Source organism: Apodemus sylvaticus, chromosome 2, assembly GCF_947179515.1.
Source record: "Apodemus sylvaticus chromosome 2, mApoSyl1.1, whole genome shotgun sequence".
In the NCBI taxonomy this organism is placed as follows: domain Eukaryota; kingdom Metazoa; phylum Chordata; class Mammalia; order Rodentia; family Muridae; genus Apodemus; species Apodemus sylvaticus.
In genome coordinates this window covers 60,501,668-60,790,025 of record NC_067473.1, presented here as the reverse complement: position 1 = coordinate 60,790,025, position 288,358 = coordinate 60,501,668, and the positions used below count along the sequence as shown (strand labels likewise).

The following is a 288,358-nucleotide window of genomic DNA, read 5'->3' as shown; positions in this document are numbered from 1 at the left end:
GGATTGTGTTGAATCTGTATATTGCTTTTGGCAAGATGGCTATTTTAACTATATTAATCCTGCCAATCCAAGAGCATGGAATATTTTTCTGTTTTCTGAGGTCTTCTTTGATTTCCTTCTTCAGAGACCTGAAGTTCTTGTACAGATCTTTCACTTGTTTGGTTACAGTCATACCAAGATACTTTATATTGTTTGTGGCTATTGTGAAGGGTGTCATTTCCCTAACTTCCTTCTCAGCCTGCTTATCCTTTGAGTATAGGAAGGCAACTGATTTGCTTTAGTTGATTTTATAACCAGCCACTTTGCTGAAGTTTTTTATCAGCTGTAGGAGTTCTCTGGTGGAGTTTTTTGGGTCACTTAAATATACAATCATATCATCTGCAAATAGTGTTAATTTGACTTCTTCCTTTCCAATTTGTAACCCTTTGACTTCCTGATGTTGTCTAATTGCTCTAGTTAGAACTTCAAGTAATATATGGAAAAGATATGGAGAGAGAGGGCAGTCTAATCTAGTCCCTGATTTGAGTGAGATTGCTTCAAGTTTCTCTCCATTTAGTTTGATGTTGGCTACCGGTTTCCTTTAACTATGTTTAGGTATGGACCTTGAATTCTTGTTCTTTGCAAGACTTTTAGCATGAAAGGATGCTGAATTTTGTCAAATGCTTTTTCAGCATCCAATGAAATGACCATGTGTTTGTTTTCTTTGAGTTTGTTTATGTAGTGGATTGCATTGATGGATTTCCGTATTTTGAACCATCCCTGCATCCCTGGGATGAAGCCTCCTTGATCATGGTGGATGATCATTTTGATGTGTTCTTGGATTCGGTTGGCAAGAATTTTATTTAGTATTTTTCCATTGATATTCCTAAGGGAACTTGGCCTGAAGTTCTCTTTCTTTGGTGGATCTTTCTGTGGTTTTGTTATCAGCGTAATTGTGGCTTCGTAGATCAAGTTGGATAGTGCTCCTTCTGTTTCTATTTTGTGGAATAGTTTGAAGAGTATTGGTGTTACATCTTTTTTGAAGTCTGATGGAATTCTGCACTGAAACCATCTGATCCCGTGCTTCTTTTTGGTTGGGAGACTTTCTATGACCTCTTTTATTTCTTTTGGTGTTATGGGCCTGTTTAGATGATCTATTTGATCCTGATTTAATTTTGGTGTTTGATATCTGTCTAGGAAACTGTCCATGTCCTCTAGATTCTACACCTGTGCTGAGTATAGGCTTTTGTAGTAGGATCTGATGATTTTTTTGAATTTCCTCAGTTTCTGTTGTTATATTTCCCTTTTCATTTCTAATTTTGTTAATCTGGATACCGTCTCTATGCCCTTTGGTTAGTCTGGCTAAGGGTTTATCTATCTTGTTGATTTTCTCAAAGAACCAGTTCCTGGTTTTGTTGATTCTTTGTATGGTTCTCTTTGTTTCTACTTGATTGATTTCAGCCCTGAGTTTGACGATTTCCTGCCTTCTACTCCTCCTGGGTGAATTCGCTTCTTTTTGTTCCAGGGCTTTCAGGTGTGTCATTAAGCTGCTAGTGTATGCTCTCTCCATTTTCTTTTTGGAGGCACTCAGGGCTATGAGTTTTCCTCCTAGCACTGCTTTCATTGTGTCCCATAGATTTGGGTATGTTTTGTCTTCATTTTCATTATGGTCTTAAAAGTCTTTGATTTCTTTCTTTCTTTCTTCCTTGACCAAGGTATCATTGAGTAGAGTATTGCTCAGTTTCCATGTGTATGTGGACTTTCTGTTGTTTTTGTTGCTATTGAAGACCACTTTTACTCCATAATGATCTGATAGGAGGCATGGAATTATTTCAATCTTCTTATATTTCTTTAGGTCTGTCTTGTTTTCCTGTAATTCTTTAAGAGATTTTTGTGTTTCCTCTTTCATGACCTCAACCTGTTGACCAATGTTCTCCTGTATTTCTTTAAGTGATTTTTGCGTTTCCTTCTTTTGGGCTTCTGAATTCTCCTGAATATCTTTTAATAATTTTTGTGCTTCCCTTGTTAAGGCTTCTAACTTTTGATCCATTTTCTCCTGAATTTCTTTAAGAGATTTATTTTTTCTTTCATGTGATCCTGTAACAGCATCATGACTAGTGATTTTAAATCCATATCTTGTTTTTCTGGAGTGTTCGTGTATCCAGAACATCCTACTAATGGAGAATTGGGTTCAGATGCTGCCATATGGTCTTGATTTCTGTTAGAAACGCTCCTGCATTTGCCTTTTGCCATCTAGTTCTCACTGGTATTAGTTTGTCTTGTTGTCAATGCTGGACTCAGCAGTGCAAGCTTCCTCTTCGCAGCTGGTCTCTGGGTGCCCAGCTGACCTCCTGCACTGCCTGGAGACTGTGTGCAGTGGCCCAGGCTGCTCCTGATCCAGAAGCATAGGCCTGAAGGCTCCTGTCAGAGGCCTCAGGGATGGATCCTCTTCTCTGCAGGGCCTGACTCACCTGAGCATGCTGCTTGCTCCCAGCCAGCCTCTGGGTGTACTGCTGGCCTCTTGCACTTCCTGGAGATGGGGTGCCGTGGCTCAGGGTGCTCCCGATCCTAAGCCCCTAAGCGGAGGCTTGAAGGCTCTTGCCAGAGGCCTCAGGGCTAGATCCTCTCTACTCAGCTCTTTCACTTCCTTGTTTGTGTTTTCCTCTAATTCTTTAAGAGATTTTTGTGTTTCCTCTTTCATGTCCTCAGCTTGTTGACCAAAGTTCTCATGTATTTCTTTAAGTGATTTTTTTTTTGCATTTCCTCCTTATTGGCTTCTATCTTTTGACCCGTATTCTCCTGACTTTCTTTCAGTAGTTTTTGTGTTCCTCTTGTAAGAGCTTCTAACTCTTTATCTATTTTCTCCTGAATTTCTTTAAGAGATTTATTTATGTCCTTCATGTGTTCCTGTAACAGCATCATGACCAGTGATTTAAATCCAAATCTTGTTTTTCTGGTGTGTTGGGGTATCCAGGACATGCTGTTCATGGAGAATTGGGTTCAGATGCTGCCATATTGCCTTGATTTCTGTTAGTAACATTGCTACGTTTGTCTTTTGCCATCTAGATCTCACTGGTGTTAGTTGGTCTTGTTGTCAATGCTGGACTCACCAGTGCAAGTTGCCTCTTCATAGCTGGTCTCTGGGTGGCCAGCTGGCCTTCTGCACTACTTGGAGATGGGGTGCTGTGGCCGGGGCTGTTCCTGATCCAGAGGCAGAGATTGGAAGGCTCCCAAAAGAGGCCTCTGAACTGGATCCTCTGGCTTTGTAGGGTCGGACTGACCAGTGCAAGCTGCCTCCTCCTAGCCGGCCTCCGGGTGCATGCTCACTAATTTCTGTTCTCCACTGACCACTACTTCTAATTCTTCCACTTCTCAACCAGTATGAAAAGAAGCATTATTGAACTGTATACTCTAGGATTTTCTTGTGCTACAAGGAACAGGGAGCAGTTCAGTTAGAGCAGGTCAGCTGCAGTCCACAGGACTGCCAAATACTGAACATAGGCAACTTCCAATTAAGGAATCAGCTTCCATGTAGACGTCTGCTGGGAGAAGCAGGTATCATTCATTCGTTTGTGTAAGCATGTGAGACACTGAGAGGAGCAGAGACCAGTGCATCCTGGAAACACTAAATTCATATGCTTCAGTTCCCATCTTCTACTATAATTTGAGGCAGCAAGAAGTGTCTTGCTTCCCTGTTATTTATCTTATTGCACCTCTTAAATTCACTATTCTACCTGTGGGTGTCATACTGTAAATCCCTGTAATTAAGTGAGTTAATTCACACTCTTACACTGTGATATTAATACATTGAAAGGATTTTATGTATGTTAACTTTCCTCTGAGTATGTGTAAGCCAAATTTATAGCACTATAATCAAAATTGTGCAGAGTTCCATACATATTTATTTGTTTACATGTTTATTGATTTATTTGTTGGTTTCCTATAGGTTGTGACAAGTTTTAAAGTGTCTTATATATTTGCATCCTATTTCTTGTGTTTGTCTCTATGTGTGTCTGTATCTGTAGATGTGTATCTGCATCTTTTCTAAAATTTTTATGGCCAGTATTTTACTTGTATTTCCTTTATTTATCAGTAATTTATATTAGTATTAATTATTTTCACACTTGTTTATTCTCTTAATATCCTATTATTACTAAAAGAGAAATTAGAGACCATGTGAACAATATAGTTAGAAGACTTTTGGATTGATCCAGTACTTACTTTTGTATTTAGTAACTTCTATATTTATTTAACTTCTCTGATGACCTCTTTCACTTCTAGGCACCCTATACATTTGAAAATTTTTTCTTTTTTTTTCCCAAGAAAATATAATTTCCTTCAAGGAAGGGGTGCAGCACTGTGCAAGAAGGCATTAATTGTAAGGATTCTGACTCAAAGATTTGCAGGAGTACATTACACTATCTTGGCTCTGGTCTCTGCATCTGAGGGTCATGGTGATCATGGCAATGGGGTGGAAAAGTCTAATGAGTAGAGGAAGATAACCAGGAGTAGCTCAAAGTCACAAGGGAAAGGTATGACTTACAGCAAACTGGATGGCATGATGTCATTTCATCCCTCAATGACACACTACTCGCAGCAACTCCTGCACCGTTGACCAGGTTCAAGGTTGTGCCTCTTCCAGTCCTTAGTGTGTTTTCTATAGAGCTGGGGTACAGGTACTGAGTGGAGCTAGGAGAACAGTGGCAGCATTGGCGAGCTTGGGTAGCCCCTGTGGCACTTTGGCTCAGGACAGGAAGTGAAGGGATTTTGGAAAGCATGATTGCTACATAGTATTTTGAAGAGTACAAAACTACCATTGGTTTGAAAAGACAAAATCAGAATAAACTCCAGCCAATGGATTTTTGAAATAAAGCAAAGTATTTATTCAGAGAAGTAAAATCAGAATATAATACACAGGATATCTAAATTTAGCTCTGAGCCATTTTTTATGCCCACTGGTGATGAATGTTTGTCGACACTATAGAAAGGATTAAATTTTTGTTGAAAAACAAGTCTTTTTAATTTTCCAGAAATAAAATTTTAGAATATTAAAAACTTTGAAAAACAAACTACTCCAATTGAATGGAATAGACAAGAGAAGAAAAATAGGAGAGAAATAAAAGTATTGTATTGAGCTTCCAAACTAGTGTTGTATTGAGTTAAAATACCCAAACAACAGAATTTTGAAGAGGAGAAGAGAATCCAGAGAAAGAAATCACTGTATTATGGAGAAAAGATTGTGCACACTGGTGTTTAAGACTTTCCCGCCTTCACTGAGATGGGCTTTGGAGTCGAGAAGACTCAGAGAGGACACAAAGGCTGACAGTGTTCTCAGTTGAGGACAAGGATGTTCGCTAGCATAAGTCCCTCTCAACAAAACAGTGTCTGCACTGTGACTTCTGGAGTGGCACTCACTATAGATGTGCAGCTTGTAATAGACACTGGGTGGCATCCAGTAGACACAGAACAGTGGAGGGCTATACCTCTCATCCTTTCCTCTGAATCTTAGCATTGAACCTGAGCCCTTTGGGAGCTCCAGCATTTCTTGGACATATTTGGGATGTATGTATTTCAAAGAAAGGACTCGTTTTTTTACCCCAGCTTCCTTAGAGTGTGTTCTTCTGTCTTTCAGGTTAATTTCTAATTTGTATCCTTCTGCTGCTTCTTTGGAACTCTCTGCTGAGGCACAGTGAATCAAGTGAACCCCCACCCAAACCTCATTCTCAGACCATTCCTACTGAAGCAAATGACTCCTTCATTCATCACTGGGAATCACACTTCAGAATTTAGTATGGAGAACCCACACCTGGATTCTGCTTTGTTTGAGAATTTTGCCAAGCATCTCAGAGTACCTTTTGTTTACTGTTTAGTACAGATTATATATTAAACTTGGAATCCTTTTATGTAGCCTCCTGAGTATTGGGGAGACCAGCCTTCATAGAAGATATTTTAGAAACTTGGGGCTCTCTTGTATTGGGCTATTTCTTTAGAATTGTGGGACTCTCCTGAATATACAGTGCACACACACCGCTCTCTGGCCAGTTAAGAGCAAGTTGACTCCATTTTTTTCTTTTTAGCCTAGTTAAACGTGATGATAGAATTTGATTTATTTCTATATTGTTCCCAATGGTGTTTTTCTCTAATCATGTTCCAAGCTGAAGTTCAGCTTTTTATAAACTTGTTTTTTTCTTTGGGATTTACAAGTCATGAATTGTTTCCATTGTTTTATGGCATATTCAGAGAACTGGCTGACCATAAATTCTTTCATAATACGTTTTGGGAACTATCTGACTATAAACCCACAACACAGACTTTCCTCATGAGCATAGAAATAACTGCAAAACTCCTCCCTTTGTAATCACCTGCCTGTTTGCTTTTAGTTTTAACTTTTTAAAAAACTGCTTATAGGAGACTTCAAGTAAAATACCCTTTTTAACCTTATAAAATCTCAGCGTTAACTCCTAGTTTTGACAGCATAACATGAACTATTCAGTTAGCAACCTGCTAGTGACCTAGAAATTTTACCTATGATGAGCTGAAAATATGCCTCACTCTGAACAGTGAAATAAATTTCTCTTCCCTTAATTACCAGAAAAATGGGGCATATTCCTGATTTTTCTATGTATGAAAGAATGAAGTCTCATCTGACTTGGACCAATTTAGGGCTGCATATTCAATAAGACAAAGCTGTGTCCAAAGTATAACTTTTAGAGAAAATACCCTATTTACCATCTTATGTCTATGTACAGTTGAGCATAAATGTGATTTATGTTAAGACATACCTGGGGTAAGTGTTAGCATTCTATCTAAACTCCACCCCACAGTTACCTGGCAACAGCCAGGTATGTTTTTCCCCACAATTACCTGGCAACAGCCAGGTAGGCCTGACTCACTATTAAAGGGTCTCCTTGTCCCCTCCTCTCTCTTGCCTCTCGCTCTCTTGCCTCTTTCTCTTGCTCCCCCTCTCTCCCCATTCCCTTTCCTCCTCTCTCCACATGGTCGTGGCAGGCCTCAACTTCTCTATTCTCTCCCTCTCTCTGCCTTTCTTTGCCTCTACTTCCCTCTCAACTCCCATCTCCATGCCCTGAATAAACTCTATTCTATACCATCTTGTGGCTGGTCCCTTAAGGGGAAGGGATGCCTCGGCATGGGCCCGCTGAGACATCCCCTTCCCCCATACCTCATTACACCCCTATAGAACCTATTTAATCTCTTTATCTTTTTATAATCACATCAGTATCCATAGTGAAAAAAGATTTACTTAATCCAAATAGTGAACCATGGAAACACCTCTAGTTAACCAAACACAAGTCCCAGACAATGATTGGATTCTTTTGGGAAGATTGGTCTCCTAGACAAGGGAGTGCATTGGAAGGGTTTTAGAGAAAATGAGGAATAAATGCAAGGACATTTGATTAGTTTTCCATGAAATTAAGTTTGTCCAATTTCAAGATTCTGAATTCATCTTTCCTAAATGAGCAGTCATGTTTTTATTTAATGAAGTGGTAAGAAGCAGGGGCTGTTTTCTTGAAATGATCTCATTTGGTCATATGAAATCCCTATGCTATAAGAAAAAATAAGCTGGCATTATCAGTCAACAAATACTGAGTTGAAAACCTTTATGAAAATTGATTCAGCAGTCACATCAACAAACACATCTCGTCCAGCACATGACATGGGAAATTTAACTGGACTTCCTTCTAAAAGTGTTTGAGTTCTCTTTAAGCAAAAGCCAACATCTGAAACACAAGTGAATAAAAACATACCTGTAAAATCACCAGGATTTGATGGCGATTTCCTTTCTCTGTGTTTTATTACAAAAACAAAATTCTTGAAATGTCTATCTTAATTGCTAGGTTGTGCTGCATTGCATCTGTTGCACACGTGGAAGATGAGAGCCATGCAGCCATTCAGAGACTAAGTTTTTACGCTGCTTCTGGGGGAACTTATTTTACACTCAGTTCCCCACAGTCATAAAACAAGAACATGGCATTACCTGCATGTTTTTTTGGGGGGGGGGGATAGTGGTATTTGCTAGATTCCAAAGTCATCGTTATTTTTAATTTTACAGAAACCATATTTCTCTCATGGCTGGATACATAATTTTAGCAGCTTGTCTATAAGCATTTCACAAATATCTCAAAAACACTTAAGCAAATTCACAGTATATGCCAATATACCAACTGGATTACCAGCTAGAGAAAGTTAGGGATAGTTTTACAATGCTCAATGCTGCAGAACAGGGAGAGAAGGAACAAAGGGTAATTTTCATTTATAAATAGATAAAACACTCATATAAATAATTAGACGATATCACAATGGCTAGACTATTTTCTTCATATTCAGATATTTTGCCCAGAACCCTTTTTAACCTGCAGGAATTTCTTCTCAAGAATTCTGGTTTTCCAGCAAAGCTTTGCCAAGCCCACAGTTTCTGTTCACAAGCGTTATAAATACTTTTAATGTCAAGCTCTAATCCTGAGCAAGATGACAATTTTACATCTCTAATCATGAGTCAGATGGAGGCATTTCACACGCCTGTGAGGCAGCAGTGGGTGTCCAAGCTGTTTAGACCACTGATCCTTCAGCGTTTATCTTCTTATGGAAATTTTGAAAAGCATAAAAATGCCACAAAAGCTGACCTTTGTGTCTTGTGCTGTGATCCTTCACCTCGGATCTGACAATCATTCACTGGAAAGATGACGCTATGAATTGCCAGAGGCTTCAAAAAGATTCAAAATATGATGAGTCTCTAAACCCTTTTCCTGGTTTCATGATGAGAAAGACAAGAGGGCATGCTTCCAGGAGAATTTTCACGGTACCCCTAAAGTGTCAGCGCTTTAATTAGGACAATATTTCAAGTGCCACTGGATAAGATGACTAAATAAAGCTGGAGGATAAGCTGGTGGAGGTGAGAAAGTCCTTGAAGGCACTTTGAGCTCTGTGGAGAATCCAGAGACATCTATTACACGTTGTAGGAGAGAACAACAATTCACTATGATTTACACTTCCAGACCTCAGTGTAATCCAATGCTGTCTTGCTTTTCTCACAAGTGGAAATTTGTTTTGTGTCCAGTGTTCATGTTGGTGGTGCAGTTTTTTATGCACAGTGGGATCTTTTTCTCTTGATCACCTTTAATTCTGTATCTTACCTTGAATTTACATCTAGTCCAAAGACGAGGAGGACATACATTGTTCCTCTGGAATATTTTCTCCATTTTATTCTCCCTGCTCCTTCAGCAGACTAAGTCTCCCATGATCTATGGAACTCAGCTTAAATCATCTCCATAAAGTCTGTTCCTGCTCTAGGGGTGTGTGTGTGTGTGTGTGTGTTTCTCTTTTGTATCCTACCTTTTGTCCCACCACTCTACTGATAAGGTTCTACAAGGAAGCTATAAGGATCTTCTTTGATATTACTTAAAGCTTGGGCTCAAGTGTCAAAATCCTTTCTTTTTAGCTTAGAAGCCCATTCTCTGACTTTTAGGTGGTTATTAAGATCACTGTATTCATCTTTTTCATCTAATGGATGAAAAGGAATCTAAAGAAGTGAAAAGGAATGCTTTGTGGGTTTACCTGTATGACTATCTCATAAAGTGGTGCATTGCTGAGCAAATGGGGTGAATGATTTTTTTTTCTGTTGTGAGCATTGTTATTTTTCTTGAAGACAGAGATGTTTTCTGTTTGGCCTGTTGCAGAGCCAGTGAAAATATTTAGCAAGCAACCATTTTTTTCCATTATTAATCAGCAGCAATGAAGATCATTTTATTAACTTTTGAGGGAGTCATTTTAAATTAAAAGGAAAACAGAAGCCCAAAAGCAAAGCCCTTCCCTCTACTTTTAGTAAACATGGTAATAAAATGGATATCTTCACAGAAGGAAGATGCCCCAGTTAAATAAATACATCTTGAGTTAAACTCAACTCAAGGAAGGTCTTCAAAGATTTTGTTAAAAAAAAAAAAAGAACTGCATTGGCAGACGTCTGAGATATTTATTTGATTGTAATTGCTAGTGCTTTCTAATGGATCACAAATAGTCACAATAGAATATATAGATAATTTGCTTAACAGTTTGCATTTTTTTTCTATTTAAGTTCTGTTGTGTAAATCAGTGGTGTCTCATTACAGTGAGAGCCTGGTTGTCAGTAGTAGAAAAGCTTATTGTAGATGCTGCTTCTAAGCCAATATTGCTTCTCCTTGTTTAGATGTGGACATAGAGACATATATGTTTGGGAAGATGGTTGCTCCCCAACAAAAGAAATACAAAAGGTAAATCAGATTTTTCTTAGGTTTGTCTATATCATTATTGTTATTATTATTATTATTATTAATGATTATGACTATATTAAGCCTCCTTTTTATCCACCTAGCTTCTAATGGCATGGTAGTGATAATATTTATTGTCACTTGTATTTACAAAATGCTTAGCAATTTGCAAAGTGCTTCACTGGTAGCCAACAGCCAATTCATTTATCCTGTCACATTTCAGTATGTCCAAGTCCAGCTAACAAGATTTCCTGATGATCCTTTCAGATTTATTTAGACTATATCTCTCCAATATGACCTGTCCAGGCTCTAAAGTAAGTTATTGAGAAAGCTATCCAATTCAACATGACAGGGACTATTCTGTTTTCAGATATCCACAGAAAAAGAGCTGCTACTATCATCATCTAAGGTCTAACTATGTCTCTTGAGCAGTTTAATCAAACAAACAGCATATATGATTGGACTGATTTGCTATCTTTTCATGAATCAACTGAAATAATGATTATATATAATTTTATTAAAATCTCACAGGAAAAATCACATTGCTCACATTAGTTGTACTCCTATATTTAGATTTCACTAGAAACCACTTCAAGTTGTTTTTAAGAAATAAGGCAAGGTATATATTATTTATTTTCAGACATAATATATTGTCTTTGATTCTTATATAAAGACCATGAAGAAGTTTCACTACTGTCCAAAATTTAACCACTCATATTTCTATTTTCCTGCAAGTGGTTAGGCACTTTATGAAAAGCTTGAGGCTAACAGATAACTGTGTTTGGGATTCTGTGTTCTGTAGCTCTGGCTCCTGCTCTGTATAATAGATCCCAAATGCAGGCTTATGCAAGCAGGCATCCTGGAACCTCTGCCAGGATGTCTCTCCAGCACTGATTAATTTCTGTGCCTAAGAGCCATGTGTTCATTGTGGATGATAAGCTTGTTGCACAAACACAAGTTCGCCACACTGAGTAAGTCTGGCATTAGTTCTGTACAAATCCTAGTGATGGGGAAATTTGCCAAAAGGAAGGAAAACTTCTTTCCAATTTAGGCAGAATCAAATGTTTGCAGGAATCTGTAGAATTTTACATGCTATAAAGAGAAAACATATGTTTATAAAGCTGCTTGCAAATGTATTTAACTCAATAAAGAAACCCAGATTTGAGTCTTTGGGAGTGGCATAGACATGTCCAGAATAGAAGGTACATACTAACATACAGGTAACCACCGAACTGCTAAAAAGCAACGTGTATTAACATACTATTCTATTAATCCTGTCCAAAATCCTCACATGCAGAGAAATAATGGTTCTGTTATGTGATGTATCTACATGGGATTTCTCCTGTGTTTGTAATTATGGAAGCCTGAGAATTTCAAGATTAATGTCTTTTCACTAGAAAAAAAAAAGACAAGGATAATAAGAAAAAAACAAAGCAAAATCTCAAGTCTCAGGAGAAGTCCAGGAACATTCCATCAATATGGGATTGCATAGAGAATGGCTCTACCTTTATTCTTCTTCCTGTTTGGCTTTCTGTTCTTCTTCCTCTTCTTCTTGTTGTTGTTTTTGTTGTTTCTCCTCTGCTTTCTTCTTCTCCTTCTTCTCCTCCTCTCCTCCCCTCCTCTCTTCCCCCTTCCCTTCCCCTTCTTTCTTTCCCCTTCTCTCTTCTCCTCCACTTCTTCCCTCCCCTTCCTTCCATTCTCTTCTCTTCTTTCCCCTTCTTCTCTTTTTTTTTCTTAGTTTTTGCTATGGAACAAAGCTCACTTTTATTTTTTCTCCCCAAAGTGTTATATCCAGGCTTTTGGATGCAGGTGAAGTGAAGCCATCAATCTTTGGCCCAATTAGAAACATAGTGTTTGCCTCTGGAAAGGAATCTGGGATCCATTCCTGGGTTCTCCCACCTGGTGTAGAAATTTTCTTGGCTGCATCTCTAACAGATGGCCATGGAGCCTCTGCTGGGAAACCCAGTCTGGGAAACTTCGCACATACCCACTACCACCGCCACTACTGTGAGTGAGGAGGCATGCTTTACCCTACATACACTGCTACGAAGCTCTTTTTTTGTGTCCTTGCTCTTTGGAGCATCAAAGGACAGATATTTCTTTTTCCACTACATAGTCCTGAAAGCAAGCAGAAGAGACTTCCCAAGAGCCCTACTGTGATCTAGAGTCAGACTCATGTGCTGTCTACTTCCTATGCAGCATGTTTTCCAGGAGCTTCTGCTGCCTAGTCATTGTCCTCTCAGAAACAAGTTGTTCCTGATGTGCCTAGAATGCAGTTTACAGATGGCAGTTGGTTAGTTCGGGCAATAGGGAAACAATCCTTTCCTGTACTGAATGAGTTTAAGCAACATTTCTGTTAGCCTGACCTGAGACTGAACTGCAGTCCACCAGTTCCAGGAGAATTATTTGTGAGAATCATATGCACAGAACACTGTCAACTATCTAAAAAATTTAATTTGACAATTTTTATTCCATTATACTTAATTATTGCCTAATACTTAATGGGAGAATCACATGGTAAAATTGATAGCAATGATAAACAGAAGTGTATGTAATGAGACATGATTCATACCTTTGGTCTTAGCTCTTAGCAGACATAAGTAGAATGTTGCTGCTTTGAAAGAAGCCTGGCCTACACAGGGGATTTTCAGCTAACCAAGACTCTGCATCTATAGAGATAGCAAGGTTCTGCATCTCTAGGATGATGGTAATATGATTGTAGTGGGTGATCTTGAAGTATTTACGTGTACTTTATTGAGTACTTTTGCATCTGTGCTCATCATTGGGATTGACCTATCATTTTATTTTTTGTTGAAGTGTTTTTTTCTAGTTTAGATATTAGTGTAATGTTGGCTGCATAAAAGCAATTTGAAAGCATTTCTCTCTCTCTCTCTCTCTCTCTCTCTCTCTCTCTCTCTCTCTCTCTCTCTCTCTCTCTCTCTCTGTGTGTGTGTGCATGGTGTGCAGACAGCATTTTCTTCATTGCTCTTCACCAATTCTTGTGTGTGAGTGTGACATGACCATTCTGAGATTTTGGAATTCATCATTTCAGCTTGCTTAGCTCTCCACTGAGCTCCAGATACCACTTCTGTCTTAGTTGGGCTTTCTATGGCTGTAGAGATGCACCATGACTATAGAAACTCTTATAAAGGAAAACATTTCACTGGGACTGGCTCACAGTTTCAGCGGTGTAGTCCATTTTTGTCATGGCAGGAAGCATGGCAGCATGCAATAAAACCTGATGCTGGAGAGGTAACACCAGGCCTGGCTTTCTCAAGGCACACCCCCAGCATCACACTTTGTTCAACAAAGACATAGCTACTCCAACTAAGATATACCTCTAATAATACTATTCCACTCTCTGAGTCTATGGGGGGCATTTTCATTCAGACTACCACACCATCTATTGCTGTCCCCAAGCACTAGGGTCACAAACTCATGCCACTTTGCTGAGCTTGTACACCAGTGTTAAGGGATCTGGACTGAATTCATCAAGCTTTTCAAGTACATGACTGACTAACCCATCTCAAAACATAACAACTCAAAACATTTTCCTTTGGATTTATAATGTAAAATTAAATCATTGACCAATGTGACAGAACTCTCTGGCACTCAGGGATGAGTATGAAAGGAACTAATCTCTGGCATCAAGTGGGGGAGTATTTTCCACTCTCATTAGAGGCATATTGTGGAATTTTTTAAAATGTGTTTCATATTGTCACTTCTAGGCAGATTCACCAGAACCACAGAGAAGTCTCACTGTTCTTTAGAAAATAAAATACCCTTGAATAATTTCTATGTATGAAGGAGAGGCCACACCTACACTCCAAAGCCCTTTTTCTGCACTTACAGTTTTGCACTGTCTTGGCCCAAGTTCTGCATCTTTGATGGGCACATGGAGATAGATTATCTATGTTTTATCTCTCAGGAAACAATCACATACTGCTGTCTTGTCAAGACGCTGACTTTTCCCTCTGAGATTTCTGATCCATGACGAAGGTGGTAAATTTCCATTAGAATGAATGATTATCTTCAGCCAAGATAATCACTGAAAATTTGAAATAAATTTACTCTTTGAGTAAAGATTAGCTTGAAGCAATTCAGAAATTGCTCTGACATTTTGGTAGAACAGCTCTTCTTGTCAAGTATATCATGTGTTCTCTTCTATTATGGACCCATTTTATATCTTTTGTGTTTAACTTAGAGTATTAGTAAGGTATCATCCTAAAATCAACAAACATAACTAATTTTATCTGTAGTCTAAAATAAATAAGTATAAAGAAGTAATAACTTTGTATTTGAGCCTTTTACTACCTTTCTTTTAAAAGAAGTTCAGAGTCTTGTTTACATACAACCTAAATATTTTATTTTAAGAATATTTTATTGACAATTTTATACGTATATATTTTCTATTAAATCTACTCCCATCACCTTGCCTCCAATGCTCTGTTTCTTACAGCTTTTGCCTTACAACTTCATGTGCTCTTTCACTTTTTTTGAGCATACTGAATACCCTTAGTACTGTCTGTATGCACATGAGTGTAAGGCCATATAATGAAACATGGGAAGCCTTTCAGGGGGAAGAAACTTACTCTGTTTCTTCAGCAGCCATCAACTGGCTATTCTCAGCTAAGTGGAGGGACTTTGTGAGGCACTCCCCTATCTACGTTTTAGTACTGGCTCAGTATAGTGCATGCTGTCACAGCTTCTGTGCTTCCATATGTGTGAAGGCCCTGACATGTCCAGAAAACTGTCTTGCTTGCTTCAGATGCCCACTATTTCTAGATCTGAGAACCTTTACATCTTTTTTCTTTTGTTGATGATCCCCAAACATTGTGAGGAATGGATGTGGATGTGGCCTAAACTTCCCATTTAGAACTGGGCACGCCAAAGTCTTTTATTGTCTGTGTGTTGACCAGCTGTGAGACTATATTAATCATGATCTAGAATAACAAGAAGCTTCTCTGTTGGGGATTGAGAGATTCACTGATCTGAGAGTATAAGGAATAGTTTATGCTTGGCATAAATGAACTGATATACTCTGCAGTATTTAGTATTTCTTCATGTTTGGATTATAACATGAAATATACTCTATCTACTCTATAACTAGCCTTCACCAAGCAATCCTTTAAGAAGTAAAATAACTACTTTAAGTTAAACATTTTCTCAATTTAAGTTTTATCTTTTATTATCACTATTTTTGTACATTAGGAAGTTCTGCCCCTAATTATAATAATATGATTGCACAGGTAGTTATTGTGTTGAAATTCACAAGAGAGATGGCATATTACATGAACATATTTGCATATATACAAATACATAAATATTAAATAATATTTATGAGTATATCAACTCATTTATACCAATTATTCATTTCACTGATTAAATGAGACAAATTCTATTGAAGCCATTTCTGCATTTCATAATATAGGAAATTTATCATCTATTTCTTGGCATATTTAGCATCTCTCTAAGCAACTGTACATTTTCTTCTTTAACTATGAGGTATACATTGTAAGCCAGTCCATCCCAAAGTTCAAAAACTGAGTTTTCTAATAAACTGAGAGAGAAAAAAAAATAAAATTTCCAAAAAGTCTCAAGTTCAAATGAATTATTGGCAAGTCAGTAATTCTTTTCTTCTTCTTTATCAGAAAGGTAAAATTGAATGAAATGTTTTCAGTCAACTACCATTATCACCAGTGTTGACATGAGGAAGCTGTCACACTGTGGAGGTTTGAGAAAGGCTCTTACAGGTTTTATACTTGAAGGCTTGGTTCTCTATTGAGTGAAACTGTTTGGGAATTATTAGGAGGCATGGATTTGTTGCAGGAGGTGTGTCACTGGGCTTGGGAGTTAGGTTTCAAAAGCCCACGCCATCACCATCTCTAGTTAGCACTTTCTCAGCTTTATTGATGTAGTCTCAAAAAGTAAGCTCTCAGCTACTGCTCCAGTGCCATGCCTCTCTGGCACCGTACTCCTCACCATGATAGCCATAGACTCATCCTCTATAAGCAAGCTCCTGGGAAACTATTTCTTTTGTGAGTTAAATTGGTCATGATGTCTTCTCACAAGCTTGACAGTAACTAAGACACATGTCAAGCTTGTATGAGGTTATTTTAGAAGTTCTTTTTTTACTATGAAATCTCAGAGTTGAGGTCATCCATGCCTCGTACATTCCTGAGTGTTCATGGAGGAAACTTGGGTATCCAAATTTCAGTAAATTTAACTATCTTAAGCTTTCTATAAACCCTGGCTTCATACTTCCAAACAAATTTCTGACTCTATAGCCTTAGGAGAGAAGGAAAAGAATGGTGGGCTTCCCTGGAGCCACCATATATTCCTCTTGGATATTTCTGTCCATTCAAATCTTCGTTAGATTCTGCACCTGTGACTTGACATTCAATAATGGGAACTCGGGAGTCTTGTAGTACTTACTTCTTCATCTTCCAGGTATCATCTGGAAAGAAACCAAACACTGGATTAAAACAAAAAATTGATTATGTGAAATTTGGATTTATTGAGTCAGACAATGAAATCTGCAGGGTTTAGAGGGTTTGAGCATTCTCAATACATTTCTCTTTTCTTTTTAAAACTCCAAAGGCAACACAGAAGAGTGATTATTTTCTTATCTGTAGAAACAAAGGTTTTTCTAATTGTTTTAGGTTTTGAATACAAATCTGAAAATAATGTCCACAATATTCGTAATGATTATCATTCTTTCATGAGAACAAGAAAAATCCCACCAAAATGCTTTAAAATTTTTTGGTATTTTTATTATCATTTTGTGGATAGGAAATGTAAGAGGCATGGATTTGTTGCAGGAGGTGTGTCACTGGGCTTGGGAGTAGGAAATAGAAATGAAATGTAGTTTGAAGGAGAGAAAGTAATTACAATATGAAGTGGAATTTGGGCAAAAAAACAGCTGAAAGCAAAAATAATTCTAATATCATCATTAGATACATTGGAAACAGATCACAAATAGAATTTTATGTGAAAATACATTTTTTGCAGAGTGTTTTGTGTACATATATGAAGTGGCACTCCAATTTGTTTTTTTGAGACAGAATACTTTCCTTTACAAGTAATGAAAAAGACTAGGTCAGTGTTATGATAGACAGGTTGAAAATAGGACTCACATTTGTACAGTGTTTCTTGTACCAGATAGAAACAAGAAGATTCGTCTCCCTTTTGGAAAACACCCCATGGTTGATCTGTCAGTTTCTGACGATTTTTTTTGTTTGTTTTTGTTTTTTTTAATTTCATTATTTTTTATTCGATATATTTTTTATTTACATTTCAAATGATTTCCCCTTTTCTAGCCCCCAACTCCCCGAAAGTCCCATAAGCCCCCTTTTCTCCCCCTGTCCTCCCACCCACCCCTTCCCACTTCCCCGTTCTGGTTTTGCCCTATACTTCTTCACTGAGTCTTTCTAGAACAAGGGGCCACTCCTCCTTTCTTCTTGTACCTCATTTGATGTATGGATTATGTTTGGGGTATTCCAGTTTTCTAGGTTAATAACCACTTATTAGTGAGTGCATACCATGAGTCACCTTTTGAGTCTGGGTTACCTCACTTAGTATGATGTTCTCTAGCTCCATCCATTTGCCTAAGAATTTCATGAATTCATTGTTTCTAATGACTCAATAGTACTCCATTGTGTAGATATACCACATTTTTTGTATCCACTCTGCTGTTGAGGGATACCTGGGTTCTTTCCAGCATCTGGCAATTATAAATAGGGCTGCTATGAACATAGTAGAGCATGTATCCTTATTACATGGTGGGGAATCCTCTGGGTATATGCCCAGGAGTGGTATAGCAGGATCTTCTGGAAGTGAGGTGCCCAGTTTTCGGAGGAACTGCCAGACTGATTTCCAGAGTGGTTGTACCAATTTGCAACCCCACCAGCAGTGGAAGAGTGTTGACAAATGGGACCTCATAAAATTACAAAGTTTCTGTACGGCAAAGGACACCATCAAAAGGACAAATCGGCAACCAACAAATTGGGAAAAGATCTTCACCAATACTACATCAGATAGAGGGCTAATATCCAATATATATAAAGAACTTAAGAAGTTAGACTCCAGAAAACCAAACAACCCTATTAAAAAATGGGGTACAGAGTTAAACAGGGAATTCTCACCTGAAGAACTTCGGATGGCGGAGAAGCATCTTAAAAAATGCTCAACTTCATTAGTCATTAGGGAAATGCAAATCAAAACAACCCTGAGATTTCACCTTACACCAGTCAGAATGACTAAGATTAAAAATTCAGGAGACAGCAGGTGTTGGAGAGGATGTGGAGAAAGTTTCTGAGGATTTTAACTAAACTGGCGAGGGGTGAGGTTGAGAGCACTGGTTCTTGAGACAGGCCTGGGTAATGCCATCTTCTTCTGTCTATAACCTGAAGATGATTTTTTTCTGAAGTCAATATTAGACAGAAGATAAAATTACAAGGCACTTTACATTTTCCTCCACACACAAAGAAAAACTCTTGTACTCCCCAAACTAAGACAGGAAAACATTTAGGTTGTGGGTTTGTGGAAACAGAATTCAGTAATATCTTAATGACCTGGGTGACAGCAGGAGTCACATGCACTCTGGCTTTTCTTGGCTTGTTCTGAAGTCTGGCTCCCAGCCCAGAAGAAAGAGCATCTCCGTGATGTGCCACCTCCTATCTTGCCTCAAACACACACAGTTTGTCATAAGCCTGGCATCATAACATGGATGTTGGGGGAAACAGAACAGCCTGAGGTCAAGCGAAATACAAAAATGCCAGGCACTATTTCAGGATCACTACACTAGGACTTGGCAGAAAGTCAGTGGGTGAAAACAAGCTGCAAAAGTAGAAAAAGATATTGGTTACAATGATTTTATATCTCCTCAAAAGTGTCATGTTTGATTGTGGGGAAAATGCTTTATAGCAGTCAACTTCAGATGCTAAAACAAAAAGCACAGGATGGGTACCTTGATTAATCAATGCTGATTTTTTTCACAATCCAGGTTCGTGTACCAGTTCAGATCCCAGTGAGGTCTTGTCAATGGCTGTTTTCTTCCTGTGTGCTTATGTCCCTGAATGTCCTTTGACAGGATGGGAGAAAGGTCAGTAGAGAGTAGAGTACAGAGAAGAGAATTGGAGAGGAAGCGTGGGGGGTGGGGAGAAAAAGGAAAGAAGAGAGAATGAATATCTTCCTTTTCATATAAGACCACTAGTTCTGTCACTGTTACACAGTCCTTAGGTCGCACATGTCATACATGCCACACACACACACACACACACACACACACACACACACAGAGAGAGAGAGAGAGAGAGAGAGAGAGAGAGAGAGAGAGAGAGAGAGAGAGAATTACTAAATCCTTAAATTTCACTTTACCATAATCATTTAAAGATTCTACCTCCAAACAAGTGACCTTAAAGGTTAGGGTTTAATTAAATGAACTGTGGAGAATCAAAATTAATCCCATAGAAGAGATAAAGATTGTATAATATTTAAAATAATAAAAATGTGTTCTTGCTAGAGAAGAGGAATGAGGAAATGGATTAAATTACATAAGATACAAGACATTCTAGGAAATGGTTAAGTCCAGATTGATTAAAATAAACAAACCAGCCCAATAAAATGCTTTTCTGGGACCAACCAATAAGCCTAACACACACACACACACACACACACACACACACACACACACACACACACACAACACACACACAAACACACTCACACATACACACTCACACACACACATACAGAGAGAGAGGGGGGAGGAGGAGAGAGAGAGAGAGAGAGAGAGAGAGAGAGAGAGAGAGAGAGAGAGAGAGAGAGAGAGAGAGAGAGAGAAGAAGGGAGAGGGAGGGAGGGGGAGATTACTGAGTCCTTAAAACTCACTTTGAACTTTCCTGACATAATAATTTATATCTCAGAGCCATGCATTTTTTAATTTTTTGAAGCCAAGCCTTTTTTTAATTGGCAGAACATACAGTACCTAATGGTTGAGGTTGTGATTTTCATTTTTCTGTGGGTTATTTCTTTTAACACCTTAATTGGAATGAAATCACATACATTTGCTGATGAAAAATCATGAATACCAAGTTTAGCAAATTTTAATTTAAACCATAGTGTTTCTGTGACATCAGCGGATTGCCCTGCTGTTTTCTTCTGCATTCTGATCTCACTAGAGTTAGCTATCTGCTTATTGCTCCGCCGCCAGAGCTGAGCTGTGGAGCCTTTTATTTATTATTCTTTCTTGACATATATCAATACATGACTTATAAATCTTTTCTGATACTGATACACTTCTGTCTGCTTGCTTCATTTTGAGTCAGTTTTAGAAACATATTTTGTCAATATATAATGCTTGCTTGTTTAGTTTTCATTTTGTTTTTGTTGTTGTTTTTCACATGTCTCACTAGTAACTCTGTAGACTAGGCTAGCCTCAAAACCAAAGATCCACCTGTCTCTGCCTCCCAGGTACTGGGATTAAAGGTGTGTAACACTATGCCTAGCTTTGTTTAGTTTTTACATTATTTCCCCATAAGTTTTTATACTATTAAAATTTCTTTGATTGTCACACCCGATCATGAATTTATTGATCTCTGTCTGCTTCTGTCTGTCTCTGTCTCTCTTCCTCCCCCCTACTTCTGATTATCTGTCTTTTTATTTCACTGTTCTGGGCTTAGACAGTGTCCAGGATCTGCATATCTGCAGAGCCTGGCTGAGGCCGGAGTCACCTGTTCTCTATCCTTGCTCTTATCTATAAAGAAGCTGCAGAGATCAACACACAAGCATCTGAACTGAGTGGAAAAAGGCATGGACTTCAGGCATAGACCCAAAGGTACAAACAGATGTAGTCTGCCCAGATAGCCCATCATTATTCACTGTTATATTTACTTTGCTTTAAGAACACACAAGTACACAGAGTTTCTTCTTCAAGGAAACAATAAATGAGTCCATAATACCTTTGCATGTGGTAGCTGGCTTTTCTCAGCAGTAAACTCCTCAGTTCCCAATTATTTATTTTTATTCAATTTTTGATAGGTGACACTCTTACTCCTCTCTTTCCTGTCTCCCATAGACAAATGTGAAAAATGAATTTCTCTGAGCATCTTTCTGAAGTGTGCTATAGGAATCACAAGTATGTAACATAGAGAAATCTTTCTTATCCTATAAATCCTGTAAATGACTGATTTCTTGTGATTCCTAGTACTACAGGATTAGCTCTGAGCACAGTGGTCTTCTGGTACTACTCTTCTATTTATAGTCCAGGCTCTACAGGGAGCAAAAAAACAAAGGTTTCAAACTATTGACTATTGGCAAAAAGGGACATGAGGCCATCACAGACACAGGAGTTGTAGGTTTAGCTGTACAGGAACATATTATACATAACTTTTTGGCAATACTTATGTAAATCTGAAGGATACGAGTACTCTTCTTAGAAAATATCATTTACCAAAATTGATCTTGATAGGAATAGAGAGCTTAAGTTGTTCAGTTTCCTACAAATGATTGGAAAGGAGACAATGATTATGATGCCTTGTGAAATAGAGTTCCTATCAGGACTCTCTTCCAGAAAATAGACATCATTTGCCCAGTATGAGGGGCCAAACTCAGTGATATCTGCATCAAGGAACTCAGGAGTGAGTGGCCTGTGACTCCAGGAATCTGGGGTCCCTCTGTATGTATTAGCCACAAAGGTATTTGTAATGGGAAAAGATTAAAATGTGTTACCAGCCCACCAGACCTCTGTTCCAAGTCTCAGCGGGTCTCTCTCTCCTGCCCAGCACCCACGCCTTCCAAGTGTCCAGCAAAGCATGACTCTTAAGTTTGAGTAGTTAACCACATATATTTATATGAATAAAACTCCCAATTACATAGTGCCAATTTACAATGATAAAGTTTTATCCTAATATTTCTAACCTCTCACACCAGAAACACATCTGACACTATCTGGATCTGTACTACCTAGATCTGCCACATAAGCAGACCTTTGTTTGTTATTGTTTTGACTCAAGTTTCAATTTTTGTAGTCCTTGCAGGCATAAATCTTGTAACGTGCACCAGGCTAGACTTGAACTTACAGAGATCCACCTATCTCTGCCTTAAGTACTAGAAGGAAATGCAACATTGCATGTCTGTTTATATATTTTTGTTTTTTAAGAGAAAATCTAATGTTATTAACTTAAACTGTTTTGATAAATATTAAAAGGTATAGTTTAAGATGGTTTTGTGGGTGCTTGATAGATGAGTTGATAATCTGAGTGATTGATCCCCAGAGCCAATGTGAAAACAGGTGTGGTGGCAGTGTGTGGCAGGCATGGTAGGGGGGACTGCAGTAGGAAGCTGAGAACTCACATTCTCTTCTTTTGTCCTTTTTTTTCTTACTGGATATTTTCTTCATTTACATTTCCAATGTTATCCCCTTTCCCAGGTCTTCCCTCCCCTGGAAATCCCCATCCCATCCCCTCTACCCTGTTTCTATGAGAGTGTTACCCCAACCTTCCACTCGCTTTCCCTCCCCACCCTCACATTTTCCTACACTGGGGCATCAAGTCTTCACAGGACAAAGGACCATTGATGTTGAACAAAGCTATCCTCTGTAGATATGCAGCTGGAAGCATGGGTCCCTCCACGTGTACTTTTTGATTTAGTCCCTGGGAACCCTTGGGGTGGGGTCTGGTTGGTTGATACTGTTGTTCTTCCTATGGGGTTGCAAACTCCTTCGGCTCCTTCAGTTCTTTCTCTAATCCTTCCATTGGGGACCCTGTGCTCAGTCCAATAGTTGTCTATGAGTATCTGCCTCTGCATTTGTCAGTCTCTGGCAGTGTCTCTTAGGAGACAGCCATATCAGACTCCTGTCAGCAAGCACTTCTTGGCATCTACAAAAGTTTCTGGTTTTGGTGACTGTATATGAGATGGATCCCCAGATAGCGTGGTCTCTGGATGACCTATCTATCAGTCTCTGTTCCACATTTTGTCTCCTTATTTGCTCCTTATCTGTCTCCTTATTTGAGTATTTTGTTTACCCTTCAAAGAAGGACCAAACCACACACACTTTGGTCTTCCTTCATCTTGAACTTTATGTGGTCTGTGAGTTGTATCTTGGATATTCTGAGCTTCTGGGCTAATATCCACTGGGCTAATATCCACTGGGCTAATATCCAGTATCAGTGAGTGCATACTAAGTGTGTTCTTTTGTGAATGGGTTACCTCACTCATGATGATACTTTCTGGTTTCATCCATTTGCCCAAGAATTTCATGAATTCATTTTTTTAAATAGCTGAGTAGTACTCCATTGTGTAAATGTACTACATTTTCTGTATCCATTCCTCCATTGAAGGATCTGGGTTCTTTTCTGCTTCTGACTATTATAAATAAGGTTGCTATGAACATAGTGGAGCATGTGTCCTTGTTTTATGTTGGAGTATCTTTTGGGTATATGCCCAGGAGTTGTATAGCTGGGTCTTCAGGTAATACCATGTCAAATTTTCTGAGAAATCTCCAGACTGATTTCCAGAGTGGTTGTACCAGCTTGAAATCCCTCTAATAGTGGAGGTGTGCTCCTCTTTTTCCACATCCTTACCAGCATCTGCTGTCACCTGAGGTTTTGATCTTAGTCATTCTGACTGCTGTGAGGTGGAATCTCAGGGTTGTTTTGATTTTCATTTCCCTGATGAATAAGAATGTTGAACATTTCTTTAGGTGTTTCTTAGCCATTTGAGTTTGTTCAATTGAGAATTCTCTGTTTAGCTCTGTTGCACATTTTTAATAGTTATTTGGTTATATATTGGATATTAGCCCTCTGTCAGATGTAGGATTGGTAAAGATCCCTTCCTTATCTGTTGATTTTCTTTTTGTCCTATTGACAGTGTGTTTTGTTAAATCAGGATCAGATAAACCATCTAAACAACCCCATAACTCCTAAAGAAATAACAGCAGTTATGAAAAGTCTCCCAACCAAAATATAGCCCAGGACCAGATAAGTTTAGTGCAGAATTCTATCAGACCTTCGAAGAAGACCTAATACCAATATTCTTCAAACTATTCTATAAAATAGAAACAGAAAGAAAAACACCAAATTTGTTTTATGAAACAATTATGCTCATCCTAAACCACACAAAGACCCAACGAGAACTTCAGACCAATTTTCCTTATGAATATCAATGCAAAAGTACTCAATAAAATTCTCACAAACTGAATCTAAGAACCCATCAAAATGATCATTCGCCATGATCAAGTAGGCTTCACCCCAGGGATGCAGGGATGGTTCAATATATAGAAATCCAACAACTTAATCCACTATATAAACAAACTAAAAAAAAAAAAACCCACACATGATCATCTCATTAGATATTAAAAAACCTTTTATATAATACAACACCTCTTCATATTAAAAGTCTTGGAAATATCAGGAATTCAAGGCCCATACATAAACACAGTAAAAGCAATATACAGCAAATCAGTAGCCAACATCAAACTAAATGGAGAGAAATTTGAAACAATCCAACCAAAATCAGTGACTAGACAAGGCTGCTCTCTCTCTCCCTACAGAGTATAGTACTCAAAGTCCTAGCCATAACAATTAGACAACTAAAGGAGGTCAAATGCATACAAATTGGAAAGGAAGAAGTCAAAATATCACTATTTGCAGATGATATGATATTAAACTTAAGTGACCCCAAAAATTCCACCAGTGAACTTTTAAACTTGATAAACAACTTCAGCAAAGTGGCTGGATATAAAATTAACTCAAACAAATCGGTAGCCTCCCTCTACTCAAAGGGTAACTCGCATTCTTAACTCTAAGCAAGAAGCAGGGAGAGCAAACGTAAAGCCTGTGAAGCTGTTTAGTCTCAAAGCTGGTCCCCAGTACCATATTTTTCCCAGCAAGGCTACATTACTTAACCCTCCTCCAACAGCGCCACCTACTGGGAACAAAGTGTTTAAATTTCTGAATTCAATTCAAATTACCACACTAATTGTAATGAGGACAAAATATACAAAACGGGTCTTCTTGTGTTTAGTCAAAGAAGACACAAATACAAAATGCAGACAATTAAATATGATAGTATTACAGAGTAAGAGTGAAGCCTCAGTAAAAAAAATCGTTCATGGGACAATCAAGGTATCAGAAGCAAAATTAACATAATTATTGTTATTAAACATGAGAAATTAATTATTTTGAATCAATATAAATAAAATAATAAAATAAAATAATAAAAATAATACACATAAATAAAATAAAATGGAAATTATTTTTCTTTACAGTGAAAACCACATTTTTAGGTGATAAATGTGTGTGATATTATTTAGGATGAAATTTTGGGATTCTGAATTTGAAAAAGTGTGTCCACTAAGTGCAGTAACCAGTGCATCAAGTGGCTATTCTTCTTTTTATCCATGCTCTCTTAAGGTAAACACTTTTCAAAAATCAAAGATCAAGAAAGGCTGTCTTTCAGTTAGCATATCAAATGATACCCAAAAAGAGGGAAAGAGAGGGCCCTGGTTCTGAAAAGAGCTGATCCCGCATTATAGGGGAACACCAGGACAGGGAAATGGGAGGGGGTGATTGGGAAAAGGGAGGAGGGAAGAGGGCCTATGAGACCAACGGGGAGGGAGGAACCTGAAATGGGGAAAGCTTTCAGAATGTAAGCAAAAAATATGGAAAATAAAAAAAAAAGAAAGGCTGTCTTTTTCTTTACCATATATTTTTTCTAAATCATCTTTTCTTTCACATCTCTCATTTTTTTAGGTAATTTCTTCAGAAGATTGTTTTCACTCACCTGTAAGGCTTGACTAAATGCTGATCCCAGGCTTTGGATATAATGGGATTTATTTTCTCTGGCTTGGAAGCAGTATGATCTACCTGGCCTTTTTGTGAACAACATTATGAATACTGTTGCATTTTCCTTATTGTTCAGCTTTCTAGAGAATCATATTTTAAATCTGCTCCCTGAAAGGCTTATTCCTGTATTCATGATCTTCATAGAAAAGAGACATTAGAAGCCTCAAAAGTATATTTCTCAAACCCACTCCAATTCTTCAACAAGGTTGCTGTTCCCAGGGTTCCCTGTAATAGAGACTGTCTCAATTACTCTCTTCAAGATAAAAACCTTAGAAAAGGAAGAGTCCAAGAAAGAGAACTTCAGACCAATTTCCCTTATGAACATCGATGTAAAAATACTCAATAAAATTCTTGCCAACCGAATCCAAGAACACATCAAAACGATCATCCACCATGATCAAGTAGGCTTTATCCCGGGAATGCAGGGTTGGTTCAATATACGGAAATCCATCAATACAATCCACTACATAAACAAACTCAAAGAACAAAACCACATGGTCATTTCATTGGATGCTGAAAAAGCATTTGACAAAATTCAGCATCCTTTCATGCTTAAAGTCTTGGAGAGAACAGGAATTCAAGGCCCATACCTAAACATAGTAAAAGCAATATACAGCAAACCGGTAGCCAGCATCAAACTAAATGGAGAGAAACTTGAAGCAATCCCACTGAAATCAGGAACCAGACAAGGCTGCCCCCTTTCTCCTTATCTTTTCAATATTGTACTTGAGGTACTAGCTCGGGCAATTCGACAACATAAGGAGGTCAAAGGGATACAAATTGGAAAGGAAAAAGTCAAACTATCATTATTTGCAGACGACATGATAGTCTACCTAAGTGACCCAAAAAAACTCCACTAGAGAGCTCCTACAGCTGATAAACAACTTCAGCAAAGTGGCAGGTAATAAAATCAACTCAAGCAAATCAGTGGCCTTCCTATACTCAAAGGATAACCAGGCTGAGAAAGAAATTAGGGAAATGACCCCCTTCACAATAGCCACAAACAGTATAAAGTATCTTGGGGTGACTCTTACCAAACATGTGAAAGATCTTTATGACAAGAACTTCAAGACTCTGAAGAAGGAAATGGAAGAAGACCTCAAAAAATGGGAAAACCTCCCATGCTCATGGATCGGTAGAATCAATATAGTTAAAATGGCCATTTGCCAAAAGCAATCTACAGATTCAATGCAATACCCATCAAAATCCCAACTCAATTCTTCACAGAGTTAGAAAGAGCAATTATCAAATTCATCTGGAACAACAAAAAACCCAGGATAGCTAAAACTATTCTCAGCAACAAAAGAAAATCTGGGGGAATCAGTATCCCTGACCTCAAGCAATACTACAGAGCAATAGTGTTAAAAACTGCATGGTATTGGTACAGTGACAGACAGGAGGATCAATGGAACAGGATTGAAGATCCAGAAATGAACCCACACACCTATGGCCACTTGATCCTCGACAAAGAGGCTGAAAACATCCAATGGAAAAAAGATAGCCTTTTCAACAAATGGTGCTGGTTCAACTGGAGGTCAGCATGCAGAAGAATGCGAATTGATCCATTCTTGTCTCCTTGTACTAAGCTCAAATCCAAATGGATCAAGGACCTCCACATAAAGCCAGACACTCTGAAGCTAATAGAAAAGAAACTGGGGAAGACCCTTGAGGACATCGGTACAGGGAGAAAGTTTCTGAACAGAACACCAATAGCAAGAATTGACAAATGGGACCTCATAAAATTACAAAGTTTCTGTAAGGCAAAGGACACCATCAAGAGGACAAATCGGCAACCAACAAATTGGGAAAAGATCTTCACCAATCCTACATCAGATAGAGGGCTAATATCCAATATATATAAAGAACTCAAGAAGTTAGACTCCAGAAAACCAAACAACCCTATTAAAAAATGGGGTACAGAGTTAAACAAAGAATTCTCACCTGAAGAACTTCGGATGGCGGAGAAGCATCTTAAAAAATGCTCAACTTCATTAGTCATTAGGGAAATGCAAATCAAAACAACCCTAAGATTTCATCTTACACCAGTCAGAATGGCTAAGATTAAAAATTCAGGAGACAGCAGGTGTTGGAGAGGGTGTGGAGAAAGAGGAACACTCCTCCACTGCTGGTGGGGTTGCAAATTGGTACAACCACTCTGGAAATCAGTCTGGCGGTTCCTCCGAAAACTGGGCACCTCACTTCCAGAAGATCCTGCTATACCACTCCTGGGCATATACCCAGAAGACTCCCCACCATGTAATAAGGATACATGTTCTACTATGTTCATAGCAGCCCTATTTATAATTGCCAGATGCTGGAAAGAACCCAGGTATCCCTCAACAGAAGAGTGGATGCAAAAAATGTGGTATATCTACACAATGGAATACTATTCAGCCATTAGAAACAATGAATTCATGAAATTCTTAGGCAAATGGATGGAGCTAGAGAATATCATACTCAATGAGGTAACCCAGACTCAAAAGGTGAATCATGGTATGCACTCACTAATAAATGGATATTAACCTAGAAAACTGGAATACCCAAAACATAATCCACACATCAAATGAGGTACAAGAAGAAAGGAGGAGTGGCCCCTGGTTCTGGAAAGACTCAGTGAAACAGTATTCAGCAAAACCAGAACGGGGAAGTGGGAAGGGGTGGATGGGAGGACAGGGGAAGAGAAGGGGGCTTACGGGACTTTCGGGGAGTGGGGGGGCTAGAAAAGGGGAAATCATTTGAAATGTAAATAAATTATATCGAATAAAAAAAAAGAAATCAAAAAAAATGCTCAACTTCATTAATCATTAGGGAAATGCAAATCAAAACAACCCTAAGATTTCATCTTACACCAGTCAGAATGGCTAAGATTAAAAATTCAGGAGACAGCAGGTGTTGGAGAGGGTGTGGAGAAAGAGGAACACTCCTCCACTGCTGGTGGGGTTGCAAATTGGTACAACCACTCTGGAAATCAGTCTGGCGGTTCCTCCGAAAACTGGCCACCTCACTTCCAGAAGATCCTGCTATACCACTCCTGGGCATATACCCAGAGGATTCCCCACCATGTAATAAGGATACATGCTCTACTATGTTCATAGCAGTCCTATTTATAATTGCCAGATGCTGGAAAGAACCCAGGTATCCCTCAACAGAAGAGTGGATGCAAAAAATGTGGTATATCTACACAATGGAGTACTATTCAGCCATTAGAAACAATGAATTCATGAAATTCTTAGGCAAATGGATGGAGCTAGAGAACATCATACTAAGTGAGGTAACCCAGACTCAAAAGGTGAATCATGGTATGCACTCACTAATAAGTGGTTATTAACCTAGAAAACTGGAATACCCAAAACATAATCCACACATCAAATGAGGTACAAGAAGAAAGGAGGAGTGGCCCCTGGTTCTGGAAAGACTCAGTGAAACAGTATTCAGCAAAACCAGAACGGGGAAGTGGGAAGGGGTGGGTGGGAGGACAGGGGAAGAGAAGGGGACTTACCGGACTTTCGGGGAGTTGGGGGCTAGAAAAGGGGAAATCAATTGAAATGTAAATAAATTATATCGAATAAAAAAAAAAAAGAAAAGGAAGAGTCCACAGAGTAAGGTCCATGAGCAAAAGGGTGGGGTGGACTGAGTCACGCCTGTCTTTACTATTTTTTTTATTATTTTTATTAAATATGTTCTTTATTTACATTTCAAATGATTTTCCCTTTCCTGTTTTCCCTCCCCTCCCATAAGCCATTTTCTCCCCTGCTCCCCATTCCCCAATCAACCCTCGCCCACTTCCCTGCTTTCCTGTCCTGGCATTCCCCTACACTGAAGCATCTAGCCTTTCCAGGACCAAGGGCCTCTCTTCCCTTTGATGTTCAACAAGGCCATCCTCTGCTGCCTATGTATCTGGAGCCATGGGTCCCTCCATGTGTACTCTTTGGTTGATGGTTTTGTCCCTGGGAGCTCTGGGAGTACTGGGTGTCTCATATCGTTGTTCCTCCTATGGGGCTGCAAACTGCTTCAGCTCCTTGGGTGGTTTCTCTAGCTCCCCCATTGGGGACCCTGTGCTCAGTACAATGGCTGGCAAAGAGTGTCCCCCTCTGTATTTCTCATATACTAGCAGAGCCTCCCAGGTGACAGCTATATCTGGCTCCAGTCAGCAAGTACTTGTGGGCATTAATAATAGTGTCTGGGTTTTGTAACTGTATAGGATGGATCACTAGGTGGGGTAATCTCTCGATGGTCTTTCCCTTAGATTCTGCTCCATACTTTGTCTCTGTACTTCATTTGTGGGTATTTTGTTCTCCCATCTAAGAAGGACCAGAGTATCTATACTTTGTTCTTCCTTCTTCTTGGGCATCATTTGATATGTGAAATGTTTCTTGGGTATTCCAAGCTTCTGGACTAATATCCACTTATCAGTAAGTGCATATCATGTGTATTCTTTTGTGATTGAGTTACCTCACTTAAGATGATATTTTCCAGTTCCACCCATTTGCCTATGAATTTCATGAATTCATTGTTTTTAATAGCTGTGTATTTCATTGTGTAACTATACCACATTTTCTGTATCCATTCCTTTGTTGAGGGACATCTAGGTTCTTTACAGCTTCTGGTTATTGTAAATAGGGCTGCTATGAATATAGTGTAGCATGTGTCCTTATTATATGCTGGAGAATCCTCTGGGTATATGCCCAGAAGTGGTATAGCGGGGTCCTCCAGTAGTATCATGCCCAGTTTTCTGAGGAACCTCAAGACTGATTTCCAGAGTGGTTGTACCCCCACAAGCTTGCAACCTCACCATCAGTGAAGAAGTGGTCCTTTTTCTCCACATCATCGACAGCACCTGCTATCTCCTGAGTTTTTGATTTTAGCCATTCTGACTGGCATGAGGTGAAATCTAAGGGTTGTTTTGATTTGCATTTCCCTGATGACCAATGATGTTGAACATTTCTTAGGTGCTTCTCAGCCATTCGATATTCCTCAGGTGAAAAGTCTTTGTTTAGTTCTGTACCCCATTTTAATAGGGTTATTTGGCTCTCTGGTGTCTAATTTCTTGATTTTTTATATTGGATATTAGCCCTCTGTCTGATGTAGGGTTTGTAAAGATCTTTTCCCAGTTTGTTGGTTGCCGTTTTGTCCTATTGACAGTGTCCTTTGCCTTACAGAAACTTTGTAATTTTATGAGATCCCATTTGTTAATTTTTGATCTTAGAACATAGGCTATTGGTATTCTGTTCAGGAAATTTTCCCTTGTGCCCTTGTGCTCAAGGCTCTTGCCCATTTTCTTTTCTATAAGTTTCAGTGCATCTGGTTTTATGTGGAGGTCCTTGATCTACTTGGACTTGAGCTTAGTACATGGAGATAAGCATGGATCAATTTGTATTCTTCTGCATGCTAGCTGCCAGTTGAACCAGCACTGTTTGTTGTAAAGCTACCTTTCCCCCCCACTGTATGGTTTTAGCTCCTTTGTGAATGATCAAGTGAAGATAGGTGTGTGGGTATATTTCTGGGTCTTCAATTCTATTCCATTGATCTACCTGCCTGTTACTGTACTAATACCATCCAGTTTTTATCACTATTGCTCTGTAGTACTGTTTGAGGTCTCGGATACTGATTCCCCCAGAAGTTCTTTTACTGTTGAGAATAGTTTAGTGATCCTGGGTTTTTTTTTTGTTGTTGTTGTTATTCCAGATGAATTTGAGAATTGCTCTTTCTAACTCTATCAAGAATTGAATTGTGATTTTGATGGGGATTGCATTGAATCTGTAGAATGCTTTTGGCAAGATGGCTATTTTAACTCTATTCATCCTGTCAATCTATGAGCATGGGAGATCTTTCCATATTCTGAGGTTTTCTTCGATTTCTTTCTTCAGAGACTTGGACTTCTTATCATACAGACCTTTCACTTATTTGGTTAGAGTCACACCAAGATACTTTATGCTGTTTATGACTATTATGAAGGGTGTCATTTCCCTAATTTTTTTTCTCAGCCTGTTTATCCTTTGAGTATAGGAAGACTACTGATTTGTTTGTGTTAATTTTATATCTGGCCATTCTGCTGAAGTTTTGTTTTTTCAGCTGTAGGAGTTCTCTGGTAGAAGCTCCCTCTCTTGGGTCACTTAAGTATACTAGCATATAGTCTTCAAATAGTGATAATTTGACTTTTTCCTTTCCAATATGTATCCCTTTGACTTTCTATTTTTGTCTAATTGCTGTAGCTAGAACTTCAAGTACTATATTGAATAAATATGGAGAGAGCGGGCAGCCTTGTCTAGTCCCTGATTGCAGTAGGATTGCTTCATGTTTCTCTCCATTTAGTTTGATGTTGGCTTCTGGTTTGTTGGCTGTATACTGGTTTTACTATGTTTAGGTATGGGCCTTGAATTCCTATTCTTTCCAAGTCTATTAACATGAAAGGATGCTGAATTTTGTGAAATGCTTTTTCAGCATCTAATGAAATGACCATGAAGTTTTTTTTCTTTGAGTTTGTTAATGTAGTGGATTACATTCATGGATTTCCATATATTGAACCATCCCTGCATCCCTGGGATGAAGCCTACTTGATCATGGTGAATGATCATTTTGATGTGTTCTTGGATTTGGTTGGCAAGAATTTTATTGAGTATTTTTACATTGATATTCATAAGGGAAACTGGTCTAAAGTTCTCTTTCTTTGTTGGATCTTTGTGTGGTTTTGGTATCAGCACAATTGTGACTTCATAGAATGAGTTGGGTAGTGTTCCTTCTGTTTCTATTTTGTAGAATAGTCTGAAGAGTATTGGTGTTAGGTTTTCCTTGAAGGTCTGATAGAATTCTACACTAAAATAATCTGTTCCTGTGCTTTTACGGTTGGGAGACTTTCAATGACTGTATCTATCTCTTTAGGGGTTATGGGACTGTTTAGATGGTTTATCTGATCCTGATTTAACTTTGGTAGTTGGTATCTGTCTAGGAAATTGTCCATTTCCTCCAGCTTTTCCAGTTGTGTTGAGCATAGGCTTTTGTAGTAGGATCTGATGATTTTTTGAATTTCCTCAGTTTCTGTTTTTCTGTTTCCTATTTATTTCTGATTTTGTTAATTTGGATACTGTATTCATGCCATCTGGTTAGTCTAGCTAAGGGTTTATCTATCTTGTTGATTTTCTCAAAGAACCAGCTCCTTGTTTTGTTGATTCTTTGTATAGTTCTTTTTGTTTCTATTTGGTTGATTTCAGCCCTGAGTTTGATTATTTCCTACCTTCTACTCCTTTTGGTTGTACTAACTTCTTTCTGTTCTAGAGCATTTAGGTGTGCTGGTAAGCTGCTAGTGTATGCTTTCTCCAGTTTCTTTTTGGAAACACTCAGAGCTATGACTTTTCCTCTTAGCACTGCTTTCATCATGTCCCATACATTTGGGTATGTTGTGTCTTCATTTTCATTAAATTCTAAAATGTCTTTGATTTGTTTCCTTATTTGTTCCTTGACCAAGATATCATTGAGTAGAGCATTATTCAGCTTCCATGTGTATGTGGGATTTCTGTTGTTTTTGTTGCTATTGAAGACCACCCTTACTGCATAGTGATCTGATAGGAGGCATGGGATTAGTTCGATCTTCTTATATCTGTTGAGGTCTGTTTGGTGACCAATTATATGGTCAATTTTGGAGAAGGTACCATGAGGTGCTGAGAAGGTATTTTGTTTTGATTTAGGATGTAATGTTCTATAGATAGCTGTTAAATCCATTTGGTCCAAAACTTCTGTTAGCTTCACTGTGTCTCTGTTTAGTTTGTGTTTCCCTGATCTCTCCATTGAGGAGAGTGGGGTGTTGAAGTCACCCACAATTATTGTGCGAGGTGCAATATGTGCTTTAAGCTTTAGTAAAGTTTCTTTTATGAATGAGGATGCCCTTGCATTTGGATCATAGATGTTCAGAATTAACAGTTATTCTTGGTAGATTTTTCCTCTAATGAGTATGAAGTGTCCTTCCATGTCATTTTTGATGACTTTTGATTGAAAGTCAATTTTATCTGATATTAGATTGGCTACTCTGGCTTGTTTCGTGGGACCACTTGCTTGGAAAACTGTTTTCTTGCCTTTTACTCTGAGGTAATGTTTGTCTTTAATACTGATATGTGTTTCCTGTATGCAGCAAAATGTTGGGTCCTGTGTACATGTCCAGTCTGTTAGTCTATGTTTTCTTATTGGAGAATTGAGTCCATTGATGTTAAGAGATATTAAGGAATAGTGATTGTTGCTTCCTGTTTTTTTAATCTAATTTTTATGTTTGTGTGGTTATCTTCTTTTGGGTTTGTTGCAAAATTAATTTCTTGCTTTTTCTATTGTGTAGTTTTCCTCCTTTGGTTGGTGTTTTCAATTCATTATCCTTTGACAGGCTGGATTTGTGGAAAGATATTGTGTATATTTGTTTTTGTCATAGTATACCTTGGTTTCTCCATGTATGGTAATTGAGAGATTTGCTCGGTATAGCAACCTGGGTTGGTATTTGTTCCCTTAGGGTCTGTATGACATCTGCCCAGGATATTCTGGCTTTCATATTCTTTTGTGAGAAGTCTGGTGTAATTCTGATAGGTCTGCCTTTGTATGGTTCTTGACCTTTTTCCCTTACTGCTTTTTATATTCTTTCTTTATTTAGTGAATTTGGCCTTTTAATTATTATGTGACCAGAGAAATTTCTTTTCCGGTCAAATCTATTTGGAGTTCTGTAGGCTTCTTGTATGTTCATGGCATTTCTTTCTTTAGGTTAAGGAAGTTTTCTTCTATAATTTTGTTGAAGACATTTACTAGCCCTTTAAGTTGGAAATCTTCATTCTCTTCTATACCTATAATCCTTAGGTTTGGTCTTCTCATTTTGTCCTGGATTTCCTGGATGTTTTTGGTCAGTAGCTTTTTCCATTTTGCTTTTGCTTTGACTGTTGTGTCAAGGCTTTCTATGGTATCTTCTGCATCTGTGATTCTCTCTTCTATCTCTTGTATTTTGTTGTTGATGCTTGAATCCATGACTCCTGACTTCTTTCTTAGGTTTTCTATGTCCAGAGTTGTTTCACTTTGTGATTTATTGATTCTACTTCTATTTTTAGATCCTGTATGGTTTTGTTCAGTTCCTTCACTGTTTTGGTTGTGCATTCTTGTCATTCCTTAAGGGCTTCTACCTGTTCACCTGTGTTCTCCTGTATTTCTTTAAGGGAGTTACGTACTTCTTGAAGCCCTCTATTAGCATCATGATCTGTGATTTTAAATCCAAATCTTGCTTTTCTGGTGTGTTCGGGTTTCCATGACTTGCTGTTGTGGGAGTATTGGGTTCAGATTGTGCCATGTTGCCTTGATTTTTCTTAGTAATTTTTCTACATTTGCCTTTTGCCATCTGGTTATCTTTGGTGTTAGTTGGTCCTGCTGTCTCTGGCTGGTGCTTGTCCCTTCTGTGTGCCTGCAAGTCTGTCCCAGCACCCCTGGGTAACTGTCTCTCCCCTGGGACAGAGTGCTGTGGCACTGCCCAGCTCCTGGGTACAGGTGGGGCCCTGGCAGACCATGTCTCAACTGTTCTGACACTCAGGTGTTCCCTGCATTTTTGGCTATAACAGCCCACTTAGTTGTAGGAGTGAAGATGGATGCCTCACCTCTAAATGTGGGACTCCCTCTAAATGCGGGACTTCCTGCAGAGCAGATGTCCCCTGGCTGGATAGTTGCCCAGAAGGATATTGTTCTGTCCAGCTTCTGGGTGCAGGTGGGGTCCTGGAGGACCATATCCCAATTATTCTGACACTTGGGTGTTCCCTGCATTCCTGGTTGTATCTGTCCTCTCAGTCACAGGATCAAAGATGGTGGCCTGCTCTCTTTAGTTTTATGTTCACCAGCATTTGGCTATAGTTAGCATATCCATCCCTCTTCTTGTCTGTGTTTCATTGCCCACTGCTCATATCTGCTACCACTTACCACTAACCCAGTGGCTTCCAGCTTCTAAATCTTTGCTACATGCACTCCTATTTCAGATACCTTTATTCTTATAGATTCCTGATTGCTTAAAAATTACTCCACTTGTCTTCATAGAAGATTGAAGTTAAGCATAAATACATGGGATCACAGTGCATACCTGACAACCCCACTCTTCCAGTAATATGGAAGAGTGGAAATGTGTTGGTTATGTAAGCGTTTTTATTTTTTAAGAGCTAGTACTCAATAATCTTAGCTTTATAAAATTAATTTTCATATTCACAGAAAGCACTGAAAACAGACATCAAATTGTACTGGGAAAGATAGGATAGATTTGACTTCACATGTACTATTATTTTCTAATTGACCTTGATTGCCAAATTTTACTGACAAATATTATTAAATGAAAGTCTTTTAAAACGAAAATAAACACATCAATTCAGCTCTAAGAAGTAAAAACAAAAGTAGAAAATAGCCAATACTTTTAACTGATTCACAAGACCTAAGTACCAGAACTTAACAAAATGAGTTATATATTTTCAAATAATGCCCCGACTTTTGACTTCTGTCTGATGGCATGCTGTTCTTCTTGCTGGAAGATGCCTGGCTTGGTTACAATAGCAAAACTTTTCTTCACAATTCTGCCCAGGAATGGATTTTTGGCCATCCTCCATAGAAATCAGCCCAAAACTTTGTCTTACTAGAAAAGCAAACTTCTTATTTTTATTAATTGGAAATGAGATTTTTCCTCTTCTGACATTTTAGCTTCTGGGTAGAATAGAAGAGAGCAGAGTGAGCCTCAGTCCATGAGTGTAACTGAATCTGATTTTGAATAAATCTCCATCCACAATGAGTTCCCAAACACACTTGGAATGAGGGAAGGGAGTCAGGCTTTTAATTAAAGGCTGCAGAGGATTTGATGGCACCCAGCTTCACTCCCTGAGTTTCTTCCAGCAAGAAGCCAGTCCCTATGGGACGAGCAAAGTCATATTCATCTGGCATCACTGCTTTTCCTTTGAGAGTAATCTGGGCAAAGGTAGATGGGTAAGGCATACTGTTCCAGTCATCTTTGAATTTCATTATTTTGAGTGCACGTTAAAACTAGAGATGAGACACTTGGTGCATTTTAAATTTCCAAGAGGAAATGATGCTAGGAAATGAACATCCCAGAAGCCAGGAAATACAGGTTGTTCAGCGCCGTGTCAAAACACCTTTGCTTCTTAGGCTCTTGTCTGGGCACTCAGCACTCCTGTGCACCCTCAGATGATCTGGAGACTCTGGCTCAAACACTTTTTGGCTTAGCAGCAGTTTTCATTTTCTCTCTTGGTGTCCTTTTCTTATGGTCAAGTCTGGCTGTGACTCCTCCTCCCAGCAGATTGCTGATATTTGAGGTTCTATTCTACTGCAGTCCCCACCCAAGGCTACCCAGTTGTCTCTATGGTGAAGCTCTTAATGGTTTTAAACCATCTTGTGCACCTGTTAATCTACCCGGGCAACATTACAGTTGTAATCTTGCAGAAGCTCTGCTCACTAGTAAATATGGCTACCTATGTAAATTCTTTTCTTTATGCCTTTTTGAATCTAAAAGTCTTTATTGACAGATGAAGCTATTCACGTTTATGGTGTACACCATATTATCCATACAGTAGTCTCAGTAAATCTAGTTAATTGACACATATATCACCTTATGTATGTCTTCATGATAAGAATACTTAAAATATACTTGTTAAGCAATTTTTTAAACATAATGTCTGTATATGCAATATGACTTCCATTATGACAATTCAGTGATAAAAATGACAGAATTCTAGAGCTCATGAGCTTTGTCTGGTGTGCAACAAAAGATTCTTTATAGTTTACTCCACTCCCATCAACCCCAGTTCCCAGTTCCCACTATTCCTTTGCCTCAACTTCATCTTGCTTTTGGATTCCATACGCAAGTGAAACCACATGATATTTATCTTTCTGTACCTGGGTTATTCAAGGAAGCACAATGCTGTGTGTGTGTGCATCTTGCTTTTGGATTCCATACGCAAGTGAAACCACATGATATTTATCTTTCTGTACCTGGGTTATTCAAGGAAGCACAATGCTGCGTGTGTGTGTGCGTGTGCGAGGTATGCACACCCACATAATGTAATACACAGTGTAATATATGTTTGTTACATGATGTTACCTTTTATATTATATTATGTAGACATATATATTAATTTATGGATAATACTTTCTTTATTCATTCATCCATCACTGAACACTTAGGCTAATTTCAAATCTTAGCTCTCGTAGCCCTGGGACACTCAGTGCTGGAGCACAAGTATCTCTCCAACATACTGATTTCAATTTTTTATCTAAATACCAAGAAGTGGGATTGATGAATCAGATGGTATTTCTATTTTTTTATGTTTTGAGCAATCTTACTACAGTTTTCTATGTGAATATATCAATGATAGCCCCACTAGAAGCATTTAAGAATTCAATGTATACTATAGCCTAGTCATCCCTTGTTATTTTCTTTTTAACAGCCATTGTACTTGGGGTGAGATGCTCACTCTCCTGTAATTATCATGAATACTTTGTCATATGTTTGTGGACCTTGTAGATTTCTTTTCAGCCACATGTATTCAGCTTACTTACCTAATTTTAATTATATTGCTTGTTGTTCTGCAGTATATATTCTGGTTATTAATGTTCTGGTCTGATGAATAGTTGACAAATATTTCCTTCCACTCTCTAGTTCTTCTCTTCATTCAGTTGCATTTCCTTTGTAATGCAGAATCTTTATACTTGGATGTGACTTAATTTTTCCATTTCTGCTTCGCTTTCTGTAACGTGGAGCAGGTCAGCCTTCACATCTTGAAGTTTTTTTCCCCATGGTCCCTTGTCTTAGTCAATGTTTTATTACTATTAAAAGATACCACAAAGAAACAGCTTTCAGACACATGCACTTAATTGACAGCTTGCTTAATAGTTTCAGAGACTGACTCCATGCCCATCATGATGGGAAGTGTGGCACAGGCAGGCGTGGAGCTGGAGGAGTAGTTGAGAGCTTACATTTGGTCATAAGCATACAGCACACACACACACACACACACACACACACACACACACACACATAGACAGATACATAAAGACACAGAGAGAGAGAGACAGAAAGAGATAGTGAGAGAGAGAGAGAGAGAGAGAGAGAGAGAGAGAGACTATGTGGACCTAGCATAGGCTTTTGATGTTGATCCTTCTGAATTGATTTTTACACAAAGCACTTACTTTGTTTCTCCCAGTCTGCTTCTGTCTCTGATCTCTGAAGATGCCTACATTTCAGCCTCTCCACTTTTTTCCCTAGATTCTCCCATGGTTACTCCCTGATGATACATGTACTCGGTTGTTTCTCTGGTGCTGAGGAAAGTGTGATGCTTGGTATACCTACTCAGCCCTTTAAAATCCCCTGTTCCCATTCTCAACTTGAAAATTATTATTTATTCTTAGGAAATAGAGTGAAATGCATGGAATTTCAGGACTGAAACATTTATGCACCCTACTGGGTCATATTCATTCATTTCATGGTAGTATGCATGGAAGTTATTTGTGTACAAACTTTTAATAAGTGATCTTGAATGGAAAAGTAGTATATTATTATTCCTGATACTCCTTTGTAGATATTTTCATTTTTATTAGATATTTTCTTTATTTACATTTCAAATGTTATCCCCTTTCCTAGTTTCCCCTCCCAAAACCCCATTATCCCATCACCCCTCCCTCTGCTCACCAACCCACCCACTCCAGCTTCCCTGTCCTGGAATTCCCTTATATTGGGGTCTCAAGCCTTCTCAGGACATTCTCCAGCCTCTCCTCCCTTTGATGTCTAACAAGGCCTTTCTCTGCTACATATGCAGCTGGAGCTGTGGGTCCCTCCATGTGTACTCTTTGGTTGGTGGTTTAGTCCCTGGGAGCTCTGGGGGTAGTGGCTCATATTGTCATTCCTCCTATGGGACTGAAAGCTCCCTCAGCTCCTCCCTCCTTGCTCTAACTCCTCTATTGGGGACCTTGTGCTCAGTCCAATGGTTGGCTGAGAGCATCCACCTCTGTATTTGTCAGGTACTGGGATAGCCTCTCAGGAGACAGCTATATCAGGCTCCAGTCAGTAAGCACTTCTTGGCATCCACGATATTGTCTGGGTTTAGTGTCTGTATATGGGATGGATCCCCAGGTGGTGCAGTTTCTGGATGGCCTTTCCTTTAGTATCTGCTATCCACTTTGTCTCTGTATCTCCTTCCATGGGTATTTCGCTCCCACTTCTAAGAAGGACTGAAGTATCTATTCTTTGGTCTTCCTTTTTCTTGAGTTTCTTTGGTCTGTGTATTGTATCTTGGGTATTCGGAGCCTCTGGGTTGATATCTACTTATCAGTGAGTGTATACCATGTATATTCTTTTGTGATTGGGTTACTTCACTTAGGATGATATTTTCGAGTTCCATCCATTTGACTAAGAATTTCATGAATTCATTATTTTTAATAGCTGAGTAGTATTCCATTGTATAAATGTACCACATTTTCTGTATCCATCCTCTCTTGAGGGACACCTGGGTTCTTTCCAGCTTCTGGCTATTACAAATAAGGCTGCAGGAGAGGGCTTATGGGACTTTCAGGGAGAGGGAAAAGAGCAAAGGGGAAATCATTTGAAATGTAAATAAAACATATATCTAATAAAGAAAAAAATAAGGCTGCAATGAGCATAGTGGAGCACATGTCCTTAGGACATGTTGCAGAGTCTTCTGGGTATATGTCCAGAAGTGGTATATCTGGGTCCTCAGGTTGTACTATGTGCAGTTTTCTGAGGAACCACCAAACTGATTTCCAGAATGGTTTTACCAGCTTGCAATCCCACCAGCAGTGGAGGAGTGTTCCTCTTTCTCCACATCCTCAACAGTACCTGCTGTCACTTGAGTTTTTCATCTTAGCCATTCTGACAGGTATGGGGCAGAATCTCAGGGTTGTTTTGATTTGCTGTTCCCTGATGACTAAGGATGTTGAACATTTCTTTAGGTGCTTCTCAGCATTCCAGACCTCAAGCAGTACTACAGAGCAATAATGATAAAAACTGCATGATATTGGTACAGTGACAGGCAGTTAGATTAATGGAATTGAATTGAAGACCCAGAAATGAACCCACACACCTATGGTCACTTGATCTTTGACAAAGGAGCTAAAATCATCCAGTGGAAAAAAAGATAGCATTTTCAACAAATCGTTCTGGTTCAACAGGCAGTTAGCATGCAGAAGAATGCAAATAAATCCATTCTTATCTCTTCGTACAAAGCTCAAGTCCAAGTGGATTAAGGACCTCCACATAAAGCCAGATACACTAAAACTAATAGAAAAAAAGTGGGGAAGAGCCTTGAGCACATGGGCACAGGGGAAAATTTCCTGAACAGAACACCAATAGCTTATGCTCTAAGATTAAGAATTTACAAATGGGAGCTCATAAAATTGCAAAGCTTCTGTAAGGCAAAGGACAAAAGGGCAACCAACAAATTTGGAAAAATCTTTACCAACCCAACATCCAATAGAGGGCTAATATCCAATATGTACAAAGAACTCAAGAAGTTGGACTCCAGAGAGCCAAATAACCCTATTAAAAAGTAGAGTTCAGAGCTTAACAAAAAACCCTTTTTAGATTCTAAAGATTCATTATATGCAACTTAAACAACAAACCCACTGTTAAATATATATATATATATATATATATATATATATATATATATTTATTTATTTGCTTCATGTGTATATGTGTTTTGTCCACATGTTTGTATGCCCACCATGTAAACATTGTCCATGGAGGTCAGAGGGTCACATTAGACTCCTTGAAACTAGAGTTACAGGCAGGTGTGTGCTGCTATGTGGGTTCTGGGAACTGAAGTCAGGCCCAGGGCAACAACAAGCACTCTTAACCATTGAGTTCTCTCTCAAGTCTTCAAACCACCTTTTTAAGGAGCATAAGTTGAAGAGTTTGGTAAGTCAAAGACAGGAAACCATTGAAAAAGTCTTCTGAGATTGGTGAACATAATTTTCAGAAATGAATGAAATAGGTTTATGTCTTTTTGTTGCAAATAATATTGCATCAGATGATCTTAAACCTGAATAAGAATTTCAGGACCCAGCACAGGAAGCTCAAGAATAAGAAGGACTTAAGTGAGGGTGCTATGGTTCCTCTGAGAAAGGGAACATAATACTCACAGGAGCAATAAGGGAGGCAATGTGTGGAGCAGAATCTGAAGTAAAGGCCACCCAGCAACTGCCCTACCTGGGGATTCATCCTATGAACGGTCACCAAACCCTGACACTACGACAAAAAGCAAAAGGGGCATGCCATGGCTGTCTCCAGAGGGGCCCTGCCAGAGCCTTACAAATACAGAGGCAGAAACTAGCAACCAACTATTGGACTGGGCTTGGGATCCCCAAAGGAGGATCTAGAGGATGGTCCAGAGGAGCTGAAGGGGTTTATAGCCCCATGGGAAGAGCAATGACTTCAGACACCCAGACAACCCAAGACTCCCAGGGACTGAACCATCAACCAAGGGGTACACATGGTTCCAGCCAAAAATGTGGCAGAGGAATGCCTTGTTGGGCATCAGTGGGAGGAGTGGTCTTTGGTCAGGTAAAGGCTCAATAGAGGCTCCAACAAAAAGAAACGGACGGGGGTGGGGGGGGCTGGAGGGAGGTGGGAATGTGTCGGGTAGAGGGGTATATACATGGAGGCAGGGGGTGGGAGGAGAGGTAGGGAATCTTTGGGGAGGGGGGCTTTTTGGAGGGGGGAAATTGGGAAAGGTTTTACCATCAGCAATGTAAATGAACAAGATCCTCAATTAAAAAAAACCAAAACAAAAAAACTAACCAAAACAAAAATAACCCTTGAGATTTTTTGCACACAAAGCTCTCTGAGAATACACACCCCACAAAGCACCTACGAAACTGATCCTTCTTTTTTAAAGCAAACTGTCCGCTCAATCCTTTCCTACCTCACCATAGACACCAGCCAACCAGTTATATAAACAGTGTGTTTATTATTTTGTGTTTCTGGAGTTTCTTTAAACATAGATCACACTGTATGTAGACATTGGAATCCAGGTACCCAGGTCATCCGTTTTCTCTGTCACTCATCCCAGTTACCTAACACTGATTTGCTTTGTGATGCTTGTTTTTTGTTTGTTTGTTTGTTGTTTTGTTTTTTGTTTTTATCTACTTTCTCTACTAACATTTTTCAGTAGCTTAATTTAGATGTTTTGATCTTAGATTTTGTATGGTCCTGTCTTCTATTATAAACACATGCTACTAAGTTTCCTGATAAGAATGACTTTGATGGATTGTGTGAAGGGGAACACTGGTGGGCAGGGATCACCAGAGTAGAGGATTGCTTGTGACATGCCCCACCAGGACTCTGCCTGCACCCAGGAGCTCGGAAGAACCATAGCCAGCCAGTTGGGCAACTAACCTGCTGGGGTCATTTGCCCTGCAGAGAGGCAGTTGTTGGGAGCCCTGCACTTAGAGATGAGATGTCTCCATCTTTGCTCCTGTGATTGTGTAGCAGACTGATGGGCAGGGATCAGCAGAGTAGAGGATCGCTTGGGACTCACCCTGCCAGGACTCTGCCTGCACCTAGGAGCTCAGCAGCAACATAGAAAGCCAGCTGGGCACATACCCTGCTGGGAGTCATCTTCCCTGCAGGGAGGTGGGTAGAGGGAGTCCTGTACTTGGAAGTGAGGCACCCCTATCTGTGCTCCAGTAACTGTACAGAGGGGCACACTGGTAAGGAGGGATAACCAGAGTAGAGGATCCCTTGGGATGTGCCCTGCTAGGACTCTGTCTGTACCCAGGAGCTTGGCAGCACCACAGCAATCTGTGCCAGGGGAAAGCAGGTCATGCGGGGTTGCTGAGATAGGCTTGCAGGCACACAGGGGGGACAAGCACCAGCCAGTGACAGCAGGACCAACTAACACCAGAGATAACCAGATAGCAAAAGGCAAATGTAGGAGCGAACATTGCTAACAGAAATCAAGGCAATATGGCACAATCTGAACCCAATTCTCCCACAACAGCAAGTCCTGGATAACCCAAGACACCAAGAAAGCAAGATTTGGATTTAAAATCACAGGTCATAATGCTGACAGAGGACTTCAAGAAGGACATAAATAACGCCCTTAAAGAAATACAGGAGAGCACAGTAAACAGGGAGAAGCCCTTAAAGAACTAAGGGAAAACAACAAAACAAGTGAAGGAATTGAACAAAGCCATCTAGGATCTAAAGATGAAGGTAGAAACAATAATGAAATCACAAAGGAGAACAACTCAGGACATACAAAACCTAGGAAACCAATTTCCCTTATGAATATCAATGCAAAAATACTCAATAAAATTCTTGCCAACCGAGTCCAAGAACACATCAAAACGATCATTCACCATGATCAAGTAGGCTTCATCCCAGGGATGCAGTGATGGTTCAATATATGGTAATCCATTATCATAATCCACTACATAAACAAGCTCAAAGGAAAAAACCACATGGTCATTTCATTAGATGCTGAAAAAGTATTTGACAAAATTTAGCATTCTTTCATGTTAAAGGTCTTGGAAAGAACAGGAATTTAAGGTCCATACCTAAACATAGTAAAAGCAATATACAGCAAACCAGTAGCCAACATCAAACTAAATGGAAAGAAACTTGAAGTAATCCCACTGAAATCAGGGACTAGACAAGGCTGCCTTCTCTCTCCATATTTATTCAGTATGGTACTTGAAGTTCTAGCTAGAGCAATTAGACAACAAAAGGAGGTCAGAGGGATACAAATTGTAAAGGAAGAAGTCAAATTATCACTATTTGCAGATGATATGATAGTATACGTAAGCAACCCAAAAAAACTCTACCAGAGAACTCCTATGGCTGATAAACAACTTCAGCAAAGTGGCTGGATATAAAATTAACTCAAGCAAATCAGTAGCCTTCCTACACTCAGAGGATAAACAGGCTGAGAAAGAAATTAGGGAAATGATACCCTTCACAATAGCCACAAAAAATATAAAGTATCTTGGTACGACTCTAACCAAACAAGTGAAAATTCTGTATGACAGAAGCTTCAAGTCTTTGAAGAAAGAAATTGAAGAAGACTTCAGTTGATGGAAAATCTTTTATGCTCGTGGATTGGCAGGGTTAATATAGTTAAAATGGCCATCTTGCCAAAAGCATTCAAAGAAATCCCCATCAAAATCCCAACTCAATTCTTCATAGAGTTAGAAAGAGAAATTCTCAAATTCATCTGTAATAACAAAAAACCCAGGATAGCTAAAACTACTCTCAACAGTAAAAGAACTTCTGGGGGAATCAGTATTCCAGACCTCAAGCAGTACTACAGAGTAATAATGTTAAAACTGCACGGTATTGGTACAGTGACAGGCAGGTAGATCAATGGAATAGAATTGAAGACCCAAAATTGAACTCACACACCTATAGTCACTTGATCTTTGACAAAGGAGCTGCAACCATCCCGTGCAAAAAAGATAGCCTTTTCAACAAATGGTGCTGGTTCAAATGGAGGTCATCTGGCAGAAGAATGCAAATCGATTCAATTTTATCTCCTTGTACTAAACTCAAGTTCAAGTGGATCAAGGACCTCTACATAAAACCAGACACACTGAAACTAATTGAAAAGAAACTGGGTAAGAGCTTTAATCACAAGGGCACAGGGGAAAATTTCCTGAACAGAATACCAACAGCTTATGCTCTAAGATCAAGAATTGACAAATGGGACCTCATAAAATTACATAGTTTCTGTAAGGCAAAGGACACTGTCAAAGGGACAAAATGGCAACCAACAAATTTGGAAAAGATCTTTACCAACCTTACATCAGCTAGAGGACTAATATCCAAGATATACAAAGAACCCAAGAAGGTAGACTCAAGAGAGCCAAATAACCCTATTAAAAATGTGGTACAGAGCTAAAAGAAGAATTTTCACCTGAGGAATATTGAATGGTTGATAAGCACCTAAAGAAATGTTCAACATCCTTAGTCATCAGAAAAATACAAATCAAAACAACCCTGAGATTTCGCCTCACACCAGTCAGAATGGCTAAGATCAAAAACTCAGAAGTAAACAGGTGCTGGTGAGGATGTGGAGAAAGAGGAACACTCCTCCACTGCTGGTGGGGTTGCAAGCTGGTACTACCACTCTGGAAACCAGTCTGGCATTTCCTCAGAAAACTTGGCATAATACTACCAGAGGACCCTGTTATACCACTCCTGGGCATATACCCAGAGGATTCCCCAGCACGTAATTAGGACACATGATCAACTATGTTCATAGAAGCCCTCTTTATAATAGCCAGAAGCTGGAAAGAACCCATATGTCTCTCAACAGAGGAATGGATACAGAAAATGTGGTATATTTACACTATGGAATACTACTCAGCTATTAAAAACAATGAATTCATGGATTTTTTTTTGGCAAGTGGGTGGAACTGGTGAATGTCATCCTGAATGAGATGTCCCAATCACAAAAGAACACATATGGCATGCACTCACCAATAAGTGAATATTAGCCCAGAAGAAAGAATTCACATATCAAATGATGCCCAAGAAGAAGGAAGGAGAGGCCCCTGGTCCTGGAAAGGCTCAGTGCAGCAGTGTAGGGGAGTATCAGGACAGGGAAGAGGGAAGGGGTTGATTGGGGAACAGGGGTAGGGAAGAGGGCTTATGGGACTTTTGGGGATGGGGGAGCCAGGAAAGGGGAAATCAATTGAAATGTAAATAAAGAATATATTGAATTAAAAAAAGAATGACTTTGACTTCATTTTACCAAATTTGATGTTATATTTACTTTTTTAAAATTCTGCTAAGCATGTTACCTAATTTTACTTGTGAAGTGTTGTGTGAAATATTAAAAAAAGAGGCAACCTAAGGTATCAAGTCTTTCTGTAATGTAGAGGAACACCAGGACAGGGAAGGGGGGGTTGGTTGATTGTGGAAGGGGAGTTGGCTTAAGGGATTTTTGGGGGAGGGGGGAACCACGAAAGGGGACAGTATTTGAAGTGTGATAAAGAATATACCTAATAAAAATAAAAAGGCTGGGTGGCCTTTACTTCAGATTCTGCTCCATACATTGCCTCCCTTATTGCTCCTATGAGTATTATGTTCCCTTTCTCAGAGGAACCATAGCACCCTCATTTAAGTCCTTCTTATTCTTGAGCTTCCTGTGCTGGGTCCTGAAATTCTTATTCAGGTTTAAGATCATCTGATACAATATTATTTGCAACAAAAATAAAAAAAATAAATAAAACAAAATCATCTTACACCATGGTAAAAAAAAAGGGGGGGGCGCTCATGTTAGAGCTGGCTTTGTTCTAGTATGGTCATTTCCTGCCACCAGGGTTTTCATGGTCCCCATGTGCTTGCTGCCCAACTGGTTCTCCTGGGGCGGATCCTGCTCACATTCCCAGCCATCCTCCCACTGTGGTTACCTGTCACAAATCACCGTAACCCTATAAAATCAAAACTCTAGAGACTTGCCACTTATCAGTCAGATTTATATCAATAAATTCTCAACCCACAAAACACCCACACAAAGAACTGAAAACTCAATTGATATAAACACAAGCTGCACACCTAGATGGGGCAAATGTACCCTACTTACTATTTAATCGTTTATCTAATAAATCCCCAGTACTTACGGCTCCCAGGACTGCGTGGTTCTGGTTCTTCTTCCTCTCCATAGGTTCCATCTTGTCTCCTCATCTCTCTCTGTCTCTCTGTACTCATCTCTAAAACTTGCAGCCCACCTTCTTTTTCCACTGCCCAATCACAGGCTCTAGCCTTATCTTTCTCCTGCCCTCACCTGCTTACAGACAACAATCTACAGTGTGATCTTTCACACCATGGACATTCCAAAAATGTACATTTGAAAACAATCTACAAATTTGTAGATTTTCTAAAGTTATTTTGCTATTGAGTTATGATTTAGTTCTCTTGATTTGCTGAACATACTCTGTGTTAATTCAATTTCCTTTAACTAAAGCAAGACATCTTTGGCGTAGCATTTGGTTTACATTGATGTATGCTCTGTGGGTATTTGAAAAGCATAGTCTTTTCCCATTGTTTGTGTTTGATGGGTGCAGTTAGAACAGTTAGATGGATGATATCTTTCAGGCTTTCTAGATTCTTATCAATTTTTGATCTAATGGGGCATTGTGTTATAGCGACAGGGAATTTGCAATAGGAAGTGTTAATTTGCTAAAGTATCAAAGTAATTGAAATTACAGTTTTGTTATTTTCTTTCTATTTTTGGTTTCTAATAGTTGTATATTCTTTTATAACATTTAAAGCAAGCCTTACATCAATTCTTGTGCTATAGAATATCTATTTCACTGGCAAAAAGACTTCCTTGAAATTTATTTTGCTATATTCATAGAATCTTTTTAGGTTTCCTAGGTTTCCTAAACCAGTTGTATGTTTTTCTTATCTGGTTTTTGTTTGTTTTGCTTTTTGCTGTTTTTTGTTTGTTTTGTTTTAAACCTTCTTTATATTTTCTATTACCTATGATATTTTAGTGCATCTATTATGGACAGCCCAAGTTTTGACTTTTAAAATTCAATTGAACAATCTTTTGATTAGAATGTTAGTCCCTTTATATATTGTTATTTGTATCACCAGGCTTTATTTTCCTTGTTTGTTAGTGTGCTTCTTGTCCTCAGTCACTCTCTGCCATATCTCCTTCTGACAGGATCATCCCTGAATCACCAGCTATGCTAATGGCCAGAAAGGCTCAGTCTCCCTTTGGTTTCTGCCTGCCCAAGTAACACTGGGTTTATGTATGCACAAGGCCACAGTCAAATGCTTTTAATGCATGCTGGGAGTCTGAACTCAGGAGGTCCTCATGCTTGTGTAGTGGGTGCTCTTACTCACTGAGCCATGGCTTCATCTTTTGGGTGTATTTCTGTGATTTTGGGTCCAGTCATGGTTAATAAGTACAGCCCTGGAGTCTAAGGGCCTAAGTAAATAATTGCATTCCTGTTATCCTTTCTCCTTCCTCCTTCCTCCTGGACTTGGGTTAGTGCTACTAAGCTCTCTTCAGTGTCATAGATTCCTTTCACTACAATATCAGATATACTGAGTCTGTTTAGTATCTTTTTCATTTTTCAAATTCTACTTTATGATCTAGAATTTTCTATCTATTTTTCCTTATGATATTATTTCATCTGTTAAAATATTGCTGCTTTGTTTGTTTCATTGTGATTTTAGTTTTTCTAAATCATGTGGTAGTTTTTTCTTTTTGCTAGTATAATCCATACTTCTATTTTCCCTTTTAAGACTGATGAGTTTTATTTGAAAGCAATTATTATGCATAATGTGTTGTATTTACTCTTACTGCATATTGGTCCTGTTTGCCCTGAGGGTTCTATTTTTGCTGTGATAATCTGCAGTAAACTTGTCTGACCTCAGTCGGAGAAGACTCTGGCACACAGTTTCTCTCCCTCCCCCCAGTGTTGTTCCACGTGTCTTTACAACTCAGATATCTGAAGCTAATAGTTTTGATCTTCTGCTGTCTGAATAAAGAAAAAAATCAGAAACACAGGAACTTTATTAGAGTACCTAGATTTTGAGATTTTTTTCAGCCTCTGTAGAGTCTAATTGCCTGGACATATTAATTTGTCAGCCATTCAGAAAAGCAGAGTACCTGTTAATTTCAGATTTCAATTACCTCCCCACTCACATAGGCCCTGCCACATACACTCACCTCTACACTCACCGCCAGACTTATGTCCCCAAACCCACCCCAATTCACACTCTTGCAATAACCATTCCAGTATCATCTGCATAAACTTTGATTGTCAATGCCATTCAGAAAAGCAGAGTACCTGTTAATTTCAGATTTCAATTACCTCCCCACTCACATAGGCCCTGCCACATACACTCACCTCTACACTCACCGCCAGACTTATGTCCCCAAACTCACCCCAATTCACACTCTTGCAATAACCATTCCAGTATCATCTGCATAAACTTTGATTGTCAATCTTAGTTCAAGATCTCCACACTGAAGGAAATACTAGTGTGCAACGGGGTGGCAGAATCTCAATTTAACTGGGTGTATGGTCCACAAAATCAATTACATTCATAGGGTGCAAAGGGGCTCACAGAGACTGAAGAGATAATGGTGGATACTGTATAGGTTTGAGCTAGGTCATCTAGAAATATCTATGATTGTAGTTGTGTAGTTGGTGTTATTGTGGGACTCCTAATAGTAGGAGTGGGGTTGTGTCTCTGACTCTTTTGCCTGCACGTGGGAACCATTTTTCTCCTATTGAATTGCCTGTCCAGCCTTGATAGGAGAGTTTGTGCCTAGACTCACTGGATCGTCTTAGTCTGTGTTCAGTGGATATCTCAGAAAGGTCTATATTTTTGTTTTGTTTTGCTTTTAAAAGAAACAGAGGAGGAGTAGATCTGGGGGAGAGGGGAACTGTTGGAGGAAGGACTGGGAGAAGTGGATGAAGGAAAAACTGCTGTCAGGATGCAACATATGAGAGAAAAATACAAGTTTTCAAAACAAGAATATTAGTGTGAGAAGAAATTATCTTTTGTAAATCTCTATGTGTTTGCATTTAACCTAAGTATTATTTCAGAGTCTGGGGCTGTTGTTAGGAAGAAGATACAAAAGTTATAGTTGAGCTGGGATTCATTTATATAACTGAAGGCAAACCCCCCTTTTTTTTTATTTAAAATAGTATATTCTAAGTGTGCAATGTATATGAAGTATGCAAAGAAGTAGTGATACCCTGAATCTTTACATTGACTCTTTCACCCATCTTGTAGCCGCCCATGCACTCAGTGACTCCCTCACCCATCTCTTACCCACCCATGCACTATGAGCAACCTGCAGTCTTCTGAGCTCAGCTGATGGCAAACCCCTCATGTATCTGCACTGGGTTTATACTTTTACATTACACACTTACAAAGTTCATAATATCCAAATTGTTATATACACAAATATCATCATGTTCCAGTTTTGCCATGGTTCAGGTCTATAGCATAGGAACAATGGGTAGTGTTGTGTAGCTTAGGTGTGCAGTACATTATAACACCTAGATTTCCTTAAGCATAATCCAAGATGTCTCACAACCATGGACTTGTGGAAAAATGCATGTGTCAGAACTCTGGCCAGTCATTTGCAACTCATGAGTGAACATTCATTGCTTGGCTGATTTATCTAGGTTCTTTGTCATACATACCTAATTTATTCCTAACCCACAAGATAAAGGGAAAGATAAAGGAAATCATTGTTAACACACCCATTTTTAGTAATTGCTGTTTTTGAAGAAGAGAGCAACTGAGTTAATGTATATCCTTGCTTTGCAACTAAACAGCTTAACTGAATAATTCTAACAGATTTTGCACACAAGCATTTTTATTCCATTCAATTTGATCAGGGAATGCTTCTCTCTGCTGACATTTATTTCTCCTTCTGTATTTTCTCATTTCATTGAACTTTGCTAAAACATCCCAAATAGGACTGAATGAAAATTAGGCTAGGAAGTGCTCATTTAGTTGCTAATCTTTTTGTAAACGCATTTCAAATAAGCATTGGAACACACATCCCCAAGTTATTTATCTTAGGTTTCAGATAAATACTCTTTAGCATATATAAAGATTTTAATCCTAGTCATCTTAATAGTGTTTATTCAGAATGACTTACCATCTATTATATGTCTCTGAAGCAGTTATTGATGTAATCTTATTTACTTTTATCCTTAAGTACGTTGATAGAAAGATTTATGGCGAATGTCTCCTGATGAATCCTTTTTATATTGCTTGAGTAAACCTTTCTTGATCTCACTGCATTACTCTTGTAGTGCACAGTGGAAGTCTATGTGCTGAACAACTAGTTAAGCTTCTTGCAACATTATCTGTAAGTGAAGATCAAAAACTGGAGAAATTCCCTGTGTGTACATTGATAGACTCAATATTCTTTTTAATATGGTGGTTCTTGTCAGCTAGACCTCTAGATTTAGTAAATATAAACAGTTTTAGAGAATCTTAAAACGCATGTTGAATTGAAAATCCTGAAGCAAAACATTGGGAGATCCAGAAAATAATTGAAACAAAAGAAAAATCATTTAAAGATTTCACTATTTTTTCTCAATTTTTGCTTTAAAGATAAAATTATTACCTACCTGTTAGTGACAGAGGCTGGAAGAATTCCCCCAACTCAAAAGTGTTAATGAAAGGATGATGTTTGAAACCAGCTTTAAATATTAAGTACTATATATGTGTTGAAACATCATAGAGTGTCTACTTAAATGCATAATTTTTCATTTTATGGTCAATTAAAAGAAATGTAAAGAGGAATTATTTACAGAATTCGATTTAAATTCTTCTTTCGCCATAGGTCCTAATATTTAGCTATAATTTATTTTATTGTTTAAACTTCTTTGTTATTATTTATCTTGTGAATTTATTTGTAAAATTTAGAAGCAGTTTGTCAAATTTTTTTTAAAAATGTTTTCTAGTATTATATTATGAGTTATATTAATTCTATAGGCTAATTTTATGCCAACTGATAACTGAGATTCCCCAAATAGTTCCATGAAGCATATAGCATGTTGCCCAAATCAGACAAAGATAAAAGAAAGTGACATAAAAAATTCTAACAACCATACCTGAAATAAAACTTAAAAAACTCAGTAGATGAAATCCAAAACTATATAAAACAGATAATATAGTGTGATGATGGAATATTCTTAAGGAGTTTCAGAGGGATTTAATACTTGAATATCAATCTAGGCAACTTTATCGTTTTAACAGAATATTTCAGAAACATCTCTATAGATTGCATTTCTTTAGGAAGATTTTCGTTTTTATAATAGAGAACCATGACTTTTTGGATGGTCTTTCATCATAAAGTGTCTGTAGGCATATTTATTATATTTTATATGAAGAAGACAGGTTTGGATTAATTTCAGTTGATGCCCTTTCTTGTTTTTGTTTTTAATATACTCACTACCACCTCCAATAGTGTTAGCAAAATTAATAGAAGCAGACACAGAAACCTTGATTAACATCTGGTGGGGAAATGATTTAGTCTTTATTATTGATATTTGGTAGGTGTTACATTGACCGAACGGCTTGTATAAGTTCTGAATTTATTTTTAGGAAGTTTCCTCTAGGCCTGAGCTGTAGGAGAATTTTCACTATGAGCAAGACAGATGGTTTTGGGAAATATTTTTCTAGGGCTGTATGATGGCTTACTGGGTAAGAACACTTGTACAAGCTAAAGAACCATGTCTGACCTCCAGCACTCACTTAAAAAAACCAGGCATGACTGTGTGCATCTACATTCTCAGTGTCAGTGCATGGAGCAGTACAGATACTAGGACCTCTGTGGCCAGCCAACCTAGCTGAAATAGAAAGATTTGAGTTGAGTAAGAGACCCTACATCAAAAGAATAAGACAGAATGATAAAGACTCAATGTCTTCCTCCAGCCTCCCCTGCGACAAGCATCTATTCATCAGTGTTCACATGAGCACACATTCTCAGCACACATAGGCACATAGAACATATAGACACTAGAAAAGGATTTTTAAAAAAAAGTGAAATGACCATGTGGTTTTGTTCTTTGAGTTTGTTTATGTAGTGGATTGCATTGATGGATTTCCGTATATTGAACAAACCCTGAATCCCTGGGTAAAGCCTACTTGATCATGGTGGATGATCATTTTGATGTGTTCTTGGATTCGGTTGGCAAGAATTTTATTGAGTATTTTTGCATCGATGTTCATAAGGGAGATTGGTCTGAAGTTTTCTTTCTTTGTTGGATCTTTGTGTGGTTTTGGTATCAGCGTAATTGTGGCTTCGTAGAAGGAATTTGGTAGGGTTCCTTCTGTTTCTATTTTGTGGAATAGTTTGAAGAGTATTGGTGTTAGGTCTTCTTTGAAGGTCTGATAGAATTCTGCACTGAAACCATCTGGTCCTGTGCTTATTTTGGTTGGAAGACTTTCTATGACCCCTTCTATTTCTTTAGGGGTTATGGGACTGTTTAGATGATCTATTTGGTCCTGATTTAATTTTGGTATTTGGTATCTGTCAAGGAAATTGTCCATTTCCTCCAGATTCTCCAGTTGTGTTGAGTATAGGCTTTTGTAGTAGGATCTGATGATTTTTTGGATTTCCTCAGTTTCTGTTGTAATATCTCCCTTTTCATTTCTAATTTTGTTAATTTGGATACTTTCTCTGTGCCCTTTGGTCAGTCTGGCTAAGGGTTTATCTATCTTGTTGATTTTCTCACAGAACCAGCTCCTGGACTCATTGATTCTTTGTATGGTTCTCTTTGTTTCCACTTGATTGATTTCATCCCTGAGTTTGATGATTTCCTGTCTTCTACTCCTCCTGGGTAAAATAGCTTCTTTTTGTTCCAGGGCTTTCAGGTGTGTCATTAAGCTGCTGGTATATGCTCTCTCCATTTTCTTTTTGGAGGCACTCAGGGCTATGAGTTTACCTCTTAGCACGGCTTTCATTGTGTCCCAAAGATTTTGGTATGTTGTGCCTTCATTTTCATTAAATTCTAAAAAGTCTCTGATTTCTTTCTTTATTTCTTCTTTGGCCAAGGTGTCATTGAGTATTGTTCAGCCTCCGTGTGTATGTGGACTTTCTGTTGTTTTTGTTGCTATTGAAAACCACTCTTGCACCATAGTGATCTAATAGGAGGCATGGGAGTAGTTCGATCTTCTTGTATTTGTTGAGGTCTGTCTTGGTACCAATTATATGGTCGATTTTGGAGAAGGTACCATGAGGTGCTGAGAAAAAGGTATATTCTTTTGCTTTAGGGTGAAATGTTCTATAGATATCAGTTAAATCCAATTGGTCCAAAGCTTCAATTAGTTTTACGGTGTCCCGGTTTAGTTTCTGTTTTTCTGATCGGTCCATTGAGGAGAGTGGAGTGTTGAAGTCCCCCACAATTATTGTGTTAGGTGCAATGTGTGCTTTGAGCTTTAGTAAAGTTTCTTTTATGAATGAGGGTGCCCTTGCATTTGGCGCATAGATGTTCAGAATTGAAAGTTCTTCTTGGTGGATGTTTCCTTTGACCAGCAAGAAGTGTCCCTCAGTGTCTCTTTTGATGACTTTAGGTTGAAAGTCAATTTTATCTGATATTAGAATGGCTACTCCGGCTTGTTTCCCGAGACCATTGGCTTGTAAAGTTGTCTTCCAGCCTTTTACTCTAAGGTAGTTTTTGTCTTTGACCTTTAGGTGTGTTTCCTGTATGCAGCAAAATGTAGGGTCTTGTTTCCTTATCCAGTCTGTTAGTCTATGTCTTTTTATTGGGGAATTGAGTCCATTGATGTTAAGAGATATTACTTCCTGTCATTTTTGATGTTATTTTTATATTTGAGTGATTATCTTCTTTTGGGTTTGATGAAGGAAGGTTACTATCTTACTTTTTCCAGGGTGTAGTTTCCCTCCTTGTATTGGAGTTTTCCTCCTATTATTCTTTGTAGAGCTGGGTTTGTGGAAACATATTGTGTAAATTTGGTTTTGTCATGGAATGTCTTGGTTTCTCCATCTATTGTGATTGAGAGTTTTGCTGGGTATAGTAGTCTTGGCTGACATTTGTGTTCTCTTAGAGTCTGCATGAGATCTGCCCAGGATCTTCTAGCTTTCATGGTCTCTGGTGAGAAGTCTGGTGTGATTCTGATAGGTCTTCCTTTATATGTTACTTGGCCTTTTTCTCTTACTGCCTTTAATATTCTTTTTTTGTTTAGTGTATTTGGGGTTTTAATTATTATGTGGCGAGAGGTATTTCTGCTCAGATCCAGTCTGTTTGGAGTTCTGTAGGCTTCTTGTATATTCATAGGCATCTCTCTCTTTATGTTGGGAACGTTTTCTTCCATATTTTTGTTAAAGATATTTGCTGGCCCTTTCAGTTGTAAATCTTCACTCTCATCTATACCTATAATCCTTAGCTTTGGTCTTCTCATTGTATCCTGGATTTCCTGGATGTTCTGGGATACAAGCTTTTTGCATTTTGCATTTTCTTTGACTGTTGAGTCAATGGTTTCTATGGTATCTTCGGCATCTGAAATTCTCTCTTCCATCTCTTGTATTCTGTTGTTTATATTTGCATCTATGGCCCCTGATTTCTTCTCAAGGTTTTCTATCTCCAAAGTTGTCTCCCTTTGTGATTTCTTAGTTGTTTCTACTTCTGTTTTTAGATCCCGGATGGTTTTGCTAAGTTCCATCATTTGTTTGTTTGTGTTTTCTTGTAATTCTTTAAGAGATTTTTGTGTTACCTCTTTCATGACTTCTGCCTCTTGACTCAAGTTCTCCTGCATTTCTTTAAGTTTTTTTGCCTTTCTTCTTTATTGGCTTCTATTTCTTGAGCCTTATTCTCCTGCATTTCTTTAAGTGATTTTTCTGTTCCCATTATACGGGTTTCTAGCTTATTCATGTTCCCCTGTATTTCTTTAAGAGATTCATTTATGTCCTTTTTGTGTTCTTCTAGCAGCATCATGATCAGTGATTTTAAATTCAAATCTTGTTTCTCTGGTGTGTTGGTATCACCAGGACTTGCTGATGTTGGAGAGTTTGGTTCAGATGCTGCCATATTGCCTAGATTTCTGTTAGTAGCGTTCCTGCGTTTGCCCTTTGCCATCTTGTTCTCTGGATTTAATTGGTCTTGTCCCTGGCTGGGCCTCCTGAGGAGCTCTGGGGCTATTACTGCAACACTATATGGCTGGGTTTCCCCTGTAGCAGATTGCTGCTGTGCTGTCCTCCTCTTGGGTGCCCTTGCAGGTCTAGTGTGCTTTGCCCCAGATTGTGTCTGTGGACCAGATGGAGCCCATGTGCACCCCCAGGGAGCGCCGAAGGTGTATGCTGCCGGGACTTCCCCTGCGTGCTGATCACTCCACTGGGCAGCCGATCCCCCAACCGGGCTGGTGCACACAAGGTCAGCCTGGCCGCCCAGGCCCTGAGTACAGGCAAAAGCCTTGGAGGCCAAGGTATGAGCAAAGTTCCCCTCGGGCTATGACTGTCAACTGGGTCCGCCAGGTGACCAGGATGGCGGGCGTGTGTGCTCGCGCTCCCCAAAATCGCCGGGAGAGTCTGCTGTGCTAACAACCTCCTGGCCGGGTTGACACACAGATGGCCCACCAAGCCGCCCAGTTCTTGGGGTCAGTCCAAGGCCTTTTGAGGCCTAGACCTCTGCTTTGTTAGCCTCAGGCTATGCCTGTTAGCCGGCTCTGCCCACCAGGGCTCTCTGGTGTCCTGTAGGCAAAATGGCGGCGCACGCGCCGGCCCGGGCAAAAAACCCTCCTGGCTGGGTTGGCACCCCAATGGCCCTCCCGAATAGCTCAGGGCCTGGGTGCAGGCCAACGCCCGTCGGGCTCAGACCCCCACGGTGTTGGCCTCGGGTTATGTTTGTGTACCTCAGTCTGTCCGATCTCTCTGGAGTCCGAAACCAAGATGGAGGTGAGCCTCTCCTGACTGGCGGGAGGCCGAGTTCTGAAGTGGCTTCCGTGCAGCAAAAGGCGCCGCAAAACCGCAGCTGCTTGCAGCCCGGCTGGTCAGCGAAGGTCAGTGGTCGTGGGTGCAGGGCCTAACTGGACCCTGTGTCGCCTTGGTTCCACTGCTGATGGCCCTTCAGCTGGACCAGCCCCTTGCTGCCGCCACCGCCGCTGCCGCCACTCTCCCTAAAACAAAGATTTAAAGAAGGAAAAGAAGAACTCAATTTCATTTATAAATACAATACTTAAAACAGACTCAGGTTGTGTTGGATTTATAAGAGTAAAGTGTTAGCCAACCTGCCCAGATTCCTAAAAGTACCTGTCTCATGCTAACTGGTTAACAAATCAGCCTGAAGTAGCAACATCCCCAGGAACCTGTGCAAACAGTGCTGGAGGTCCTGGTGAGAGCTTCAGGAGCCTAGGAACACAATGTGTTAAAATACCTTGATCTCATTTCAGAATCCCCATTCATTCAACTATTTCTAATATTGGGCAGCCAACCTTAACTAACAATGTCCAGATATTTCTTGTATTGCTTCTTCTTTCCTGGGATAGGTTGGGGCTGCACAGCAATATTATCTAGAGGCCAGAAAACACTGTGAAACCAACCATGCATTTCATTTGTGACTCACTAAGAACAAGAAGATAATGACTGTCCTGAGTACCACTGGATTCCAATGTTCTCTAGAAGAACTCTTACCACAGGAAAGCTTAGCCTTTCCTATTTTGTCCTCAAGAGTTTTCTGCCTAAAACTTTTGAAGTCCAGTTTTTGTTCATGATATCTAAGTGAGTCTTGGTAAAAGTATTAATCAGGGGCAATCTTGATCAGAGAACTTGAGTCTTTACTGCTTTTATGTCTTTCACAGCACAGGACCAGAAGCTAATAGCAATGCTGATTAATTGACAGTTTCTGAAAATTATCTACAATCATAAGAAGTTCCATTAATAGAAGGAGAATCATACTCTGGAGACCACAAAGTGAGTTTGTATAATATCCAGGGAAGTCATCTTTAAGATAGAAATGTTTCTGCAATGCTTCCCTTTGATCAGTTTCAAGTATTAAATTTTATGGTACCAACAGGAGGGCAATTATACTTAACCAGGGAGATTCCCCAGAAATCTTTGGCAGTGGGAAGAAGTCCCTCTGTTTTAATTTGCCCTTTGTATTTATTGGGCCTCTGTTGCAGTGAAATGCATCAGTTCTCTGTAAGTAGAGGAGGAGAAACAGAAAATGGAAGGAATAGAAATCGATTTCCCTTTTAACAGCGCAATAGGACTTAGATGCCCACTGTCTTTCCTGATCTTCACTTCCACCCCTCCCTTCTCCTGTGCTTTATAAGATTCTGATCTATAACAAAAAAAAAAAAAACCCTTTCCTGATACCAGTTGTCATCTCTCTCTCTCTCTCTCTCTCTCTCTCTCTCTCTGTGTGTGTGTGTGTGTGTGTGTGTGTGTGTGAAGTGCTAAAATGTTCCCATTTTTCAAGCTTTGGTAAAGAAATTCCTGCTATAGGTATGTTGAAAACAATTCCCTTAAACATGTATAGAGTGCTTATGTTTGCCTTTCAGGGGAAATTATTTCTAGAGAATCCATAAGACCAAGTTGAATTAAAGTAAAAATTTAAAAAGTAAAGACAATCTTTATCAAAAAATTTCCCATTTTCACAGTTTCCTTTATTTCATGAACAAACTATTCTTGGGAATGGGGAAGATTGCTTAAGTTATTATCCATAACTTCTATGTTTTAATCAGGTGTTAAAAATACACCTCATTTTTAGAGATTAACATGTACATTACAAGGTTTAAAACACAAGAAGAAAAGAACAAAGTCTTCCTTAATTACAAACAGTTCAGTTGGGTATGTCCTAGATCTGGCAAGACCTCCATTTAAGGAGATGCTGTCATATTGCACCGAGGCACAACTTCGATGCTTGCAGGCTGTTTTTGAATTTTCCAACCTGACTTTTAAATCCTGCCATGTGGATATGAAGACCCACATAAGTGATTTTGATAGGCCATCTCTCAGCATAGTGTAGTAATTTGCTTTACTGGTGACAACCCATGCAGCGATCACAGAATACCTTATCTGCTGTTTTTGACAGTTACTCTGTCTTACACAAAGACATATGGTTTTGTGTGTTAGCACACTTATTCTTGTTCAGAAGTTATACTTCACTTTCATGCCCATACTGTTACCACACTATTGTCAGAAAGACAGAAGTGGACACACAGGCCCTGAAGCAAGGCTCATTATTTTCCATGGGGAATGTGAACCTTAGATTTTCACCATCATTTAATGAGGAATTCTGACTGCACAGATGCTCACGTGTGGGACCTTTGCCAGCTTCCTTCTTGCTTTTCTAAAAAGGACCTTCTATTGCTGTGCTGTACTTAATGGCCAGGAATGAATTCTTTATGTGGGGTCTTCCTCATTCCTGGAGATAGAGTTCCAAATACAGAGGTAACTAAATCAATTCCCAAAACCCTCTGAGGCTGTTACGAAAATGTTAGCTAGGAATAGCTATAGTTGAGCAGCTTTGAGGTTTCAAATGAGGGAGATAACCCCTTTTAATTTAAATGCTGCAGTGTGCTTCCTGACAGTCAATGCCAGGGGAGGATGAGTCACTCACCTGTCAAGTCTCTGCTGTTCCAGACAGTTGACTAAGAGAATCCACCGAGAAGGCTGAAGAAGGAACTCTGTTTCATTTTTTTTAAACTTGGTTGTACACAAGCAAAGTATCATGTACAAGCAGTGAAAGCAAATCTACCATGTGCCTAAAGAATTTGTGTCAACCAGGAAAACTATACCTTTCACAGGAGTTTCTCTTAGACAAAGATTGACAATAACTGGACAAATAACCAGATTTTCCAAAAGGTCCAAAAATTTAGTGCCCCAATAATAGAAGCAGAATTCATTTGTTTTGGTTACAGTGGATCTATTTCACCTTCAGTGAGTGAATTCTGAGGAATTCTGTAATTCTTTGAAAAGGAAGACTTTGGTGTGAATGCTTAGTAAGCAGGGAAATATAATTTCAAACATTAAACAGTCACACTTCAGTAATTATGAGCACACCTAATGTCCAGATCTTGATTTTTGTGTGATATTTTCTTTTTTTATTGGTTATTTTATTTATTTACATTTCTTTTTTTATTCGATGTATTCTTTATTTACATATCAAATGATTTCCCCTTTTCTGGGTACCCACTCCCCACAAGTCTCATAAGCCCTCTTCCCTCTCCCTGTTCCTCCATCTACTCCTTCCCTGTTCTGGTATTCCCCTATACTGTCGCATTGAGTCTTTCCAGAACCAGGGGCCACTCCTCTGTTCTTTTTGGACATCATTTAATATGTGGATTATTTCTTGGGTATTCTAAGTTTCTAGGTTAATATCCACTTATCAGTGAGTGAATACCATGATTGATATTTTGAGACTGGGTATTTTCTAATAAAAGAAGAAAGGGCTCCTTGCATAATGACTGGTTCTAAGGCTGCAGTGCTGAAAATATAGGCTGTGTTTATTTAGGGCTATGTGTGATACTGGAGAATAAAGCTTCATAGAATAAAAGCAAACACTGGATAGGGACCAATAAACCAACAGTAGTGACCCCCCCCCCAATGTCAAAGTGTTTCCAACAGCCAAAGCTAGATTGATACTAACAACACAAAGTAATGACAGTATTGAGTTTAATCACAAAATCAAACATTTTCTGGGTGAATACTGATACAACTAAGTAGTGGAACAAATTAATTGTGGAAGAAAGGTCAAAACATCCTTAAAGTAGAGTTCTAAGCAATAGTTAAATTACTTCCCATTTGTTTTAGGGACATGGCATAGTGACTCATACTCTATCTGAAGAATATCCAAAGAATATCTATGAAGAATAGAGTGTGAAATGTGTAGAACACGGAGTCTGCAGTGGAGACATCTGACAGACACCAACTCAAGAAAGTGTTCAAGGTCAGAACCACAGCTAGTCCTGTTGATATCTTAAGCTCTCGATAAGATGAACCCTTATCTTTGAGGTTGTCTTCCTCAAAACCCATTATCTAGTTACCATGGTAAAGTTGTTTATACACCATCCATAATTTTCCTATCAAGATTCTAAATCCCAAAGTGATCATGTTAAAAATGTGGGGGTTTTTTGACAATGATTAAGTCACAAGGTTTGCTATATTGTGGACATCATTTTTTTATATAAAAGGGTGGATGTGAGAACTCAGCAAGAAGGTCCCATTGGGTGAAACAGGGACAAGACCCAGATGCTGAATCTGTCTTTTGGATCTGTAGCTTTTTCACATATATAACTACAAGAAATGAATCTGTTCTTTAAAACTTCCCAGATCATGAAATTCTACTATAGCCACCCAAATGGACCACAAGGCTGAGATGGTCAGCACTCACACAAAGGCAAAGGGTAGATTGCCTGTTAGCCATTAAAAATTAGGCATGCATTGCATGTTGTTTTCCTCTATACCCTCCCTCTTTCAAAATGTCCCCCTAAGATTCAGATGCCAGGCTCAGCTCAAGAACCAGGTGGCACCATAATGTCTGTAAGGACTAGTTGACAGCTCACAGGAATCTAACACACATCAGAGACATCAGAAGTTACCATGTGTCATAGCTGCCGGAAAATTACAATTCTTTTCAATCCAGCAGTTGAACAGAATCTAGCCCTTCCTTCGTTCAGGAACAGTCTGATCTATCATCAGGACTGGGTCCCTTTCCGTTAGGGTAAACTAACTCATCCTTATGTAAGCTTTGCCTGTGTGCTGTAGTACTCAATTCCACCTTGGTTCTATTGTTCTGAGCCCAAAATACCCCTGTCCCAGCATCAGCACTATTTTACTTAAATATCAAAGAAACACCCAACAAACCATACATGAAGGGTATTCTACAAGGCACAATCTTCAAAGGTGCCAATATCATACAACACAAGGAAAGACAGAAAGACTTACAGGTTTCCAGAGACAAAGGAGGCTGAGTGAGGTGTCCTGAAATAAGGTTAGGAACAGTAAACCTGAAAAAAATACCACTAAGTCTATGCTTTAGCTTACCAGGTTGTAACAATCTTAAAGTTTGTTTTGATAAAATATGGTTAAGTAAGATGCTGTTATTCAAGAAAACTAGGGGCAGTATAAATAGGAACTGTGTATTTTGTTTGTAAATTTCTATTAATCTAAAGTTATTTCTTAACAAAATATTTTTTAAAACCTAATAATTTTAACATGTATATTTTTTGTTAATTTATTGTTATGTGAGAGAGCATGTGTACTGCAGTTAATATTATGTTTCTACCATGTGAATCAGGTCTTCAGGCTTGACAGAAGTGGATAGAATCCAACTCCTAAGTAGTATACTTGCGCAAAATTCATCCAGTTGATCCTAACATCAGAGAAACTGTTTGCCTTATCAAGTGGGAAAATTTTTGCTCCACCAAATAAGTTTTTTAGTTCTTACTATAGAACAAATGGCTTAGGTTCCAAGAACAATAGTGATGTTCATGGTTCTAGGAAAGACCATAAATATAGTTAAGTCTCTAAGACCTGAGTAAGCAGAGTCAATGTTTTCCAATTCTCAGCATGCATTAAGCACTTACTGTGTTTTAAAAATCACAGAGCTTGTATATCCTCAGGAAACCAGGTTCCATTGTAAATAGAATAAGGCATCTGCCTTATCTTAAGAGCTCCTTAAACAATGCCTATGTGTAGACTTACCTATGGTGGCATGTAGAATCTGGAATGAAAAGAAGATATTCGAAAAGGAGTGATATTAAATATGATCTTAAATGTCTAAGAACCATTTGACAATCCCACAAGGGAAAAAAGCTAACATGGATATACTTATAGTATAAACATCCATATTTCATGATTTTTGAGAAGATATAGGAATTAGTAAACACATCAGCATTGGATTTAGAATTGTCTTCATAAAAGGATTTTATTGTTCTACACTGAGTGGAATACAAAGAAAGGATGAAGAGGAAGGAGGGGACATGTGAAGATGATGATTCACCATTTCTTCAGCTCAGATCTCTCTTGCCTTTCCTTTATGCCTGGCATGCTTTCATATTAGTATTTATAGATCACTGTGTTATTGGCAAATGACTTTCATAGAGTATTAGGTACCATGTTAATGATGAATGATAGAAGAGTGTGGTGTCAGAAATAATCCACAGGAGTTTCTGCATTTCCAGCTGACTTCATAGTTCTCCTACATAGAGAGAAGAGTGAGAGAGGGGAGGGAGGGAAAGAGGGAGGGATTGATGGTTTCTATTTCATCTTTTTCAATGTATTTAATGTATTCAATCAATTTAATGATGTCATTTATTTTTTAATTTTTATGTTAAATAATTATTTAATTAACATCTGGACCCCCTCCTCTTCTCCCAGTACTTCCTTGCCAGCTCTCCGTCATTCATGACTTCTCTATCTTCAGAAAAGGGGAAGAGTCCCTTTGCTATACTTCACATAGGAGCCTAGCATAACTGTCATCAGAGAGGCTTCACCCAGCAACTGTTGGAAACTGATGCAGAGACCCACAGCCAAACATTAAGCAGAGCTTGGGGGAATCATACAGAAGAGGGGAAGAAAGAATGGTTTCTGTTTATATTGGAATTGGGAGGGATTAAAGACAAAGCTGAACTCTCATTTACAACACTCTTTAAAGTTCTCTTTATTTTAGTTACATTATATAGTCCAGGATTTATTTATTTGTTAAACTGGGATTTATAATGCTCTGTATCCTACTTGCTAGAGACAACTTGATTTTAAAGCAACAAGTCAAGTAATATAAAAATAATGTTTTTTTAAATATATGGTATCTATTTTTATACCTATCTGTTATATCCTCAGCCCAGATATGATAATAATAGTTGTAGGGCCATTTGGTAGGGATTTAGGTCATGAGAATGGAGCCCTCATGAACGACATTAGTGCCAATCTAAGAAGCACTCTGACCACCATTTTTGCCACATGAGGAAATAGCAAGATACAGGAACTGCACACTCACAAGACACTAAACTACCAGTATATTGTTCTAGAATTCTTCAGTACTATGAGGAAATAGATTCCTTCTGTTTATGAGTGAGCCACTGTATGTACCTTAATTTGTTTAAGTTGCCTGAACACACAAAGACATCACTGAACACGAATTTGTTGAGAATCTGCCATGGCTATGGTCTTCTTCAAACTTTAAAACATTAAATTTCCTGAACAAATTACTTCAACTGGTCATAATAAATACAAACTTTGCTGACAGCAGCAATCAAGTAAAAACAGTTGTTCGAATAGGAAATGTCAATGTTTAAATAAGAAATGTTCAAACGCTAATGTATTTTTTAAATGAATGATGTCGATTTCTACTGTTATTTGAAAATATTTTAAATATTTGCTTTTTATTTATTTATTTGTACATAAATAATGTGTTATCCAACATTTATATAGTGTGAGCCAACAGAATGTTATTTCTGGGAGAACATGAAACAAGCTATACTTTTTATCATTTTCTACTGTCTGGCACTTTCTGAAGTTTAACAAGATGCTAAATCAATGTGAAGAGACTGAATAATATTTATGTGTTGGATTCCCATTTGCAAGATAAAGGTCTTAGTATCTCACTTGGATGTTTGCATCCACTCTCCAAACTTTTATTTTTCTACAGTAGTGCTGTGGTTTGGCCCATGAAATGCCCCAAAGGGTTCTAAGATCTTTAGATTCTGACCTAATCAATGGTTAATATACTGAAAGATCCATAATTTGATTGCACTATTGGAAGGCAATGGAAACTTCAGGAGATTGGGTCATCAAAAGGAAGGAGGTCTCTGGGAGCATGTCTCCGAAGAGTATATTTTGTCTCTGTACTACTCCTCTGTGTCCATTCATGGTTTCTGGCTAGCTTACAGTGAGTGTCTCTACTCTGCCTCTTTCCATAATACCCTTCCTTATCTCAGAGAAAAAAAACTGGAAGTACTTGCACTAAAACATCTGCAATCACCATCTAAAATTGGTCTTTCTTCCATGGATGGTTTTTATGTCAGGAATTTCGTAAAAGTAGGGAGTGACTAATTCAAGAAGTGTCTCCCATACACTTCTAAGAAACTCTCCCAAATACCAGGGATGGGGAACAATATTGACATTATCTTAGTGATTAAAAAATAATGATCATGAATGGCAGAGGAGCGTTTTTGTGTGGTTGACAGGAATTGCATGACGTTTCTGGAAATTTATTTTGGAAATTATTCTTTCTCTTGGTTGAAATGCACACTTTTTCATGGATCAGCTCTAAAAGAAAATACTAAGAGCCCAGAGTCACTAAAAGCTGCCATTTCAGTGACTGGCCTTCTCAGAGCCCAAAACTTTAAGTAGAACTACAACAAAGTCTTTGTTTCTTGGCCAGGAGGTAAAGAAAAGCATGTATGTAGGCTAAGTAATTTTGAATTTTAGTATCATGGTCTTATTTTTGCTCCTTAAAGAGCAAAGCCATCACAAATGGCATGATGACTTTTTTTTAAAATATTTTTATTTTCTATATTCTTAGTTTACATTCCGAATGATTTCCCCTTTCCCAGATCCCCCCTCCCCATATGTCCCATAAACCTTCTTCTCTCCACCCATTCTCCAATCACCTCCCTCCTTTTTCCCCTGTCCTTATATTCCCCTCCAATGCTAGATCAATCCTTTCCAGGATCAGGACCCTCTCAATACATCTTCATGGGAGTCATTTGTTATGTGATTTGTGCCTTGGGTATTCAGAGCTTCTGGGCTAATTAATATCCACTTATCAGAGATTGCATTCCATGTGTATTCTTTTGTGATTGGGTTACCTCACTTAGGATGATATTTTCCAGATCAAATCATTTGCCTAAAAATTTTGTGAATTTGTTGTTTCTAATTGCTGAGTAGTATTCCATTGTGTAAATATACCACGTTTTCTGTATCCATTCCTCCATTGAGGGAATTCTGGGTTCTTTCCAGTTTTTGGCTATTATAAATAAGGCTATTATGAACATAATGGAGCATGTGTCTTTATTGCATGCTGGGGAGTCCTTTGGGTATATGCCCAAGAGAGGTATAGCAGGGTCCTCCGGAAGTGTCATGTCCAGTTTTCTGAGGAACCTCCAGACTGATTTCCACAGTGGTTGCACCATCTTACAGCCCCACCAGCAGTGGAGGAGTGTTCCTCTTTCTCCACATCCTCCCCAACACCTGCTGTCTCCTGAGTTTTTGACCTTAGCCATTCTGACTGGTGTAAGGTGAAATCTCAGGGTTGTTTTGATTTGCCTTTCCCTAATGACTAATGATGTTGATCCCTTCTTAAGGTTCCTCTCAGCCCTCCGAATTTCTTCAGGTGAAAATTCTTTGTTTAGATCTGTACCCCATTTTTAATAGGGTTATTTGGTTCCCTGGGGTCTAACTTCTTGAGTTCTTTGTATATATTGGATATTAGCCCTCTATCAGATGTAGGGTTGGTGAATATCCTTTCCCAATTTGTTGGTTGCCGTTTTGTCCTTTTAACAGTGTCCTTTGCCTTACAGAAACTTTGTAATTTTATGAGATCCCATTTGTCAATTCTTGATCTTACAGCATAAGCTATTGGTGTTCTGTTCAGGAACTTTCCCCCTGTGCCCATGTCCTCAAGGGTCTTCCCCAGTTTCTTTTCTATTAGTTTCAGTGTGTCTGGTTTTACATGGAGGTCCTTGATCCACTTGGAGTGGAGTTTAGTACATAGAAATAAGAATGGATCAATTCGTATTCTTCTGTATGCTGACCTCCAATTGAACCAGCACCATTTGTTGAAAAGGCTATTTTTTTTCCACTGGAAGTTTTTGGCTCCTTTGTCAAAGATCAAGTGACGATAGGTGTGTGGATTCATTTCTGGGTCTTCAATTCTATTCCATTGGTCCACTTGTCTGTCACTGTGCCAATACCATGCAGTTTTTAACACTATTGCTCTGTAGTATTGCTTGAAGTCAGGGATACTGATTCCCCCAGATTTTCTTTTGTTGTTGACAATAGTTTTAGCTATCCTGGGTTTTTTGTTATTCCAGTTGAATTTGAGAATTGCTTTTTCTAACTCTTATGAAGAACTGAGTTGGGATTTTGATGGGTATTGCGTTGAATCTGTAGATTGCTTTTGGCAAAATGGCCATTTTAACTGTATTAATCCTGCCAATCGACAAGCATGGCAGATTTTTCCATTTTCTGAGGTCTTCGATTTCCCTAGTCAGAGAACCAAGGTTCTTGTCGTATAGATCTTTCACTTGTTTGGTTAGAGTCACACCAAGATGCTTTATATTGTTTGTGGCTATTTTGAAGGGTGTCATTTCCCTAACTTCTTTCTCAGCCTGCTTATCCTTTGAGTATAGGAAGGCAACTGATTTGCTTGAGTTGATTTTATAACCAGCCACTCTGCTGAAGTTGTTTATCAGCTGTAGGAGTTCTCTGGTGGAGGTTTTTGGGTCACTTAAGTAGACTATCATGTCATCTGCAAATAGTGATAACTTGACTTCTTCCTTTCCAATTTGTATCCCCTTGATCTCCTTATATTGTCTAATTGCTCTAGCTAGAACTTCAAGTACTATATTGAAAAGATATGGAGAGAGAGGACAGCCTTATCTAGTCCCTGATTTTAGTGGGATTGCTTCAAGTTTCTCTCTGTTTAGTTTGATATTGGCTACCAGTTTGCTGTATATTGCTTTAATGATGTTGAGGTATGGGCCTTGAATTCCTGTTCTTTCCAATACTTTAAGCATGAAAGGATGCTGAATTTTGTTAAATGCTTTTTCTGCATCTAATGAGATGATCATGTGGTTTTTTTCTATGAGTTTGTTTATGTAGTGGATTGCATTGATGGATTTCCTTATATTGAACTATCCCTGCATCCCTGGGATGAAGCCTACATGATCATGGTGGATGATCACTTTGATGTGCTCTTGGATTCTATTGGCAAGAATTTTATTAAGTATTTTCGCATCAATATTCGTAAGGGAAATTGGCCTGAAGTTCTCTTTCTTTGTTGGATCTTGGTGTGGTTTTGGTATCAGCATAATTGTGGCTTCATAGAACGAGTTGGGTAGAGTTCCTTCTGTTTCTATTTTGTGTAATAGTTTGAAGAGTATTGGTGTTAGGTCTTCTATGAAGTTCTGATAGAATTCTGCACTGAAGCCATGTGGTCCTGTGCTTTTTTTGGTTGGGAGACTTTCTATGACCATTTTTATTTCTTCAGGTGTTATGGGACTGTTTGGATGATCTATTTTATCCTGATTTAGTTTTGGTGTCGGATATGTGTCTAGGAAACTGTCCATTTCCTCCAGATTCTCCAGTTGTGTTGAGTATAGGCTTTTGTAGTAGGATCTAACGATTTTTTGAATTTCCTCAGTTTCTGTTGTTATATCTCCCTTTCCTTTCTAAGTTTGTCAATCTGTATACTGTCTCTGTGCTCTTTGGTTAGTCTAGCTAAGGGTTTATCTATCTTGTTGATTTTCTCAAAGAACCAGCTCCTGGTTTTGTTGACTCTTTTTATGGTTCTCTTTGCTTCTACTTGATTGATTTTAGCCCTGAGTTTGATGATTTCCTGCCTTCTACTCCTCCTGGGTGAAATAGCTTCTTTTTGTTCCAGGGCTTTCAGGTGTGCTGTTAAGCTGCTAGTGTAAGCTATCTCCATTTTTCTTTGTGGAGGCACGCAGGGCTATGAGTTTTCCTCTTAGCACTGCTTTCATTGTGTCCCATAGATTTGGGTATGTTGTGTCTTCATTTTCATTAAATTCTAAAAAGTCTTTAATTTCTTTATTTCTTCCTTGATCAAGGTATCATCGAGTAGAATATTGTTCAGTTTCCACGTGTATGTGGGTTTTCTGTTGTTTTTATTGCTATTGAAGACCACTTTTACTCCATAGTGATCTGATAGGAAGCATGGGATTATTTTGATCTTCTTATATTTGTTGAGGTCTGTCTTGTGACCAATTATATGGTCGATTTTGGAGAAGGTACCATGAGTTGCTGAGAAAAAGGTATATTCTTTTGCTTTAGGATAAGATGTTATATATATATATATATATCTGTTAAATCTAATTGTTCCAAAACTTCAATTAGTTTCACTGTGTCCCTGTTCAGTTTCTGTTTTCCTGATCAGTCCATTGAGGAAAGTGCAGTGTTGAAGTCACCCACAATTATTGTGTTAGATGCAATTTGTGCTTTGAGCTTTAGTAAAGTTTCTTCTATGAATGAGGGTGCCCTTGCATTTGGAGCATAGATGTTCAAGATTGAGAGTTCTTCTTGTTGTATTTTTCCTTTGATCAGCAAGAAGTGTCCCTCAGAGTCTCTTTTGATGACTTTGGGTTGAAAGTCAATTTTATATGATATTAGAATGGCTACTCCAGCTTGTTTCCTGAAACCGTTTGCTTGTAAAATTGTCTTCCAGCCTTTTACTCTAAGGTAGTGTTTGTCTTTGACACTGAGATATGTTTCCTGTATGCAGCAAAATGTAGGGTCCTGTTTATGTATTCAGTTGGTTAGTCTATGTCTTTTTATTGGGGCATTGAGTCCATTGATGTTAAGAGATATTAAGGTATAGTGATTATTACTTCCTGTCATTTTTGATGTTATTTTTTAAATTTGATTGCTTATCTTCTTTTGGGTTGATGAAATAAGGTTACGATCTTGCTTTTTCCAGGACGAAGTTTCCCTCCTTGTATTGGTGTTTTCCTCCTATTATCCTTTGTATGGCTGGGTTTGTGGATAGATATTGGGTAAACTTGGTTTTGTCATGGAATATCTTAATTTCTCTATCTATGGTGATTGAGAGTTTTGCTTGGCATAGTAGTTTTGGCTGACCTTTGTGTTCTCTTAGAGTCTGCATGAGATCTGCCCAGGATCTTCTAGCTTTCATAGTCTCAGCTGAGAATTCTGGTATGATTCTGATAGGTTTTCCTTTATATGTTTCCTTTATATTGTTACTTTTCTCTTACTGCCTTTAATATTCTTTCTTTGTTGAGTACATTTGGGGTTTTGATTATTATGTGATGGGAGGTATTTCTGTTCTGGTCCAATCTGTTTGGAGTTCTGTAGGCTTCTTGTATATTCATGGGTCTTTTTAGGTTAGGGAAGTTTTCTTCCATAATTTTATTGAAGATATTTGCTGGCCCTTTAAGTTGTAAATCTTCACTTTCATCTATGCCTATAATCCTTAGGGTTGGTCTTCTTATTGTGTTCTGGATTTCCTGGATGTTTTGGGTTACAACCTTTTTGCATTTTGCATTTTCTTTAACTGTTGAGTCCATGGTTTCTCTGGTATCTTCAGCATATGAGATTCTTTCTTCTATCTCTTGTATTCTGTTGTTGATAGTTGCATGTATGACCCCTGATTTCTTCCCAAGATTTTCTATCTCCAAAGTTGTCTCCCTTTGAGATTTCTTAGTTGTTTCTACTTCTGATTTTAGATCCTGGACGGTTTTGCTTAGCTCCTTCACTTGCTTGTTTGTGTTTTCCTGTAATTCTTTAAGAGATTTTTGTGTTTCCTCTTTCATGACCTCAGCCTGTTGACCAAAGTTCTCCTGTATTTCTTTAAGTGATTTTGATGTTTCCTCCTATTAGCTTTTGTATTCTCCTGAATTTTTTTCAATGATTTTTGTGTTTCCCTTGTAAGGACTTCTAACTTTTGATCCATTTTCTCCCTAATTTCTTTAAGTATTTCCTTCATGTGTTTCTCTACCAGCATCATGACCAGTGTTTTTAAGTCCAAATCTTGTTTTTCTGGTGTGATGGGGTATCTAGGACATGCTGTTAAAGGAGAATTGGGTTCAGATGCTGCCATATTGCCTTGATCGTCTGTTAGTGACGTTCCTGCGTGTGCCTTTTGCCATCTAGTTTTCACTGGTGTTAGTTGGTCTTGTTGTTAATGTTGGACTCACCAGTGCAAGCTGCTTCTTCCCAGCTGGCCTCTGGTGCACAGCTTACCTCCTGCACTGCCTGGAGACAGGGTGCTGTGGCCCAGGCTCTTCAGATCCTGAAGCAGAGACCTGAAGGCTCCCGCCTGGGGCCTGCTGGACTCACCAGAGCACCCTGACTCCTCCCAGCTGGCCTCCCAGGTGCCTCTCTGGCCTCTTGCATTGCCTGGAGATGTGGTGTTGTAGCCCAGGCTGTCCAGATCTCTGAAGTGGAGATCTGAAGGCTCCTCCCAGAGGCCTCAGGACTAGAACCTAAGCTCTGTGTGGCATGACCCACTGGAGCACACTGTGTCCTCCCAGCCTGCCTCTGGGTGCACAGGAGGCCTCTTGCACTTCCTGGAGACCGAGTGCTGGCCCAGGCTGTTCAGATTCAGAAGCAGACACCTGAAGGCCCGGGGCCTGCTGGACTCACCAGAACATACTTGCATGATGATTTTTTAACTTGAGGCCTCATTCACTGTCAGATTTCATATGATACACTTCAAATGCAGGGTTCTCTTTTTATCTTTAAAAAATGAGCAGAATTTACAACCAGAAATATACTAAAATTAACAGGAATTTTTTCTGGCAGATTGGTAAAATTCAAGTTCCCATATGTAACTTATGATTTTAGAGTATGAAGGAAGGGGGATTAGATGTTTATTAGATGATTTCTTCATGCTAGAGTACAATGCTGCCACTGTTTGAGGTAAATTTCTTTGTGTGGAATCAGGAACAAAACTGTTGAATAAACTCCAGGAGAGATCTTTATGACCAAAAAGAAGTTTTCATGTTTAATTACATTATTATTTTTCTAGAGGGTTATATTTCTAAGATATTGGTAAAATCAGAATGTTTGAACTTATAGAAAAGTACTAATGTATTGAGCTCTTATTAACAAAATACAGAGAAGGCTCTGACACAAATGATTCATCACCAAATTCTTCAATATCATAGAAAATCCTGGCTTCTGATGATTTGAAGTCATGCACGAAAGTCATTCATGGGACATCAGCCCTGAGAGCTATGAGGTCTGTAATACAGGAACAGATAACACTAGTGGTGACTTCTGAACATTCTTTCTTACACATGACCAGCTAACTCTCCTCAGAAGAAGAACACCATGAGAGAGCAACAAGATGCTTTCCCTTAGCTCAGATCTTAAACTCTCAATGGCATCTCTAAGGACACTGAGAGAAGCTAGCATGATAGAAAGGGAAACAAGCATAAGCCATTGGTGTTCTCTTCAGGAAATTTCCCCTGTGCCCATGTATTTGAAGCTTTTCCTTACTTTCTCTTCTATTAGATTCAGTATATCTGGTTTTACTTTGAGGTCCTTGATCCACTTGGACTTGAGCTTGGTACAGGGAGATAAAAATGCATCAATTTGCATTCTTCTTCATGTTGACTGCCAGTTGAACTAGCAGCATTTGTTGAAAATACTGGGTTTTTTCCCCCTGGATGGTTTTAAATTCTTTGTCAAAGATCAAGTGACTATAGATGTGTGGGTTCATTTCTGGGTCTTCAATTCTATTCCATTGATCTACCAGCCTGTCACTGTACAAATACCATGCAGTTTTTATCACTATTGTTCTATAGTATAGCTTGACATCTGGGATGTTGATTCCCCCAGATGTTCTTTTATTGTTGAGAATAATTTTCACAATCCTGGATTTTTTGTGATACCAAATGAATTTGAGAATTTCTTTTCCTAACTCTATGAAGAATTGAGTTGAAAATTTGATGGGGATTGCATTGAATCTGTAGATTGCTTTTGACAAGATGGCCATTTTTACTATATTAATCCTGCCAATCTATGAGCATGGGAGATCTTTCCATCTTCTGAGGTCTTCTTTGATTTCTTTCTTCAGAGACTTGACATTCTTGTCATACACATCTCTCACTTGCTTGGTTAGAGTCACAGCAAGATATTTCATATTGTTTGTGACTATTGTGAAGGCTGTTGTTTCCTTAATGTCTTTCTCTGCCTGTTTATCCTTTGAGTATAGTAAGGCTATTGATTTGTTTGAATTGATTTTATATCCAGCCACTTTGCTGAAGTTGCTTATCAGCTGTAGGAGCTCTCTGATGGAATTTTGGGGTCACTCATATATACTATTATATCTGCAAATAGTGACATTTTGAGCTCCAATGGCTTATGCTTTAAGATCAAGAATCTACAAATAGGACCTCATAAAATTGCAAAGTTTCTGTAAGGCAAAGAACACTGTCAATAGGACAAAACTGCAACCATCAGATTGGGAAAAGATCTTTACCAATCCAACATCTGATAGAGGGCTAATATTGAATATATACAAAGAACTCAAGAAGTTAGACTCCAGAGAACTAAATAACCCTATTTAAAAAGGGAAACAGAGCTAAACAAAGATATCTCAATTGAGAAAACTCTAATGGCAGAGAAGCACTTCAAGAATGTTCAACATCCTTAGTCATCAGGGAAATGCAAATCAAAATGACCCTGGGATTCCACCTTATACCTGTCAGAATGGTTAAGATAAAAAACTCATGTGACATCAGATGCTGGCTAGGATGTGGAGAAAGAGGAACACTCCTCCATTGTTGGTGGAAATAAGCTGGTATAATCACTCTGGCATGGCAACCAGTCTGGTGGCTCCTCAGAAAATTAGACATAGTACTACCTGAGGACCCAGCTATACCACTCTTAGGCATATGCTCAGAAGATGCTCTAACATGTAATAAGGACACATGCTCCACTCTATTCATAGCAGCCTTATTTATAATAACCAGAAGCTGAAAAGAACCCAAATGTCCTTAAACAGAGAAATGGATACAGAAAATGTGGTATATGTACACAATGGAATACGACTCAGTTATTAAAAACAATCAGTTCATGAAACTCACAAATTGATGGATCTAAAAAATACCATTCTGAGTGAGGTAACTGCCACAAAAGACCACACATGGTATGAACTCACTGATAAGTGGGTATTAGGCAAAGAACATGGAATACCCACAATACAACTCATGGACTGCATGAAGCTCAAGAGGAAGGAAGAATATAGAGTGGATGCTTCAGTTCTTCTTAGAGTGGGGAAATAATCAAGGGAAGTAGAGGGAGGGAGAGACTTGGAGGAAGAGAAGAGGGGGAGGGGAAACAGGGTAAGAATCAGTTATGGGAGGAGATAGAGGAGAGATCAGTTATGGGAGAGATACGTACAGAGGGTCAGGAAATTGAACAGGGGTGTGTAGCAATGGGAGATGGGGAACTGGGATTTTTCAGACAGAAAGTCCCAGATGCCAGGAGTGCAAGAGCCTCCAGGACCCATAGGGATGACATTAGCTGAAATACCCCACACAAAGGAGAGGAAGAACCCATTGAGCCTATATCTAGAGGTTAGGCATGACGCCCCTGGTTGAGGGATGGGGTCCCCACCCATCTCCAAAATTTTAACCCAGAATTGCAACTGTCTAAAGGAAATTCAGGGGCAAAGAGTAGAACAGAGACTGAAGGAAAGGCCACCCAGAGATTGACCCACCTGGGGATCCATCTGATATGTAGACACCAAAACCAGATAGTATTGCTGATGCCAAGAATTGTTTGCTGACAGGAGCTTGATACAGCTGTCTCCTGAGAGGCTCTGCCAGCTCCTAATTAGTACAGATGCAGATGCTCACAGCCAACCATTGGACTGAGCACAGGGACCCCAATGGAAGTGTTAGGGGAAGAATTGAAGGAGCTGAAGGAGATGAAGGGGCCTTATCTTCTATTAATGTGAGGAGAGGCCATTGATCCTGTGAAGGCTTGATGTCCCAGTGTATAGGAATGGTAGTACAGTGAGTAGGGTGTGGGAGGGTGGGTGGGGGAACACCCTCATACAAGCAGGGTAAGGGGGGGTGGGATGGGAGTTTGCAGAGGGGAAATTGGGAAAGGGGACAACATGTATAATATAAATAAATAAAATGTAAAAAAAAAGAAATAGAAATAAGCTTGAGGTTAGGTCCTGGACACCCTTGCTTTCTCCCTGTGTAGGAATTCATCCTGAACAGTGGTCTTGTTTTCTTAAAGGCTTAGAGAATAGTATTTCATTTTTATTTTCTTCTAAAATCTCACAGTCTTGAAAAAGTATCATAGTGTTTTCACTTGTAAAAAGCAATGGTGTTGCCATTGACTATTTTCTCTTATACTTTGTTCTTGCTCTCTTGTGTCTTTTCTCCATTCCCACAGTGAAAATGACAAACATGTGAACTGTTAATAAATGATTAAAAAAATTCATCTTACTTCCATTCTTATCTCTCATTTCTATGAACTGGGAGACATGGAGAAAGAATGGCTGCTTTGATCCCTCTTGAGCCACACCCTGCCCATCTCTTTCTTCTGGGGGGGAGGGGGGCTTGTTTCTGCCACCTACATGAGACTGTGACATCAGATACTTAAGATAAATTATCCATCATTTAAGATAGCTTGAGGCTAAGTGGTGATCTTTCAAGAACTTTACCCAATAGAAAGAGGTTTTCTTTGCTTTGTTTTGTTCATTTTGGTGTGTGTGTGTGTGTGTGTGTGTGTGTGTTTGTGTGTGTGTGTGTGTGTGTTTGTGTGTGTGTGTGTGTGTGTGTGTGTGTGTGTGTGTACTAGGCTTACGTGATAGAAACTATGTAGTACAATGATGTGAATTTCCCATCAGAGAGTAGAGAACCCATAACTTCTCAGCTCATGAAACTGGATACCTCAGCAATCCTAGTGTGTTACTTAAGGCCCAGAAGTTTCAGGTATGCAGTATTCAGTCCATATTGGAAGGCCAAAGAGACTGGAGTCTGAAGCCAAGTGGAGAGGGTAGCAGCAGCAGCAGCAGCAGCAGCAGCAGTCAAAGTAATGAGGATTACTCAAGAAACTAAAAGGCCACTGTATAACCTAACAGGGAAGGGATTGAAGAGGCACTCCATCTTTGCAGTTTGCAAAAGCTATCACATTTAAGAGCCTCAGGCCTAAAGAAATGCAATTTTAACAGTTCTGACTGCTGAGGTGCCAGAATATCTCACTTATATAAACTAGCTTAAAGATAACATGCAACCTTCTCACTTTTTTAACAGATAATTTAAAACCAGCTGAAATTTAATAGTGTAAAGAGCATGTAGCAAATAAATAAAACAACAATCAAAAGATCAGATGCATCTATCATTTCCCCTGGAGAGTGACAGCTATGGTTACTATAATACGGGAATGACAGAAAAGTTATTTCTGATAGAAAAGATATTTCAGTCAGTGGTTCTCAATCTGTGGGTCCCAACCTTTTGAGGGTTGACAAGAGCCACAGATCAGATATCCTGAATATCATATATTTTCATTCTGATTCATAACAGAAGAAAAATTACAGTTATGAAGTAGCAATATGGTAAGGGGGTCACCACTATATGAGAAACTGTATCAAGGGGCTGCAGCATTAGGAAGGTTGAGAACTACTGTTGTAAGTGTTTAAAATTTGTACTTTCACAGAAACCATGAGTCCCTGCCATTTTTTCTATTCAAAATAAAAATATAAAACTAGAAGCAAAGAAACCTACGGTCCCCATATGTGTAGCACACAGGCTCCAAGGGCACAAATCACTCCCTCATCACACAGAGCAGGAACCGCAGCAGAGCTCAGACAAGGATGGCTATTGGTGAGTGTGGCAGAGCAAAGGGTAGAAGATTACACATAATACAGAACCCATGGACTCCCTTGTCCATCAGTAATGCAGCCTGCCTCCATTTGTAAGGGGAGGGTCTGGTGCTTGTCCTGTTTGTGTGTGTTTAGGAGGTGCTGAGCAAGCCTTGATGGCATCATGGAAAGTGACATTTGTCATAGGTCGCCAGACAAAGAAGGAAGAACACCCAACCATGAAGATCTTTGATACTGATCTGATATCACTGAAGATATTTTTCTTTTAGGGAATTGGGAGAATATGAAGGAAAAAAGGGAAATAAGACAAATATTTGGTCAATGGCCAGAATGACAAACACAGTACTTAGTGCTGATTTGCCTGTTGCTGAGGTGGTTTCACCTCCTCATAGATATGAAATTATGGATTTATATTTATATCTATGCTATTTTCCCTTTTTTCCCATGTGCCTGTGCTTGGTTTCTTTTATTAGATATTTGCTTTATTTACATTTCAAATGGTATCCCCTTTCCTCATTACCCATCCCCCTGCTTGCCCCCCCCCCCCCCAAGCCCAACTTTCCTGACCTAGCATTCACCTACACTAGGGCATGAGTTTTCACAGGACCAATGGCCTCTCCTCTCATTGATGTCTGAAATGCCATCCTCTACTATATATGTAGTTGGAGCCAAGAGTCCCTCCATGTGTACTCTTTGGTTGGTGGTTTAATCCCTGGGAGCTCTGGGGGTACTGGTTGGTACATATTATTGTTTGTCCTGTAGGGCTGCAAACCTATTCAGCTCCTTGGGTCCTTTCTCTAGCTGCTGCCTTGGGGACTCTATGCTCAGTCTATTGGTAGGCTGTGAGCCACTGGTATTTTGATCCACCTTCCAAGAAGAATCAAAGTATCTGCACTTTAGTCTTCCTTCTTCTTGAGCTTCATATGGTCTGTGTGTTGTATCTTGGGTATTCAGAAATTTTGGGCTAATATCTGCTTATCAATGAGTGCATACTGTGTGTATTCTTTTGTGATTGAGTTACCTCACTCAGGATGTCCATGCTATTCTCTATTTCCATGTATGAAGTTTCTCATTTAGTTTTAAAAAATATTTTTTGTGTTATATATATATATATGTGTGTGTATGTGTGTGTGCAAGCATGCATGTGTGTGCGTATCTGTGTGTGGGGTGTGTGTGGGGTGCCTATCACAGCACACATGTAGAACTCAGAGGACAACATTAGACATAGGTCTTCTCCTTCCTTGACTAATACAGGGTTTCCTACTTTCCTCTGTGTAAGTCAGACTATCAGAGTAACAAGCTTCCCCAGATCCTCCTGCCTCTACCTCCCACCTCTGAACAACTCTTGGGATCCCAGGCTCTGCTGCAGCACAGCATTTGCTTTGGCTCTGGAGATCCAAATTCAGATTCTCGCACCCCCAGGATATCCAGCCATTATGTGACAGATTTTTTATTTTCATATATGTATTCAAACTGTATGTGCACATAGGCATCTCAGTTTTATATACTTCTTAAATACTTATTGATGTTTCAGTATAATTTTTATCCTTTTTCTCTAAAAGCTTTGTAATTTTGAATTTATATTTACAGTTTGGCATATATATGTTTTGTCTTATGCAATATATATATATAGCATAGACACAGGACCACTTTTTGATTGTAGTTATCTCCCACTTCAAGCATGCCTGGGTGAAAGCTGTTTTCTGCCACTGAATTGTGCCTGCATATTTTCCAGAATTCAGCTGAGTGTATGTGTCTATTCTGAGTTCTCCTTTTGCCCACTGACCTACATGTTCCCCTCTGCACCCCACCCACTGGCCATAGCTGTTGCTACGGAAGTCATGAAATCGGGTATATTGGTTCTGTACCACTTTACTCATTTTCAAAATTGTTCTGACTCTTCTAGCTCCCTTTGATATTTGTTCCCTTTGAGGATCATCCCATCTGTATCTTAGCAATGCCCTGCTGTGGTATTCACAGGACTGACGTCAAATCTTTATATGAATTACAGAGAGATGGCACCATTACTATGTTTAGTCTTTCAGGACATGAACACAGAATGTCCTTGTATTTATTTAGACCTCAGAGCAACTCCTCGACATTGTTTAGTTCTCAGCATACGCTTCTGGAAGCTTTACTAGATTATACCTAAGGATGTAAATTGTTTTAAAGTGATTTATGGAAGGCTTCTGCTTACCCTTAGGATTCAAAATACCATTGTGTTGGCTTTTATATCATGGAATGTTTTAGTCTTTCACTATTAAAAATGATGGTTGGGCTGTTGTTTTGTAGTGAACGTTTACTAGCTTGAGAATGTTTTCACCTATTGTTAATTTCCTGAGAGTTCTTATCATAAAGACACATCATTTTTTTGCTAATATTTTCAAATAATGAGCCATAATTGCTTTCAGCAATTTTTGAGGGAGAATAAGAATAACATTTAGGGTTTTAAAATAAATTGTCAATTTTTTATGCAAACAAAAATATGTCAGCAAGTTTACTAGCATTCCAGAGAGAGCATGCTTAGTTGAGGACAGATCCTCTTTAATTAAACTCAGATAATTTGATATAAGAAGGCAACCATATTGACTTCATTTGCACTTTTATTAAAAATGAGACAGATTGATAAGTTATCTCTTTATTTATGGGAATGAACTACTTCATGTCCTGATTAGCCTTACTTGTCAACTTGATATAGTCTAGAGCAGTGATTCTCGCCCTTCCTAATGCTGCACCCACTAATACAGTTCATCGTCTTTTGGTGATCCCTAACCTTAAGGTTATATTGTTACTACTTCATAACTGTAATTTTGTACTGTTATGAATCATTATGTAAATATTTGATATTCAGAATATCCAATATGTAAACCTCCAAAGGATCCCGCAGGATGAAAACCATGGTTCTAGAGGCATCTGAGAAGAAAGCCTCAGCTTAGGAATTGCATTGATCAAATTTGTCTGTGGGCGTGTCTGTAGGGAGCTGTCTTGTCTTGATAATTAATTGACACAAGAGAGCCCACCCTACTGTGGGCATCACGTTTCCTAGTCTAGTGGTCCTGGGCTATCCAAGAAAGCTAGCTAAATGTGAGACAATGAGTGGGGAAGCTCACAGGCAGGATCCTCCTGGCTTTCTACCTTTCTATTTGAGCTCCTACCCTGGCTTCCCTCACTGGTGGACTGTGGTCTGGAAATGTTAGCCAAGTCAGCCTTCTCCTTTCCTGTGTTGCTTTTGGTTATGGTGTTTGTCCCAGTAACAGAATAAAATTAGAACAACATCCCAGGTCAATCTCCTGTGAGGCTTGTCTATTTACAAAACCTGCTTATATATTAAGAATACTACTTTCTTCTGCTTTATATGTATTGGAGTTATTTTCAAATTTTACTTCTAGCTTCATTGCAAGTAGCTTTGTAGCATAGTATTCAAATTTTTGAAAAGGCAAATGTAAAATTCTTTTCCTTTATGGTTCTTTTTTGACTACCAAAGTTTTAAGTGCCTTAAAGTAGCTGTATTGAGGGAGAGTCTCAAATATTTGGTATTAAAAAATGGAGCAGATAATAACAGCCACTCAGTTCACAATGGTTTTGCAATCTACAGCATCTTAAAAGAACTCTCTCTCTTTGAGCTTAGTGGACATGTAATGTGTTTTTTCTCTCCTAACTTTAAGAATTCAAATAATAATAGATTACATTTTTTTCAGAAAGTAGATATCTTATAGGCAATTCAGAAGCAATTTTCTAAAATTCATATTTTTCAAAAGAAATTTCATTGAGGCTGTTGGAAATGATAGCAGCAATAGGAAATAAGATATGACGAATATCAAAATACTTCAACTTTTATCATAGATTTTATCTTCTAAGTAATGTTGAGACTGTTCCTGAAATCTGGGAATGTATTTTCATTTATCTCTCCATATTGAAATTGTCAGACCTGCAGTGAAGAGAATAATCCCTCCTCCCTGGCACACAAACTGTTTCTGCTGATGGTAAAAGGTGTGATCTCCAAATTCTCCACTCAAGGTTCTTGGTGACTCCGGGTAATATTTTTCTTGGTCTGTTCAATGTGTCAATTTTAGATGCAGGTGTTAGATCATGAGGATGTATCATAGGAGTACTTGAGAGATGATTCCTCTTTTCTTTAATTTTAATGTACTATTAATGTTTTTACAAAACCAGCATCTTTCCTCTTTGGTTGTGTTAATTGTTCATGATTTTTTTTAAGTTACTAGAGGGAGTGAATATTTCAAAGTAGTCTGATAAATAACGATCATGACATGTTAACAATTTTCCTATTGTACATATATTCTTAAGGACTATTCACAGAAAATAGCATTGTAAATACAAAATTTGCAAAAATATTTCACTTCTTTAAAATAATATATTTTCATGTAAGGAAGAGAAAATTAAAATACCATGTCAGTTAGTTATATTTTAAATTTGTCTCTAAATATCAGTCTAGAAGAAAGACATTGCCAATAGAATACATTTTTCCTTTTTTTAATTTTTTATTCGATATATTTTTTATTTACATTTCAAATGATTTCCCCTTTTCTAGCCCCCCACTCCCCGAAAGTCCCGTAAGCCCCCTTCTCTCACCCTGTCCTCCCACCCACCCCTTCCCACTTCCCCGTTCTGGTTTTGCCGAATACTGCTTCACTGAGTCTTTCCAGAACAAGGGGCCACTCCTCCTTTCTTCTTGTACCTCATTTGATGTGTGGATTATGTTTTGGGTACTTTGTTTACATTCTAAAAACCTTCCCCTTTCCCAGCCCCCCCCCATATATTCCATAAGTCCTCTTCTCTTCATCTATTCTCCTGTCTTTCCCCCTCCCTTTTCTCTGTCCTGGTACTCCCCTACAATGCTGAATCAAGCCTTTCCAGGATTAGGCTGCTCTTCTTCCTTCTTCATGGGAATCATTTGATATGCTAATTGTATCTTTAGTATTTAGAGCTTCAGGGCTAATTAATATCCACTTGTCAATGATTGCATTCCATGTGTATTCTTTTGTGATTGCGTTACCTCGCTTAGGATGATATTTTCCAGTTCCATCCATTTGCCTAAAAAATTCATGAATTCATAGTTTTTAATTGCTGAATAATACTCCATTGTGTATATATACCACATTTTCTGAATCCATTCCTCTGTGAGGGATATCTGGGTCCTTTCCAACTTCTGGCTATTATAAATAAGGCTGCTATGAACATAGTGGAGCATGTGTCCTTATTGCATGCTGGGGAATTCTCTGGGTATATGCCTAGGAGAGGTATAGAAGGGTCCTCTGGAAGTGTCATGCCCAGTTTTCTTAGGAACCACCAGACTGATTTCCAGAGTGGTTGTACCATCTTAAAATCCCACCAGCAGTGAAGGAGTCTTTCTCTTTCTCCACATCCTTGCCAACACCTGCTGTCTCCTGAGTTTTTAACCTTAGCCATTCTGACTGGTATGAGGTGAAATCTCAGTGTTGTTTTGATCTGAATTTCCCTAATGGCTAATGATGTTGAGCATTTCTTAAGGTGCTTTTTGGTCATCCAAATTTCTTCAGGTGAAAATTCTTTGTTAAGATCTGTACCCCATCTTTTAATAGGGTTATTTGGTTCCCTGGGGTCTAACATCTTGAGTTCTTTGTATATATTGGATATTAGCCCTCTATCAGATGTAGGGTTGGTGAAGATCTTTTCCCAATTTGTTGGTTGCTGTTTTGTCCTTTTGACGGTGTCCTTTGCCTTACAGAAACTTTGCAATTTTAGGGGATCCCATTTGTCAATTCTTGATCTTAGAGTATAAGCTATTTGTGTTCTGTTCAGGAACTTTTCCCCTGTGCCTATATCCTCAAGAGTTTTCCCCAGTTTCTTTTCTATTAGTTTCAGTGTGTCTGGTTTTACATGAAGGTCCTTGATCCACTTGGAGTTGAGCTTAGTACAAGGAGATAAGAATGGATCAATGCGAATTCTCCTGCATGCTGACCTCCAGTTGAGCCAGCAACATTTGTTGAAAAGGCTATCTTTGTTCCACTGGATGTTTTCACTCCTTTGTCGAAGATCAAGTGACCATAGGTGTGTGGATTCATTTCTGGGTCTTCAATTCTATTCCATTGGTCCACTGGCCTGTCCCTGTGCCAATACCATGCAGTTTTTAACACTATTGCTCTGTAGTATTGCTTGAGGTCTGGGATACTAAAACCACCAGAGGTTCTTTTACTGTTGAGAATAGTTTTAGCTATCCGGGGTTTTTTGTTATTCCAAATGAATTTGAGAATTGCTTTTTCTAACCCTGTGAAGAACTGAGTTGGGATTTTGATGGGGATTGCATTGAATCTGTATATTGCTTTTGGCAAGATGGCCATTTTAACTATATTAATCCTGCCAATCCACGAGCATGGCAGATTTTTCCATTTTCTGAGGTCTTCTTTGATTTCCTTCTTCAGAGACCTGAAGTTCTTGTCATAAAGATCTTTCACTTGTTTGGTTAGAGTCACACCAAGATACTTTATATTGTTTGTGGCTATTGTGAAGGGTGTCATTTCCCTAACTTCTTTCTCAGCCTGCTTATCCTTTGAGGATAAGAAGGCAACTGATTTGCTTGAGTTGATTTTATAAACTGCCCCTTTGCTGAAGTTGTAGGACTTCTCTGGTGGAGTTTTTTGGGTCACTTAAGTATACTATCATGTCATCTGCAAATAGTGATAATTTGACTTCTTCCTTTCCAATTTGTATCCCTTTGACCTCCTTATGTTGTCTAATTTCTCTAGCTAGGACTTCAAGTACTATATTAAAAAGATATGGAGAGAGAGGACAGCCTTGTCTAGTCCCTGATTTTAGTGGGATTGCTTCAAGTTTCTCTACGTTTAGTTTGATGTTAGTTACCGGTTTGCTGTATATTGCTTTAATGATGTTTAGGTATGGGCCTTGAATTCCTGTTCTTTCCAAGACTTTTAGCATGAAAGGATGCTGAATTTTGTGAAATGCCTTTTCAGTATCTAATGAAATGACCATATGGTTTTATTTCTATTAGTTTGTTTATGTAGCGGATTGCATTGATGGATTTCCATATATTGAACCATCCCTGCATCCCTGTGATGAAGCCCACTGGATCGTGTTGGATGATTGTTTTGATGTGTTCTTGGATTCGGTTGGTAAGAACTTTATTGAGTATTTTTGCATCGATATTCATAAGGGAAATTGGCCTGAAGTTCTCTTTCTTTGTTGGATCTTTGTGTGGTTTTGGTATCAGTGTAACGGTGGCTTCGTAGAACGATTTGAGTAGTGTTCATTCTGGTTTTTTTTTTTTTTGCCCATGTCCTCAAGGATCTTCCCCAGTTTCTTTTCTTTTCTATATTCTTTGTTTACATTCCAAATGATTTCCCCTCTCCCGGATTCCCCCTCCCCATATGTCCCATAAACCTTCGTCTCTCCATCCATTCTCCAATCACCTCCCTCCTCCTTTTTCTCTGTCCTTATATTCCCCTCCAATGTTAGATCAATCCTTTCCAGGATCAGGTCCCTCTCTATATTTCTTCATGGGAGTCATTTGTTATATGATTTGTGCCTTGGGTATTCAGGGCTTCTGGGCTAATTAATATCCACTTATCATAGATTGCATTCCACGTGTATTCTTTTGTGATTGGGTTACCACACTTAGGATGATATTTTCCAGATCAAATCATTTGCCTAAAAATTTTGAGAATTCATTGTTTCTAATTGCTGAGTTGTATTCCATTGTGTAAACATACCACATTTTCTGTATCCATTCCTCCTTTGAGGGACATCTGGGTTCTTTCCAGCTTCTGGCTATTATAAATAAGGCTGCTATGAACATAATGGAGCATGTGTCTTTATTGCATGCCGGGGAATCCTTTGGGTATATGCCCAGGAGAGGTATAGCAGGGTCCACCGGAAGTGTCATGTCCAGTTTTCTGAGGAACCTCCAGACTGATTTCCAAAGTGGTTGTACCATCTTACAGCCCCACCAGCAGTGGAGGAGTGTTTCTCTTTCTCCACATCCTCGCCAACACCTGCTGTCTCCTGAGTTTTTGACCTTAGCCATTCTGACTGGTGTAAGGTGAAATCTCAGGGTTGTTTTGATTTGCATTTCCCTAATGACTAATGATGTTGAGCACTTCTTAAGGTGCCTCTTGGCCATCTGAATTTCTTCAGGTGAAAATTCTTTGTTAAGATCTGTACCCCATTTTTAATAGGGTTATTTGGTTCCCTGGGGTCTAACTTCATGAGTTCTTTGTATATATTGGATATTAGCCCTCTATCAGATGTAGGGTTGGTGAATATCCTTTCCCAACTTGATGGTTGCCGTTTTGTCCTTTTAACAGGGTCCTTTGCCTTACATAAACTTTGTAATTTTATCTCTAAGATCTTGATCTTAGAGAATAAGCTATTGGTTCCGAAACTTTTCCCCCATGCCCATGTCCTGTAGCATCTTCCCCAGTTTCTTTTCTATTAGTTTCAGTGTGTCTGGTTTTACATGAAGGTCCTTGATCCACTTGGAGTGAAGTTTAGTACATGGAGATAAGAATGGATCAATTTGCATTCTTCTGCATGCTGACCTCCAATTGAACCAGCACCATTTGTTGAAAAGGCTATCTTTTTCCACTGAATGTTTTTGGCTCCTTTGTCAAAGATCAAGTGACCATAGGTGTGTGGATTCATTTCTGGATCTTCAATTCTAATCCATCGGTCCACTTGTCTGTCAAAGTGCCAATACCATGCAGTTATTTAACACTATTGCTCTGTAGTATTGCTTGAAGTCAGGGATACTGATTCCTCCAGAATTTCTTTTGTTGTTGAGAATAGTTTTAGCTATCCTTGGTTTCTTGTTATTCCAGATGAATTTGAGAATTGCTTTTCCTAACTCTGTGAAGAACTGAGTTGGGATTTTGATGGGGATTGCATTGAATCTGTAGATCGCTTTTGGAAAGATGGCCATTTTAACTATATTAATCCTGTCAATCCATGAGCATGGAAGATTTTTCCATTTTCTGTGGTCTTCTTCAATTTCCTTCTCCAGTGACCTGAAGTTCTTGTCATATAGATCTTTCAGTTGTTTGGTTAGAGTCACACCAAGATACTTTATATTGTTTGTGGCTATTGTGAAGGGTGTCATTTCCCTAACTTCTTTCTCAGTCTGCTTATCCTTTGAGTATAGGAAGGCAACTGATTTGCTTGAGTTGATTTTATAACCAGCCACTTTGCTGAAGTTGTTTATCAGCTGTAGGAGTTCTCTGGTGGAGGTTTTTGAGTCACTTAAGTATACTATCATGTCATCTGCAAATAGAGATAATTTGACTTCTTCCTTTCCAATTTGTATCCCCTTTACCTCCTTATATTGTCTAATTGCTCTAATTGCTCTAGCTAGAACTTCAAGTACTATATTGAAAAGATATGGAGAGAGAGGACAGCCTTGTCTAGTCCCTGATTTTAGTGGGATTGCTTCAAGTTTCTCTCCGTTTAGTTTGATGTTAGTTACCGGTTTGCTATATATTGCTTTAACGATGTTTAGGTATAGGCCTTGAATTCCTGTTCTTTCCAAGGCTTTTAGCATGAAAGAATGCTGAATTTTGTCAAATGCCTTTTCTGCATCTAATGAGATGATCATATGGTTTTTTTCTTTGAGTTTGTTTTTGTAGTGGATAGCATTGCAAGATTTTCTTATATGGAACCATCCCTGCATCCCTGGGATTAAGCCTACTTGATCATGGTGGATGATCATTTTGATGTGTTCTTGGATTCGGTTGGCAAGAATTTTATTAAGTATTTTTGCATTAATCTTCATAAGAGAAATTGGCCTGAAGTTCTCTTTCTTTGTTGGATTTTTGTTGTCAGAGTAATTGTGGCTTCATAGAATGAGTTGGGTAGAGTTCCTTCTGTTTCTATATTGTGGAATAGTTTGAAGAGTATTGGTGTTAGGTCTTCTATGAAGGTCTGATAGAATTCTGCACTGAAGCCATCTGGTCCCGTGCTTTTTTTGGTTGGGAGACTTTCTATGACCCTTTTTATTTCTTTAGGTGTTATGGGACTGTTTAGTTGATCTATTTGATCCTGATTTAGTTTTGGTGTCAGATATCTGTCTAGGAAACTGTCCATTTCCTGCAGATTCTCCAGTTGTGTTGAATATAGGCTTTGGTAGTAACATCTGATGATTTTTTTTGAATTTCCTCAGTTTCTCTTGTTATATATCCCTTTTCATTTCTAAGTTTGTTAATCTGGATACTTTCTCTGTGCCCTTTGGTTTATCTATTTTGTTGATTTTCTCAAAGAACCAGCTCCTGGTTTTGTTTATTCTTTGTATGGTTCTCTTAGTTTCTACTTGATTGATTTCAGCCCTGAGTTTGATGATTTCCTGCCTTCTACTCCTCCTGGGTGAATTCCCTTCTTTTTGCTCCAGGGCTTTCAGGTTTGTCATTAAGCTGCTAGTGTATGCTCTCTCCATTTTCTTTGTGGAGGCACTCAGGGCTATGAGTTTTCCTCTTAGCACTGCTTTCATTGTGTCATTCAATCTTTCATAGATTTGGGTATGTTGTGTCTTCATTTTCATTAAATTCTAAAAATCTTTTATTTCTTTCTGTATTTCTTTCTTGACCAAGGTATCATTGAGTAGAGTATTGTTCAGTTTCCATGTGTATGTGGGTTTTATGTTGTTTTTGTTGCTATTGAAGACCACTTTTACTCCATAGTGATCTGATAGGAAGCATGGGATTATTTTGGATCTTCTTATATTTGTTGAGGTCTGTCTTGTGACCAATTATATGGTCGATTTTGGAGAAGGTACCATGAGGTGCTGAGAAAAAGTTATATTCTTTTGCTTTAGGGTGAAATAGTCTATAAATATCAGTCAAATCCAATTGGTCCAAGGTTTCAATTAGTTTTACTGTGTCCCTGATCGATCCATTGAGGAGAGTGGAGTGTTGAAGTCATCCACAATTATTGTGTTAGGTGCAATGTGTGCTTTGAGCTTTAATAAAGTTTCTTTTACGAATGAGGGTGCCCTTGCATTTGGTGCACAGATGTTCAGAATTGAAAGTTCTTCTTGGTGGAGTTTTCCTTTGACCAGCAAGAAGTGTCCTTCTGTGTCTCTTTTGATGACTTTAGGTTGAAAGTCAATTTTATCTGATATTAGAATGGCTACTTCTGGCTCTTTTCCCCAGACCATTGAATTGTAAAATTGTCTTCCAGCCTTTTACTCTAAGGTAGTTTTTGTCTTTGACACTGAGGTGTGTCTCCTGTATGCAGCAAAATGTAGGATCCTGTTTCCTTATCCAGTCTGTTAGTCTATGTCTTTTTATTGGGGAATTGAGTCCATTGATGTTAACAGATATTAAGGAATAGTGATTATTACTTCCTGTCATTTTTGATGTTATCTTTTATATTTGATTGTTATCTTCTTTTGGGTTTGATGAAAGAAGGTTACTATCTTGCATTTTCCAGAGTGAAGTTTCCCACCTTGTATTGGTGTTTTCCTCCCATTATTCTTTGTAGGGCTGGGTTTGTGGTAAGATATTGGGTGAACTTGGTTTTTTCATGGAATATCTTGGTTTCTCCGTCTATGGTGATTGAGAGTTTTGCTGGGTATAGAAGTTCTGCTGGCATTTGTGTTCTCTTAATGTCTGCATGAGATCTGCCCAGGATCTTCTAGCTTTCATAGTCTCTGGTGAGAAGTCTGGTGTAATTCTGATAGGTCTTCCTTTATATGTTATTTGGCCTCTTTTTCTTACTGCCTTTAATATTCTTCCTTGTTTAGTAGTTTTTGGGTTTTGATTATTATGTGATGGGAGGTATTTTTGGTCAGGTCCAGTCTGTTTGGAGTTCTGTAGGCTTCTTGTATATTCATGGTGATCTCTCTCTCTTTAAGTTAGGGAAGTTTTCTTCCATAATTTTGTTGAAGATATTTGCTGGCCCTTTCAGTTGTAAATCTTCACTCTCATCTATGCCTATAATCCTTAGGTTTGGCCTTCTCAATATGTCCTGGATTTCCTGGATGTTTTGGGTTATATGCATTTTGCATTTTCTTTGACCTTTGAGTCCATGGTTTCTATGGTATCTCTAGCATCAGAGATTCTTTCTTCTATCTCTTGTATTCTGTTGTTGACATTTGCATCTATGGTCCCTGATTTCTTCCCAAGGTTTTCTATCTCCAAAATTGTCTCCCTTTGAGATTTCTTAGTTGTTTCTACTTCTGTTTTTAGATCCTGGATGTTTTTTCTCAGTTCTTTCACTTGCTTGTTTGTGTTTTCCTGTAATTCTTTGAGAGATTTTTGTGTTTCTTCTTTCATGACTTCTGCCTGTTGATCAAATTTCTCCTGTACTTTTTTAAGTGATTTTTGCATTTCCTCCTTATTGGCTACTATCGTTTGACCCATATTCTCCTGAATTTCTTTAAGTGATTTTTGTGTTTCCTTTGTAAGGGCTTCTAGCTTTTGATCATTTTTCTCCTGAATTTCTTTAAGAGATTTATTTATGTCCTTCATGTGTTCTTGTAACTGCATCACGACCAGTGATTTTACATCCAAATCTTGCTTTTCTGGTGTGTTGTGGTATCCAGGACTTGCTATTAAAGGAGAATTGGGTACAGATGCTGCCATATTGCCTTGATTTCTGTTAGTAACATTCCTATGTTTGCCTTTTGCCATCTAGATCTCACTCGTGTTAGTTGGTCTTGTTGTCAATGTAGGACTCACCCTTGCAAGATGCCTCCCTACAGCCGGCCTCCAGATGCACCACTGGCCCTCTGCACTGCTTGGGACAGGGAGCATGGCCCAGGCTGCTTCTGATCTAGAGGTGGCGACCGGAAGGCTCCCACCAGAGGCCTCCAGATGGATCCTCTGCTCTGCCGGGTCACAGGGACTCACCTGAGCAAGCAGCCTCCCTATGGCCGGCCTCCAGATGCACAGCTGGCCCTCTGCACTGCTTGGGGATCGAATACATTGTTTTTAAATATATTATTGTATAATGATAACACTCCCTTGTTCAGGTCTGAAATTTCAACCAGTACAATAATCTTCTTGTGGCCTGTCTGTGAATAACACCATCCGTTCTTCACAACTATCTCACAAAGCAGGCATAAATGGTCTAATAAGAAAGACACATGAAGATTTCAATTCTGATCTTCTTTTATCTTTCTTCAAGTCCACATTTTAGCTTAGGGTGAGCTGTAAATATTTAATAGGCCTATTCCACCCAGATGATTCCACCTCTAGTGATAGGGGTTTGTTCCAGCACAGAGCTGTCCTCCAAACCCAAGAACAGATTCAGGAATACTAATCATACATAATCAACATTTACTGATTAATTGATTATATGGACAACTTGGAAAACAAATTACAATTGTCTCATGTTTGATTTTTCTCATTCTATAAAATTAGAGCATAGCTTTAACAGTCAACAGATAGCTTACTCTTCTCTGATTCCTTGGATCTTGTTCTGATATGATGCAATTTTAATTTATTGGTTACAAATGAGGCTGGAATTATTTTTAAAATACTGTATGTGAATTATAGACATATTCCTGTCTTATACTTTCATAAACAACTATTATTTGTTACTCCTGGGAACCTGATAATAGGTATACAGGGAACCATGATGTTTACAGACTGTGAAAGAGACTGACTTGGTGACAGTGAAGAGCCATCTCTTAACCTAAAGGATGAGCCACCCCTGAACAGAGTGGCCTCTGCTTAGGCAATGTCACAGATGAAATGTGGAAAATCAAAGCATAGACCAGGTGGCAAACACTGAAAGTTTACTCTCAACCTCTAGCCATCACCATCCTCTAATAAGCAAGATCTCCAAGATGATACCAGTGATAAATAGTACACACATAGAATATATACAGATCATTCCACACATAGAATACACACAAATCAGTACACACATACAGTACACACAGATCAATACACAAAAAGAAAACACACAGATAATTACACACACGGAATACACAAAGATCAGTACACACATAGAATACACACAGATAAATGCACACATATAATACTCACAGATAAGTACACACATATAATACCAACAGATGAGTACACAAATATAGCACACACAGATCAGCACACACAGAGAATACATACAGATCAGTGCACACATAGAATACATACAAATAGGCACACACATAGAATATACAAAGTTCAGTACACACGTGTAATGCACATAGATCAGTACACACATAGAATACACACTGATCAGTATGCAGAGAATACACACAGATCAATACACACATAGAATACACAGAGATCATAGACATAGAATATACAAAGTTTAGTACACACATAGAATACATACAGATCAGTACACAGAGTACACATAGAATACACACAGATCAATACACACACGTAGAATACACACAGATGAGCACACACATACACATAGAATACACATAGATCAGTACACACATAGAATGCACACAGATCAGTACACACATAGAATACAACAAATCAGCACCTGCATAGAGTACACATAGATCAGTATACACATAGAATGCACAGATTACACTGTGAATTCAGTTAACATGGTGGAAAAATAGTGGACTAGCAGGGACCAAAGCCTGACACTCAGGGTGTGTGACTGTGTGATGATGGCAGCATTCCAGTTGTCAGGACTGCTTTTATTGATCAGTGGTCTCCATCTTAGTGTATTTCTAGCCTTAGACCATCTTTGCTCCCTTGTGCTTTCTGGTCCAGTTCCACTTAACCCACTGCTGGGTACTTTAGAGCAGTTCACTCCCACAGAACACAGCTCCTGATGGGGCCTCTCAGAGCAAGCAGTTCACTCCCACAGTACAAAGCTCTAAGGCTTTACTTCACTTGGACTTTGCCTCAAAGGTCTGATTTTACTTTAAATTGAAAAAAAAAAAAAAAACCAAACCTCTTTCTGATCCTTGAGGCAATTCTTATAAGAAATATGTGTAGAGCTCTTTAGAATGAATAACAAAAATTGAAAAGTGTTTTCCGTGGAAAATATCAACTCTTATATTCAATAAGTTTGATTTCAAATCCTTAAGTAGCTTTACTGGAACATATCTGAGAATATTTCTAAAGATGATTGATACTCTCTTCTCCTTAACTCATAATACATTTGACAAGGAACTGGAAATTTAATTATAGCAAGTTACATTCTATTTAGGGACAGTGGATGGCAGAACTTGCTGGCTAGAAATAATTACTCTTAAAAGCTAGCAGAGTAGCTGTGAGTGGGTTTTTTGTTTTTTGTTTGTTTTTGTTGCTTTTTTATAAGTAGAGAGGCTGTGGCTGGCCTCATGGAGGACCCTCCATGGGGACCCTTATGGGGACAGTACTCCATGTGCTCTGCTATGCTGTGAACCTAAGTGGTGTTCATGTGTCATGTGACTATACCTCAGCATTCTTTGCTATCTTAGACTAACTTCTACAAAACTTAACTTATAAATCAAATTTGTTGTCATTAGACACTTTAACATCCTGGAGTAAGAACACCCATGAACTCTAACTTTGACCCCCCCAACCCCAATTTTCCACCTGAGCATGCTCTTTTGAATCCCAAAGTACAGTGTGTTTATTTATGGGAGGTGGAAGTTGTATGGGCTAAGTCATTTAACTTCAAGTCACACATTTTTAACAGGTAAATCAGGGAAATGGTGCCTACTTCAGAAATCACATGCATGGAATGCTTGGTAAAATGGATAAATCTCCTTGACTGTTTTGGCAGGCATTTATAGAGGGGAATTGCATTCTGTTAACAGTGGTACCCATTGTCTTATTTGTGTTTACAAGGAGAGCCTTTATTTAGAGATTATTGTCAGGGCTGGCAAGATGGTCTATTGGATAAGATCATGTACTGCTCTTACATAGGCCCTGGGTTCAGTCCTGAGCACCCACTAGGCATTTGCCACCCCCCCATAACTTCAGATTCAGGGGATATTACACCCTCTCCTTGATTCCATAAGCCCATGTGCTCAGACAACCATAGACCCATGCATTGGTACAATAGACACCTTTGTTAACTGGTTTAAAAAATACCCTTAAAAAATAAAGATTACTGTTATCTGAGGAAGGTGGCTCATACCCATAACTTCTGTACTGGGGAGGATTAAAATAAAGTGATTTTTATATTTTCAAGGTCAGCTTGGTCTATGTGCTATGGTTATGGGGTAGGGCCCTATTATAAAAACAAGATAGCAAACACAAAACAAAACAAATATTAAACAAAAAATGTACTGCTATGATAGCTGAGAATCATAGCAAATCACAAGAATCTCAGTCTGTAAGAAACTTAGGAGGACTTAGAAAGGGAACCAAAACCAAAACCAAACAGAAGAAGAAAGTTGTCTTGGAAACTTTAAGTCATGGTACTCCCTCTTCTCTCTCTCTCTCTCTCTCTCTCTCTCTCTCTCTCTCTCTCTCTCTCTCTCTCTCTGCATGTGTGCGTATTTCTGTGTGTCTGTATGTCTGTGTGTCTGTGTACATGCATGCTTATCTGTCCTATGAACCTGAACATAGGGGATAAAATCAAGTCTTTTTACATGTGTCAAAGTTCTTTTGAGCTTTAGCTGTCTTGCTCACCGGATATGGCCCAGGGCAATGGCTTAACCTCAATGAACCCCAGTTCCTCATCTGTCAAATTACTAACATGACATTTGAGATGACTGTTGCTGGATCTAGAGTTCCTGACTTGTAAAATTAGCTGGATTGGTATCCACTGTCAATACCTTATTAACATGGTATGTGAGATTGTTCAAGCTGGTAGAACCTTTGTAGAACATTTGTGTCATTTCTCAAAAGAAAGGGGTAATTGCATTTTGGGTATTTCAGAGTCAATTCTTTTGTTCTGAGACAGTTGTCCCAAGTTCCCAGTTGTCTCATTTTGAGCAAAACACTGACTTTAGATACAGGACACTTAGGACTCAGCAAAATGTAGTCTGAAAAACTCGACGCTCTGGTCCCTATTACAGCCCATGCCTATTCATGATACCCGACTATGTGGCATGTACTAGATGTCTTTTCTCTTGGACACACTGCTAAGAACTTTACAAACTTGGGTGGTTATTTGCAATCCTCAAATTATTGCTTGCATAAATGTAGACTATTTGTAGCAATGATATACACAGCTTTCAGTAGCTTTAAGAAAAGGTGTAAAAGACCCCTATTAAAAACATTAATATTTTTATATAACTATCAACATTCTTAAAAATAGTTCAATTTATTTCTAGATTGCTTAACTAATACAGTGTAAATTCTGTGTAAATGTTTGTCTGTATTATCAGGAAAAAGATGGATAAAACATCTAGACACATGTATTACATTCAGAATGTTTTTCAAATGTTTTCTTTCTGCAGTTTACTGAAGCTACAGATGCACATTTAGAGAGTCAGCTGCATATATAAATATGGACTATATCTAAATAAAAGTTAAATTACTTGCTTAAGGTCAAATAAAATGCTAGAATAAAATACTGGAGAGGACAAGAACGGTGATTGCATTTAAGTGTCCGCCATGTCTTAGGTGGACAAATACTGTAACAGTCTTTAAAGTTTAGAATCCATAGGCAAAGACATAATTTATTCAAAGAAACCCTTATACATAAATAAATTGCTATGAAAGTCATAGTAAGAGCTAGGGTGAAGGGTTTGGTATAGGCAAAGAAATCAAGGCAGATGGATATCAGTCATTATCCTGGGATTATTAAAGTGGGAGAATTGTCTAGGCAGCATGCTATCAGGAGCATGTGCAAGGGTATTGGCAATAGAAAACATGCTGAAGACAAGCATGGTTTGAAGCAATGTAAAAAGAACAAAGAAGTTTTATGTGAGTATAAGAGCACCAGTGAGGTAAGGAGGATGCGGGAGCTCAGCTCTTGCAGGAACCGCAGCTCCCAGAAATGACCTTTGCCATTATAGGTTGTCAACAATAGATTCTAATTAAGGAGGTGAGTTCTAGCGCCTTCTATAAACACAACTGTGGTTGCAGGTAAGTGACAGGAGGGGATAGGATCAGGCTAGGCTTGATGAACTCAGGATGGCTGTGTCTATTGTGCAGCATTATCAGTAGACATGGGGGACTAATTAGGAGGGCTGTGAAGTATGTGCCATAAGCATCACAGGCAAAGCTTCTTTTCTCTTTTGTGTAAGATTTAAAGAGACAGCAAGACAGAAATGATCTTGTTTGAGAAATCAAGAAATCAATAATGCAATGTTGGATATAGAGGGCATGAGGGTATGTGTATATGAACTGGGTAGGCAACAGCTCACACTGGTCTGTTGCAGTGGGTGGCAGCAAAGACTGTAAAAGTGGTGACATTCTTGTTTAGTCACAGGTGTGATGATAATGGATGTTGAGATTATGGATGAGATCAAGGAGGGCACTGACTATATCTAGTAAACTTGAATCTTCTCCCTCAGGTGTTGGAATCTCAGGTTTTAGGTACTAGGGGCACTACAGAGAATGTCTCCTGATGGTTGGAGAAATCAATGGTAATAAAGGTTTGATGTCCTACAAGACTTAAAGCATCTAAGCTTGTCATAAACTTAAATGTGTGAGTCATTGTTATTGGAGCCTTTTCCTTCTTGGGGTTGGTGTTACAAGAATCTAGTGAACTGGGACACACTTCAGAACATTTTGTGTTAGTCTGTATGGAATTTTGATTTCCCCTTCAAGCCTGGAATGAAGAGAGGGGTTCCAGATGAATGTACCAATGTCAATTCATCATGAAATGCACAAATCCAGATAAACTGCACCCAACGTATTTTCCACCTAGCACTGCTCTAGAGGGTTGTGTTAGCCTGAACTTCATCTACCCCGTAAGTTAGGAATTTTAGAGATATGGACTGAAGAACAGAAAGAAAGAACACCCTGGATCAGTCTTTGTCTGGTGGACAAAGAAAGTAAAATGAAAGTCTTCAAGGGTCTAAGCTCCCAACTGTGTTCCTGAAAATAGTGATCTACCTCAACAGACAACATTCTTTTTTATTGATACATTTTTAATTTACATTTCAAATGATTTCCCCTTTTCTGGGTTCCCATTCCCCACAAGTCCCATAAGCCCTCTTCCCTCCCCCTGTTCCTCCATCTACCTCTTCCCGCTTCCCTGTTCTGGAATTCCCCTATACTCTTGCACTGAAACAGACAACATTCTTTCCAAAAGAGTGCTAAGAGCTTTTGTAGCCCGGCTTCCATGGTATTCACAAATGGATTCTAGCATAGTGAATCATTTGTGGTTGTGTAGTTGAGGGTCCCATGATATTTTGCTTTGGTACTTGTAGTCTCTGATGATGTAAAGGTTTTATAGTTTTAGAAGGACAGCTTGGTGGGATAATGTCTGAGGACATGAGACCACTGTTATTTTCCAGCCTTCTCTGGTCCTTGGCATTCCTGTGAATGCCACGCTGAACTTGGAGGTTGGAATGTTGTTGCACACAGGCATCACCAATACTTCAGCCAACACTCTTTTGGAATGCTGAGTATTTTCCACTGGTACATACTTTGGACTTTGTTTTCGTGAGTAATTTTCCATTCAGTTCTTAGTACTGGCCTTTTATATATGTTCTTTTCCTTACATAAAGAAAACTTTAATAGGTAAGTAATCATATAAACTTGTATAGTTAAGCAGAAACCATAGAAATACTGTACAGATTCAGCATGGAGTATATATAAATTTGGAGTATATTTAAATATCTTAATGGAAATCATACTCAGATAATTCAAAGAACATAAAACATGTCTTCTATAATAGTATCTATCCTTAAAAGCACTATCTCATCATAAGATTGATATGATAGTCTCTATATTAAATGAGTGTTTCCATCCAGTGAATATTTAACACACATGGTAGTGGAAGAAAATAAGGAACTGCCCTCCTTAGGGAGGCATTTAGGAATCTTTGCAGCTGGTATAACAACTGGAAATTGTCAGTAATATAGAAAATTTAACATCTACATGGTCAAGAAGTGACATTTGTCTTTGGAATTTAGCCTCCTAACTGGTATCTGTAATCTAATTATAAAACTTAGATTCTTTCTCATCCTGTCTGAAATTTTAATAATTTGGTTATTCTTTGCTTCTCCAAAGTTTCCAACAGTTTCCCACACACTCCATGTTCAGTGAAGGTCATAGCAAGTTTTGCATTTTGAGTTTGGACAAAGTATTAATTATGACAAATTGTTGTCTCATTATTGAGTGCATTCACATTCACAGAATACTTGGTATGTCCTGATTCTTCATCCAAAGCATGTGGGAAATTCTTCTCTATACTAGGAAAAAGCTGTGAAGAGCATATGAGACCAAAGAAGAAAATTATTGCATATCTATTTGCTTGTTTCAGAAATAATAACACATGAAAACCTTCATTTAATAGAATAACTTTTTTAAATTGTATTTTTTTTTACTACTTGTGTCTTTGCTGTATTGTTTTTCACATTAAGAAATATTGTGTCATTATGTAATTTTTATTAAATAATTTCCAAAAATAATTGTTACACTTGAAAATAGCAAGCAGGGAAAAACTACAAAATAAATTCAAAATAAGCATGAATGGCCAGGTATCCTGGCACACACACACTTAATCCCAGCACTAGGGAGACAGAACTCTATATGCTTGCACAAGCAGCTCCAGGCTCGTCAGGGCTACAAAGTGGGAGCATCTAAAGCAAGTAAATAGATAAACACACAGTAGCAAGGCTGAGGAAAATCAACTTTTGATATTACCTCTCCAAACATTTAAAAAGATTACCTTCTAAACACTTTAGTTTAAAGGCTTTAGAAAAAAATTCTCAAAACCAAGAAATTATGTGTACATAAGAAAAAATACAATCAACTGGGAAAAGGAGAGATGTTCTTTTAAAACTTTAATGCCATTTCAAAGGCTTTATCTTTTTAATTCCTAGACAGTTTATTACATCATTGTTTCCTTCCTAGTTTTTATTACCATTTCATTCTTTATTTTATTTCTTGTGAATTTTTTTTCTCCTGCTCACACACAAGTTTGAATGCATCATAGCTTATCACTAGATCAAATACAGTTGAGAAAAAAGGGCTTTATCCAGCCACCAAATAGTTGACCTTTAAATGACTCCTTTCTTAATTATCTAAAACCAGTAAATCACAAGAAAAAATTATCTATAATTTTGCTTGTTAAGAATGATGACAGATGTATGTTTTATGTCTGGTTTGTATATTTAGAGTAAAACTGATTCCTAAATCCTGTGTTATTTACAGCTTCAATATAAAAAAGAATGGGAATATATTTGGAAAGGGTATGTTAAGGAATCATTAGTATTTCCCCTTCGACCCTTGAGATATTTGCACTGATATTAAAGTCCTGCATATTGTGCAGTAGTTTCCTGATGCTTATGGTATCCATTTTGAGGACATACATCTATAAATGTTGAATATTTATGTATTTGGAAGTGATCTTGGATTTGGACATTTTTTTCTACCATGATCCAAGGCAAATCCATGGGATATGGGGAAGACTAACAGGGGTCTGGAAGTTTCTTGGTGGAAGATACATGATTGAAAGCATGACTCCAACAGCTGGAGATAATTATTCAGTGAATGAGGAACCACTGCAAAGAGGATAGAGTAGAGGTTGTTCTTTGATGCTATTCAGTGAACTCTAGTGCCCAATGCTTCTTATAGTAAAGTTCAAAATTCTTTTGAAAGTTGTTGTAGAAAGGTTTTGCTTTGGGAACTGTTAAAAACACAAGGGAAAACTGTGTGCTCATGCATGTATATGTATATATGTATGTGTATATGTATGTATATGAAACATTATATTATGGTATTTACATGTGTGTTTATGTTCCTGCACAGATGTAGCTAACCTGAGTAGTTCTTTTTCTTTTTCTTGTTTTTTTTAAATAAAGTTACCACTAGATAGAGTTATCTGGGAAGAGGAATCTCTTTTGAGAAAAAGCTTCCATTAGATAGTCTGTAGGCAAGATTATAGAGCATTCTCTTAACCAGTGACAGATGTGGGATGTGCTTGGTGAAATGTTCTGTAGATATCTGTTAGGTCAATTTGATTCATAACAGCAATTATTTTCATTATTTGTCTGTTTAGTTTCTGTCATGATAACCTGTCCATTGGTGAGAGTGGGGTTTTAAAGTTTCCCACTAGTAATGTGTAGGGCTCAATGTGTGGTTTAAGCTTTTGTAGTGTTTCTTTTATGAATGTGGATGCAAAAATATGTCCTGCCTACAAGATGCTCAGGGTTGAAGATGGAACAGAGATTGAAAGAATAGCCAACCAGTCACTGGCCCACTTGAAACCCATCCTATGGAAGCCAAAACCCTGACACTATTATTGATGTTCTTTAATGCTTGAAGACAGGAACCATAACTGTCTCCTGAGTGGCTTCATCCAACAGCAAGGGGAAACATATAGAGACCCATAGTCAGATGCAGCAGAATTTCCCCCTAGTTAATTGATTGGATAATAAAGTCAACAAGAAGCCAATCACTGGTTGAGAAAGAGGTGGGCCTTCCAGGTCTAAGAAAGGAAAAGGGGATGCATCTTCCCCATTTTTGGAAGGTGAGATGGAAGGCACCATGTAGACTGGGATCTCTTAGACTGGTGTCAGAATCCACCAGAATACCCCACTGAAAGATTTCTAAGATAGAGTAATTGATCAGTTTAGAATGATAGATTCCACACTCAGCAGTTGTGTTAGCTGTTGATTCTAAACTAAGATCCTCTGGTGTTTTCCATTCCACAGCAACTCAATTGAGCTCCAGGGGAAAGATAACCACAGCAGAGCATGGGTTGGCAAGAGTGTGCCCCCAGCTAGCAGTGGAATTTTGGGAGTGTGGAATAGTTTGACAAGAGCTAGTCATGGCGACTGAGAGAGTGATTTCAGAGCTCTAGAGAGGCAGAGCTAGAGTTGGTGGGAGAGGAGCTGACAAGGAAAAACATGCAATCTCAGTCTTGGACTGAGAACAGACCAAGACCATTGGCTGGGCCACGCCGCCAATAGCATGGCTTGTATTTGAATAATTACATGCTACAGCCATATATCAGGTAGAGCTCAGGGAGTCGTAATAGTGGGGGACAGGATCGAGTGTGCCAGAGGGGTCAAAGACACCACAAGAAGACCTACAATGTCAACTCACCTGGACTCATGAAGGTTCACAGAGACTGAACCACCAACCAAAGCTCATGCATGGGCTGGACCTAGACCTCTCACATTCATAGCAGGTGTACAGCTTGGTCTTTAAATGAGTCCCCAACAAGTGTAGTTGGTGCTGCCTCTGACTCTGTTGCCTGCCATTGGATCCCCTGGACTGCCTAGTTGGGCTTCAGTGGGAGAGAAAGTTCTTAGTAGTCCTGTTGGGACTAAAGTCCCAAGGTGGGGTGGTATGGACAGGAAGTTTCCCCTTTTCTGAGGATAAGGGGATGAGGTAATGGGGGCAGATATTTGTAAGGGTGGGACTGGGAGGAAAGGCAAGGGCTACAATTGTGATATAGTATGAATAGTAAAATATATCATGAAAGAAAAAATTAAAATAAAATTTCAAAATAAATGGAAAAAAATAAAAAGTAAGCAAGCAGACTGACAAAGCCAGGAGGACCAAGCTGGTAAATAGCATTCTTCCTTTCTGGCTCTTAGCTTGAATTCCTGCTTTGGTTTCTTTCAGTAATGGGCTCTAAGTTGTAAGCCAAATCAACCATTTCCTTCCTAAATTGCTTTGGTCATGGTGATTTTTTCACAGAAGTGGAAAAATAACACAGAAATTGGTATAAGGAGTGGGATATTGCTATGAAAGACATAGCCATGTTATTTTTGTGGAAGGCTGTGGAAAGAATTTGGAACTTGCCTTGTGAAAAACTTGATAGGCTAGTTTTTGGGCATTTGAAAAATTTAACAAGTTCTAAGAGCACTTTGTAGTTTTCATTTTACTTTGATCTGATTGTGACTGTGCCCTGGTTCTTTCTTGGAGTAAGAAAAAATATACATATAATAATATAATATAATATAATATAATAATATAATATAATATAATATAATATAATATAATATAATATAATATAATATAATATGCATATAATAAATATAATATAATAAATATAATATAATAAATATAATATAATATATTAACTATAAGTGTGATTCATATAAATACGTTTAATATCTTATATGAGCACACAGTTGAAAATAGTTGGATTTTTAGAGAAACTTTGGAGTTTTAGAGCTTCTCAATATTTTTAAGAGACTGAACTGTTCAAGGTGTTTGAATTTTATTTCAAGACTGGGATTTTCATGTTTACTGTATTTTATATTTTATATTGTGATATCGGTGTTAATATAATATTTTGAGTACAAAACCAGAAGTTTTATGTTTTAGTAGTAACATATTCACAAGTTCACAGAGGTCTATTGTTCTTGTTAGTCTTTTGTACACTTGACACTAGCTAGAGATATCTGGGAAGAGAAACCTTAGTTGAGAAAATGTTCTCTCTGATTCATCTATCAGTCAGAGAGATGATCAATCAGTTCTATCTGATTGGCTTGTAGATAAATCTGCAGGACATTTTCTTAATTTTTTTTTTATTTTCTATATTCTTTTACATTCCATATGATTTTCCCTTTCCTGGTTCCCCCCTCCCCATAAGTCCCATAAGCCATCTTCCCTCCACCCATTCCCCAATCAACCCCCTCCCACTTCCCTGTCCTGGTACTCCCCTACAATGCTGCATCAAGCCTTTCCAGGACCAGGTACCTCTCCTTCCTTCTTCTTGGGAATGATTTGATGTGTGAGTTGTGTCTTGTGTATTCAGAGCTTCTGGGCTAATTAATATCCACTTATCAGTGACTGCATTCCATGTGTGTTCTTTTTTGAATGAGTTACCGCACTTAGGGTGATATTTTCCAGTTCTAACCATTTGCCTAAGAATTTCATGAATTCATTCTTTTTCATTGCTGAGTAGTATTCCATTGTGTAAATATACCACATTTTCTGTATCTATTCCTCCATTGAGGGACATCTGGGTTCTTTCCAGCTTCTGGCTATTATAAATAAGGCTGCTATGAACATAATGGAACATGTGTCCTTATTGCATGTCAGGGAATCCTCTGAGTATATGCCCAGGAGTGGTATAGCAGGGTCCTCCAGAAGTGTCATGCCCAGTTTTCTGAGGAACTGCCAGACTGATTTCCAGAGTGATTGTACCAACTTGCATTCCCACCAGCAGTGGAGGAGTGTTCCTCTTTCTCTACATCCTCGCCAACACCTGCTGTCTCCTGAGTTTCTTAATTAATGATTAATTTGGAAGTTTTTCTCACAATGGTCAGACCATCTGAGTAGATGGTCCTGCATGACATAAAAAAGCAAGCTGAGCAATACAATAGGTAGAATTCCAGCATAGCTTCTGGTATAGTTCTGCCTCATGTTCCTGCCTTTAGTTCGTGTCCTGGCCTCCCTCAGTGATGGTGTTTAAGCTGTAAACCAAAATAAATTGTTTCCTCTTTGAGTTGTTTTTGATCAGGGGATTTTACCACTGCAATAGAAATCTAAGGCAGTATATATTATAGTAGTTTGGGTGGAAAATGAGGCCATAAGGCCATAGGGAGCAGCATTATTAAAAGATGTAGCCTTGTTGGAGTAGGTGTGGCTTTGTTGGAGGAACTGTGTCTAAATTCACTTCCTGATGCCTGCTGATTAGGATGCAAAGCTCTCAGTTCCTTCTCTAGCACCACATCTGCCTGGATGCCACCAAGCTTCCCACCATGGTGATAATGGACTAAACCTCTGAAATTGTAAGCCAGCCACAATGAAATGTTTGCCTTTATAAGAGTTGTCATGGTCTTGGTGTCTCTTCACAACAATAAAACCCTAACTAAGGTTTATATGCCTGTGTATGGTGTATGTGTGTGTATGTGTGTGTGTGCACGGGCAATCACTTTGTGCATAAAGATAACTAGATGAATTAATTCTTAGCAGCATTATTTTTGTCATGTCAGCAATTCTAAACAACATTCTAATGGAATGCTTCTTTCTCAAAATTCACCTGAAGACTGCTTCCCATACATATTACATCCCAAAATAAATCATATAAAATATGTTAAAAGTATATGTTTTAGCAGTGCTATCACAGGACCAAGGTCCTCCTTATTTGGGTTTAAAATTCAACACACTAGTGGATCTTCAAGCATTTATCTTTCTTTTAAAATCTCTGGTGTTAGAGTGAACAGTCCAACAGACTCCCAAGAGGGGAAATATGAAAAGCCCTTTGTAGCCAGTAACCATCCAATTTGGATGAGGATGACGTCCCTTGGTACTGATTGTGCCTGAATTATGAAGAAACTTCAATATTTATCATGATGCGTCATGAAAATCCCTGTTAAACTGCATTCAGCTATCTTCAAAGTGTGATCTACATAAGAATGATCCAAGAATGTGTTAGATCCTCAGATCCCCAGACTTCACCTCAGGCCTCAGAAAGCACCAGCCTGGTCTTTGGGGAGGAGAGGAGCTGGCATAAGCCATCTTGGTGCAACAAGACTTCCAGCAATGTCAGCGGTGCACTGATGCCCGGTGCAGCACAGCATTGTGCTAGTGGAGACACTGTAACGAGGGAAAGCACCTGTTTTATAAGTAAGGACAATGAAGAGAACAGGAGTTCTCAGTTGCAGAGCAGAAGAAACCAGAATGCTCATGCTAAGCTTTGCTCTTTATGCAGTGGGTATCCAGATTGCTGTCCAAGCAACAAGGGGTTGTAGAAATGACTAACTTAATGGAGGCACCCAGTGTGTCCATTTTACAATAATGTGTTAATAAGTATTAACTTTGAAATTCTCCAGGAAACCTTCAATTACATTTTCATTTCAAAGACTTGAGTACTGTAAGAATTTAGGTAAATTTCTGGATATAATACACATGTATAGCTTTGTCTTTTACTATAGTTTCTTATGCGTGTATTTAGGAATTCAAAGATCAGATATTCTCTAGCTGTTGCTTGCATAGTAAACAGCTGAGCTTAGTGTGATGACTCAGGAGTCTGAAGCAGGAAATCACAGGTTCAAGGCCAGCATGGACTGCTGGAGACACTGTCTCAAACCAAAACAGAAACAAATAATCAGATCTAAGTAACTAAGAATTACCACCACTTGCCACATTGTTTCTTTAAAGTAACTGGATTTCTGTTAGGATAGAAAAAAATTCTTCCTTAATGATGGCAAGAGGCTGTTCCTGTCATTCGCAACCTTTAAGCCAGGTTTGCCATCTAACACCTGATTTATATAAAAAAATAAATTAAATTCTTGAATATGAAGTGAGAGTATTTTGCTGGAACAAGATGGTGACAATGAGAAGTGATTTTTTTCCGCTTAGCTATTCTATAATTGACTTTGGTATGGTGAATACCACTTCATGTGATTTAATTGTGTCCTACTGGGTAAAGCTGAGCTAGTGGATAGACATCAAAGGAAGTCCTGAGAGACTAATGAAACTAAAATTAATTGAAATAATCTCTACCAATACATGGCTTGGTGTCTATACTGTAATAGTAACCTTAATGCTATATATATATATATATATATATATATATATATATATATATATTAACCTTAATGCTATATATATATATATGTGTGTGTGTGTGTGTGTGTATGTGTGTGTGTATGTATATATATATATGTATGTGTATATATATATATATACATATATATATATTTCACATCAAATGTATTTCTTGAGATTGCCCAACCAGTATCCCTTTATAATAATAAACTTAAGCTGTGGGCCATAGGAACGTTCTGAGGATCATAGCTAGTCAAATGGTCAATAAAGAAAGGAAAGAGATTGCTTGTGGAGAAAATTTAGACATAAGAAACAAACCATCTATTTTATAATTTCATTGAGAACATTGCAATTTTGTAGTTCATTGAAGTTTTCTGGCATACCATGGAGCGGGTGTGGTATTATGAACCTGTGCTGAACATGAGCTTTATGAAGCACACTGCCTGACCCTTTTACCTTGTTTGTCAAAGGAAAAGACAACATTCTGAAGGTCGTTCTTTTCTCCCAGTGTGATTATTTTTCATTTCAATAAAATCAGTTAATTTGGAAGAGAGTGCAAGTCTGTGAGAATGGGTTGGTTGCAGGCTCATCAGGCAATCAGACAGCAGATCAACACAGCTGTGGGGCCCACACCAGCTGGGAAGGATCTCTGAGAAGGCCTGTCAGGCACAGGAAAAGAAATCATGGCTGTCACATGGGCTGATACCAGCAAGATTTATTAATTTATTCCTCCAAGAGATCTCTAAAATCAGTTCCAGACACTCAAAGTTGACAAATCAGTTGAATATTAATGTGAATAGGAGTTTGATGGTTCTTAAATCTCTTCCTTCAATACAAAATATGATTTTCCTTTAAAATGGAGCACATAATAATCTACTCTTATTCCTATGAGACAACATATGTACCAGAGTGTCTGTTACGATTTTGTGTATAATATATTTATTTGCATACAGAAATATGTATTTCTATTATACATTTTATTTTATTTATATTATATATATGGAGCATACAGCATACCATGGGAAGGTATATTAAATATACACAGAGTTCATGCTACAGCGTGCACCCTTTTAAGAGAAGCATATTGGAGAGGCATGTCATTGTGTATACATGCTGAGAATACATGTCTCACAAGTTTACCCGGATGTGGGTGCCTTCCTACTCTATTTGCAACAACAGTGTTATGGTTGTTCGTGAAGATGTTATCAAATCGAAGACGGGAGCAACCGCTGACGAACTAAATACAAGAAAATAAAAGTTGGCTGTGTTGGTAAGTAACTGTGGGCATCGTTTTGAAATATAATCTCCTCTCATGCCATTATCTCTTCAGGATCAAACAACATCTAGTAGTCAAAAAAACAGAAGGAAGCCAGGCAGTGGTGGTGCACGCCTTTAATCCCAGCACTTGGGAGGCAGAGGCAGGTGGATTTCTGAGTTCGAGGACAGCCTGATCTACAGAGTGAGTTCAGGACAGCCAGGGCTATACAGAGAAAACCTGGCTCGGAAAAAAAAAAGAAAGAAAAAGAAAAGAAAACAGAAAGATGTGTAATTCAAGATACTATATGTCAAGCCAGATGGTTTATCTTAGCCTTTGTAGCTTACCACATGGTGACCTTGTCCCAGTACTTGGGATATGTCATTAAGGTAATCACGACTTGGTCAAGAGGCAATCTTTTTTTTTTTTTACTCTAGAAGTGAGATGGTTCCTCTTTTTTATATTCTTAATCTTCTCTTTTGAACACCACTCTGGGATATTTACGTTATTGCTATGAGGAATAAAAAACCAAAGGCTTGACAGCTTCTGACAGTTCTAGTGAAAGCAAAGAAGATGAGACATACTGTTTCTTTAAAGGGCTCTTCATTAGTTTGAAAAGAAAAGAAATGATGTTTCCAGGAGACACCCATCAGACTAGAAGCAGTGCTGTTCATGGGCAAAGCCACAACCTCTGGAGGAGGGGTGTGGTTCCATAACCAGGCATTAAGATGCCTCGGTGCACTAGGTGTGTGAAAGCTGCCAGTCTCAAGAGGTGTGGTCTGTTCTCTTATCTGAAAATTTTAAATCCTAATTAGTGTGGGAGAATTTATGATAGCTAACGAGTGAGTGAGCTTTGCTCACAAGAAAGAAAACTGTATTAGTCTTTTTGTTTGTTTTTGTTTAAATGATGGGGGATTAAGAAGGGAAGCTTCAGAAATCCTTTAATATAAACTAGTCTTTCTCAGTCCTGGTATCATTGCCATTTTGAGCCAAATCATTTTTCTTGGCGGAAGAGAGCATAGCTTGTGCATTCAAAGCTCCTTCTTATTAGATAGATACTAATGCCTATTCCCAGTTGTGACAATCAAAATGGCCCTACATATCACTAAATGTCCATAGGGTAAATATTGCCTCTGCTTTAGAGTTAAAAAAAGAAAAAGATAAAAAAAAAAACGAACGCCAGCAACAGTAAAGAGAGACCTTTGACTACATTCTCCCTCCAAACATGCCAATGTCCTTCCCTTTTCTTCTGATTCTTTTGGAAAATTTCCATAGTATGTTAGACTACCTTCATTTTCTTCTTGAACTTGATAGTTTCTCTTTTAATGAAGTTGTGGCAGCTGTGGCGAATTACTAGGCACAGAAAGAATCAAGGAAAGATTACAATAGAACGAGACAAAGATTAGCTCATGGTGGATTGGCCTTAAATCAGGGATAGACAATGAATCCTGGCCTCTCAATGGTAGCCATGTCTGCATCACAGTAGTATATAGCACAGATTAATAGCATATCCTACAGAAAACCAAGAAATCCTTTGGAGTGAAGTCTTCTCCACTCAATTAGTTGAAGAAACAACACAAAAATAAATGTGATCTTAAATTTCAAAATTTACATTTTAGTAATTCTGAACTAAAGGAGCTACATCATCTAATTTTAGACTAAATTAATGTGAACCAATTCCATGTTTACAGATAATTGATTTTGAAGTTAAAACTAACTGAAATTACTCAATCGTTAAGTTTGTTCATAAAGGATAAATACATATATTGTTAGCAACTTGCTTCTTATTGGCTTAAAATGTTGCTGGTATTGCTGTCTTATTCTTTATCACCCACTATTTGAGATGTTCCTGACATGCAAAGTCAGACAAAATAACTCTGGTAACTCTTAGGACTTCCCACTGAAGGCCTTGCCTTGTAATACTCATGGAATGGCAGGGAAGGAATCAAAGCACATCAGTGAAAGTCTGAACTTTATAAAACAATTTATAACTGCAATTTCTATTCATTAGGCCCACCCTTACAAAATCTGATTGGAATACCATAACATAGAATGGAAGAAATTATATGAAGACAAAAATATAGCTAGTTAATGTAGATTAGTATAATTCTGCATTCATTTTGTAGTGTCAAGTATGAATCTCCTATACTCATGTTATATGTTTTGTGTTACCCTTTAATAATCATTTTTGTGACAGTTATTTGTGATTATATTAGACTGTGGGAAATGACATGGCGAGAACCACATGGACTCTTCCATCAGATTCTATGGGCATATCTTGCCTCTGTTTGGTTTTCCATTATATTTAAGCCACAACGATTAATATAACTCTCATGATTAGTGAATTTTGAAGCAATATAATCTTACAGAGTAGACAACTGGAAGAACATGGTAGTATTAGTAAATATTTTTGCATGACCCATTTCCCCACCCCATGTCTTAGTATGATTATAGAAAACTTCATTTGAATATAATTTAAGTACCATCTGCTAACAGACATTGAATATAAGGTCTTTTCCTCTTGAGGTTGACACAGTAAACTAACTGAGACTCCAAATGAGCAAACCAATGTCATATTCCTGCTGACAAAGTCAGGAGTTTGTGTTGTACATGTTAGCATAGTGCACATGGGTCAGGCAGGTTCAACTTCAAACAGATCACCCTTCTGACCTTCTGTCTTCTCATCGCAAACTTCATCTGGCCTCAGTGAACTTTCTCCAACTAGACTGACCATTTTCTAATGTGATTAAAAATTAAGTTGAAATGACTTTGGTTTCCTAAGCATACTTGTGTCTTAGGCAGACTACATTGTTAAAATGGATTAGTTGAGAAGAAAATCAGATGGGCAAAAATTTTCCACATGAAGGAACTCAAGTGAATGAAATCCTTACAGGTTGTACACTATCAAAGAATGCAACGACACAGTGGGGAGTGCCAGAGTGTCCATTTTCACAGGTGACTGTGGCCAGATTTAGAAATCCTGCAGATACTATCCATATACAATATAAAACCAGGAACTATAAAAATAGTAGAAAAAAATAGTATGGCCTAGTTGGGCTTTTGTTGTTTTGCTTTCTTGCTTTTCAAGATGGGAAAAGGGAAGAGAGAAGAAATAAGCAGTGATTCCATTAAAATCCTTCCAACCAGAGAACAGCATAGCCAGGAATATGCTCAGTGCTCTGCATACCATCTCCGAATCCTATTTGATTTTCTTTCTTCTTATCTCTCATTGTATAGTGCCTGCTTCTTTATGTTTAGGTCTCTGTGTTAGCATGTAATATGCCATTTCTTTCTCATCACCACACAGGGGAACAACAGAAAGAAACAACAAACTAACAAGGTTATTCTTCTTGTGCAGAGACACGAGATTGTAGATTCTGAAGTCCTTCTTCAAGAGAGCAGGAGACAGTAGAAATTGTTCCTTAGATCTGCAATTTCAGCACATCTCTTTCATTGTCTCGGTGCTCCTAAACTGACAGGGCTTATATGGTGAAGGTTATTTACTTATTTTTCTAACTGGAGCATGGGCACAGTGAGAGTGTCTCTCTAAAACTCCTTAATTACACGTTGTAGTAAGATTGTAAAGTGCAAGGGCAGATCACTATAAACACAGCTTCCTTGTCCCTGCTCTTCCCCAAAATACACTCAACCACATTTCTTCTTTTGAAAAGGTCTTTTACCTTGTAGCGCCGATGTTCTTGTAATGACACATAAGGAGGTGCTTAAAAGTCTTTTTGAAGGTGGCATTACAAAGTGCATAGCAGGCAGGATTGATGGTGCTATTGATGTAACAGAGCCAGTAACCAATTGTCCACACTGTATTGGGGATGCAGGGTGCACAGAAGGTATTGATGAGCACCATGACATTGTATGGTGCCCAGGTGATGATGAAAGCCAACAGGATAGCCAAGATTGTCCTGGTCACTTTCTTTTCCCGGGATGGAGGAGGCTTCTTTTTGGCAGGCTGCTTGGTCATCTTCACAATTTTGCGGGCTACAATGTTCTGCTTTTCATCCCCGTTCTGACCTGATGATCCAACTAGTTCTACGGTGGTACTTGTTGGTGTGCATGCGTCACCCTTTTGGGTCTTGGTGACGATTTTGATGCAGGTCTGTCTAGAATTGTCATCTTTGGAGTGGCCCAGGGAAGTGGAAACTGTGTTTTCATCCTGGGTTATCTCATCATCTCTCATATTGGAGGCCACAGCACTGACGGACGTGGAGTCATTGGAGCTTTCTTTCTCCTCCCCCTGAACGCAGTTTTCAGTCACGCCATCCCGTGGAGCCTTGCCATTCTGGACCTTGTGCTCCAGGCCACCCTCACCTCCTGGCATGTTGTTGTTGTTTGGCTTTACAATTCTTCCTTGCACCAGACTCGGAGACACTGGGTCTTGGTTGGCCACAGGTTCCTTCTTTTCTTTCTTTATTCTGCTCTTGCTCGCCCGGGATATGTGCCAATAGAGCACCGTCATGATGATGACAGGCAGGTAGAACGCTGCAATGGCAGTGCCAAAGGTGACGGCAGCGTTGGAAAAGAACTGAATGTAGCACTCCCCGTCCTTCACAGTCCTTACCCCTACAATGAACTGCCAGAAGAGAATGGCTGGGGCCCAGAGGATGAAGGAAAGGACCCACGCAGCTGCAATCATCATGCCTGCCATTTTTGTGGTCCGCTTAACTGGGTAGGTCAGAGGTTTGGTGACACAGAAGTATCTATCAAAGCTGATGATGAGGAGATTCATAACAGAGGCATTGCTGACAACATAGTCCAAAGCTAGCCAAAGGTCACATACTACAGGTCCCAAAGGCCAGTAGCCAATCACAGTGTAGAGGGTATACAAGTTCATGGAGAAAACACCTATGATGAGGTCAGCACAGGCCAGGCTGAACAAGAAGTAATTGTTGACAGTCTGAAGGTGGCGGTTGACTTTAATGGAAACCATGACCAGAATGTTCCCAATGATGGTCACCAGACTGAGGGATCCAGCCACAAGGACAATAAATACCACTTCAAATGTCTTGTAAGGACTGGTAAGAGCCAAGCCATTGTTGGAGGAGTTCGTTGAGTTATTCATTTTGTGTTCAGTAGTCAAGTGGCCAAAGAAACATTTAAACCTGCAGGGAAATAGAATGAAGTTAACAAATGTAATATAAATATTGTTTAAAAACACATCAGATTTCTTCCTTTTGAAAAACTTCCCAGTCCTTCTTCTGTGTCCTGACTATATACTGTACCCTATCCGATTACCCAAGAGGCAAAGATGGAAGATTGAAATGTTTCTTAATGGCTGATGATGAAGTCATGATTCAGTAACACAATGAGTGCCTCCATAGACAGACACGAGTGTCTGTCTATCTGCCTGCTTATTTATATCACCATATCTTTATGAGTTGAAAGATATCACCATATCTTTATGAGTAGACCAAATATACAGTTAAAACTTTTCAAAACAACCATAAAGTTCTGGATTTGAAAAAAATTAATAAACCAGGGAAAAATAAAATATTAAAACAGAACACAAAATTGAATGTATGAGTTTAATAGTCAATAACACCTTTATGGCATATTGAGACTTTTCCTTATTAAAATTAATGAAGGTAATGATACAAAAGATCATATACTAACCAATGTACCCAACCAAAGTAAATTTGTTTTTTTCAATTTTGTTTTACAATTATAGTCCATCTTCACTTGGCAGTACAATTTTTAAAATTCTACACCTTATGAAAGAACTTTCATTTCCTATTGACATGACTATATGATTATATGGAAACAATTTTCTAAATGTTTTCTTTGTTTCAAGCCACTATGAAATCTATTGTTTTACTATTCTCTGACAGACCTTTCATTTTGCTGAAGAGGAAGCTATGGGCCAGCAAGTTGCAGAAAGTAACCTAGAATCATGTTTAAGTTAGTGGATAGGCAGGCTGCAATTATTCCCTTTACTTTTACTTTTTACAAATGGTATGAATTATTTTTCAACAAAAATCATAAAAGAATATACAACCTTAGGTCTCTCAGATGCACATTATATCAGTAAGTATTAAGGGGTATAGAGAGTTTTTACAATATATTTTATATCATCTCCCTTGCAGGAAGAAGAAAACTGAGATAATAGAAGAGTTTAAGGAACTTATTGTCAGGACAGAGAGTAAATAATTTATAATGAAAATCAGCACTTTGCCGCAGGTCTTTTTTTTGTTTTGTTTTGTTTTGTTTTGTTTTGTTTTGTTTTAAGATAATCTCACCCTGCCTCTCCTTTCCTTTGTAGGGTTGCACTTAATGAGAGACTCCTGAGGAGCAACATAATGATGTATAATAATGATATGTAGAGGTTGCTAGTCAAGACAGATAGTTTACTTAACCTGGGATTCTTATTCAGAGTGAACACTGAAAACTCTAGGATATGAACTATAGTGACTATTGCGACTCAGGAATTTTCAGAGATACCCTACTAGTCTGTGACAGTGCTGGTGTGACAATGGGAAACATGACATTTAGAAGCAAAGACAAGTATTTGAAGCAGGGACATCCTCTCTTCCAACAGGATGTGCTCATTATATAGGGGCTATTCCTCTTTTATGAGAGATAGTAGCTGGCCTCCACCAGTCTCCCATCACCTCTTTTCTCCAAATTTCTGGGGTCATTAAAGCAATAAGATTAGATCACAAATGAGGAAGATGCTCATGAAGGGAATAAACTTCAAAGCACGCATGTTCATACAGTAAATGTGCTATGTGGTATTGTACACTTTAGTTTAAAACCAGGTCCTGGGTGTATTTTGGAAGCAGGAGAACAAAACTTGTCTTTACTGAGTTTCTTTGTATACATAGCAGAGAGGAACACACAACATTCTATGTTCTCTTCATCAAATTTGAGTACCTTATGAAGTATGTACTAGATTGGAAGGGTGGAGTCAGGGGGAGGTACTGACTTGAAGTGGGTTTTATAAGTTGAGGCCCACAACCATGCATCAGAAAGAGTAGTAGCTAATACACACACACACACACACACACACACACACACACACAGAGGCACAGGTACACACACAGAGGCACAGGCACACAAACATATAGACATATATAGACACACACAGACACACACATAGACACACATAGAGACACACACACACAGACACACACATACACAGACACACATACACATATCTGTATATATCTACACACACACATTATTTGAACACTCAAGCCTCTAACTCTTCCAAACAATAGTTCACAAGGAAGAAATACAAATGGACAGTTAAGTATCTGGGAAGAAAGTGTTGAACATCCTTAGCCATTAGAGAAATGCAAATTAAAATTGCTTTGAAAGTCTATCCCACTGCATCCATTAGCTATGTAGTTCTGGGTTTGCCACTCAAATTCAATGAAACGTCTTTCCCTTTTCTCAAACTCATTTTTTTTTTTTAGAGTTATAGCAAGGATTAAAGTGATATTATGTCCCTGAATGATAGTCTATAAAAGCTAAGGATGAAACACGAGCTATTAATATTTAAATCTGCAAAGCACATGTAAATTGATCACCCCTCTTAACCTTTCATAATAGTTACCAGAAAAGAATGTGTCTATGTGTGTCTGAGCTAAGTATGAGTGGGAAGATGTGGAATGAATAAAGTAGTAAAAATAATAAATTCTCATTATCAATGATGGCAAATTGTCAACAATGGTGTGATAAAGAAAATCATCACAAGGACAGTCAGCATGTTTTGAGCATAATTACTCTTCACAGAAGTCCTGGGGTGGCTGCTGTTTTATGACAGACATTGATCAAAGGATCAAAGAGTAAAATTGTTTGAGATTCAAATCAGTGGCACTCTATGCAGACTCTGTTACAAATCAATAATCATCCTCTATCTAAGAAATACCCTCATTAGCTGAAATCATGCTCAAACACCAATGACCTGTAAGAGTAAGCCTGGTATTCAGACATCAAGTTGGGTCCTTGATTAATACAAAAGTTTGCAGATCATATATGGACAAGGACAGTATCTCTGAGGGGAGATGTCAATATCAACGCTGTGTGGAGTCCAACATAGAAAAATGTGGGGTTTGCAGTTCTAAACATTTTTCTAAAATCAATCATTACAAAATGTGTGGGGGAGGGGTGCAGAGGGAGGTAGAGGAACCTCAGTGCAAGAGTGCCTTCTTAGCATGTGAAAGACTCAGGGTTCTATGCTTGCACATAGGAACTTGCACACGTACACACACAAGCATATGCCCATATACATGTATACATACACAGGAACATGCACATAAAAACACACACATACAAATACACATGTGCACACCTAGTGTATCACCAACATCATTCACTCAGTGGCACTAGAGTTCTAAACATTTACACCAAGTTTTTGAATTGTTATGGAGAAAATTAAAATTCTGATATGTAATAGGCAGGAAGGGCTAATTAGATAATATAGATGGGACTTATACCTGGGTGAGGCAGAACACAAGAGGTGTATGTGGAAGTGCTTACAAAATTGTGTCCAACTGGAATGTGCTACATGAATTGATCAATGTGTGAGCCATTTAAGGACTGCAAATTTTTAATGCTATTTCATATAATTCTTATTACCATAAGAGTGTTGTTCCCATTTGTGAAGTTGACAATGGTTCATGGCCTTGAGAAGTTTCACTGCATTGTATTTGTCTTCAGGTCTACCTGACATCTGTTATTTCATTATTTCTATGACGCCCCACTTGGACATGGAAACTGCGCACTGGCGAGTGTTTTAGAAGAATAAAAAGAAAATCAGGGACACAATCCATGGACTTCTGATAGAGGGAGGCTACGTTTCTGAACTCCTGATGAATTATTCAATCATAAGTGTTCATCCCTAAACACATATACATATAAACAACACTAAAGGAAGTCAGGAGAGAGATGAATAATAATAATTACAGAAGAGGCCATGGGTTTGAGAGCAGGGCAGGAGAATACAATTTAGTATATATGAGGGATAAATACCATAGTATGTTCTGAGCTACTTAAAAGCTTGTCTTAACAATGTTATAGTATGCATAAGACTTTCAACCCAAAATTCTAGGGCTAATATCTAATATATACAAAGAACTCAAGAAAGTAGAACCCAGAGATCCAAATAACCCCATTAAAAAGTGGGGTATGGAGCTAAACAAAGAATTTTCACATGAAGAACTTCGGAGAGCTGAGAAACACCTTAAGAAATGTTCAACATCATTAATTATTAGGGAAATGCAAATCAAAACAACCCTGAGATTTCACCTCACACCAGCCAGAATGGCTAAGGTCAAAAATTCAGGAGACAGCAGGTGTTGGCGAGGATGTGGAGAAAGAGGAACACTCCTCCACTGCTGGTGGGATTGCAAGATGGTGCAACCACTTTGGAAATCACTCTGGTGGTTCCTCAAAAAACTGGGCATGTCACTTCCTGAGGACCCTGTTATACCACTACTGGGCATATATCCAGAGGATTCTTCAGCATGCAATAAGGACACATGCTCCACTATGTTCATAGCAGCCCTATTTGTAATAGCCAGAAACTGGAAAGAACCTAGATGTTCTTCAGTAGAGGAATGGATACAAAAAATGTGGTATATTTATACAATGGAGTACTATTCAGCCATTAGAAACAATGAATTCATGAAATTCTTAGACAAATGGATAGAGCTGGAGAACATCATACTAAGTGAGGTAACCCAGTCTCAAAAATTCAATCATGGTATGCACTCACTGATAAGTGGATATTAGCCTAGAAACTTTGAATACACAGGACATAATCCACAAATTAAATGATGTCCAAAAAGAATGGAGGAGTGGGCCCTGGTTCTGGAAAGACTCAGTGCAAGAGTATAGGGGAATTCCAGAACAGGGAAGTGGGAAGGGGTAGATGGAAGAATAGGGGGACGGAAGAGGGTTTATGGCACTTGTGGGGAGTGGGGACCCAGAAAAGGGGAAATCATTTGCAATGTAAATAAAAATAAATAAATAAAAAAAGTAAAAAAAATAAAAAAATAGATAAAATAAAAAAAAAGAAAATATGAAAATTACAAGGTTGGCTTAACATGGCAATAGAAAAGTATCAGAAACTCATGAAGACAAGGTTTCACCCACTAAGGGATTAGCAGGTCATAAATGAAAAGGTTAATTTTCTGTCTTAAGAGTGAGATGCATTGTTTTTACCTATGTTATCGTTGATTATAATGGAAATGAAGTTCATTCATTTTGATACTTTGTATTATTTAGCAACAAATATGCTCTGTTAATAGGCTAAATGATATTAAGATGCAATTTTTACTTCATAACATGAATTGTTGTGGCTAATATCCAATATATACAAAGAACTCAAGAAGTTAGACTCAAGAGAACCAAATAACCCTATTAAAAATGGGTACAGAGCTAAACAAAGAATTTTCAACTGAGGATTATCGAATGGTTGAGAAGCACCTAAAGAAATGTTCAACATCCTTAGCCATTAGGGAAATGCAAATCAAAACAACCCTGAGGTTCCACCTCACACCAGTCAGAATGGCCAAGATAAAAAATTCAGGAGACATCAGGTGCTGGTGAAGATGTGGAGAAAGGAACACTCCTCCACTGCTGGTGGAATTGCAAGGTGGTACAACCACTCTGGAAATGAGTTTGGTGGTTTCCCAGAAATTGGGCATAATATTACTGGAGGGCCCCGCTATACCATTCCTGGGCATATACTCAGAGAATTCTCCATCATGTAATAAGGACACATGCTCCACTATATTCATAGCAGCCCTATTTATAATAGCCAGAAGCTGGAAAGAACCCAGATGTCCCTCAACAGAGGAACGGATGCAGAAAATGTGGTACTTTTACACAATGGACTACTACTCAGCTATTAAAAGCAATGATTTTCATGAAATTCTCGAGCAAATGGATGAAACAAAAAATTATCATCTTGAGTGAGGTAACCCAATCACAAAAGATGGTATGCCCTCACTAATAAGGGGATATTAGCCCAGAAGTTTGGAATACCCAAGATAATCCAAAATCTGCTTTAGGTCTTTGTAATACTCATTTAATCCCACTAATTAATGAATAGCATTGGTACTGATGTTAAGTATGCTTTCTTCCACCAGCAATGTTAGAGACCAAATAAGTTTTTTAAAAGACAAAGAAGAGCTGAGAAGATATTTATTCCAAGAAGTGTTCTGTGAAAAATATTTTGTTTACACAGTTTTATATTGAGACAACAATGGTGACATGGTTTGTTTCTCTCTGATATGTTGTTAACTTTTGGTTACACAGACATGGAACACATTTCTGCATTCCCCCTTCAATATGATTTCCCTTTGAACGAGGACACTGTGAGTCAGAGTGGGTACCCGTTCCTCCATCCTTCCTCACCAGCGCCAGCCTCTCACTGCAGCTGCAGTTGCAGTGGGAATGGCCAAAGGGAGGAATGAAGGTCCTGCTTCTTTTTGTTCCAAAATATCTTCTGAAGCCCTGGAATGAGCAGATCCTCAAATGGTGTCACAGGCTGTGGGGGTGGAAGCAGAGGAAGAATGGAAACGCAAAGAAAATAGAGCGTGTTCTCTTCCACGGGGGCTTTCTAATCCAGGAGAGATAGACGATGCCGAAGACACTCACCTGCTACCCATAATGCTACACAGATGTGGAGCCAAGTTCCAAGGTGGAGGCTTTAGGAGGAAGGTTGGCCAAAATGGAGCAAAATAAAGAAAGTGGCTCCCTGGGACCGCTTCCCTAAATACCCGAAGCTCATCCCTTCTCCACCGTTTCTTTCCTCTCATTCATGAAGTCAGACGGACTCATCCTTGCAGGACTCCAGATTCTGTGCCATCACGTTTTTCCTCAGTGAAGAACGCTATAGTGGTGTTAGGCCACTACTCTACGACTTTAATTTGAGTCCGTGAAAGTTCAGAAACCCATTAGGAGACTCTCACACTCATTTACCCACACAGACTTGGCATGTCATTTGAAATAAAATGTATCAAAAATATTCTCGAAGAAATGAGCATTTTTCTCTTTTAGGAAACTATAGCTCAAAATGGTAGACTTCGACAGCGATGCATTATGTAAAATTTTTGAATTAAAAAATTCCATGCTGAAAACATACTATAGTTTCAAGCTGTACCTGTAAGATCCATGGGTATTTTCATAAAGATGTAAGAAAACAAAACAAAACAAAAAACAAAAAAACACTCTCTCCATCAACAACAAAATAGTCAATGCCAGGAGAATGAAGGCAGCTGATACAGCACTCTGATCCTACGTCAGTGCACATAGAAGTCATGAATTCTTTCAATGTGAAAAACTTCAGGATTATGCGCAAGTTTACTGCAGGGTAAACACGCTGGCTGCTTTGGCTGCCTGTCAAACGTAAAACTATTCTTAGTGATTCTGGGACAAGCTTCCAGTCCATGTCAGCTCCACTCTGTTTCCTTCTTCAAAACACAGTGTAAACACCACTTACCCCAAAAAAGTGCCATGACTAATAGCGGAAGTGTGGTAGCCGCGATTTCACTAGGACCCGGGCCTTCCTACCTCCTGTAGTTAACCTTCTAGTTATTATTCACACAGTGTTCCTCCTGTTACAATGGAAAAGGGGTCTGGATGCTGGAAAGCTTAGTGAAACCAGGGAGTGCTTACATTCTTTTTTTTTTTAATTTATTCGATATATTTTTTATTTACATTTCAAATCATTTCCCCTTTTCTGGTTCCCCACTCCCCGAAAGTCCCATAAGCCCCCTTCCCTCCCCCTATTCTCCCACCTATTCCTTCCCACTTCCCTGCTCTGGTATTGCCCTATACTGCTGCACTGAGTCCTTCCAGAACCAGGGGCCACTCCTCCGTTCTTCTTGGACATCATTTAATATGTGGATTATGTCTTGGGTATTCCACGTTTCTAGGCTAATATCCAAGTGCTTACATTCTTTATAGGACATTCATCATCTTCGTCATTGTTGTGATTTGCTTGTTTGTTTTGGCTTTTCGAGACAGGGTTTCTCTGCGCCACAGAACCCTAGCTGTCCTGGATTTGCTTTGTAGACCAGGCTGGCCTTGAACTCACAGAGATTCATCTGTCCCTGCCTCCAAAGAGCTGTGATTAAAGGCATGCTCCACCTTGCTCAGTTTGGTGTTTAAGCTTTTAAAGCACATCTTATGCGAGTAAGTAAGCACACCGGTCTCTGCACTGAATCCAGCAGCACTCTGAGGCATGTGAGGGCTGTAGACATATGTTTTTTGATTTTTGTTTTCTCCTTTTCACGAAAGTGCATGGGCCTAGAGCTACAGCATGGAACTCTGCTGCTTCTACACTGTGAACCTGATCAAACATCCAATCATAGGCAAGTCTGTGAAACAGAAGAGAAAATAGACCACTGGCCACAGAGCTATGGGAAGTTGCCTGTGATTTCACAGCTGTATCCATGTCTTTCTCTCTGTTTTTTTAAAATTAGGTATATTCTTTATTTACATTTCAAATGTTGTCCCCTTTCCTGGGTCCTCCCTCCCCCGAAAGTCGCATAAGCCATCTCCCTTTCCCCAATTAACCCTCCCCTGCTTCCCTGTCCTGGTATTCCTCTAGACTACAGCATCACATCTTTCCAGGACCAAGGTCATCTCCTCCCTTTGGTGTCTAACAAGACCGACCTCTGCTGCTGATGTGCCTAGAGTCATGGGTAACTTCATGTGTACTCTTTGGTTGGTGGTTTTCTTCCTGGGAGCTCTGGTGACTCATGTTGTTCCTCCTGCGGCTCTGCAAACCCCTTCAGGTCCTTGGGTCCTTTCTCTAGCTCCTCCATTGGGGACCCTGTGCTCAGTTCAATTGCTGGCTGAGAGTGACCCCCTCTGTATTTGTCATGCAATAGGAGAGGCTCCCAGGTGATAGCTATATCCAGCTCCAGACAGTCAGCACTTGAGAGCATCTACAATAGTGCCTGGGTGTTGTAAATATAGGATGCATCCCTGGGTGGGGTAGTCTCTGTATGGTCTTTCCCTCAGACTCTGCTCAAACTTTTGTCTTTGTATCTCCTTCTGTGGGTATTTGTTTTTCTTTCTACAAAGGAGCCAAGGATCCATTGTTCTTCTTCCTTCTTGGGCATCATTTGATATGTAAATTGTGTCTTGGGTATTCCAAGCTTCTAAGATAATATCCACTTATCAGTGAGTGCATACCATGAGTGTTCTTTTGTGATTGGGTTACCTCACTCAGAATGATATTCTGCAGTTCCATCCAATTGTCTAAGAATTTCATGAATTCATTGTTTTTAATGGCTGAATAGTATTCCATTGTGTATATATACCACATTTTCTGTATCAATTCCTCCATTGAGGGACATCTGGGTTCTTTCCAGCTTCTGGCTGTTATAAATAATGCTGCTATGAACATAGTGAAGTATGTGTCCTTATTACATGCTAGGGAATCCTCTGGGTATATGCCCAGGACTGTTATAACAGGGTCCTCTGGTAGTATTATGGTAGTTTTCTGAGGAACTGCCAGACTGATTTCCAGAGTGGTTTTACCAGCTTGCAATCCTACCAGCAGTGGAGGAGTGTTCCTCTTTCTCCACAATCTCTCCAGCATCTGCTGTCTTCTAAGTTTTTCGTCTTAGCCATTCTGACCAGTGTGAGGTGAAATCTCAGGGTTGTTTTGGTTAGCATTTCCCTGATGACTAAGAATGTTGAACATTTGACAAAGGAGCTAATTCCATTCAGTAGAAAAATGAGAGCCTTTTCAACAAATGGTGCTGGCTCAACTGGCAACTAGCTTGCAGAAGAATGCAAATCGATCCATCCTTATCCCCTTGTACTATGCTCAAGTTCAAGTGGATCAAGAACCTCCACATAAAACCAGAAACACTGAAACTAATAGAAAAGAAACTGGGGAAGAGCCTTGAACGCATAGGCACAGGGGAAAATTTCCTGAACAGAGAAACAATAGCCTATGCCCTAAGATCAAGAATTGACAAATGGGACCTCATGAAATGACAAAGTTTCTGTAAAGCAAAGGATACTGTCAATAGAACAAAATAGCAACCAACAAATTGGGAAAATATCTTTATCAACCCTACATCTGACAGAGGGCTAATATCAACTATATATAAAGAACTCAAGAAGTTAGACTCCAGAGATCCAAATAACCCTATTTTAAAAAATGGGGTACAAAGCTAAACAAAGAATTTTCACCTGAGGAATATCGAATGGCTGAGGAGCACCTAAAGAACTGTTCTTTCTGTTTTAAGAAACTGGAACTGTGCAGCTGGTTTTTAAAATTTTGTTCTTGTGGTGTTCTTTCCCCCAACCCCTGAAGTTGGCAGGCTGATGGTTTAATAACACTAAATTAGTTAATTTATTGCTGTGCATTAAAAATGTGAATCAAATTTGCAGAGGAATTGAGGTTTGTTTTAACCCTGATAGAAAATTCTGGAATGAAAGCTGTTGCCCTCAGGAAGCTGAGCAAAGCCAAACAGTGTCCCCTCTAGGGAGAATCTTCCAGGATGTACATGCTTTCCACTGGGGGATGAGATAGAGCCTCTGTCAACATGTCCCTTTGGGTTGTAGCTCAAGCACACACCTGGTGGGAGGCAAGAGGGAGTTGCATTTATGAGTAGTGTGAAATGTTTATGTTGCCCTTTTGGACCATGGCAGCTAGGATGTAAAGAAATTGTATCAGAAGTTGTGCACAGAGTAAATAATTCACAAACAAGTGAAATTCTCTCTGAGTACAGTGGAACATTCAGGCAGTACAGTTTGAATATAACTGGGCAGAGATTAAGACACTCGAGATTACTTAGGAATACATTTATTATGTGTCTGTTTCAGGGTTCAATTGCTCTTTCTAAAAAAAAGTGCTTTTCTATGGAAAATGCAAATGAGTAGATTTTGTTTTGTACATATGGTTTAGTGGTTACTATCATTTGAGGCACAGAAATGTACAGTGAATAGGTGTCATCTCTTTTCTGGCTAATGTCTCTAGAATAGAAATTGCTCTGGCAGTGTGGAGCCCAGAGAAATGAACTCACCTCCAAAAGAGCCAACTTCGAGACTTCCCACTCTTCAATGACACAAATAACACCTGCCTCGTAGCCCTTATGATTCATACCAGAGTCAATGGGGTTATAAAAATAAAATAGTAATGAAGTATACAAAGTGATGGGCAGTGACTATTTTTATTGTTTCTAATCCAAACACAAAATGATTGTTTCCCCGGAGCCTGATTGCAGCCTATTTCTAGAACTCGGAGAAATGACCACAGCGTTATCTCACTAAAACTTGAAGTCCAAGAGCATTGAGAAGATTAAAATTTTCACTAAATGATGGAATGGCAATTCAGATGAGGGGACATGGAGAGCTTCATTGAGTCAGCAAAGATTTGTGTCTCTAAAGCACTAATTTAGAGTCCCAATAGAAAGCAAGTTGGGAAGGAAGAAGTTTATGTCTGAAACCCGAGCAATCTCCTAACTGCTTGAAATAAAACTGTTTCTTGTTTACAACCTTGGGCAACCACAGCATCATTAAAAGTGTACAATATAATATGTCATCAATCCCGTGGTGCTCCTTCCCTTTTTCTCCTTAATGCCCTTCCCTTTCCTTTTACCTTAGTTAAAAAATCATTTAAATATGTGTTTGTGACTCCCTTTTGCCTGCAGACTCTATTAATTTTGTCTTTTTTATTTTTGCAGCGCAGGGGATTGAAGCCAGAGCCTTGTGCTTGCTAAGCAAAAGGTCTCCTATTGAGCTGAATCCCCAACTTTTGCACCTCCATTCTTTCCAAACACTCTTTGACATCATGTCTTTCTGGAAACCCAAGCTTTGCACTCATGAACAGAGCTGTAACCTACACCTTTCCCTATGAGACAAGATGGTGTTAACTGAGCCCAGTGTGGAAAATATGACAGAAATGACACTTGTCTTCTTGAACTACACCATCTGGGCTTGGAAGTAGGCCAGACACAACTGGTTTGCTGTCACCTCCTCAATGCCTTGTAGTAAATGGTTGTTGAAATTTGAACAGGTTATAAAAGGAATAATTTTACAATCCTCTAGTTTCAGCATACAGGAGGCAAAGGCAGGCAGATCTCTGAAATTTCAAAATCTGTCTCATTAGCATAAGGAGTTACTGGCCACCCGAGTTACATATCGAGAGAAAGCAAAACAAACAAACAAACAAACAAACAAAAAACAAACTCTGAGCCTTTCACATATAGGCATTGAAGTACAATTTCCACTCATTCATAAATAATGCATGACAAGGGAAAATCATCCAATATAGGATGGCAAATGGATGGAAACTGTTTAAGCCTTGTAGAAAGCAAATTTTTTAACTGTGTCATTGTATTGGTAGACCAGGTTTCATATGAGTTGTTTACTGAGTTAAGACAGAATATGCTTAGCTTGACTTAAAAAATATTAGAGTATAAGTTTGCAGTTACTTAATCTGTGTCACATCTCAAGACAGTAGGAAATAAGCTAGGAGATTTTGCCCCTGAATCTTCACCACTGTGGAAATGCATATATGATGTGCTCACATGTTGAGTATTCTCTGAGTTGGGAAAGATCCTGTCTCTTATGAGAGGAAAGCAAGGCAGGTTTTCTGTTCTTACGAAGACTATTAGATAGGAAATACTCCCAGGAAGAATTGGCACAATATGACAGCATGCTATAGAAAGGGAACTTTCAAGCCACAGAGCTGGTCTTCTATAAGCAATGCCCAAACTTGAACAATACCATGAATTTAGTGTACCTTTACTTTTGAGGGAGACAATAGCAATGGTTCTGCTTATTCATCTATGGGAGGCACCAGAAAAGGCTGGCTTCTCACTTTGTTAGGGTGACACAACTCTTCTTCCTGTAACTTCTATTTATAGACAGCTGTGATGTCTTTGTGGGTATGTACTTATAGCTTTAGCTTGCAAAAACCTTAAAAAAGAAGCCTATCTCTACATGCATACATGTACTCATTATGTAGTCACTATGAGTAAATTGATTATAATTTAACAGGTGGTTCTAACAGGAAAATATAGCACAACCAAAGGAATTAGCATAAAAGAATGAAGAATACATTTTGTATTGCTCCATAAACATAAGAAAACAATTTGATACAGGAGAACACAAGTAAACAGGTAGAAGCCCTTAAGGAGGAAACACAAAAATCCCTTAAAGAATTACAGGAAAATACAACCAAAGAGGTGAAGGGATTAAACAAAATTATCTAGGATCTAAAAATGGAAATAGTAACAATAAAGAAATCACAAAGGGAGACAACTCTGGAGACAGAAAACTTAGGTAAGAGATAAGGAATCATTGATGGAAGCATCAGCAACAGAATACAAGTGATAAAAGAATTTCAGGTGCAGAAGACACCATAGAAAACATTGACACAACAGTCAAAGAAAATGCAAAAAGCAAAAAGCTCCTAACATAAAACATCCAGGAAATCCAGGACACAATGAGAAGACCAAACCTGAGGATAATAGGTATAGAAGAGAGTGAAGATTCCCAAATTAAATATCTTGAACAAAATTATAGAAGAAAACTTCCCTTACCTAAAGAAAGAGATGCCCATGAACATATAGGAAGCCTACTGAACTCCAAATAGACTGGACCAGAACAGAAATTTCTCCTTTTACAATATAATTAAAATTCACAAAACAAAGAATATTAAAAGGAGTAAGGGGAAAAGGTCAAGTAACATATAAAGGCAGACCTATAAGAATTACACCAGACTTCTCATCAGAGACTATGAAAGCTAGAAGATCCTGGGCAGTGTCATACAGAGCCTAAGAGAATAAAAATAGCCAGCCAAGGCTATTTTGCCCAGCAACACTTTCAATTACTATAGATGGAGAAAACAAGATATTCCACGACAAAACCAAATTTAAGCAATATCTTTTTACAAACACAGCCCTACAGAGAGTAATAGACTGAAAACACCAACACAAGAAAAAGCAAGAAAATAATATTCTTTCGACAAACCCAAAAGAAGATAGCCACACAAACATAATTCCACCTCTAACAACAAAAATAAAAAGAAGCAGCAATATCACTTTTCCTTAATATTTCTTAACATCAATGGAGTCAATTCCCCTAAAAAGACATAAACTAAAAGACTGATTACATAAAGAGGACCCACATTTTGCTGCATACAGGAAGTGTACCTCAGCAACAAAGACAGACACTACCACAGAGTAAAAGGTTGGAAAAAATTTTCTAAGGAAATGGTCTCAAGAAATAAGCTGGAGTAGCCATTCTAATATTGAATAAAATTGACTTTCAACCAAAAGTTATTTAAAAAGATAAGGATGGACTCTTGATATACATCAAAGGAAAAATCCAGCAAGATGAACTCTCAATTCTGAACATCTATGCTCCAAATGCAAGGACAAGCACATTCATAAAGGAAAGTTTACTAAAGCTTAAAGCACACATTATAACTTATACAATAATAGTGGGAGACTTCAGCACCCCAGTCTCAGCAATGGACAGATCATGGAAACACAAACTAAATGGAGACATAGATAAATTAACAGAAGTTAGAAAGAAAATTGATTTAACAGATATCTATAGAACATGTCATCCTAAAACAAAAGAATATACCTTCTTCTCAGCACCTCATGGTACCTTCTCCAAAATTGACAGTATAATCAGTCACAATTCTACAAAATAGAAACAGAAGGAATACTACCCAATTTGTTCGACAAAGCCACAATTACATTTATACCTCAACCACAAATAGACCCAACAAAGAAAGAGAACATCAGACCAACTTTTCTTAGGAATATTGATGCAAAAATACTCAATAAAATTCTCACAAACTGAATCTAAGAACACATCAAAATTATCATTCACCATAGTTAGTAAGCTTCATCCTAGGGTTGCAAGGATGGTTCAATATAGGGAAATCCATCAATGAAGTCCACTACATAAATAAACTCAAAGAAAAAAAACCACATAATCATTTCATTAGACGCTGAAAAAGCATTTGACAAAATTCAACATCCCTTCATGTTAAAAGTTTTGGAAAGATCAATAATTTAAGGCTCATACTTAAACATAGTAAAAGCAATATACAGCAAACCAGTAGCCAACATCAAAATAAATGGAGAGAAACTTGAAGTATTCCCACTAAAAGCATGGACTAGACAAGGCTGACCACTCTCTCCCTATCCAATTTAATTCTAGAAATTCTAGCTAGAGCAACTAGACAACAAAAAGGAGGTGAAAGTATACAAATTGGAAAGGAAGAAGTTAAAAATATCACTATTTGTAGATGATATGATAGTATACTTAAGTGACACCAAAAATTCCACCAGAGAACTCCTAAAGCTGATAATCAACTTCAGCAAAGTGGATGGATGTAAAATGAACTCAAACAAATCAATAGCCTTCTTCTACTCAAAGGATAAACAAGGTGAGAAAGAAATTGGGAAATGACACCCTTCACAGTAGTCACAAATAATATTACATACCTTGTCATGTCTAACCTAGCAAGTTAAAGATTTGTATGACAAGAACTTCAAGTCTCTGAATAAAGAAATCGAAGACCTCAGAAGATGGGAAGATCTTCCATGCTCATGAATTGGCAGGGTTAATATTGTAAAAATGGCTATCTTGCCTAAAGCAATCTACAGATTTAATGCAATCCCCATCAAAATTCCAACTCGATTCTTCATAGAGTTAGAAAGAACAATTTCCAAATTTATCTGGAATAACAAAAAAATACAAGATATTGAAAACTATTCTCAAGAATAAAAGAACATCTGAGGGAATCACCATCCCTGACCTCAAGCTGTATTACAGAGCAATAGTGATAAAAACTATAGTATCGTTACAGTGACAGGCAGAATGATAAATGGAAAAGAATTGAAAACCCAGAAATGAACCCACACACCTATGGTTGGTCACTTGATATTTGACAAAGGAGCTAAAATCATCCAGTGGGGGAAAAATACAGGATATTTAACCAATGATGCTGGTTCAACTAGAGGCCAGCAGGTAGAAGAATGCAAATCTACCCATTCTCATCTCCTTGTACAAAGCTCAAGTCCAAGTGGTTCAGGAACCTCCACATAAAAGCAGATACACTGAAATTTAAAGAGGAGAAAGTGCGGAAGAGCTTCAAGCACATGGCACAGGAGAAAATTTCCTGGCTTATGTTCTAAGAAGAATCAACAAATGGGACCTCATAAAATTGCAAAGCTTCTGTAAGGCAAAGAACACTCTCAATAGGATAAAATGGCAACCAACAGACTGGAGAAAGATCTTTACCAATCCTACATCCTATAGAGGGCTAATATCCAATATATACAAAGAACTCAAGAAGTTAAACTCTAGCAAAACAAATAACCCTATTTAAAAATGAGGTACAGAGATAATCAAAAATTTTTCAACTCAGGAATATGGAATGGCTGAGAAGTACCTAAATAAATGTTTAACATCCTTAGTCATCAAGGAAATGCAAATAAAAATGACCCTGATACCCCACCTTACACCAGTCAAAATGCTAAGATCAAAAACTCAGATGACAGCAGATGCTAGTGAGGGTGTGGAGAAAGAGCAACACTCCTTCATTGTTGGTGAGATTGAAAGCTGGTACAACCCCTGTGGAAAATCACTCTGGTGGTTCCTCAGAAAATTGGGCATATACCTGAGGACCCAGATATACCACTCCTGGACATATACTCAGAGATTCTCCAACATGTAACAAGGACCCATGCTCCACTATGTTCACAGCAGCCTTATTTATAATAGCCAGAAGCTGGAAGGAGCCCAGATGTCCCTCAACAGAAGAATGGACACAGAAAATGCGGTATATTTACACAAGGGAATACTACTCAGCTATTAAAGACAATGAATTCATGAAATTCTTAGACAAATGGATGGAACTAGAAAATATCATCCTGAGTGAGGTAACCCAGTCACAAGAGAACATACATGTATGCATTCACTGATAAATGGATATTAGCTCAAAAGCAATATCTAGGATACAATTCATAGACCACATGAAACTCAAGAAGGAAGAAGACCAAAATGTGGGTGCTTTGGTCCTTCTTAGAAAGGGGAACAAAATATTCATGGGAGCAAATGAGACAAAGTTTAGATAAGAAACTGAAGGAAAGGCCACCCAGAGACTGCCCCACCTGGGGATCCATCCCATACACCCAGATTTACCAAACCCAGACACTATGTGGATGCCAACTACTTGTGGATGCCAACAAGTGCTTGCTGACAGGAGCCTGATATGGCTGTCTCCTGAGAAGCTCTGCCAGTTCCTGACAAATACAGAGGCAGATGCTCGCAGCCATCCATTGGACTGAGCATGTAGTCCCTAGTGGAGGAGTTAGAGAAAGGACTGAAGGAGCTGAAGGGGTTTGCAATCCCATAGGAAGAACAATAATTTCAACCAATCAGACCTCCCAGAGCTCCCTGGGACTAAGCCATCAACCAAGGAGTACACATGGAGGGACCTATGGCTCCAATCTCATATGTAGCAGAGGACGGCCTTGTCAGGCATGTGTGGGAGGAGAGTACTATGAAGGCTCGATGGATGCCCTAGTGTAGGGGAATATGAAGGTGGGGATGTGGGAGTGGGTGGCTGGATGTGATAACATCCTCATAGAATCAGGGGGCTTGTGGGAACAGGATAGGGGGTTTCTGGGGTAGGGGAACTGGGAAAAGGTTAACATTTGAAATGTAAATAAAAATATTCAATAAAAATAACACACAAAACAAAACAAACAAGCAAAATAATATTGAATAAAAATGAGCTCCACACAGAATGGTATAACTAATTTCTCAAAAAGGGATGGAGAGAAGAAGGTTTATGGGACATATGGGGAGGGGGGATCCAGGAAAGGGCAAATCATTTGGAATGTAAACAAAGAATATAGAAAATAAAAATATTAAAAAGAGGAAAAAAAAGAAACCTATTTGAATTTTTATTCATGAGTAAAATCAGTTTCTTATTCTCTCATTTGCTTCTGTTCAACACTGGATTAAAAAATCCCACTTTCTATTAGCTTCAGAGTGTCTGACTTTATGTGGAGGTCCTTGATCCATTTGGACTTGAGCTTAGTACAAAGAGATAAGGGTGGATCAATTCGCATTATTCTGCATGCTGACCTCCAGTTGAACCAGCAACATTTGTTGAAAAGGCTATCTTTTTTCCACTGGATGTTTTCAGCTCCTTTGTGGAGGATCAAGTGGCCATACGTGTGTGGGTTCATTTCTGGATCTTCAAATCTATTCCATTGATCCGCCTGCCTGTCACTGTACCAATACCATGCAGTTTTAAAAACTATTGCTCTGTAGTATTGCTTGAGGTCAGGGATACTGATTCCCAGAGAATTTCTTTTGTTGTTGAGAACAGTTTTACTTATCCTGCGTTTTTTGTTATTCCAAATGAGTTTGAGAATTGCTCTTTCTAACTCTATGAAGAACTGAGTTGGGATTTTGATAGGTATTGCACTGAATCTGTATATTGCTTTTGGCAAAATGGCCATTTTAACTATATTAATCCTGCCAATCCATGAGCATGGGAGATTTTTCCATTTTCTGAGGTCTTCTTCCATTTTCTTGTTCAGAGTCTTGAAGTTCTTGTCATACAGATCTTCACTTGTTTGGTCCGAGTCACACCAAGGTACTTTATACTCTTTGTGGCTATTGTGAAGGGTTTCATTTCCCTAATTTCTTTCTCAGCCTGCTTATCCTTTGAGTATAGGAAGGCTACTGATTTGCTTGAGTTGATTTTATAACGTGCCACTTTGCTGAAGTTGTTTATCAGCTATAGGAGTTCTGTAGTGGAGTTTTTTTTGGTCACTTGGGTAGACTATCATATCATCTGCAAGTAGTGATAGTTTGACTTCTTCGTTTCCAATTTGTACCCTTTGACATCCTTATGTTGTCTAATTGCCCGAGCTAGTACCTCAAGTACAATATTGAAAAGATAAGGAGAGAGGGGGCAGCCCTGTCTAGTCCCTGATTTTAGTGGGATTGCTTCATGTTTCTCTCCATTTAGTTTGATGTTGGCCTCCGGTTTGCTGTATATTGCTTGAGGGAAGACCCTCGAGGACATTGGTACAGGGGGAAAGTTCCTAAACAGAACACCAATAGTGCATGCTCTAAGATCAAGAATAGACAAATGGAACCTCATAAAATTACAAAGTTTCTGTAAGGCAAAGGACACCATCAAAAGGACAAATTGGCACCCAACAAATTGGGAAAAGATCTTCACCAACCCTACATCAGATAGAGGGTTAAGATCCAATATATACAAAGAACTCAAGAAGTTAGACTCCAGAAAACCAAATAACCCTATTAAAATGGGGTACAGAGCTAAACAAAGAATTTTCATCAGAAGAACTTCGGATGGATGAGAAGCATCTTAAAAAAGTCTCAACTTTATTAGTCGTTAGGGAAATGCAAATCAAAACAACCCTGAAATTTCACCTTACACCAGTCAGAATGGCTAAGATCAAAAATTCAGGAGACAGCAGGTGTTGGCGAGAATGTGGAGAAAGAGGAACACTCCTCCACTGCTGGTGGGGTTGCAAATTGGTACAACCACTCTGAAAATCAGTCTGGCGATTCCTCAGAAAACTGGGCACCTAACTTCCAGAAGATCCTGCTATACCACTCCTGGGCATATACCCAGAGGATTCCCCAGCATGTAATAAGGATATATGCTCCACTATGTTCATAGCAGCCCTATTTATAATTGCCAGAAGTTGGAAAGAACCCAGGTATCCCTCAACAGAAGAGTGGATGCAAAAAATGTGGTATATATACACAATGGAGTACTATTCAGCCATTAGAAACAATGAATTCATGAAATTCTTAGACAAATGGATGGAGCTGGAGAACAAGTGAGGTAACCCAGTCTCAAAAGATTAATCATGGTATGCACTCACTAATAAGTGGATATTAGCCTAGAAAATTGTAATACCCAAAACATAATCCACACATCAAATGATGTACAAGAAGAACAGAGGAGTGGCCTGGTTCTGGAAAGACTCAGTGTAGCCGTATAGGGCAAAACCAGAACAGGGAAAGTGAGAAGGCGTGGATGGGAGAACATGGGGAAGGCAAAGAGCTTATGGGAGTTTCTGGGAGTAGGGGGCCAGAAAAGGGGAAATCATTTGAAATGTAAATAAAAAATATATTGAATAAAAATATTAAAAAAACAATACATAGAACTACAGATGCATAATAAAGATGCTCAAAAAATACATCAAATAATAAATTAGTCAAGATTGTAATGTGACTTTGATCTTTTGATAGAAATAAGCAAAATTGTATGTATACATTATCTTCAACATAAATTTATGTAATTATGGTTACATACATTATAGAATTTCTAACTACAGATAATTAACATACACATAAACTCACTTGTTTATGTTTTGGTGGACATTTTCATTGTCTTAGCATTTGTCAAGGTTGCCATATGTTGTTATGGGGTACCGTTACCAGTTTGCACTATACATCTCTTGAATGTATTTTTTTTCTTTTCAAGTACATTTTATCATTTGATTCTTATCTCAAACACAGACTTGTCTCCATAACAACATTCGACAAATTGGACTTTTGAGATATTTTGGTGTTATAAATCTGTAATTCTACTTCTGTGGTTCTCCTGGTAATGATTTCTATTGAGCAGTTGACTTTTGCCTAAATGTGTGTCATTCAGTATAAATTGTTGGCTTGCAATGTCTTTGAAAAAATATTATAAATCTTTTTAACCTGCTGTGTTTAATATTATATTTATCAGGGCATTGATAATGTTCCTTAGTAAATTGATCTATTTTACACCATGGCAAGTTTAATTAAAGTTGTTTTTAATTCTTTTCTGTTGTTCTATTTCAAAATAAATATTGTATTAATTCTGTGAATTTCACACAATGTATTTGATCCTATTCACCCCAAGTTTCTGCCTCTCCCACCACCAGTCCTCCGTACTTTTTCAAAACGTAATAAACTATTGACTATAAAAAAAATCCCACTTTGATTTCAAGCATCCAGGTTCCTATGCTGGTATCCTCAATCTAAAAATGTGAATATTGGTAACAAATGTCTTCCTAAACAAATGTCTGGAGGCTATGGCAGTGAACCCCTTTTTATAATTATACCTTTTATATATTTTATTTCAAAACAGTGTTCTCTAGAGAAGTTATTCTTTCTGATAGAGTAAGAAATAAAATTTAGCCCTTTGCAGATTTCAATTAAACCCCACCCAATACTTAAAACTTGCTTTGGCCACATCATCAATGAATAATGGTCCTACCTCCCCTAGCAATTATTAATAGCCAATTAAGAAAATATTAACATTATGATGCTCAGAACATTATTTATAAATAAAGATTAATTAACTCAAATATCACATTTCACAGTCATTGGAGGTTCTATTTTCAGTGAGAGAAAAAGGATTTTCAAAAAATCTTTTCATTTAGCAGTTTTACTCACTGAAAAAAAACCCTGTATCAAAAGAAATAAAGACCACCCATACCAATGATAGCACTCTTGGAGGGGAGGGCAGCCTTAGGACTTCTCTTTCTCGTATTTCTCTAGACAGTCCAATGGGATGAAGACACAAGTATTTGTTTTCAATGCCCATTCATTATCTGCCCTATCTATAGTTTATGTGGCTTGTATGACGTGCCACTGAGTGTTTAAAGCCACTCCTCAGACACCTTTGCCAGATCTCTGTGGTCATGTTATTCTCCCACCATCATTATAAGAAACTTAGCTTTCTTTATAATGTAATGCTTTCAAAGCATTAAATTGCAAAACTCAAAGTACAAGAAGCATAGTCTATTGATTGTGAAACCCAGAAATAGTAACTAGATTGTAGCTGAGTTCCAACAGCAAGAGAAGGGATACAGATCCAGCATTGATAGCAATTTTGAACTAATAATCCCCATCTTCATCAGCTGAACTTTGACATTGACAGTAAGAATCTTAACCTCAGTCTGTCTTCATTCATGGCCAATAAAATGGGAATATTCACCCAAAATGCTCTCAGGATAGATTCAATGGTGCATCATTTCTCTTTTTTAAATCCTATTAAGAATTGCATAGGCTTATAGATTGAAATCTGAACACATACAAGTTGTTTTTCTTACTTCTCCTGGTCTTATTGCACACATATACTCTCCTTCCTTGCTTGCTTACCTCTTTCCTTCCTTCTTTCTTTCCTTCCTTCCTTCCTTCCTTCTCTCCTTTCCTTTGTATTCACTCACTTATTTATAAACCATAGATTCTTTTTTTCAATATTTTTATTTTCTATATTCTTTGTTTACATTCTAAATGATTTCCCCTTTCCCAGATCTCCCCTAGATTCTTTTAATGCTGCCCATATGTGCAGTGGTGTGGGGCCATCAACTGAAGTTTGGGAAACCTACCAGTGGCCCATAGCCCAGAAGAAGAATCATTTTCTCCTCTCCCAGCTCCTGAGTTATTTCCCTGAATTTGGGTTGGCTTGGTTTTGCACAAAGGTAGACCATGCCTTAGCTACTGCTCTTTATGCTGAAGCCTCCCCGGCTCTGTTCTGCACTTAGGGACATAACTTGTGAGCAGGTTGCCTCCTGCTTTCCCCATGTTGGGTTGCTTTCAAATCCCCTTGGAAGCTATGAGTTGACAATTTGACCTGATTACTCAGCATTTCTCCTTTTATTCTTTTAGGTATCATCAGTTAAATAAAACATGCACATGGAGCTGACCTGCTTAAACAATATCTAAACTGGTAAGTCACAGTGAGTGGTCCCTAGCTAAGTAGCTAGTTAGAATATAGAAATACCCCCAAACAGGTACAGTATGAGGCAGGAGCAGTGAGACGCGTGTCACAATATCCAGTACATCCTACAATTCCCAAATCATCCAGGAAAATAAAGATTTGAGTGTCACTGAATTAGCTTGCTCTTTCATTCATTCTATGAACTGCACACACCTTCTGACAAACAAGCCCTGAAGCAGTTACTTTATAAGACTCAATGGATTTATAGAACTCAAACAATATTTTATATGCTGAGGTTAAATGATGTGGAAAATTATGAATTGTTCTCAGTAAAGTACAGATATGTAAGTGTGAGAATTAAAAAAAAACCAAATCATCAAATGTGTCTCTGATTATCTAGATTTTGGTATATGAGATTGGAATGAATAAAAAAAAATTTAAAATAACCAGAAATACTTCTGTTTTGTTTTCAAGTTTAAAACAAAGCAGCAAAAAAGAAATTTGAAGTAGGTTAAGAGAAACCTTTGGAAATCTTTTATTTAGGGATGGGGGTGTAGATGAGGTGGTACACTATTTGTCTAGCTTTTGCAAGGCTTGGGGAAAGTACAAATTAATTGAATAACTAAATGTATTAAGCCGCATAAAAATGTGGTTTAAATGCTTTCTAAAACATAAAGACAGATTATGAAAAACCTGAAAATCTGGAGTGAAACTGTAGAGTTAATAACGCTGGTTCTTCCTCAGGGTAGACAGAAAGGTCTCACCAAGATTCAGAGTCCAGAGTGCTACCATTATACCGTGGAGTTAGAGAAAGGACTGAAGGAGCTGAAATCTGAAAGGGTTTGCAACCCATAGGAAGAACAACACTATAAACCAACCAGACCTCTCCCCCTCACCCAGAGCTCCCAGGGACTAAACCACCAACCAAAGAGTATACATGGAGGAACCCATGGCTCCAGCTGCATTGGTCCTGTGAAGGCCAGTTGCCCCAGTGTTGGGGAATGCCAGAGCAGGGAAGCAGGAATGGGTGGGTGGGGGAGCACCCTCATAGAAGCATGGGTAAGGGGGAAGGGGATAGGGGCTTTCGGGAGGGGAAACCTGGAAAAGGGATAACATTTGAAATGGTAATAAAGAAAATATCCAAGAAAAGAAACGAAAAAAAAAAATAACACTGGTTGTAACACTGGTTGGACCAGAGTTTACAAGAACCAAAGAGAATGGAATTTGCAGGCAGTCTGGAACTGAACTCACAATAGAAAGGAAGGGACCAGGATAAGAATGGCTGCAGTGGGGCTTAGGTGTCTAAGGAGAATAGGAGAATAGGAGGTGTAAGAAGAACCCGCCCCCTCAAACCCCCCTCCTGTTCCCCGTTATTAGGATGAGAAACATAGGCAGAGAACTATGAAAACAAAGCGACTTGAGTTCTCCATGTTTGGGAAGGCTACTTAAAGCCAGATACTGTAATAAGATGAGTCATTTACAAGCCTCGCAACAAAGGCTATCTCATCAGCAGGGTCTTGTGTGGAGTTTAATTCTTTTTTTTTTTAATAAATATATTTTATTCGATATATTTTTATTTACATTTCAAATGATTTCCCCTTTTCTAACCCCCCCACTCCCTGAAAGTCCCGCAAGCCCCCTTCTCTCCCCCTGTCCTCCCACCCACCCCTTCCCACTTCCCCGTTCTGGTTTTGCCGAATACTGCTTCACTGAGTCTTTCCAGAACAGGGGGCCACTCTTCCTTTCTTCTTGTACTTCATTTGATGTGTGGATTAGTAATGTGTCTTCATTGCAGAGTCCACTGCTTCTCTAGTTCAAGCCATGACCTGACCTGACCTTGCTAACTCTGACTTGGTGAAAAGAAGAAAAGAAGCAGTAATACTTCTACAACCCCAAATTGTAGTAAGGATACCTGAGCCCACTCAGAAATGATAACTTCCTGAGCTTCTTTTTGGTAACTCTTCTCATTGTTTAAAGTCATTAGCCTTTTAAAGATTCCAAGAAAATCCTATCAATAATGTCTACTGGGGGTTCAAACTCCAGTACATGCCAAACAATTAGAGACTCAAGGCTTAGAAATTAGCTATGGTTAAGTTCTCAATTTTTAACATCACAACTCCACTGTGGGTCTGGTTGAGTTGTTTTGAGGCTTTATCTTGTTTAGATTGTTTATTATGAATTTTCTTAAACTGGTAAATTTCATAGCTCAGGTCTATTCATTCCACTAAATAAAAGACTTAATTAAGTCAAAATCTCTCAAATTGAGGTAATCCCCATTTACTACTCAAGTCTGTGCAAGCCTATAGTTGGATAGCTATTGCTTCCTCGATTACCTATAAATTGATTCCTTCTTGTCTGATCACAGCAAAACTTGTATTGCATTGTCAGAATACAGTTTATGTTGTTTGTGTAGCCTGTGTAAAACCAACTAATAGCTTCCGTTTGACCACCAATACATTCCTGAAGGATAGTAAATCCTATGCAACGTTATTAAGGATGGCAAATATTTTCCATGTTTAGGCTATATAATAAAAAGGAAATAAACACACAAAGAAGGAGAATATAGGTAATCAATATTGTTTATAGGCCAATTTAATGACTGGATTAAATAAACATATGCTGTAAAATAAGACTTAGTTTCAAATGATCAGATTATTGACTTGAGGATTTTCCTTTGATTTTAGGGCTTGTTACTGCTGAATAAAGCAGCAGGCTGAGTTCTGGGCACCTCCCTGCTGCATCTACTTGTCTGTCTTAACAAACCAGTAGCTAGGTCCTTTTTAATTCTTCTCCTGCAATGGTGTGTGTGTGTGTGTGTGTGTGTGTGTGTGTGTGTGTACGTGTGTGCCTGAGTGTCATGTGCATTTCTGCATGTGTATATATGTGTATGTTTGTGTGCATGTCTGTGTATGTGTGTGCATGTGTGGCTGTGTATATGTATGTGAGTGTGTGTGTCTGTGTTTGTGTGTCTCTGTGCATATTTATGTGCAGGCATGTTTTCTTTTAATGTAGGACACTAGAGACAATGATCTATGAGAGGTTTTTATTTTAAAACCAGTTCAAAATAAAAATTAAGAACTGCTTAGTTAAAAAAAACTGCTTAGTTATGCAAGATGGTGTCTTCAAGAATTTAAGGAGATTGACAGTAGGTTCACTGTCCACACACACTGCCTCTTCATTTCTCACACAGATCTATTTGTTTTCAAAGATCTAGTTGGAGTGTTGGTTTAAAAGGTGAGGAAAGCGCAGGTGTCTGTGATGGTAAGCTGCTGGCACCCTCACGGTGGCTCGGATATGGTTTAGCCTCCCAGCTTCTGCTTTCTCTTTTCCACAGCAGTGAGCACTTCTGACTCTAGCACATCTCTAGGCTCTGAAAATTCTTAGGCTATGCTTTAGTTCAGTTCTAGGCTCTATCTGCTGCTGACAGATGGTGAGAGTGGCATTCCTTACATTTCCCTGAGATATGAATTTTCGCAAATAGCATAACCTATAGCCTTGATGTCCACAATGAGAACACCTCCCTGCCTCTTCAATCTAAGTCATTTGGGCTTCGGTGCATGCCTTGAAGAGGGCCCACATTCTATGCCAGTAAGTTTTCTTTGTCCAGGTGCCTTCCACCCCCAACATCCTGGTACCTTTCAGCTTCCTTCTGTGACCCTTCATCCATGCAAGCTTGAAAATTAGATTCAAATTGCTATCTGTGTCTTCATTTCACTCTCAATACGGGAAACGTATAAGCATGAACTAATTCTACCAACTGCGCTGTTTATTTACCTACCAACTCATTAAAATGTGGCTTCAGCACAGGAGAAGGGGATCATATATTTGAGAAGGAAGGCAATTTAGTTGGCAGGCTCATTTGTGTATTCTCTGGAATGTCACAGCAACGATTTGTCCTTGGGGTAAGGGTGTTCTCTCCCTCAGCCTGCTCTCTCTGCTGTCTGCTGCTGCAATTAACTGACACCTCTGTACCAATGACTTCATCCTGAACTTATTTAGTGGACAGACTCAAAATAGACGTCCAATGAATTACAGCCTCTATTACGGAATCGTGATAATCATGGCCGGAGCAGCTTTGCAAGGAGAGAGTGAAAAAGAGGGAAATCTCCTGGAGAGAATGAACAGAGGAAAAGCAACATTTGCAAAGCACAGGCAAGGCTGGTTGGACAATTCCGGGGAAGTCTGAAGCTCTAAACAAAATTCCAATGAATTTTGGAATGTGCTTTGTGTTTTGTGTTGCAGAGCAGAATTCAGTGTCAAAGTTTATTTGAATTCAGTCTCAACTAAAGGCAAGCAAGCAAAGAAACAAAAATAGGTGTTTTTTTATTTTTTTTAAATAAAACATGGAGATTTGTTTATGATAGGACTTTTCTTTGATTTCTAACTCCCTTTGCTTTTGAGCACTAATAATAACTACTAATTCCATTGTTTGGTTTTCAGATTATAACAAAAGGAAAAGAAACCTATTTAGAATCATTACTAGCTGGCCTATGAGAGCTACCCACTTAGCATGAGTACTTAATAGGTCATTTATTTCTGGTTAATTTCAGGGGAACACTCACAAACTGCGTTGGTTCATCTGCTGTTGCCAGTCAAAGCACAGTTGAAAGCAATGGTGAATTCTGAGTCTTGATGGAGACTTTATCTTCCTACACACACCTCAGTGTGTAATGTGCTTACTCAATGCATATGTAATACATGGAAGCTGCAACTTGGGGAACACACCAATGCACTGCTTCATTGGTGCAAAGCTAGCAACTGAAGTATACAGTTAGGTGCATGGGGGCATGGATGTATTGAATGGCTGGTTAGGGCTTGCACAGTTAAAGAACAGAAGTTGTCATTTCTGGAGACAGAATTCTCAGCTGAGAATTATAAAATAGGCTGGGCAGTGGTGGCACACACCTTTAATCCCAGCACTTGGGAGGCAGAGGCAGGAGGATTTCTGAGTTCGAGGCTAGCTTGGTGTACAGAGTGAGTTCCAGGACAGCCAAGATTATACAGAGAAACCCTGTCTCAAAAACCAAAGGGGAAAAAAAGAATTATAAAATAGGACCAGGAACCTGCATTTTCATATGTGCTGTCTCAGTTTTTCATAGTGCCTCATTGTTAGAATATAGAAACAAGAGAGAAGCATATTTACAGTCTGGCTCAGCCTGCAGGTCTACACATCAGGAGAGTTGGCTTTTATTGATTTATAAAATTTTAAAGTATTTTTCTAGGTCACAGTTTGATACTCGGTTTTTCTTGTGAATACATAGAATTGAATTAATAACCATAGTACAATCCGATTAAATAATCTATTTGTAGCATTTTGATGATTATTTTTTGACTCACATAAGCAATGGGTTGTGCAAGAAACATTGTTGAACCAGATTTTAACCTCACAGATTTCTGACTGTTAATATGTATTTCTGTAAGAGGGGTTATTAGCTAGTTTGTAAAATCACTTGTTGACAAATTATTAGCTCATTGCTGGGAAACAAAAATTACAATCATCATATCAAACTACTTTACAAATCATACATAAAACATTCTAACATTCTACAGGTTTGAAGCTTTACTTGTATGTGATTAATTTTCAAGTTTTATTATTTTCATGTATTGATATTTTAAAAATCCGCCTTTTGTTCTGACAATGATCCATTGGAGCATGTCACATTTGTTTTTATTTAACTTTGTTGCACCTTCAAAAGGACTTTCTGTGTGCCAAAAATATTAACTCTTTAATAGTAATTGATTTTTACTACTTCATAGCAAAAATCTTCTTGTACATCAATAACAACCTACTGTAATGTTAACATGTTTAAATATCTACTTATAAGTTTATTCATTGATGCTCTCTGTGCTATTATCTTTATTATATTTGCATTTTAGTTTTACCTAACCTTAAATAAATATTTATTCTTAGGAATTGCTATTCAACTGCTTTATATCAGTTGCTAATCATTGTTGCTTTGCCCATTTATGGTAAAGAATTTTCTCCACTCAAGCAACATTTCTCTCTAGTGTTTTCTACTATTTATTTTATATATAAAATATTATAAAATATGTAATATGCAATTCTATATTTAAATTAGATTATATTATGCATTCATATTAAAATATGATATGTAAATATTATAGATGTATAAAACATTTATATATAATATAAAAACAAATATATTTATATTAAAATATATAACATACAATGTGTATATTATATATATTTTATATACATAATTTATATATAAATAAATTTTACTTATCTGTCTGTGCATTTGTATTTTTTTTATTTTGCTGAGATTGACCTAAGTTTTAGTTAGACAATGAGCTGAATCTTGACACTGTTTCAAACTGCTGTGTGCATCCATACATATTCATAGAGGCTACTTCAATAAAATATAATTAGCAATTTTACATAAACATTGAAGGTTTAGAGCATATTAGCAAATGAAAGCTATTGTTTTATATATGGCCATTTTCATATATAAGTAATATATTAATTAAAAATATACTTATATCAATATGCTGTCTAAAAAAGTTTATCCACAGACTTCTTATATCTGCAGAAGGATTTTTCAATACTTCGGCAGCAATTCTCTGCAGTTTTGGAATATAAAGCACACAGAGTATCAGTCTCTGTGCCTCTCTTCTTTACTAAAAATGACTCAGTCTATATTCAACAGAGATCATAAAGGTTCTAATCTATTGATGCATAAATCTTTATCTCATAATAACTACTTTATGATATTTCTGAATTTTAAATGCACTCCAAAAATAGGCAGTACATTTTATTTAATAATGTATTACTAGTAAATTACCTAATGATTTTAACTATTACTTGGGTAAAAAAGATGCTAAATGTGTATGTTTGTTAAAAATTAATTAAGAGGAGATGGGAGAAAGCTAAGTAGGAAGGAGGTTACCTAAACATGTGGACCTGAATTCAAAACCTCACAGTTTGTGTAAAAGGTTGGCAAAGTAGCACACATCTGCAGTCTTGGTGCTCCTGTGGAAAGATGGAACGCAGAAACATGAGCATCGCTTGAAGGATGCAGGCAGCTGCCAGAGCATATGCAGAGGTTAACATCATTCATGCTTGTACTATACACACACACACACACACACACACACACACACACTTAAAATTAAGGAACTTATAATTTAAAATTTGAATAACCAAATTAAGTCTATATGAAATACAGAATCAATGTGTTTGATTTTTCTCAATGAGAGAAAAATGCCAACTAGAGAAAAAAATTAGTGATTATATTTCAGTGCAAGAAAAACTCAAAAAATATACTCTGTATGGGATAGCTACTAAATGTCAGTAAGTAGGGAATACAAAACACCTGGCCAACTCTTAAATCATCATGGATGTCTGAGTTCTGGCACTGAGTGTGGCAGCTTTATTTTTGCTGTGGAACAACCCCTGATTCTTTCTGAGGCTCATCATTGAATGTGTGAAGCACACATTATCCTTCAATGGATGTGAGGTCAGGGACAACTGGTGGGATAATGCGGAGGTGGGGTGGCAGCGTGGAGAGGACCCTCAGAGAGCTGGAGGTAGCATGTGGCAAGACACGGTGGTCTTCATCTCACCTTCGTAATTAATCCCCTGTATTGACACAGCATTGCAAGGATCTCTGGCTGGTAAGTCAGCTTTAATTAAATCAGTGGAAGTCTGGTGCACACACACAAACATGTATTTACATACATGATCGTATAATGAGCAATTTGACTGGAATTGGATACTCAAGAGCTTGCTTTCTTGAATTAACAAGTAAGGTATTTCTTGTATCTGAGTTTTTTTTTCTTCTTTTTAGGGTTGAGTTTAAAGTTTTTCCTTCCTTTTATGGTTGAGTTTAAAATTTTGACATTAGTTCCTAAGATGATGACTTTGAAGCTTTTCTTGATTGGAGAAGTAGCGTCAAAAGCACACATTATCCTTCAATGGATTTGTGCCTGGACTACCTCATACTCTTTCATGGCCCTAAAGGGGTTAACACTGAGAAGAACAACATTCTGGAATATCGAGAAATAATCGATGTGATGACAAGAGCTGTACTATTCAGCTTATGCTGTAAAAAAGGAAGCACATTGAGAAACTCACTTAGTGCCAAATAATAAGTAGTGGGGCTCAGACTTGAAGTCTAGGGGTGCCTTAGCAGTACTTCTGGTCCCATATTTGTGATGTCCTCACTCAAAGAGGTACATTCTGTGCCTGTTTGCTCTCTGGTTCACTCTTTCTTACCCTCTGCAAAGACAGTTATAAGTCAATTCTCTTAAGCAAAAACCACTCAGCAACTGAGGCTATTTTAAATCATCCAGTTCTATCATGACTATTGGCAATGGCACCTAACTTCCTGAGCCAACCTGTCTAAAGGGACTTAACCAAGTGTGAGCCTTGCTAGTGCTGGCCATGTGTTTCCCTGGATGCAGTTTTCATCTGTACTCACTTGAATGTAAGTAAAGGAGATTTCTCTTTATCATGCATCTGGCCCTCATTCAATCAGGGGAAACCTTAAGAGCAAACACTGAGGCCTTCTTGTTAGTAACAGTAACGTGAACCCTGAACCATTTCTGTCAGGAAGAATATAAGCCAAGGTTCAGAAAAGTTTGAAATTATAAAGTATTACAACAACAACAACAACAACAGCAACAAAAATTTTGGTGAATAATGATGGGATCTAGGTAGTGTGTAGAAATTGCCTCTAAGAAGCAGAGCAAGTGTGACTTGGAATAGCAGGTATGTATTAATGAACAGCTTGACTGTCATCTGGGATAGGCTGTTTAAGGTAAAGTTAATTGTCCTTTAAATATTATAAAGGGTATTAGAGTGCTATTTAAACTAACCCTATTTCTAGTGGTTTCCTGTAACTTCCAAATTAAGTAATACTATGTCAATAAATTATATTAAACTACCCACCAAACAATTCTGAACCTTTACTATATTTTCAGTTTTGGGGGTCCTGAAGTATATTACTGGACATGCCAAGTCCAGGCTGCACTCATGTTGCTAAAACGTGATAGAAAAAGAGACACAGACATGTGTGGATACAGTAGAGATAAACACTACATTATTCAGTCAGGAAAATTCAGCATAATCGACATAATAGCTGACCCTGCACTATAGCTGTTGGGGAATAATCTTCTGTGGTGCAAGTTAGAAACTGAACCTGAAGTATATGCTTACTGGTGCTCAAGAAGACTAATCTTTACTTCTCCAGGGTTAAAAATGACACAGACAGCATCTTGATCGGAGAAGGGAATCCCATGTGTCTCTGAGAAGCACAGCCTAAGAAAAGATCTACAGACAGAAAGAAGGGCTGGTAGGGATATTTCCTCCTTGATTCTAGTGAAGAAAGAGGAAATGCTGACGTGGCTTACTCCCAGGACACAGGATGCTTACTCACATTCTTTATATGGAATCATCTAAATTGATAATGTATAATATTCTATCAGATAGAGATAGAAATCGATTTCTATCAGTAAGAAAACTATAAAAGACTGTTACTCTGTGTAATGTGTCTGAACACTGTATCCATCTGTCTAACTCCAGATGGTAGCTGAGAATGCTAACCTGAGCATGTGTGCTAGTATGTACAAATGGAATAAGGTACTTCTAAAGTCTTCTGTAAAGATTATATATATATATCTTATTTACAAAAGTATATTATATAGTTTATATACATACAGATGTATATAAGAAATAAGAAAATATATTGTCAAAATAACAAAGAAATAAATCCCAGGAGAACAATATAGACCCCAGAGACAGGTTCACATAAGTACCATTAACAGATCTTTGGCCACAGATAATAACAACAAAAAGAAATAATTTAACAAAAAGAAATGTAACAAGGAGGCATAGACTCCACACTTTACATGAAAATTATTTTAAAATAAGTTATAGACTCAACATGACTTGTAGCACTATGAAACGCTTAAAGATAAGAAGAGAAAATCTAGATGACTTGAAGTATCTGATGACTTTTTCTTATTATAGTAAAGGTCTAGTCCATGAAAAGAATAATTGGTGAGCTAGAGGCCATTACAGTTAAAACTATGTGCTGAGTAAATGACACGATTAAATGCAGGAGAACATAAGTCAAAGGAAGGGGGAATATATATCTGATAAAATTTGAAAAGAATTTTAAAAAAAATCAACAGGATGGAAACAAATAATTGAAACATGGGTCAAGGTTCTCATCAAAATGCAGACGGGAGCCTACCTAGAATGACTGTCATCTGAGAGACTTCCCCCAGCAACTGATGGAAACTGACGCATAGACCCACATCCAAACATTAGTCGAGCTTGGGGAATTCTGTGGAGGATGGAGAGCAAGGATTGAAGGAGCCAGGGGTCAAGGAAACAAAAAGAAAACCTACAGAACCAACTGACCTGTGCCCAAAAGAGCTCACAGAGACTGAACCACCAACCACAGAACGTGTGGGATGGACCTAGGCCCCCTACACATCTGTACCAGTTGTGCGACTTGGTCTTTATGTGGGACTCCCAACAACTGGAGCAAGGGCTGTCTCTGAATCTGTTACATTTGGAACCCGTTCTTCTAACTGTGTCGCTTTGTTTAGCCTCAATAGGAGAAAATGTACCTACTCCTACTGCAACTTGATATGCTAGGTGGGCTGATATTCATGGTATGCCTCCCCTTTTCTTAAAGAAAGGCAAGAGTGGAGAGAGGAATATAGAGGGAGTGACTGCAAGGAGAGGAGGGAGAGGAAGCTGCAATGAAGATGTAATATAAAAGTATTCATTTTAAGAAATCTCATCAGAGAATGCAGGTAAACAGTAGATGTAAAGACATTATATTAATTAAAGCAGGAATTAAAACCACTGATATCAAAAGGAATTACCAACATCTGAAATACTGACCATATTGAAATCTGTGAATTATGGAAGGTAAAATAAATACTTACTCCCTACTCATGGAAATAAAAGTAGCATGAGCACTTTGAATAGTATCTCAGTGAATGTACACAACAAATAATCATATTATTAGCATATGATGATTCAACAATCTCATTTCTTGGTATTTATAGACAGAAGTGAAAACCTATGTTCATTAAAAGATATTTGAATGTGGATTTTTATATTAATTATAGTTGTAATTGTTAAATTCTGGAAACAACTAAAACATCTCAATTATTTGATAAAATATGCATACACAAGATAAGTTATAAAATATCTTCCAGTATAGAAATGAATACATACGTACATCTTAGTAACAAATGGTATTCAGTACTAAAATAAGAAATTATCAGTCCATAAAGAGGTATGGTAGAACTTCAAATACATTTTCATAAGTGAAAGTAGTAAACATGGGAGGCTACAGACCACATGATGACAACACGACAGAGTAGAAAAGAAAAACCTCTACAGGGAGTAAAGTTGCCAATGGTTATCAGAGTTGGGACAGAGAGTGACTAGGCACAGCCTAGAAACATGTATAACAATAAAATATCACTGTATATGGTTCTGTGGTGCTGGGCATGGTTCAAATCCACAGAACACTCAAGCCCAAGAGCAGATCTGTGACACTGTTCATGACAGAGCAACACAGGTTCATTGTCTTAATGCCCTGTGTGGGTATTTTGAAATTGATGAAAATTCTCCATCTTCCTACTAATTTTTCAATGGCGGTAATTTAACTTCTTTTCCAGGTATGTGATAACATACCCTACTGAAGTAACTTAAAGGAGAAAAGGATTATTTTAGCTCAGAGATCCAGAAAGATATAGTACATCATGACTGGGAAGGCATGGGAGCATATATAGTGCTAGTGGCAGATGGCTAGCTGATCACATGACATCCACATTCAGTAAGGGAAGATGGAAGCAGCATGCATACACCTCCAAGATCCCATCTAGGGACTAGCACCACTAATAGTGGGCAGTCCACCCCACTTAATCAATACACCCACCCATAGGAGTGGCCAGAGGTCATTTTCCCCAGATGATTCTAGATTCTGTCAAGTTGACAATTACCACAGGATGAGAATAGTCTTCTTTGGTAGAGGGCTTGCCTAGCTTGCATGAATTTCCAGCACCTCAAAAACAGGGTTGATGACACACAAAAAACCGATCATTTCTGTACTCAAGAGGTTAAGACAGGAAGATGAGAAGTTCATACTCCTCTTTGCCTATATATTGAGTTTGAAACCACATTGGAATACATGAGACTCTCCAAGCAAGAAAACAAACAAACAAATTAATCTTTGAACAACTGAAAGTGTCCTTGATAAATAGCATATCTTACCAAGTAATACATTCAAGGGCTGGATTAATAGCTCAGTGGATAAGAGTTCACACTGCTTTCCAGAGGACCTTAGTTCAGCTCCCAATGCCCTACATTAGAAAGCTTGCACCCACCTGCAACCACATCTCAAGGCTTCTGACACTGTCTTCCACCCTCCACAGACATTGCACTCAGGGATATGAGTCCAAACACAGACACAATACTCTTAATTAAAAATTATGAAGTAAATGCACTCATGAAGACTTGGAAGAATAGTCTGAGAATGTAGATTAAACTAGAACTTAATAATGATCCATAGCAAAGAACATTCCTATAATGATAAGGACAACCCATTATTTTACACACACACACACACACACACACACACACACACACACACACACACACATATTGAAGGGAGGTAATCAAAATACCCATGAATCTATTTTTGAAAGTAGGATTTAAATACATGTTCTTTCTTATCCTGTACTGTAACATCTGTGCACATCTTTTAAAATATGGAATAAAGTTAGAAATTGTTAGAATTGTTGGGATTGCTGTTATCTAAAGTCCCTGAAGAAAGAGGGATTAAAATCCAGGTGTATTTAAAAAAATTATGTGTGTCCTCAGAGAGGACAATTTCATATTTAATATTCAAAAAGGAGAGATGCACCTCAGAGAGGCTGAGTTCTTGGAAGTCACCCTGGCTGCCTCCTCCTCTTTTTAAGTTTCCCCACTCACCTTCCCTGGTTTAGAACAAGCAGCGAGAGTAGCAAGTGCAGTCATGTGAGAGCTACTTTGAGAGTTTGTGTGTGTACTGACTAGAGCCATGTTTACATTGTGTCACACATGGTGGTGTTACTCTCAAGGCTATGGGAGTCTAGACACAGGGCTACGGGGACTCAAGGCAGAGCTTTGAAGAGATATATTCCTCTGATTTAGTTGCTGAGATCATTACGCTGAATAGCAGTGGATGTAAGACACAACGGATAAGCTATCCTGTGATCTGAAACAGGAAGCCCAAAGAAGCCCCAGGCTGTGAGGAATGAGTTTCTGTATCAGGAAGGACAGATCACTTCTGAGGCTCAGCAAAACTCTGCTGCTCAAAGCTTAAAGAGGTCTGTGGGCCTGGGCTTGAGGCACAGAAGAAGCAGAGGAAAAGGGAAGAAAGAGCAACAGAAAGAAGGGAGGAAAGCAGGCCAGAGCAGTGTGAAGCTGTGCCACAGAACATGTGTGCATTGTCTCAAGCAGGGAAAACTCCTTTCTATTCAAGCTTAACTTAGGTTTTAGACCACTTAAAACCATGAGGATGTCTTTTTGTTTTTGTTTCTTTTCTTTCCTTTTTTGTTCTCTTTTTTTTGTATAAGGGAGAGATTAATGCAATACTGAACGAATTAATGACTGTATGCTAATAAACAAAGTAAGTCCAACACATTATGAATGCATTTTATTTACAATCAGAATGATTTTGAACAAACATAAAATCTCTGTCCTAAAACGAGAAAGAGCCTCTATGAACATGAAGGGCTGAGGCCAGGGAACTCTAATACGGTCACTCCTGGTTTAACATTCTTGAGAAAAAGCCTGTCCCAGGAATGAGGGGACCCTCAGTAATAGTTCCTCAATTTTCTTGAAAGGCATTATCCACAATTTAAACAAGACAAATGGCAGAGTTATAATTGTGAAAATTATAGAAGGAAAAATGTTGATTTTAATTGGTCAAATATCTTTCAGTGTCTGGTGAGCAGCATATCAGTTTGTTGAATTTTGTGGAATTTAGAATTCTGCCATGATGATGCAGAGCAGTTACACATAGCACCTGGTCCCACATGGGAGTGAGAGCTTGGGATTAGAACTGACAGAAAATGAAACTCAACCTACATACATTAGCATAGTTTTCTTTCTGGAATAATACATTGAAAAGTAAAAAAAAAAAAACCATCAGTACAGATAATTTCATCATTGAAATTAAAGTATAAGGAAGCAAAGTAGGTAGATAGCTAATATTTTTTTAAGTTTTCTGTAGACTTTGTGTGCATGTGCATAATGCATGTATGGATATCAGTGGAAAAGCTGAAAGAGTCGGTTCTCTTCTACCACGTGGGCTCCAGAGTTCATGATCAGGTCATTAGGCTTGGGTACAAGTGTTTTCATACACTGATGTGTCTTGCCAGCCCCTTTCCTAAATAACTGCCCCAAAGGAATCCTGTGGTACTTTGTTGTCATGGATAAATTAATAGATGTCTGCTGAGTAAGTAAACAGCCCACTGCAGGAATGATGTCCTTTTCCATCCCTCTCAAGTAGGAATCATAAACTGTCAAACTCATTAAATATATATCAACACTGGTTTTCTAGAATAAAATCCTACACAGAAAATTTCAGAAGTATACGATTTAGAATATGTCAGCATTGGCAGAAACAAGTTCAATTGAAGAGAAACTGACTCTAAGATGCTGGCCTGGGTCCTTTCTTACAAATGCCCTTGGAAGGTTTTGAGGAACAATCCCATTTTAGGATGTTAGAAATTTCATTTGTTTCCTCAAAGCTAAAATTTTCAATATTTCTTAGAAGTATCCTTTATCACAGAGTATACATTAACATGTTTTAGAAAAAAAATATAAACCATGGGATAGGTATAGTGGGTCCCACTTATACTGATAGCTACAAAAAGGGAATGATGTCGTAAGTTCAAAGACAGGCTGTCAAAAGCTTGAAGACAGGATGAGTGAGTGAAGTCCTGTTTCAAATAACTACTTTTGTAAAAAGACTTATGGTATAACTCATTCCTAAAGGGTTTGCCTCTGGTGTATAAAACCCTGTGCTTAGTTGTTGCCAGTGAAACAAAAGAGAGAAGGAAAAAGAAAAAAGGGGGAGTGAAGGATCAGGGGAGGCAAGAGAAGGGGGGCACAGAGATAAGAGACAGAGAGACTGAGAGACAAAGAGACAGAGAGAGCTGGATAAAGCACAATTGGGAATGATATGCTAAATGAATCAAGGAATTCACTGGGCATGTGGGCTGAAATAATTAAGGTTTCTCAGAAAGTAAATCTTTTGTATCCCTACATTTATACATACTGTTTCTTCTCCTGTACTGATTATCTATCATTAACAACTCAACCATTCCTCTGTTCTGCCCCTATGTCACATAAGAACTTGCATACCAACCTCATATACAGTACTGTTCTTTACGGGAGAAGGATTAGGAGATGTGCACAGAGAGCATTACTGCTATGCTGGAATTTAAGAGGCCTTATGGAATTGCATCCTTAGTTAGGTTCCAATGATCAGAAAAGGATTACAGATCCTCAGAGGAACAGTAGGAATTTACCCCAGAGAGAATGGCTACCTGGCATCATTCAGATCTTTGAGATAGTGTCTCTATAAATGAATTGTCTTGGAGGGAAGGCAGATTGAGATCTTCCTTTGGATTTTCTGCTCAGCAGGCATTCTATCTTCTGCAATGGCACTTAGCTGCATATGTATTTTTCCTCCTAAAAGCTAACACTAGCATATACAGACAGGTTTTACAGAAGCAAATTGTTCTGTGAGAACAACTATGGAAATGATTATATTGTAAGGAAAGCCAATATCATGAGGAGATTAGGTCCACTGTTCAAGTCCAAGCTGACTCAGGCCTGGGTAGGAGACCCATTACTTCAGGAAAGGATAAGAGCTTCATTCTTTAAATAAACTAAAGTTTGACCTACAAAGACATCCACAAGCTCACCAATAGATCCCTTCTATCAACTCTATTATACAGTCTCTAGTACTTGAAAACAGACTTCTAATTTTTCAGGTTTCTTTGCCCTTCACGTCACCATGCAACTGAGGCTGAGGTCTCCAGCCACTCCCAGCTCATGTACAACTATGTGCTATTACATTCCTCATCCTAAGTTTTTCTCTGTTTTGTCTTCTCAGTTTATAAATGTGGTAAGTAGTTCTGGGATAATAGTGCCTGAATTATATTGAATTATCCTTATTGAATTAATTATTAAACATCTGTCACAAATAAGTACTATTAGCTTTTCTCTAATTTCATTAATATTAATAACGTTAATATGTTCTCATTCATAATGCAATAATACTGCAATTCCCCCCCCCCTTGAAAAATCTGCTAAGGCATTCTCAAATCAAGTTTCTAAACTTCTTCTACCATATGTAATCCAATAGGCCACTGTTCCTTGACCTTGAATATAACACCCGGCCTAGAGATATCATTAACATACACCTGCCCACTCACCTCTTTCACCTGAAGATTTCACATATACTTCCCTATCCACACTTCTTTCAAAAAGCTAATTTCCCATCATTCTTCAAAGTCTCACTCTGATGTACCTTCAAAAATGATTATTCTCAGGTTTCTGTAATCATAATCTGTTTTTTCTTGAAGGGAACAGAAATGGTCATTATTTTATCATAGGCAATCTTTATGTGTGTTCACACAGACACATCCCAACATGTTCTTCTTCAGATCGGAGCAAGAACATAATTATCCTCGTTTGTACTGAATCATCTTGCTCCATCCACAATATTGTTGGGGAGTGTGATAATGTGTGCTACTCTATTTTCTTGCCTTACTTGTGTCCCTTGGTTCTTCTAGAATGAGCACTAATATTGACTTTGCTTCAAACACTAATAAACTTAGAAAAATGAAGCCAATAGGAAGAGATGAAAACAGATGAAATACTATAACACTTCTATTAAAATGCCAAATCTGCCTTTTGATGTTAAAGACCTTGTTTGCAGACAGAGGAATGCCACATTTAAGTGTTGCAAAATGAGTATGTAATGATTTTATTGCTTTTATTTTATTTCATTTTTTATTGTAGATTACTTTTCTAACCTCAAAAATAAAAACTCGGTCTCTGATTCTGATGTTGTGGTACTCAGTACAAATCAGTCCTTGCTTTCTTTTCTTTCCTCTTCCTCTGTCCTTCTGTATAAAGGTCTGTGACAGAAAATTTACAAAATTCTGTAACCACAAATAAAATTTAATGGGTGAAGCTCTATGGGCCACATCTTAGCCTCCACTTTTTGAGAGAAAAATGGAAGAAAGATTAACTCTTATAAAAGTAAACTGATGACTCATGCAACGTGCAAGCAGGAGACAAGAAAGTGAATTCTAAGTCACTCAGAAAACATGTTTTGTTATATCACAGTGAATAACACTTCTTCGATAGCTTAGCATGTGCACTTACAGGTAAGCAAAATGTCATCTTTAACTATTACCTGCTTAGGATCTTTAAAACACATAACTTTGAAGTCAATGATTGAGCAACAAACTATCACCCATATTGTATTGCTTCACCTAATTGTCAGTAACCTGTAGATTATTTAGATAATTCTACATTTAATTTCATGTATCCCTGAAATCCCCTCTCTTCTGCATACTTATCACCACCTTTGCCCTCCTATTGCCCTATTCTAAGTCAGAGCTCAAAATCTATTCTACTTTCAAAGGCCATCCACTCTAATTTATCCTCTCTCTTAGCTTTTCCGTGATACTTTTAGCAAGTAATCATGACTTCTAAAGAACAAATAAAATCTTACAGAGAACAGCCCTGAAGATCTATCAGGTTATGATTTGCTTAGTTTCAAAGCTTGTCTGAGGTCAGTACTGCACTCTCCCACGTGACACTCTCCCTTGGGTCATTCTCTGGAGTGACATAGATGCTCTCAAGCCAAACGCTTTCTGTGTGGCAATTCTTCTACTCAGGAATCTTTCTGATCAACGTTTTTCTCCTAGCCTTCTCTGACTTGATCTACTAAGCAGCTTACTACTCCGCTTTTCAGTCTGTGCAATGCACATTCATCCAAACAGGCTTCTTCGTAGTTACTGGAGACTGTGACTCCATGGTCTTGATTACAACTTGACGAAAGCATTGCATCTTCTCTATTTCGAGGAGCAGCATAGCTCAGTGCAGGCATGATATAGCTATTTATAGAATAAATGAACAGTCAAGTCCTGTCCTGATATGTATCAACCCGAAGAGAAAGGCCATGCTAACCCTTTCAGTAACAAACAAACAAAAAGCCAGAGTTTTAGGAAACACTAGAAAGCAATTTCTGGTAAATTCACTGACTACTTGGGTGACATAAGCATATGAGACTATCTGATTCTATATATGTGCTGCTCTCAAATGCAAGAAATTAACCTAGATTTTAAGACAGTTGTACAGGCAGACATTACTATCATCACAACACTGATACCGTTACCCTTACTCTACTAGATTCTTTCCTTATTGCTGTAAAAAACATACCCCAACAGAAGCAACCTTAGGGTGGAATGATTTATTTTAGTCTAAAGATTGAGATTATAGTTCTTCATAATGGAGGTGGGGAGGAGCTTGAGAGCTTGAGAGGATCCCATGACATGAAAGGTCAAGATGCAAAGAGCTATGGATGACTGTGCTCAGCTTAGCCTAGAACTTCAGCTCAGAAATGTTGCTGCCCATGGTTAGCGTGGGTCTTTCCACTTCATCTAACCCAATCAGGGTAGCCCCTCAAAGTTATACCCAATAGATTACTAGTCTAGGTAACTCACAAGGTTGCTGGGAATCTTGTCTACTAGGTGATTCTAGATCTATCCACTTGACATCTAGTAGTAACCATACACTCAGCACTGACACTGTCACCATCATAATCAATGCCATTGCTTTCATCAGCCATCCAGATCTTGATCATCTTGAACATTTTCTAATGTTCAGCCAAATTTGTTGAAAACCAAGTTGCCCATTGACAGAACAATCACGCACATTCTTTTCTGTTTCACAAGAAATTAAAGCTGAGAAAATTCTGCAGGGAATGGAGTCACTGACTTGGAAAAGCAGAGTTCTTGGCAAGCAGCAGACCATTGTGTCACTGACAGAAGGGGCAAGAACAAGTAATAGAAGTGCTCCGAGCTAGTGTTTCTGGAAACAAGATGGATAAAGTAATAGGTGTTGTTATCCTCTGGTTTGGACAAAACAAGGTAGAGATTCAAAGAAAGAGAAGAGATATGAGACAGCCTTAAAATGAACACAGATGCTAGCAACTTTCCCTCCAGGTGGATGTAGATTTTAAGGAAACAAACAATCTCTCTCACATAAAGAAAATGAGTTTCCTTGGCTGGCTTTTTATATGTAAGTAGAACTATGTGCTTCTAAAAGATGGCCTTTATTGAACTTCAGCAGAAAGGACAGGGGGGAGCACAGCCAGGCTGCTACCCCCCAAATGCCTGCCTTGGCCATTCCTCCAAGACTCAGCATACATATGGTTCAAATATCAGATCAGTGGGTAACAAGTCTGTCAAAGCAGTCTGCCCTTTCTGCAACCATGTAAACAAAGCTGCAGTTTTCAGAGAGTTATTTTGGTTCAGCCTCTGTCAGAGAGTTCAGAGATTTTTACCCCTGCCGACTCCCTATAGCCTTTCAGAGATTGACAACAAGAATACAGATGCAGGAGTGGATGCGGGGAGAAAAACAGAATAAAAAACAAACAGATCCTGCAGCCTGTCAAGGATATAAGGTGTTACTGGTGTGTCTTTTACTTTGAATGCAGATCTTTATTAAAATAACACAAGAAAGCTAGGAATAACTGTCTTCTTCCTGTCCTCCTCTCCTCCTTCCCTTCCACCCTCTTTTCCTTCCTTCCTTTCTTTTTTCTTCCATCTCATTATTCTTCCTTACCCCTTCTCCTTTTAAAGTAAATGGTCCTCATGAGTATATTATTATTCTAAGGTTTTGCTACAGCTATTATGCTTTATTATATTTTCACCAAAACCTTTCCACATGCCATTAAGTTACCCATTTCAACTCCCTGAATCAGTGGTTCTAATCATAAACTGTAGGTAAAATTACAGACAAAAGCATCAAGAATTTAGAATGTATGAGGTAGGGTTGGTCTGAGCTCTAGTCTAGGTTTGCCACTGTTATTAGAGGGTAAGCCTGTTAGTATCCATGGGTTTCCATTTCATACTCTAGAAACAAAGGATTTAATCAAGATAGTTAAAGCTCTTCCTATATTGATTCTCGTTTCTATGTTGGAAGATTTCAGCAGTTGGCTTGAAAATTAGTCTGTTCTTCATTCATTCCAAGTGTTCAGTGCTTGCTATTGATTGTCAGACACCAGTCTAAGATGATGAAGAAGAGAAGTAATTAATTGTTGTGCAATCTTCCTATTATTTTCCCTGGATGTTTTAAAATTATGGCAAAATGAAAGGGCATTGTATTTACTCTAGCTCTGTTAGTCTGAAGGGAAAAGTTGGTGTTGGGTTTAAGCACAATGAGTAGCTCTTGAGTGACTAGTGAGACAGAATGAGATAAATTACAATCGTAAAGGTACCAAGATAAAGGGGAACAGAAAGACTTTTTCTGCAGGTGTTATGATGGACCAGTGCTGGGGAGAATAAGGGTTTTTAAATTTTATTTAAAATTCCAGAGAGACTTGGCTGGTAAGTAAGGAGAGAAGCATCAGAAAAAAGTGGAGACAAAAGGATTTATTGACATGCAAGGCCTCTGTAAGGAAACACAAAGAAATGGACTGAAAACAATGTTTGAAAGTTTGTTAAAGACTGAAGTTTTGTGTCTCCGCTGAACCTATATACTGAAACCAGAAGCCTAGGAGATGATGCGAACACATAGTTCTGCAAGGCAGTCTTGGGTCAATGCATGATGAGGGAAGTGGGCTACCTTCTATGAGGTTAGTGCCTCTCTACAGAAATGCAGGAAAGGCTTACTCTTACTCTCTCTTGCACAAGAAGACTATGTAAGAACTTAGTCTTCTACAAGCCAGGAATAAAACCTCATTGGCAACCATACTTGCTAAAATCTCAGACTTCCTCACCTCTGGAACCATGAGGGAAATCCACTTGTGGCTTCTTTTTAAACTGTCTAGTCTTTTATATTTTGAATATTAACCCAGAGCTACAGGGAACTGGTTTTGAAAGAGTGGTTTGGTGTAGATAAGATTTGCAGTCCGATTGCAGCAGGCTAATGTGCCTGGAGAACACATAAGAGTAGCGACCCCCATTCCCACCCGCAGAGAAGGGCATAAGATCATATGATAATAACGGCCCACTTATCAGAATCAAGAGATAGAAGAGAGCATTGAGAAGAGCAAGAGCAGGGCAAGACATAGGAGAAAAGCAGTACCTCAAACCTAGTGGCGAAATTGATGGTGAAGTTTTAGAATCATGTGGATAATTCCAGAGGGGATGCTTTGTGAACTAGGGACCAAGAAGTCTGAAGATCATAACTGAATGAGACGTACCTGTACAACGTAAAGAGAAAGACGTGCTGAAGGTAGTGTAGTGAGGTCAGACCACACTGTAGCAAGGATTGGAACAACTTCAAACAGGAAATAACAAACTAAAACTCTCAAAGAGAGTATGTAGGACCTGAAGAAATGGGACATTTTAAAGTTTCAGGCCAATGAGAGATACTGTCATACTGTCTTAAGACAAAACAAAGCAGAACAAAACAGATAATGGTAGATAAAAGATAATGGTAGACAGTGTCTGAAGAAAAGCTCCAGACATTGGCCTTTGGCCTCCACACACGTCACATGTATGCTAATACACACACCCAACGTATAGTTATACAGATTAAGTTAAACTGAAATTCATTAATGATAAGATAATGAACATAATGACCAAACCTCTTTTTTTGTCAAATTTCTTTGGTGTGTGTGTGTGTGTGTGTGTGTGTGTGTGTGTGTGTGTGTGTAAGAATGAAGAGAAGTAGAATTATACAGAAATTCAATTTTTCACTATATTTTTTATGTGTGAGAGTGTATGATTGTGTGAGCACAGGGCCCACAGAGACCAGAAGAGGATGTCAGATGCTCTTAGAGCTGGAGTTAGAAGCTGGGAGTCAAACCTGGATCCTCGGAGAGCAGAGGCTACTCTGAACTGCTCAGCCACCTCTCTAGCTCACATTCCTCCATTGATGAATGGATATGAGATCATGCTGGGAAAGAGGGAGCACTGCTAGAAATCATCAATCAACATGATCTCAGTTCCCAGGGGGAATAGTGCTTAGTGGGAGACTGAGATAAGAGGCAAAGAAAGAAATAAGCTGTGACTGCATCCAGCAGACAGCACAGACCAAAGATCCACCCTAGGAAGAAAGTGGAACAGAAAACGTGGATCACCTAGACAGGTAAACCAGGGCCCAGTCTTCAGTTTGTAAGGCCTCAGGTATGTCCTGAAGGCTACATCTGCCAGTGGCTTTATAAATAACTAACTTTTCTCTATGTGACTAGCTAAGCCAGGTTCATTTTTATTTATCTGGAAATCAATGTTTTGCATTGTTTTGAAATTAAACTTTGCTTGTTGCTTCTTTATATTAAGGATTTTTGTTTGTTTGTTTGTTTTTATTTTGACTCCATTTTGACTGACATTAGTCCCAGAACACAAATACAGGCTCACTGGGCTCAACCCTACAGGACACACACACACACACACACACACACACACACACACACACACACACACACACACATGTTCTTTCACTATGCCCGTGCAGAGAGAGGGATGGGATTTTAATGGGTTATTCTTAGGAATTCCTTGCTATTCCTAGTCATTGTACATCGAATCCTCAGCGAGCCGTTGACCACAGCTGAGAGCCAACCAAGGAACTTGACCCTGTGGTCCAGATTACCAGATTCCAAGTTACAAATAATTTTTTCATCTTATGAAATATTGAAGAAACATTTTTCTTCTACAAAATTTCATACTAAAAAAACTCAAGAAATTTTCACACTGCTGCTATAGGCATATCAATAAATCATTGTGGTATCTAGAGTTAAGTTTAACTCAAAATATAGTTAAGATATTTTCTCCCACCTGAATATAATGTCAAGTGTCTGTAATTTCAGTATTGGGGATGGTAGGGCAAAGGAATCACTATGGGCTTGAGATTAGCATGGGCTAGATAGTGAGTTCATGCTCAGCCTGGGCTACACAGTGAATTTCTGAAAAATAGACAAACAGACAAAATAAAATAACCCTTCTGAAAAGGAAAGATAATTTTTCCATATCCTGGCAGTTATACATACATACATATGTACATACATACATACATACATATTCACACACACATATATATATATGTATATATACATATATATATATATATATACATCTTGGTATGTACAAAAAAATAAATATAAATTAATTACATATGCTACTCTTCATGGGATTTTTCATGTAACTTTCAAGAGGCTGAAAGACTAAGAGGTTAAATATTGTGCAGCTATATTCTAATTTTAATTTTATGTAGTGCTTATCTTACAATAATTTTTAAAATGGAGAAAGAAAATTTTAATAACCTAAGCTGTAGGAACAATGTATGAAGTAATAAAGTTAAACTTGATAGGTAGAATGGCTCTACACCCTCACATTTCATTAGATAAAAGCATGGCTGCTAAAGAGGGGTAGGAGGCACCATCACAGTGATTTCTCTGAAAGCAAAGTGTGAATAAGAACATATAAAATCTGCAACACTAACAAAGCCAATGCCAAATAGAGTGTACTTTCTGAAATTAGATCATTTTGAATAAAAGCTCACTCTTTTCATTCCTATTTTGTCAGAGACAAACATTTCAGAGAAAGTGACTTGAACCAGTAACGTTCTTCTGTGCTAATGTCTCCCTTTTGGGGACATCAAATATTATTCTGCCCTTTCTCGTTGAGGGTATGCTTGCCATAATGAAACAATTTCATGAAGGCAAACAGTATCTCTCAAGTTTCACTTCCCCTTACAGCAGAAGTTGAAGGGAGACTTCACACTTTTCCTTGTCTTTTCAGTAAAAAGGATTGTGGCTTTTTTTTTGACACTTTGTTTCCCTTCTTATTCTTTTAAACTATAATGCATTAATTGAACAAGACGGTGGATCCATTGTGACATTTCCATACTGTTTGTAATACTCAGTAATTGTATTTACTCTTCGCTTTTTCCCACCTCATCTGTCCCTTTAAATTTCCAACTTTAGCTTCGTGTCCACGGTTTGCTCCCATATTTCTTGTTGAGACAAGGCATGCAAAAGGTTTCTAAGCAGGGCATTTCACCACACATGGAGGCGTTTTCTCTTTGTATGTATAAGACTTTGTCTGTGGTAGCCCAGTCATTATACTAAGGGTTTATGTTAGTATCAGTAACATTATTGGAAAATTTATTCTTTGGTATTTTCATACATTTATATAAGGAATTTAGTCCTTCAAATCCCCTGTTACCCTAGCTCATCCCCTATCTTCTTTTTGAGAGAAAAAGATGTGGGGAATATTTCAATATGTAGCCCTGGCTGGCCTGGAACTCCCTATATGGACCAGGATGGCCTAAAACTCAGATATCCACCTGCTACTGTCTCCTGAGTGTAGATTAAAGGCTTGAACCACCAAACTTTCTTGCCCAACTTGTCATTTTATAGCACAGTTTAGCTCACAAACATATACTTCTTTACAAATATTCTCAGCATCATAATTTTTCACTTACACATATTTCATTATTTGTCATTTGTATCTCTCTTTGACCGTATAATTTAATACCTCATTGTAAAATTTTATTTCATGAATATAGGAGGGATATATATGTTTAGTCCATAACTCCTCATTTTATGGTGTCTGTCACTGACACTGAAACTGACTGTGGTGCTCATTTGGGTGAAGTCTCCTTTTACAGTGATGTTTGTGCCACTGGAGACTTGTCTTTCTCCTTCACCAGGATTGTTTTGACTTACACTGTCCTCATTTTAGTTTTAGATTGCTTCATATTCTAAATGGCTTCTTTATAAACCAGAAATGGCCATGTACCACTTTTGTTTTATGAACAATGAAATAGGCTGCCCATTGTCTTTGAAAATTTCCCTTTGCTTTAATTTACCAATTTCCTTTCATTAAGGAGAGATTAATCCACAGTAGAAAGCCCATTCACTATCTTTTCCACTTTTGAATGTCAAAGACTAGAAAATGCAGATCATCTCAGACTGTACTTAATCTGTATTTTTCCAAACATTTTTAACTGAAGACATTTGAATACCATGTAGTTGTCTTAATTTTATCATCATTATTATATATTGTTTTGGCATTGCCTTGGATAAGTGATTAAAAATATTTTGATTGGGTAGTTTATATACATCATATTAAGTGCCATTTCTACTACCTATCACCATATTATTTCATAATGGTTCCTCACAATGACTTTCTGCACTAATCCATGTGTCTCTGTAGTTTAATATAACTCTTGCCTAAGATTTTTCATCATGTATATTACATTATTTTTATCAAAGCCAAGAATAACTTTCCTAGAATTGAATACGAGCCCCTCTCAAGTATCTCAGTATTCATAAGTTTTATTCTACCTAGAAAATCACTTGCTAAGATTTATGTTGAGCTGATTCCAGAGAATAAAAACTGTTACAGAGTTGGCAGTTTTAGTTACTTGAACACACTGTTATCTACTAGTTTATGCAGTGTTAGTGGTCCCACTTTACAAAAAGGAGAGGGAAGGAAATCTAGAGATTGTGGGAAGCACAGAAAGCAGGCCCATCTCTTCCAGGGACATGAGTTTGGATGGAGAGCTATCTTAGGAGCAGCCTAGAAAGGGAAGGCTGGTTCTCCAAGAGACATTGCACTTTCTCCTTTTCTGTCTGAAATGGAAGCAGGAATCTGCTTTATCCTTTAGGAGACTGGACATAGTATGAAGAAGTATTTTAACAGTGCTACTAATCTGATTTCTGGTATCTTGCTGGCAGGCAGTTGAAAAATATTTATTCTGGCCTCTTAAACTTTGATGGCCGACAAAGGACCATAATGCAAAGGTTCCAGATCCAGGCATCCTGTGGTCACAGAATATTAGAGTAGAGGTCATTTCTCATGGTCTACTAAGTCTGCAAACATAAGAGCAGGCTGAAGGAAATGTGTCCTGCTAAATGACTACAATATGCAAATACACTTTGTATGGAAGTTAGTTTTGAACTTCCTTTTAAAAATTCATTAATATGTACATATTTGCTCATTTTCAAGGGAATGCAATTAACTAATAATAAGACTTTTGAGAATTTTATTCTAATAAAAGCATTATACTTTTAGAATTCACTTTTCCTCTCCTGGTGCACCTGGGGTGTACACACACACACACACACACACACACACACACACACACACACACACACATTCTAGCAGGAAATAGGCCAATTTTTAAAACAATATTGTTCTGCAAATAAAACCTAATTCATCAGTGGTTGAACATCATATAGCTCCAATCAGGTATTTCAGTGAGAAGGGAAATGGGAGGCCATGAATGCCTCCAAGAAAAAAAGCTTGATTCTGTCACAACATTTAGAGGATCATTCTGTCACAACATTCTTAGGCATTAGCAGAAACTAGTGCAAGCCTGTGTATATACCCTGTTGTGTTTCATCTCTGGGAAGACATCTGCATCCATTGGAAAGCTTTATAAGGTATGTCTTTGGGAGGTGCCACTCATACACTGAGTTCCCAATAGCTCATCTAAAATGGGGCCAATGTCTCTGCTTAGTGAAAACACACATCCAAGTAGCAACAGATGAGCCATAGCTGATCAGAACAACACTGTCCTCAGCCATGAGTTCACCTTGGCCCTGAGTGTTCCCCACCGCTTTCAGTGGATTTTTTCTTTGTCCAACTGCCTTAAAAACAAAATAGCTGAACCCCTGTAACCTTACCTCTCATAATTAAAATGTTTTCTCCTTTCATGAACCCCTCCATCAACTTAGATCAAGCTTTTGGTTCCTATGAGTCCTGTACATGCTTTCTGAAGAGTCACTGCCAGTTCGCTTCAGGGCTGTGACATCATATATTTCAGTGATGGTCCTATGCACAGGCTGACAACTTCAAGTGGACTTAGCCAGTTTAAGAAGGAACATAAAGTCACTCAGTTGTTTTAAGTAGAAACTTGAAGTTGGGAAGACACATGCTACTGGTATGGGAGGAGACAGAAGCAAGGGAGTAGGACTGGATTTGATGAAAACCTATTACATGCCTGTATGAAATCATCAAAGAGAAAATTTAAAAACTTGTCCCCAGGCTTTTAGAAACACTGACCTTGCTCTGTCTGTGTACCTGTCCTCCGCAATGTCATCAATACTCTTGTTACCTATCAGTTCCCCGAATTGAAAGTATCTCATGGTCAGGGACAGTGTTTTTTAACATCTGTATCTTTAATGCTCAGCATCAGGCTTTGTATTTTTAAGATAAAACAAATGTAATAATCAATGTAATCTTTTCATTCCATAGATTTCACAAACAAGGAAACAGGTAAGTAAGATGACTCCACAGTCTCTAGTTTTTCTTTTATTATTTTCTCTGCTAAGCTTCATCTCCCTCAGTTCCTGTTGATATTTTTGTTTGTTTGTTTGTTTGTTTTTATTCTCTTAAACTCTGAGACAATGCTTTATTACAAAACAGATCCTTCTCCAGCCCTGCTCTCAATTCTGCACCTTCTCATTCTTCCATACAACTTCTCCAACCCAGTTCTACCAAACGTAATGAATTCCTTTTTGTGTAAACCACAGTAGACACACTTAAACATAACTACATCAAACCCTTACCACAACTTCTGTCTCCAATGTATCTCTTGGTGTTTACATTCTGTGAAAGAGGAGAATAATGCTATTTTAAGTCCTTAAAATATTTGTTGACTTTCAAGGGCTTAGTCCTTTGTCTGGGTACACTGTGAGTCACTGCATCCTTTTGGTAGCATGGGGAGCCTTTTGCATGAGTGTGTTTATTAGGCCTTCTCCAGCTTTTACACAGAGAGGCTTCCATTTAGTTCCAAGGTCACATGGCTCTCTTGCAGGTGAAGCACATCTTTGGAATTGATATTTCTCTTTTCCCCCCTCACACTGAAACAAAGTCAGAGAAATTCTTACTCTTTCAAAAGCAAATCACATACCTTTATTCAGTTTTTCACCATTAAAACCAAAGATTCAGCTTAACATTTAAATATGAAAAGAAAAATAGTAAGCATACTTAATAGAACTGGGTGTGAAATGACAGGGCAGGATACATCCACCTCTACCCTTTGCATCCTGGTCTATTTTCTCTCAGCTGCTGCCTAACAAGTGACATAGATAATGTCTTTATTAGGCATAGCTGCTAGCAACTGGCCCCACCCTTGACTTTCTTAGGCACGCAATTTTGCTTTATTCTCCACTACTGAAATCTGAAAATGGAAAGATGTGGACATTGGAATCTGTCATCATAGGTAAGCACAGCTTTCACACATCTTCTGAGATGCTTTCTTGATACCTTTCTCACCAATCTATCTGTTTCCAACCCATTGGTGAATAGCATGAACCTGCTGACTTGACCATTCTGGGGTTAGTTTCTTGAAAGTGAAGAACTCCAATCGTAATAATATACTTCTTGCCAGTCTTCCACCTGAATCAGTTTGCTTGTCCCTTGCAGAAGAGTACAGCCCCTTTAAAAGGTATACATTGAGACTTATTTTATATTGAAATCAACACAGCACAGCAGCAGTATATTCTATACAAGTAGTAGTGCAAGTCTATAATTTGTATCAAATTTTTTGAGTGAATTGGTAAGGTCTTTCTCTGTTTTTGACAGAGGAACACAAGAAATTCATTTTAGTGAAAAAAGGTGAGCAAAAGAGGTCGGGAAGAAAAAGGAAGAAAGTAGAAATGGGTAGACACAAAGAAGAGACATAAACTCTGGAGGGAGTCCTGATACGTGGTGGAGAAGACAGCATGGTGCTAAGGGCAGGGAGGTGAACGGAAGACAAGCATAAACACTTGGGCTATCAATTTCACAGATCAGTCTACCCAAGACCACATTCAAGGTTTCCAGTGCAAAGTTCACCTCTCAGATACCTTCCAGTTGCTTATGAAAAGCACAGTATCCACTGACCAGTCTCTGAGAGCCTATGCTTAGGAGCACACCGCTAAGACCAAGCTCTGGAGCAAGAACACCAGTGTCCATTGAAGAGGTAGCAGCGTGTTGAGGGCTATGGGCTGTTTACTTCCTGTCTGCCTTAAGGGAGCATTGAACACTGTGTGGAGTTTCTTCCTACCCCCACGACTTCCTTATTATTTTTCTCAATAGATTTTGATTCTTCTCCTTCCAGTGATAAAATGGAAGCAAAGACAAGGACAGCTCTCCTTCCCCTGACCCCTGGTCTGTGCATTTACAGCGCCGTGAGGACAAGAATGCAGGGACTCTTGCCTCCCTACTGCTGAGGGAGATGGAGTGTTATGGTTGATATCACTGATACCCAATCACTGAGTTTCTTCTCTACCCATCTTCTAAGATGGGATTCTCTTATACCCTCCAGCTGGCTCACTCTTAGAAACACATAAATATGCTACTCATGAAAATTTGCCATATTCTTCCTCAGAAATAGGAAAAAATGTAAATAACACTGGTGTGAGCTGTTTCAAAATGGGTTTCTCAATCAAAACAGCCACAGTGAGCAACTGTTAGTTATCCAAATTTGATGACTAATTGGTAAAATTCACATATTGTATTAAATAGATTTAGAGCATGTCAAATATAAGATTTATTTGCTTAGTGAGTTGAATAGAAAATTTTTTAATTGATAAGCTGTTAAATTAATTAATGGTGTAGGTTCAGTATGATGTGGTTCCAGACAGGAAATATGTCATTCATTAAACAAAGATACTGAGATGCTATAATTTTTTATTATTTTATTATTTAGAACATCTATCATGTCCAATAAGGGAAAGCAAAAATAAATAAAGTTAGTAAGTGACCTAGAGTTGAGCAGACTTTCTATGTCTTATTGCTATGCAAAATTATGTGGTCCTGGCATTTCTTTGGTGACTTTGCCACATATATTTGTCTCCCCTGATCATTCTTCATTATTTTTCAGATGTATCTGATGAACAGCCAACAATAAAAGGATAATCTAATCTTTTCTTAATTTTGAAAATGCCATTGCCCAGCCAGCAGATGTACCTCTCATTTCTCTGGCTTACTTAATTATAAGTTTGATGAATGCTTTCAGTTCATTTGCTGGGGCATTGAATCATTGCGTCAACAACCTGTTCAATACTGTCTGCTGAGCCTTTCACCAGTGCTGGACTCCTGTATCTCCTGGTTACTAGAGTGAATTTTTGGCAAAGCACAACAGTAACAAAACATTACAACAGCTTTTTGTGGTAACAGATGTGTACTATGTCCAAGGACATGCTGACAGAACATAGACATATCTGCATTCTCCTTCTCTGGGTGAGTCCCTGTCTACTGGAATGTCTACTAGACCCAAAGGGACATGAACAATCTCTGTCTATAGAAGCAGGCAAAATTGTTGTCAACGGAACCCAAAGCTTCCTCCTCCTTGAGTGGTACAATAACATGATGACTTGGAATAGGAAAAGTCTCTCAGATTTTTTGAACAATGGGCACTAGAGCCATCTTCATATTTGTTCGATGCAGCTTCCAAGTAGTGCTGCTTCTCCAGAGACTGTTGAGGAGTCAGGAGAAGGAAGATCAGCATTCATCTTCTCATCTACAACTTCTGGCCAATTTGACTAAGATGATAACAATAAAAAGAAAATAACCTTCATAGGGCTCCATATTCTGTCTTCTGGTTATATGGATCTCTAACTTCGGCTCACATTTTAAAGAAATCCTCTTAGGAAATAACAATGGAGCTATAGGCTAAGGGATTTGGGTTGGGCAGAGTGTGTTTACAGTTCCCATTTCCTTAACAAAAAAAGAAAATATTAAAATGTTCTGATACTAGGAAAAGGAGGACTCCGGTTGTCTTCAAACCCTCTGGGAAGAGGGGGAGTGGGAAGTTAATGATATAGGGGAGATTTTCCATCTCCCTTTGCTCCCAATAAGCCCAGGGACATCTATTTTATCTATTGGTGATGGAGGATTCAGAAACCAGATCTATTTCCAATCTGGGCTTCCTGTTGCTATCTATGTGTTTTAATCTTAGGTCAGAGTGAAGTATTTTTTTCTAGATGACTAAGAGTTGGCATTTCCCCTTAAACAGTACATTTATATTAAAGTTCATCTTGAAAACAGCTCAGAGAGTAGAGAAAGAGTATATAAAACAGTAGGCAAAAAAACCCAAAGAATTAAAATCAGGAAGATACAGATTCTTTCTCTTTCTTCTACACAAGTGGGGAGGGAGGGAAGGACCTGGGAGGGAAAGGGATGGGAGTGTCATGGGAGTGAGGGGAGTAGGAAACCAGATCTGATATTGGGTGAGGGAAAATGACTGAAGCCCTGAGGGCTAGAGGAAAGAAGGGAAACAGGCAACCTCAGGAGATGGGAGGTTGTGGGGGACACTTTAGAATGAACTAGAGACCTAGGAGGTGAGAGACAGGATTCAAAGGGAGGGACCTTAGATGAAATGCCTGACAGTAGAAAGAAGGAACTTACAGAACCCACCTCCAACAGAAAGACAAGACATCATCTATTGGAGGTTTGTCACTCACTAGGGGAGTCATAAATAGCCAGGTCAAGAGTAAAAGACTAAGGCTAGAAATGTCCCAATGCAGCAAAGAAATGTCAAGTGAAAATACTGTTTTCACTCCATTATTTTCACTTACATAAGCATATTTTATCAAGCCTGAATATATTAATATATGGGCATGACAGAAGCACAAAGTACTGTGGCTCATGATGGAAGCTGTCAGGACATCTTTTTAGAATTCTAACATAAGAAATTAAAAGGAAAGCTCAGAGGGTTTTTTCCTCAAAAATAGGTGTTAAAGAATAACATGGCTGTTTAATAATAGTCTTTTGTAGCCAGATGGAAATGGAGACCAGCAGAGCAAGAGGAGAAACTGTGAAAATTGCTTATCCTGGGGTCTCTCTACCTGTGAAAATAATTAACATTCAAGTAAATGAAAATTATCCCGAGATCAAGACCTGTTCTATTTAAGTTAATGTGCCAGAAAAGAGGAAGAAAACAATTGAAGCAACCAGTGAGAAAGCTATTAGTGAAATGAGAGTCTAGCTAAGGCCTTTCTTCTATAGAATAAATACATAGTACATTTACAGAATTTATGAAACTTGGCACTATAAAGATTCAAATATACCATCAGTTATTGTTACATACCAGAATGCTACAAAGTATAGTTTTATCCAATACAAATTGTATCTTCTTTCAAGGCTATCAATTAACTATTGTGTATCCTTGAATGAAGGAAATATATATGGGTAAAGAAAGAGTGTAGAGTGCTAAGTAAGCAGCAGAAATGAAGACCCTGAGGACATCCTCTCAGCATACCCCAGGCTTCTCAGTCCTCATCCACTCTGCCTTCTGCATATTTAAATCCTAAATTTTATTTTCATCCTAGAACTTTCATTCTTTGTGCTGAACTAATTTATCATACTACCTAACAGATAGCTCTCTAAGAATACCACCACGTGACACCAGGCAGTGGTGGCGCATGCCTTTAATTCCAGCACTTGGGAGACAAAGCAGGTGGATTTCTGAGTTCGAGGCCAGCCTGGTCTACAGAGTGAGTTCCAGGACAGCAAGGGTTGCACAGAGAAACCCTGTCTCAAAACAAACAAACAAACAAACAAAAACCAACCAACCAACCAAAAACACCACCACCACCACCACCAAAAGAATACCATGTCACAATCCAGAAAGGACGCTGCACTGCTCAGCATGGCATTATTACCTTTGACTAAAGAGAAAAGGGATGGAAGCGCTTCTAGATGCAGGTGTTTAGCTCTCTGAAGGCAATGGATGGTGGACCTGTAACCCTCCACATCTCAATATAGCAATATGTTGTGATTCAACCGAAGGCACAGTGAGTGCTCCCATCTAAGCATGCTCTTTTCCTTTGACCATCACTGAAGGCACAGTGAGTACCTCCCACCTAGGCATGCTCTTCGGCCCTCATGAGGTGTGACTTCTGTGTTGATTCCAATTGATCTGCTGCAAGGAAGGACACACAGAGTGTAGTCTACCCTGTCTAGACACATGGATTCCAGGCAGAGCAGAAGAGTGAGAGTGAAGTAGCCCCAAAGCAGCTTTCTTTTGTAGTGATGTTTGCCTGTGTAGTTTGGTCTTCCTATATTGTTTGCAATTACATGAATTCACTGTTCATGGAACCAAAACACAGAGGGAAATTTGTATAAGACAGCTACCAAATATGAAGAGGAAAAACATACAAAGGCCAGAGACTGATTTAATAGGTTCAGAAGAATGTAAACTCATTGGAAGCATGCACAAAGATGGCAACATGGAATAGGAAAGTGATGTAATTATGGAATGAATTACATCATTTTACCCTAAATATGATACATGAAATAGGCAGTTATGAAAGGGACGACACATAATGTTAAACATATGTCCTTGTTTTATATGACTAGATAATAATAGGTCACCAAGGTTTTAATAATGGCGTCTCTCTTCATCTAATAATGAAGAGACAAATCTGATACCCTTGAATCATATCCCTCTGGTAGCTTATTAAAGTGCCAGCTCATGTTCTGTACTGCCTCAAAGAGAGGATGTTAATCTGACTGACAAAAGCAACTGAACTCTGGAAGCTCTATTTGAGGAAAAAAGTCATTCATTTCTCCACTAAGATCCAGTGTTTGTTATACAATTAACTAGCTCAGTTCTGATTCAAGCTTCCTCTCACCATCAGAGTTGGAGAGCCAAAGAATTGTTGAACGGGAAAATGACATATACCGTTTAAAGGATGGCTTTGAGCCATCCTTCTCTTTAAATTATTTTCCAGCCTCTACTAGAGTCTGCCTTTTTGATGCATCTACCCCAGGAAGAAATACCTGAAAAAAATGAGCCAGCATGCACTATAGCATGTCCTATGCTACCACTATCACACTTTCTCTGAGTTATTGTGTGTGTGTGTGTGTGTGTGTGTGCGCGCGCGCGCGCGCGCGCGCACGCACGCACACGCACGCGCATGTGTGTTTTGTCATAAATGGCTTGATTCATTCTTGAAATTAAGACACAGGCACATGATTAAACACAAAGAAAGTAGAAGAGAAATTAAACTGTTGTCTTTTGCCCAACATATTGCATTTAATAATGATAGGCCATGGCACAGTTATGTTTATTTTATATTGTCATATTAGAAACAAAAAACCCTTTTGTCCTGTGTCAGATACTGTGGAGACATGGTTGGATGTGTTCTTGATGCCTTTGCACCTGTCTCATTTCAAATCCCCATAAGACACTAATGCATTTCTGCTCATTTCTCACAGTCAGCCCCCCTGCCCCAGGGTTTGTCTCACAGAACACATTTTGCACTCTGCTCCAGAAGCCTTCAATACCATGACTTTAGCTGGTGACTCTTTAATACAAGGGACACTCAAAGGATAAAAACCAAAGAACAAGAAGGAAGGATGCGTGGCAGAACCTTGGAGGCTGAGCAAACCAAGAAAGGAAGAGCATGCCTACAGATCCCGAGAGGACATCTGGAGATTTAAAATAAAAATCTCTGCCCATTGCTCAAGGGTTCAGTGCTCAGGCTGATGAGTGACGGGTGTGGGAGGAGAAGGACCGAGGGGTGCATAAATTCACTGAGGGACTCACTAGGAAATGGCAGATCACCTACTCCTGTCCCATCATTCTCATCCCCCACTGCCTTTTTCTCCACATGCAATTAGAGAAGAAACAAGCAGCCGAGTGTTATAAATACTGTAAAAGCTAAGGCAGAGTGCTTTTCCATAATGAAACCTCCCACAATTGAACAGGCTGCCAGCCACTCCTGCAGGTCACATTTTATTTGTCTTTCCTCCAAGTGTCATTCTCCTACTGTGTATCATGTATCTCACCCAAGGCTTCAAATCACATCTACATTCACCATGCCCTCCCCATCCCTGACATTGCCTCCTCTGTGCTGTTTCTTACTTTACAAATATTTTTATTCCCTGTCTCATCACAATGGACAGGATTCTCTTGCAATTGATACACCCAGTCCGTTTTGCTCCATTTCTTTTTAAAAAATGAGAATGAACTAACAAGATTCATTCTGGCTGGAAGCTTGAAAGTGATCCTGTGCAAATGCCTTCACCCACCTCTATCTGAGGATGAGGAATTGTGGGAGAAAGACTGCCACGGTGTCCTATATACATGCCAGAGGCGTATGCGCCTAGTTCAGTTTTCTTTTTTGTTTGCTTTTCTCTTATGCTTGTTTTATTTTATTTTACCTCTTTCTCAGGTCCCTTTGATATAAGTGCTGTATTTATAAAATGAGGTGGTCCTGGTGGAAAAGAACACACCATCACCCTGGTCATAATATGTATGTGAATGCAACACAAGCATAAACAGATACTTCATAAGACAGGAACCACTTATGACCAGCAAATCAATGGAGAACAGCTCAGCCTCATTAGTAATCAGACAAATGCACAGGAAGACCAGAGGCCCTTCAATTACACCAATAGACTCCAGCAAAGGAATATCACAATTGGAAGTAAGGGGGAAAAAGGCACAAGAGTAATCTCTCTATTATCTACATGGCCACAAAAGTTTCCCCTTGTGCAAAAATGGTTTGTCTTATAAAGGTGAATGCTTCTTTCTAGACTCAATGGCTCATAAAGAGATGTTTGTAAATAACAGGAAGCCTTTACATTTAAAGTTAGTGGAGAAATGAGTATGTATTTCCCCATATTGGTAGAGATTTAAAGGGATAGCAATAACCACTAACAGAGGATGTATAGATGCTCTGTAGTTGTAAACGGTGATGTCAATTTAGTTTTGACAAATGTGTCTCTTGATCTTTCCCTGCATGTGTGTTTAGCTCAGAGGTTAGACTTCGATGTAGGTCCCTACCTTCTACTTGTTTGAGATGAGGTCTCTTATTGATCACCAGTGTGCACACCAGGATAGCTGGCCTGGAAGCTGTAGGGGAACTCTTGCTCCTGATCTAACCATTGAAACACTGGGATTACAGAACTATTACTCTATTTTCATGTGGATTCTGGAGATCTAAATGCAGGCAGGCACTTTAATCACTGAAAAATCTCTCTGATCATCAAAAAGTAAAATAGTTAGACAAAGGCCAAATGTTGAAATTGTTCATTTTTTTCTTTTCTTATTAGATACTTTCCTTATTTAGCTTCAAAATGTTATCCCCTTTCCAGGTTTTCCCTCTGAAAACTGCCTAACTCATCCCCCTCCCTCTGCTCACCAACCCATCCACTCCTGCTTCCCTGTCCTGGCATTCCCCTATACTGGGACATCAAGTTTTCTCAGGACCAAGGGCCTCACCTCCCTTTGATGTCCAACAAGGCCATCCTCTGCTACATATGCATCTGGAGTCATGGGTCCCTCCATGTGTACTCTTTGGTTGGTGGTTTAGTCCCTGGGAGCTCTGGGGGTACTGGTTGGTTCATATTGTTGTTCCTCCTATGCAACTACAAACCCCTTTTAGCTTGTTGAGTCCTTTCTCTAGCTCCTCCATTGGGGGCCCTGTGCTCAGTTCAATGGTCGGCTGAGATTGTCCGCCTCTGTATTTGTCAGGCACTGGCAGAGCCTCTCTGGAGACAGTATATCAGGCTACTGTCAACAATCATTTGTTGGTGTCCACAATAGTGACTGGGTTCAGTAACTGTTCAGGAACCCCAGGTGTTTTTGTGGGTTTGGGTTTGTTTGTTTTTGAGAAAATGTCTCAGATAGCCCAAGCTAGGCTGTAGTCAATGCTGCCCTTGACTCCTCCTCCTGCCTTTTCCTTCAGAGTATGAATTTACAGGCATTTGCTTTCACACTCAGCTTAAAGTTGATAACCTCCTCCTCCTCCTCCTCCTCCTCCTCCTCCTCTTCCTCCTCCTCCTCCTCCTCCTCCTCCTCCTCCTCCTCCTCCTCCTCCTCCTCCTTCTTCTTTTGATATAATGAACCAGAGAACTCAGGAGTTTGTTTACTCACTAATTAAACCACCAGTTGTGACTCAGAACTTGGTCTCAATTATTCTAAATGATTTAAGAAAAGAAGGTATGGACTCGTGGGGTTGGTTTCTCCACTGAGCACTTCATTAACAGGCACGGGTAGATTATTCCACCTCTCTGAGTCTCTGTCTTCTCCTTAAAAATGAGGATAATTATGTTCACATTCTGGTGTTGCTCAGATGATTAAATGATTCCATTTACCTACACTGTCACATAATGGTTTCTGGCTCCTTGCCTCTCTAATTGGAATCTTTTTGATGAGTCACAGACAGATAGACACCATCTCTCTATGGATGCTTCCCTGTGTCTTTGCACAACTCATAAGCACAGGCATCCTTCAAGTCATGACTTTAGATAGGTGATCCTGTCCTGCTTCTTTTCTTGGCATCTTTCACCATTCCACAGACTGACTCCCTCTGCCCATGGTCCTCCCTACTCCTCTCTGGCTTTCTTCATCAACTGTTATGAATGCTTCTGTCCCTGACTCTACTGGCCACTGGCTTGCCTTTTCTGCATGAGTGGGAGATACCATCTTCTTTCATTTTCTGGACAAGAGTGCTCTGTGATAGGAGGGAAGATCCATTTCTTTTATTGTTTTATTGTCCTTGTTTCTTGTTGTTTCTTGTTTTGTTGTTCTTTTTTTAATCCATGTGACATTCTTTTCATTTCATACTATATCTGCCACTTCTTCCATTCCATAGGCTTCTATCCACTTTTAGGTCTTTGTGTCTCTTGAGACATTTGCATGTGGTTCTGCTTTGGCTAACCAATGGCTGTCCACTCCTTCAATGCTCAAAATGAATATTTCCTGAGACTTTGTAAGCCCATCTGTCCTCACTCCCACTTGTTTTCAGTGTCCCACCTCACTGTACAAGATTAACCTATTAATACATCAGAATTACTTCCTTGAGTGAATAAAGTGCTCATCATACAAATATGAGGATCCAAGCTCATCTCTCTATCACCCACACAAAAAGATGTGCATTGTAAAGACACCCATAAAACTCAGGCCTGGGAAGCATTGTATCCTGAGGGTTCCCTAGCTAACCAACCACTCTAGTTACTCAGAAACATATAGGTTAAATGAGAGAACTTGACTCAAAGAAAATAGAGGAGATAGAAAGAGATACCTAAAATTGACTGCTGACCTATACACATACATGGGGAGTACATGCTAACCCATACCTGCACGCATATACATAATTCACCTTACACACACACACACACACACACACACACACACACCAGAATTATTCCTTTCTTAAAGTGTTTGTCTTTGATCATCTATTCTGACTACAATTTAGGACTCTGGCTCTCTGGTTTTTTTTTTTTTTTACAATATAGTGACATCTTAACTGAAGGAAGATCCTATTGGAACTCCTAACTGAATATTCATGTTTCTATCTCTGTCATATGCAATACTCCAATGTATTGTCTTTCTTGTAAGTGAGCGTGCATAACATACTCCTTGTCATTGTATAGAATCATCCATAATGTGCAGCATACCACTTCAGATGTTCTAGTGTAGTTTCAACGCAGACAACCACTGTGCAGTCAGCTATAGACAAGACCTAAAAGCAGGAATAAGACCTGAACCCAACCTCAACCAAGTCCTCCTCAGTTGTCTCTTTCTAGATTTCAACTAGCTATTTCAAACCTTCCCTGATCTCTCAAATGTTCCATTATCACAAGCATCTCTTGTCTCCTACATTGTATGTTAATAGAAGATCTCAAGATAGAAATGTCTAGTGATTCTTCTTTGCAATCTAATAGTGTTTCACCAATTGACTCTATTTTTTCTCTTGGCTCTGTGGGAGGTACCACCTCTTAACTACTTTGAACTAACTGACATATCAACTCCAACTTCTAGGTCCTTAATCTTTGTCTCCTTGTTCACAAATTATAATTAATAACAATGTCAATGGAGGAACTAATTCTCTCCAAACAAACCGAACTTCTCAGCAGAATCTCCAGGCAGAAGGAGTTTCTTCCAGGTTAACAGGTGCAAGACATAACTGAGGAGTCCTTCTGGGCAGATGGCCAAACCCAGGATGTAAGTGCTACAGCAAATTCCTCCATAACATGGACCATGTCATTACTTAGATAAAAATCTATAGTAATCATTGTAGTGAATATGTACATTAACCTTTGCTGTCAAAATGGAAAAAATCCATATACTACAATTGTCATATTTTTGTTTTCATTCTGTCTATAGCATTGTCTCTCTACTTTTATCTCAGTCCCTCCTTCTAGATTCTAAGGAAATTGGAGAATATAAGGAAAGGAGGCACTTGTACATTTTATACATCAAATGTATGTCAGTTTTCTTGATTTTTTTCTTAGATCCATGTCTGAGAATAAAAAGAAACACACACACACACACACACACACACACACACACACACAAGCATACTCACACATAAACACACCACAAAATCAAGAACAAGTACTTGCTAGGTATTCCAAAGTACACGCTGCCCTTGTACATAAGATTGGACATATCCTTTCTCAGTCTTCTGAGACAGCAATGGTTTTATGGATACTATTACCAGTATAGAAACAAAAGCACAGAAAACAGAAGGGTCTTATTTGGGGAGGAACATTAGTGGAAAGAATCCAGTGTTATTTTTGCCTCCCTGGACAAATGTTCCACTAGTTGTCATATTTCCCCACCATATTTCTCCCAGCTGCTATTCTCCCAGGGTATAGACAACCTACGATCCTCTAGCATAAGGGTGCTACCACACTGGAAAGTGTTTCACTTGTTGTTTTCCACCCACTGTGAGTAAAGTGTGCTCTCTAGAAATGCTTCTAGATCCACGTCATCATGTGGGCTTTTAGTGCGTGTTATGCCTCCTCAGATCTGAGTAATTTAAAAAGATTGCATCTTTCTATTTGTAGTATCAGTATAATAGAGCACAGGGAACCTAGTTACCATGGTAAATCATACATCGTAGTGGCAGTGAATAAAAACCAAACCCCAAATCTCAATTTCGTCTACTATGAAATCAGTCATAAGAAATCAATGAAGAAAGAAGCGTGTATATGGCCATGCATAAGTTTATGCTTAAAACAGCAGTGTATAGTCTGAAATTCAAAAGTAAGGCAAAAAAGAATGTCCTGTTATGAAACTATCAAAGAATGATCTGCCTTATAGATTATTGCATGAGCTGTTATCCTGTATGTGATCTAATTTGTGATCTCTTCATAAATGCTTTCCAAATCAAGCACTTAGTATTTTATCAGTATATGTTTTGATACTGCTTCTAACTTCAAACTCTTTCAAGTTTCCCAGTCTCTCTGATCTATGTGCTCTGTAATTCAGATGTTCCACTGATTTTGACAATATATTAGCAGCCGTGTTAGTTGTATTGCCACGTGACAGCTGACAGGAATGAGTCCAAGGAGAAGCAAGCAAATTGCCTGCTCTGAGTGTAGGTGGGGTGGAAGCCAGGGAACAAATCTTTGCCTTGAGATTTCCTGCCCAGTTCTTTTCATTTCCAACCCTTGACTGTTATTTTCCATTCCATGCAATCTGTGCATGACAAGGCAATCTATACATGATAAGAAGAAGATCTAGGTTGATAATTGGAAGCTATTTGGCTGAATATTAAGAATAGCTGCGTGATCTCATGGGATGAAGCTTATTTCTTTGATCTTTTTTTCTTGGCGAGTTAAATCTTAAAATACAAGCAGTGTAATCTTGATTTCAGCTTTCTTATCTAGCCTTACACCATGGTCACCAATTAAAGAAAAATGTATCCACTCTCAAGTTGTGGGTATTGACTGAGCACCACATGATGACTGTTAAGCCAAGGGTACTGTAAGTACCTAACAAATGATTGGCAAGACATAATAGATTACTATTTATACAATATACGGAAATGTGTTCTTACATGTAAGGGGTGTGAGTCCTTTGGAAGAGTCCGAAAATTGTATAAATAGCAGAAGATTGTAAATATTGAGCTTTGCTCCCCTTCTTTACTATCCGCTGCCACATGTGCTGCACTTTAGATCCCTCTTACCAAGCGTTTCCTGACCACAGATCCACCATTCATTATTGACTGCTTTTTGCACCCAAGAATCTTCCTTTTTGAGCTTCTCTTTCTGCTATCTGTACCAGATCTTGACACAGGCATATAATTTTCAGGCCTCTCAGTATCCTGGGGAATGTCACCCTCCATACTCCATTCTTTTCTCTTGACTTTTCTACCCTATTTCAGGTATAAACAAAACAAAACAAAACAAACAAACAACAACAACAAACAATCAAACAAAAACCTGAGAGTCAGACTGTGGTCTTATCGTATACTCACTCCCTCCTGACTCTAATACTCTCCCCATACCTGAGTCCTTATAACTGCCAGAGAGAATGGGGACGGCTTCTAGTTTTGCCTTATACTAGCATCTGAATATTTTACCAATCTTCCCATTTCCACCTATGGACAGGTGGCTTTTACTATTTGGTGATCAAATAAAAATTTGAATATAATGTGTCACCCAGTGTCTCAGCCAGTCCTTATAAATATGCACATTCTCTTATTTTAAGGAGAATTAATCTATTTTAAAGTACTTGGTCTTTTGTGTGAAGAGGCTATAGGATATCCAAATCTTTGTGTCCATTTCTTCTTGAATTCCCTATATATCATCTGATACAATTTCAGCTGTCCGCAGTTAAAAGCCTGGTCAGAATGCACTGTATCTTAGAGGTAAAATTTAAAATAATTGAAGAACTCATATTAAAATTTAGTAACTTAGAGATCCTAAGTTACATTAGTAAAAAAAACAAAATCCTACTTAAGTGACTCAAAACATGCCTCTATTTGTCTCATTAACTCTGGCAGAAAATAGTTGCAAGCTAGGGAGTCAAGCAGAAATTAAAGAAAAGAAACAGGAAGTTAGGGACATCTAATGCTGTAACGTAAAAGGAGTGCACACAATGTTGTTGCATATCTGTGAGATTATAGCTATATCCAGTGTGACTTCAGAGACAGACTCAGAACTGGTTAGACATCACAAAGAGACAAATTACTGAAGAGAAACCAGATGGTGAGGACAATCCCACAGAGATATGGGCTGTGCTCAATTCATGGAGTTGGTCAACACTGGAAGCACCAAAGATCAAAACGCCTGCCTGTCACATGCAACGAAGACATTGTATAGGGTTAAGGCTCCATGATATCACGTTCCTTTCCATTTCTCAGGGGCCATGGGGTAGTGATCATTTGAACTTATATACAGCTCCCAGCCTGGGACAAGGATTCCTAAAGGCAAGGGTTAGAAAACGAGGTGAAGGCACGAAGGAAGGCGACATAATTGGAAGGGTGGAAAGAAGAGTAAAATTCTCTGTTTCACTATCTGTGCTTTCGCCAGGGAAAGTGGGAAAGCACAAGTGAAAAACAGGGCATGAAGACACTTGGCAAGGAAAAAAAACATTTCTCTGCTCCACAGAGGCTGATGAGAAAACGGCCTGTCCTGGGGCGATTCCTCCCTGGCTGTGAAGGTGAGCCACTGTCAAGGAGTGATGTGGTAAATGTAAGGACAAAGGGACAAGAGGACGCCAGACGTCACAGAGAAAGGGGACAAGTTCTGAACGAACGAACGAGAGAACAGACTTTGGGCCTTCTGACACACACAAGAATGTGCTTTATCTTTCTGAAAGGGCACGCTAAAATTGAATCCTGTGGGGTTCTCTGTTACCGCATTTCAATGATAGCATCAACAGAGGTCCCAAAATAAGTGCCCAAGAGTATACTTTCCAAGTGAGAGACGGGTACATTTCAGGAAGCTTCCAAGACCCCCAAATCCTGAAGTCTCCTGTACATACATACGCAGAACCAGACCTTGGAGAAGACTCGCTGTGACAAGCTTGGATAGGCGCCTCCTTATGGTGCCTTGTATCTGCTATAGAGATAGAGTGCTTTTGGGGAGATAGTGGGATTAGAAAGAGAGAGACAGCATATACCACATACTCTATAGTATATACTGTAGGGGTTTTTTGTTTGTTTGTTTTTTGTTTTTAAATCTATATATCCAATAATATTCATGTTCAAAGCTCTGCATAGGAGTTCAAAATATGACTACTGCTAATAAGAGCTTGCCTCTTCTGAGACCTGAAGGTAACCCAAACATTTCTTTAAAGGTGATGTACTGTGTCCATAAAATCTCATTGTCAAACTGTAAGGTAGAAAGGGCATGGTTAGTTCTTAGGCAACTAGGGCTACACAGTGAGACATGATTAGACTTGAAGTGTTAACATTGACTGCTAAACTGAGGCCTTCTTGTTCTTATACCTCTGAACAGTGAAACACAAACATGTTCTAGCTCACAACTGAGCAAATCCGTTTTCTGGCATGGAGAGTTCTTCTGTAGGGCTTCCATTACAAGATATCCCTCCAGTTGGGTCTTATCAGAGTTGTGGCAAGCTCTACAGCACTGATAAAATAGCAGCCCTTCCATTAGCTTTGCTGTTGTTGTGTATATTTTTCCCCCAGTGGATCAGCCCAGCTATATTTACACATTCAAAGGAAAACTCCTAATCATGGAGTATAAAATTATACATCTACCTTGGAGTTGCGAGAAACAAATAGCTTACTATGTAACCCAGGACCACATACTTGGTCTTGTTTCAGCCACTGGTTTGGAACCCTTTGTCAATGACAGTGATAGAGAGACCAGAACATCCACTCACAACCCCCCACTAGTTGATGTTTGTTGTTCAATTATGGGATCTTTCCAAGCCTTCTCTTACTATTTGATAATGTTTCATTACACAGGTTTACATTATGTCCCAGATACCTTTTGATTGTACAAGGAAGGATCTCCTGTGTTGGCTGCAACTAAGCCATGAAGTCTGAAGGAGCTGGCGTTTAGCCTGAAAAAGCACAGAGGACACAGTGAGAAGATTCAGGACGGAGGCTGCTGTAGCAGCGGTGGCCCTTTCAGGACACTAATCTCGTCACAGGATGCAGGATGACTGGCACTAAGAAAAGCTTAATGGTAAGAAGTTCAGATAAGAGGTTAATGCAGTAAACTCAGGCCTGAGCAGATAAGGAGAGGAACTGGCGCCCTGCACTGCTGACTTTATATAGGACTGCACTATTAACCGGACAGGGTCAAGGCCTGGTGTACTTGACAAGTCCTTCAAATGACAAGAAACATTGTGCTTGCTCTTGGTCAGTGATTGCAAGTTAAACTTTAGGTTTTTGTCCACTGGCCCTTAAAAAGTGTTTCTTCATGGGAAATGGTAACTTAAAAAACAAGCAGAAGTCTGTCAGAGGGTTGGTTCTCTCTCATTCAGGATCCTCACAGGAGACATCAAAGCCACAGTACCTAACACCCAGAGCTATTGAATGGATGAAGTACACACACTATCGAATGAGGTGGCAGTCCATATGTGTTCTATAAACAGCTGTGCATCGTTGCTTAGTGCCATCCTATCTGCCTCCTCTGGAAATACTCCAGCTTGGCTGTGTTTTCCTCAGTTTATAGGTAGTAATACCAACAGTGATAACCACATGGTAACTGTGGTGGCTAACTGGAGGCTGCATTGTGAGCATCTAACTAGAACTGCAAACCTCATAACAACTCCATAAGCCATACAGTGCTGCTGCTAACTCCTACACTTTGATAAACATAATATTCGATGATCAAGATAATTTCCCCCAAATTCATACAATGAGAAAACAATTACAAAGACCCTACTTAACCAGGCCATCTAATTCTATAGTGAACATTTGGTAAGGTTTCTTTTGTGGGAACAATTTTCCACAGAAAGGACCCTTACCACATCCTAGACAGGGTGCTACTTATAATGGCATATTTACCTTTATGTTTTCATCATCATCATCACCATTACCATTATCATCAGAATTATACCTCTGATGTATTTATTCTGCTTTAAATGTAAGTAACTTTGATATAACCTTCATTTTATTTCTATATTTTCTTACTGTTTAGCAATTCTTTGTGTCTGTATAATGAGTCTGAGGTGTTTTTGTAACTCCAAATTTTTTTAATTAATTATTTTATGAGTTTTAGTGTTTTTTAAGCTCTCCATTTCCTTTCCTCATTCCTGTATCTCTCCTTCTCAAGAAATCTTCCTCCTACCTTCATTTCAAGAATATGTCCAGTGTAGGGTAATGCCAGGACAGGGAAGGGAAGTGGGAGTAGGTGGAAGGGTGGGGGAGCACCCTCATAGAAGCAGGGGGATGGGAGGGTGGGGGAGCACCCTCATAGAAGCAGGGGGATGGGAGGGTGGGGAGCACCCTCATAGAAGCAGGGGGATGGGTGGGTGGGGAGCACCCTCATAGAAGGAGGGAGATGGGTGGGTGGGGAGCACTCTCTTAGAAGCAGGGGGATTGGCTAGGGAGTTTTGGGAGGGGAAACCAGGAATGGGGATAACATTTGAAATGTCAATAATGAAAATATCTAATAAAAATTTCAAAAGAAGCATATGTAACCCATCAAGTTTAAATGCCATTTTAACATATGTGGGCCATATGTGGGCCATAACTTATCAGTGGTTACACCAGTGAAGAATTTGGTGCTCCAACCTTGACTTTTAATTGCAATAACCCTTCAGGGAGGGATCGACCGAATGGGTCCCTCCTTCACCCATGATGGAATATTGACTTGTCCTGGTCTTGGGTAGCTGTACTGGTCTTCAGTTATAGTGAGTTCATGAGTGCAAGGCTACTGAGTCATATCCAGAAGGCATAGTTTTGCTTCCCATCTTCCCATCCTCTGTCTCTTACAGTCTTTCTACTTCCTCTTCTGTACTGTCCCTTAAGTTTGCAGGAAGTGATGCAATTGTCCTATTTAGGGCTCAGCTTTCCTTTTCACTTGTTCTGAGTGCTTTGGCCAATCAGCCTGATCCCAATCTGGTCCCCCACAGCTTTAACACTGGGTCTCCATCAGAGGTTAGGGAGTGCACTTCAGCCTCGCCCTAGGTCTCCTCACTAGCTCAGGGCACCAGTAGAGGAGGATCTGGCTTGTAATTCCCAGCAGACAAGGTCAATGCAACAGGCCACAAAAGTTTATGTCTATAATATAAACTATTATTTCTTGTTTTTATTTTGTTTCTGCTTTATTTCAAACCATATACCATATTGTACTTATTAATTTAAACATTGCCTAGTTATGTTTTGCTTATTATTTAAACTCATTGCTGTTATCTACACATCTAAGTCTACAGTTCTACCTACCTGGCTATTACTATCTATAAGTTCTTCTTATTTTGTCAATTTTATTTGAGTCATCAAACCAAACACGAAATAAATCACAGTTAATAATGTGCCCAAGGCCAGCACTGATATAATATCAATATTTTCTTTAAGATAATTTTTAAACTTGCTGTAAAGTAGTTCATATAATAATATTTCAGATTATTTAATTTTTATCACACTTTCTTCTGTGAAATCTCATCTAATAATTAAACTTTTTTTTATTTAGTGTGTCTCTATGTGTATGTTAGGGGGGTGAGTGCATGTGTTTGTGTGTGTGTGGGGGAACAGTACATATGTGGAAGGCAGAAGGCAATTCTGTGGAGTTAGAACAAAATAAAAAGCAATCAAACCAAACCAAACCAAACCAAACCAAACCAAACCAAGACAAAACAAAACAAAATAAAACAAAACAAAACAAAACAAAAGCCTTTCACCTTTATGTAGAAATAGAACTCAGGGCTCCAGGCTTGGACACCAAATGTTTTACCACTGAAGTCATTTCACTGGTCCCCTGATCATTTAAAACAATCTAAAATTTGGGTTTTATTCCTCCCAGTACACCAGTTGTATAGCCTGTCTTAATTATTTAATTTCCATTAAGCTCTTTTTTGTTTGCTTGGTAAACAGATAGTAAGATCTGTTATTCTTATTTTAATTAGCTTTCTTAGAGTCAAATTATCGAACTAAAATTATTCATTTGCTATTTCTACCTCCTAATCTTGGTTAAAAGAAGAAAATAACATTTGAACAGGATCCTAACATGACAAGCCTTTGTGTGTGTCTTCATTTGCCATCCACAGCTTATTGCTTGAGTAAACTCAGGGTTAGTGAAACTGGAGAAGTTTCTCCTTCCCCAGTCACCTAATTTAAAGAACTCATGATATCTAGAACTTGATCTGGATTTGCTTAACTCAAGACTGTGTTACTGTCATTAAGTCCAAAACTATGTGAAAGAAACTGCAAGTTAAATGACTCCACACATGCATGACTCTATAAAAGACAATACAAATTAGGAATTCTTTCTATAGCCAAGCTAAATCACTTTTAGAGGAAAAGTGTCAACAGATTTGCCTTGCCTTCCAAGAGGATCCCACTGACAGGTTCTGTCTGTGTTGTGTCTTATGGGAACAAGCTTGTTGGTGGTTGTGATGGCCAAGTGAGACTGAAATTAGCAGAGGATTTCTAAATGCAATTGGAAAAGGAGATATTTTCCTAAGCAAAAGTCAAAAAGTGATCAACTCTAATGATCTTGATAGAATAGGAACAGTTTAAACGGTAACTGAGTCATCCATGCTTTTTATGCATTGGCTGGGTCTAGACTAGAATCAGAGAGTGTTTAGTGCCTGACAAAATGAAGTGATGAGGGGGAGATCATCTATTTCCTTTCTACCTAACCTTTTAGTTCCAAACTCCAGAACTGACTCCCATGGTCTTGTGCACATGATACCCAAGGATACAGAGGCATTCACAGCTCTGCTAGGTCTAGTGACAGTTTTGGTATTCCTCTATTGGAAGCCAGCCATCTCAACTCTGTTTTATATCTGGCACAAATCCTCAGGACACTCAGATTATGAGCAAGTTCTGTCACATGGGTTGTGAGACAAGAGAAGATTCCAGCCCCACACTCCCTTCCTAGGTGAAATTAACCATCATGTTGGATGTCCAAAGCATGGAAATCTTTTGAGATTAGATTGTCAAATTTTCAAGCTTATTGCATATATTTATGTCAATCAAAAGAAAATTCTTTACACTTCTCCATTTGGATAAATGCATAGAGATTGCTTTCTCATCACCTTGCTTGAAAACCTAATTATACTGAACCAGATGCTGTATTTAACACCAACTGATGTGGCAAGTAGTTGTTTTTTTGACAATGACATAATATAAATTCATACTCCTCACACTGTTCCTGGGAGCTGAATTCCAATGTAATCATGGTCTCTACCTCCTCTATTTTTAGCTTATTGAATAAAATGGACAACCAAATGACAAATTTACTTTAATATCAGCACTGTGAAACTATGTACTCTTGCAATATGCAATGTGCAAAGCACATTGATATTTCAAAAAACAAAACTGATAAAAAAAAAAGAAAGAGTCTGGATATTACAATCCCTAGAGATCAAATTAACTCTTACATTCAATTTGGTTTCTTAACGCGTAAGATCAAAGAGAGAAAAGTATTATAGGAGTTGGGATTCTCCCTAACTCTGAAAGTTATCATACCTATCCTTGATGTTTATGTCACCACATTGTCAAATTTCATGCAGACACTGAAACCAATGGTCATCTTCTTTATCCCAGCATGAATCAGCAAAAAGGAAAGAAAGGGAAAGTACCAAAAGCTTTTCAGTCAAAACCTCTTATCAGATCTAGAGATGGGAAGACACAGGTGTGCTAATCAAATGAGAATGGCCCTACAAGCTTGCCTATTTACATGCTTAGACCCCAGTTGGTAGGATTATGATGCAAGGTCTTTTTGGAAAAGGTATGTCACTGGAGGAGGGCTTTGGGAAGTTTGAGCCATCTCCACTGCACTCTCTCTGTCTGTCTGTCTGTCTATCTCTGTCCCTGTCTGTCTGTCTCTCTTTCTGTCTCTCTTTCTGTCTCTCTCTGTCTCTCTGTCTCTGTCTCTCATTGCTGTGGTACTATACCTGCCTACATACCTGCTTCCATGCTCCACCCTATGCCATGTATGCAAGGACTCTAACCCTTTGAAACGGTAAGCCCCAAATAAACTATCTTCTACAAGTTGCCATGTTAACAGTGTCTTATCAAATGATAGAAAAGTGACTAAGATGCCAAGTACATTAGTATTCAGGATGCAAAAGAGCATAATGCACTCCTGGTTTAAATCACTGTGCTTATCAGAAACTCTATTCATGTTGACTGGTTGATAGAAATGATTTATCTTGAGACTTGAAGGCATGTGTGACCTTGATCTATTTGAAATAGTATTATAGGGTAACAGCAACCCAAAGTCTGCAGCTACAGACACCCTAACTTCAAGGACTTGTAGGTAAAACAAGCAAAGGGAGAGAGCTAAATGTTATTCATACCCTTATAACCTATATTAAAAGGTTGAAAAACTATAATTCACTTCCTTAAGCTTCTGACTCCTAGCCAGTCCCAAATAGCCAATTCAGAGAAAAACATAGAAATGAAAACAAAGACAATAGTAAAAGCACAGGATGAAAATTATGCTTTTACTCATGATCCGTATTACTTGAGCCCTATCCCACCCTGGTCAGTTCTCTTGTATTGAACTCAATCACAAAGAGCCACCCACCACACTCACAGAAAGGACAGCCCAAAGTGATTTCTCTGTAACTTAACTGACACATCATAATAATCTGCTCCCACCTATTGGTAGCTTGAATTATCATTAACGCTAAGTAATTTCTAAAGCCAACTAGTAGTCTAGTAAGTAGTTGGCTATCAGGCACCCACTAAATTCAGCTGCAGAACAAAATGATAATGACATTGTGGTGTCACTTCCTGAGCATGAAGATGCAGAGACATTCCATAAGAATCCTTTTGCTCTCCTCATCTCAACATGAAGACATACTTGTTTTAATTTGAGGTGTTTAAAAGACAAAGAACACTCTTTTGACCCTCTGATAGTAGTTGTAGCTAACTACATACTTGTTGGAGAAAACTCAATATTGGAAAAATACTTTGCCTCATATATTTTGGAATATCAGGCAGTCATGTTGTATGATGTGACTAAATTAATGGAAAAACTTTAACTTGCCCAATTATAAATGAATCTATGAAATGTAAGTTCCATGTTTTGTTCAACATGAATTATCTGTGTGAAAGATCATATGCTCTTAAATCAAGTGCCACTTTCTCAAAGATAGAAATGGTGGTAATACTGGCAAGGGAATGACAACTGGAAGAAATTCTATAGATGGATCTCTACTGCAAATGTCACTGTTGGGAGATCATGGATGCTCTGATTCAAGCTTTTTTTTTTTAATTTTTTTTATTTTTTATTTTTTTTAATTTTCTATATTCTTTGTTTACATTCCAAATGCTTTCCCCTTTCCCGGTTCCCTCCTCCCTATCCATCTCATAAGCCCTCTTCCCTTCACCTATTTCCTAGGGAGCTGATGTTTGTATAAACAGAAAGTGGGCTGATGCACTGAATAATTGACACAGAGTTTTTATAGTCCCAGAGCAGAGAAGCAGTTATGTGAAGTCTAAACTTTTCCTTTTAAATAAAAATAATAATAGAGATAATAAGTTTGAGGGCACCTACCCGCACTAAACATTACTAAATAGAATTGCGGAATGTGGTCACCGAGACAAATAATGCCAAGCAGGGTTCTCTTAGTATGCAGACAGCAAAAAGCAATCTTCAACTTGCTTCATGGGAGGAGAATCCAGAGCTCAAAAACAATCTGTATATTCCAGTATCAATAATTGAAAGGGTTCTCTTTATCCATCTTTAAGCTTCATCAGCAGATTGCCATTAGTGCCTGCTAATTAACAAAATGCAGTTCAAATTTAAATCATCAATAAATCTACTGAATTGGCTCGTGCCAAATCTAATGCCTTCTCTAGACCTTTCATTACCCAACTTCTTCCATAATCTAAACTTCTCACTGCTTATAAGGAAATAACTTTGAGTCTAAGCACAAAACTGTTTCCAAATTCTGAATTATCACCAATTTGCCCATTCCTGAATAAAAATAATAATACCTCACTTGTTAAAACTTTACAATTGTCTTAATTTCTAGGAGAAAAGAAAGTTCTAGCATTCCTGGACCATTAGTTTTATTTAAAATGTTAGAACTTGCTTGGCGCTCCGTGAAAACTCTCACTATATCCATCCTGACCTGGCAGTAACCATTTTTAAAGTCTAATGATTGACTGCCCTGAGTGAGCCTGGGCAGGTCCCCTACATAACTTTCTAGCATACTATAAATAAGTAAAATCACTGGAGTTCTGTGTGGAGATAAATGACCAGATGTTGACACCAACAGTCCCCAGGAATGTGCCTGATACCGTTGGCACTAGTTTAAGATAAGCCCAGTACTTTCTTGCCAGGGCAAAGTCACTTTTATCCACAGCATTATACAAGCAAGCCCTGCTTCCCTCTTTCTGACAAAAAAACATGAGTATACTCCTGTCTTGCTGCATACAAGCTATATGTGTATATACAAGTCCCCAGTAAATCATATCCGCTAATAAATCATAGTCTATATATCGTAATCCTTGTTCTGTCCATCTTTGTTTTGTTTTGGTCTCCCAAGATATGACTTGATGTCAGATTTTTTTCAGAAAAGAGATTTTAGTTAGAATTATATTATATGTAAAGCTCGACTAATGGAGAAATTGTGTCTTTAAAACACAGTCTCTCTAACTTTAGTGAAACTTGATAGGTTAAAGCATATTTATGTTGTCTTTAACAGCTCGCACAGTTTTATAACTATTTATATTCATGTTTATCAGTTGTATATTCATTTCTAGTTTATTGTTAACATTTCAGAATAATGTCCTTTTGACAACAGAAATTTTGTTGACCTTACTAATAGCACTACCAGGGTGTTCTTCAGAATGTCCTTCCCTAAACACAAAAGTTGAAACATAGTCCTATGTTCTTTATCAGATTGAGAGAATCAGGTTTTATGTCAAAGTCCCTGGTCTATTTGGATTTGAGTTTTGTACAAGAAAAAACACAACCAGCAACAAAGCAAACAAACAAAAGAAAAAAAACAACCCAATGAAGTGATTTCTAATGATGTTCTGCTGTACTCATTGACCTGTGCCTAGCAGAGTCATTGTCGGAGAGGCTTCCTCCAGCACCTAATATATATTTCTGACCAGATCCACTGCTCCTCCATTTCCCTTCAGGAAAGGGCAGGCCTCCTAGGAAGATAAATCTACACAGCAGAACAAGACTCAATAAGACTCGGTACAAACGCTCATATCAAGGATGGGTAAGGCAACCCAGAAGGATGGAAAGGGTCTTAAGAAAAAAATGTGTCAGGGATACCCCTATTCCCTCTGTTAGTTCCAGAAATGCCCCCAAGCTAAACACCACAGCATATATGAAGAGATACAGAAACCCATGACTAAACATTAGGCAGAGCTTGGGAAACCCAGTAGAAAAGGGAATGGAAGCATTGTTGGAGCCAATAGGGTTGAGAAGACCAGAACACTGCACAAAAATCAACTGAGCAGAGCTCACAGGGGTGCACAGAAACTAAGTGGAAATCAAGGAGCCTGCATGAGTCTGAGCAAAGTCAGGAGGAGGTGGGGAAATCTGGAAGGAATGGAGGGAGGGGAGGCTGCACTTGAGATGCATAATATGAGAAAAGAATAAAATTCTTTTTACGAGATCTTGCTTTATTCTTTTGCTCGTGGCTACCATATTTCACCAATACCATTTGTCCTTCTTCCAATGTGCATTTATAATTTTTGTCAAAAATGACTTGGCTATAGGATTGTGGAGTTTATATCTTCTATTTTAGTTAATTGATAAATCTGTCTATTTTTATTGTAATACTATGCTGCTTTTATTACTACAGCATGGCAGTATTACAGCTGCTTTTATTATTACAGCTCTGTGGTATAAATTGAGATGAGTTTTTTCTGTATGTTTACATTTGACATATAGGACGAGTACTGATATTTGTGTATTAATTTTGTATTCACCACTTTGCCAAATCTGTTTTTCAGCTAGAGGACTTTTCTGGTGGAGTCCCTAGGATCTCATATGAATTATCAGATCATCTTCAAATGCAGATACAGCATCACATTATCTGCATATGCAAATATATTATCTGTATATTCAAATGCAGAATTATATCAACTGCCAATGTAGATACATTGTCTCCTTTTCATATTTGTGCCACTTTATCTCTCTCAGTTGTCTTATGACTTTAGCAAAAACTTCAGGTACGATGCTAGAATGGGAGGGTTAATATTTTTATCTTATTTCTGAATTTAGTGGCAATCCTTTGAGTTTTCTCAATTTAATGTGATGTTGTCTGCACATTTTCTATTTATTGATGTTATTATATTGAGATGTGTCTTCTGTATTCCAAATTTTAGGATTTTAATCATGAATAGTTGCTGCATTTTTGAGAAAGGCATTTTTTCTGAATCTAAGGAGATGATCACATAGTTATATCTTTCCATTTTCTTATGTGGTGGATTACATTTATTATTGGTTCATGTCTAAGTTCGAATTTCCATTGCTGTGAAGAGATACCATGACCAAGACAACTCTTATAAATGACAACATTTAATTGGAACTGACTTATAGGTTCAGTCCATTATCATCATGGGGAAGCATGACAATGTGTAAATGGTCATGATACTGGAGGAACCAAGAGTTCCATGTATCTTGATCCAAAGGCAGCCAGGAAAAGATTATCTTCTGCAGGCAGCCAGAAGGCTCTCTGTTCCTCACTGGGCAGAGATTGAGCATGGGACTTCAAAGCCTACCCACCCAGTGATGAACTTCCTCCAACAAGGCTACAGCCACTCCAAGGCCTCAACTTTAATAGAGTCACTTCCCAAGGGTCAAGAATATTCAAAGTACTGCAATTTATATATGTTGAAATATTCAGAATCTTTGGTATAAAGCCAATTGATTTTGGGTGATGATTTTTTTCATATATTCTTGAATTTGGTTTGTAAATATGATGTTGATATCACTCACATGTATTTATTTTCATTAAGGAATTTGACCTATAATTCCTCTCCTTTTGTTTGCTATTTTACTAGCTTTAATATCAGAGAATCAATTGCTTCCTAATAATAATTGGGAAGAGTTTCTTACCTTTTTAGAGTACAGAATAATTTGAGGACTATTTATATTCTTCAGACTAAAGTTATTCCTTCTAATATATCTCTATGGTGATGGCTTATAAGTCATTAAGTCCTATAATCTGTTTTCATCATAGGAACTTTCCTTCAGTTTTAATAGAAAATTTTACTGGGTATAATAGTGTGAGATGAGAGTTATAATTTTTTAAAACGTGAAATATATTTTTCCAGGTGCTTCTGGCTTTACATTTTTCTGTTAAATAGTTAGGTTTTGTTCTGGTAGACTTTGCTTTATAAATGACTGACATATGATCTTTCTCCCTTTTAAATTTTAATATCCTTTTTTTCCAACCTAATATTTTATTGATTATTTGTGAATTGCATACAATACATTCCAATTATACTCTTTCCCCATTCTTTCCAGGTCCACCCTTCCATCCTGTACCCACTCCCCAAATATACTAAGTACAATTAATTTGTTTTGCCTATATAGTCATTGGAGCATGGTCAGACATCCAGTGGCTAGCCTCTTAAAGATAATTGAATCTTTTTCTCATTCCTCCCACCAGATGCCAACAACTGTGGAGCTACACTTCAGCATCTTTAACATAGTTTTAAGGGCTTTCTTAAATGGCTTCCTGTCTAGACTGTTTTCCCCCACTTTGGAGTGTTTGATGCAGAAGCCTTCAATGTCTCGCATCCTCAATTATAGGTCTGGAGCCATTAATATCATTGCTATATATGCTTCCTTGACTGTAACAGCCAGCAATAGTATATATCATGGATATCCACATGTTTTCCAGAGGTCCATTTAGAATTCTATGGGACTCTTGTACCTAGATAAGCATCGCTTTATATAGGTGTGGAAATTTTTCTTCTATGCTCTCACTGGAACATATTTTCTGTCTTTGGAATTGTATTGTTCTTCTATGGTATTCTTCCTTTTCTAAGTTTCTATAATATGAAACTTAGGTCTTTACATGGTGTCCCAATGTTTTCCCGTGTTCCTTTCATAGGTTTATATAACTATAGCTGACTCTTACTATTATTTAATTCCAATACTTTGTTTTAGAATCTATTTTTCACATGATTTATTTTATTGGTGAAGCTGTTCTTTGAGATTTTAATTTAGCTTATTGAATTTTTACTTCTAGCACAATTTTCATTTGGTATTTCTTCTGTGTTTATAGCCCATCACTGAATTATATTGCCATAGTTTCCACTGCTGTTCCTATTTCACTTACTTCTTTGTTTTTAATATTGTTGAATTGTTCAAATACAGTTTTAAGCTCTCTTGTAAATTATTTCCTAGAAGAGATGTCTTTCTCATTGGGTGAATTATTATGGAATTATTAATATTGGGAGGAGGTATTTTCTTGGATTTTTATGTTTCTGTTTTTGCACTGAGAATTTGGAGTTACTTGGTTTGAGTGAAAATGTGCGACTGGTGCTCATGGTATATGAATGCTTGTCTCTCAACATCAGGAGATAGGAGATCTGTAAATAGTGGACAAGGGCTTCAGCATCAGGGCCTGCTTACCTGTCAGCCCAGCATCTCATATTCACTGGCCAGTTCTTATGTATTACAGATAGAAGCTATGCAGCATATTCAATTTTTAAAATATTACTTATCTATAAATCTTCTCTAAGAAATGAATAGCCAATTCACAATATTCTCACATATTGCTTTTGGTATGGGGAATCTGAATTTCCACATTTAGTCTATTATTCAAAAATCCTATAAAAAGGCAAAAGGGGAATATGGAATAAAGATCACTCTGAATATTTAATATTTTTGAATGTGAAAATAGTTATGTTTTTAATTACAGAACTAACATATGAGTTAAAATAAAATTCTCCCTGAGAAAAGTGCCTCAAGTTTAAATGTGCAAACAAATCACCCTAGGATTACATTATACTGTGACTCAGAAATCCTGGGACTCAAGCTCCTATGTTCCCAACTAAATTTTACACCACATTGAAACAGTGCAAGATTCCTACGGCCCAAGCTTTTGATATCCATATGGCAACTTGGCAACACACAATTGCAAAATTTGTTTTCTTATTAAATGTGAGAAGAAAATTACAAATTATAGTTCTAAAGTTAAAGATGATAGAAAGAAAGTAGCAAATTGTCTAGAATTTTAATTACTCATTACACAATACTCTCTTTCAATCAGATCTCCTTCAGGGCCTTAATGAAATCAAACATAAGATTTTCAAGTAGTAGTAGTTTGGTAGAAGAGGGACTGAACAGAAATGTTAAAATTCTGCACAGGGAAGGAGCCAATTCTCAGATAAATCCTAGAAGCCTTTTCTAACCTTTCTTTAATTTGAGTAACATAGTATGTGCTGGGGGAAAATATCCTGAAATACAAATAAGGTTCTATAGAGGACATAGGCAACTCACCATGTAACTGGATGTTCTCTAAGATCTCTCCTCAGCTTGCTACATCGCTCCAATTATGACTTTGTTTTTTCTGTTCTTCATAGGTTCTCTCTATTTATATTTCCAATCATGAGTTCTTTATAAACTTTCCCTACCTGGACACAGAGGTTGAGAATGAATGCCCCTGAGTTTAGTCTTTGGATGAGAACTTTTAAGCAGGTTCCCTCGATCTGATGGTATTTCTTGCTATTTCTCTGACCTCTATGCCCTAACGAATAAAGTAAGACTTTATCTATATCTAAGTCCTGCTGGCAACTGATAAGATGTTAGCTTGCCTGTACTGTAATTTTTCTCTCAAAATCTCATAAAACTATCCTTGAGCTTCCTTCTATATATTTTCAAACTATTTTAATAATGAGGCTGAGGATACCCCCAAAAGGAAATTCATTTTTATAGTGAGAATAGTACAAAAGATAAGAGTTAATATAATGTGTTTTTAAATTCCTAGTTAAAACAAAAAGGTACTTTCAGTCTCCTCATCAGCAGTCAGCCAGAGAACTGGATAGTGTCATAAGTTACTCTAAATGTGTACTGAACATTAGGAAAGGAAACCTACTAGTCACAATATACACTGGAAAGTAGAAGTCACTCTATGTACTTAATAAAACTACAAATCCATCCTGATTTGTAATATGTTTAGATCAGTTTTATGCAAGTCAAAGGTCATATTTTTCTAATCCACATTATCCAAGCATAATGAATTTTGAGTAAATTGCAAATAACCTAAACTTTCCTACAACACTGATTTCTCTTCTCTGCTATGAAACATCCTATATTTCTTGTAAATGTTTCTCATACATGCATGTATTAGCCTATTCTTAGGCACAATCTGACAATCTCTGTCATTTATGGAACACACAGTTCATTCATGTTTAGTGTAATGACTAAAAGAGTTTCTATGAATCTATTTCTAAAGTTTATATTTATTCATTCTTGTGAGTTCTTATTTTTTCTGACATGACCAAAAGTTCTTTTTCTTTGTTAATTTTGAGTTATGAGTTTTGAGAATCTTTCTTCCCTGATAAATGGACACACATTTTCTGTTGCGTGGAAACAAAATGCCAAACACTCCATTCTTCTTCCTATACATTCCATCCCTCTATTCCATAATTGCTTGTGTTTTTTGAGACTGCCCTCTGTGTGATTGATATGTCTGGGTTCATTTAACACAGATTATTATTTACATCCTCAAAGCTGTGTTATGCCATTCTGGCAACTGTGGACTGGCAGCACTGATCTGAGTAGAATAGGTCTCAGAGGCAAGAAGCTAAGAAATAATGCTACTATGAAGAGTGAGAACAGTCTGAAGGGACTGCCCTTTCCTCTCTGGTCCTGAAACTTCTGAAGGGTGTGATGCTTTACCTCAGAGGAGGGAAAGAAAACAGTGAGTATAGTTTTTATCTCCTCTAGCACCAGTGGAATGTCAGTAATCCTTCAGGAGCTCTAGCGAAGGATGTACAATCTTCATTCCTGATGTACAATAGATTTTTCTACTAAAGTTGTATTAAAATAATTATTTTCCCTTACTCTACTTAAAATAACAGTTTGAAATTTAAAGAAAGTAAAATAAAAGTGATTAAAAATTTTAATGCAGTCTAAAATTAAGACATCTGGGTAACCCAATTAGTATATTTGGAGCTGTTTAAAAAAAATCATCAGATCAGTGGGGTGAGGATGCAGAGACGTTCTTCACTTCCCTCATTTCAGGCACACAGCAGTACCTAAGAGGTAATGAAGCCATTTACTTGTGGTCCTGGGTCAACAGCAATGATCAACATCCATATTCACAGTGCTCTGCCCCCTTAGAAATGAATGCATGGATGTCTTACTATTTCATCCTTTGGAGCAGTGCTGTTTTTATTTCTATTTCCATCTCAATTTACATATTCTCAAAGGTTAAATGCTTTACCCCTGAAACAGAAGCCAGTAAGTGGTTCAGTTAGTATTCATACAAGATATCTGATTCAAAATCATGGACTCTTTCCAACATATGACACTACCAAGAATGGCAGAGCAGAAGCAGCAGTGCTAAAATCATGAAGAATTCTTCTCCAAAGAATATTTACTAAATAATCTCACTTAGAAAAAAATAGCAGCTGGAAGAGCTGCACTGCTAACAAAATCAGTCCCATTATTTACAATGAATCCAAGCAAAGTGGATGGATATTAAAATCATTGTTTCCTCTGCCGTTTTGAAAAGTTACAAAGCACATGACCATGATCTAGGATCAACATAGTATATGATGAACAAACTTTCCCCCTCAACATTTAGAAAATAGTTACTACAAATTACCGAACATCCACTACTCTACAGTCTCTGCATTAGAAACTTTCAATATTTCATTCACTTTACAATCCAATAAACACAGTGTTGTTTATCTCAGCCTGCTCATGGCAACCTTGAGATCCACAGGAGATTAAATAATTGGTGCAAGGTCACATAGGCAGACAGTTGAGATTTGACCTGGGCTTCAATCATTATTGTATTTCTTTCTTGCACTTTCCTTGGCTTCTTTCTCTTGTTTGTGTTTCTTCATTTTTATGGGTTCATGTCTCTGATCTATGAGATTCAAGTAATATTTTATATATAAAATAAAATAAAAAAATGCAAAAATCAATTTTGATTCTTTGCTATGAGTTGAGATTAAAATATATATAAACCCACTGGGTATGATGGCAGACTCCTTTAGTTTCAATACTTGGGAGGCAGAGGCAGGTGGATTCCTGTGAGTTCAAGGCTAGCCTAGTCTACAAGAGCTCCAGGACAGGCAACACTACACAGAGAAACCCTGTCTCAAAAAAGCAATATACAGATACATATATTCACCCAGATTTCTATTTCAGAAGATCAGTAATTGCAGGAATCATAAACATTATTGATTATCAGGACATCATTTTAACTTTACTAATTGTGATTGCAGGGCACATTTTATGAGCCCATTCTTTAGGGGTGGCGACTTTGAGTCACAGTTGTATGGGGAATTTCTCCTTCTCATGCAGTGTCTGTCATAGTTTTGACATAACGAAATTCTCTTTACACAACTGAAGAATTCTCACTCCTATATTATTCTGGAAATTCAACACACAGACCTTCCTTTATAAAGTCATTTATGAGATAATTTGTATACTCTGATTTGTAAATTTGATGTGAGTGCTCCCATGGTATTTCTTTAAGGACCCATTAAGAATATAATTTCTCTGGCACTATTTTAATTTTTTATGTGTATTTTTGGGTTTTTTTTTTGACGACTCATCAGCTGATCATATTGAGGGTCACTTCTAGTGCTTTCAAAAATATGGCCACAGAGCTGTATCCATCTTGGTCTTGTAATCCAGGTATTCAAAAAAAATTTTGTTCTATATCACATTTTTCCCTCAGATCTGGAGGTCAATTGATAATAATGAAATAAAAAAATACCAATGATTTGCATGAAGGGTTAGCCATGCATGTAGACATCATATAAAGTGTTTTATATGGTGTAACCTACTCAGTGAAAACACTGGATGGTAGAGACTGCTAACTTTATTTTACCGATGAAGGTGTTGACAAACTTAAGATCAAATTTCTGAATACAGTTTGAACCCAGATTGTGTGACGTCATAAGCTGAATTCCAATTTGGTACATCTAACTGTATTCCAAGTTATTGGTTACTTCAAAAGTAACATAAAATGTGAATTGTAGATGTTGTCTCTGAGAGGATAGAGACTTGAAGAAGGGGATCCACTGAATATGTGAGTTTTGACAGCATAGCTTGGTTTTCTAAGTTTATCCTTGGGTATAAATAGAATTTCATCAATTAAGTCTCCTCCATCTGACAGCTGCAGCAGAGGCACCATGAGGAGGCTTTGCAAGCACAGTGACTGTCCTCTTCCCGGATGCTCACAGCACGGTACAAACTAACGTGTGCGGAGAAATGCAGGCAGATTCCACAGACTCCTGGTGTTCATGCCTCTTCCACAAATGTGCCATTTTCTTCATGTAACTTATTTCTCTCACCTCCTCCTCCACAACATTGTATGCTATAACTGTTGTGAGGAATTTGGTGCCCGCTGCCTCCATTTTGAGACATAGAAAAATCAAAGTATTTATTTGATCATTTACCCTGACCTATAAGCAGAAGAACTCAAACATGCAAAATTGAAGCTCAGAATTTAGAGCAATGGATTTCTGTGATGGGGTGGGATGCATGGTTTTTCAAATGAGTCAGGCATTGTTTTTGACCCCACTTACTGACACTTACATACTGAATGACTTTCTATGTTCAAAAGCAGTGGTTTAATCCTTCCAGACCCGTTATAAATACTCAAAACCATGAGTTAAATAATATTAGGTAAGTTCGAGTATTACTAGGATCAAGGAACTCAGAACAAAGCCAGGAACTAGAAATAAATGACTGAAGCAATCTCTCCAGTAGGCAATCAGAAGATAAATTCTATGGCAAATCCCCAGCAGTTTCAAGTTAAAACAAATCCAGTAAGCAAGTAATGGAGAATGAAAAGGTACAAGGAGTCAGAGACAAAGGGAATTGAAAGGAAATCTAGAGCCATCCTAAATAAAAAGCCAGGAACACATCTGCAGATACAAGAGATGTCAATATTGAGTTCCCTAGTACCTAGTACACTCAGTAGAACCCTGACATTCTAAGGAGTTACCAAGAATCACAAGTGCCTATACGGCAACATTTTTATTGTTCATTTGCCATCTATTATGAAGTTGTTTTTATTTTATATTTTTCATAATTATGAAGAAAATATAAGAGTCATCAATTGCTGCACTGGCTGAAAAGTTAGGCCTCTCTTTATTTACTAGCTAATTGTCCTATGAACTTGCATCCTCTATACAACTTTTCTGAGCTTTCTGTTTCCACGTTAGCATGGTGTTGATAACTCCTGGGTAACCAGGGAGAAATGCAGAGAGCCATATCTAGTTCAACTGGCACAAGGATTTTCATTTGACCAGAAAGCTAATATCTTTTTTTTCTATATTCTTTGTTTACATTCCAAAGTGGGAGGGGGTTGATTGGAGAACCGGCTTGGTGAAGAGGGCTTATGGGAATTATGGGAAGAGGGAAACGGGAAAGGGGAAATCATTTGGAAAGCTTTTATCTAACACAATAGAACCAACACAGATGCGGCCTTCATCAGTAGAAATGAGTTCAAGTAAGAATTCTTATCACAGTTGGGAGTGGATAGATCTCATCCTGAGTGTTTTATCCATTTAAACCGATAACATATTTTAGAAAAAGGATATTAACAAATTGGCTTGTATTAGCTACTTGAAAGAAGAAATTCTGTTTTCCATATTGTTATCTCTTACAGAACACATGGTCTACACATAATAAAGGCTTGCAGAGTGAAGCAGTAGAAGAGGGATGATGACACTGTGGAGCAGTAAGCAAAAGTTTGGAAACTAATAAGTGAAACCTTTTTTTTTCTGAAATCATCTGTGTCACCCCATTACAGTCATGTGACAGAAGATTTTTTAAGTTATGTTTAGTGTGTGTGTGTGTGTGTGTGTGTGCGTGTATACATATCATGGGATGCCTGTAGAGACCAGAAGACAGTCTGTAGAACTTCATTTTCTCCTTTCACTATGTGGGTCTGGAAGATGAAATTATGGAATTCAGGTCATTGGCCTTTCTTCTGAGACATCTTGCTGACCCCAAATAGATGGACATTGTGGCAACTAAAATTAATCTCACCATCAAAAGAATTCCATAACAGCTACTGTTGTTAGGGTCAGAGTGTGGATAGTGATGAAGCTATATAGGAATATGTTTGGCACAAGGTGAAAGCCTGCTGGTCAGAGATGGCAGAAGGGACTTCCCTTGACATGTTATATGGGAGTTGGCAACAAACAAATGTTTGTCATTCCCTGTCTGAATCATCTATGACATTATGATAATTGATCCCAAAGTGTTAAAGTAACTTTAAATCTAAAACCTCATGCTAAATTACCAATGGCATGGAATTTAATAAGATCTCAGAAGTAACATATTTCACACACACACACACACACACACACACACCAATCTTTTCCCTAGGAACCTTGTATTTAGGTGAACAGATAGGAAGTTCCTTACTATGGGCTTATTTTCAGTTAAGAATAAAATAATGTAGTTTCTTGCAATAAATATTGCATTTTGGGGTAAAAATATAAAAGGTAAATTAAGCCATGATGGAGTTTAACTGGGATGCCAGATGTGTACATAAGCTAATTGAAACACAGGTACCAAACTCTCCTTGGGGTCTTCATATTCCCTACCACAATTCCTGTGTTTTTATATTAGCTCCATACCCATGACCATGTCTAAGAATTCAATCATCTCTAAAGAGCTGCTTAATTTTCAACAATTTCTCAGTTGCTTGATGAACATACCATTTCACAGTTGGGACAACCGCACAAATGTATACAGAGTAAGAGGGAGATATATTTCTGGAAGAGTAGAAGAGATTCATGCCATGTTCTTTTGGTCACAAGAACTCAAAATCTCCCTCAGAGCTTTGATATTCAGTGTTCCTTATAGTAAATAATTATTTATGTATGATTTCTTATATCCCTGGTTATCTGTGACTTTAGCATTTATAAGTTGCAATAGAACATCTACTTTTAGCTATATATCTGACAATCACATTGGAAGTATCACTACAAGAAAGTTCATTCCATAAAAGTTACCATCACATTTGCCATCATGATCTGAGAACTTTCTGCTTTACTAAATCCATTAAATTGCATTGTAATAACATTCCTTTAAGACATAGTTGTTAGCTTGATGGCAGTTGGCATATGATAGCTCATCTAATGATAACAGCTGTATTCTGAGCAGAAGTTCTATTCAATAGGCAAATACATTGAGTCTTAAAGGAATCTAAATGTGTATAGTAGAGTTACTTTCTCTCAGCCTTTTGTAAAAATTATTTGCCTCTAAGAAAATGCAAGTCTTGTATCAGTTTATCCAATAGTATAAGAAGTCAAGGAACAAAACTAACAACAGTTTAATGTGCTGAAACTTTGGTAATGAGATCAAGAGTGTCAGTAAAACTTTGTAATTGCTGCCTGTTTGTGAGGAAGGAGTCAGACAGTTGTTTCCCAGGGGAATCCATGCAATTCAGCCATTACAAAACTGACTGTTCTTATCTAGACTGGTTTGGAGGAAAAGGGGAGCTCCTGTATAGAAGAAAGGCAGAATATGGTGGGGACAGAGTTTATAGAAGGCAGAGTACATGAAGCCGTATATGGAAAGTATGTGCAGATGTCCAGAGTGAGGAAAGACAGAAACTAGGGTAATGATCTGTGGCAGAAGAGTATTATATAAAAGAGTTGGGCTTTTTTTTCTCCCTAAGAACTACAAGAAGAACATCTTTATCTAGTGCACAGATTTTCACTTCTTAGATTCCATGCTATTCTGGGTAGAAATGAACAGGTGCAGAGGGATGCAACCTGACATGTGTATGCATGTGTGTGTGTGTGTGTGTGTGTGTGTGTGTGTGTGTGTGTGTGTGTGTTGTGAGGAGAGATGTAGGGGAGAGAGGTGTGTGACTCAACTAAGGCAGTAGTGTTGCAAATGTGGAGGGATTTGAGAAATGTTAATGAGGTAGAGTCAACAGGATTTCTGGGTTACACAAAAGAAGCAGAGCTTAGGTGGTGGTGTGGGTGGGGCCAAGGTTGCTGCTTCAGCAAATGAGTTTCTGGAAAGACCAAATCACAGTGCTGACTAAGGACAGCCTCTCAGGAAGTGCTTGAGGTTGGATGCCATGACGTGGCACACTTATGCGTTGCCTGAATGAGACATTTCTCCAGCACTGCTTGTGTGGTCTAGACAAAGCTGTCTCCTTATAGTCATTAGGAGGAATTGGGAAACTGATTTGAAGTAATGAAGAGAATGGTTTGTTGACTTCTAGCATTAAAAACCAGAAGAGAAGGAAGTGAAGACGAAAGAAGCTGCCGAGACAGTGATGGAGGTGGCAGCAAAGGTCCATGCACTATTGAAGGCTGCAGACAACTGGACAGGAGAGATAAAAGAGTCGGGGAGTTCGAGCAGGAGGGGCAACATTTTAATTCAGGTTTTCAAGAAGCCTTAGGAACTATTGCTGGTGATAACATTCACCTAGATTTGGAAGTCTAAGGTGAAACAAAGACAAACATCGTAGACAAGGAAGAGCAGAAACTGAGTGACTGAAGTACTAGGACAGAGGACAGTAAAGCCACCTAAGATGCTAGAAAGACTCACAATACAGATTTGGAGGGTAGAGCAGCCAGGGAAGCCAATGAAGGGAGCAGGATGCCAGGGAGTCTGAGAGGTGAGCGAGCAGAGGCTCTTCACCACTGGGTAACAAGCAAGAAGCCTCTTCTGGGAAGGGGCAGAATTCTAGGGCCTGTTTCTCAGACCAGAGGCTCCTGGGAAGCTTTCACTTGAGAAAGCTGTGTGGAAAGTGGTACCCAGGAGAAAGCGAGGAAATAGATAAACCTGAGCATTAGATGGAGACCCAGGTGAAGAGCTGAACACTCTTACCCTTGGGAAGGAAAATATACTGCTGGCAGGAACAGAATGTGATGAATGGTGGTGGGAAGTCTAGACTTAAATGGGTTGGTGAAGACTTTAAAGAGGAAACGCTGAGCTTCAGGGCATGGAGAGTCCAAACTGCATTAAATCAATACAGTCTTTCCCAGAGACGACTTTAAATGAAGAATCTAAGGTGTGAATGATTCACAGTGCATTTAACCAATTCCCCCCAAAATAGTTAGTATACAAATCTAGCTCGGCTACTGAGAGAGAGGGGATTGTGTAGAACACAAGAGAACAACAGAATGTGGATCAGTGCCTCCCTTCTCCCAGAGCTGTTTAAAGATAGTTTCCAAATGCTGCAGAGGATTTCCCACGAGGACAGGACACACATCCAAGGACAGCAGAGGAGCTCCACTCGTCAGGCTACAAGGAACACACTATGCCCTCAATGTCAGCAAATGAATGAGATCTCCTTTTAGACTAAGACGTGAGCCATGTGAAACATGAGCAGGTGAGTCTCTGGCCACTGCACTGTGATCCTCAAATCCCCCAACGTGAAGAATCTGCTTGTGGAAAGTGTCCTTATCTTATCTGAACGTCTGTCCAGTGGGTTGTCAGTGAGAACTGATGAGAACCTGACACAAAGAAGCGATGAAGGGGAAAGACAGCACATAAACAAATATGTAACCATGGGGATTGCTGACATCCACTCTCTCTGTCTGCTGGGAGCTTGAGCAGTATGCTGGTAGCACCTAGAAGCCAATGTAAGCCTCAGTTATTGAAGAACTAATTAATGTAGAAATGTTGACTAATACACAAAGAAGCAATCTGAAGATTGATATAGGTCCCAAGGAGTCGAGTCCACTGACCCCCTCAAGTTTATCACTTGTGAGTTGCAGATTATGCAAGTTGCCTGTTATCTGGTTCTGCTACCCTTATTAGGTCAGCACCACTTAAACAAACCTTAGAAGTTACCCTGTTGCTCATAAGTTATTGTGAAGGAAGAAAGGTTCTGAATGGAGAGATTCAGTGGGATTTATACACAAAGAAACAAATAACACTAATGGGCCAAGAAGACGACTCCATGTGTATTTGCTGTGCAAACATAAGGATCTGAATTTGTGTCTTCAGAACCACTAAAATCCAAGACTTAACAGGGTACACCTGTAATCCCAGAACTGTGGGGTATAGACAAGCTGTCTCTGCCTAGGTAGCTCATTCGAAATGGCAATCATGAGGTTCAATGAAAGACTGTCTCAAAGAAAGAGTAAAGAAGCAACTGAGATATCCCAACATTAATTTCTGGTCTTTAAATATGTTTGAACAGTTAAATGTGCTCACATCTACCACCACAAATAGGCAGTCCCACATCACACATTCATTAATAGACCAGTTAAAACCTAAATTATATCATTTCCTGAGGTACTCTTGAATTTTAGGAAACATCCCCATTCTGATTCATGACTGTCATTAATGCTTCCAGACTGCCTGAAAATCCACAATCACCTTCCATGGTCTTTGTTCAACCTACAAAGAGGAGTCTACAGCTCTAATGGCTTAGTAACACAGAGGAGAGTCTCAGGAGGCACTAACAGTGAATTTCTCAGGACACGTTTATGCTTTTGACCTTGCAACACCCCAACAACCTTTCTTTTCAGAGGTCAAAGACTTGCTTCCATAATGTTGAAAACTGATGAGAAGAAACAAAGGCACACAGTATTTGTTCTTCCATGATTTCCTCACATTAGACCATAGGAAAAGATAAGCAAACTAAGGCTATGATGACTAAGGATGAAGAGAACAGCAATCTGACATTTAAAAAGGGGATCACAGGGGAGAAAGATATATGAGAATTAGAAAGCATAGAGGTAACAGCTGTATCCATTGAACAGAGGGACAGGGCAGGGAAAAACCAAGGAAAATTAGCAGGGTGAACAAGATTGAGTGGCATGTAGACGCTACCACATTTTCTTGTTAAGCTTGTAATACAACTATTCCAAAAAAGAGCCGGTAAATCAGTAAATCAGGCACAGTGGCACATGCCTGAAATCCCAGCACTCTGCAGAAGGATCCAAAGTCCATCGTCCTCAACAACATAGCAAAGCTTGAGATCTGACTGAGCTACAAAGGTAAAGGTTACAGCGAGAAGAAGAAAGTAAAAGCACAAGAGAGGTTATCAATGGGAGGCCCCTGGTAGAAGGAGTGTCCCCAGGCAAAGCGAATGAAACAAATAATCAACCAGCAACACCAAAAACGTTGGAAAAAATAATTGTTTCTGAAAACTTTTGAAAGTAAAATCAAAACTGGGATGATTCTGGACTTGATAAATAACACACATATAGGAATACATTCATTTTTCCAAGGTGGGAGGAGTATGCCTGAGAGGGGAGGGGGTCGAGGGAGAGAGGGGAAAGGAGAGAGATTGAATGAGGGAGGGTGAAGGAGTCATAGACTCAAAGAGGAAAGCAAACACTAAATTGACACTCTCTCCTAATCCTGAGTTGTAGAAGAAATTAACATTTTGCATCTTTATATTAATACTATATCACACATTCTCAAACCAACAGGCAAACAAACAGGTAGGCAGGCACACATGCATGCACGCTAGTGCACACACACATCACATTACATAGGAAATAACACTTTCAATAACTGCTTATAAACATACACACGCATTTTACCCTGTAATTTATTAAAAATGAAAAAATGGCAAAGCATGAACATTTAAGGAAAAATAAGCAAATTAAGTAAAACCGTCATAAATGCACTTTAAAGTAGAATGTGGACATTTAAAAATCAGAAAAATATTGTGAGAATACAACATGCAGCAAAATCTAGAGTAGGAAAAAAATTAAAAGTAAATCTTTAACTGAACTGTAACGTGTCCCCGGAGTCCATATCATGAGGTTATCTTATAGATAAGATGAGATCCTTTAATACAACAAAGAGAAATAATCTCTTTTAAGAAGGCCAAGCTGGTCCTATGATGACTGAATGTTGATCTGGAGAGATAGTCTCCATGAGAACAGGAGACAGAAACTGCTCCCTCCATTAGGGCTGGGATCCCAAAGCAGCATCAGAGGATGTCCTTGAGAGAGGCCAGAAATGCTAGAGAGAATTCTGGACCCATTTATTTGTTTGATAAATAAACACCTTTGCCATAAAGGTTGAATGTGATCACAGGACTGAGAGAGAGGAGATGCATGGACACCTGGGTGAGCAAACTGGACTGGACAGTCTCTCCTTTTACCCACACCTCACTTTCTGGCATAAGTCCTGTAAAAAGACCTCCGACTAATAAATAGCTCAATGGTATTCTTTTCCTTGGGGTCCACGCCTGCTACACACGAACTTTGCATTCTCACTGCCCCCTCTTAAACTACTACATATGAATCTGTAGTAAACTTCTCTTTTAAAACCCATCTGTTGAAGCCCATGAATTTTATTCTTGGGATTCATTAGACAAGAATTCTAAAGCCATTAGGGCCCTGCCTCTTTGTGCTCATAGTATGGTCTATGAAACCAGACTATATGTATTCAGTTTTGTCTTTATTTTCCTAAGATGAAATTTGACTTCAAAATTGTGTATCTCTTTTCACAACTGAGGAACTAACAAAGTCACATTTAATTTATAGGAGCAATGATTTATCAAGGTCCTGATGTAGAAGTCAAAACAGTAATTTTAACTATTATATAAGAGAAGAGTGGGGGCAAGTATTCACGAGCATCCTGCTGAAGCAGTGAGCAGGATGCAGTCATGAGTTCTGAAGGCAGGAAACACAACAGTGGCTGCATCATCCACTGGCCTGATAATTCAACATCAGTGAACAAATACGCACAAGAAGGCTGGGGAAGGAATAAACAATAATATACAATTATTATTTTGTATATTATTGTATAATCTGTTGCCTCCTTTTTGTTTTCTTCTTTTAGGAAAAATACAGTGGGGGACACTCTCAGCCAGCCAGCCATTGAACTGAGCACAGGGTCCCCAATGGAGGAGCTAGAGAAAGGACCCAAGGAGCTGAAGGGGTTTGCATCGCCATAAGAGGAACAGCTACCAAGTACTCCCTGAGCTCTCAGGGACTAAACCATCAACCAAAGAGTACACATGGAGTTATCCATGGCTCCAGATGCATAGGAAGCAGAGAATGGCCTTGTTGGACACCAAAGGGAGGAGAGGCCCTTGGTCCTGGAAAGACTCGATGCTGCAGTGTAGGGGAATACAGGACAGGGAAGCTGGAGAGGGTTGATTGGGGACAGAGGGAGGGGAGATGGCTTATGGGATTTTTCAGGGGGGGACCAGGAAAGGGGACAACATTTGAAATGTAAATAAGGAATATATCTAATTTAAAAAAAAAGAAAAATTAGATTCTTTACTTCATTAAAACATCCAATCCACAGCTTTCCCTCCTTCCATCCTACTCGGCTTTCCTTTATCCCAGACCCATTCTCCTTCTTCAAAGAAGAACAGGTCCCCAGTAGACAAAAACTAAATGGAACAAAACAGAAACAATACCAAGGCTGAACACGGCTTCTCAATAGAATAGAAGAGTCCCAAAGAGCAAGTAAAAGTGCCAGAGGTATACTCACTCCCACTGTTAGGAGTCCAACCAAATCACCAAGCTGACAGTCATAACCTATATGCAGAGGACCTGAGGCAGAGTCATGCAGGTCCTCTATGACTTCTACAATTGTCTCTCTCCCTCTTTAGCAGGTTCCCTGATCTCTGAGGTGAGAGACCCAATGCTAAGGACGATGTCCAGACAATTCATCAAACTTAGGAGATATTTTAAGTTATATACATATATATGTATAAAAATGAAAATGATGTTAATGAGTGAATGACAAGTGAATATTGGGTAATTTTATTTTTTAAGTAGGGCATTGGCTCCTTTTCATAACTGCTGATTTCTTTTGGTCATACATTCTCACATGTGTAGTTTTTGTCTTACAGACTTTTAGGGATCTGTAACAGCATTAATTAGTGAACAGTCTTCTACTATCATGATGAGATTGATGGCTCATGACTGACTTTTGACTTTAAGCTAGTTACTGAATGTAATCATTTCTTCTCTTAAACTTCAAAATGAACTATGCCATAGCTGTACCTCTCTTTTGCTAAATCTATAGCTTGTCTTCAAAACTACTTTTTTTCAAGAAGAATATCATCATGATAGTAGAAGATATTCAATAATTAATGCTGTTACAAATCTCAAAAAATCTGTAAGTCAAAATCTACATTTGCAAGATGTTGGCGAGAGTGCTAATACTTCTCTAAGGTCTCCTGATGGTGTCAGATAACAAGTCTTTCTGTGCCCCAAAGAAATCAACAGCTATGAAAAGGAACCAATGCCCTACTTAAAAAATAAAAACACCAAAAGACTTGATTGTCACAAACTCATAAAAACTCCTTTTTTTGTAATATATGCATTTGCCTGTAACTTACAAAAGCTCCTCTTTCTACCTTCAGTAGATATATTGGATCTTCAGTTTTGTCAATGAGAAAGTCATGGCTTAAAAACCACTGTGTTCTAAACTATTCTATATATCAGAAAGGTTACAATTGTATCAGGAAAAATATTTCTCTTTTCTTACATGATTTTATTTTTTATTTTGTTTTATTTTATATTAAAAGGGGTCTTTCTAACTTTCTCCATGGGTTTTTTTCAGGGGCAGGTTATGGTTATTCTATACATTGCTCCAAAGTGAGAGGGGTGACATATATTTTAGATGACAGCCTAGCTCTATTCTGAACTAAGCAGGCTTAAGTGTCTGTCCCCAGAACATTCAATAATGAATGAAAACGGTAATTGTTTTACTTTCATATGCTCTTCCTTCGGATGCTGTTTTATGAATCTTTGCAATCAACTGGAAAGTGGGTGAGTCTGAAGTCTGCCACTTCAATGATTGCATAATCAATTGAGAAACATTGCATGAACCAGGAAAGGAAACTTACCATTGGGGCAATAATAACAAAATAAAAGGAAGCAGAGGTGAGTGACTGCATGCATATTTTTGGATTCCTGATGTAAAGCAGAATATTGAATTAGGCAGGCAAGGAAAGGAGGTAAAGTTGGATTTTGAGTGTCATGTTTGTGGATCTTTCAAAATAAGTACAGATATCTAATTTAGAGTGTGAAAGTGATATTTGATAAGTGACCAGCAGTAACACAGTGAATTACCGGTGCCAACCAGTATCATTCTGGCATTTAGAAATGATCTTTGGGAAACAATCCTGATGTGTAGGGCCATCAGGCACATTTCCTACATGGAAATAGAAAAGGCACGGGGAGTCAGATTCATAAGCTCTGCTACCTACATATTTATCCTTTCTCTACATTTCAGCTTTGTTCTTCCTGAAAAGAGAGCGCCCTCTTCACAGCATTGTATGTCAATGAAATGTCCCAAAGCCAAGAAGCACCAGCAGACATTTAGGTGTTCTGTCAAGTGACCTTGTAGGTCCCATATCTTTGGAGGGAGAGAGGGTTCAGCTGCATGTGCCCTGGGCATCTGTTGAGAAGATGTATCTCTGTATCAACAATAGACATGTGCTTTCAAGTCTCCAAGAAACAGAGCTTGCTTTGGCAAAAGAGCTTTTGCTTTGGCAAAAGAGCTTTTGCTTCAGAAAGTACATTCCCTTGAATAACTTCTACTGATATAAAGCTAGGATTCCACTACCCTGAATAACAATAGGCTAATGCATAATTTATTTTATTATCTTAATTTTTTTCAATCAGAAAGATGCCAGTCACAAAAGCATGTTTAAACACTTTATCATAAAAATTAATAGACTAATCTGCTTTACATTATAGACCACTTAGGTAGATATTAAACACACATTGAACCAGATGTTTATCAGGAGATGAACATAAATACATGACTTATAAATTTATTTTTATAAATTTATAAAAATTTATAATGTTTTATTGTGTAGCAAATATAAAAAGTATTTTTCACTAGAAGTTTTGGCTTTTCTCCATCATTTCTCATCTATGTAAGGAAGTAAATAACTCTACTGACACAACATTTATTGTGATGTGTTATAAGTCTTACAGTAAAATATCAATATTATCTCAGTGCATATCCCTCCAGAACAGATGATGTCATCACCTCATTTCAAGAAGATGATACTAAAACATCACTAGTTTAATTTTGTTAAGTAGCATTGCATTTGCTTAAAGTTAAGTAGTAGCTTAAGTAGTAGTACTAATGACTAACTATGGGCTTTAATTATTATCATAATAAATTTCCTTAGTGTAGCAAAAATATTAGCATCCAATAAGCTGTACAAGAATCATAAATTCTGGGCCCAAAGTTATCTCTACCATTCATCTACTGGAGATGAAGTGACCTTTTCCTGCATAAATATGAGAGTGACAGGTCTGATAAGGCTGTTGTGCTGTAAAAGAAATGGACTAAGAAAAGGGGTCAGAGTTTTCTCGGGGCAGGGGGCAAATTTGTAATCTCAAAATCTTATTTTGTTCTTCTAGGACACACATTCTTGAGTGTAGTTGAAAATTAGTGAACAATGCTTGTACTTTTCTTCTCACTGATGTGGATATACTAAATCACTAGTAACTGAAATTAAAGTAATAGAAAAGCATCACCAATCAAGCTCCAGATAATCAATGATGGTGAGATAACAAGCCCCAAATTATATATTACATTACAGATGAACTCCTGCACCAAAGGATACATTATGTTACAATACAACTCCTACACCAGAGGCTCAGGAATATCAGGGAATAGAGATCAAGAGAGTATAAGAGTCAGAAAAGCAAGAAGTCTTCTGTAGGATTTTACAGGGAAGATACACATATGAATTCTCAATAACATGGCTGCCTAAACAACATGTAAACAAGGACAACAATAATAGACATGTTAACACTGACGGAGGGAAATATCATGGTGGTCCCATCCCTAGACCAATTGCTATAGATAACTGAGGAATGCTGAAAGTGAGTGAAATGGTTGGGGAAGAGCTCTTAATTGGTTGTCCAAAATCTAGTTCTCTGCCCCGAAATAACACACACACACACACACACACACACACACACAAACAAATATATATATATATATATATATATATATATATATATGTGGACTGAGCAGGTTATATCTTTTTATTTGCAGCAACAACTAAAGAAAAAGGAGCCATGGATTTAAGAGAGAACAAAGACGAGAACACTACATGGGGGTTGTTTGAAGGGATGAGTAGAAAAAATGATGCAATTACATTTAATTTGAAAAAAATATTAAAATATGGATATTTCTAACTTACCAAAGGAGTCATTCAAATAATTCAAATAAGCCTTTGAATATCATTGTAAATAAATCACTTGGGAAACTTTTCAAAATTGATGGAACCACAGCAAGGACTCTAAAATAACTCTAATAGGCACTCAATATTTATTGAATCAGCTATAATTTAAAAACAGAAAAAAGTCAAACTCTTTAAGAAAAGACAAAAGACAAGGTCCATTTGCATTTAAGCAAATGCAACTTAATTAAAGAAAAGCATAGCATCATTGAAGGAAAAGTTAGAAACTTTTAGTCTTAATTTTTAATTAGTAGTGAATACTTATTGTCAACTCATTCCTCTTCCTATAAAAATATTCCCTCAGGAATATATAGAAGTTGAGACTCATGTTTTAATAACATTTTTATTGCAAAGACAAAATTGTACATTCAAAGATATTTCTATAATAAGGTAAGAAATCACGCTTAGACAATTGTTTTAACTTTGTATTTTGGAAAATATTGTTCACAGGGAGAACTAATATAGATACAACAAAAGTATGGAAAATTTTTGTGGTTCACCTCTTGACCATTTGTAGAGTCTCATCTAGTCAGAATCCACAGACCTTTTCAAAACACATTAATAAGATTATACTGTATTAAAAAATTTAGAGAAGAAAGAATATTAACCATAAATGATATATAAGGAGAAAAATTATTTCAATGGCTTTGAACGGGGGGAGGGGACAATGTACTAAACAAAGGTATTTTGATACCATTGAGTTATATATCTGTCAAGTATTTTTGCAAGAAAATACAATTATTCCACTCACTTGTTTCTTCCTGTGTGTATAGGAAAATCTTGCCTGAGGATATGTATAAATCAGAGTCCATTCAGCACTAAGCTGAAAATGTGGCTGTGAGTCTCAGCCCCAAGGGAAAATAGTTGTATGACTTTAAACAAATTACTTACTACACTTTCCAATCCTATACCCTGATGTATTTATCAAGAATAATGACATCATATTTATAGAATGATAAACCTACAGAATACTTAGATAAGTTTTAAATGTGCAGCAAATGACATATTGTATATTTATGGAATGTATGTATGTATGTGTTGTTTGTGGATTTTAGTATGTGTGTAAGATGTTATACAAATATAGCACATTATAACATGACATAAATTAGATATATTTATCAATGGCCATAGATATATTAAGGGATAGGATAGTAACTTTTATCCATAGCATTAATGAAATCCAGTTCTTAGTTGAGGCAAAACAATTTACAATGTGTAACTTAAGATCACTTCATTATAAGACTGTTTTTTCTTTCTTCTCATACATAAAGGCTATTAGTATGTAAATGACTAGAAACAGATACAGGTTTCCCTGGAAGTGACAGAATCCACACAAAATCTATTCTACTGTGCAGGAACAGAATTAGAATATTGTGACAACTAGACTATGGAGTCATGAGTAAAATCAAAACACACCATTTTGAATGAAAATCGGGTGGCTCTTTGGATAACTTAATTTGGATACAAATTTTATTCCCCACCATTCTCTCTTACACACACACACACACACACACACACACCTACCTACTTTAGTTTTGACAAGCCTACCAACCCTAAGAATGTTGCAATCAGGAGTTAGTTAACACTCATCACCAACAATACATTAATAGCGCAGAAATGAGAAACACTAATAAGGCAGCCAGATCTGAGCACGCCACTGAGGGGTGAAGGCAATGGTGAGCTGTATGTGAAGAACTGAAAGTATCTGCACACCTCCAGTTATGTTTCGTTTCATGTCCTACCTTAGTAAATATGGGAGGCTTTATTCTGAGAATCTCCATGATGAAGAGTCTAACAATCTTCACATCTTAAAACAGTGACAGGTGTAGTAACAGCCAGTGAAGCACTGGATGCTTCCCTATCAGGACCTTTAAGTTCTGAAGGATGATTTAAAACCCCTAATAGAGAATCCATCTTATTACAGCAATAATTTCATGGATTCTCTTCAAAAGCTCACATGAAAAAGAAGCAAGCGAGGTCAGGTACACAATGGGATGTTGTTACTTTACTATGCAAATCAAAATCATAGGTGATTAATAACACCTTAGTACTTAGCAAATAACATTACTACTTGTAAGGGACTGGACAGTACTTTAGATATTATAATGAAATAATTACATGGGGCATCTTTGTGTCTTGTTCAAATTGTTTAAATAGTCTGCCTCCTTTGCTCCTTCTTAGACACTTCTGCTAGTTCTAGCTGCAAGCAAATCCATCAACTTGGCTAAAAAGCACTTGACGTTACTTAGCTATTGTTAAATATCCTTTGTGTGTATGGAGATATTTGTGTACATACAAAAGATTCTGAAGAGCAATTTCTCCTTTCTCTCCTTCCAGATGTGAGGAGCTCCATTTGCCACGTGTACCCTACACTGATGAGTTCATACCTCCATATGTTCTATGCATAGTGCTCCTAAGTGGCTTGTTTGGAGTTTAGTGAAACTCAGCTCACATGTCTCCCAAAAGGCAGGTGGCTTAAAGTGCCATCACACATCGTTGCTTTTAGATTTAAGTAAATGCAAACAGTAAATGCAAATAATTTACACATGCAATAGGAACTGGGTGCTTATGTCTGCAATGCTGTTTCACTATGTTCCTGCTAGTAACCTAATGTGAACTCAAACGATCCTTGGTAAAGCCTTTCTTACATTGTCAAGGATGTCAAACAAATGCTTCTGAAAAGGGGATGAAGAAGCCCCACAGAAACAAAAGAACAATGACAGTCAGAAAGAGATGGAGTAGCCTGGTACTGGGCCAAGACTGCAGAGGTCTGTATCCCTTTTCATAGGCCCTGACAATAATTTTCAAAGTCAGGAGAAATGAAAGTTCTGGGAAAGGTAATTTGGGTCACATCCAGTTTCATGTTAAAAATTATCCTCTCCTAGATATAAGAATACAGAGTTAAGATGGAATGCAAAAACAAAAATACTGCATGAATACACTAGAGTACCTCGGATTGGTTCTTTTTGGTGCCCCCAGCATCAGCTGAAGTGAAAGTGAAGGATATTTTAAATGAGCACCTGTGGGATGGGTGATGGTTTCTTATGTTCTCTTGGGGTGAACCATGTCAATCAAAGAGCTAATGCTTTTGAATCCAGATCCATCTGCTACCCAAGACATATTTATAGGCATGATGGTAAATACAGGATTCAAGATTGTTATAGTCACCCAACATATGAAGGGCAGCTAAAAACAAAAAGTGTGCATTGACTCAGGAAATAACAAATTGAATAAAACTAAGTATTAAAACCATTTACCAGAAATTGAGTCGCAATGAAAGAACTTAGAAACAGATCCTTTCATAGAAAGATTTGTAATCACAAAAGTAGTGAGACATGGAGCGGTAAGTGGTGTTGCCCTACAGCACAAGTAACTGAAAATAAACTAATCAAAGCAAGTGTGTACACACATGAATAAACGAATGCATGAAGTGCTTAGCAGTAAAAATTTGACAAAACTGCCATATTATATTAGCAAAGGTCTGAAACAATGTGTAAAAGAAATAAAAACTAAATAAAAAATCTCATGCAATGCACATTTTCATAACTGTCAGAAAATAAAATGAGGATATAGAGATCTTTGTCGTAAAACTAGGAGCTGAGTTTTTAAATGGCAAATGCCCTCCACTGACTTGAGAGAGGCAGAAGACATGGGAGAAGAAAATAGACCATGAGACAAGTTCAAAATGGAAGCATAAAATAAAGTGAGAAATACACAAAAACTCAGGGACGAAGAGAATGCCCAGAAAATTAAAAATTAAAAATAGGGGGAAAGATAAAATCAAAATATATTGTTTATACAAATCTAAAAGTATTTTTTCACAGTAATCAGAGTTGCTGAAAAGAGACATAACAGGCAATAAGATGACTGTTGGATAAATTGGTATCATGGGGATGCGAACTAGATGAGATTGAGACCAGTATTAATAATTAATTATGTGCAAATTCAAAATATATTTTAAAAGATAGAATTTGATTATATTTGCCTAAAATACAATAGGTGTTAGAAATGAGACTACAACTAGATATCAGGAGGCTTTCATGAGGCAAACAGAAAGAGAAATGAATAATATAGTGATATAGGAATGAGAGTAAAATATGAATATTTTTCTGCCTTTACACTTGTTTATCTATATGCATACAACTTTGTACCATTCTGCAAAGAAAGCAATTTTGACTGGTCCATGTCCTAAAAACTTGGGAAGTTTCCAATAGAAAGACATTTTAAAGCTACATTCTCTGTTTAAAAAAATGCAAAAAAAAAATTAAAAATATACAATTCACATGCAAAAAAATTTAAAAGAATTTTTAAAGTAATAAAATTCAAGAACTTCAGATTTTAAAGTTCAAATACTTTTCCAGAACAAAAATCCTTTTATAATTTACAAAAGCAGTTTTTCTTGTGTTGACTGTTTGACTTTGTTGTTGTTACACTATGCAATTGCAAGTATATTATCTCATTAACTTCACAAATAACTGTAAGGTAAATATTTCACTATAAATTGCAAGTGGAGAATTGTAGTGAAGCAGAGTCTGCTGACTATTATCTGTTTAACTACAACCAAGTGGTTTAATTAACTACTCTGTATTTTAAATAAGGCCAGAGATTATCAAAAATTAAATCATAGCTTTAATGTTTTAAATAGCATGAAAGAAAGATTGAAAACAAAAACAGGAAAAAAGAAGGTAGAAAGAGAGAGAGGGAGAGAGATAGAGATGAGGGAGAGAGGGAGGGAGAGAGAAAAGGAGGGGGTCACCAACTGATGAAATTATTCTAAGAAAAATAAATATCTCTGGGGAGTTATAAAAATAAAGGCAAAAGTAATGCATTTTTAGGATCTTATATCAAAAGCAAATGATTAAAAACTTACGATATTTGATGAGAAAAACAAAATGAGGAGTGAAAAGCAGTCAATTTGAGAAATAATTAGTGTAATCATGTGTATAATTATCTGATAAAAGTGTGTTTTCATTACATGGATATCAACACAAAATTTGTAACTTGCCATAATATCTATAAAGTATGAATAGTCAAATTATTTAGAAAGATACTACGAAAAAGGTTTAAATTTTTCTTTTCATGTGCTTGAGTAGAGATACACTTACGTAGGCACACATGTATACAGGGTTGTGTGTCTATGTGTGTGGGTGTGAAATCCAGACACTGATATCTCTAATCCTCCTTGATAGTTCTTCCACCTTACTCTTTGAGCCCGGCTCTCTCAAACAGACAGCCTGCTGGAAGAACTTGTCTCACCAGCCAGCTTCCTCTAGGGAATCCTGTCAGCCTTCTCAGCCTGAAATTGAGAGGACTCCCTACATTTACTGGGCTGTTATGCGGGTCCTGGGGCCCCAAACTCAGGTTCTCGAGTTTGGATGGTAAGTGCTTTAGCCACTAAGCAATCTTCCCAGCACAAGATTTTAAATTTCATAGGGAATACATGTTGCTTGTTTATAAAAACATTTACAGGTAGAGCCATCGAGGCATTAATGCAGTGCTCATTGTGTATAAACTCTCTAAAGCTGTTAGGAAGGGAGGCGGTGATTGATTTCATATACTCAATGAGACTTTTACAGAAGTGTGGGCTAAGGTTACTTAAAATTTAATATAGAAAAACTTTAACTTAATTTGTACATGAAGCTTTAGTGAAATAGTGGCTTAGAAGTAACATCACAACAATTGTAGCTACCGTATTTTATCAATATGGTACCAACATAACAGTCCTAACAAAACACCATAGACACGATATGTCTGAATGCAGAAAGACTGAAATATTTCATAAAAATCAGTTGCTTAAGATCATATATAACACCTACGTCAAATAAAACCCTAATGCAACTTGCTGTTGAGAGAAACGTGTAATTCTTAGGAAACTCCATTGGGATGACTGTTTTAATCTAACTGAATATTACAGTATTTCCCACTCATTCAGTTTCATTTTCAAAACCTCCAAGTCTTTGCAGACAACCACGTTCTGAAAATATTAAATGAAAAGTTCCAGAAATAACTTCCACTTTTTAAGTAAGTTTATTTTATTTTATTTTTTTTTTGTCTGGCACTATGCTGTGCTTATTCTATTTTATTATTAGTCTTTGTTGTGGATTAATTATAGTCTAAATTTTTGTCATTGGTATTCATAAATAGAAAAATAGTGTTTAATATTATCTGAGGTTTTAGGAATCCTTGGATTGTCTTAGACTGTGTTTGACACAAAGAAGAGGGAACTACTGTATTATAAAGCATCCAGAAAAAGCATTCGAAAATATCTTGAAATACAAAATAGATATGTATTCATTATGAAACAAAATCCATTTTTCATTAGTAGAGAATAACATGCTGCTACGTTATCTTCAGATATTCAATAACTAAATTTTAGAAAATAGCTTCTTTAGGTATCAGACTCACCATTACTAGAATTCGATCTAGACATAATTGAAATGCCCAATTGAGATTGTAATTATACTTTTCGCAGTTTTGACTGGCTTTTGAAGAGATCACCATTTTACACTTGTGTCCTAAAAGAGTATCCTGTGACAGCAGGTTAACCAATTCCACAAAATAACGTATGTTTTGATGCAGAAACATGAGCTCTTCCTCCATTTCTGAAAAATGAATAGCAGGGTTCCCTGATGAAGGAGATTTCCATAACACTACAAAAGACTCCAGTTTGCTTCCTGGAAGATGGAGTTAGGAGTCCCGCTGCTTGTGAACAGCTCAACAGCATGGAGTCCTCCAGGTTGGTGTATATCTAAACGTGACCCACCTGGAGATCCATGGTGTCGAACAATGAACTTTCCAAATCAGCCAGGCTTCCATAAAGTGTGGGGCGCTCCTCTTCACCAGCGATGCTTGAAGAACCCGCAGCCGGCACCTATAGATCCCCAAGCAGTTCCCATCATTGCCTCTTTTATGACCACCCTCCATTTCTAGAGTGTTGTTTAAACTTCTGGTCATTATTTATATTTTCAACATTCCAGAATAATAACCTCAGGCATGCACACTTTTGCTCTAGGAAAGCCAAATAATCAAAGAAGTCAATAAATATTTGCAAGTAGTGTCAGCCATATCTTAAAAACCTGGAGAGTACCACATTTTATTCTATATAGCTACTATACAACAAATTTATCAAACTGCTTACAAGAAGTTCCAAGTTGCTGTGAAATTTCATATTTCGGGGTCTACTCCTTGGTTATAGCTATTTATACCTGAGAAATTGAGAATGGGTGTCTTAGCAGTCAAGTGAAAAGCTGACCTAGACTTGTGGTCTCACCGTCTTGTAAGAACCTTATTGATTTTGACCTGTCCTCATGCCAGGTTGTCCTAAATGGCACCCCAAATCAGCAACTGCATTCTTGTGTTTTCAACTAGTGCTACCAGGTCACACATTTAGTGGATCTTTGAGGTCCTCTGCTGTCTCCCTCAACTAAGTCTGTTTAATATACACAGATGGGTACAGTGGCATCTCTGGTACCTTGTATTAGCATTTTCTCCAAACACAGCCAAAGACCTAAGGCTAGACTAAAGCTTGGGGGTGTGGGTTGGGGAGGGGCATGGGGAGGAGGGAATACCTGTTTTGAGTTAGTATGACCTAGAGAGGATTAGGTTTATTATCCATATACCTTCTGTGCCTGATGTTTAAATGCACAAGATTGTAGATGAGTATCAGTTTTCAATTAAGAACTAAGACAAACATAAAATGTGCGTATTCTCTAAAAGCATTACAAATTAAATTTCTACTGATGCCAAACTCACTCTCTAAATCCAAACTCTCCTGGAACTTACATCAAACATTAATTCTGGCAATGATTCTGATGTTTTTAATAATTGGCAACTGAGTACATAGAGAGACAGATGGGTAGAATACAGGTAGTAAATTCTGGGTGTAGGTTAATAATTTTAAATAATAATAAACAGATTATATTATGAATATAAAGTGCTAAATGTTTGTTTTCCTATTTGGAGCTGAGAGTAGGTTTCCATGGGATAAGTGACACACACACACACACACACACACACACACAGTCCATGAAAGGCAGGCTGAAGAGCCAAAGACTATTTGTGGAATGATTAGAACCACCCACACTTCTCCTTGTATGATTTTGTAATGGATTAGGACACTCCTACCTCTGGTTATATGGACTAAAGTTACATGATGATTCGCTAGAAATTAATACTAGCTGCATCTCAGAAACTTATTTTGTCTCTAAGACCACATTTCTTCAAGTATTAAATGGAAAAATGAAAAGGGTTTTCCATGTAGCACAAAGGGTGTACAGTGTGTACAAGTTCTTTGTGAACTTGTAAAACTGCATGGAGGAGAAACTATTAGTAAAATTATTTTAATGAATGCAGCTAAATAAAAGCTAAAGGGTTGGGTTCTTTTAGCAATGGAAAAGTACTTGTATGTTGCTAAACATAGCAAGTAAAAGATAAAGGAACTATGACAGCAGGGACAGGGTGACAGGGCAGGTGAGATCTGAAGGCCTGAATCACACTGTCACAGCCTGTTTGAGCAGCAGCTGGTCTGTTTGATTCACCATAAGACAGACCACACATGTTAAGTGCTAAATACCTGTGTGTGTCGTGCGCAAAGGCACTATTTGTTTTTCTTTTGAATAGTATTTAGTGTGTCTGTGTTCAAACCAGTTTGGAAGGCAACGCCACAGGGACAATGGAAACCTCGAGAGTCCTCGAGAGTCTGTGATACTGAATTGCTTCAGTGCTCTTACACCTGGAATACAGTTGCAAACCCATGATATCATATATGTTGTAAGAACCCAGAGGACAAGAGAAGCCATTGTTAAATTTATTTAAATCCTGTGCATTCAAAAAAAAAAAAACCAAACAGACAGGATCTCCTTATCTACTCCAGAATACATTCAAAATTGTGATTTTTCTGCCTTCTGAGGTAACAGATGTGTGGCATGATTTTCAGACATGTCTAGAGCTTCAAAGAGGGATTTTCAGTTTTTCTCTTTCCAAGGGCACTGGGTTATTGAGTCACACTGTACACTGTAAAAGACAACCCTCTAGCTTGTGAAAGAAACAATTAAAAACACTCTTCTTATAAACTTTGTTCTTGTTTTTGAAAGTTGCATCATTATACATAAACCAGGAATAGTGTATCTGTTTATATAATTTGTGAATTGTTATCCATCTACTAATGAAAGTACACGCTGTTGTAATGAGCAATAGTTTGCCTTCCTGGCATACATGAGGCTTAATGGGTTAATCCCCAGGGTAACAAAACAAAAGAAAAAATACAAAATAAACTATTGCCATGCTGAGATGGTCTGCAACTGACAATCTCTACAGACCTTCTGGCCACTATCATTCAGGTTGTTTACGAGTTCCTAATGACACCATAGGGCAACTGCTATTGCTCAGAGTTCAGTATATTTTATACAATCTGGGGCGGGGGGAACAGTGTTCCTGCCCCCCAATGAAAACTAGAAATGTTGGAGGAATGTATCACCCTAGGAGCAGATTCTTTCAAATAATACTTAATTCTTCATTTGGTAAGATAATCGTGAAGCTAGAGAGTTTTAAACCATGTATTAGAATTTCTCTTCTGTTTAGGCTCTGTCACCCACTTAGGTACCCAGCTTTTATATACACACCCTTTCCAGCTGCCTTCGTTTTCCTGTTTTATGTTCTCTCTTCCTTACAGGGCTCCTAAAGCTTCCCAAAATGACCTTGCTTCTAGGAAAGCCAATGCAGAGGTGTGAAATAAAAGTCATCCAGATGCCGCTGCCTCTTTTATTGCTTTTCGGGACCTCTTGCTCATAATAACTCACTAAGCCTCAGTCCAGCCTTATCCTTCCTGTGGCTTTTTGTGGCTACATTGTGGGCCAATAGCACTTCACCACTGTACTAGAGGCTGTTTAAGCATCTGAGTCAGGGGCAGGTCAAGTCCCGCGGGCATAAATCCAGCTTTGTGTTTTGGTGCAATTGATGTTCTGTTAACTCATGTAGGTACAATGATGCTCAATTAGGAGTCTGTGCTTGTTTTTCTATATTTCAAAAGTCCTCAAAGACTTCTGGGAAACTAAAAGGAAAAAAGTAATGGCAGTAATACAAACTCAGCACTCCCAGTTAGAAAACATTCTTCTTCATCAGATAACCTTTCAGCATTTATTTTGCTGCAAGAATTTGCCAGAGATATTTGCACAAACATGAGCTTTTTCAGCTACAAAGTATACCTGCATCTAACACTCATTGCCTGATCCACAATATTTTGTATTTTTAACTCCCATATGCTCTAAAGAAACTCTATAACTGTACAGAAAATCCCAGGTTTCTTAAAAGCAGGCTGTTGATTTAAAGGAAGGAGTTCTGGGAATCACATAACAGAGAGAGCTTTCCCTATTTTACAATGCAATGAAACATGGTAGTAAGACAGATGATATTTTATCTATGTGTTGATAAATGATTTCTACACTGATTAATGAAATATAGCTTGATCTGTATTAACATCCCATTAATTTCTTCTTTGAATTAATGACTTGTATTATGATTCAACGTGGAATGAGATAGACACTTCAATATCATATCATTATGCTTGTTCAACAACAAACATAGGAAGATGTTACATAGTTTAGAAAGGTTTTCATATGGCACATTTCATTTGGATGGAATAAACGTGAAAGAAATGCATACAGACTCTTGGATAACTTCCCTATAGAGACAGGCTGACACCAGATTCTCCCAGGTGATGCCTGGTGTGTACATGCGTGTGTGTGCATGCGTGCATGCGTGCATGTGTGTGTGTGTGTGTGTGTGTGTGTGTGTGGCTGTGTTTGCTTCTGTTTTTATGTTGATATGGTTTACAATGCAGCATTGCAGAATGCAGAACACCTCTCTTTTTTAAGGAATATTATCAGTTTTCCAAAGAAGGAAATTTCAAAGCATAATCAGTTTTTAAATAAAATAACTTTAAGAATAACATAAATCTAAGAAATTCTTCAAATTGAAATTGTTCTTTTCTAAACAGTAATGGAGTATGCATTTCTTTTGACATTGTATGTATGAAAAGACCAGAGAATTCATGTAACAGAATCAAAACAACAAATGTAACCATTGAATAATATTCCTTAGGGGTAAGCTTCATAAAATTAGCAATAATTGCATGAATTTAATTTGCATAGCACAACAAATTCAGTTACCTACACATCAGCCAGCTCGCTCAACTTGTCATGCTTAAAATACATCAAAAGCTTTAGGTTTATTAAATCTTTCAGGTCTACTGTTCTTGAATAATTGTAAACATAGTTTCAAACTAAGAAACAGATTCAAAATTCTTTTATATCTTTTGCTATTGTCTCCATCTTGATGTTTTGTTTTGTTTTTTACGAAAATGCTTATTTTAACCTTTTAACTTCTAGGTATCTGTCAAGTATCACTACTTTCCAAATCTACTTCATTCAATAGATAGTAAATAAACTTTCCATACTACATTGCCATTGTTAGGGGTTTGGGTGATAATTTCCTCAGGCTCAATTATGGAATGTGGTCTTGATGGAGGAAGTGTATCCCTGGATTTCACATGTTAAAAGACCCATTCCATTCTCATAAAGATGAGTGTTCTCCCGTTCCCCAATCTCTCTCTCTCTCTCTCTCTCTCTCTCTCTCTCTCTCTCTCTCTCTCTCTCTCTCTCTCTGTGTGTGTGTGTGTGTATGTATGTGTGTGTATATGTATGTGTGTGTATGTATGTGTGTGTGCACATGTGTGTGTGTGTGAGTGTGCACGAGCATGCGTGTGCGTGCACGTATGTGTGCATGCCTCCAGCTTGTGGGTTAGATCTAAGTACTCAGATACTGCTCTAGAACCCTGCCTACCTGCCTGCTGTCATGGCATCCACCTTGACCTTTATCAAGTAGCCCTCTGGAATGATAAGCCTCAATAAACTCTTTTATAAGTTGTGTTAGTCTTTGTCATGCTATTATAGAACAGCAATAGAACATAACTAAGCTACAATGTATCAAGATATGCTTAAGCTTGGATTTGCTGCTTCCTTCTCTGTAGCAGTATACTAGGGCTTTCTCTCTCTCCTTCTCTCTCTCCCTCTCCCCTCCCCCTACCTCTTGTCCTCCCCTCTCTCTTCCTCATACACCTGCACACACACATACACACATAGAGAGAAATAGATGACATTTATGTGAACTTATAGAAACTTAATATGAAGTAATTAACTTCATGAATAAAATCAGTCTAACACAAGCAAATTACTGCTTTAGCTTGTACAATCTCCTTTATCTGTATCTATTTTTTGACATTAAGGATAATTTATTATTCATTTAAGCATATTTACTAGATTTGACACTTCAATAAGAGGCAAGTGAAGTCTCTCTTTGCTTGCAACTTAAAATACAGATGGTGCTAGCATGAACTTGTTATGTAAGTATTCCATCAACCAAGGCTGTGGATTATAAGAAACACATAAACCTCAAGAACATCATTTCATAACCTTTGATGTTAATTTCAAGCATGTCTATTTATTTTTGTATTTCTGTATTTCTATTCATTTGCCTTTCAGACCTTCAACTAAAGTATAGGATCACCATAAAATGACTGAATTTGTTACTTCTATTACACTGTAGTCCTCGAGGATTTCAGTACTTGTACCAAAGTATTTAGAGGAACATACAGCTCTACATAAGCTAGCCATGGCTATACCACTAGAGAGATGAACATAAACACCAAATTGTGACATTTGAAATTTCTTTTGGCAAGGACTCTTATTTTAAAATATACAAAACTTCTGTAAGCTCACATTGGGAGACATAAATGAAGAACCAACTGTGAGGAAGCACATTGGTGAAACTTACACAGACAAGACCAGGACACCGTGGAGATAAGTACCTGAGCCTTCTCCTAGGGAGCAGAAACCATGTCTGTTTTACTTCTTATGACTCCTTTTAATGCAGGCTCAAAGTGGTTCTAATAATGGCACGACCAACCATTATACGGTTTAATTATACTTTGAATTATACCTGCAGTATTGAAAAGGCAAAGGCTGAAAGCAAGAAGCAGGGAAACGAATAAAAGATAAACTGTTTTCAATTAAGAAAAGAGACCCAATATTGCTCTTCACTTTAGGAGCTCATTTATTACAAATCTGCTTTTGTTTGCTCCTACCTGGCAGTTGTACTTTTTAAAGGGATCCAGCGTGACAACTATTGTGAATAAGCATGTGTTGAAAATAAATTGTGTATATCTAAGTATCAGTCACAGTTTTCTACTAATAGACTAATAGACTAAAATCCGTGAATTTTTACCAACTTCAGTTGAGTATATAAAAAACAAAAACTACATCTATGCTGAACACGAACCGATATTTATTTTTGTCCTCAGCCACTGAATCCAATATGATAAATATTTTCCCCATTGTTTAGATTGTATTATGTGTTAGAAATGATCTAGAAATGATGTAAAGTATATAGTGAGATGTATAGTTATATTAAAATACTAAAGTGTTCTATAGAGAGGTTTTAGGCATCTGAATTTTTGGGTACCCAGATTCATCATCTTTAGATACTGAAAGATGAAAAACTTGACTGTGGTTCTCCTCTTAGATACACAGTAGTACCATCAAGATCACCCATTCATAACAGAACCAATTATTCTTCATATGGAAACCTAACTGCTCCAATCTACCACTAACTACCAACACCCCAATCATGGAAGCCGGTCTGTTCTGCTCCTTATTATTTCTCTACATTTTTGTCTCCTTATCACATGCACTGAAATTAACCTGGTTTGGAAACCATCAGCCCGTACAATATCAGTTTCTTTTTTATTTTTCTCACATACAATCCATCCCAACCACAGCCTCACCTCCTTCCACTCTTCCAACATCTCCCCCCACTTCCCCATTCCTGAGACCCATTAGTATTCCATTTGGAACTGCAGACCTCTGAACAACCAAATATGGCATAATGTAATGTCATATGACTAGGCACAAACCCTCAAATCAAGCTTGAATGAGGCAACCCAGAAAGAAAAAAGGGGACCTCATAGAAGACAGAAGAGTCAGAGATACTTACACTTCCACTGTTCGGAATCCCACAAAAAACCCAAGCTAAACAACCACAATATATATACAGTTTCTTATATGTAGCGCCCTTTTTAGTCTTTCTACTAGCCAAATTATGTAGCAGTCATAAGCCAGTGTCATTTTGCATAATCATAACTCAGTCATATTTTTATCTTGATTATCACTTAGTAATATCCCACTAACCCAAACTCAATCTTGCTGAGGTTTCATTTGAGACTCTAGATAGCCTGTCTTTGCTAACATAGGCAGGCATGCCACTCCTGTGTCCTGCAACCCATAATCCACTGGTATAATCAGACTCACCACATTAAATTTGGAAATAACATTAGCATTCCTCCTTTGTGATTCTTTCATGAGATTACATGACCATAATGATATTCTTGTGTGCTTTTACTTTTGCCAACAATTACTATGATGGTAAAACTACAATTACACATATGAACACATACACGCCATGCAAGGTAGTCCTTAAAAGTAATGGGACTTTATTTCATTTCTATTTGAATAGGCTCACATTTTAGTGAATAATCAAAGTTAGGACAGCACTGCATTCTTCCTAGAAAACTCGTCCTCAAAAATAAGGAAACTGTTGACTGAATATACATTGGAGAATCCTTTACGATCCTGTCCTAGACTCATGTCAAACCATGAAAATAACACTTATTCTAACCTTCGCAGCCAAAGAGTCGTGTTCCACATGCTAAGGGCTTGTGGTATCAATCTTTTCTCTGTAATAGAGTACTGAGATGAGTTTTCAAGCAGCTCCAATGGATACATCATACGTCTTTAAAGATTTTCTGTGATGGCCCAGTTCAGACGAGAACATTAATGCCAATTTAAATACATTGTCTCTTTGAATATGTCTCCTACTGTTATATGTAGTAGCAATTTTGTTATTGTTAAAGTGGTTTGTTTATTTCTTGTTTTAGCTATAAAACTTATATTCATTATACTATTGACGCCCTTAGCTATAGGAAGCACAGAATATGTAATAGAAGTATGATGTTTCACAAAACCAGACATGATAGATGCTTATAACCCAAGATTCAGGAGGCTGAAGCAGAAGAATCAAGGCATCAAGTTCCATCAAGCCTATATTAAATGGTTACAGCCAGTATGAGCTATACGGGTGATAGCCTGTTTTGAGAAACGAGGAAGCACATCAAAATTCTGTGTTCAGAAAGTCCTCCTTATATTGGCAAAGTAGCAACTGTTTCAGAAGGCAAGGCAATAGGGAGAAGTTGACCTGGGTAACTATCAAATCTGCAACTTATATTAACTATATGACCAAGTAAGGATATAAAGAGATGTCCCATTATTTCATGTCAGCACCATTAGCATCCACCAATGAAAAGATATGATTGTTGTAATATAGAAAAAAATTGACTCTCTATTGAGATTTTCAGATATGGTGGGACCTAATGAAAAGATAACATTAGTTTCCTGCTTTTCAGTTAACCCTGTAGAACTTTCATTCTTCCCCTTAATCTAAAAAGAAGCAGCCCAACAAAGAAAACTGGTTATCACCACTACTAGTAGAGTAGAAAAGAAGAAAGATGCATGGATATTGAGCAGGAAGAACCCATGGAAGAGATGAAAACTTCAGTACCAGGATAACAGAAGAGACAGACATTTGTGCTTTGTTAGGAAAGCAAACAAAGGTGACATATATCTTTTACCTTACTTTACTGTAATAACTATAATAAGAGTGTCTTAATATGCTTCCTTTGTCAGTATTATCCTTAACTATCTTCAAATAAGTATTACTTTCTCTTCCTTTAGGTTTTAGCTTGTTATCATACAGGGGTAAAAAAATAAATTTGACACTGCCTGCCTGAATTCTTTTTTTTGGACTTACAATAAATGTAGATAGATAGATAGATAGATAGATAGATAGATAGATAGATAGATAGATAGATAAGAGAATATGTGATATATTGCAAATGCAACATACATATACACATACACACATAACATATAAGAAGTCCTCTTAAGACAAATACAATCTTATTGGAGACTTACTCTTTTGATTCTTATTGAAAATTAATCTTATATTTATCTTCTTAACATGCAGTCTTAGACCATATATCAAACAAAGCAAAGAATATGAATTATATAAAATAAATTAAATCAAATATAACTTAACAACTCCCAGTGATTTATGCAAAAGCTGAATAGTCACAAATAGAAATGATTACAGAAATACCCAGAGTACATGACTTTCCCTTCAGCTTTCAATTTCAATGATTATTTTCTTCTATTGTTTCATTCCTTTAACGAATTTTATTATCTACCATGTACCAGACACCAGTCTCCATTGGTAAGTCAGTTATTGTTTCTACTTTCTCCCTGGTTAACAAAACATAAACTGAAAGTCAATAAAAGGATTGCAAAAAATTTAGGAAGAATCCAAGAAAGTGCCAAGATGACATAAGCCAATGCTATTGAAATGTAAATTTTCATTAATTTTGAGATGCTATACATTATATTTTGATCATATTCATCTCCTGACTTCTAGATCCACCCCTACTTCACCACCACCCAACTTCATTTAATCTTTATTTCCTTTTTATAAAGTAAATAATCACCCCCAGTTTTTGTTGCCCATATTCTATTGGGTATGAGGCCATCTACTGCAGTGGCGAAACATACCAGACCCAAACACTTAAAACTGATTCTCCCTCCCTCCAAAGCCACCATTAGCTCTTAGGTTCGAGCTAGAAACTCATGATTCTCTTTCTACTGAATGCTAGACTGTTGACTATTCCAATCCCATTTTACTTTAGGGTCATATGGAGGCATTTTGACAAGTGGCAGATAATCCATCTTAATGAAAAGAGGGTTTTCATCATGGAATACCCCACGATTCATGATCATTTTGGAGGTCCAATGACTTTTTCACGGAGGTCACCAAAGACAATCAGAAAACATAGCTATTTACATTAAGATCCAAAACGTGGTATACACAATGGAGTATTATTCGCCCATTAGAAACGATGAATTCATGAAATTCTTAGACAAATGGATGGAACTGGAGAACATCATCCTAAGTGAGATAACCCAGTCTCAAAAGAAAACTCATGGTATGCACTCACTGATAAATGGATATTAGCCTAGAAGCTTGGAATTCCCAAGACACAATACACATATCAAATGGTGCCCAAGAAGAAGAAAGGAGTGACCCCTGGTCCTGGAAAAGCTCAGTGCAGCAGTGTAGGAGAATACCAGGACAGGGAAGTGGGAAAGGGTGGATTGGGGAACAGGGGGAGGGAAGAGGGCTTATGGGACTTTCGGGGAGGGGGGATCCAGGAAAGGGAAAATCACTTGAAATGTAAATAAAGAATATATCAAATAAAAAAAGATTCATAGCAGTCACAAAATTCAAGTTATAAACTCATAAGAAAAAATATCTTATGGATGGGGTCACCACAACATGACGAACTATATTAAAGGAAGGAACACCATTAGGAAGGATGAACCACTGTTCTGAATGAAAGAGAATACAATGCCCACATTAGGAAAACCTCTAAGCAGAAGACAGCAAAAACAGTTTATCCTGCCTAAGAAAGTTTAAATTAAAGATGTGTCGCTGAAATCACATTGAAGCAGCAGCAAACCAAGATAGCCATCATGAGATATGAGAAATTCTTTGTTTTTCCAGATGGGTACAGAATATGTTGAGAGAAGGTGATAAGAAGTCTCAATGAGTCATGACATACATGCCCTCAGAAAGGTAATAAGTTCAACACCATTTGTGATGATCCACATAGATAGCACTGTCCTGCATCTTCCTCTCTATAACTACATACTAATCATGGTGAAAACAGACCAACAATGACTGAAAGGCTTCCTGTGAACTGTCTGGCCAGTAAGCCTCAACGCTGGCAATTGCATCTAAAGCATCTGTCATAGTGAACTACCACAGAGTCCAGGAGAGGGAAATGACAACTACATTTGTTTTGGTACCTAGAGATGATTCCTAATCAGAAAGACAACATTGAGAAGCAACTGTATGACTACAATGAAGCAAGACTTCAGTTTATAATGTTTCAATGATGGTTAGTGTGTGCCCAATCCACTGCAGCTGTCTTCAGAGGAAGAAGTCAGTGATGATGCATGGTAATATACCATACAGCCTTTGCTGTTTTTCTAAGCCCATCCTGAAATGAAAATGTCATTTTAAAAGAAGTGAGTATTATATTACCGAGTTTAGCTAGTTAGTCGATGACAGTGGCAATTCCCAAGGAAGAAAGAAAGACAAAGTAGGGTCAATGTAAAAGGAAAGACAATTTTCAGTAAAGTGTGTGTGTGTGCAATTTAATATGTACTTGATAAAAGAAGTTTAATTCCTATATACTATGCCTTTACATAAAACCATCAGTCCTGAGTCAAGCCTAAAAAGGCAGCCCTGCCTCCGCTTCTATCAAGAAGTCCATTCTATTACTCACTCAAGCACAGCTCAGTTTTTGGCTACTGGAATGAAGAGAGTCTTCTGGGGCTTCTCCCTAGAATACCCTGGTAAACAGACTGTTTCTATTCATGCTCTTGCTGCCTCTGAGTCACAGGTTCTCACTATTGCAGAACATGGTGATTTTCCTTTGCATCCTGACATTCTTTGGGGATTTTGCAAAGGAAAAGTACTTAATTTGAAAGGTGGCCACATAATACTCTCTGTTCAAATATTTTCCCTCCAAAAAATATGCTCAACATAATGGTTATTTACACACACACACACACACACACACACACACACACACACACACACACACATACACACAAACACACACACACATTACAGAAAAGTATGTCAAGGTCATGTGATGGTTCTCATAACACATGCCCACCACTTTCCTTACAGTATATTTCAGTTACCTCCATCCCAGTCTTTCTAAGACATGAAATTATATTCTAGATCTATTAGCTGTATTAAAATTTAAGAATGTGTTTTTCTTAAAAATATTCCCTTGATAATTTAGTAATAACTTCAACCAATATCCCCAGGTTAGAAAAAAGATAAGGAAAAGTAGTCATATATGTTGTACAGAATTTATTCTACATGGGGGAATCCTAGCTAACTTATCTCCCAGCAGCCTAGATAGCCGGTCCCAAACTGTAATATTTCTCTAGCTAAAAGTGGAATAAGAAATCCAACAAGCACATAGTTTTAAGAGTGTAAGAAAATCACATCCTTGTAACAACCAACATAGCCAAATAGCCAGATGAATGTGCTAGGAGGTTTCATCCGAATTGAAGTCATTGCAAACAGTGGTTGCAATTTCAGGACATTCCATGTATATATAGCATCACAATGCTTATGAACTGGATCTAAAAATGCCATGATTCTGATCATGAATCAGCTTATGTGATGGTTAGTTCAAATTGTGAATTTGACATAACCTAGACTTACCTATGAAGAGAGTCTCAATGAGGATTATATAGATAAGTTTGGTCCACTGATAAGTCTCTGGGAGATTTTTTGACTCTCCTAATTGACATGTTCAGAATGAAAATGGATGGCACTATTCACTAGACTTGAGCCCTGGACTACAACAAAATAAAGAAAGCTTGCTAACTACTAAACATAATTACTTTTAATTAATATCATTGCATCAATATTTGGAAGATTCTGATTCCTTTTTATTAACAAGATATGATCATAAAATAAAACAAGTCATATCTCACATTAATAAAAAAAAAACAACTGAAGCACAGGTCTTGTCAAAGTCTTAGTAGGAAATAGTAATATCTCATTTATCAACAGTCCTCCCCTACCACAGTGTTCTTTCCCCTAAAAGACTAAAAGCAGATGATTAGTGTGATTTGAAAAATGTTAATTCTACTCAAGTATGTAATTCCTTGTTTAAATATTTCTCACCAAATTCTCACAGCTTCTAACACCACATATCAAGTATCAACTGCTCCATTTCAGGCAGAAGGAATGGTTAATCAGGAAGACTTTAAGAGTAGTACCCATATCACATGCAGACATGGGAAGGGATGTGTAGTGCTAGCAGACATGGAGAAGAAGGTAATTAATCTCCTCACTATTCTAAGGCATCCTTTCTTGGGCTTCTTACTAAGGACCCACTGGCTAAACATAGTAAGCCAAGAATAAAAAGAAAATGGTTTTGAGCTAAGGTAAGCCTACTTGGAGTTCCAGAGAGATCCTCTTATAGCTGATAGGAGAGATTTGTTGCACTATCAAAAAAAAATAATTGAAATTATTAGGTAACCCCCTTCAGATTTACCTTCACAAAGATACCAAAATGGTTTTGCTTTATTGAATGAAGGATGGTCATGAATCACCTTCTAGACAGAGATAGTTCCTTCTCCAAGCTACTTTTTCAAACAAAAATTTGACTTCAAGGTGCTTTCAAATAAAATAATCAATATTAATATTGATAATAACAATAATAATAAGTCATAGCAAGAGTTTTAAGCACACCCTGAAGGAGAATTACTTTTCAGGCATCAAACAGTAAAAACTTAGTCTCTTCTGCCAACTGGGCATTTGGTTTTTTTCTTAGGAGGAACAAACTAATTACTAGGAGACATGGTCCATGAGATTTTGAAGCTACCTATATAATTTTATCCTTTCTGAAGTTTAGGTTAGTCAAGATAAAAGTTTAAGCATTATTCATCCATTAGAGCAATGCTATTGGTTCATTGTGTTTCCCTCACTTTATTTCACTTAATAAGAAGTTATCATAAAGTGAAAAGCCTCTATGTGTCTACAAAGACAAAACAGAAACAGTGAGATAGTTTCCTGTTTTCTTCAGTGACTTGCTTGGAGATATACGATGAAATAGTCTTGCTGTTCTGTCTGAGTCCAGACTATTTGAGAGTGTGAAGTGGGGGAATTAGAGATGAGCAGAGGACTGTTATTTCATATTTTTGTGGGTCCACTCTTTCTTAGCACACTGTGATAGGTATAAACTAGGTGATGTTATTTGACTAATCTAACATTACCCACAATGGTTTTACGCACTTTTCTTATGATTCAACTCAGTAACTTTCAAATAGAATAGGGATGTGACCTATACAAAATGCTTTTGATTGGTTATAGGTTTTGCACATGGCAATGCATAAGATAAATGTTTGAATGGCCCACTGACTCTTCACAATCCATCCTAAGATGTACCCTCTACCTTCATTCATATATATATGTATATATATATGTGTGTGTGTGTGTGTGTGTGTGTGTGTGTGTGTATGTGTGTATGTGTGTGTGTGTGCAAAGTTTGGCATGTTCCTTTTTTAATTTGTCATATGCACTGCATTCTTTGAGAGGTTCTTATTTCTCCCTTTCAATCCACTGAAGCCCAATTTACCTGTTAGTTTCATTAAATCATGAGCAACTGAATTAATCACTCTGAATCCTTTGTGATTTCAGGAAGCCTAAATTCTCCAATATAACACCCATGTTTTGTTGGCTTATATTTCTTACCTTATCTCCTATGACAGACTACAAGGATTAGAATTACAATGAACTCTATATACATGCTAGATGTCTAGCTGCAAATCTAGATGCACATAATTTTTGAGCAATATATGTTGAAGAGCAAATGAGTCACCCGTATTTCTGGTGTAAGAATAGCCATCTCTTACAGAGCACCTGCATTTGCCTTCTGTAAAATTGATAACTAATGGAAGGAGACACAAATGGACTTTCAAATGTGGGATCAGAAAAGGAAAGTAAAACTGATATGAGAGTCTGGGTTCTTTTCAAGGTAGGGGTGAATGGGGCAGGGAGAGAATCTTCTTTGTATGTGGATACATTTGCTATCTCTGAGATTTAGGCTATTTTTGAGATAGAGGTGGAGTTGAATAGAGCTTCTAAGACCTACTTGTCTTTGTCAGAAGCCTGTCCCAATTTTCTAGAAGTCTTGGGTTTTCACTGACCAGGAATTCAGAAAACTCTGAGGCCTTATTTCTCTCTCATCTGTGGTCATAGACTCACCACTTGCCAAGGAAAAATGGCCATTCCTGTCCAAATCCCTTCCCCTCTGGGCCCATACAAAGGTGAATGAAACATTTCTTAAAGAGTTTGGAGGCCACCTCCAATTTCAGAGAAATTCAGTTTCTCTGAGCATAAAATCTTATCTGTTTTCTAATGGACTCCTGATATCCCTAATGGCACCAGTGTCTAAGTTGGGAGAAGTCATATTAAAAAAAAAAAGGCACAAAGCAAATGAAGAAGAGCAGACTTCCCGTCATTCAGTGAAACATTTCGATGCTAATTTTCACACTCTATTTATGGAGGAATTTCCATCAGGTGGACATAAGCAGTTTTTTTCCCTGGCACGACAACCTCTTTGATTTTGCCACTGAGTAACCGGTGAAGAGAGTACAGTACTTACAAACTAGGCTTCTGAAATGTTTGCCTATACTTCCTGGTTCTCTGAGGGTTCCGAACACCTCTTAAAATAGCTTTGCTTTCCCAGCATTCTCCAGGAGCACATCATGTTCCCAGTGAGAGTGACAGTGGTCTGGGCTACTACATTCTGACAGCTACCCTTGAATTTCACAGGACCATGAGATATTCAGTGTCCCAGACAACACCAGTTCCACAACTGACCACCAATTATGTCTCCTCTTTCCTTGTGATAAAAACAGAGAAAAATAATAGCAGAAAACAATAATAATAAAGGCCTGATATTTCATTTCAAAAATATTTATGACAAACTGAATACAGGTATAGCTATTAGGGCTTCAGGATGAAGTAATGGTAATTTGGAAGGAAAATCCATTGACATAATTAGGGGAGAGGACATCAAAATGTGGTTTCCTAATTTGTCTCTTCTGTACTCTAAAGATACTGCATGGACAATTTTTGCAAATCTGGCAATAAATATGAGAACAGAGTCTCCTGCTGACCTTATAAAATGAGAAAGCAAGCAAAAAAAGTAGAATTTGATGTGGGTTAATTAAAATTTTCGTTTACCACTTTGGTTGTGAGCCTAGCCTTTAAGGGCACATCTGTAATCCTAACAATAATGAGGCAGAGGCAGATGAATCTCTGAGTTCAATGGCAGCCTATTTTACAGAGGGAGTTCTAAGATAGCCCAGGCCAAACAAAGAAACCCTGTTCAAAATAAAGAAAAAAAATCAAAAAAAGTTTACTTATCATGCTACCACCTACTTTTTGAAGTTGTCATATATGTTTCAGAAAAGAACATCAATACAATATCTAATTCATTTTCAATTATTTTTTATTTTATAGTGTTAAAAGGTTGTGTCTTTGTATAATCATTAACAAACACAAAGCATTAGTCGTTATTTATTTACATGAATATCAAGAATAAAAATGTGGATAATTTTTACAAAATGTCTAAAAACCTTGAACATGTCTGCTATCAAGACTAAGATACCTCACTGACCCAGGGTTGATTATCAATAGCACTGAAATCACCAATATAACAACCAACACAGGTTCTGATGGACTGGCCTGATTTCTTACCCGTCATTAACATTTTGAAATCATTAATTAACTCATGTATTGCCCATAAATATAACACTGTTAAAGCACACAACACCTTCCTAAACCCTTGGCAAAAGAGGGACAGTAATTAGAAAAAGAATAATAAGGTCTATACAAATAAGGACTTAAAAGAAGGGGGTTTTATAGAACCAGAGTTGTCTAAGGTTAAAAGTCAGTGAGCAACATTTTCCACAGAGGCAGTTAGACCAATGGTGATACTGAGTTTGGGATTCTTATTCTTCAAACCTGTTTCCAATGCTGTGAACATGAGTTTTAACCCCAGTATGTTTTTGTTCATAATAGATTTAACTATGAAATAAAGGTATCAGACTGGATCATAATGAGCAATCCATGGATTTTCTGAACATATGTAGATGGGGGTAAAAGGTAAAGTTTCAATAAAACATATAAAATTGCTATAATTTACCACTAACTTATTCTGCTTGAGGTTTATCTGGATCAGAAATCAAAGAAAACTGTCTGGGTCCTCTCTTTCTAACCTCCTAGTACATATTGAAGGTTCCTCTCAGTTAGTGCAATCCTTCTGTAGCTATGGAAGGTCATGATAAGGCTGATATGAATAAACATAAAGTCTCCCCATCACAGAGAGTGGAAGTTGGGACTTAACAAACTAGTTTTTCTTCCTCTGTTGATATATGACAGAGTGGAGGTTAGGTTAGCTGAGGAATAAACACAGTTTTATTAATAAAGTAGATGACTAGTAATTAGTTATTAAATGGATGAATACAAAGATAAACAAACAAATGCTCCAATTTTATCATTACCCAGCATAATGCATGGCTTCATGACCACCAACTAAAGAGTACACAGGGAGGGACCGCACTTGTAGCAGAGGATGGCCTTGTGGAACATCTGTAAGAGAAGAGGCCCTTGGTCCTTTGATGGCTCGATGCCCCAGTGTAGGGGAATGCCGGGACAGAGAAGCAGGAGTGGGTGGGTCAGTGAGCATGGGGTGGGGGGATGGTATAGGGTGTTTTTGCAGTGGAAATGAGGAACGGGGATAACATTTGAAAGGTAAATAAAAGAAATATCTAGTCCAGCAATGGTGGAGCACGCCTTTAATCCCAGCACTTGAGAGGCAGAGGCAAGCAGATTTCTGAGTTTGAGGCCTACAGAGTGAGTTCCAGGACAGCCAGGGCTATATAGAGAAACCCTGTCTCAAACAAGCAAACAAGCAAACAAACAAACAAACAGAAAAGAAAGAGAGAGAAAGACAGACAGACAGACAGACAGACAGAAAGAAAGAAAGAATCTAGTAAAAAAAAAAAAAAAAACCAAAACAAAACCCTGCTGTTTGTCTTTGGTCATTTTGTCATTTACCTTACAGTCAAGTAAAAAGAAAGAAATGATACAAATCTATTCCTCGTACTGGAGGCAATATGTGCTGTTCCAACACTTGTGATCATCCATTGCAATATACATACAAGGAGTTTTGTCCTGTTGCAAGTCCATCTGCTTGACACAGAATAGATTAAGCTTAAACAAATAATACTATTATATACCTACAAGGGCAGCCTAGGAAAATTTTTGCTGAAACTTAATGGAGTGTTAGTTTTCAATGTGAAAAAATAGATCCAATGGGAATACTTTTTCCCAAAGGGAAATTGTATACAGCCTCATATTATTTTAGAATATAATTGACTTAATGTTATAGAAGCAACAGAAGTATACTGGAGTAGAAAGAATCTTGGAACTTTAAGCAGACTAAGGCATAAAAAAATCATCATTAGATAATATCTATTGAGTTTATCTTTGTGCTGAGATTACAAATAGATGCTGGATTCAATGCTGAGAAAAAGGAAAATTAAAATAATTTGTCAAAAAGAGGAAAAATATTATTCCTGCCATTATGTAGTAAGTTCTTCTAAAGAAAACAGACAATATCAATGAGAATTTAACTGTGTGTATCATGGATTTGAATTTAAATACAAGTAAAATAAGCATAGGACCCAGTGAGGTAAAAAAGTGAAGTTGAAGTTAGTGGATATCATTAGTGATCAAATGCAAATCCTATGCCTAATAGCTAGAATGGCTACATCAAGATATCAAACTGCATCAATCTGACTGAAGACCGAGAAGAAAGAAAAGGTCACAGTCCAGAGAAATGCTATGACCCCTCAGGATTCATCTTGCTTCTGGACAGAAGTGGGGATACTGGTAAGCCGAATTCAGACTTGTGGCCTTTCATCTAGAGGTCCCAGAGGTCGTATGTCTTTCATAGTTGAAACTTTCATTGAAGTGTTTAGTCTTTTTATCAAATTGTAGCATTATCATGACTGCTGAGTCTTGGGAAATCGGGCAATAAAGAGAAATGGAAGAGACACAGCTAGGTGGTGTTTTTTCCTCCCCACTCCTCAGCTAGACACTGGAGTGCAGAAGAGTCACCACCACTGGGTAAACAATATTTTCTTTGAATTATTTAGAAAACCCCCCTGCAAAATATAATAGTGGAAAAATAATTAACAAGATCCACACAATGGCAAGTAGCTGTGCCATATTCTTATCAAGCACCGTGACAGGGGTAACTTACTGACAAAAAGAACAGCACAGAGAGAACTGAAATACTTAAAATGATAAAATCTCTGGCTATCACTAAAGATTCATAGCATTTAAGAATGTAAGAATGAAGGATTAGAGAAAGTCTAGTATAAGAATAAAAGTATATTATATATGGGGAGAGGGGAATATTTCTTTTTTTTAATATTTTTATTTTCTGTGTTCTTTGTTTACATTCCAAATGATTTCCCCTTTCCCGGATCCCCCCTCCCCATATGTCCCATAAACCTTCTTCTCTCCATCCCTTCTCCAATATTTCTATAGTGTATAGCTTAAAAAAAACTTATTGAAGGGACAAGGGAAAAGCTTTAAATTCCAGGGTAAAAAACAACTGGCCTAACAGAATATTATTCTGATCTGAAAAGAAATGATTACCTAATAGTGAAAAGTAGTGGAAAGAAATGTAAATGCTTACTGCTAGGTAAAGTAGATTGTTAATCATCCTGTTGATACAGGATTCTAGAAAAGGTAAAACTGGAGACAGAAGAACAAAGAAGTGATGGTCAGTAGACAAGAAGGAATTTGGGTTGACAAGTGGGATATAGAAGATTTTCATAGGAAAGGAAGCATACTGCATTGTATTATCCCAATGTAAGTGCACCATTATCTTCTTGTTCAAGTGTCTATACTTAACACCAAGAAGAATGTATAATGTAAGTGATAAGCTTGTATGATAACCCTGTCACTCTCTAGAGGATGTTTGCTTTGTGAAGAACACTTGGGTGTAGAGGGACAGGCAATTGTGGGAATACTCCATATCTTTCCCACTAGTTTTGTGAATTCAAACTGTCCCAAAACATGAAGACTATTTTCAAAACCTAATGTAGCAAGAAAAATTATACATTGTAAGGGTGGAAAAGCAATTTGAGTTTTAGATGACTCGCCTGTTGATATTCAGTCTCATTTCAATTATATTAGAAATTTCAAGTAAGACTATGTGGGTTTGAGATAAATAATAATTCATAAATGTAATCAAGTAAGGGTTTGCTGCAAGTGAAAGAAATAAATCACAATAATTTAATTAAAAGAAGCAAATAAGATCATATCACTTTTAGAAAATCTGACCAATATATGGTACAAGGATTTCATGGAATCTGGGGACTTAGGGAAATTGCATCACGGATTTAGAGCAACCATCAATTATTTCTGAAAGAGTATTCCAGATATGAAGAAGTATCTACACAAAGGAGGAGAGCCATATCTATTACGGATAAGATAGGAGGGATATCAATTATGAAGTACAATCTAGATCCCATGTCTACTGAAATAATATTACTACATCAGCCCAGGGAACCTAAGAACCCTTACACAATGCTGCACAGCAACTTACTAGCTGAGGATTGGGGGAGAGAAAACAGATCCAAGAACTAAGGACCATGGGACATGCATTGCAAAACAGAAACTAAGTAAGGCAAGCTTGTGGACATCAAAGGAGAGATGTCTGACAAAGTCCTACTCTTTTATGGAAGCAAGCCCTTGGGATTCATCTAGACACTTCAAGAATGGAAATATGCCATTTTATTCGTTTAAATAAGAAAACTCACTGGAGAATAAATATGACCTCCTTTACTGCTAAAGAAAATAAGATTAATTAAAAAGTTTGGAAAGCCCTTGCAGAGATGGAAGCTGAGACGTCTTCATGTAAGTGGGAGCATTTAAAGAGGAGTGCTGAGGTTGTGAATTTCCTGCAGAAGGTGTTATGTAACCACAAACTGCAAGAGAGAGGGGAGCAATTATCACCTTAATTAATTAGGGCCCCGGTTGCCAGTCCCTTGTGAAAGATAATCCTTGATTAAAGGTGTCAGTATGTAAAAATATTGACTGATATGGAAACACAGGAGTGTGAAATTTCAATTAATTGTAGCAAAAATTAGCTAGTATTACCATTTACCAATAGACAGTGATGATTCTCTGGAGGCATTGGGTGTATAAACAGTTAAGAATTGACAACGGATACAAAACAGGGAGAGAATTGGTCTATTGATGTTTTACTTCCCCCAACAATTAGGTCCTTTGGTTCTTTATTTGTGTATTTGCAATATAAAAGTCAGCACTAAGTAAGAGCAATTGTTTTGCTTTGTGGAGAAAGGCTATAGGAGTAATTGTATAAAACAGGGACTAAATAACTGCATCAGCACACAACTTGGTTTTGCCCTAATCAAAAGAAACGTTACACACCTTTGATAAATACCTGAGAAATATTTTATGTCTAGGGAATTCAGAAACCTTTGCTTCTATGCCTCAATATAGCTCTCAAGGGACTTTCCATGTTCTACCATTTCCAAATAGGAAATAAACAAATTGGCCTTCTCCGGGCTACTGGCCAATATGATGGTTCTGAGCTTCACCTCAGACTCATCTCTTTAACAGGAGATCTATCTTCTGTCTTCTCTCTAAGTTAATTTTCTGAATGACGATTAGAAGTAGGACTTAACTCTGTATTCTTCTTCTTTTTCTCTTGGTCCTTGTTTTTATTGGACTCTGGTATACAATGTTCAATGGGACACATTCTTTAAAATGTGCCTGTTGTTCCTCCTTGGTGATAAAGATGGAGCAGGAATTGAGGGAATGGCCAACCAATAACTGGCCAACTAATAACTGGCCAACCAATATCTGAGACCTATCCCATGGGAGAGAGCCAATCCCCTGACACTATTAATGATACTCTGCTATGCTTGCAAATAGGAGCCTAGCATAACTGTTTCCTGAGAAACTTCATCTAGCAGCAGATCAAAACAGATGCAAAGACACACAGCCAAATATCAGGCAGAGATCAGGGAGTCCTTTGGAAGAGTGGGGATAGGATCGATCTGGAAAGGTTAAGGATACCATTAAGCCTACAGAGTCAACTAACCTGGGCCCATGGGGACTCACAGAGACTGAACCACCAACCAAAGTACATGCACAGACTGAACCTAGGCCCCCAACACATATGTAGCAGATGCACAGCTTGATCTTCATGTAGGTCCCCTAACAATTGGAACTGGGCTTGTCTCTGACTCTGCTGCCTGCTATTGGATCCCCTTCCTTTGACTGGACTGCCTAGTTGGGTCTGAGCGGGACAGGATGTGCATAGTCCTGCTGCAACTGGATGTCCCAGGGTGAAGTGGCACGCAAGGGGGGATTTTTCCTTATCTGAGGAGGAAAAGGAGTAATGGGTTAAGGGATTTATAAGATGGGACTGGGAGGACAAGAGGAAGTGGGGGTGTGATCAGATGTAAAGTGAATAAATAAACTAATAAAAAAATGTTCCTGTTCTACAGCAAAGCAAGCAAGCTTTCAGAACTGATGTTTCGCCACAGATGTGACTCTTATGCAAGTAACCTCAGACACAGGCTTAGACCAAGCTATTCAGTGTCAAAAAATAAACAAATAAAAACCAATTTTCTATTAATTTTAGGAAGAAAATGTAAAAAGTGAATACCACAAAGGGTAGACCTGAGGTATAGAAATAATATATCCAAAGAATTGACAAAAGTTGTAGGGTTTCCTAGAAGCATGGCATAGAAAGTCTCACTGAATTCTATATTTGTTTTGCTTTGCTGTGGGGGAGCTAGCCACTATTGTCACAGAGGAATGTCTCATTTACAAATTAGAAACAGTCACTAATATATAAATGCTTAGTCACAGAAAACAACCTATCATGGTCCTTTAAAAATAAAATCAGGCTGGAACTTATCTATCCACTTGTTAAAGACAACAGGATTTTTGTCATTATTATCTCTATTTTTTACAGTCCAGTCATTACCTCATTCCTGGTCTACCCTCTGGCAGTTCCTCGTCCCATTCCTCCTCCCTCTCCCCATCTCCAAGAGAATGTCCTTACACCTTCAACACCATAACACCTCCTGTCAGGTATCCCCACTCCCTGGGCTTCAATCTTTCCAGGGTTAGGTGCTACTTCTATCACTGAGGCCAGACCCAGCACTCTTCTGCTGTAAATATATAGGGGGGCCTCATATCAGCTACTGTTGTATGCTGCCTGGTTGGTGGCTCAGTAAGACAACAGGATATAAGCCTTTGTCATCCATAGAATCCCTCCTTCAGGACTCTTGTGACTCAGTACACAGGAAAAGAAATTTGTGCTAAGTCTACATATAAATATATAGCTGCACATTTTGTTGAAAAATTAGAGGAGAAAGTAATTCTGAGGATAAAGCAAGAAAACAAAAGCGCTATCTGTAATACATGCTTTGGGCCTGTGGTCACTTCCTTTCTTCTCCTTAAATTGAAGCCAAATATTGCAATCCAAAAAATTCAATTAGGAAATGAAAGGGAAATCCTACACATTTTACATGAGTTTAGGTAGAAACCTCTTCCCTTCAAAATAATTTCAAGGAAGGTACAGAAATAATAATCTACTTCAACAATACAAATGTATTTTATTTTGTGCTTAGAGTTTATGAAATGTAGAAAAAAAATCATCTCCAGGTAATTCTTTAGATACATAACTCATCCCTATTAAAGAGCCCTGGAGTAGTTCATTAGTCAAGAGATAAGAGGGCCATCTTTCTCTAGTTTATTGGTTTGATAAGGAAAAGGCATCTGCTTTATTAAACAGAGGAATCTTCTCAAGTAAGAAGTTTGAACAATGACATCAGAAATGATCAGCAAGACAATCCCATTCCTAGAGCTTAGTGGAGAAGCCTGTCCCTTAGAATCATCATGGTGTATGAGTATTTACAGCAGTGATAGGCAAATGTACCCTGTCAGAATTGAAGACAATTCCAACACTCTACTGAATCCTCCTGAGCAGCTGGGAAAAGGGAAAGGAAGAAGAGGAAGAGGAGCAGGTATATGTTTCTTTCCCTCCCAGAGTAAACCTAGCCAGGGCACTGTGAAGAGGGCAGCAGACAGGAGTGTTAGCATTAAAAAAAGTGTTCCGGGAAGACATCAGTGAGAAAGAACATGAAGACGTAGAAACTGAAATAAGGCTTACAAAGGGAACTGCATACTCAACCCTTCCCAGCCCAGGCAAACTCTATGGATGTAGATATGGAGTTGTTAACTGAGCTGCATGCAAACAAACTGGTATGCAGAAGACAGACACCACTACTCTCAGGTATGCTGAATTGTTAATTATTGCGTATACTGGAATCTGTCCAGGAAACCAAAAGCTTTCTGACTACATGCATCACTGTCTCTGGGTCTTGACAGTCTACAGAGACAAAGCTTTCGTGTTAAGTCCTATAGAAACATTTCAGGGTTGAGCGTTCTGTCTTTTTATCCCTCTCTTCCATGTCTGGTAAGTTCTAAAGCTTACCATTTATATTACTTTTTATTATTACTTAAAATGTGTCCCACTGTTGCTCACTTTGGGATGATAATCAGGTACCTGATGAAAATCTACATTCCTGGGAGACTTCTTGCTGACTCATGATCTCGTCGTGACGAACAGAGTATTCTAGGCAGTCAACCTATGAATTACTCTCTTTAAAAAGCCGGAAAAGGTAGGAGTCATTTATCCAGTTCTCAGAATCCTATCATTCAAAGCACTGGCTATATATGCTGACCATTGAAAACCTGTGTTTTTCTGTACCTAGAGGTCAGCACCCAAGGGTAAATGGATACTTAACCTCCAAAACAGACATCTGCCTTTCTGAGCCAAATGAAAACATAACACTTCAGAATACCACCCCCTACCACACTTCAATTATTCACTTCAATTTATCTTGAAAATACAGATGTTCAGCTTTGTTGGCCCATTGCACCATGTACTAGACATCTGAACCAAAGCTAGTATGTAGCCTAGGAAGATTTTTGTACAATAAAATAGAAAGGGACTATGAATATTTAAGGAGTTATGAACATCCATGCAAAAATTTTGTTAGAAAGTCAGTCAGCTATTTAAAATAAAACCCATATCTCATCATTTCTCAGCCTTCAGCCTAAGATTGCATATAAAAATCAATTCTTATTACCAATGTATTATAAATGCCTGCTTTTCATCACTAATGAAAATATATCCATTGTTCTTCTATTTTCCTTAATTTAAAAATTTTAGTTCTAGTTGTTATTTTATGACCAGAAACAGATTAAATCTGCTAAACCTCACAAGTACTTTCATTTTCAAATACTTTAGTTAAATATCCAGGAAAACAACTTGTCCAAAGCCATGGAATACTTTAAAATAATAACTCATGTCTTACCCTCCAAAACACATTATTATGACTATTAAACATCAAAAATTCCATGGTATTATTATGTTGATTCTGAATATAAATAAAAATCTGGTTACTTTTCATTGGCTATTTTAATAATAACATCACTGATGAATTAAAGGAAAAAGGAGAGGAGGAAGAAAATGATTAGAAAGAAGACATTGTCTAATAGTTATTTAGATTTTACTCTGATTGGTCAGGATACTAAGCTACTATGAATTCTGTCTCTTCAGACCAAAAAGGAAAAAATGATGAAGAACGCTGCAACTGGGGAAAGAGACTTTATCAGTGCTGGACAGTCTCACTGCATCAGTACTGGACAGTCTCACTGCATCAGTACTGGACAGTCTCACTGCATCAGTGCTGGACAGTCTCACTGTATCAGTGATGGACAGTCTCACTGTATCAGTGCTGGACAGTCTCACTGTATCAGTGATGGACAGTCGCACTGCATCAGTGCTGGACAGTTTCACTGCATCAGTGCTGGACAGTCTCATTGTATCAGTGCTGGACAGTCTCACTGGATCAGTACTGGACAGTCTCACTGCATCAGTGCTGGACAGTTTCACTGGGTCAGTACTGGACAGTCTCACTAGATCAGTACTGGACAGTCTCACTGCATCAGTGCTGGACAATCTCACTGCATCAGTGATGGACAGTCTCACTGCATCAGTGATGGACAGTCTCACTGGATCAGTGCTGGACAGTCTCACTGGATCAGTAGTGGACAGTCTCACTGGATCAGTGCTGGACAGTCTCACTGGATCAGTGCTGGACAGTCTCACTGGATCAGTGCTGGACAGTCTCACTGCATCAGTGCTGGACAGTCTTAATGTATCAGTACTAGACAGTCTCACTGTATTAGTGATGGACAATCTCACTGTATCAGTGATGGACAGTCTCACTGGATCAGTGCTGGACAGTCTTAATGTATCAGTACTAGACAGTCTCACTGTATTAGTGATGGACAGTCTCACTGGATCAGTGCTGGACAGTCTCACTGCATCAGTGCTGGACAATCTCACTGGATCAGTGCTGGACAGTCTCACTGGATCAGTGCTGGACAGTCTCACTGGATCAGTGCTGGACAGTCTCACTGGATCAGTGATGGACAGTCTCACTGGATCAGTGATGGACAGTCTCACTGTATTAGTGATGGACAGTCTCACTGGATCAGTACTGGACAGTCGCACTGCATCAGTGCTGGACAGTTTCACTGGGTCAGTACTGGACAGTCTCACTAGATCAGTACTGGACAGTCTCACTGCATCAGTGCTGGACAATCTCACTGCATCAGTGATGGACAGTCTCACTGGATCAGTGATGGACAGTCTCACTGGATCAGTGCTGGACAGTCTCACTGGATCAGTGATGGACAGTCTCACTGGATCAGTAGTGGACAGTCTCACTGGATCAGTGATGGACAGTCTCACTGCATCAGTGATGGGGGTGTTTATTATAACCCCTTGAGAAACATGGGAGAATTTGTAAAAAGAGTATGACATGCTCAGATTTGCATTATGAAAAGGAAGTCTGGCAGTGAGAGAAGGAGGTGTAGTAAGGAGCTGAATAAAGGTCTGAGGAACCCCCAGAAAAGAGAGATTTAGGGAGAGGTTCTGGAGAAGCCCCAAAGAGAGCACTGGTCTGCTTTGCCACTGAAGTAGAAGAAGCTGTAGAATTTGAAATGAGAAAGATAAGGTGTTCTTAGCATATCAGCTTCATGTCAGTCTGTTGGGTTCTGAGTGACTAATTAAAATGTGCTCATTAATGCAGACGAAGAGTAAAACGTCTAGACATTTCCAGCAAGAAAGTCTCCCCATTAAGTCAAAAGAGTTCATTTTTTTAAGTCCTCGGATCAAAGCTTACAGAATATCCTACTAGATTCTCCTCTTGGAAGTCTCCCTGTCTCCCATAAAAACATTTCACAATCATATTAAGTACAAAAGGATATATAGATCTAAATACATACATATATAGAATTTTGTAGATCTCTGCATAGTAGACAGCTTTTAACATTCTTAGAAAACAGAAAATCTTTTTACAATATCATTGTTTAAACTATTTTAATTAAACCTAATCTGAGTTATTTTTATTTTCAGATTGAAATGAAAGTGTTGCTAAACAATTAAACAATGATGAACGCCTCATAAACAAAGTGGTGCACTTTCTGCCTTTGAACACCAGAGGGCATCATTAGGTGTAAGCTTGGCTTGAGGAAGAAGAGTTGAGGAGGAAAGAATTCCATTACTAAGGACAGAAACTGATTCTTATAGTATACCCTTATCTACCATGAAACATTACCATGGTAACAGCAGCAGCTAAGATGATTGTATATTTAGGTCATAGTATAAAAGGAACTTCAGCATGCGAGAAGAAAGAAGAAAAGGAAATGAAGTAAGACTGGAATAGATAGCAGGCAAGCTCTAACTTCTCTTCCTCCACCTCAGCTGATAGCAGTTCACAAAGTCCCATTTGCCTTGCAAAGCAGAGGTTGACAACAAAGTCTGATTATAATTAAAAGAACCCGAATGTCCAAAGCAGGGGGAGGGAGGAGGAGAATGGTGAGAGATTCATTCACTATAATACAATGGAGAGATGCTAGAATTCATTCACTATAATACAATGGAGAGATGCTAGACTGGACATTGACTTGGGAAGTTTTTCATGAAGTACTTAGATGTTTCACTTTGAGGAACTCTGTTTATCCACTTATCATGGGTTCGACTGGAAGGCATCTGACATTCATCCACTTGGCTCTCTTGCTTTAGCTGAGACGTGGACGTGACACTTGGAAAAGTGCCTGGTACTCTTAATGCCTTTGATTTCTTCCACCAGAAATAATAACAAACTAAGTAGAATAAGCATGTCATGCCAACTAAGAACGTAGTTGGCCCTGACTCTTCTTATGTTTCTTTGCCTGGATGTAAGGGGTCTAAGCAGAACAGGCAGGGTTGAATTAAATGGATTGAAAATGGAATATCACAGTGTTGCTTTCCCCAAACACAAGAAAAATACAGGTTATGCCTCTATATACAGTCAATTAGCACAGTGTCAGAGTGAAGCCTTGGGGAGTCCAACAGGCTGTGTTTGCATCTTGGGGCTGCAACATACTATTTATGTGATTTGGGGACATCACTGCAATTCTGTGACTGTAGGTTTCCTTTCCTGTAAAAGCAAGAAACTAGCATCATCTATATCCTAGGACTGTGGCAATGAGAAAATGGATTCATATATTTACCCATTCAGCAAAGATTTATTGAGTTCCTGGGATGTGCTTGACACTATTTAAAATCATAAGGATTTGTAGCAAAACAGATAATATAATGCATGTAAGCTGCTTAAGAAAGTACCAGGAGTTTAGCATAAAGTTTGAAAATGCCTAAGGAACAATGACCTGCTTCCCATGACTTACCCCCAGCCTCTCTTACACACACACACACACACACACACACACACACACTCACACACACCAGGTAGGGGGAGACATTCATGCACACATGTACATATACCACAAGACAACAGCAGAACCTAGGATATGTAGAAAATACATTTGCTTTGCTGACCCCTAATGAAAGGGATTGGAACATCTGCTCAATGAACCAGAGGAAACAGAATGCAAACAAACGATAAGGATGATGGGCAGCTGTAAATAGCCACAAGGAGAGTTTTACCAGGGTTTAATATATTTGAGTCCTGGTGGTGACATAGCATGGACATCAAAAATAATATACCAGTGCAAACGTAATTTTTATGAATAAACATAGTCTTTTAAGGGGACTGTAACACATTGTTTGTCAGTCTCTACCATATAGAGTAAAAGAAATATTAAGATCAGATGAAGAAGGCTTTCTGGGTAGTTATATGGAAAGATATGTAGGAACATTGTTTCCCCGCAGTGATGTATCAGACCAGTGTGAGGATCTGAGGATCAACCACACTTTATTAAGGTCATCTCCACAGAATCCTGCCCTGAAGTTCTCTCCTCCTCGCTCCCATTTCCCCTTTGCCTCTCCTACATTCAGCTCTAATTCTCTTCTTCGTCTTCCCCTTTCTACTCTACCCACTGCGGTGGGTCTTGGAGACCCATGCCTTCTCGTCAGCCAGCTTGCTCTGCAGTGACCACTGGACACTCACACCTTCAGTTCTTCCCTGGCCAGCCAGCCGACTAGCCTCCTTTGAAGATGCCCTAGCCCTCTATTACCCTTGGCCCTAGAAGTGGGTTGTTCTGGATTGGAATTTAGCAATTGCCCTCTAAGTTTGTGTCCAATTGCCTGGCTTGGGGATTAGGAGTGATTGTCTGGACAAAAAAAGAGATAAATTCACTTTTAGAGTAATTTGTTAGTTTTATTTTTGAAGACAGCAGTTTATTGCCCCCTCCCCCCATAGTTGCCTATGGGAGCTTGCCTGATTATGAGAGGTGTCTATATTTTAACTGTTAATCTTTTCCACGGCTGCCTCTGAAGTCACTTAAGAGCTTCAAACATGGTTTCTGGGGTCTCATGCACTTGAACTATGATAGGGATCCTGCAATCCACCTAGTTTCTTCTGCCAGTTCCCCTCCAGGCACCCTCAGGCACACTTACATAAGCCCACATCATTTCTCCTTTTACAGGCTGACGAAACATCTGTCAGGCAAGCTACTCTTACTTTCAGTCCGACAGCTCAACTTTTCCCTATGTCCACTCCATTCTACACACAGAACTTTCATGCCATAGACAAACCTGGGGAGATGTCCCCAGCCTTTAGGAAGTCAGTTTTGGATTTTAAGACTCATTTCCCAATATTATTTCATCTCAGAAAGTCCAGAAAGTTGATGAGAAGTGGTTTATCATTATATTACCAAAACGTCAACACGCTTTTTTTAGTAACAGGGTGACAATCTGGCTTTAACATGACTCTTAAGTCCCTTTCCTAAGGGAAAGTTGTAACAGTGTTGGCACAAAGTTCTTCCATCTTTGACCACAATCTCAAGAGTGCCCTTTCTCAATTGTAGCCCAATATAATTCTCAGCATGAAACTGTGTCTTGGCTTAATTGACTGGTTTTATCTCTACAGTCATCTGTGTCTTTGCAAAATTCAAGATGACCCAGGGATGCCTGATTACCAGAAGTTTCTATATATGTGTGTCAAGAACCCTGTTAGTGCTAGCAGAGAAAAGAACATATTCACCCTATGCTTATGAAGACAGTTTATGCGTATGCACCTAATTATCTGCAGAAAACATCGTGAAATCCTTTGCCCCACAATCCAGAGATCATTCACATGGAGTTTATGAGCTCAGCTGATTCTTTGCGCAAAGAACTCTTAATCCAGGAATGTGCCAATTGCAAGAAAGAGAAAGAAGGTGCAGGCCCACTCCAGTACTCAGCCATCAGACTACCCTGCAAGTGTTGGAAAACAGATACAGCTAGTTGGACTGGGGACAAGACACGCAGTGCTGGGAGGGCAAAATCCCTTCTCACTGCACCCCAGGAGTGCTCACCTCTTTGAACTGCCCCAGCTTACTTCTCCTTTAAATTCCCAATTCTGCCCGAGTGCCCTGAGGTTTCTCCAGGCTGTAGGAGCAGCTCCCCTCTTCATTTGGTCGGGTTGAGGAAGAAGCCTCAGCAAAGACGACCAAGGCTGCAGAAGCTGGGGGAATGCCCAAAGGTGTCTAAGGCGCTGGAGCACTAATGCTTGTATGGAAGAGTTTTGGGATGTATGTTTGTGTTGCTGGCTGCTTATGCGTTTCCATTTACCAACTGCCCACCCAGCGTAAAAGAAAGAATGAGAAAAGCAAAACTAGACCCCTCCCCCAAAAAGCAATAGAGAGGATTGTAAGGTCAGCTTGGGAGATTCTACACCTGCTGGAGCAAAAGGGCAAGGGGCTTCCTGCGGTGGGAAGCTTTGGAGCAGTGGGATTGCAGGAACAGACTCGCAGGGACCCTGAAATGACCCAAGAACATGAGAGGGCAGCTTGGCTGATGTGTCAGCAGGCAATTTTACTCGCCTTCAGAGTTTACTTCCATTTCTCTGCCCTCCTTCCAGCTCTTGGCAGCTAGTACTTCTCTCCGTGGGCATTTGCACACGAGCTCCTGAGTCTGCATCACATAAAAGGACTGAAAGACCGGTCGACCCTCCCTTGCACTGTTAGGTGGCTCAGAAGAGCCTTAAGGGCGCAGAATTCCGGAGATAGAAAGGTGGATGCATATATTGTAGAAGGATAGAGACAAAGTATCCCCCCTGCCCCCGTAGATGTCAATTTGGGTAAATTCTTACCCTTGGAGCGCTCTGCAAAGCAAGTCTCCCCGCTTGCTAGGCTTCTGACACTCCAGGAATATGGAAGGGTGGAGCGCACAGGTGGAATTTCTATGTTTTGTATCTGCAACCGGGTTTGGACCGCACCTCACTCGCTCCCAGAGCCACAAGTTAGAGATGATAGCTTAGCTCCTCAGGTGCCAACAGTAAAGGTCATTTGCAGCACAGCTATTCTCTATTTAAGACCCGCAGAGTGGTCCAGTACCCACCATGAGTTGGGAGGCCAAGCTCCTGCAGCGTCTGAGACTTCATCAACTCTGGGCTGGGGCCCCTTTCCTCAGCCACAGTGGACAATCAACCTTGTGTGCCAGCGGAGGAAAATGGGCTTGCAGAGGACTCCCTTCTCTCTCCTCCTGGAAACCTTCCCCAACCTTTTCCCCCTCCAAGGTCCGGGGACAAAACCAGTCTCCCTCACCGGAAGGCGGAGTCAGAGGACAGCGTGGAGTGGTGGCGAGAGGGGCCTCCACCCTAAACGCAGTGTGCCCAGACCCTAGGGTTTAAGGGGAACTTAAGGGGGAGGGGTGAGCGGCAAGAGGGACTGAGCTCTACTTGCCTTTCCCACGGCAGCATCTGGAGTGGGGGGGGGGGTATGAAGAGGAGCAGAGTCTGTGACAGCGGGAGGTAGCAAGGGGGGGGGGGGTGCCAAGCTCAAAGACAGAGCCATACTGGGGTATCGGCGCTCACAGGCTGCTTTTGCCACATTCCACTGGACTTAGCTACCCCAATGGTTCCCCCACCCCAGCTGTGAAATCCCTCCTTCTTTCAGACCCGCCAAGGTACACGTCCTCTCCAACAAGCCCCAGATGCCAAAGTTTCCATTGGAAAACCTGCACGTGTCGGGGACCACCAAACAATTCTTCCAAACCCAGATCCTCTGCGGACAGGGTCGGGTGATGGAGGAGCTGCAAGGTACCAGGGCCCTTGGTGTGGACAATCAGAAAACCGGGCGATATAGCCGAGTCTTTACCTGTCGCTGACTTAGTCGCCAGGGGCTGCGATCTGGTGGAGTCTGGCTGGAGCGAGGAGCCTTTGGCGGGCTCAGGTTGGACGGGCTTGGGAGCGAGCGGCACAGTTTAGAGTCCTCAGCTGGCTGCCCGCTTGCCTTCTCCCTGGATCTTGTGAGAGAAAAGCGAAAGATTAGTTGTCGCCGCCGCACTTAGACGGGTGGAGCAAGGAAGGCGGGGAGACTGCGGACCCCAAGGCTCAGAGAAGGCTGCAGGGCATTTCCTGTCTCTCAGCTAATCTGGGACCCCAATGGTCTGTTCAGACTGGAGTTAAATTGCATCTGTCCGCCGCCCTGAGCATCATACCTCCCAAAACACAGGCAAATAAGACTTTCAAACCTGGCTTTCAGGGAGATGACTGCGGACACCAAAACAGAAAGGAGACCTGGATATGGTGAAGAGCTGGGCGGGCTTCATTTCTTCACCCGAGTGCCTGGGAAGTAGCACTTAGTGTCTGGGAGCTGCACTCCTCCACTTCTCCTTGCGCCTCTGGCGATTTCCAAGTGGGATCTGTGACTTCAGGGCTCTGGCCAAGCCCGCAGGCTGGCGTGTGCGTGTGTGCGTGTGTGCGTGTGTGCGAGTGTGTGTGTCTGTGCCCCCGCGTGCCTGCTCTCAGGAACTGGTCTCTCTCCTCGCCCTCACCCGCTGTGTGTAGCAGCAGAGCGAGAGTGGTGTCTCTATTTGTGCGTTTGTGTTCGATTAGCTGCAATGGGCGGACAGTTTCTGGAGAGAGCATTTACAATTTTCTTTCGTTCTGACAGGATTAGTTGCCGTTGAAGGGGGCTCCGCCAATGAAATCTTCTCTGCGCTCTGATTTGGCGGTTCTTCTGTGCAAATATGACAGCTTTTTCTCTCAGCTCTTTTCTGCATCTCTCCATGTCCGTCCCCAGAGCCCAGTTCTCCATCTGCAATTTCTACACTACAACCTTTGCAATCACCACCACCACCCCTAGGTCCCATGCCAGCAAGTGCCGGGTTGCTACAAAGGTGACAGGGCAGACTGGGAAGAAGGCTTGTTGATTGCAGAAGATTCTTAAGCCCCGTGTTTCCAGGTGGGGAAATGTTAGAATGAATGCAATATACTTTGTACTAAATATATAGTCATGGAGAAGTGTACATATTGTTTATTTCTTTGATGGTAACTAATGTATTAGAAAAAAACAGATTTTTATTTATCTGTCTTTGCCCTTTTTTTCCCCATATAGGCCAATGCCTATGTGTTCTCATCAGTTAATGGGAAGTAGTAGTTTATAGAGTATAATAGTGATGCTTTGGTGAGGTGGATTTTGCTATCAAGGAAAATAAAAGATGTGCATTTACTGTGTTCAGAGCACGGACTAATTTTGGTTTCATTTATTTTTAATGAGAAATCCCTTCCCAGATTTTTACCCATTGTTTGAAAGTATGGAACTTGTTTGATAATATCATGATGTGATTATTCTAAAGTGTAGCTGAGGACAACACTTGGTCTTGATGATGTATATTGTATATGATGACATAAATATGTGTTACAGAATGTGGCTTTCATTTCCAAATAGAATTAAAGAAGAAATCATTGCAACCTTAAACTAAATAACAAAGAGCGGGACCTATCTCCTCTTTGATCACAGAGACAGAGAAATTGCTATTTATTATGCTCAGTGCAATTCAGCCCAATTCGTGTTGCCCTGTCCTTGGCTGGGTGTTAGAGAGCATACAAAACAATGAAGCCACGGTTCCTTTTCCTTCTAAGGTTCCCATCTTTGAGAAGAAATACCCACATGAAGCTCTTGTAGAGAGGCTGACCATCAAGATGACAAATTATACATTAATATAAACTCATTGATGAATGAAAATCCTATAGCTGTGCCTAAGTAGGACTGACACAAATTCAATTTTGCTTGAGGAAAGCTATGCTGGTGTAGAGGATGCCAGTGGTGTGTCTTTGCCCTCTGAGTCCATGCAGGCATTTCAGTCTTGTTTGAGAAAGACAGTTCTGAGCATTATTGCCCTCAGCTTACCCCAGAACTGGGTTTCAGTCAGTAAGCACCTGATTTACATTTTCATTTTTTTCTCTCTGTTGGGTACTATAGAAAATAAGTTCACAAACATTCCATCTGCCATTATCTCTAAGCAGCCTTCAGAAATTCACACCCTCATAATATGCCTGAGGTTTTTGTTGATGCACATGTGTGCATGCTTGCAGACTCACACACCATACACACACACACACACACACACACTCACACATTGAAACTGAAAAAAAAGGTAATAGATTTCTGATGAGCAACAGAGACGAAAGCCCAGGAGTTTATTAACCTGGACTCTGGTTCTGTTTTTGTTTCCCATTATGAATCTGTTCTTCCTAAGAGACTCTACCTATTCCAAAAAGACAAATAAGTAAATAGCCAGCAAAGGCTCACAACATACCAGGCTTTGGTGAGGAGCTGGAAACAGAAGTGACCCTTTAGTAAGCAAGCCTCAAGAATGCCCATTTTCTTAAGTCATTACTGAGAACAACTTTATTGTGTATACTTGTATCTTGGCCACTCACTGTCGGAAGTGAAGAAATTATTTAACTACTCTGAATGTCAACTTTTTAAATTTGTAAAATGGATATCTTCTAGACTTGTTATGTAGAACAGTAGAATCAACTGCTACAAAGTTCTCAGCGTGTGTATATATATATACACGTATTCTTTTTTGGCACATGACAGTTTAGCTATGGCTGCAGGTTGTCAGTTAGGATTTAAGGATTCCGATTCCTGGCTCATGGCCTCCACCTCTTTGAAAGTGTTTACCAGGAAGCAGTGCAGGCAGAACCAAGGATGCTCTCCACCAGAGTGATGCAAGGTGCATGTTAAACATAATCCATCATCACACTGACCCCAGGGAGCCTCAGTCTTTCCCCCTTCTAGTTTCTTTCTGTACAGGAAATGAGCATGCGTTTTCTGAGCATTTTATTTTCATCTCTTAAACAAGTTCACTTTCTGAGATAAAAGAGTGTTCCTTCACCCCAGGAATATAGCGTTTGCATTTATTAGTAACTCTTGGTGTGGAACATTTTCAAAAGTGCTTTTTAAAGACTTTGTAGAATGCATCTGTGGGTTTCCCTTTATCTGCATGACTATTTTCCACCTCAAAGCACTCTAATAAATTAGTAATTTCCACTTGTGAAGCCAAACTTCATTACCTACCTCCTTATAATGCTAGTTTTAGGCAAGTGATGAGGAGTGCCAATGCCCAGAGGGCATGACTTTGAGTCTCTGACAACGTTCACTTTTGAATAAGACTAGAAAAAAGGTCACGAGTAACAGAAGAAGGGATCTGATCGGCTCTCAGTCTTGAGGATGTGGCATGGATTTTACTGCACCATGTTGATGTCAGTGCAAGGGTAAGGAGGTTTCAGTACTTAGATGCACTCACAGATCACCACTCTCTCATTGTAAGTGGAATTAGGGTGAGTTGAACTCTGGCGGTTTCCTACCAGGGCTGGTAGCCATATATTTACCCCCTCCCACTTTTTCTGTTTTTAATGACCTGAAAAAAAATATACAGGGGAGTCTTGGCGTATGGAAGGAAAATGAGCCGGAGTAGATCTTACTGCCCTTCATCTCCCACCTGTTCCAAGAGGTCAAGAGGGAGAAGCCGAGGCGTCGCAGCCAGAAGCTCAGGGAAAAGCAGCTTGATTCCTCGTGTGTACACCTAGGGAACTCATTTTTCTATGATTCAGTTTGGAATATAACATTCTTGGGTTCAAAGTGGGTCTTCCAGTGACAGCCACTTGAAATGGGCTTTTCAGTAATTATGTTGTTTTAAAATCTCAATAACAGACCCACAATAGGCATACCATTCTTCTTAGAGTTATTTATTTTCCTTACAAACACTCCCAGAGAATAATTTAAAAGCTTCTATTCTTCAGCTAGAAAAGATGATGTCCTTTTGTCATAGAAAAATCCTAAGCCTTTCTTTTGCATACCCTGCAGCAGAAGTTTTCCTACACAAATGGGGCTGATTCTGAGTGGCAGTGTTTAGTGACAGAATGACAAACAATGCTCTGTTACTCCCCCCCCCCCACCCTTTTCCTGGAAATTTCACATCACAGATGTTTTAAACTCATCCCGTCTTAGCCTTGATAGTGTTATCCAAAGCCTAAAAACATTTACTGACGCTGAGTCTAAGGTATTTAGAATACAGAGCTCTGTTTCAAATGGGAAATATTAAGGAGGAAATGGTGGGGGGGGGAGGGGCCTCACGTTGCCAAATGTTAAGCAGATGCTGATAAGTCAGTGTTAAATACACAGACAGAAACAGACAGGTGGGATGCCTGGTTGCTCAGAGAAGCCTTTAGTCTGCATTCATTCCTCCCACCAGGGGGCGAAGCGGAAGACTCAGGGAGAGAGGCAACCTCCCTAAGATAGGACCTGAGGAGTCCCAAATGCATTCACTTCAGTACAACTTTTGACAAACAATTCTTTTATTGGATATTTTCTTTATTTACATTTCAAATGTTATCCCCTTTCCCTGTTTCCCCTTCAGAAACCCCCTATCCGATTCCTCACTCCCCTTGCTTCTTGAAGGGTGATAAACAATTTAAATTTCACTTCCTGAAGTCCAAGTTGGATGCTGGAATTTCAGGTGGAGCTAAGATTCTAGGAGTTCAAAGGAAAGAGTCCTGCTCTTCCTTTATGAACAAGACTCCCTGCAGATTTGAATCAGTGACTCTGATTTTATTTTCTTTTACAGAAAAGAGTCTTCCAGGAATACTTAACACCAACTTAGCCCATAGGGAAACCTACTTTCTGTCGAATTTCGAGCAAGCTAATCCCTTACTCGTGGGATTTCATATATTTTCTCATATCATATAACAGACAAGTTTCCTTCTCAGATCATATAACAGACAAGTTTCCTAAGCTAGCTATGAATTATCAAGGGAAAGCTGTAGATGCCAAGCCATGATAAAGAAACATGTTTGGGGACCATATCAGCACCCCAAAGGCTCCTCACTAAACTTGCTTTTTACCCTCTGTTTCAGAGTGACTGAGATAGCTCTCATGCACAAAAGTACATTTTTCAAAAGTAAGACTCAATCTCATATGATCAGCAATATTACTACATGCAGATCTTTTCACCTTAGAAGCACTCTCTCCTTGTAGAGTGTCTAATGAAGCAAGCACTAAAGTTATCTGCCCTGATTTACTATGCCAAGAAGATACAAACTGAACATGTTCTTTCTTCCTCATTTAATCTACAAGGTGACTGGATCTATGGATTAAGGACCTCGTTTATAAGAGGTCTCAAGGGCAGCATTTTATAAATCCCCAGAGAAGGGAATGATGTAGCCTAGCGCTAGGTACAATAGGTGTGCTCCACGCCTACAAGGTCTTCCTTTATTGACAAACATTACCTTAGAAAGAGAGTTAATTTTAAAAGGATGCTGAATAAACATGTATTGGTAATCACTGAATGTCTTCAAGGATTACCACTCAACTCCTCCTCTAAGAACTCCATAGCAGACACAATGTACTTTTGTGTTATTGATGACAGATATGGGATACACAGTGTCTATGGCTTAGTGGAAAACATTTGTTATTGAACAATTTTATGTAAACAAACTGCCATTGATATATTTTGCTTTAACAGTGTTATGAAGTGCAATGAGCTGGTCTGAGACTCTCAGATGGGATCTCCAGGAAAAAAAGGGTATTCCAGGAGCTTGCCACAAACTGGATTTAAGGTATAGGTGTTAATTCAACAAAATGTTGAATAATGTTCAATAATTTCTTACCTATCAATGATATGAAACCACCAAGAGTTTTTAGATCCAACTGAAGAGGCAAAAAGTGAAACTATTTCTTCTTAGGAACCATAGATAAAATATTTGATGCTATACAAGGAGGTTTCAAAAAGATGCCATGCAACTTGTACATCAGGAAGCTGATTCTAAGGGTGATGTATAGCTGGCAGGTACTGTATATATGGGATGGACACTTGAAAAAAGTATGACCTTATGGATGTTGAAGGCTGTTTAAATATTCAAACTCTATATATGTTACTATAAATTATTTAATAGTTTTCAAAATGTATTTACTTTATGTGGATTGGTGTTTTGTTTATACACATGTCTGTGTACTATATACATTCATTGGCCTCTGAGGCCAGAAGGGGTCATCAGATCTTTTGGAACTGGAGTTACAGTTGCAGATAGTTATCTTGTGGGTGCTGGGAACTGAACCCAGATCTTCTAAAAGGGCAGCACATGATCTTAGCCACAGAGCCTCTTCTTTGGTCCTATATATATTTGTACATATATATTAAAAAACTCATGCTGCTACATTTTTCCACTATGAATACTTAGACTTGGCTCTGTTTGAAATGTGAGTCAAAATTTTTTCTTATATTTTTCTTTATTCCCCATAGAATTCATACGTGATAATGGTTTATAAGCTGGAGCTATATAAAGTAAATGTAACTTATGAGTTAAAAGAAAAGCATTGAATTAAAAGATAAACAATAAAATAAAAATTAATTTAAACCATCGTTCATCAACTAGGAAGAAGAGACACATACAAAGATAGAGATAGGTAAATAAGTATCAATAGATAGATAGATGACGATATATAGTATGTTTGGGAATAAATCATGGAAAGGGCACTTACTAAGGAACATTAGATGCCCCAATAGAGCTGTTGCTCTGACCTAAAAAAATCACCACTAAGAAACTTCCTCTACATTAACCTCAAATTACATAGAAGTTCTGAGCAAAGAAAGGATCCATTCCTGTTTTGTGCTCCTGTGCTAAGCTTCTAAAAACTCAGCATGGCTCGCATACTAAACTCAAGTTCTAATCTGCTCAAATGCATCCCAGAAGCCCACTGCATGTAGCTCTTAGGGAAAGCAGGTACCAAAAACAGAATAGCTGTGAAAATGTGCCTGTGCCCTTCCCTTTGCTCACCTTCTCCCCTGGGTAGTCGCACTGCAACTTCTTTAGAACCCCGATGACACAGAGAAAAAGAATGCACTCAAAATAGTCTGGGTGTGTTGTGACAGGGTAGAGGAGAGAATTGAAATGTTTGGCAGGATAGTCACTGAGGATAAGGGTCAGAATCTAATACCCTAAACTAGTGCGCCCAGTTTCTCTCCAAAGGGATTCACAATGAAGCATAAAAATTAATCCAAATGATTTATTAACGCTATGTGGCACCTTCTATGTCTGTTTTACAAAGCATGGCACTACCAGGGAGACAGTATATTTTAAGACTTTCTATGTGACTGTGTATAAACATAAGGAGTATTTGTTTAGCTTTAAGGCAAAAGTGGTTTCCTAACATAGGTAATTCATCTCAGTGCAATCCCAAGCAGCCTGGATTAGAAGACAGTTTGTTTAGGGGTGGCTATTAAGTCATCATTCACATCCTTAATCTAATGCCCATCACAATGCTCATGTGTTACCTCAATAGTCACCATCTCAACTCACTTAAAATAACTTTTCAAACATGCTTATTATGTGTACATATCTGGGAAGTGAGGTGAGCTTTAAGTGGTGAACTTAAGCTTGTCACTAAAAGGCTAAATTTTACACATAATATTCTCTTGTTACAATTGTATGAACTGGGTTGTTATGTATCCAGCCACATCTTAGGATACCAGTTTCTTGTAACTATGTCAAACAGGGTATCAGAGTATTCCACACAGCTCATACATACAGTAATGCTCATTTTGTCAACACACACACACACACACACACACACACTCACACCACTGTGAGCACATTCTATAATTTCAACTTCTGTCAGAGATTCAAATTTGTGTTTAGTTTTTATGCAGTAAGGATATTACACACTTATTAATTTGGTCTATTTGTTTTCCAAATAAAAATGCTTTGGGTACGTTACACAGAAAATGACTTGAATCAAATTTGAATTCTTCCATAGGACATGCCTTAGATAAACTGTTTAATTTACCTATGTTTCAGTTTCCTTGTCTGCAGTAAGGCAATGTGGCCACCTTTGTTTTCTAAGGGATTTCAGTTGACTGAGATATTTTGTTACATCTCTGTGCTGCCATAAGCATAAACACATATTTTAAAGGCAGAAACTGTCCATTATGTTCTTGCGAGTACTTTTATCGTGGTTATATTATCTGCAATGATTCTATTTAGCAAATCTTGTAAGCAAAATAGTGCCCCCTCATGGACCTTCTCAGTTTTATTCCCTGGAAAGTGTGACTGTGTTACCATACATGGCACTCCAAAAAATTAAATGGCAAATAAAGTGTGTTAACCAGTTAAAGGGATCAGTTATTTATATGGGCTCCAAATAATCTGAGGTGTCATTACAATTTGGCATTCTGAGTTTGAGTGAAATGTTGTGAGAAAGACTGGTCATTGATAGTTTGAAGAAGCTATCAGTTCAAAACAGCATATAACTCTTCTAGTTGGGAATATGAGAAAACAAATGTTCTCATGAAGCTTGGAGAAAAATAAAGTCATTTTGCAAACCTGAATTTAGCCCTATGAGGTCCATTTCTGACTTAATAATTATGAACTTAAGATCAGAAGTGTGTATAGTTTAGAATCCCCCCAAAATGATTTAGTGATATTAAAACCACTAAGCCAGGTTTGCAGATAGATGCCGTCATTTACCGAGAGCATGCTTTTGCAATGTGCTGTTCTTAAATGTCCAACATGTATAGTAATGACAACAAACCTTCCAAGAGAATTACAGGAGCAACGAACTTTTGGAAAAGTGGTTCATTGTCTATAAACATTCAGCACTAGGGATATTAGTTCAAATTTTGGGTCAGTACCTTGGATAGAGGACACTCAGGGTCCATAGAGCCAGTGGGTGAATTTATTTGTGTGTCCGCCTCTTCTAAGACTTCTGAGATTTAGAGAGTGATTTTGCCAATTGTAAGTCGACAAAGAAATATTTTTAAAAAGCATTTGCTATGAAGTAGCTTTTTGGTCATTATTGAGTTTCCCTCATCTGAGCTTTGCTAAACCCCATAGGAGCCATGGTGCTGGATTATCTTTGACCTAAAGACACATATGGCATGTAGCTTCTGTGCACTTTTCAATTCTGAACTACCTTTTCCAGATCTCTCTGTCTGCCAGCTTGTTGCCTTGGACAATGACATATTTTCTTATGTTCTGTCTTTAAAGACCAGCAATAATGCTGACTTAAAATATAAACTGAGCTCACTCAGTAAAGGTGAATTTGAATTCACCAGCATGGATCATTCATTCTTTCACTTATCCAATTGTGTTTATTTAGTGTTTCCCTTATGTTATATGTGTCCTATATGATAGAAGTACAGATAAACTAGGACAGAGTATGTTTCCATGGGCCTCTTCTACAGAAAATAAAGCAGAAAAAAAGTAATAAGGATAGAAACTAACCAGATGATAGCGACAAACATAAACTTCGCAAACAAAGACATTAGCAAAGTGATATATATTGCTGTTTGTCAAATATTCATAGTTCACTCATTGCAAGCAACGGGACAGGATCATGTGATCAGGTCTGTTTCTGCACCATGAGTAGTACTGGTGCCCTCTTGCTCAATACTTTATTACCAGTTTGAGAACCTACTAGGCTCTTCTTTCCCTCTGATTTCACAATAGCATTTGGGATGCCAGCAGTCCAACTGTAGATTGCTGGGTGATTTCTGCTAACTCCTGTGGCTATGTAGTGAGAACACAGAATAAAACTTTGCTATTTTTGCCAGAAATAGTTTTTACAAATTATCTTCTTCTGATTTAAAAAAGATAATCAGGAAAGCTTGGTACCTAGAATCTGAAGTGGATGCAAAATCTAAATGATATGATGAATAAACAAGGGCAAATTATGGTGGAAGAATATTTATGATAAAAAGGAGAGAAGTTAAAGGCTCTTGGCTGGCAGCATGCATACCCGAAGACAGTGCCAAGCAACTGTGAACCAAGTTGGATGTAGGCATAGTTCTGAACAAAGCTAGTGGTTTATATCCCCATTTCTTACCTAGCATTTTCCATTTCTTACTATGATAGTGGCTTAAAATATGATACATGTTATAACCAGCATCAAAACTCTTACCTTGACATCCAGATCAGAACCTAAATTAATTCTTACTCTAAAATGATTGTTTTAGGTGTAGTCATTTGTCACCATATTTCTACTGTAATCAAAGTTCATTTGTGTGTGTTTATGTATTATGATGTTTATGCACATGTGTGTGCATGCTTATATTTGTATCTGAATGTGGACTCATACTTTTTATATAGTATATATGAAGATAAAGAAACACACTTGGTTGTTGGTCCTTTTATTCCATCTTGTTTGAGACAGTCTTTCTTTGTTGTTTGCTGTATACAACAAATAACTGCATACAGCTATCCAGCTGGCCTGTGAGTTTTTGAGACTTGTCCCATTTCTGCATCTGATCTCACCATAGAAGCACTGGGATTCCACAGATGTGTTATTTTGGTTTCTATGGACTCAAACAACTACAACAAATTCATTAACCATTGAGCCATTTCCCCCACACAGAGTTCTCATAATTTTATATCTAGACAATAGTTAGAAGATCATGTCAGCTTATGTTTCATTGAAACAACAAACATCTATTAAACAATCATAATATTACTTATCATAGAAAAATACTTAAAGTAGAACATTAAGCAAAATCAATTACAATGTTAAGTAAATAACCAGACAATTTCATTTGAGAATTATAACTATGGTAGTGGAATGGAATAAAAGTCAGCTTGTACTAAAATTACAAAATTTTAAGGGTACTTGAATCTGACTGAAAACTCAAGACTGGGTTGCCTGAAGGAAGGAAGTTTGAGTTAACATTATGCAGATGAGTAAAAATTAATCGGGTGAATGCTAAAAAGAAAGGTTAATGGCCAGTCAAATGGTCTGTGGTAAGGGAGAAAACAGCTAGTAGAAAACGTAATGCAAGTAGAGAAGGCAGACAAATAATCTTCATGAAATGGGACATTGGACAGGCATAGATGAGGAGAGCGAGTGAAAGAAGGGATTTATGGATGATTCAAGTGAGGTTCATGAAGGACAGCAATAAAGCATGTTTCAGAAACGGTATTCTTGCCACAGAGGGGATGGTTGAGAAGAGGTCAAAAGAACAGGGGAGTCATGAACATGGCTAAGGCCAAAGTGAAATAATAGAAACAGCTCTGGCTATGGGCGTGAAGGTGAAAAGTAGACAGTGATTCCAACAGAAGTGATGGAGAATATTTATAAATCTGATGAAGAACGAACGGATTTGATAGGGAATCATACAGATTCATAGAGATTCTAAGGATGGTATCCTACAGTGGTGTTGCCCCTCACGGAAACCAGAAACACTGGAAGAGAACAAAACTCTCCGGAGGAGGTATAATGTTAACTCTGGAGGAACTTTGAGACAAACAAGAAGGGCTGACAAGGAGACAGTTGAAAATACAGATCTGGAACTCAAAATAAAGGTCTAAGCTAGATATATAACCTTGTGAGTCATTTGCTCCTAGGTGGTAATTGAGGCCGTGGGCAAGGCTGAGGTTGCCTAGGGAGAAGGCGCAGTAGAAGAGGAGCAATGAGCAGGAAGCCTGAATGGGAGATCAACAGGGCAAATGGGGAGGGCACAGCAGGAGCAAGCTGGGACTCCAGTCTGATTGAGATCAAGACGCATGTCATAGATTCTGGTTTTGCCCCTACCACAGTTTTAAAGAGTGTGTACACTGGGATACAGATCTCCAAAAGAGTCTTCACTCTGTTAACTAGCATTTCACATTTTCTGAATTTTCAGAACAGTATTCTTTTACCAATCTGGATAATTTTCGTTTACCATTAAGTTGTCCCTAGGTAGGGTGTTTATTAGTCAAAGCTTTATTCCATTGAGACTGATTTCACATACTCAATTCTCTTGCATAGGACCCTAAAATGACTTACAACAATCACTAACTCCAGTCCCAAGGGATCTGATGTCCTCTTCTGACCTCCAGGGCACTGCATGCATGTAGTACACACATACACATGCAGACAAATTACTCAGATACACAAAATAATAAAATATTTTTAAAAGATTAGTTTCTTTACACAGGGCAAGCTTGTAATGTGCTTGGATGGAACCTTCTGTTTATTTTAGGGCCAAGGCAAAGCCAAAGTAGCCTTTGTCAAAAGTCAAAGTTTCAACACCAGCCTGACAGTTGATGTATTCTTAGGAAGAAAAGCATGCCAGCAGAGCTATTTTCTGTGCTTCAAAACTAGATATTATAAAAAGATCTTATGTCATGTTTTATAGTAATTCATCAGGCAATTATTAAGTGAATTTTGTCTTAGTTTACATAAAACCTTCGAGACTTTGTTATCCAATTTCTAACCATAGGTAGCTGCACCTAATAAGAACTAAGGAGTTGTTGAAAGTAAGCAATCACACAGCTAAGTGGATGGATGACTAGAGTCTTGGCAGCTAGGGTATTGAAAATGAATGACAAAAAGGGAAAACTCCAGAAAGCCGAGAAGCAGAACCACCACAGGTCACAGCCACAGCCTTTCTTAGCTTGCAGTCCATTCAAGCTTTTTCCTATGTTTCAGTTGTCCAAATAATTGTGAGGTGTGCTAATGTTAAGTTCCCTTTTCAATGTACCCACTTAATATTAATTTCTTAGGTTTTCATCTTCAGTCTTCTTTGAAATGAACATCTTTGAACCTCTCAATTCTATGTGAACCCAATAACAACAGGAGCACAAACCAACCGTGGCATTACTTAGTAATCACTTATGCCAAAAGGTATTATCTCAAAGTACATTTAGAAAAAGTGTATTACTTTGCTATGGCTTCTGTAACAAGATCCCACAAAATGAGTGTCCTAAAGACCAGAAAAATACAACTTCAAGCTCTGAAGAGCTGTAAAATACCAACAGCAAAGGTTGGCAGTTTTAGTTTCTTCTATGATATAAGAAAATGACTCATTCTCAGCTTCTCTCCAGGTGATATGGGGATGGTTGTCTTAATGTTTTATGCCATTCCCTCTGTAGTAGATACTTTACTCAAATCTATTCTTTTGGTACCTTTTGTCAGTCATAATTGCCTAGTGCCCATCTTAAATTTTTCTTTTGAAGTTGCCAAACACATAACCTCCAAAAACTCAACATTCTGAGGCTCTGGGTACTAAATCTTCAATATGTGAACTAGAATCTATGGGGGCACACTTTAAACCATGATGTTGTTGTTAAAGTTTCCATTGCTGTAAAGAGACACCACGACCAAGGCAAATTTTTACAAATGACAGTATTTTATTGGGGCTGGCGTATTGGTTCTGAGAGTCAGTCCATTATTGATGATAATTCCCATGGTTGGGGAGAAACCTGGCAGCATTCAGGCACTGGAGGAGCTGAGAGTTTTATAACTTTTTCCAAAGACGAACAGGTGATGACTGGCATCCTCAGACAGCTAAGAGGAGGCTCTCTCAAAGCCCAGCCCTACAGTGACGCACTTCCTCCAACAAGGCCACACCTCCTAATAATGCCACTCCATGGGTCAAGCATATTCAAACCAGCACACATGATAATTGGTATTTGTGCAAAATTACACATATTCTAATTAATACAATATTTTGTACCTAGCATTATGGCTGGTCAGCAGCATACTTTAAACACTTAAAACCATTATTATTGATGGAGTGCCTCAAATTCACTTGCCTTATCATCCTTCTGTTTCAAAGGCAATGTTTAATAATTGATGAACAGCTACTGAATTCCCACAAAGCTTAACAGAATGAGCCTGGTGCTCTAAATTTTCTCCTCCACTAATTCTCTTGTAATATTCTTGAAAACATGAACAGTATATTGATTATCTCTTAGTATACTTGATGTACAGCATTGTGCTTTGTACACGGTTTCTCATTTAAAAATTATATTTTGAGGTGAATTGCACTGAAAGCCTAGTTGTATTAAATAGTTCCTCAGTGTCTGTAGAACCGTGTAGAGTTAATTGACTTGGATAGGAGACTGCCTGAGTCTCATTCACCAAGTTCTAATTAAGTAAACTAATGAAAAATTGACAAATGGTGGCTCAATTAGGCCCATATCATCTATCTTGTTCTGTGGACATTCATTGGCCTTGCATTGCCCAAGTAATATAATGAGCTGGGATGGATTACCACTCTGATTTAATCCCTATAAAATGAATGCACAGTTTTGGTGGATCAGCTCTGTACAAGAGTCTGGTAGGTAGCATCTTCTACTCAGATAACAAGAGAGCCACAATTATAGTTAATATTCTTTGGTCAAATGTTCCCCCAAATCACAAGCTGTTATACACATAAAGAGAATGTACTTTATGCATTGTTCAGTAATTTCTGGACATATTCTGATATCAATTTTGTTGTCAAGGTTATACTTATTCCTTTCCTGTTTTGAAATTGGGAGACTTGTGCAGCCCAGACTGGCCTCAAATCTACTACAAAGCTGAGTACCACCTCCATCTTCTGATCTTCTTGCCTCCATATTATGAGTGCTGAGGTGACAATGGTGTGTCAGGTTTCCCGGGATTCTGAGATTCTGAGGTGAGTCTCAGTGTTTGTGCATACCAGGAAATCACTCTACCAATAGTGATTCTGCCCATTTGTATGATTTTGGAAGATTTCTATGATCATGCATTCTAAAGTTACTTGCTTACTTTATTTAACTTCTACCACAAGGTCCTTTTAGAAGTGGTGCTTTAAAAAAAATAGAAGTGTGCTTCTAATGCTAATGACTATTAATATAAATAATCCTTTACATGTGTTTTACTATTTTATTAATCTATCTTCTACCCCTGATAGAGTATGAGCTTTTTCAGAGTGCTAGCAGTAAGTCATTCCTTCTTACTTATTTCTTGCCCAACAGGGACTGATTATAAGAAGAAATCAGATAATATTATAGAAGTATGACCCTGGAGGACTGCTCACATGACCCGTCTCTGACCTCACTTCTTGTCAGTCTTTGCTCTGTTCATGTCACTTAAACCTTCTAACCTGAAAGCCTTTGTATATCTTTTGCTCTTTCCTTCTGAGTGCTTCACATCTTCATTTATTTCTGAAATCTTCCCCAAAGCTTCGTAATGCCTTGTTGGTTGTGTTGTATTGCATCTGAAAAAGGCATAGTAGGTATCCATTTGTTATCCTAGATGACTTGAGACACCACTAATAAAACCTTTGAGATCTGGGCAGCCATGCCCTGATCTGCATGCAATGCTGTCTACCCTTAGCTCAGAGCTTATAAATGCCACTCTACTGGAAACTCCTCCAGGGTAGGAGAATCCTCACCCACTTTTACATGGGCAATGGAAAGGTTGACCGGCTCCAGAGTGTTGAGGATCTTGCTGCCATTCAGGCTCAACCTAACCTTTCCCTCTACCAAACCTACTTTATCCTTCCTATGACTCACATATTGATGCTTAATGAAACACAAATCTCAACTATATAATATGTGCTCCCGGTAGTGCATAATAGTGCACAAGCTGAGGTTTAGGTGGAGTTAAAGTTCAGAGGACAGGGACTATAAAAATGATCCACTATTTTGAGTTATTAAGTGTCTTCAGTCTAAAATGATGCCTTACAAGTTAATTGTAGACATGCAATAATTCTACATATTTTACCTTGAAGACAATACAGAGCAGTTTTCTGGAGATTATGCAATTCCTTTGAAGAAGAAATACCAGTATATACCAAGAGTAAGCTCCATGAATAATTTATTTTGCAGTTTCAATGTCTTGTCTTTGATATGATTCCATAGATACTCAGAGTCGTGGCGCTGTGATACCATTGCTCAATTGGCCTTCCTAGAAACAATATTGAGAAGTTGTGTAAGCCATTCTTTCTTTTATAAATAAAGAAACTGAATATTGGACAGTTAATATGACCCCTATGAGGGTACTTGTCATAACATAGCAGGATGCACACACTAACTTAGATATCTACTGTTATGCCATGTTCATTGACATTTTTTCCACTGAGAACATTCACTAATAACAACCTCAGTTTCCAATGAAATCCAGTTTTTGATTGCACAGATATCATTTAAAATTTGTTTCTTTTAATTAAGAGACAATACATTTTTCTTTGATTAAGACCCAGAAGTTCCTTTATGATCTTGAAAGAAATGGAAAATTTAATAAACAGAAAGTATTGCTTTTAAGATTCATCTGTGAAGCTCTTAATAAACACTGCAGGAAACCTTAATCATTGTGCCCCAGGTCTCAAGAAATCTTCCTTCTGAGAGTCACTGATTGGTCCTGTTACTATAGAGATGTCAATGTGACTTGCCAATACAACTTTCTCAAGAAATGCATGAATTTCAATAGAAGATACATGCAAACTATTTACTATTCCAAAAATACATTTTACATTATATAGATTTGTCTTTATGCATCTATCTGTAAGTAGAAAAGAAAAATTTAACATCTAATGGTAACTGATTTGTTTTTTAAAATGCACATTAAGCTTAATACTTCACTCACTTCAATATCATGGTCAAAAAAGCTGAGAGTGATTAATGAAAATCAGATGCTAAACATTTGAGAGCTAATTATTTTCATGGAATGAGCAATACCATGATCATAACACCCTGCAAAATTGCATATCTGAGATTATTTGCTGTGCTGAACACCACTGAGTAGTCATCCTAGCTAGGTCCCATGGAGTTCCTGCTTCCTGCAGACAGCTCTCTATCATGGCCAAGGAACCAATGCAAGTTCATCTTGGTGAGTGGCAGGACTGTCCCAGCCAATGGAATTGACCCAGACTCTGCATTCACTGGACAGAGCCCTTTCCTCAAACTGTGATATGGAGCAACCTTTGTTTTACTCATTCTACCCTCCTTTCAATTCCACTTCCAGAAATGATAGCTTTACAAACTTTGTAAAAGGATTTTTCTGTCTATGCCTGCTCTTTACACATTACATTACATCATACATGTCAGGATGTACCTACTTCATACAAAAATGACATAAAGTAGAAGAGATATACTGGGAAAATGTGATCAGCAAGGAGAGAATGGAGAGATAATGAAATGGAGGAACAACACAGGACGATGAGGAGGAGGAAGAGGAGGAGGAGATGGAAGAGAAGGAGGAGGAGGAGGAGCAGCAGGAGGAGGAATAAGAGAGAATAGAGATTTCTAAGACTGGAATCTCATGATGTAAGATTCACAAGGCCCCTTTCCAGTGTTATATAAGTGGAAAACAGTTGCTAGAGAAAGGAACCTCATCAGTAGGGCTGCCTGTAAGCTGGGCAGAGGGCCAGTAATGTGCCTTTCATGACTTACCATGCAGGGGTGGGATTTAAGACTGTCTAGTCACCCAAGTTCCCTTGAGTAACACCTTAGCTATGTTCCTGTAAGCATCCCCAGTAGACTCACTGACTCACTAAGACAGACTTAGCTGGACTGGTTTCCTTGGTTGCACTATCTAAAATGTACAGAATTTCATTTATTGATCCCCGGAGAAAAGCATGTACCAGACCCACTTAAAATCATATGAGTATCTTTTCTTAAGCATGTCAAAAATGAGGCACATGGTATAGACTGCAGGCATTGAAAGAAGTTTACTCCCCAGTTCTCTCCTTGTAGGAAATGCAGCATGGCTTTGCCCTCATGTTGGAAACCCTGGATTCTTGCCCCATCACACAAAAAAGTAATCATTCCTCATTAGGTGCCTAGGCACATCTAGAAATTATTTTAGGAGAAACTCAACTATTATCCAGACTACCTTCATCTTAGTACATGAAATGCACACTTTTCCAAATATGGCAAGTTTTTTTTGTTGGATAAAATCATTCTTTTATTTTTTTCGATATATTTTTTATTTACATTTCAAATGATTTCCCCTTTTCTGTCCCCCCACTCCCCAAAAGTCCCATAAGCCCCCTTCCCTCCCCATGTTCTCCTACCCACCCCTTCCCACTTCCCTGTTCTGGCTTTACCATATACTGCTACACTGAGTCTTTCCAGAACAAGGGGCCACTCCTCCATTCTTCTTGTACTTCATTTGATGTGTGGATTATGTTTTGGGTATTCCAGTTTTCTAGGTTAATATCCACTTATTAGTGAGTGCATATCATGATTCATCTTTTGAGACTGGGTTACCTCACTTAGTATGATGTTCTCCAGCTCCATCCATTTGAATGGCAATGTTTTAATGTTTTGATATTATTAAAGTTGGAAAAATGTGGTTGAAATTCTTAGAAATTATTCTAATATGTACATCCAAAATGGAGAAAAGTATAATTTTCCTGAGTTCAATGGGAACAAAATGAGATCAGGCCATAATCAATGAAACAAGATATGGAGGATTTATGCCACTATAATCACTACAACAGTCTTAAGACAGCCATAGTATCAAACAGCTGTCCTTATTGGCCATGCAAGGAGAGGCAAATTACCATGTGTGTAATCATCTTAATCTTCACAAAACAGATATTTTTCATATGTAGTCAGTTCAATTACAAATTTCAAAATGCATTTCTAAACCATCTTCTCCATGTTTATTCTTTTTTTTATTCGATATAATTTATTTACATTTCAAATGATTTCCCCTTTTCTAGCCCCCCACTCCCCGAAAGTCCCGTAAGTCCCCTTCTCTTCCCCTGTCCTCCCACCCACCCCTTCCCACTTCCCCATTCTGGTTTTGCTGAATACTGTTTCACTGAGTCTTTCCAGAACCAGGGGCCACTCCTCCTTTCTTCTTGTACCTCATTTGATGTGTGGATTATGTTTTGGGTATTCCAGTTTTCTAGGTTAATATCCACTTATTAGTGAGTGCATACCATGATTCACCTTTTGAGTCTGGGTTACCTCACTTAGTATGATGTTCTCTAGCTCCATCCATTTGCCTAAGAATTTCATGAATTCATTGTTTCTAATGGCTGAGTAGTACTCCATTGTGTAGATATACCACATTTTTTGCACCCACTCTTCTGTTGAGGGATAAACAACCCTATTAAAAAATGGGGTACAGAGTTAAACAAGGAATTCTCACCTGAAGAAATTCGGATGGCGGAGAAGCATCTTAAAAAATGCTCAACTTCATTAATCATTAGGGAAATGCAAATCAAAACAACCCTAAGATTTCATCTTACACCAATCAGAATGGCTAAGATTAAAAATTCAGGAGACAGCAGGTGTTGGAGAGGGTGTGGAGAAAGAGGAACACTCCTCCACTGCTGGTGGGGTTGCAAATTGGTACAACCACTCTGGAAATCAGTCTGGTGGTTCCTCCGAAAACTGGGCACCTCACTTCCAGAAGATCCTGCTATACCACTCCTGGGCATATACCCAGAGGATTCCCCACCATGTAATAAGGATACATGCTCTACTATGTTCATAACAGCCCTATTTATAATTGCCAGATGCTGGAAAGAATCCATGTTTATTGTTATATGTTATATGGTAACAACAATGGGTCATTGGAAGTCATTACAGTTCATGACATATTATCAGAGGAACTACATTGCAAGGAACCTGGGCTTCATAATGTATAATGCCCAGCAGCATGAGGGGTAGAGTCATTCCAGACTAAGTCCAAGTCCTCTTATCCTTAGCTCCATATGCTGGCAAATTCAAGAGAGTCAACAGATGTCTATATCATAAAGTTGGCATAGTTTAAACTTTAATCTATTTTCTTTCTTCTTGATCTGATGAGAATATGACCCATGTTTTATGGTCAGAAGTAAAAAATAAAACTAAGATGATAAATATTTTTACTAGATAGTAATAGTGGGAGTGTAAGATGTCACTTTTGTGAGGAGGTCATTGGTCATGCTTGCATATCAAGAAGAATCTCCTTGTCATATTGTCAGCTGTTACTGAAGCTCAGAATAAGCCCGTGTCTCCACTGTGTATTCTTTTTGTTCTGTCAGTGGAAAATGAGAGTTACATCTTTCATGCATTCAACACCCAGAGCTCTCTCCTACTCAGTTGAGAATCCTGGCATCCATTGCTTTCTCACTCTTCTCAGGAAGGATGAACACACATCACTGCTCTCCTTCCCCATAATTTCCTTTGCATCCTCACTTCCAGTTGACTAATTTCTCCCATTCCATCATAGGAACCACTAGCCAATTACTTTACCGCACTCATTATCTCAACTTTCTCTTTCTTTTTTTGTCATATAGATCAACGATCTGTGGATAGAAAACAGTTGTATATGAGAGTCAATGCTTTATTCATTCCTCAGAAATATCAGGGAAAGCTCATAGCCTTTGCTTGTCAAGAGAGTGAACTCAGTTTCACTGCTGCCACATCAGTCTTCTCTATCTCGGTGCTGAGACTTTCCTCTAAGTTCCTGCTGCATCACATCTTTACCCTACTAGGCACAGAGAATTTCAATCTCACCTCATTCTTTCCTAACACTAATCTACCTTTTTTCCTAATCATTCTTTGATCCTATTATCTGAACAGTTCATTCTGATAAATTTCCCCTTTCTCCCTTTTCTCTTTTATACCTCAGTACCTTTTGGTTTTATTTTTGTGTTTTAAGAATTATGCATTCCTACTTTTCTTCCCACAGGATCTTTATGGCAGCTGCCCTTGATATTTCTTAGACTGGTTTGTTGCATAAAGATTTCTAAAAGAGTTGTTAGCGAGTCAGTGAGCCCTGTGATTTATGACTATTGTTCAGGCAGCAGCTTAGCTGGAAGAATTGAACAAAACATGAGCATCCCAAGGGAAACAAAAACCTAATGTAAAATGCTGTAGACTTCTGGTATCAAAAGAGATCTTAACAACAATCTAGTCAAGCCTCAACACTTCATAGCAAAGGGCACTGCAGTTCGAAGATGGTAATACAGCTGCCAAAGGCAAACCAGCATGGGTCACAGGGTGGAAAAATGGGACCCAGACCTGCCTCTCCTGCATCCCTTTTATGTTCCTTCCTCTATCCCTTCAATGACAATCACTTCTCCAGTTCTTAAAGGTTTGGAACTAAGCACAAGAACTCTTGTTCATTAATCTAGGGTTGCAGATTGCCTGCATACGTCAAAGGAGTTATTCCACAGAAGGGAAGTTAGTCTGTCAACATTGCAGGAGCTCACAATTGCATTGTTTTAAGAACAAATTGCATCTCTGTTCTGCTTTCTAAATTATAGGGTAGTGGAAAAATTCTAAGCTCCTAATAAAGTTTTAAATAGATTGCATCAAGTGCATGCTAACTTTGAATAACTATACTATCCTAAACAGTCACACAACTGACTGGCAGGTATTTAGAGATAGTACCAGAAGGTAGTTAATGATGCCCAGAGCCCTTGCCCAACTCTAGGACCCTAGTCACCTTTCCTTAATCTTTACTCATTTTGTGCTTAGAAAAGGGAAAATGAGCTCTGTCCTGGGGGATCCTCATAGCTTCTTAGAAGTGATTTGATTGCCTCCATCAATATGCTATTTGTCTCCCGATCTTTGCCAAAGATGTAATTGTGTGGGAAAGGTGACAGGCTTGGATGTGGAAGGAGAAAGTGCTTCCCCATGAGATTTTATACATCTCAGAATGCTTGGGTCATGTTACTTCCATGAGAGTACCCTTCCTTGGATGTGCATTCTCCACTTATGCAAATTATGAAATCTAGGGTAGATTCCTTGGCACTCCCCTCTGCAAAATTATTTGGGAACAGGATTAAGGGAAAGGATTTCTGGAGGAGGAAAGGGAGTCTTAATTGTAGGCTTTAGACGTCCTTTTTGTACAAGAAAAAGACAGCAAATTTTGTGATAGTGCCTCTTGCTTTTACTTGTACAAGACACGCAGGGCTGTATTTCATCAAGAGTAGAGCTGGAAAGGAGTAGATCAAATAAAGGCTACCTAGTGAAATTTGAATTTAGAACTGTACTGTTTTGCATTAATTGATGATAATGTATGTGCTTTAAAAGTCTTTGTTTTTTCAACTAAAATTCTTATTTAGCTATACTTTCTTCTATGTTTTTTAAATATGGCAACTCTGTTATTATAGAACTAACTGCAGTCAGGTGGTGGTGGCGCACACCTGTAATTCCAGCACTTGGGAGGCAGAGGAAGGCGGATTTCCGAGTTCGAGGCCAGCCTGGTCTACAGAGTGAGTTCCAGGACAGCCAGGACTATACAGAGAAACCCTATCTTGAAAATAAAAATGAAAAAAAAAGTAATCCACTGTCTCTGGAATTTTAGGAATGTCTGTGCTTTGAGGAGTTGTTTCCTCCAATGAAAGAAAGGGTACTTTAGAAATGTCATCAAACAAGTCGAAAGCATCTATTCGTTTGCCTTCAAAGTTAGTTCTGTTTTATGAAGAAAAGATGTCACTTGTCATTGTGAGCCTTGAATTGCAGCTGTTAGAAATCCCCTTTGTCATCTGTCACTCCAGTGGTGGAGCAAACAGGAGCAAGTACTAGCATGCACTCTTGGAGGTGAGCAAGGAAGGAAGAACAGTTGGGTTTAAAGATACAGGGGACTGAACTTATAAAGCAGTTGTTTTTATCCAGAAATGTAATGTGATATAATGTAGAAGCAATCTTTTATATGAGGCTGAAAAACTGACTAAAATTTACTATATAATGAAATAAACTAACCTAAATAATTCAAAAGAAACAATTGCTCTCATATAAAAACAAAATATACATTTTTCATACATTCCTGGTGGAAAATAATTTCTAGTATACATACAAGTTGCTAAACACAGTGTCTGAAAAACAAATGCTAAATATCAATGGCTATTCTTTATTTTCCTCTATTTTTAGTGAGTTCTTCACAGTTTACTACAGTTTACTACAAATTTAAATGAAGGATTAAAATGTAATATATTTCACTGTGAAAAATGAGGAGACATGAGCTCAGATTAATATATGAAGTGATCCATCAAATATTATGAATAGCATTTTGAACAAAAGACAGCTAAGAATATGCTGTTCTTTATTGGTATATTCAGTACCAGGAGCAGGCTATTTATAACAAAAATGCTCTATGTAGCAAAGGAATCCTCAACAATTATGATAAGGCAAGTGAGAAATAACAGTTGTGTGAGAAAAAAGTGAGACAGTTGATGAACTTAAATCTGTTATAGTACAAAAAGTAGAACTATCAATAACAGGTACATTTGATTTTGCTTTCATAAGATGTGCCAGAAATCTTACATGAAATTTTCTGGGAAAAAGGAAACAGTATTTACCAAAGTGATGATTGAGATTTTCATTTTATACTGACATAAAACATGGAATCTTTTTTTAGGTTAAGTTTCCAGACAGTTTAGGAATAGTAGTATAAAGAAATACAGTATAAGAAATAGTCACAAACTAATAAAGAGAGTACAAAGTTGAATGGATGAATTAGGAGGAGTAGGAAACTGAGAGGAGTATTTTATACAAAGAAAATCAAAAGGAATCACATGCATTTTCTTAAATTATGAATAAAAATAAAATAAAAATTAACCCTTAAAAATGTCCCTTCTTACTCATTTGTCTAATGTCAGAATTCAGTATTAAAGGCAAATTAAGAGGCTGTCATACTGACTTGATGTTTCATAGGGTCAAAATTCCCATGGATTTTTTTGATGGAGCCAGAGAAAGAACATGGAATATGGGAAGGACGGGAATTCTGGTTTAATAATTTATAGATATTTATGATAAAACAATTTTATAAAAGTGAATTAAGTAAATATTGCAGAGTAAAATTTTCTTTTTCTTTCCAAATCTAAATGCTTGTTAAGATTTTTTTTGTAATTTTGGTAATCTTTTAATTAATGTATTGCTCATTAATAATTTCCTGGATTTTTTAAAAAAGTTTCTAGCACAGATGATCATCTCTATATAACATCACAGACCACATGGTTTTATGTCCTTGAACTTGAAAGAAAAACACTTATTGTCAAAACATGGGGCTTCCCATTTCTCTAGTGTGTTGTAGTAATTTCCAACCCAAATAAGCCCCGTATAAACACAGAGTTTAGTTATTACATTTATAACCTATATGCCTAGATTGGGCAGATCTAGCACTATGCTTATTCCCCGGCCATGAGACTGTTTGTTACTTGTAATTTCTCTTGGCCATGTGGTTCTACTCTATCTTTGCTTTCTTCTTCTCTTCATTCCTCTCTCCTTTCCTTCTCCTCCTCCTCTTCCTCCTCCTCCTTGTCCTCTTCCTCCACCTCTTCCTCCTCCTCCTCTTCCTCTCCTTCTATTCCTACCTGCCTCCACTCTCAAAGACTTCCTCCACTGCCTGAGCACAGGCTCTAGACTTTATTGACTACTGAAAATGGGGAGAAGGTTCATGTGAGATCGCTTGAATATATGATCGACTGCTAGTCAGGGGCAACACCTCTTGAGGAGGCAGAATTAACATTAGAATTTGAAAAGCATCTGAACAACCCACAGCATTAGTATAATTTAAAAGGAATGTTAAATTTCGCTGATCCATGTAGGCAGATGAACTGGTTTTGTTATTATGCAGGTCTTGTTTAGGCAACCATATTGTAAGATTTTGTTTGTGCATCTTCCCTGTCTTGTCTAGCAAGTATTAATTATCTCACAGAAAACATCATAGTCTTCATGCTAGACATTGGTTCTTCTGGCCCCTCTTCCATCATGTTCCTGAGCTTTGGGACTAGTGGATGGATTACAAATGTATCAGCTGGGTTTAGGTACCCCACACTCTCTTATTCCTATGTTGTTCATTTGTGCAAACTTGCAATTGTCTTCATCTATCATGGGAAGAAGATTCTTTGATAAGAAGTTAGAGCTATACTTGTATGTGGGTATAAAGATACATTTCCACAAAAGTTAGAAATTACATTGGTTTAGGAAAATGGCAGTCTTAACCACATGTTCCTATGAGCAACATGAAATGGATTCAGTAGATCTTACACACACACATTAAGGAAGTTATATATTTGAGAAGGAGTCTGGGATATGGGAAGAGTTCAGGGCTAGAAATGATAAATACTTAGGTGCATAGTCAAGATGTAAATCTAATTGACAGATTTCCTTAGGTACTACTCTTGATACTTTTTTAAACTTCGTAGTCTATGCTGACATAGCAATCATATTGCAAAAGAAAAATTACAGCAGAAGACATTGAGGTGCCTTGCTCTGTTTTAACTTAACTATATATAAGTGCAAGATTCCAAGCAATTTTATTGTATGGGTATAAGATAGTAAAAATAAATTAATATTGCTCATGTTTCTTTGAATCAGCAAAATGTTGTCCTGGAAATTGACCTTTCCTCAGGTCAAACATCTTTTATTGTTTTTTAATTACATATCTTGTTCATAACCATTTGACTTTTAAATCTTGTATAGTGAGAAAAAATAGTTATCAACTTGAATATCTAGGCTAGATTTTTATTCCCTTAATTCTCTATTTCAAAATCCATTTCCAAAAGTACCAATTATAAGATTTGCTGGCTAAAATAGAAAACTGGTTTTATTTATATATTGGCCCTTATAAGAACACAGCTTTTCTTCTTTTATGAGATCATCAAAGCATAATTGATATAAAACGAACTCTATTGTATAAGGTAAAGTATATAATTTTGTAAATTTTTATCTCCTTATAGATTTATAAAATCATTACCACAATTAAGATGACATGTTCCCTCTTTCTCAAATGTTTTCATGGTCCTTTGCAATGTATTCCTACTTGTCTCTGCTCTTAGGTAACGACCAAGTTGCTTTTCAATATTTCAATTTTTATATATGGAGATATGTAGTTTTATCTAATATATTTATGTACTCTTTAAGACCATTAGTAAGATAGTTTTATAATCAACTTCTGGGATTCAATTTTCTAGATATCCCTCCTCTAAAAACGTTTATTTAACTGACACTTTAAGATGATATTTTCCCTAAATATAAAAATTTTGATTAACTGTATTTTACTTTCAGAGTATTAAAAATGCTGAGTGCTTTTGTTGAAGCTTCTAACAAAAAGTTCTCTACACATCCTACCTTTGATCTTATGAAATATGCATGCGTGCACACACACACACACATACACATACACACACACACACACACACACACACACACACACACACGACTTATTTGAAGATACTTGTCTTTTCTGTGACTTTAAATGAATGAATACAGAGTGACTTGTCGGCCTGTCTGGTGGTGCACACATGTATTTTACTTGCTTTGTAATCCTCCTATTGATTCTAAAACTTCTCATCTCTATGGTCTGATGAATTTTTTAAATTTCAAAAATCTTTGCTGTTATTTTTTAAAATATTTCATTAGCTATATTCCTTGTCCCTTCTTTTAAGGAATAATTAGATGCTAAACCATTAGATATTGCATGCCAACTTAATAGGCTATATTTTAATCTTCCCCCCTCTTCATACTTCAACTAAGTAAGTCTTTCTGTCCACGAATCTATAGCTTCCAGATTCTTCCTAATATTTTTGTGAGTATGTGGCATATCTGTCAAAATGAGTCTTCACCACCATTTAGTCTTCTGGGATTTCTTTCTTGTATTTTTTTGTGGTTTTGATTCCTGCTTGAATTCCTTATGCATTGCTGCATCTTATCATCTTTTTCTGCTTGAGACTTGAATACATCAATCATTGTTATAAAATACTTCTCTGGAATGTCACCATCATCATCAGCTTGGTACTGTTGGGTCCTTTGTCTCTTGACGATGGACTGCTTTCTGTTTGAGTTGTTAGATGTCCTTACATTTTAGCTAATTGCTTGGCACAGACTGTAAGGCATTAGAACTGGCATCATTAGTATTTATGCCTGTTCTTCACGTCCTTCTTTTGTTAGACATTCAGAGTGGAGAGTTGAGTTAATTTGGGAAAATGTAAGGCTATTTTTGAAATTTGCTGTCATCCCTTTGATGTTATCATGTCATTAACATGAGGATTAATGTGTATGTGAGTGTTACTTTAGATGCATTCAATATAGTTTAATATTCTGCTTCATCCATCACAATATTTTAATTCAACTTCATATTTTCACTGTTACCTATAATTCATAATAATAACTAACTTTTCTACTTTCTAGATAATTGGAAAATTATATATATCTCCCTGTAATTATTCAATAATCTAGTGCTTTTATTGTTGGAGAATGTAATTTGCATGATTTCCATCACTTGAAATTTATTAAGTCTTACTTTATGGCCAAAAATGTGATCTGTCTTAATCAATGTTCCTAAAAGGCTATGTGTGTGGTATTCTATCAGAAATAATTGACTGATAATGTATCATAGTCTCAATGTCTTTGTTTCTGTCTCATATCAGATATTGCAATAAACTATTGTCCCTAAATATAGCCATGAATACACTTATTTGTCCTTTTATATCTATTTACTGGATGTATTTGAAGGTTTACTATTATGTGGATAAATATTTGAGTTGATATACTTTCAGTGTAAATTGATTAGCATAAAATACATTTTCTTCATCTAATTCTTTAAAAAATGTCACATTTATAGTTGTTTATATTGATTTATATGTGCATCTCACTATAAACCCTATTGTATTAGAGAATACTATGATAGCTGCTAATTAAAGAACAAAACACACCTATCTGATCTTGCATCAGACAAGACACTCTCATGGAAGACAGACAAAATCCAAGCAACCTCTCCAGTGTAGTTAATCACACTGTAACAACATTTGTTTCTTATTCTTGTTAAAGACATCATGGTGGATATAATTTATACCATTAGGGGAATCTTAATGCATGAGACATAGAAGCTCTGTGTTATCTTTTATAACATTTCAAAATACTAAATTGATTTTAAAACTCTTGGATGATTATCCAAGCAAAACTCTGTAAAAGCTGCCTACATGGCAAATCTCAAGCCTCCACCAGTCTTTCCTTCTTGCTTCAGAGAGCCTGGCTCTTCTTCACCTACTGAGCTTGGATGCTCCAGCATTTAGAGGGCATTTTGCAAAGAACCTTTTCCTGCAGCTTCAATTAAATAAATTAGCATCTCTTTTGGAGCAGTGATCCTCTTACCAACTGTAGCTCTCATACCAAGAGCATGTGGACTCCTCTCAGTAGACCAAATTTCTGATGCATAGGCTCTCTAATACCATGTTCTAAAGCTTTCCAAACCCAGTTCTAATTGCAGCTGTGAATTACGCTTTACAGTTATTTATTAAAGTTTGTTTCCTCTTCTGAAATTAGGTTGCTCATTTCTAGTTACACTTTTATTATCCAGTGTTTACCACTATGGGCTCTGGCATGACATAGGCCCTCAACATATACCTATTTAGTAAGTGATTCCATTTCTTATGAGAGCAAATTCCACTCAATTCTGGCTTGATGAAACAAGAAGTTTAAAAGGTTTATTTTCAAGGATATGAGGGATCTTATGTATTGAGATCCAAATATCATTGCTTGGATCTCAAATTCTTTTACTGCTTCTCTAAGGCAGGAGGAGAATGTATTTCAGTTTAGACCAAGTATGTTGGCATACAAAACCACTCTAGGTGATTAGAGATGGGTAAATGCAATAGGCAAAGCTACTACTCTTAGTACCCCCATGTTCAAACCTTCAGGAAAAGGACAGATCTCTGTGTTGTGGTGTAAAGTCTTGTTCATCAGGATCTTTCCCAGATCTGCAGAGGTTGAGAAAACGCAGAGCTGCCTAAACTATAAGCCTTCAGAGACTCTTTTTTATTTCTTTTCATCTGTTTTCCCTCATTGTAATTGAAAGGAGCTAAAACCCATTTTGTGATTTGCTGTTTATCAGGCAAATGATTCTTTGAGGCAATTCCCTGTGGGACTTGCTTTACATTTTGGGAACATTCCAGTTCAGTGACAGCAGATGGAAGATCATCTTTAGATTTTCAAAAAGAAAGGCAATGGAATGAATTTTGGGGAGATAGCAAGACTGCAGTTACACAGATGAAGTTGAAAAGCCTTGAACAGTGCTGTTTACATCTAAAACACACACCCTGGGAATTGAGAGATGAGGGACTGTGCAGAGAAGGATGTTAACGCTGTTGGTCTGCATCCTCCAGTCTTGCTTGGCACGCCATGGAGTGGTGGGGAATGGGATCCATTGGATCCGTCTCTTTTTTTTCTGAATTTCTTAAAACCTAAGATATTTTCTTTCCATTTTAGAGGAGTGGGGAAGAACTAAAGGTCACCAAATTCTTGTAGTCTCTAAAAGAGTTCAGTACAGATGGGATGTTTATTAGTAACCTCACATAACATTCACTAGGAAACATTAGTTGCCCTAGAGATAAAGCAAAATCTGCCCCCTTTTTACTAATTGGATTGGTGAGAAAAATCTCATGTATCAATATTTATTTTGATTTCATTAAAAACACACCACATAAATGACATCCTAAGCTTGTTTTCTACATGTACCCTGTGGATTCATTCATATATGTTTTGGTCATTGACAGGATCATACAGTGTAAAATTTCTCAAACATTTTTTTAAAATAAAAAGGCAAGGCATTCCTGTAGCATTCTATGATAAATTCATGAAAATCTTGAGGAATAAACTTCATTTACTGTTATGGAGCTAGGTCTGAAAACAAATATTTCCTCCTGGAAGAAAGCGTCTTAAAAATCAGGAGGTAGAGGAGACACACTAAGCTCAGGAATTATACAGACCTTACAAGGCACAGAAACTCTGGAAATTCATAGGATCGGAGAGCTCTTTCTAATGTTATCTGTGAGGGAATAATGACTCATTAGAGAGTAATCTGACCAACTGAGCTCCCTGAAAGGCATGCAAAAACTTCAGAGATGTATGCAGCCTTTGTGAACTGAAACATAAGCAGGAGTAGAGATTTTAGTGGTGTGGCACCTGAGCCTTTTATATTCTTTTAAGTAACACTCCCTCATAGTCCTGAAAATAGGCCATATGAACTCCTTGTTTACCAAGCTATACTTGGCTAGATCATTCCTTTGATCATTGGTTGATGTCCTGTCTGTGGTTCATAGACATCTGTTTACACATGGTTATTACCTCCATAATTATAAATGCTGGCATTTCTACTCATTTGCCATATCCTAATATTTTTAACATAACCTTAATTTTTTTTCCTAAATGAAATGGCTTGGGTGTACAACATTCCACATCTTGGTGTTGTATAACAACAGGACTAAGTCTAAAATTTCTAATCAGTATGATGGACATGCTCAGTGGAGCTTGGATGACCATCCCCACATTTCCTTTCTCCCATTTCATACCAGGTTAAAAAACTATATAGCAAACAAGTTCAGTTTATACACACAGTTAAGGATGTTATTTGGAAAGGGTTATTGCTACCCAAACTCTAACATCTCCGTGTCTTTAATATGAATCTCATTTAAGGAAAATGTCTTCCCCCACTGTGGGTGAAATGTTATAGGTGCTGACAAATGTCCATTTCCATCCAAATTCTCCAATATACTCTTATATAATTTTGTTTGAAGTTCTAAGTCTCTATATGGATCTACTTGGGCTAATCACTGGGTGTTCTAAGGGACCATTCTGTTTCAAACATAAGTACAAAGACTGAAGAATGGACTTCTCAATTTTTTTGTTGGTAACCATAGAAATCCTTGAAGAAATACTTGATCACAGGGATGGTATAGTTTAATAGACTTTGTAGGCTTGGATAAAATATATGAAGGTATAGCTTAAAGAGGAGTTCTTGAATCATGGAGTACAATCCGAAGAGTGGAAAAGGGGAAATCACCGAGATCCTATAAAACTGAAAGATGGGATGTGCAGAGATGGAGGGAATATGTGTGCTATTGAAAGCAGAATGTGAGGCAGAAAGATGTGGGTATAGTAGATGCTTACAATTTGTTTAGACTAAAGATCATAGAAGTCACTGCAGTTTGGTAAAGCCAGTGTAAAGAAAATTTGTAAATAGATATGCATTCTCTTAACCTACTTTTATCTGCAATGGGAGTGCAGAACATTGGTTACTACTGATATTTAAATAGCGGACACTATCTAGTTCTTTGTTTTTTTTTTTAAATGTTTGTGTTATGTAAGCTAAATTAATTCTTTCAATTTTTGATGGAAAAGAAAATACTTATGAATGGTCCATAAACCATCTGCTATCTCAGGATGTTTTTTTATCATAGACTTCATTTTATGGTAACTTTTGTACTATCAGCATAGACTTACAAGGCATTATAACCCTGCAAAATATCATCTTCTCACATTCTTATCTTGTGGAAAAAATGCCACTAGTCATAAGTCACTGGAACAATTTCTGAAGTAACTCAAACGTATCACCACATCAACAGCAAAATAAATAAACATGGCATTTAGAAAAACAAAAACACTGGCTCATGCTTAAATTGGAAAAACATAGACCATGGATATTAATCAGTTAAGTATAATTATTTCTAGCATCTCAATTAAGGTTAATAAGTCAAGAAGCAATATGCTATATTTATAGCTTCATATGATAAACATACTTCAGAAGTATGTATATGTAAGTGCATAGTATAAAACAATGAACATCTGTTTATTCTGTCATTTTTTCAGTTATATAAAAACATTAAAAGTATAACATTCATTTATATTTATGGATGAGAAGGAAATAGTCAGCTGAAAACTCCAAAACCACAGACATTTTGAGGAGCATTTTTTGCTTATAAAATATATTATATTCTTATCTTATATTCAATGGCTGCTGAAAATATTCCTCAGTTCACACTTTGGGAAGAGAAAGGAAGTTTAACATACAATATCTACTAATGAACATAGTGGAGCATGTGTCCTAATTGCATGCTGCGGAATCCTCTGGCCCAGGAGTGGTATAGCAGGGTCCTCTGCAAGTGTCATGTCTAGTTTTCTTAGGAACCGTCCGACTGATTTCCAGAGTGGTTGCACCATCTTACAATCCCACCAACAGTGAAGGAGTGTTCCTCTTTCTCCATATCCTCCCCAACACCTGCTGTCTCCTGAGTTTTTGACCTTAGCCATTCTGACTGGTATAAGGTAAAATCTCAGGGTTGTTTTGATTTGCATTTCCCTAATGGCAAATTGAGCATTTCTTAAGGTGCTTTTTGGCCATCCGAATTTCTTCAGGTGAAAATTCTTTGTTTAAGTCTGTACCCCATTTTTTTTCATAGGGTTATTTGGTTCCCTGGGGTCTAATTTCTTGAGTTCTTTGTACATATTGGATATTAGCCCTCTGTCGGATGTAGGATTGGTGAAGATCTTTTCCCAATTTGTTGGTTGCCATTTTATCCTTTTGATGGTGTCCTTTGCCTTACAGAAACTTTGTAATTTTATGAAGTCCCATTTGTCAATTCTTGATCTTAGAGCATAAGCTATTGGTGTTCTGTTCAGGAACTTTTCCCCTTTGCCCATGTCCTCAAGGGTTTTCCCCAGTTTCTTTTCTATTAGGTTCAGTGTGTCTGGTTTTATGTGGGGGTCCTTGATCCATTTGGAGTTGAGTTTAGTACAAGGAGATAAGAATGGATCAATTCACATTCTACTGCATGCTGACCACCAGTTGAACCAGCACCATTTGTTAAAAAGGCTATTTTTTTTCTCTCATCTGAAAGGGCTTGCTTCTAGTGGGACAGTCTCAATGAAAATCCTAAGCATATACTCAGATGCAGACAAGCAGAAGCAAGAGCCCAAGTTTTCCCTCAGGAATCCCTGAAGGTCCAACAAAGCGCTATACACACGTGAAAGTCAACCTTGGATGCTTGCTAAAGCCAGAGAGTATCAATACAAGTCTATGGTATACCACCTAAAGTTGATTTATCTTTAGTTTGTCCCACTCTGACTCACTTACACTGTCAGAAGCCAATGGAAACCCTCTATGATGAAAGAAAGAAAACACATTTGGAGACATGTGGCATCCACCATTACCAAGGAAGGATGGATAGTTTAGAGTAATAAAACATGGCAAGGGGAATACTTATATCAGTTTACACATGGCTGTGCTTAAACTGGACAGGCACAGTGACTATGGAAACAGACATTTCTTGTGATTGAGGGCTCTAGATAAATTTCTTCTTAGTATCTAAGAATGACTAAAAGTTACTTTAGGCATATCCAGTGTTAATGGAAGCAATCAGGCTCAAATAATATGCTTAGAAGAACAGTGGCATACAGAATAAAGTTAGTTTGCTTCATGTGTCAAAACTCTCCCTTACAGTTAAAAGTCAGGGATATAATTCTTAACACTGTAACTGTAATTTCTCCCAAAGTGGTGTAATCAAAGTGGCTGATGACAGAGGACGGTCACGCCACAAGGTGCATGCATGCCGTGCAGAGAGAGCTACAGGCTGGAAGGAAGCAGAGGCTGTGGTCCAGGCCGTGCTTTTTAAAAAGTGAACAAAGAAGCTTAACCTTGCTAAACCTCACTTAACCCAGGTAGCTCCACAAGCTACAAGTGGTGGTTCCTGTTCTGCCTGCTCCTCCAAGCTGTTGGGATATAAACAGAAGAAAAGGCTTTCAGAGAATTTCTATGAAGTGTTGGCCAATACACCTTACCCTCACTAGGGCTCAGAAGAGGGTGTGCGGGAAGGAAAGCAAGACGTATTGTTTTCCTTTTTAAATAATTACCATTGCCTTTTTGTATCAGAAGAATAAAATCTTTTCTCCTCCGGACATTCCTCTCATTGTTGATTTCATCTGAGGAGAAAAGATTAAAACATAATCCACACATCAAATGAGGTACAAGAAGAACAGAAGAGTGGCCCCAGGTTCTGGAAAGACTCAGTGTAGCAGCATAGGGCAAAACCAGAACAGGGAAGTAGGAAAGGGTGGATGGGAGAACAGGGGGAGGGAAGAGGGCTTATGTGACTTTCGGAGAGTGGGGGGGGGGGGGCTGAAAAGGGGAAATCATTTGAAATGTAAATAAAAAATATATTGAATAAAAATAATGCCATTAAAAAATTAAAAATCAACTGTTTTGCTTTAATGAATTTCTCCCTGAGAATCAGAAATCACAACGCCATTTATACCTTTTACTTATATTTGAAATGGACACTTGCTTATAGTAAAAAAAAAATCATGTGTCATAGAAAAGCTGAAAATCCACACAAAAGAACATTAAAACAAGAATCACCTCTCTTCCCAAAACTCACATTTGGACCATTTTCCTGTTGGTTGTTTTCTTTCTCACAAATAGAAAAGTCTTTTCACATAAGGTGCCCAATTACATGATGTCCTCTGCAGTTTCAAACTCCATTAAAGACTATTTCTTTCCAAGGACAGCCATGCTAGACTCCTGTCTCCAAACATAACACACTATTATTAATAGTATCAGGGATTGGTGCTTGTCCATGGGATGGGTCTCAAGTTGGGCCGATTATTGATTGGCCATTCCCTCATCCCCTGCTCCCTCCTCTGTGCCTGCATTACTTCTAGACGGGATAAATTTGGGGTTGAAATTTTGTGTATGGGTTAGTATTCCTGTCCCTTCTCTGGGGTTCCTGCCTGGGTATAGGAGGTGGTATAGGTCTTCAGGTTCCACATCCCCAATGCTGTGAGTCACAGCTAAGGTCACCCCCTTTGATACTTTGGCAACTCCCTTATCCCAGTTCTCTGTTAAGCCCTGGAGATGCCCCGCCACCTCTCTGCCTCTGTCAGGTACAAATTTTCCATTTATGCTCACCGCCATCATGTCAGGAGTATGGGAGGAAGAATTGTGGGAGAGGTGACTGGGAAAGCGGCACTGAGTGGGGTGAAAAGTGAATTTAAAACATATTTCTTATTTATGGGAGAGTATTTGGGAGATATGCACTTTGACTTGCCAGTCACTTGCCTTAAACCGCTTGAGGCTTTAAGTCGCACTGTCACCTGGTGTCTGTGATTATTTGGGGTCTGCTGTTGGTCTAACTGCATTTCTGTCATTTCTGTCGTACACTACTATTTCTCACTGCCTGATTCTAAGATATTCTTCTGATCTTATTCTTATTTATATTAGTCTAATACATGGAGGCTTTTAATGTTTACATTTAGGGTTTTAGACATACCTTAAATATGATGCTTAAAACATCAACTGAGCTTTGAATTTCACACACATATGTTATATTCAAATGTTCTGCTGAAATTGTTTCTGCACTGTTCAGTTCTTTAAATGATTCCTGCATCACTGGTTTATAATTACTGAAAATTATAACATATTCAGTATTTTAAATCTTTACCTTCCTTAATTTTGTTTTGTTCCAAGTTGGATTGGTTTTCTTTTTTTCTCTCTTTCTGAAAGAATGTCTCACTCTATGTAACCCCAGGCTAGTTGCTAGTCTTAAAAGATCTTTCTCTGGTTCTCCTGCTCCATCCACTGAGTGCTAAGATTAGAGACAGAAGCTACTCAACCTAATCTCTCTCTCTCTCTCTCTCTCTCTCTCTCTCTCTCTCTCTCTCTCTCTCTCTCTCTCTCTCTCTTTCTCTCTGTCTGTCTCTCTCTATCCCTCACTCCCTCTCTCCCCCTCCCCCCTGTCTCTCACCTTATGGTTGTCACTATTTGACCTTAATCTGTGGGGTTCTTGTGGGACTAGCTTTAAGATGATTTTTGGATCCCGAGTCTCTCTCCCATGAGGACCTGGTCCACACAGGGCTCTTAGTGCAAACTAATCCAGTCAGTTTGAGGTTCAGGTTCTTGATGACAGATGCTTCTGGACATGATCCTCAGCACAAATCTGACCTTTGGAATTTCTACTGCTCACAACATTTTCTCACTCTTTGAAAGATGAGTTGAATCGTGGACTCAGAAACAGCCCATTAGTTCTTTCCTATGTAGAATGTCACTACTGTCTGGGTCGGTCTGCTTCTGCCTCTAAAGCTTATGATGAGAGAGGGCAGAGGATAGAACGGTCCACCAAAGATGCCCATCTCTTTTTCATATTTTTTCATATGTTTCTTCTCCAGTTTCCCTGCTTTGCCCTAATGTTTATCTTAAGTTTATCTTGTCCATTACTAATTTAATTTTCTTTATTACGTCTTCTGTAGCTCCTTGGTTTCGTGCAGATTTTACTTTTGCTTGTTTTGCTTCCACTTTTATGAAACGCTCCCTAGGTCACATACACATGTTTCTCTCCTTCATGGCTTATAGAAGCCGGTCCCCACTCACAGAAGCCCCTCCCCACCACAGAAGCCCCTCCATTTACAGAAGCCCCTCCCCTCTACAGAAGCCCCTCCCCACCACAGAAGCCCCCTCCCTTCTACAGAAGCCCCTCCTCACCCACAGAAGTCCCTCCCCACCACAGAAGTCCCTCCCCTCTACAGAAGCCCCTCCTCACCCACAGAGTCCCCTCGTCACAAACAGAAGCCCCTCCCCAACCATAGAAGCCCCTCCCCTCTACAGAAGCCCCTCCTCACCCACAGAGTCCCCTCGTCACAAACAGAAGCCCCTCCCCACCCACAGAAGTCCCTCTTTATCCACAGAAGCCCCTCCCCACCACATAAACCCCTCCCCACCCACAGAAGCCCCTCCCCACCCACAGAAGTTGCTCCTCACTTCAAGCTGCATTCTTATCAAGTCATTGTTCACTTTCCCTTTCTTAGAGACCATAATTTCTCAAGAATTTTCGAGAAGGTAAGAAAATACATTGTAAGTTTTATTTCTGCTACTGTAACACTTCTCACAAACATACTTTAATTCTGGATATTAGCTTTCTTCTGCTGCTGTAGGTATAATTACTCTTTTTTATTAGCCATAGTTGAAATAAGAGTTTCATTCCAGCAAAGCATAATGTTTATTGAAAAAGAAAGCTGTAGCTGTTTCTTGTTAATCTTCACCATTCCACTTAATTATTGTTCAGTATCCCTTTAGGAGGTATCAAACTGGAGACATGGTAAATTTATTGCTAGTCAAAGTAATATAAGTGAGAACTCATGGTACCTGGAACACTGGCTTTGGTTTCTTTGTTTGCTTGTTTCTTTCTGCTTTAATTTTATAATAATTTCTTGATTAATTTTATTTGACAATTTTATAGGTGTGTATAATATAGCCTGTTACACTTATCTCTCTTGCTTCCCTTATTGCTTTACCACAACTTCTCAATAGCCTTGTCTACCTATAAACCAAAGCTATCTCCTATGATGCCAACCAGGTCTCTGTCTGTGTCAATAACTGAAAAGTGTCATTTTACCCCAGCCACTCAGGCTGTACTGTGCCCAAGGACTCCTTACCTTTCTGAAAAAGAAAACCACTTCCCTTTATTGCTTCAGGAAGATACAAAAAAGTCAGCAGAGGTCATTGGTGGAGAGATGCTGGAGCAGCATTTTAATCAAACAAGGCTTGCTGCCTTGGTGATAAGATAAGTTTGAAAAATGCAAACTGTATGTCTGCTTGGCTCTATGTTCTCATCATCCTCAAACACAAATTGTTCACAAAGTGTACAAGATTAATACTAAATACACGACAAGACTTGAATTCAAAAAGCTGCTGGAAACTCCAGAGACATTTTCAAAGAGCTACCATATAAAAAGCTTCCAGTCTGAATGTAACATGAGTGCAGAGCTCCCACCATCATAGCTTCCCATCATTATAGACTGTATCACCTCTAACCATCAGCAAAATAAACCTCTCCTCCTTAAAACAAGCTACTGTCTTTTTGTCATGATCACCCCTACAACAAAACTCATTTCCAGGGCAAATTACATAAGTTGCCTTAATTCGTCTTGCTGATTAGACAGTCTGAACCTGTGCAGTCACTGGAGCCATCCCACAGACCACTCCAATTGAATTTCAATTTGATTTGTTTTAGCTCAATAGACACAGTTTGAGATGTCTGGGAGATTCACAAGGCAATTATCTCAGAAGCTTGAGAATTATGACTCTTCTTTGGCAGGGGTTATTTCTCAAAAGATGACATCTATTTGCAGATATTTTTTGATACTCTACTAGCCTCATGATGATGCATAGCCTTTTACAACATTTGGGACTCCTTTTGCTGTTGCCAACTTGTAGAAGAAAGATATTGACAGAAAGATCAATGATGTAGCAAGCAAATAATCGTTACTCTTAATCTACTAACTTCAGTTTTCTCATCAGTAAATTGAGAGGAATGAAGAAGTTGCCATACTTATGTTATTACTTATGTTATTAATTACTTATGTTATATTACGTATGTTATGTTATTGTCTCCTTGACCCAAACTCAGTATTTCCTCACCATGATGGGTAGAGAGAAGACACTCCTGAAAGTCATCTGATCTCAACAGGTGCAGTGCGTGCACAGTCACCTCCCCCTTGTCTCTCTCTGTCTCTCTCACTTCTTTGCTCGTCATTATGTCTCTGATGGTGGTGGTGATGATTGTTTTAAACAATCTATGAAATATTAGCTCTGTATTTCAGAAGACTACTCAGGTTATAATTCTGCTGTCCTCCTGTCTAATCTTCTGTATCCTCAAATCTAAGTCAAGAAAAATGACTACAGTTTCCATATTAATAGCCATCCAGAGAATTTTGAAAAATATCTCCAAATAGAAGTCTTCTTGTTATATGTCACAAACAAATAGCTGTTTTGAATAAGACAAAATATACAAGTATAAATATTCATTGTTGAGATGGAAACAAAAATCAGACCAAAGTATGGAAAAGCTATTTGTTCAATAAGAAAGAGGAGAAATCAGCATTATGCAGTGGTGAGTGACTGTTGAATTAGATACCCACTTCAAGACCAGACTGCTTCCAAGATCATTGTTATTCTCTTTGTCACTCATAGAACAGATATAGAATTTTGAAAGCAATATTAATAAAAACCATTTCAAGTTTCATTTATATTATACATTATTCCAAAATTTTCTTCCCATCAAACCTGATGTGGTTATTGTCATGCATATTAATTGAGTTTAATTAGAGGATTTTGTATCTAGTCCACACTGTATGTAAAGCCATAGAGAATAAACCACGATTTATGCTGTAAAAGAAACACTTTCTTGTTTCTACTGGTATTTTGTGTTGGATAATTTTATGTCAACTAGACACAAACTAAAGTCTATGAGAGGAGAGAGCCTCAATAAGAAAATATATCCATAAGATCGGGGTGTATACAAACCTATAAAGCATTTTCTTCAATAGTGATTGATGGGGAGGGTCCAGCCCTTTGTGAGTGGTACCATCCCTGGGCTGGTGGTCCTGGTTTCTATAAGAGCAGGCTGAACAAGACATGAAGAAGAAGCAAATAAGCAGCACCCCTCCATGGTCTCTGCATCTGCTCCTGCCTCCAGCTTCCTGTCCTGCTCGAGTTCCTGTCCCTACTTCCTTCGATGGTGAACTGTGATATGGAAGAGTAAGCCAAATAAACCCTTCACCTACTACCCCCTGTTTTTGATCATGGTTCCTCATCATAGCAGCAAAAGAAGCCTAACCAAAAGAATTTTATTCTTTGGTTTATTGTATAAAGAATTTCATACATGTTGAGTGTTTTGGAAAAATTGCTTTTTTTTCTTTGTATATGTTAAATTGTTTCTTTATAAAAGAAGTTATTCATTGGAAAAATTTCACTGAAAAATCAATATGTATATTTGTGAGATTGAAGCAGGCAGTGGGTCTTATTAGTTTTCACCATCTGTCACTCGGAACATCCTGTTAGCCTCATGTATACCTACCTTCTTATGTAACTATCCTTCATATAGAATGTTGGTACATTACATATTTCCCTTGATGTGGAAAAACCTAAACTTCTGGTAATTAAATTGGAGAAATAAACTACAAAAGCCCCATATTTTGACTATTGTCTAAGCACCATGTTGTTATCCCTATTTAATTTGTAATTTGTCATAGGTATAAGTGTTTGGTGGTTTGCATGAGTGTACAGGTGCATGTGCAAATGTGGGCACATGTGTGAGCCTGTACATCACTATCAAGTGTTTTCCTCAATTGGTCCCATATTTTCTTTATTCTGAGATGGGGAATTATCAATTGTGCTAGACATCTGCCCAGTGCTCGGGAATCAGCTTGTTTCTGACCATCAGTTCTGGATTACAAGCACATCTGTGCCCGACTTCCTGAGTGGGTTCTGTGGATCCCAACCCAGCTCTTCACACTTGCACCACAAACATTTAGAGCCATGTCTCTAGTCTCCACCCATCCTTTATAGCCTTTGCTAGTACATTTTATTTATCCATGGTACCTATCTCCATTTCTGAGTATTTTTTAGCTTGTAATGGGGCTTACAAAACTGTAAAAAATAGATTGTGTGTCAAGAAATGTTTAAAATAGAACTCTGGCATATGAGTACCAAGGTAATGCTTGCTATAAGAACTACTACTATGTGTAAGCAAATCCTTATTACCTTCTTTGAAGTGTGGCCTGTAACATGTTCAGGGATAGCATCACTTTGATTTCCAGAATTTTCTTGCAACAGTATTTCTAAAAAGACATGTGGAACAATGGTGCCAACATGCTAGCCTCTACTAATTCTATCTTTTTCATTGTTTTAATTACTCATCATCTTCCTTCTTCCTAGTCCTTTGTAAAATCACATTAATACATGGATCTGAGGGGCTTAAGAGATAGCTAAGTAGTTAAAAGCATTTGCTGCTCTTTTAGAAGACTTGGCCTCAGCCGCCAGTGCCCACGGTAGGTAGCTTACAACAAACTATAACTCCAGTTTCAGATATGCAATATCTTTTGGCCTTCAGAGACACCTGTACACACACACACACACACACACAGTGCACTTAAATAGAGCCAAGTACACACCCATACAAAAGTTAGTTAAATATTTTGGAAATTCATTTATAATAAGAAACTATTATGTTCACAGTTATATCTTAGTGCTTTAGGAATCTACATTTTTAGTACATTCAATTATTTTCTCATTCTTTAATAGCTACTTCTATAACTGTTGGTGTTTATATCAAATAAATCTTTAAGGCTGTATTTCATAACTATAAAAGATTAAAGTATAATAACAAATATGCATGGACATCTAGTTTATGATGCCTTGACTTTTAATTTTAAGACGGTGTGAACATGATACATTCAGTAGAAACCTTAGTATTTGGGGATGTTATCTCTCTCTACAATAGCAGTATTTGGTCAGGTACATTTTATTAAACGATTTCAGGCAGTGGCAGAACCTGACTTCCTCTAACCATGAAATCATAATGGTAAATGATTGACACTTTACAGCAAGCACTGTGTTGCTAAATTATGGTGTTCAAGTAGAGCAGGTATATCTACATGTATTTTTGACTTACAGTATTTTCAGTTTGCAATGTTGCTCAGAACGGAATCCTATTGGAAAACAAGGAATAGCTGTATTTTATTTTACAACTAAAGTGATTACTAGGAGCTGGTCAGTTCAGATGTACAAATATCAAACAGAGATGTGATCTAAGTACATAAAGTATCCTTGTCAAAACAAAGTTGGAGAGTGTGGCTTATTGTTTTGCCAGCCATTACATGCATAAGGTAGAACATACCTACCTACATACATATATACATACATGCATACATATGAATAAATAAATCACTTAAAATGGTAACATAGAATCTTTGTATCTTAAAGGCACACTGCTCTGGGAGAAAGTAGTGGGGAAAATTTTGGCTGAGTTGTTGGAACATAAAACCCTCTCTAATCTCTCAGATTACGTTTAATAAAATCTTTCAAAATCCCCTAAAACACCATAGCACAGATTGGCATTGAGTCCATGGTTGAAGGCTGCAGAGGCTGGAAACTCACATCATCAGATAGTAGCTGCAACAGGAATGGAGGCACGTTGAGAAACACACGTGAAGGCAAGTATGCACATGCTGCTTTGTGTGGGATATTTTCATATCTGGACGTAAAGCTTGAGTGTGACAGCCATGTTAAGGATGGATCTTCCCAAAGCAGCTAGTTCTTTATGGAAACACTCTCACAGACATATGCAGAAGTGTATCTCCCAGGCCAACTCTGAATACAGTTGTCAGTCCAATGATTACAGTATCTA

General features: G+C 38.3%; 1 protein-coding gene across 1 annotated transcript; it reads right to left on the bottom strand.

Annotated features, from left to right (window-relative positions):
* Positions 1-105,359: 105,359 nt before the first annotated feature.
* On the bottom strand, positions 105,360-247,247 carry Chrm2 (cholinergic receptor muscarinic 2). The gene is made up of 3 exons (XM_052173447.1): positions 246,917-247,247; positions 246,541-246,688; positions 105,360-110,967 (listed from the first exon to the last, which is right to left on the bottom strand). Exon 3 carries the CDS (start codon positions 110,925-110,927, stop codon positions 109,530-109,532), a length of 1,398 nt encoding a protein of 465 aa, XP_052029407.1. The 5' UTR covers positions 110,928-110,967; positions 246,541-246,688; positions 246,917-247,247; the 3' UTR covers positions 105,360-109,529.
* Between the last annotated feature and the right edge of the window lie 41,111 nt (positions 247,248-288,358).

Coding starts and splice junctions, on each gene's coding strand:
- Chrm2 (XM_052173447.1), bottom strand. CDS start 110,927: ATGAATAACTCAACGAACTCCTCCAACAATGGCTTGGCTCTTACCAGT.